General features: G+C 47.3%; 6 protein-coding genes, 1 long non-coding RNA gene and 2 other non-coding genes across 11 annotated transcripts; 3 read left to right on the forward strand and 6 right to left on the reverse strand.

The window, feature by feature from the left end:
- The first annotated feature begins 11656 nt into the window (after nt 1–11656).
- Nucleotides 11657–116252, forward strand: Tex2 (testis expressed 2). Of its 2 annotated transcripts, none has more exons than XM_032911772.1 (12): nt 11657–11779; nt 56337–57987; nt 74610–74810; nt 76404–76743; nt 79050–79297; nt 86419–86565; nt 90778–90877; nt 99940–100072; nt 106140–106265; nt 107762–107971; nt 112427–112547; nt 114862–116252. In XM_032911772.1, the coding sequence occupies exons 2-12, from the start codon at nt 56362–56364 to the stop codon at nt 114982–114984; spliced, it is 3375 nt and encodes a 1124-aa protein (XP_032767663.1). In that variant the 5' UTR covers nt 11657–11779; nt 56337–56361; the 3' UTR covers nt 114985–116252. The 2 variants fall into 2 exon arrangements, with proteins under 2 accessions (XP_032767663.1, XP_032767664.1); XM_032911773.1 differs by having other exon boundaries at nt 106146–106265.
- An 869-nt stretch (nt 116253–117121) lies between these two features.
- LOC116910731 lies at nt 117122–117254 on the reverse strand. Its single transcript, XR_004389249.1, has one exon. It is a non-coding gene; the product is annotated as a small nucleolar RNA SNORA76 (small nucleolar RNA).
- A 36-nt stretch (nt 117255–117290) lies between these two features.
- Nucleotides 117291–117643, reverse strand: LOC116909642. Its single transcript, XR_004389087.1, has 2 exons — nt 117567–117643; nt 117291–117373 (listed from the first exon to the last, which is right to left on the reverse strand). It is a non-coding gene; the product is annotated as an uncharacterized LOC116909642 (long non-coding RNA).
- On the reverse strand, nt 117442–117511 carry LOC116910674. The gene has a single exon (XR_004389206.1). It is a non-coding gene; the product is annotated as a small nucleolar RNA SNORD104 (small nucleolar RNA).
- An 11775-nt stretch (nt 117644–129418) lies between the features above and the next one.
- On the forward strand, nt 129419–220051 carry Ern1 (endoplasmic reticulum to nucleus signaling 1). Its single transcript, XM_032912182.1, has 22 exons — nt 129419–129650; nt 161117–161237; nt 182944–182977; nt 184607–184679; nt 190078–190150; nt 192224–192346; nt 195387–195488; nt 196584–196845; nt 198277–198355; nt 199381–199546; nt 204059–204177; nt 207206–207397; nt 209004–209271; nt 209980–210070; nt 210668–210857; nt 211036–211135; nt 211386–211585; nt 212797–212944; nt 214779–214906; nt 218116–218239; nt 218624–218691; nt 219693–220051. The coding sequence occupies exons 1-22, from the start codon at nt 129591–129593 to the stop codon at nt 219903–219905; spliced, it is 2934 nt and encodes a 977-aa protein (XP_032768073.1). The 5' UTR covers nt 129419–129590; the 3' UTR covers nt 219906–220051.
- Nucleotides 139579–140740, reverse strand: LOC116908792 (NHP2-like protein 1). The gene has a single exon (XM_032912185.1). It carries the CDS (start codon nt 140685–140687, stop codon nt 140301–140303), a length of 387 nt encoding a protein of 128 aa, XP_032768076.1. The 5' UTR covers nt 140688–140740; the 3' UTR covers nt 139579–140300.
- On the reverse strand, nt 147773–148301 carry LOC116908790 (40S ribosomal protein S10-like). 2 transcript variants are annotated; one of them, XM_032912184.1, is made up of 2 exons: nt 147902–148301; nt 147781–147845 (listed from the first exon to the last, which is right to left on the reverse strand). In XM_032912184.1, exons 1-2 carry the CDS (start codon nt 148299–148301, stop codon nt 147781–147783), a joined length of 465 nt encoding a protein of 154 aa, XP_032768075.1. The 2 variants fall into 2 exon arrangements, with proteins under 2 accessions (XP_032768074.1, XP_032768075.1); XM_032912183.1 differs by having other exon boundaries at nt 147773–148301.
- Nucleotides 220052–236724: 16673 nt separating the features above from the next.
- Nucleotides 236725–241394, forward strand: Icam2 (intercellular adhesion molecule 2). Its single transcript, XM_032913727.1, has 5 exons — nt 236725–236815; nt 236892–237426; nt 238569–238838; nt 240100–240417; nt 241077–241394. Exons 2-5 carry the CDS (start codon nt 237366–237368, stop codon nt 241256–241258), a joined length of 831 nt encoding a protein of 276 aa, XP_032769618.1. The 5' UTR covers nt 236725–236815; nt 236892–237365; the 3' UTR covers nt 241259–241394.
- An 88-nt stretch (nt 241395–241482) lies between these two features.
- Nucleotides 241483–244531, reverse strand: Prr29 (proline rich 29). The gene is made up of 6 exons (XM_032913728.1): nt 244087–244531; nt 243748–243823; nt 243486–243592; nt 242536–242756; nt 242345–242415; nt 241483–242142 (listed from the first exon to the last, which is right to left on the reverse strand). The coding sequence occupies exons 1-6, from the start codon at nt 244144–244146 to the stop codon at nt 242114–242116; spliced, it is 564 nt and encodes a 187-aa protein (XP_032769619.1). The 5' UTR covers nt 244147–244531; the 3' UTR covers nt 241483–242113.
- Between the last annotated feature and the right edge of the window lie 15919 nt (nt 244532–260450).

The following is a 260450-nucleotide window of genomic DNA, read 5'->3' on the forward strand; positions in this document are numbered from 1 at the left end:
AGAGAAATAGAAAACCAATAGGAGGGCTGGAGAGCACTGACTGCTCTTCCAGAGGTCCTGAGTTCAATTCCCAGCAACCACATGGTGGCTCAGAACCATCTGTAGTGAGATCTGATGCCCTCTTCTGGTGTGTCTGAAGACAGCGACAGTGTACTCATATATAATAAATAAGTCTTAAAAAAGAAAAGAAAAGAAAAGAAAAGAAAACCAATAGCAGAGAAATGGCTGTGTCTCATGGCTTTGTTACACAGCCAACAAATCCAAGACTCAGGAAAGCCAAGTCCCCTAAGTGGCAAGTGGGGAGCTTCGGTTATGGCCGACGCCACGCCAAGCCCTTCTCTGCCCTGTGCCATCTTGCTGTTCACGGTGCTACAGGGTTACATTCTAAATACAGAGGAGATTTACAGAGTGTCAACAATAGCAATCCTAAGACTATGCTTCAGAGCGCACACAGGGAGATACAGTGATGTTAGCGATTGTGAATAGGTTAGGAAAAAATGGGTGTTTTCCTCCCATCGGGGCTGTTACTAGAAGCTGCTGTCATATTCATAACAGAAAAACTCAGACCATTTCCTGCTGTGGTGGATGTCACTGGCCCAGCAGGATGGGGCTGGGAGTGGGGTTGGAGATGAGGGTGTGGATTTGGTTCCTCCTCTGTGAGGTGGTATTTTTGGAATTTCCAGTATACGGTTTTTCTGAAAGCCCTATGGCTGTTAGCTCACTTGTGCATACAAAGGCAACATGCACACTTGTGCACACACAGAAACACACACACATGCACACACCATACACACCACGCACACATACACGATATATACACATCACACACACACACACACACACCATACACCACACACACACACACACCCTTACTTCAGATGACAGCCTTACCCCGACCCCTCCAAATCCGGGTCAACAAAAGGTCTCTCTTTTTTCAAATGGTCTCAGTGCCAGAGTCCACTCCTAAACCTTCCAGACACTGCTGGAGTGTCCAGATCTGTGCCCAGGTCAGGGATGACTCTGGCAGCTGTAGCTGGCTATGCCTTGCCTCCGGTGTGCATGCGGGAACTCTCAGTCTAGTCCCATGTGCTCTGCTGACACTGGCTTAGCAGATAGAAAGCTACTCTCTGCCAAGACGGTGCAGCCTGCAAGCAGGGTTGAGGCCCCTTGCAAAGCCTGCTCCCTATCAGTGCAGGAGACAGCGAATAAATGCTTTAAATTCCTCGGAAGCGGAGGATGCCCTGAGATGCCTCTCTGGAAGCTCCCCTGAAGTTAAGCAGCCAGGAATACAGCCACACTATGACACATCTCACGTGTCTCTGCCCTTGAGCCTCAGGAGTGCTTCCTGCATGCCCACACCCAATAATGTGTTCACACACATGAGCTTCTGTCTCAATGATTAGCTTTAGGCAGTGCTGGCCAAAACAGATCCAGACATTTTCTTTGTCGAAGTTCTCACCCAAACATGGGTCCCACCTCTGTTTTCTGAATTAAGTAGAGACTAAACGGCCACGTGGAGATGGCAGGGACTGGTGACTCCAACACTTCCATTCCCAGTTCCATCGAATGACCTGGTGGAGAACCGACATTTTTCTGCTTCTAGTTACGCTGTATCAGGGTGCATAAGTCACCATTTTAAAGTTAGAGGCAGGGGCTGGAGGAATAGCTCAGAGGTTAAGAGCACTGACTGCTCTTCCAGAGGTCCTGAGTTCAATTCCCAGCAACCACATGGGGGCTCACAACCATCTGTAATGGGATCCGATGCCCTCTTCTGCTGTGTCTGAAGACAGCTACCGTGTGCTCACATACATAAAATAAATAATTCTTTAAAAAAAAAAAAAAAAGGAATTCTTGAATTCTGAATTCTTTTTTTTTTTTTTTTTTTTTTTTTTTTTTTTTTGACTATCTGACTTCCAGGTGAGGACTCTCCTCAGAAAGCTTTCCCACAAATGCTTTATCTCTTGTGACAGATGGCAGGCCTCCTGATTAGTAACAGGTTTTCCTTTGTGAAGGACGGCTAGCTGAGAGGTAGCTTTCCCCCGCCCAACAAGAACAGTTGCTTCCACAAGGTGAGATAAAAAAGACATCTGGGCTGTTCCAGGCCTCAGGGGAGTGTCCACAGAGGATCCAGAGTTAACCTAGAGGACTCCAGTTCCCTTAGAAGTTAAGTGTTCTGCTTCTGTCATCACTCTTGACCTTGTCACTGATTGGAATTTGCCTGTGCTTGTCTGGTCTCCTCTGTGCCTGCATGAACAGGAAGTCTGGTTCATCCTAGCTCTGGTTCTTTGGGTTCCCTTCTTTTACTGTCTGACACAGAACCGGTGACACATCGTTTCAGGCACGCTGTTCTAAGACCTCCCACATTCAGTGTCTGTTAGTCACTGACCCTGAATTCCTCAGGACACAGCCCCCAGATCTGCTCATGCAAAACCGAAGCCCTGCTGTCTTAAACGGCCTGTGATGGTTAATACTGGTTATCAGTTTGACAAGAGGAAGGGCTGACCGCCTAGGAGACAAACGTCTGGGTATGACGTAAGGGGTTTTTAGACTGAATTCCCCAAGGTAGGAAGACTCATTCTAAACGTGGACAGGTCACAGGTTGAATCGCACACCGCTCTGCTTCCTGACTGGGGACGCGATGTGACCAGCTGCCTCTCATTGCTTGCTGGCATGGCTCCTCCACCAGACTCCGCAGCACCTCAAACTGTGACAGCCTCACCCCGACCCCTGCAAACCAACCTTTAGATGGCTTCTGTCAGGCCTAGAACATCCCTCTCCAGCGGCAGCTCCCCCTTTCAGTCCCCTCAGGGGCCTTCCCAGCATCTGTTTCCTACGTGGCTTCTTGATTATCAGCTCCTTACCCACTCTCAAGAGATTAGCCTCGTTCCTGCTTACAAGCTAAAAGCCAGAAGCCACCACCAAGCCAGAGCTTCCTCTGCTTCCTGCCTCCACCTATGAATGAAACAGCACCAAACCCCTCCTTATTCATATCAAGCTCTGGGGAAGAGGGGACCATTTTCCTGTCTCCTCAGACCTCTTCTCTCAGCCTCCACAATCCACCCCACCCCCATCGCCTCTCCCCACCCTTTCGTTTGTTTTAAAGACAGCATTTCTCTGTGTAGCCCTAGCTGTTCTGGAACTCGTTCTGTAGCCTGGATTGACCTCAAATTCATAGAGATGGATCCCCCTGCCTCTGCCTCCCGAATGCTGGGACTACAGGCGTGTGCCATCACTGCCTGCTTCCCTGTCTCTTTTCTTCATTGCTCTTCTTAGCTCGGCTCCAGAGACTCCATATTCCCAGTCCCACCCACATTGCCTCTGCCACCAACTCAAAAACTCCTTTCCTCCTTGGGCCTAATATGTCAGCACTTTTTCTTTAAACCCTCCAATACTCTTTCTTCCTTTCTTTCTTTCTTTCTTTTTCTTTTTCTTCTTCTTTTTTTTTTTTTTTTTTTTTTTTTGGTTTTTTTTTTTTTTTGGAGCTGGGGACCGAACCCAGGGCCTTGCGCTTCCTAGGCAAGCGCTCTACCACTGAGCTAAATCCCCAACCCTCTTTTCTTTTTTAAAAGATTTATTATCTATAAGTACACGGTAGCTGTTTTTCTTCAGACACACCAGAAGAGGGCATCAGATCTCATTACAGATGGTTGTGAGCCACCCTGTGGTTGCTGGGAATTGAACTCAGGACCTCTGGAAGAGCAGGCAGTGCTCTTAACCTCTGAGCCATCTCTCCAGCCCCCCCAACACTATTTCTTATGTAGCCCAGGTTGGTTTCAGACTCACTGCCAAGCCAAAGGTGACCTTGAATTCCCAATCTTCCTGCTGGATTACAGAGGTAGGCCACTGTGTCTGGTGCCTTTGGGTTTTCACTACTTTTCTGAGTTAGCTTAACAACCTTCATCTGGTTACCCTAAAGCATTATTGGGAAACCCTAGGGTTTGTAAAGGTCTAGTTCTCTCCCTCTGTTCTCCTGGGCTTACTACATCTGAGGGAGTCTGCATTGCCCTACCAACTTTTGGTTATATATTTATTTATTTTATGTATATGAGCACACTGTCTTTGTCTTCAGTCACACCAGAAGAGGGCATCGGATCCCATTACAGATGGTTGTGAGCCACCATGTGGTTGCTGGGAATTGAACTCAGGACCTCTGGAAGAGCAGTCAGTGCTCTTCACCACTGAGCCATCTCTCCAGACCTGCTCTACAGATTTATAGGGCTTTCATCCCTAGATCTGACATCTGCTGTCCACCTGGGCACTGCTGCCCACCACCCAACCTGGTACTTCTGGAATGTTCGATATGTGACACAATGGGTCCCTAACATTTGTTAGACGAACAAGTGGTTCAACCTTTAATCCCCACTCCCCCAACCCCCCCCATTTCTGTCTCTTCCCACTCCCCTCTCCTTTCTTTCTTCTTTCTGGCATCATGTGTCCCAGGCTGCCTCGAACTCACTAAGTAGCTGAGGCTGACCTTAAAGTTCTAATCGTCCAGCTTGCACGGATGTGTCCTCACGCCTAGTTTATGTGGTGCTGGGATCAAACCCGGAGCTTCCTATGTGTGGGGTAGTCATTCTATCAACTGAGCTATATGCCTGGATCTTTGCTTTTCTTTTGTTTGTTTGTTTTTTTGGTTCTTTTTTTTTTTTTCGAGCTGGGGACCGATCCCAGGCCTTGCGCTTCCTAGGTAAGCGCTCTACCACTGAGCTAAATCCCCAGCCCGATCTTTGCTTTTTCTTAACCACTCATCCCTCCAGCGGCAAAAATGGGACTAGCTTTGTTGTTTATGGATTCATGAGAAAAGGATTATCTTGAAATTTGTAATCAAGAATACTTCAAATACTGAAAATTCATGTAGACTTAATGTATAGCAGATGTCTGGGGTATGAGAGAACTGTGTGAGAGAGGCAGAAGCCGGAGATATAACTTAGATTTACAATGTAGAATTATAACTTACATGGGCTTAGATTTCTTTTCTTTTTTTTTATTTCCCCGGAGCTGGGGACCGAACCCAGGGCCTTGCGCTTCCTAGGCAAGCGCTCTACCACTGAGCTAAATCCCCAACCCCGGGCTTAGATTTCTAAGACTTGAGATTCTATTGTATGGCTAGAAAGGTGGCTCTGGAGGCAAAAATGCTTGCCCCGAGGCTGATGATCTGAGTTCGATCCCTGGGACCCACGTGGTACAAGAGATGGACTCCTGTAAGTGTCCTTTGACCTCCACATGTTCTGCCAGGCATTCATGCACCTACATATAAATACGCATGTGTGCACACAAAAGAAACAAAAACGTAATTTAGGAAAAATTATAAGGTAGGGAGACTGTGTTAGCCTATTCTGTTCATGCTGTGGGTTTAGAGTCTATGTTCAGGAATGTTGGATATAAAGCAAGCAACCTTAGTTGATATGTAAACTTAGCATCACAGCCCCTGATCTGCATAAAACCTCTACGTGTAGCAGCAGTAGTAGGATTAATCCACTCTAATCTCCCAGAAGGCAGCAGCACTCATTCCTTGCAATCTTCCCAATGCTCTGGATTCTCGAATGAAAGACACACACACACACACACACACACACACACACACACACACACACACAGAGCCTTCTATTTTAATATGCCTTAAACAGTGCAATGGCTGGGCCACGCTCAAACTTCCACATTGCTAATGCCTCCCCTCCCATACCTCTGAATTATTACTTACTATAATCTACATCCCATCTTTGCTACCCTAGATCCAATGGTGGGTGGGCTTTAGGGCCACTTTTCCCCCGGCTTTTACATGATTGTGTGTATGCTCCCACTTCTGCAGCTCTCAAACCTGATCGTTCTGCTTCCCTGGCACGGTGGTACTCAATCCTTCTTCTTTCCTGGGTTCTTGCCTGGGAAATCTAAAGTCCTGACTTTGTCTCCCTGCCAAGCCATTGGCTACTGGCAACTTTATTTACCAGTTAGAACCAGCTGGGGGCAGAGACTCTCAGCTTTTCACCTGCGGGATTCTCGTGCAATTTGGGAACCCATAATCCAAGCATTCAATGAAATCCACAACACCTACATATTCCTTGCCCTATAAAGAGGTTATACTGTAGGTAAAACAAACGAACAAAACCACAGGAATATTCCTAATTTACTTCAGAGCGTAGCCTCCCAACGTGCTGTGGAGTATCGGCCCGAGCCCCTCCCAGTCACGTGGTCGGGGAGTTGTCGCTCACTGCCAAAGCCCAACATTGAGAAACTACCCTTTCACGTACTGCCAATGTGAGAAAATGTCAAAATTTGAAATACAGTTTTATTCTATCGAATGCGTTTCGCATTTATCCTATCGTAACATTTAAAACTATCAGTGGGGGCCGGAGAGCTGACTCTGAGAAAGGTGCTTGCCACCAAGTCTGATGCCTGATAACCTGAGTTTCATCCATGTTACCCACGTGATGGAGGGAGAGCACTGACTCCCATAAGTTGTCCTCTAATCTCCACATGCTCTACATGCATGCAGTGGTACACATGCAGCCCTCAAAAATGAATTTTAAGGGGTTGGGGATTTAGCTCAGTGGTAGAGCGCTTGCCTAGCAAGCACAAGGCCCTGGGTTCCGTCCCTGGGAGGGGCCCTGGGAGGGGATGGGAGGATGGGGGATGGGGGGTGGGAGAAGAATCGAAAAAAATCACCAATTGAAGGCTCAGCGGTTCTGAGTGTTGACTGCTCTTCCAGAGGTCCCGAGTTCAATTCCCAGCAACCACATGGTGGCTCACAGCCACCTGTAATGGGATCTGATGCCCTCTGCTGGTGTGTCTGAAAGACGTTGACAGTGTACTCATATATAAAATAAATAAATCTTTAACAACAACAACAAAAATCACCAATCGTTGGGCTGGAGAGATGGCTCAGCGGTTAAGAGCACTGACTGCTCTTCCAGAGGTCCTGAGTTCAAATCCCAGCAACCACATGTTGGCTCACAACCATCTGTAATGGGATCTGGTGTGTCTGAAGAAAGCTACAGTATACTCGTATACATAAAATAAATAAATCTTTAAAAAAAAAAATCACCAATCGCACTATCATGATTTGGGGCCATACAATCTTCAGCTAACGGGGTCTTTGCACAAGCCCAGAGGTGGAATTTAGTTTTCTTCAGGGATAAAGGGGTAGGATAGCTCAGTTGGTGTTTACTTAGTGTGTATAAATCTCTGGTTTCAGTTCTTAGCAATTCATATATTGAGCATGGTGGTACTCACCTGTAATCCTAGAACTTCCTGAAGTAGAGGCAGGGGGATGAATTCAAGGCTATCCTTGGCTACATAGTGAATTTGAGGCCACCATGGGTTACAGGAAAATCTATGCAAAATTTTTATTTTTTCCCATTTTTATCGATGAGTTTGAATTATATAACTGCTCAAATCAAGGGCAAGCAGTTGTTAACTGGACTTCAACTCCACAGCTGTGCTCCTGTATTAAATTTCCTTTTGGCAGAGGTCAGTGCTATTTGTTCCTTTTGCCTTTTGAATTTATGCTGTGCCCAGCAGCAAGAGGTGTTCTGGCAGGCCCTGTAGCAGAACTGGCAGGTCCTGTAGCAGAACTGGCAGGTCCCATAGCATAACAGTTAGACGTTAGGTGGGGCCCAGTATTAGGGTCAGGAGTGATGGGTCTTCCTTTAACTAGCTGTCCCTGCATCAGACCCATCACTGTTCCTCCGTGAGCTTCAGTTTCTGCACCCGTACACTCTACACCACATGCAGTCATGATAATGTCTACCACACCAGGTTACTCTGCATACTAATCTCTTAGGAGGAAGCATCAATGGTGTGCTAGCCTTTGTTCAAATTTTCAAAGCATACAAATTCTTTTCTTTCTTTCTCTTTTTTCCTTTTTATTTATTTTTTTTAAATTTGAGACCAGGTTTCTCCGGCTGCCCCGGAATTCTCTCTGTAAGCCAGGCTGGCCCGGAACTCAGAGATCCGCCTCCCAACTGCTAGGTGGGATTAAAGGTATATGCCACCACCGCCACCAGGCTCTTTTTGGTTTTTCAAGACAGGGTCTCTCTGAGTAGCCCTGGCTGTCCTGGAACTCACTCTGTAGACCAGGCTAGCCTTTAACTCAGGGATCCCCCTGCCTCTGCCTCTGCCTCTTGAGTGCTGGGATTGAAGGTGTGCGCCACCACTGCCTAGCTAATTTTTTTCTTTCCTTCATTCGTTTGTTTGTTTGAGATGGGGGTCTTACTATGGAGCTAGGGATGGTTTGGAATTTGCTGTGTAGAGAAGGCTGGCTTCAAACTCATAAAGATCGCCACGCCTCTGCCTCCTGAGAGGTAGGGTTAAAGGATGTGCCACCATTCGCAGCCTCTTCTCTTTTTTTAAAATTACTTTTATTTACTTTATGAGTGTAGGTGTGTGGGTGCCTGTGTTACATACAGGGTATGAGGACAATCTCTGAGGGTCAGGTCTCTTCTCCCGCCAGGTGAGTCCCAGGGATTAAACTAGGTCGTTAGGCTTGGTAGTGGACATCTGTGTTGGTGAGTCATCTCGATGCCTCAAAATCTTCCCCTTTAAAAACGAAGGGCCTCAGGCTGGAGAGAAGGCTCATGGGTTAAAAGCACTCACTGACTCCAAAGATTCAATTCCCAGCAACCCCATGATGGCTCACAACCATCTGTAATGGGATCTGATGCCCTCTTCTGGTGTGTCTGAAGACAGGGAACAGTGTACTCATATAAATAAAATAAATAAAAGAGAGAGAGAGAAGAGGAAGGGGAAGAGGAAGAGAAGGAGAAAAATAGGAAGAGGAAGAGGAGGAAGAGGAGAAGTAGGAGGAGGAGGAGGGGGAAGAGGAGCATTCACACTGGACTTTACTGTCCTTAGTTTGAGATTATGCTGCTGATAAGCTGATCAGTCTAATATTTGTGGAAGGTTAGATCCAGGCAAGGGGACGATGGTCACTATTTCTTGTTTTTCTTCTAAGGTGACGGCTTCGACATGTGGCCAAGAAGAGCTTCAAGCTGCGTCACCACTGAAACCCGTTGCTTGCCATGCAGTTCCAGGTGTCGTGGAGCAAAGACCCCCAAGGAACACTTGAGAAAACCAGAGTCGCAATTTAAGGATTAGGCTCAGTGGTAGAGCGCTTGCCTAGCAAGCGCAAGGCCCTGGATTCGGCTCCAGGGGGTAGGGGGGGAATGTTAAGCCAGCCGGCAACTGCCTGGAGAGGATGGATCTCACAGAGCAGCCCTGACTGCCTTCAGCAGGGAGCTTTTAATGGGGAGAAAAAAAAAGTAAAACAAAAAAGCAAAACACCAAAACCATATCCCTGTTGGCAGTTACAGGAGGAAGCAGAGCAGGCAAACAGTTTAACCGAAGCAAAAGTGTCAGTTAGCCAGGGCATCTGGACCTCAAGTGTTTGTGGTGGAGTTTGGTAATTTTCTAAGAGGCTTTTTCATGAGGGGATGGAAGTGGAGTTTGGGGGGCTGTCAGCTCGGAGTCAGACCTTAGATGGCTGCAGCACAGACCAGATGGTGGGACCTTGGCCTGCCACACAGGTGCTTGTGATTAGAACCCTCACCTCTCAAGACAACAATTTTCTCCCCAACCCCTTTCTTCTCCCTCTCCTCTCTTCTCCCTGCTTTTCTCTTCTGGGTTTGGATATACAGACCAGCTGGCCTCGAACTCGGGGTAAGCTTCTGCCCTCAGCCTCTCCAGTGCTCGGATTCCAAGTTCCAAGAGAGATTTTTATACTCAGCAGTTGATTGGTTTGTTCTAGAACCAACTAGGAGGGCTTCCGTGCACACCTGTGAGGGATGTTCTTGATTAGGTTGTGGGGAGCCTCCTGTAGAGGCTGAGATCTGAGGAGGTCTGAGGGAAGACTTTAAGCCTTTTGCCTGCCTGTCTTTGCCTCTTGATGGTGAATGCTCCTGCTAGGATCTTTCACGGACCCAATGTCTTTGAATTTTCAACATGGACTGAAGACCAGTGTCTCTCTCTGAGAATCCTCCAGCCCTGTGGTGAAAGACAGGGTCCACTGATTCACCCAGCTTCGTGACCTGAGCATCTCTGAAGACAGAGTGTCTTGTGTAAGCCAATCAGATAAATTCCTGTTGTTTCCTGTATCCCCGACACCCGCTCTATTCCCCTAGTGAAACGTGACTAATAACCTTTTATTAGTCTGGCCTTCAAATCTAGGGCAGAGACTTCTGGGTCACACGGTGTCTGGGATACCCGGGCCGGAAGAGGAATTCAGCCAGGAGTGTAGGCAGCAGCACTTGATGATGACATTGGAATGTGGTACCAGAGGGGCAGGGTGTCCTTCTGGGTTATGACTGGTCCTAGTGATGAGATGAGTGTGTGTGTGCGCACACACCATTAAATACTTATGCATTATCTCACTGGTCAGAGAACAAGAATGACTTCCTTAAGTGCTAGGCCACAGCTCTGCCTTTCCACCCGCAGGAGTTCAAGCTGTCATCTGTTGCTTCTAGGGCCCGTCAACATTCAGTTCTTGCTATGTCCTGTGCAGGGAACCAGTTTGAGTTTCTTTGTGGTCTCTAGGTTTACTGACTAGGAAGTCTCTCAAACATACTATGGATTTTGACTGTACAGAGGAGTCTAGCTTTATTTTCGGCTGGTCGAGTTTTAATTTCACAGCCATGAGAGGCTGACAATATGCAAGGTGGGATTTAGGAGGACTCTGCATGCTAAAATCCTCTGGGATGGGCTGATGCTGAAGTTTGGGATCCACTGGTTTAGAAGGCAAAGCTGCTAAGCAAAGAGCACTATCATAATCTGCCAATATTCTGTGAGGGTCCTGCCTACCCTCTATACCTTCGACCCCCCTTCTCTCTACTCTGTAAGGAATTGCTGAATGAAAAAGTAGTTTTCACCGTCCCAAGCTCATTTTAAGTGAAAACTCATCTTTAAAAGTCACCTTCCTTCTTTTGCCCCCCCAGACGCCGTCCCTCTAAGGTAAATTTATGTTATTCAGGTGTATGCCTTATAGTCTTAGCGGTAGAGGTAGAGGCAGGAAGTCAAGAGTTCGAGGCTACTTTTAGCTACATATCAAGTCTGAAAACAGCCTACTCTGCAGGAGACCCTGAATTTAAAAACCCAGGATCATAATAGATGATATATTTACATCACACGAGTTCTAGGCGCTTAATTCTACTAATCGGTTTGGGATTGGTTGTTATGGTCAGGTGTGGAGGAGGAGCTCAGAAATCCAGTTTCTGGAACTAGCAGCGACTGATAATGTCCGACTACCTCCTAAGACATAAGACATTCATAAGAATAGCCTAGCCAGATAGCAGCTATTTTCGTAACCTCAGTTTCCCTCCCGGCTGGAGGCACTTGTTGCTAAATTGCAGGAAGAGGAAATTAAGAAATGCAAAGAACTGGGGAAAGCGCCTCCATTTCAATGGGAGGGAGAAACGCTTGCTCCTCCCACTGGGATTCTGCCAGGTAACCCGCAGTTAGTCGCGGCCACCCCTTCTTTCCAGTCCGTAGCGCTGCGGCCCCTTTAACAGCCCTGACCAATCGCCGGCCGATCCCCGAGGCCTCTCGCGGGCGTGCGACACTGGCTGGATTGGACGTGTCTGGTGCGCGGCTGGCTCCGCCCTCCCGCCCTGTGGTTGGGCGGTGGGGCCGCGGCCGCGGGCGGGTCCGCCGGCGGGCGGGGCGGCCGGTGCCCGGGGTGGGCGGGCAGCAGCACGGCGGCCCCAGCCAGAGCCGGAGCTGGAGCTGGAGCCGCGGCGGCCGCGGAGAACGGGCGCCGGCGCAGTAGGATGAGGCAGCCAGCGGATCCAGGGTGAGCACCCTCGGGTCCAGGTGGGGCGACGCAGGGAGCGTCGGGCGGAGCAGGCCCTGGCTGGGTGGCCCGGCTTCGGGATACCGGCAGCTCCCGCAGCCGTTGGCGCAGCGGGGCTCGGTTCAGCCCCTTCCACACTGCCAGGGCTCCGGATGCCGGCACTGGTGGTCCCGGGAGAGACCTTCCCTTGCTTGGGGGCCGAGCGGGGCGGAGTCGCCCTGGGGCGGGAGGTGCAAGCCGTCAGGTCCCAGCCTGGCGTCCGCCGCTCGCTCGGTGTAGATCCTGGGAAGCAGTATCCACACGCTTGCTGAAGGGAAACACTTGTCACCTCTGTGCGTGGGGCCTCGGCTGCCCGCCGCCCCCTGGGCCACCGTGGGAGAAGCTTGGGAGTGGAGGAGTGCGGTTACTTTTGCGCGAATCTATCAGTGGCTGTCGGCGCCTCGCTTGTTTTTCTGCAACTCCTGGTGGACACCGGGGACCGTGGGGTGGTTTGTGTGCTTTAAAAGGGAGGCGGCGGCGCACTGAAAACCAGGGAGATAGGAAGGTTAACAAGTGACATTGGGCTGAGGCCTAACGTTAGCTGCCCCACTGGGAGCACGGAGATGACGGTGGCGGAGACCCAGGGACCGGAGCTGGGACGGGAACCGCCGGCTCCATTGCACCACATGCCACTCCGGAGCGCCAGCTCTGCGCGCGGGAGTTGGTGCAAGGGAGGGCCCCCCCTCCACTGAAAAACGATTTTTGGAAAACTTAGCCCCTCAGTGGGTTGATGGTTACCTAAACCATAGTTGTTATGGTTACACGGCATCAAATTTAAGGGCAAAGTCTGTTAAACACCCTCGCTCTTTTTTTTCCTAGAGCTAAGGAATACTTTGTCATTAGATTTCATAGATACTGTGTAAAGACATACTTTTTTAGAGTTGAAGGAAAAGTGTGGGATCCCTGAGGACACAGGTTGTGTCTTGTTCCGGTGTGGGGTCCAAGTGTCTTGACACCATTGCTCTGCACTCAATTGAGAGGAATAGTCTTCTCAGAAAGTGACTTGTATGTGTAAAATACCAAGGGAAACAGAGGGATAAGTGATCTTTGGCCCTTGGGGAAGGGAGTTTGACAGGTCTGGGTTTGCGTTTTTTTTTTTTTGGATTGGGGTGACCTGCAGGGAAGTGTATCTTGTATTGGCCGGTGAAAAACGCCATTTCTGTTAGCTTTTCCCAACCCTTAAACGATTTCAATACCTTTTCAGAGTCTTCTAAGACAGACAAATGTCTTGAGGCTAGGAGGATGAAGCCAGAGTTTTGCTGATCTACCTGAGTTCCCTGGGAATGGACATGAAGGCTTGGACAGGGGGTAGAGGGGGGCTCTGGGAGACTGCACATACTTGCATGGTTATCCTCAGGAAAGGAGACAAACAAGGTGATTGGGATCTGAACGTGGAGGTGCTGAAGTTCAACGACAGGTAGTAAAGGACAGGTGAGGAAAGACAGCTCAAGAGTGGTTTGTGCTGAGTGGTGAGAAATGAGAGTTCTCACATATGCTAGACACACTACTGTATGTTAAAGGGATTATGCTCTTAGACTGCTTCCAGGAAAAGCAGCAAAGGTTAGACCATGCGTGTGCATGTATGTATTTCGAGAAAAGGCCTCTCATATCCCAGGCTGGCCTTAGACTTGTTCCTAGCCGAGGTCGACATTGAATGTCTGGTCCTTCTGCTGCCAATTGCTCAGTGCTAGGGTTTCTGGCCTGCATCACCACCACACCAGGTTTGTGTGGTGTAGGAATCAAAGCCCGAGCTTCATGTGTGCGAGTCAAGCCCCATACCAACGGCGCCATCTCCCCAGCTTGACTACACTTTTATGTAGCGTAACTGTAGGATGTTATGAACAGAGGCATTGCCTAGAGTCAAAAATATTCATTTGATAACTTTTTATTTAGGGTCTGTGATGTGCTAGACTCCGCCAGACCCTGCGGATGTGGTAGAGGGGGAGGGAGGAGGGAGTCCCATCAAAGTCAAAAGCTCTCGTTCTCTGAGGCTCTTGAAGTAAGAAGAGAGAAACATATAGAATGTTACTTAGTAAAAACAGAAAGGGAGAAATCTTTCTACCCCAGATTACTTTGATAGCAAACTGAATCTTCAAAGACCAGTTTCTGTGTCAGGTTCAATACAAAATTATACTCATCTTTATGTTTGTTGGCGGTGCCTGGATGTTAGGCATCTTTCCCTTTTTCTTATGTGTTCATTAATTCACAAGTTAGGAAGACCATTACAGAATGCTGCCTTTGTCTTCTCCATGCCTCTAGTTTTTCTTTCTTTACTTCCCTTTCCTTTTTTTCCCTCTTGGAATTCTCTCTCTTGTTTGACCCTTAATATCTCCCAAGGGTCCCACTTAGGGATTGTCGAGGTTACAGGGGTGTTGGGTTCTTTGATGGTATCCCAAACCATAAGCTGACTGGAACTGAAAAGGTGGGGTTTTCTTTTGTTTTCATTTTTGGAGGCAGGGTTTCTCTCTGTGTGTAGCCCTGACTGTCCTAGAACTCTCTCTGTAGACCAGGCTGGCCTTCGACTCAGAAATCCACCTGCCCCAGCCTCCCAAGCGGTGGGATGAAAGGTGTGGGCCACCACCAAATAAACGTGGATTTTCAAGTCATAGCTCTGCCACACCCCGCACCCCATCCTTTGTGCATAGACCGGCCTCCCAGGGAGGATCATAACCTGTTCTTATGGTGGAGGAAAGGGGCTCAGGATTGTTCCGTGACTTAACCAGGATGACAAGCTCACTGGACCCAGAGCTGGACCTCCAGCCTCCTGACTGTTCTATCCTAAGATGTGCTTTTCCCATTGTACCACACGGCTTTTCCTGGAGCCAAGTGCAGTGTGTGAGAGCTGACCTAGAGCAGCGTCTGTATGACAGGTCAGGCTTGACTCCGGCTGATGAACTGTTCTGCTGTGTTGGTGAACAGTCAGCATCTGGGGTCCGGCCTCCGCCTGGTGGAAATGTGGGGGCCCCCTTAGATCCTTAAGAACCCTGGGGGAGAGGTGATCCAGCTTTCTGGGACTACATCCCAGTGTGCCTGCTCATCAGCTCTGTGACCTTGGGGAAATTGCTGTCTTTGTGTACCTCAGTCTCATCACCTGTCGAGACAGCCTTCATGGCGGTGGCAACACCGAGACAGTGAAGCCTATATCATCTTAGTGTTCATAGCAACAGTTGAGGCTTACAGAGCCTTACCCTGGCACGAGATGCTTTTAGGTGTGTAAAATATCCGCGTGTCTTAGAGTCAGTGGTCTTAGCTTAGATGGACAGTGGTAGTGGATTAGTTACAGGTAGTTACGAGGAGGGTTAATGAGGTCATTGAGGGAGGTTAAATGAGGTCACTGAGGCTTGACATACAGTGAACCCCCATACCACTTGATGCTGTCAAACAACAGAGAGAACAGTTACCTTGAGCATCCGGTAAGCCTTGGCACTCAGAGCCCTGGTGATAATCCACGAATCCACGGACTGGGATCCTGGGCTGGAGGAACGGTGTCCAGTTTGCCTGGAGTACTACTGTCTTTTAGCTGACTGCTGTCCCCAAGAGAAGCATTAACTGGAGGAACTAATGAGCCATGGGCAGTCAGCTCTCTTTGTCCTGGCTGTCCACTAAGTTTTTTTTTTTTTTTTCGTCACCTTTAAATTCTCCAGTTAAAAATAAAGATTGATTTAAAGAGACTGGAACCCCGTACTGATACACTCTTACATGTGCATTCTAAGGTGATTCAAGGTAATATTCCAGGTTGCATGTTGTTCCTTTTGAAACTCCTTACAGCGCCTGAAGGTCTAACATGAAATGAGTGTGAGAGGGAGGCTAGAAGGCAGGAGCGTGGAGACGGTCTTGAGTGGCTCATCTCGAGGCCTGGTAGGTCTGATGATGTCACCTGTGATCCCTGGGTTCCTTTGCACCTCGGACCCTCCGTCTCTTACAAATTGAGGACTTTCTTTTTTAAAAATTCGTTTTATTATTTTATGTGTGTAAGTGTCTTGCCTGATGTATGCCTGTGTACCACATGCTAACCCTCCATCCCAAGGACTTATGTGTCCCCTTGCCTCCACCCCCAGTACAGTCTCAAGAGTATCTGAGCCTCCGAACCCAAAGGATCTGAGGTTCTCAGTGGCAGAAAGGAAATTACTTTAGTCAGGCCTTTTTATTGTTCTGGAGACAAGGTTTTGTATTTCGGCCCAATCTGGCCTTGATTTTGCTTTTGTTTCTAGAGTAGCTGGGGTTACAGGCTCGTCCTATCATTTGAGAGTTTCATTCAAGACTTACTTGATGTTTGTGACAATGTTTTGAAAAGTAGAAAACAGCACTTGGGAAACAGAGGCCGGCAGACGTCTTGTGAGTTTGAGGACAGCCTGGTCTACATAGCGAGTTCCAGTATAGCCAAGGTTCCATAGTGAGACCCGGTCTCAGCAAGAAAAATAGAAAACAATTAACCACCCATAATACTAGCCTGGTTATTATTTATGGAATTGCTGTGTGCTGGGCTCTAAACTTATCCAAGTTCAAACTTCAGAAAATTCTGATTTTTTTTTGGTAGGGACCATGAGACAGGGTTTCTTTCTTTCCTTCTTTCTTTTTTAAAAATTTATTATATATACAGTGTTCTGCTTACATGTATGCCTTCAGGTTGGAAGAGGGCACCAGATTTTATTTCAGATGGTTGTGAGCCACCATGTGGTTGCTGGGATTTGAACTCAGGACTATTAGAAGAGCAGCCAGTGCTCTTAACCTAAGCCATCTTAAGCCATCTCTCTATCCTGAGACAGGGTTTCTTTATGTAGTCCTGGCTGTCCTGGAATTTGCTATGTAGATCAGGCTATCTTTTTTTTTTTTTTTTAAGATTTATTTATTTATTATATATAAGTACACTGTAGCTGTCTTCAGACACACCAGAAGAGGGCATCAGATCTCATTACAGATGGTTGTGAGCCATCATGTGGTTGCTGGGATTTGAACCCAGGACCCAGAGGTCAGTCAGTGCTCTTAACCATTGTGCCATCTCTCCAGCCCCCAGAGCAGGCTATCCTTGAACTCAGAGTGCTCCCCCTGCCTCGGTAGTTCTGGGATTAAGGGTGTGACCACCACACCTGGCAGTGAATCTTATTTTAAGATGATAAGGCTGAAGTTCAGAGAGGTTAAAGAATGAAGCCAGGTTCGCAGGACAAGGTCAGAGCAGGGTCAGAGCTCAGCCTTCTGCTGCCCCCAGCATGAATTCTGTGGTATGGTCATGAGTGTTTCACACACTCTGGAACCCTTTCAAGCCACGAGCTCTGGGATCTGACCCAGGTTGAAAGGAGAGAGTCCTCTGCTCTGAGGTCACAGCTGGAAAGACTTTGCCCCTTCAATGGGGTAACTCGGTTAAGCCTAAAGAATAACTCCTACAGGAGTTGCAGGGGAGTTAAGTCCTTGAAAGGGAGGGTTTTCCTTTGGTGAACAAAGCCGTTGACAGGTCACTGTGAGCATAAGTGGGCATGAATGGGACTATTGAAAGATGAACTTGACCTCTCCTAAGCAGTCTCACAGGATGGGAGACCCAGGTGGGCTTTGAAGTAACCTTTGTCTGTTGGATTTGCCTGGAACGTTGGTTCTAAGGGCTTTCTCCTGAGGAGATTATTGAACGGAGACGGTGGGCACCTCCACAGCTTATTTTCACAGTTGGGAATGGCATGGGGGCGAGGAGCGGCTCCAGTCCTAAGCTTACTTAGGATTCGAGATCAAACACTGCTGTCTATCCATGACCAGCCAGTCGGAATCAGAGTATGCGTTTTGTAAGAGCCTGGTTTCTTCCTGTGCTGTGTAAAGTTTGCCTAAGCTCACTCTCTTGTCCATGTCTTAGTCCTCTCTCACACCCAGTGCTGTCTCTTAAGCAGTAGTCCTAAAACTGTTAGTACTTCTTATTTTGGGTTTAAAATAGAGAATTTAAGACATACCTCTTGAAAGGACTGACTGAACAGTGGTTGTCAGCTACCAAGCATTTGAATTTTCCCCGGTCTCAAGCACTGTACTTGGCACTGGCAATCTGATGGGGAGTAAAACAGACGGGGTGCCCCCCTGTCCACCGCACCGTAGGTGGTCTAGACAATAGACAAACCAGATGTGCCCTACGTACGTACTGTTCATACAAAACGGTAGTGAGTGTGAAATCGCTTGGAAGGGAACTGGGAAAGAGAAGAGTCTCGCAGGAGAGACAGTGAGAGGTGGGCAGGGGTAGAGACATAAACAGACAGTGCAGCCTGCCTATGACCCTGGCTTGGCCCTCAGGAGCCAGACAGTGCTTGGGAGGCCTTGGGAAGTTTCTTAACCTTGTGGGCCTCCCTCCTGTGCTCTTAGGATTGAGTAAACCCTGAGGGCTGTTCCTGGCTTGAACTGGAAGAGAATAAGGGTTTGCTGACTCAGCAGCGGGAAACCTGACCCAGACAGGCCTCAGGTACAAAGTGGCTGGCTGCTGTGCAGGTCTTCAGAGGCTTTCTCAGGCTGCTCTCGTGGCCTTCTGCAATGCCCCTGCTCCTGGAGAGAGCCAGCCCTGCCTGCAGGAGGCCCAGTGCTCAGTGTGTGGCGAGCTGGACTGGAAGTTTTGCTATTGTCTGATTAAAAAAAAATTAAGTTACATTTATTAATTTGCATGCGTGTGCAACATGCTCTGTGTGTTCCCCAAAGCTCACCTGTGGCGGTCAGAAGACAACTGTTGGGAGTTGCTTCTCCTTTCCCAGCAAGTGGTCCTGGAACCAGGGTCACCAAACTGAGCAGCAAGCCCTGTTGTCCCTGAGCCTTCAGGCCTAGTGTCTGCTTTAGAATTTGGACATGGGAAGTTGTTTGTTTGTTTGTTTTTCCTCTGAGGCATCAAAGCCAGCGGCCTTATTATCAGGTGATCAGATACTGCTGTGTGTGTAGCGTTTTACTGATCCCCGTCTCTAACAGGTTTTGGTGTTCTTGTTTTTGTTTTTTTTTTCTTTTTTCCCCAGATAAAGTTTCTCTGCGTAGCCCTGGCTGTCTTGAAATATCACTATTTAGACCAGGCTGGCCTCCAACTGGGAGATCAGCCTGCCTCTCTGCCTCCTAGGTGCTGGCGTGAAAGGCATGGCCACCATCGCCCAGCCTGCTAGAGTATTTTGGCATCCACAGGGACAGCTGTACTCTGGGATCATGAAGGCCCACTGCTTCCGTTCTTTACTTGGTATGGGTCAGTAATGAAATGGTGCAAACCCGACCATATGATAGTTTATGGTTTCCTAGAAAGTGTTAACTATGGCCAATTCGTATATCAGTGAATTTGTTTTTAAAGTCTTTTAGCTTAGAAAGAATTAAATACACTGAGTAAAAGATGATATGATGGAACCCGTGTATTCATCATGCAGTTTCACAAATTAGCAACTTTTTCCACCTTTTGAAACAGGGTCTTGAGCATCACAGGCTGCCCTTGAATTCTTTTTATATCTGGACAAGGTATGAACTCCTGATCCTCCTGCCTTGCCTCCCAGGTGCTGGGACTGGAGGCGTGCGCTGCCTATCAGTCACACTTGCTGAATTTTGCTCAACTCCTTCTCACATGGTTCTTGCGAGAACGTATTGGTGGATTTTCCAAAGATCCACTGCATGCTTATCCCTGAACTAAAAACCCATGTGCTAGGTGTGATCAAAGAGAAGAAACGTCTACATGCTTGGTGTTGAAAGTCCTAATCCAAAATGGGAACTTCTTGGAAATCTTTACAGTCTTGGCTGTGATGAGATGGAAAGGGCTGGAGGGATGGCTCAGTGGTTAAGGGCAGCAGCTGTTGGTTCCTGGGACCTGGGTTCGGTTCCCGGCACCCCCATGATGGCTTACAACTGCTTGTAACTTCACTTCCAGAGAACTCAAAATCCTCTTCTGGCATCTGGCAATACCGGGCATACACATGTGCACATATATGCACATACATGCAAAAAACACACACATAAATAAATAAAATAAAATAAATGAAACTTAAATGAAAAATAGAGAGAGAGAGTAGATGGGTGTGTGCAAGGAGGCAGAGAGAGAGGGATCTCTATGAGCTTGAGGACACCCTGGCCCACATATTGAGTTCTATGTGATAAACTTTAGTTTTTGTTTTTGCTTTTGCTTTTAAAGGGACAATTCAAATTGGTTATGCAAATAGCTCTATAGCGGTGCCCCTGTGGGCCACTGTCCAACAGGTCTTCCTGTAAGGTAAGGAGTGTTCTAGACCTGGGCTGTCCAATGGTTGTCACCCACCATTCGGAAGGTGTGAACTGAAGCTCCAGTTTATAAAACTTTAAACTGTTAGTTGAGATAGTTCCACATGGTCATATTAGACAGGGCAAGACCCAGGCTCAGCAGGAAATATGGCTCAGAGGTAGGTGCTTGTGTAGGGACGAGAGTTCAATCCTCAATACCATAGAGAAACCTAAGCCCGAGCCACCAGTTAGCACCCAGCTCAACTAATTGTTATTTTTGCTTGGGAGCCCAGCCTTTAACGACTGAGCCATTGCTCCAGCTTCCAGCACAACCAAGTGACAAGTGCAAACATACACATTATGTGTGTCTCCCGAGCTCAGTCCTTTGATAGAAGGGACAACAGCCATGTGGGGTTAGGGTCTAGTGCTGGCTCGAACACTCAGAACAGTTGTACTTGAACCTAGGTTCCCCGAACCCCCGAGCTGCTTGTTTGCTGTGCACTGGGAGGTAGGGAGGCTGGGGAAAGCTTTGGGGGCTTTGGAAGGCCTCGGAAGGCAGGGTGGCCCCAGCCCTGGGAGCTTTGTACACTACTCTAAGGACTTAGAGAGGAGGCTGTTCCAAGGCAACACCCAGGGGCTGGGAGGTGACCCGGAGGACACAGGACATCTGGAGTTTTTTATCCCCAGGGCATAGTAAGATGGTTGGTTGGTAAACATTTAACAGAATGGTGGTTTCAGTGACTGGGAGACTGGCATTATGTAAAATTCTGAAAAGCAGGTGCTAAGGGGGTGCACTAATGAGCCGCAGGGTTGGCACAGCGGCCATTGACATTTCTCCTCATGGTGACACAAGCTGGGCTCTTTCCTGTCTGCCCTTTCTTTGCCACTCCCTTGCTGTGTGCTGTTGATGGCATCTCTTGGGCTCTGCACTGACTGCCTCCCTCCCTCCCCTGCTCACTCCTTTCCAGGCTGCTTACTAATACAGCAGAATAGTCTCTTAAAACCACTTATGCCATGGGATAGCTCAGCAGGTCACCAAGTCTGGTGACCTGACCCTGGGCCTCAGACATGGTGGAAGGAAAGGAGCCAGTTCCCCCAAGTTGTCCTCTGACCACCTCCACACAATAAATAGATACAAATGTAATAAGTCCTATTATTTATTATTTATTAGATAAAAAATGTAAAAAACACCCTCTGGTTGGTGGCACACGCTTTTAATCCCAGCCCTCAGGAGACAGAAGCAGTCACATCTCTGAGTCTGAGGCCAGCCTGGTCTACAGAGCAAGTTGCAGAACAGTCAGGGCCACACAGAGAGACCCTGTCTTGGAAAAAAAAACCCAAAAAACCCCCAAAAAAGTAGCTATCCTGACAGGATTCTGTGATGTCTGTGCAGCCCGTGAAAGACTAGGTAAGATTACATTCTGGCCTGTGATTTGCCCTCTGCCCTCTTCAGCCGGGCTCCTGGCTCCTGGTGTATTAGGTGCTGCTATTTTTCCAGCCCTGGACGTTCAGGAACTGAGTGGCCTCGGGAACCTAACACCTCGCTCACTTCCCTCTCTCTGTTCTTACCTTTTTCATAGTGATTGTCACAGGTTGTTATTCCAGATTCTTTAATAAGCAGCCGCTTTCCCCTCCTTGCCGGGAGGGCAGAGACCTCGTTGATTGCTCTCCTCTTGTGTGCCTAGGACCCAGCACAGTCTCTGCTGTTGTCCGGGCTCCTAACATCTGATGAGTGACTGGCACACCAGGAAGTACGGGGAAGCTGAGCGTGAGGAACGCTCTGTAACACTGGGGCTCATCGAGAGCTTGAGCAATATTAGGGCAGAGAGCAGGAGATGGGAGAGGCAGGGGAGTCTGAAGTAATCCATTTGGGGAGCTACAGGGTAGGTTTGGAGGAAGCTCTGTTTCCTCGTTCCAGACTTAAGAGACATTGCTCTGCTCCGTTACAAGGATTGGATTGGAGGGTGGACCCTTGTCGGAACAGGCTGCCTGTTCTTAGCCTCTGGCGGCATCTGTCCCTGTTCATTGTGCCTGCAGTCGGCCTCCAGGTGTGTGACTTGCTTGTGTGGCCTGTGGTGGGGATGCAGGATCTCCTCCACAGAGACTTGGCTGCTCACGTTTGTCTCTCCTCTCTCTCTCGCTTGCTTTGTCAGTTGAGGAAAACCTGTTTAGGGCATATCTGCTTGTAGCCACTGGAACTGCTAAAACATTGTGCCAGGAGGGCACTAAAGAGGGCTCCAGGACACCACAGGAAGGCTGCACGCTGGGGGCAAGAGACTTTCTGCCCTGGGTGCCCCTGGTGAAGAGAAGGTGTAGCTGAGTGGAGACCTGCCAGTGCATCTTGGCAGACTTTCCTTCTTCCTCAGACCACTTCCACGTGAACTGGGGAGTGCCCAGCAGTGCCCACAGCCCCACTGCCACACACCAGGGAAACAGAATAAACTTTGACCTTTCCCACACTTTGAAGTTTTGAGTAGGAGACTGAAGTACATGGGGTCAAATGGTGGGTCAATTCCATCTAGGGCTTTGTGATTTAAGAGAGGAAGTTGGTGTGAGTTACCACTGATGTTTCCCTAGATATCTGTGTGGAAGAAAGGGACTCTCTCTAGATCAGGGCCTCAGGTACCAGAGAAGAGGTGGTCTCCTTGTGTGGGGTTGGGAGGGTAACTGAGTGGTTTAGTCAGCTTTGTCAACTTGACACTAGCTAGAAATGTCTAAGAGAATCTGAGTGTGAGAACTGTCTAGATTGGGATGTTCTGTGGCACGCGTGTGGGGAGCTGTAGCTGTCTCGGTTGTTAATTGGCTAGGATGGGCCCAGCACACAGGCAGTGGTCTTGAGCTGTTGAGGAGAGCTCAAGTTGAGTGTATGTCTGCCTGCCGGTCAGCGAGCCGCATCCTGCATGATTCCTGCTCCACTGTGGCTGGGAATTGAGTTCCATAGTCGGAGGTAATGCTGTGTGGAACAGGAAGCAGACCTGACATCAATTGACTATACTCAGTGGGGTGGCGATGTGAAATTGCAAGCCAAGTTCTCTTCCCAAGTTGCTTTTAGTCAGGGTATTTTGTCACAGCAACAGAAATGAAACCAGAACAAGGGGCTTGACCCAGGGCTCTGTGGATGCTAAGCAGTGGTACCTCTGAGCTCTATCCCTTGGCCCAAGAGAGGCAGCATCATGAAGATCACAACCTGTGTTTTCTGCGAGACTTGCAAGTCTGGTTAAGATGGCCTCCAGCTGAGGATTTGAAGGACACAGAAGAGTATAGAGGAAAAGTGTAGACACAGATAAAAACGGGGCCTGGGAGACTTGTGTATCTTGGTGTGACGGTGGTGACCAGGAAAGAACCTTTAAGTGGAAGATGACACCGAGAGAAGGGCTCAAGTGTCTACAAACTTATGTCTGAGGTCGAGCAGCTCACAGAGCAAGAGTTGAGCAAGGCTACTTTGCACTGGAAACCCTGCAGTGCAAAGAACGGGGATTGGGAGTTAGCAGGGGAGGCGGAGCCAAGGAGGGGTCGTATGGCCCCCACAGAACCCCTCTGTAGGATTCAGGCTGTAGGGGCTGATGATAGAAACAGCAAAGAGCACTTGAGTTCGCTGGAAAGCAAAGGGTCGGAGAGCAGTTGATACCCGAGTGAGGCTGGTCCGTCAGACCTAGGCAGCAACAGGCAGCCTTTAAAGCAGGCCCTCTGGCAGGTGTAATTAAGCACACAGATGTTTGTGTAAGGTAGAGCATATGGGGATTCCTCATGGAGATTAGGGAGGGAGGAGAGAGGGAGGGAGAGAGAGAGACTCTGTGCTTAATGGTGCCAGAACGGCCAGAAGTGCACGTGAGCCTGTGTTCATATTGCACTTAATGGCACTACATTGGAAAAAGCCAGTTGACAATGGCCGAGATAAAAGCTGTCCTGAGGGCCAGCTGAGGTGTCAGCAGGAGTGAACGTTCATGCAGTTCATGCAGGCCGGCTCTACCCCTAAAGTCGCCCGCTGAGTCTTTCCTTGTCCTTAGAGTTACTGTTTCCTTAGAGTTAAAATGGTGGGAACGCTTCCCTTCTGGAGCCAAGAACCTCCCTGGTGTCCCCAGTGTCCAGAGGCTTGTTCGGGATGACTTCTTGGATATCATTCCACAATAGTGAGCCACGTCGGGGGAGTGTACCAGGGATTGAATGCAGGACCGAGTACACGTGAGCATGCACTGCATTGTACCGTTGCGCCTGATCCAGGTGACCCTCAGACCCAGCTGCCCGTCCCCCCACATCCATTGGCTCGCCCCAGGCAGACAGGAGAGTTGATCAGTTCTCACCCATCACTGACTATTTTGAAGGGTCCTCTGGGCTTCCATCTACCTCGTGCTGTCCAGAGTTCAGAAACTCCAGCAGCTGCTGTGTGAGCTGGGAGGCGCTGTCCTCAGGGGGAGTCTAGCACTGCCCCAGTGCAGGTCAGAGGTGACCTGTGAGAGGCGTGAGCGAGTGCACTGTGGAGGTGGAAAACAAGTCAGGGCAGTGGAGAGCCCAGGGCAAAGGAGCTGCTTTTGTTTTAATTTCCCAGGGTAGACGGAAGCCTACAGGGAAAGGGTGAGTGGTGTTCGATCCTGATGGGAAGGTTAATAGTAAAGCAGGAACATTAATTTTTTTTTTAAAGCTAAAAGTCCCAGCAGAAATGACTATTGATCATGCTCTGAGCCAGAGACCAAACTCATTTGTTCAACTTGGCTTTTGTCTCAAGGCTTGACTGTGATGGAGAGCGTGTTCCTAGGAGGCTTAATAGCCTGAAGTGAATTTTATTTCGGGAGATCTGATTTGTGGTCCCAAAAATCCCAGAGAAGAAAAAAGACACATCACACAGCTTCTGCACTAGGCAGCAGAGGTGTTTTGGCCGCAAGCGTTGTAAGTCCAGGGCTGAGAATTTCCTGAGGTGATGGTCAAGAGGCCCCTCCAAAGGATTGCCCGAGTGAGTTTATGATCCTAGAGTGTTTCTCTTGAAAACACATTTCTGAACTTTTTCTGTTTTGATCTATAGCTTTGGTGGAATACTAGAGAGTTTGCAGTTTTAACTATTTCTGAACCTAGCTGCCGTGGCCTGTAAGCATATGGTATCTGCAGTTGACATTGGCTGCAGCTTCTTCTGGGTCTGCAGCCTCTCACCGTGGGCTTCCTCCCTCGGTGCTATCGTGGGGTGCTCCAGCCTGCACTCCACTGGTGAGTGAACACAGCAGGCACCTTATGGATCGGTAAGGCTGGGTGAGATGGGTGTTGTTGTGGCAAACTAAGGAGACATGGTTATCTTTAGTGTCTCGTTCCTGTTTTAGGAGCTCATTTATACAAAGAAGGAACCAGAAGCTTCCATTTCTTAGTCTTAAAGTAGTCTGCAGCCAGCTAACAGGTACCTGAGGCCAGGCCTTGAGTCTTTACTCTTGCCTCTCAGGGCAGTGTCAGCCTCTTCCAAGAGGGACAGAAGCATTCTGACAGATGTGCAAGGAACCAGAAACTGGTTCTAGCCTTAATGGGTTATGACTGTAATCTCAGCATTACAGAGACTAGAAAGACTGAAGCAGGATTACGGTGAGTTTGAGGCCGGTTACCAGACTAGGCTACATAGTAAATCCCTATATTCTCCTCCTCCTCCAACCCCTAAAAAGAAAGAAAGAAAAGTGAAATCATCTAATATGTAGTTACTGGTGTGACTTCAGACCGGTTCTTTGAGACTTGTTAAAGGGCTTAGAACAGATTATCCGGCCCTGAGTTAAGCGGGCTGTTTATCCAGCAGTCACACGAGGACTGACAGATGACAGCTCACACAGATAGTGGCTATGCTGAGGAACTGACTGGGCACCCTGAGGGCGTGGCCACAGCAGCAGCTCTAGTCTTCTGGGGACTTCTGCAGTCGTGTGTCCTGGAAAGGCCTTGAACTTGAGGTCCTCCTGCCTCTGCCTTTGAAGAATCTTAGAGCAAGTTTTTCAATACCTGGGATAGCTCTAAGCCTGATAAGGTCTTAATTATAAAATGGTTAATTAGATTATTTTCTCCCAAACTAATAGCTTGTAAATCAGTACAGCGGTTTTCCTCCGTTTTCTCTTTCCCTCTCTTTTTAAATTTAGGAAAATACTTATGCATGTTTCAGATTATCAATTTGCTTTTCAATATTTTCGTTATATCTTTTATATCTGATAGGTAATCAGCTGCTTTTCCATCTGGGCTTGGTGAAACAGTGGATGTCTTCTTCCTGGATGGGGAAGCACGCTCACCCAGTGGAGGCACTGGGTGCCTTGGCCAAACTTCTAGTGCTACAGAACCTAAAAGGATACCATCAAAGCTCCACTTACCTATTTTAGCCAAAATGTGTGATGACTTAGGAGGCAGAATTGGGCTGAAGGCCAGCCTGGTCTACATGAGTTCCAGGCCAACCAGGGCCACACAGTGAGCTCTGTCTCAAACAAACAACTGCAAAAAAAAAAAAAAAAAAAAAAGTAATAAATTCATCAAGTGGTTTTTTCGAGGGTGGGATGGATGGACACTATATAGCCCTGGCTGTCCTGGAATTCACTATGTAGACAAGGCTGGCCTTGAATTAACAGATTCACCTGCCTCTGTCTCCCACGTGCCAAGAGTAAAGGTGTGCACTAGCTAGGCACATGGGTGTTTTAACCTCAGAGGAGAAGGGGAGTCTGTCGATGATTCCGGAGTCGATGACTGTGTGTGCACACGCACATTGGGGGATGTCTTTAATGTTTATCAAGTTTTCATACAGCTCTCACTTGAGCAACACCAGCTCTGAGATCTCATGTTCTCAGCTCGAAAGTGAGACTGGAGTGACCAGCTCCCAGCAGGGGCGGACTGGGTGCACCTGTCCCCGAGCTTCATCCCAGGTTGGCCTCACACATCAAAATGTCTCTCTCCTGGCTGCTGGCCCCCTGTAGCTCAGATTCTTAAAGGCTTTGTGGAGAAAGTGTCATGTGAAACCTCCCCCACCCCCACCCCCAGCTCCTCTGGCTTGCAGTGTATTTTCTCACTCTGGTTTCCTTAGTTTCTTTTCTTTTGACAGGAGCCTGGTTGTCCCTCGCACAGGGCTTCTCTTCATGTTTCTCAGGGGCCTCTCTCATTCTTTCTCCTCTCTGTTCTTCTGTTCATCTTCTTTCTAACTCACGGTGTGCACTGCTTTTCTGTTAGGGGTAGTAATTCTTGCCTCAGTCCAGGAGGGCCAGGAAGCCTGATCCTCCATGGTGTGGCTCTGGCCAGTGGCTCCTGCTCCTCCCTGAGATACCCTGGGGCTTCAGTTTGCCCTTCCTGCCCCTAGTCCTCACCCCTGTGGCAGCCCCTGGCCTAGGTCTCATCCTTTGCAGCTGTGCTGATGGCGAGCTCTGCCCGAGAGCCTTTGCTTGAGCCCTACTCTCCCTCCGCCTTCCCCGTGTTGCCAGAGGCTGTACAGAAACTCTTCCTGTCGGAAAGACCATTGTTCTAGGGCATCATACGAGCTAAAGCTATAGTAGGTGGCAATGTCGCAGCAAACCCTGCCATCCAAACTAGCCTCCTTCATCCCCAGGTCATCTGCTTTTGCCATTTACAACCCCCGCCCCCCAAAGGGCTCTGGGGAGTCGAAACCTGGCTTTTAAAAGGAGAAAAATGTTTTCTTACTACTTCCGAGGAGCCTTAGCCTGGTGGAGGTACACGCCTGCACCCAAAGGTGGGCATAATACCTGGGAGGCATCGGTTAAGAAACCGGATCTCGTCAGTGACAGAGCCACCTCATGAGCTGGCAATGCAAGCTGTTGGTAATTACAGAAAACCTACCATGAGAGTCATCTAAAATTAATGAAGAGTCAGCCTGTGGATTTTAACTACAGAGGGAGTCAGAGCTTGGGCCGTAATTGTCCAGGTGTGGATGACTTCCTGCTGCGTTCTAAGTCTTCAGCCGGCCTTCCTTGGTTTGATGCCTTCCTTCCCTCTCATCCAGTCAGCTTACATTCCTACAGCACAAACTTACTGTAATGAGAGGCTACCAGAATATGCAGGTCAAATGGTTAGGCTGTGTCCTGTGACCACAGAATAGTGAACTACCTAGTGCTCTCTGTCTGTGTTTGTTTTATTTTTCTCTCTTTCCCTCTCCTTTAAAAGGTTTATTATGTGTATGAATGTTTTACCTGAATGTACACATATGTATTGCATCCCTGTCTGGCCCACAAAGACCAGAATTGGGTGCCGGTTCCCCTAGAAGGGAAGTTATGGGCAGTTGTAAACTGCCATGTGGGTGCTGGGCATTGAACCTGGGTCCTCTGCAAGAACAGCGATCACTTCTAGCTGCTGAGCCATCTCTCCAGCCCGCCCCCGCCCTTCCACTCTCAGCAGTTTCTTCCAGTGTAGAACTTCTGGAACCAAGACACTGTCCCATTTCAGCCTTGTGAGCCGCAGTGACTATAGGCACATGTCACCCTGCCCTGGGATTTGTAAGAAAGCAGTGATAGGTGGAAAACAAAAACATGGCAGAGAAAACCAACTAGAGCAGTAGCTCTGTTCTCTGTGACTGACCACCAGCAGGCGGGTCGGGTCGCCATCACTTCTCTGTCTGTATCAGCGTGTGTCGGTCTCCATTTTACAGAACCTGTAGTAGATACTGAAGGTGTCCTGAGGCTGACCTCTACTTGGTGACTAAGACTTCACAGGCACACTGCTCTGTGCTTTACTAGGACGGGTGTCTGCACCCTGTGCCTTTGTGTGACGCGAAGGGGAGCTAACTCTTCACCTAAATAGATTCCAGTTAGGACAGTGAGTTTGAGATAGCTCAGAATCATTCATTTTGTAGACTTTTAAGGGAATTGTCAAATTATAGCAAATAGAGTTAGAAACTATTTTGCAATTTTCTCAGCAGATTGTAATTTCTCCTTTTGTACATCCAGTCATCTTGGAAATAATAGTATAAAAGTATCTTTTTCTAAAATGGACTATTTTCCCAATAGAATGGTACCTTTTGGGCTAGGAAAAGTGACAGAAGGTTGTCTGCCAGGAGAATGTCGCCGGCACTCTTGTTTTCAGCGCCCACTTCTTTTACCTTTAGCCACTTTGGGAAGAAGTCAGTCCCCGAACTGCTGCCTGTGTGAGGGGAAGATGGGTAGACTTGTACTGAAAGTGAGGTCTTAGAGCCACCTGGCGTTTTCTTCTGAGGTTTGTAGAAAATGGGGGTGATAACAGTAGCCCAGCTAGGGCTGGGGGAAGCAGAGCAGTCATGTGATTCGTACGATGGCTACCTTTTTCTTCTTTTGAGACAGGAGCTTGCTTGAAGCTGGCCTTGAACTTGCAGTGATTTTCTGCCTCTGCCTCCTAAGTTGTTGGATACTTAAATTGTCATCTTTGAAAAAGCAGAGAGTAAAAACTCATCAAGACAAAAATAAAAAGTAGAATTAAATCTTGGAAGAGAGGGGCTGAGAGATGGCTCAGCGGTTAAGAGCACTGACTGCTCTTCCAGAGGTCCCGAGTTCAATTCCCAGCAACCCATGGTGGCTCACAACCATCTGAAATGGGATCTGATGCCCTCTTCTGGTGTGTTTGAAGACAGCTACAGTGTACTCATATATAATAAATAAATAAATCTTAAAAAAAAAAAATCCGGAAGGGAAGATACACCTGCTTTTCAAAGGATGTTAACTCTGTTAAACTCTAAGACAGTGGTTCTCAACATGCGGCTCTCAAACCCTTCCGAGTCGTGTTGAGTGACCACTTCCCAGGGGTTGCACATTAGATGTCCTGAGTAGTAGATATTTACACTATGGTTCATAACAACAGCAGAATTACAGTTATGAAGTAGCAGTGAGACTGATTTTATGTCGGGGTCAGCACAGCATGAGCAGAGAAAGGGTCACAGCATTAGAAAGGGTGAGAAGCACTGAGCCTCCAGACCTGGTGTGCTGCGGGTCCTGAGAACACTGAGGAAGGGGTTACCTCTCCACATAGAGCTGCTAACTGGCAGGAGAGCCTCCCTGGGAGGGAGCTTCCGTGGAGATGGGCCTTGCATCTTGAGTGGTGGCTGAAGGGTGGAAGATTCAACATTAATTCCACCTTTCATGGGAAGCTGGATAAAACAGTATAGCCCAGGGGCAGGGGAAAAGCTCTTCATGAACTACCACAGCCTGCAGGAAGGGAGTGTCGCCTGTTTATGAGTGCAAAGCAAACCCAAGATCAGAATCCCCAGTGAAGACCTTGCCTGCATGCCTGCTGTCTTGGCCTCAGGGGCTGAAGCTGGAAGGTCCTTGTGTTGGACACCCCAAAAACATGAGAGCTCTGTACCCACAAAAAGATGGTGTATGAGCTGCTGGCCTGGCTTCTTAGTGGTTTTCCTGAGAAAAGTTTTGGATTCCAGACAAACTTGCTAGGAACCTTATTCACTGGGGGCAGCTCTGAGAACACTGGGTTTCCTGAAATAACTCAGCTTAGAGTTTTCATGCTATGTTAGTCACTGTGACAAAATACCCAGGGGAGAAAGCTCAAGGTGAGAATGGTTATTTTTGCCCACAGTTTCAGAGTTTCATTCCAAGGTGGCTCCCTTGCTTTGTGCAGAAGGCAGAGCCAAGAGCTGCTCACTTGACAGAGGCTGGGATGCAGGGGATGGTGGTGATGGGGGCTGACAGGGTCGGGGAGGTGCTGGGTGTGTGATGTAGGATGTGTGTGGGGGGTTAGGGTGTGGTTTGGGAGAGAGTATATGCGCTCTTGTCCAGGTCAAAGCACTCCTTCAGTGATCTATTTCCTCTGGGTAGTCTCTACTTTTTGCCTTTTGTTTTCATTTAAAATTTATTTTGTATGTTTATGGGTGTTCTGTCTGCATGCATGTCTGTGTGTCACATGTGTGTCTGGTGCCTACAGAGTCCTTTGAAGAAGGCATCAGGTCCCATTAGAAGTGGAGTTGCAGACAGTTGTGAGCTAACATGTTGGCACTGGGAATGAAGCCCAGGTCCTCTGGAACAGCCAGTGCTTTTAGCCACTGAGCCATCCCATCAGCCTTTTTAACCAACCAGGTCTCAATTTGTATCCTAGGCTGTCTTGGAACTCACTGTGTAGCCCAAGCTAACCACAAAAATCAGTGTTTCTGTCTTAGCCTCCCCACTGCCGGGATTATAGATGTCCGTCTTTACTTCTGGCATGGTGGTTTAATTACTTAGTTAACGTTGAGCCCTCATGACCCAGTTACCTCTCAAGGCCACGCCTCTAAACTGCTGCATTTGGAACCAAGCCTTCAACACACGAGCCCTTTGGGGTACTGGTTCATATGCAAACCATAGCAGGTACACTTAAAGAATATGAACAAGGCGGCTTAGCAGGTAAAGGCACCTGTCGCATGGCTCAGACTACCCAAATTCAGTTCTGGAACCCAGGTCAAAAGATGCATGTGGTGGTTCACATCTGTAGTCTCAGTCCCAACATCCCTGTGGCATCAAAGGAGGCAGTGACAGGAGAATTAGCCTGGAGCTTACATCACACATGTGTGCCTTGACACACACAAAGTATTTTTTTTTTTAAATAGCTTCTTTGGGGATACTGACCCCTTTGGAACATGTGTGCCCCATGTATGCATAGGCCAAGTTTGGCATGTATGTAGATGTTTATAACAACTGATTTAAAGTAAGACAGGAAAGCGGGAGAGAATGTTGGAAAGGCAGTCGTCTGTTGGCAGATCACAGTTTCCAGGGGAGGACAGAACATTGATTAGGCATTGTACTCACGGGTCATTAGTCAGGTCTCATTTGGGGAGCTGTGTAGTCTACAGAAGGGTTCTGGAAAGTGGGCCTCTCCTCCCTCCCAGGAGCCTAGGCTCACTGTTCTTGTCGAGGGTCATCATGAAGGTATTTGTCAGAGGGTGGTTTTAAGTGTGTGCGTCTGAAGCAGTGATACCCACTCTACCCCAACTTCTTGGGTTTCTCCTATGCTTATTTCTCTTAAAGTTAAAAAGACGCTGCAGCCTTTGGCTTGTGAATACTAGACCCAAAATGAGTAAGATGTGTTGTAGCTGGGGATGGGGGCACATGACCTACCTAGTACTGTGCCAGACTGAGCTACCTGGCCAGGCCTTGACTCAAAAATCGGGACCGGCAGGCAGGAGAGGCAGGGCTGGGCTTGGGATGTAGCTCTGTAGAGTGTTTGCCTGCCAAGTGAGAAGCCCTGGGTTCAGTTCCCAGCACAGTGTGATCTGGGTGTAGTTGCACAGACCTATAATCTGAGCATCGGTAGATAGGTAGAGGTAGAGGGATCAGGAGTTCAAGGGCATCTTCAGCTAAATAGCTGGTTTGAGGCTAACCTGGGCTATAGAAGACCCTGTCTCAAAAAGTATCTTATAGAAACTGCCAAGTGTTAGCTTTGCGTCCTGCTTTCTAGCCATCTGCTCCACTTTGCCACAGGCCTCCCCTGCTCGGAGCAGGCCACTCCTCGGAGCCTCAGGTCCAAGGCCCAGGTTCTGTGTGGACCCTGGTAGCTAGCTGTCTGGAGAGGAGGTTTTGTTTATGGATAGAGCTCTGGAATGTTGCCCCCACTGGGGTGCCCTCCCTTTCCTGGGAGGGCCTTTCCTTTGCTGTGTCCTGAGAGGAGCACATTTCCACAGGAACAGTGCTGCATGGTCTTTCTCTGCCTCACCTGGTTCTCTAGAGTTGGCCCGGGCTTAAGTTCCTATTCACTCTTAATCATAGCAGCCATGATGTGCTGAACAGTACTCATAGCCCATGCTCTAAGATCCCCTCCTCCCTCCTCCCTCCCCTCCCTCCCTCCCCCTCCCTGTTCTATTCTAGAACAGAGTAGGCTCCTTACATGCTATGTAGTTGAGACTTCTCTTGCCTGTATTCCCTGTGTGCTGGGGTTGTTTAGGCGTGTGTCCCCAAGCTGGGTCTATTCAGAATTTTCTAAGGATGGCATAAGTAGCTTTTTTTTTTTTTTTTTTTCCCCCAGACAGGATTTGGATTTCTCTGTGTAGCCCTGGCTGTCCTGGAACTTAGACCAGGCTGTCTCTGCCTCCCAAGTGCTGGGATTAAAGGTGTGAGCCACTAATTAATGCCTGGCTATAAATAAATAGCTTATTTAGGTTCTATGTGCAGTGTTCATCTAGTCATTTATCCAATAAATAAAGTGCCTACTGTGTGCCATCATTGGGATACAGCAGTGGATAAATAGGTTCTGCTCACAAAGCATATATCTTTAAAAAATTTAAATTACATTTTTGTCTATTTATATAGTATGTGTGTGGTGGGTGTGCTACTGCATGTGTATGGAGGTCACTAGCAGAGTTGGTTCTCAATGCTACCACCACGTAGGCCGGTCCTAGGGGTTGAACTCCTTTCTTAGGGATATATTCTTGTAGGTCGACAGGTAGCACCAGGTGATGGGCATATGACATGATGTCAGCTAGTACAGCTTTTCCAGACACTAGAGTAGGGGTGGAGAGGCTGCTCTTTTGGAGTGTGCGGTCTGGAAAGTTTGTGAGGGGACACCAGCTGTTCACCACAGCCAACTTGAGCCTAACCTTTTTTCTCTGGTATTTAAGACTTCTATGGGCTGCTTCGGAGCTTGTGACAGAGTCATTTGGAAGACCTTTTTTCCTTTTGAAGGGATGGTCCAGTCACATCTCTTATTTTCTTATTGTCAGTTTCCTTTGGCAAGAACAGAGGAGAGGTGAAGTTGCTGGCTACCTTGATGGCCGCCTGGCTGTGGTTCAAGGCAGTTCTTTGGTTGAGCTAGGCTACTAAGTAAGCCTCTCTGTCTGATATTCTATGAGCCCAGTTGACATTAGCATACCAGCCGCTCAGTAGTAACCCCACAAGGTCTGGTCCCCTGAATGCTTTCCCTGAAGTGGGGGCAGCATCCAAAGGCCAGGTGACTTGAGCTACAGGGAGAGGGCACAGGCTGAGGGACTCTTTTCTAATGTATTTCATTTTAAAGCATTGAATCACAGAAATGACATCCTGCCTTTTATGAAGCAGTTTCAGTCTGCCAACAGTACTGACAGACTGAAGCATTTCCCATGTATGTGACCTTTCGGTCACCCCCACAGGTCTCGGGCACATTAATGGATTTGTTTAGACCTGGAATCAGCAGGTCGGTGGGCGTCAGTCTCCGTGATCCCCACTGCACCCTCTCATTACTGTCTCTGCACGCTCTGCTCCCATACCAGCTCTCCTTCACAGACCAGGAAACTGAGACCAGGTATGAGAGGGACTAGCCCGGCCGGGAGAAGCCCACACCAGGGGCTTTCCTAGAACCCTTCTGTGCCCTCAGGTGTCCTGCTCTGCAGATGCACGGCTGATGGGGGCAATGGAGGGCATTCCTTCCACTGTCCAGCGCTCATCTGAGCACCCTGAAGCCATATGATCCTGGCCTTTGGGGTTCCAGGTCCATCCTCTTGTACTCCAGCACCACTCTGTCACCGTCGCCAAGTCTGAGCTAGAAAAGGTGCCAAGTCGTGCGTGGGCAAGTGCCCCTCATTATCTCAGGCTTTGATATCCCATTAACCTAGAAAGTTAATGGGAGGCTTTGAAACGTGTGTTGGCAAAGAGCTGCATGTGCATGTGCAACACATGTACATGTGCCCGTATAAAAGGATGGACTGAGTATGATGGTGCTTGCCTTAATCTTAGCACTCAAGAGGCTGGGACATGAGGACTGCCACCAGTTTAAAGCCTGCCTAGGCTACAATATTGAGTATGAAGCTTACCAGGATTGTCTCGAACAAAACAAAAAAACAATACAACACAACCATGGGGGACCTCTACTGTTTAAACACTGTCTTCCGTGTACTGAAGAATTCCTGTTAGTCCTGTCTTTGTTGTGACCTCAGCCCCCCACCCCCACTCCCCCCACGTTTTGGGCAGCACAGAAATGGGCCATCTGTAAGGACTGCATAGAGTTTCCTGTGAGCTCACATGAACCCGTAGTTGACAGTTTGACTGCTAACCTTCTCTGGCCTAGCAAGGACTTCACCTTGCAGCATTATTTCTTGATGAGAAGCATTGTGAGTCTGGCTTAAAGATAAACCACGCTTGGAAATTTGTTTTGTAATTAAGGAGCCAGTTTACTCTTGTTTCAGCGGGTATGAGTTGGAAACATGCCGTAGGCGTTTGATAGAAAACAAACACTTGGTTTTCTTTCTGAGCTTGAGTTTACATTTTGATCTGAATTCTCTTAGTAATTGTAAGTGAAACTTGAAGCTTTGGGGTAATCACCAGATGCTGCACAATCTCTTTAGAGGCTTAGGAGTTAAGAGCAGCTTCTGCTCTTACAAAGTGCCCGGGTTCAGTTCCCAGCACTGGACTTGAGTGTCACACATTGGCCTGGAACTCCCGCTGCAGGGAACCTGATGCTTCCTGGCCTCAGGATGCTGCACTCATGTGTATATGCATCATTTAAAATTAAAAAAGAGTTCAAAGAAACCATAGCAGAAAGGATTGAATTAATAAAAAAATGTTCTTTAAAAGCCATGCTTACCTGTGAGGAGTGGCACACACCTAAGGTTACCTGTGAGGAGTGACACACACCTAAGGTTACCTGTGAGGAGTGGCACACACCTATGGTTACCTGTGTGGAGTGGCACACACCTAGAATCTCAGACCTTGGGGAAGCTGAGGCAAGAGCAGCATTGCAGTGAGTTTGAGGCTAGCCTATAGACTTGAGACTCCATATCCAAGGGAGGAGGAAGCTGCAAGCCACCCCCCCCCAAAGTTATCTTGAGGCTAAGACAGTAACTAGTAAAATGCAAGCAGTAAAAGACTTCCTAGTAAGTGGTCAGCAGACAGTGTCCCTGTCAGGGAAGGGGAACACGGGTGCTTACCTTTCCTGATCTTCAGTGCTGCGGAGAGGGGCGCCAGACCTGTTTGGTTTCCATATCCACTTATACTAGCTGTGAGGCCTCCGGCAGGACTTGCCATTTCTGCCTGCCTTGGTTTCCTTATTTAGGAAACACGAGGCTTAGTTTCTGCCTCATTGAGCCCTGAAGAGGAATGAGTACCCCAGAGTGTTGGGGACATAAATCTTCAGAGAAAGTCCCCTTATCCTGCTCATTTCAGGGAACAATTCTTTTTTCCCCTCCTTTTCTAAGTTTTGGGCTTGCTGATGAGATCCAATTAAGGTGCCAGAATTTAAAGAATTTTATTATCCATAGCAGACAGAATTAACTTTCTCTAGAGAGATATTTTGTGAAGTCAGACTCTTAATAGGTAGACATCTCCAGAGTGGCGCGCCTGCCCCCCTCTTCTTCACCTTCTCCCTTTCTTCTTCCCTCTCTTCCTTCACCCCCTCTCACACACACAAAATCACACACACACACACACACACACACACTCACACACACACACACTCACACCCTGTCACACACACACACACACACACACACACACTCACACACACACACACACACACACACACACACACACACACACACCCACACACACACACACCCACACAAACACACCACACACACACCAAAACACAAAACCCACCCACATACCCACACACACACCACCACAACACCCACACACACCCAAACCCGCACACACACCACCCCACACACACCACACACACACACACACCCACCACACACCACACCACACACACACACACTCACACCCCTGTCATACACACACACACACCACACACACACACACTCACACCCACACACTCACACACACACACACACACACACACACACCCCCTCACACACACACACTCACACCCTGTCATACACACACATTCACTCACATACACCCTCTCTCTCTTTCTCCTTTTCCCCTTCCTCTTCCTTCCCCCCTCCCTCCCTCCCTCTTCCTTCCTCTCTCTCCCTCTCTCTCCCCCCCCCCCCATACACACTGAATCACTCACACACATACACTCTCTCAAACACACATGCTGCTTGCACAGTGCCGTTCGGACTCAACATTATTTGAGAAACATGTCATCATTCAATATAAGGGTTGGGTTCTTCTGTTAGTTTTGGGCTCCAGGTGCCATTTTTTCTGGCAATATTAGTTACTGAGTCAGAACCTTGGGCATCTGATAGCCACGAGGTAAGGTCGCCAACAGTCTCAGCCTCCAAGATGTCTCAGACTGAACCTGCTACATTCTTCACAAACCTCACTGACTTCCCTCTCATTATGGCCCTATCCTTCCAGCTTTTGATCCCAGGGCCCAGACTCTATCCATAAGAATAGCTTCTTTCACATCCAGCCCTCCAGAGTGGCAACCCCATGTCTCCTGACTCAGTCTTTTGTCCCCTTGGCTACTCGTAGCCCAGCCTGTCAGGACTTCTCACTGAAGTTTGCAAGGGCTGACTGAGCTCCTGAGTCTCTTTCCTCTCAGTCCTGAGGGAGTTGTATGGTGTTCACATCTGGTCAGCTCCACATGTGCGTGCACGGTGCTGCAGCTGTTCCTCGTTCCCTTCCAGTGACCAGGTCCCTGTGGCACCAGTCTTGCCCTCTCTCTGCTTATGCTGTGTCATAGCACTTGGCCCCGGGGGCTACTTTGGATTCTCCATGGCTGTGGTGCACTTGGGTCCTTGTTCATTTCCTTCTGTCCCTGGCCACCACGTGAGCTGTTCCTCTCATCTAGGGTGCCAGCCCAGTTCTCTGTCACTTAGGAGACCCTTTGCGATTAATCTGCAAACCCGTTTGACTCCCTTCTGGCTGTGTTCCCTGTTGGCGTCCATGCTGATTATTGGATCCTCCCCTTCTAGCCCCTGAGGCCGGGCTGGGTGCAGTTCTGCTTTGTGAACTCTGAGGAGGCAAATGGACGGGAGTTTACTGTCTCACCTCTGCTCTTGGGGCTGGAAAGATATGACTGACTTTAGAATGTTCTCCCAACAGACTTGTAGAAGTGAGCAAATTGTGAAATGAAGAAAGGTCCACAGTTCATTTCAAGTACTTGCTTTGTAGAATAATTTGAGAGGAAGAAGTATTTGGTTTTAGCTAGGCGCTACTTTTAAATCAATTCGTGTTTGGTCGAGCCTTGAGCCATTTAGAGGGATTCATGGAATAGTTAGCATAGGGGCAAATCTTACACTCAAGATCTCTTGGAACCAATGTCCCCCCCCCCACCTTGGAACAGGTAGATAGGGTAGCAAAAGGGCTTAAGTGTGACAGTGCTGGCCGGAGCGCTCTTCACACATCACAACTGTGACTTGTCCCACCCTTCGGCATCCTCTTTGTGTTTGACTGAGGGCCTTACTACAGTACCCAGACTAGACTTGAATTTATTTTGTAGCCCAGATTTATCTCAGACTCGTAGTGATCCTCCTTTCTCACCCCCAAAGGATTGGGGATACATGTGTGTGCCCACTGCCCTCTTGGGTTGATAAGGTCACATGTCACAGTATGGCCTGTTGGTCTTTACTGGAGAGATTGAAGTTGCTCTCATAATTTTTAAAAGATATATCTTTAATTATATGTCTCCATATGTATATGTATATGTGTGTATGTGTGTATGTGCATGTGTGTGTATCTGAAGAAACCAGAAGCATTGGATTTCCCCTGGAGGTGGAGTTAGGTGAGATTGTAAATTGTCCAGCTTGAGTGCTGGGAACCAAACTCAGGTCTTCTGAGCCACCTCTCCAGCCCCAAGGGGCTTAGGGTTTTGTTTGTTTAGTTGTGTGTTTGTATATGTGTCGATATGTGGTTAGAGGTGTATACATAGAGGTGTGTATGTGTGTGCATGTGTATATATGTATGTTTGAGAGAGGTGTATGTGTGTGTATGTATGTCTGTGTGTCTGTGTCTGCATGTCTGTTTGTGTGTGTCTGTGTGTCTGTGTATGTATGTCTATGTGTCTGTCTGTGTGTGTGTCTGTGTATCTGTGTGTCTGTGTGTCTGTGTGTATGTGTGTCTGTGTGTGTGTACTTGCAGAAGCCAGAAGAGGGCATTGGATCTCCCTGGAGCTAGAGTTACAGGAGGTCATGAGCTGCCGGATGTGAGTGCAGAGGACTGAACTCTGGTCCTCTGTAAGAGTAGCAAGTGGACTTTATGGCTCGACATTTCCTTAGGTCTCTCATAAAGTTTCTGGAGAAAAATAAAACTATAGTGTATTTTTTCTCAGGGAAAGCAAATTTAAATTTTCTTGAGTTATAACAATTGCCCAAATGATAGGGTCTTTGAGGATAAGTGCTATTCTTCTCTCGTCATTAAGATCCGGGGGAATCTAGATGAGGTGCTGTGAATACCTTTAAATCCCAGCTCTCAGGAGGCAGAAACAGGTGGAGTTCTGTAGGTTTAGGCCAGTCTAGTCTCCATAGTGAGTTCCAGATTAGCCAGGACTATACAGTAAGATCCTGTCTCAAATAGTAAGCAAGCAAGCAATCAAGCACATAAATAAATGTCAATGTAGTCAGCTGTGACACTCTTGCTCTTGTTTACGGAGCTGTGTCCCCCTCTTCCCACAGTTTGGGGGGCATGGGAATCAGTGGCCAAGCAGGAGTGTGGAGTCAGCTGGGCTACTGCTGACACAGGCCTTCTGGTCAGCTGTGCCATGGAGGGCAGTTTGGGGTTACCTGAGTGGTGTTTTTTTTTTTCCGGAGCTGGGGACCGAACCCAGGGCCTTGCGCTTCCTAGGCAAGCGCTCTACCACTGAGCTAAATCCCCAACCCCGCCTGAGTGGTGTTTAATGGTCCTCATTGACGTGGAATGCAGGAAGCTGTGCATCTGTCTAGCGCTGTGCTTGGGCAGACACTACTCTACAAAGACGCACAGATGCTAGACATCACCCAGCAACGCACTCAGCACAGTCACGTGGGGAGGCGGATACTACAGCTGGTGGGCGGACCTGTGAGCGGAAGAAAGACACCAAGGTCACAGTTTCCCAGAGCCTGTTTCTTTGAAACCTCAGCGGAGCCTAGTGCAGCCATCAGGCTTAGAGCATTTCCAGAATTAGATCAGACTGTCTGCTTCCATGCTGTGTGTGCACTCATGTGTCTGGTTGTGAAGTGCACCTTGCGATTACTTTCCTCGGATCTGCCTAGCAGCAGCTTCCTCTTCTGCCTTCTGCATCCAAGTCTCTTTCTCAGCCCATCTGCTTCTCTTCGCTGTCCCTCGTCTGCCTTGTGTCTGGCCTTTGAGACAGCACTGGACCAGACCTTCAGGGACAGGTGTGGTGGAGCCATGTTGGGGCCAACTGGCATCTAGGGTTTGTGGGGCTGGATCAGGCCACAACCTAAAGGGCAAACAGCACAAGCCCAGTGCAGCAAAGACCAGGAGCAGGACACTGACTCATTGTGCTGTGTGGCCATGGCCGCAACAGCTCACTTCTGACTCCTCATTTGAAGTGTCTGAAGGAGTTGATTGACTGGCCTTTAGGAGGCATGGCTCTGAAACAAGGGCCTGGCATAGAGTAATGACTTTTGAAGTGGTAGCCGTGGACTGGATTAACCAGTTGATTACCACAAGATGCCCAAGAGCAGCTTGAGTTTTATGTGCCTCTGCCTGAGTTCCTGATCCAACTTTGCCTGTTTCTTGCTGTTTGTCTCTCTCCGCCCCTTCCCTGCCCCATCATGTCTCTATATCGAGTGTAATGTGTTCCCAGTGTTACATACTATTTTGAACTAGTGAGCCTCAGTTCCCAGAGTAACCATAGTGGAGCATGGGCCTGCATGTGTGCGTACATACGTGTGTGTGTGTGTGTGTGTGTGTGTGTGTGTGTGTGTCTGTCTGTATGTGTTTCTACACACATAGTTTGTGGCTCCTGGAACCGTTTCCACGTGATGTATTTCCTCTCCACTTGTCAGTCATAATGAGCCTTGACATGGGAACGGATGGCTGGGGCATCCGTGTGTTAAAGACATTTCCTAAGATTTATTGGTAAATCATTTGCCCAGTTGTCCTTTGAAAACTATGACTAATAATGTAATGGTCGGGGCTGGAAATCTGGCTCAGAGGCAAGAGTGCTGACCCAGGTCCCAGCATCCACGTGGAGGCTCACATCCACCTGTGACTTCAGTTCCAAGAGATCCAATGCTCTCTTATGGCCTCTATAGGAACCACCCATCATATACAGACTTACATGCAGCAAAATACCCACCTTACACATAAAATATAACTTAATAGTAAATACAGTGGTCAGAGGGTTGTCAAGGTAGCTTATCAAGCAAAGGGACTTGTTGCTGTCCTCTTGGTCCCCAAGACGCACTTGATGGAAGGAGAACTGACTCCTGCAAGTTGTCCTCTGAGGCCACATAATATATGTGCATGGCAGTTGTGCCTCCCCGACTTTGAATATATAATATAAATGTAATAAGAAAAAAATCCAGGGATTGTGCCTCTGACCTCATGTCTACAAAGGAACCAGGAGCCCGGAATTCATTTTCAGACTTTGAGAGGCTGGAGAGGGGCTGAGGACATCATTGATCTTGCAGAGGACCAGGGTTTGGTTCCCAGCACCTACATGGTGGCTCATTACTGTCTGATGCCCTCTTTTGATCTCCTTGGCGTTAGGCACATACATGGTGGATATACATACATGTAGGTAAAATGCCCATACACATAAAATAAATTAAAAAGGGCATAAAATTTAGTAAGGGCTTACTAAAAACTATACACCTATTAATTCAGAATAAAAACACAAAAACTGCCCAAATCATCAAGATCCTTGCCTTTTGATTTCTTCTTCTTCTTTTCTTTTTCTTTTTCTTTCTTTTTTTGTATGGTCTCAGGCAGGCCTTGAATTTCGGATCCTTCTGCCTCTATCTTTCAAAGAATCCTAGCAAGTAGCAGGCATGCATCACCATGCCCGGTCTATGAAGTGCTGGAGATCGAGTCCGGGGCTTGCTAGGGAAGCATCGGTCAAGCGAGCCACATCCTCAGCCGTTCTTGCATTTGTTTGGAAGTGCAGCTACGTGTGGTGTGGTCACCTGGCTCCAAGTTCTCGTTGGCTGTGTGTGATGTAATAGGACCTTTGCTGCAGGCGTGGGCTACTCTAACGAGCCTCGATTACCAGAAATGGCAACAGGTTGCACTGCCTCAGAATGAGGCTACCCTTCAATGTCTGTTTCCTTGACTCTCAAAGTCAAGCAACTGACTGATTTCCTCAAACTTAGCGGTACTTAATCATCACAGTTGTGACAGTGATTTGATTTCATAACACTGAACCTTTTATAAATTATATTGTTGATTAAAGTTCAGATCTGTGTTGAAATTGTAATGACTGAATTAATCAATTAGTTACTGTTAAACATTGTTAGAACCTTGCAAAATTTTAGGTCAACAGAGGAAGACAGAGAAGAAGGTCAGCTTAGTACAGTGGTTGAAAGATAGATTGAAAGAGCAGAGTTTGGGGAAATGCGTGCACTCTGAACACAACTAGAAAGAAACCAGACACTTGCTGGGTGGCAGCGGCAGGCAGAGCTCTGAGCTTGAGGGCAGCCTGCCTGGTCTACAGAGTGAGTTCAGGACAGCCCGAGCTACACAGAGAGACGCTGTCTCAAAAGAGCCAGCTCACCCGGGTGAAAGAACAACAACAACAACAACAACAAAACAAAGCAAGCAGAGAAAACAGACGGCCGCTGTGCGTGTTGGTGCCGAGCCCTGATCCTCTTGAGGTAGAGACAAATGAGTCTTTGTGATTTGGGGCCAGCCAGGTCTGTATAAGCGAGTTCCAGGCCAGCGTTTGGGAGGCTGAGGCCTCCCCCAAGATCAAGGTCAGTTTGGGTTCCATAGTGAGTGCTAGGCTAGCCTGGTCTACAGAGTGAGATCTTAAAGCACTAACCTGTAACGAAAGAGGTTAGTATGACTGGAGGCTTGGCTCAGCAGGGCGGAGCATATCCTGTTCTTGCAGATCACAACTGCTTGTAACTTCTACTCTGGGGAAATCCAACACCCTCTTCTGCATGCCAAGGGCAAATGCACTTGTACACATACCCCACCATCTATATACACATGACTTAAAATAATAAAGCATAAAATTTTAAAAAATAATTTAAAAAAGAAATTAGCCTTTTAAAGCAGCCTCACACCTTTAAAAAGCGCATAAGTTAGTTCTTAACCTCCTGGGAGCCTGTTTTTTTTTTTTTTTTTTTTTTCTTTTCTTTTTTCTTTTTTCAGAGCTGGGGACCCGAACCCAGGGCCTTGTGCTTGCTAGGCAAGCGCTCTACCACTGAGCTAAATCCCCAACCCCTGTTGACTTATTTTTATTTTCTATTTTGAAAGATAAGGTCTCACTAAGTATCCCTTGCTAGCCTGGAACTTACTCATATAGACCAGGCTGGCCTCAGAGATCTGCCTGCCTCTGCCTCCAGAGTGCTAGGATTAAAGGTGTGTACCACCACGCCTGGCAACTGATTTTTACTGGTTGTGTTTAGTGTAGAAACATCTTCCCAGATTCTGCTTTTTCAGTCTGTGGGACCTTCCTTCCATGTTTCTACATTGTCCTTGTTTTGTTAAAGGTCTAAGCTGCTTGCACCATCTAGTTGTGATGATGGGGGAAGGCTGTTGGTTTGATCCTTGACAGCTCCTGACCCATGTGGCAGCCATCCTGCATAGGAAGGATGTGCTCAGGCCTGCTACTGAGGCCAGTAGCAATGCTGGCTCACATCAGCTAACAGCTCCCAGGAGGTAAGCACTTCTGTCCGTACTTTGTATAGGAGCAAAAATGCTTCAGTCTGGAACTTTGTCACAATGATAGGGATGGGGTCTGAAGCTGGGCCTGTTTTTCTTCCTTTGGTTTTTGCTATTTTTCACTTGTTTTTTTTTTTTTTTTTGGAGCTGGGGACTGAACCCAGGGCCTTGCGCTTGCTAGGCAAGTGCTCTACCACTGAGTTAAATCCCCAACCCCTCTTTTTTTTTTTTTTTTTTTTAAGATTTATTTATTTATATATATGAATACACTGTAGCTGTCTTCAGACACACCAGAAGAGGGCATCAGATCCCATTACAGATGGTTGTGAGCCACCATGTGGTTGCTGGGATTTGAACTCAGGACCTCTGGAAGAGCAGTCGGTGCTCTTAACCGCTGAGCCATCTCTCCAGCCCGTTTTGTTTTCTTGAGGCAGTATCTCACTATGTTGCCCTGGCTGTCTGGAAACTCAGGATGTAAGCCAGACTCACCTTGAACTCAAAGAGATCCACCTCCCAAATGCTGGGAGGAAAGGCATTTGCTACCATGCCTGGTGTCTGTTGTTGTTGTCGTTGCTGAGATTTATTACGGGAGTTCTTGAGTGTACACAGGCATGTGCATGAGTGCAGGTGCCACAGAGCCCAGAAGGTGGCATCCTAGTCCCCCAGAGCTGCAGGTCTAGGCTGCCCAGTGTGGGTACTGGTACCAGAACTCATGTCCTCTAGAAGAGCAGCAAGCGTTTAACCTCTTAGCCACCTCTCCAGCCCCAGAGTTTGACTTCTTACTCAGTTATTTTTGTAGAGTAGGTTTGCCCATTCAACTCTTACCTCATTTCAGAAATCTTAAGTTTACACCGCACAACAATCATACCTGTCTTAAAGTTACAAAAGATTAATACTATTTGGGGCTGGAGAGTTGGTTCATCAGTGAAGAGGACTGGCAGCTCTTCCAGAGGACCTGGGTGCAATTCCCAGCAACCACACAGCAGCTCTGTAATCCAGCCACAAGTGATTTGACACCCTCACACAGACATACATGTATATATAAATATTTTTTCAGGCAAAATACCAATGCACATTGAATACATACATGCACACATGCATTCATACTAAAGCAAGGTATGGTTCAGGCTGCTCTGCGAGTAACTCTTGAAAATTATCCCAGCTCTTCTGTCACTAAACTTTAAAAAATGGTGAGAGAGGGGCTGGGGATTTAACTCAGCGGTGGGCGCTTACCTAGGAAGCGCAAAGGCCCTGGGTTCGATCCCCAGCTCAAAAAAAAAGAACCAAAAAAAAAAAAAAAAAATGGTGAGAGAAGAGAGAGAGAGAGAGAAAAACTCAGGTTGCTAGCTTGGTGACGAGCATCTCTACCTACTGAGAGATATCTCGTTTGTTTTGTTTTTCTCTTCTACAAGGGCTAGAGAAAGGAGGAGGTTCATTTCTCACTGAGTTTTGTCTCCAGAAAGATAGAGGGCCTCATGAAAGGACATTGGACATGGGGAAGGGTAGTTCTTATCCACAGGAAAATGAAGCTGGAGTTTTCGTTGGAGAGATGTTTGTCTAGAATTGATGACTGAAACTTGAGGCTGAGAGCCCAGTGGGGCTCTGATTGAGGCCAGCTATGGCACCCATCTGTGTCCAGTTGGGCCTCAGAAGAGCAAGGCTGCAGGGTGCCTGGTGAGGCCTGATACCTGGCCCCCACTGCCTCCACTCTTGAACCTTTGACTGTCTGTTCAGGCCTAGCAACTCTGCTTGTGAGCAGATGTAAGGGGTGTTTCCACAGCTGGGCCAAGCAAGACAAGGCTGGAAGGTTTCCCAATATTCGCTGGTGTGAGCTGAACCTGCTTGAACTGTTAGAACAGTTTGGAAACTGTTTTGACTTGATTGTCTTCAGAGCATTGGTCATCTGAACTGCACCCTGGATTCCTTTGCCTGACATTGAATATTTGCCAAGAATGTCTCTGGTACACAGTGGAAAAGTAGAACTCCTAAGTGTGTTCTATTCTGGTAGAATTTAGAGCCTTCTAGAAAGTTCCTTGAAGACAATGGACAAGAGTCCCCATATCTCACAGCTCAGGAAGGTGAAGTGAGTGAAGGACCTGCACTGCCCACTCAGGGTCTCCGCCTCCTGGAAGCGCCTGCCTCATGGCTGCATTTGGTATGTCTTTAAGTGACTGATGCTAGCCGACCAGTTGTTAGGATCCTACTCTTGTGGAGCTCTTGGGCACATCAGTTCATATCTAGGCTGCCTCAATGTAGGGGCACCTCCAATGCAAGAGGGAGGGCCTTGCCTCAGGGTTTATAGACAAGTGATCCTCGGAGGACACCACAGGGCAGCCATGTGGCTGGGTTGGCTCTGTCAGGAACATGGTAGCTTTGACTCTACAGATCTTGACCATGGTCTTGGGTTTCCTGCTGTCCTCCCTTGCTTCATGATTCAAATCCTTGCTTGTGCCAGTTAGCTGTTAAGGCCATATAGACCCCCCTCTCCACAGACACATACGCACGCACGCACGCATGCACGAACAGGAGACTGCCTGGAAGCCTTCTGCCACCCTGTCCCTTAGCAGCTCCATCGCTTCCCTCTTCTCCCTTATACACACGTGCTCTGGTTCCTTATGCACACGTGCTGGGGTTCCTTATACACACGTGCTGGGGTCCCTCATACACACGTGCTGGGGTTCCTTATGCACACATGCTGGGGTCCCTCATACACACGTGCTAGGGTTCCTTATGCACACGTGCTGGGGTTCTTTATACACACATGCTGGGGTTCCTTATACACACGTGCTGGGGTTCCTTATACACATGTGCTGGGGTTCCTTATGCACACGTGCTGGGGTCCCTCATACACACGTGCTGGGGTTCCTTATACACATGTGCTGGGGTTCCTTTTGTACACGTGCTCGGGTTCCTTGCACACAGGTGCTGGGGCTCAGTCCTGGTGTTTTACTTGCTGGCTTTGAACTGGAAGTAAGCATGGGCCACCATGTCCTATTCACCTGGCTTTAAAAAAAAATCTTGGGCCCCAGATTGGAATCCCACTATAAATAGACTCCTGATGTAAGATTATACTTAGCAGTTTTACTGCACCATATCAATGTTAAGTCTGATATAAGGGAGTCTCACTGAAAAACAGAGCTTAATAATTTTGAACCTTTGTTCTTGAAGAAGGAAAATGACCAGTAGATACTAATGGAATTCAGAAGTAATAGGCTTCTTACTTAACTAATATGATTTGTGTGGGGAAAAAAATCCAAATATATTACTATTTACTGTAGCTAGAACATACAGAGCTGTGGCTGTCTCAAGCAATTTATATAAATTTTTTTTAAAATTCAAAGAATAAAAAAAATAGATGTGTGTTGCACGTTTATCTGTATGAGTGAATGTCACATGGGAGGGGCCCAAGGAGGCCAGAAGAGGGGTCCCATCCCCTGGAATTGGACGCATAGGAAGCGGGAGCTCTCAGTGTGGGCACTGGGAGTTGAATCTGGGACCCTCTGCAAGTGCTCCTAACTGGTGAGCTGTCACCGCAGTCCACAAACGCAAGACTTTGATCTTTGCACAGAAGTCTGAAAGCAAAACCCTTATCACTGTCAGCATTCTCTGTGCTCTTTAAGACTGATGCTTTATGAAGATGGAAGGAGGAAAGTTCCTCAGGAAGCTATAAAACCCAGAAGCTGGAGAGCGGAGGTGAAGTGCCCTGGGTACCTTAAAATAGAAATCTCAGAATGGCCGTTTCACAGAAAAAGATAGCTGGGCGGTGGCAGTGCGGGGGCGGGGCACTGAAGTATAACTATGGAAGAATTGAGGTTTTCTTTTAGCTACTGGGCTGGACAAAATAAAAGAGCACGCTTACTCTTGACAAGGGTGCAGAGAGGATATTCTATACAGTGACAATGTTAGCAGCGACATGAATCGGTAAATAATGAGTAGACAGTCTCAGCATTTCCAAAGCTTCCTGGTGGCACTTGCCTGCGATGTCAGTGCTTGTGAAGTGGGCTTGGGAGGATTAGGAGTTAAGGCCAGTCTTGCTATACAGCAAATTTGAGGCCAGTTCAGGCTACATGAGACCCTGTCTCAAAAACCAGCCGCAGCAGAACATTTACATACGAGTCCATTTGACATTCCGTCTCTGTTCTTACAAATGTACACTTCCAACACACCGGCTCTTATACACAGACCTGTATAGGTGGCTTCTCTTAAAGGCCAAGCAAACCTTTTGGTAGTGTCCTTAGCATCACACAGAAGAACAAAATGAAGGAAGAGTTTTCATGGGTCTGGTACAAAGCAAGCCCTCTGTACCTCTGTACCTCTGTACCTCTGTTACCTGCTCTTGGGATGAAGGAGTGGCCCAGAGGGTACGAGCACTTGCTTTGTATGAACGAGGGCCTGAGTTCAAGTCCCCAGTACCCATGTAAGAGGACAGCCCAGTATGACTGTGCATGTCTGTAGCCCTGGCATCCGGTGGATCCTGGCTGAAAGGGAGGACTTCCCCTTCAGTGAGAGACCCTGTCTTACCGCAGCCAAGGCAAAAAATGAGACTAGAACACAGCCCACTTCCCTCCCTACACCACACCATACTCTCCTGTATACTTAGGAACACACATCCCATCTACCTGCCTACCTCGCTTGGTGAGCATTTCCTCAAGATGGAGGGACTCTCCCACGTGCTCCTCACGGGCTGGGGAATATTGAGTATATTCTCCTAAACTTGACCCTGAAGACATTAAGACGGTCTTTAGAAAGAGAAGGAAGCTTCATTGCTTTGCCGACAGGCATTTTTTCCTAAGAGGTGAAGTAATGGTTTGTGTCTAAAATGGGATTTTCTTTTAACTTCTTGGAATTTTTTTGTTGTTGTTACAATTCATTTTTAAGTGAGTGTATGAGTAATGTGGGTTTGTGGACCTCAGTGAAAGTGTCCCCAGTGTTCAGCAGAGGGTGTTGGATCCCCTGGAGCTGGAATTATACGTAGTTGTGAGTCACCTAACATGGGAACTGTGGACTGAATCCAGGTTCTCTGCGAGAGCAGCAAGTGCTCTTAACCACTGAGCCATCTCTCTAGGCCCCACCACTTGGAGTTCGAAGTGACATTTTTTTACCTTTAAAGTCTGAAAGATGACGGTAGCTTCCAGGAGGAGCAATAGGATGTGGCTAGGCTTTCTGAGGGTGTGATTTTTGCAAGGAAAAGCGTGTAAGTTCAAGGAACAGTAAGGCCTTGGCTTTCTCTCCTTGGTACTGTGACTGCTTGGTAATCGTGTCTGGTAGGGCCACTGGGAGCCAGAGGAGCTTGGACAGGCTCAGTGCGGAGCTCTGACCAGCCGCCATTCTGAGCACTGTACTTGTGTCTTTATCTCTTGCTCTTACTTTTCCCAGCACGTCGTCACTCAGGCTAGCCTGGGACTTGTGGTTAGGACAGACTGGTGGTCTGCTCCCTCCTCTCCACTGCTGGTCCAGCGTACTCACCGTGTACTCACCATACCATACCCCATCCTCTCTCAGTGTAGATCCTCTGCGAGGATTACCAGTTGTTCTTGAGTTCCCTCTGAGAATGGTTTGGCTGGACTGACTGTTTTGTTTGTTTATTGTAGGTTCTGGGGATTGAGTTTAGGCCCTGACTTTTGTGTGGCTGTTTACTGTAGGTAGAGCCGTCCACTAGCCCAGGGCATGACTTTGTAAACCTCTACAGGTCTTGTTTGGTAGGTAGAGCTGGAGGTAGTGCCTGGCATCGAATAGATTGCTGCGATTTGATCCATTGGATTTGATTTCCTTGTTGGAACCATTTAGTGACTTGTAAGGAGAATGGCTTATCTTAATCACATTGATGCTGGCTTTGAACACCCCTTCCTCTGGGGTGTGGCACTTTAGCCCAGCAGTGGTGGGAGGTGTGGGCCTGCTGGTTTACTCATGCTGTGAGCTCTCAGGGTGGAGTGGGGCAGAGTATGGAAGTGGTGGCAGTGGCTGTGCAGGTATAGTGTAAGGAGGTGATGGCTTCGAGTCTAGGAACCTGATAACCCATGGAAAGAGTCCTGGCTTCTAACAGTCAGGGTTTGCATGTCTTGGCAGATGGCTAGCATGCAGGGGCTAGCCCTGTCTTGAGATGGAACATAGGCTAGGCTAGCTTTTTACCTACCGTGTCAGTTTTGATTTTTGTTGGCAAGGAAGAATATTACCAAATTAGGAGGGCTGCTGACAATTAGCTTGGCTGATACAGATGCATGTAGGGATGGATGCCCTTGAGTTTTTGAGACTAAATCAGGTTTTTCTATATGGTTGATGTGGACCAGATCCACTTTTTGAACACTCTTTCCCCCTTTTGGCCCTTTCTTATAAAAGCAACTCACATTTAGAGAAGCATAAGTAAAATGTAAGATGTCCTCTTCAAGGTGGGCATGGTGATGCACACCTTTAATCCCAACTTTTTGAGGCAAAGGGAGGCAGAGACCAATAGAGGCTACATAGTGAGATACTATCTAAGAAAAAAAGAAAACGTCCTCAGCAGTAGGACACAGCTTGCTTTTTTTCCTCTTCCAAAAGTTTTTTAATTAAAACATAGAGCTAAGCTACCAGGCAGCATGTGTGTAATCTAACGGTGACCACTGACAAATTAGGATTACCCTCGAGAAAGGAAACCGTTCCAAACCTGACTGTGCTGGGTCCAGAGGCTGATTCACTTTCATGCAAGCGTCCCTCCTGCAGTAACTGAGCATTGAGTAGAAGGAAGGAAGGAAGGAAGGAAGGGAGGGAGGGAGGGAGGGAGGGAGGGAGGGAGGAAGGAAGGAACAGTAGCCACCACCTTCTGTCTGTCCTAGTAAGAGAGGACCAGGCCATGCTACTGGTAACACAGTGTCCAGAAGTTTTGTTGGCTTTGGTTGTTGGAAGCCGGGATTGATAAAAAATACAGCTGGAGATAGAAAGGGAAGTTATTATCAGATTAGAAAATTGCAAAAACAAAAGCCAATTTCAGAGCAGTTATCAGCTGTTAATGCTGCCCCGTCTAGAAATAGCTCTTCCTTTCTCCTTGTCCAGTCTGATTTCCTGTCAGTTGGTTTTTCGTGGCTTAATTAATGAGGCTAGCCCTTTTGGGTGTCTGGAAACAAGATAAGTCTCAGTGACGTTTGGTATTCCCACTCTCAGCCCCCTGGATGGCTTTCGGAGCTTGCAGAGCTTGTGAAAAGGAAGGCGGCTGGCTCCTGTTGGAGCCTTCTGTAATTTGTTGTTCAAGTTCTTTTTTTTTTTTTTTTTTTTTTTTTTTTCCCGGAGCTGGGGACCGAACCCAGGGCCTTGCGCTTCCTAGGCAAGCGCTCTACCACTGAGCTAAATCCCCAACCCCTGTTGTTCAAGTTCAAATGAAACCATTGACTTGTTTTCTGTAGGTAACATAGAGTAAAGAGTGCCACATCAATTCTGGAGCACATACCCTTATTAGACGTTTCTCCCATTTTTAAATCTACCCTATTTTTTATTTTTATTTTTTTGGAGACAAGGGGCCATTATGTAGCCCTGGCTGTCGTGGAACTCACTCTGTAGACCAGGCTGGCCTCCAACTCACAGAGAGCTGGTTGCTTCCGCCTCTTGAGTTCTGGAGTTAAAAGCATGCGCCACCACACCCAGTTCAGCTTTCTCTCTCACTGAGGGATGAACTTCCCTCTCAGGGACAGTGGCTAATGGAGAAGTAGAACCAGGACCTGGGAGAGGCCATCAGCAGAGCAGGCAGCACCCTGCTTTCCAGGAATGTGGCTGTCAAGCCCAGGCCCACAGAGCATTGGGCTGCAACAAGCTTTTGTTCTCCCTTAGATGTTTGGGGGCATAAAGACATCTGCATCCCTTACCTCAGCCAGCCTCACTGGAGGAACTGCTAAAGAACAAGTGAAGTTTTATGCGTGCTTGCTTACTGAGACTTATCTCATTAGGCTGCTGCAGCTGTCCTGGCACTTTGACTCTCCTGCCTCAGCCTCCAGAGTGCTGGGGTCACACACAGCCACCTCATCTGGCTCTGTGAGGTTTCTCAGCACGAATGCAGCACTGCACATGTGGAGGCCAGAGGACACTTCTGGGGATTGGTTCTCCCTTTCCACTGTGTGGGCTCCTGGAATCGAACTCAGGTCCTCCGGCTTGCTAGCAAGTGCCCTTGCTCCCCAAGCTCTCTGCTTTCCCTTGCGAGGAAACTCTGATTCTGAAAAGTGTCCGGGACGTTTTCTCTGCTCATTTCTCTATTTTCCCTGGACTCTTCCTCCCTACCTGTACCTTCCGCGTGTTTCTTCTTGTTGAGTAGATCTTGTAACGAAGCCAAAGGGAATGCTAGCGAGCCTGAGTAATGGAGAACGCGGAACAGTAGCATTTAGAGTCGCCCCGCAGTGAGTCCCCTCTTTAATAATGCATTTTCATTTCTTAATGAAGGACGGCGAACACCTAATGGTGGCAGCCTTGGATACCTCCCTGCAGCAGGCTCGAAAGTGTCACATGGCACTGATCTTATTTTACAGATGCTGAGCCTGAGAGATGACTGGAGTTCCCTCTCCAGGACAACTATGGCAGGAAGAGAAAGGACAAGTTACCCTCTGACTTCCACGGGTACTTCCACGGGCACGATGCACACACGCACACACGCACACACAAAATGTAAAAAAAAAAAAAAAAGAAGAGATTGCCAGTTTCCCAGGATCAGCCCATACCCTGGAGGTCTTCCTTACTCTTTTCCCATTTGTTGACTCGGTCAGTTGCAGAACTGTCAGCTTCTTACAGGACCTAAATGTCCGTGTATATTGTGTTCATGCCAATAGGAGAGTGGGTTTGAGAATGGAGCAGCCTTCACGTCAGACACCAGGCGCTGCCCACCCCTCCACCTTGCCTCTGAGCCCCATCCAGGGCTGCACACAGTCTGCAGCACACTGTGATCACATCAGAGTTGCTTAAGCTTATCACTGGCAGGATATTGTCCCCAAGGGACCCTGGTGACAGGGTTAGTTTTCAAATCTAAAGACGCACGTCACACTAGATTGAGAGGTCAGTGCGAGACTCCAGCCCCTGAGGTCTGCTGGTGGCTCTGTCAGGAGATGAGTGGGGAAGGCAATCCACATTGCCATTTCAGCTCCCGAGGCTGAAGGCTGCCTGCTTTTTGGGCCTGAGTGTAATTGAATTTCAGCAGCAGAGGGCACGAGGCGTGGCATTTTTCATGGTGCTAGATTGTGGGATGGATAAGGAGGCCTTTCATTTCTCAGTGTGGCTGATCACATGCTGCTGTTTCAGAGCTGAGCTCTCAGCTCCCAAGGAAACATCGTGATGGAGCACAGAGGATGGCTACTGTGGCCAGAACAAAGGAAGACAGAGCGCTGTGTGCTGCTGAGGGAAGAAGGGTGTGCAGCCCAGAATGCTGGGGAGGCCGTGCCTGCCCAATCCTCTCCTGGTCGATCGGTGCTGGGGCAGACTGCACCATGTGCCCAGGGTCAGCTGGCTGCACGTCTTTCCTGCTGGCTTGTGGAAAGTCAGCTCTTGACCCTGGAGCTACCGTAAGGAATATAAGAAGAGGTGGCTTAGCAGAGGCCTGAGTAGAAGTCTGGAACCCAAACCCTGGGTTGGTTTTGACACACTCAACTTACCAACGATTCAGGGCTGCAGAAGCCCTGTGAGAGGAAATGGAACCCCTAGACATGAGCTCCAGCAAGCAAAGGTTGATCCTGACAGACTGGCACTTTGATCCTACTAAGCCCTGAGCAGAACAAAGAGGCCCACAGGTGTCCTTGTGTTGAGAGAACGACTGTGAAGCCCCAGCCTCTGCTAGCTTGCTTTGTGAGACCAAGAAGTAGAGCCAGGCTTGGTCAGTGTTTGCAATGGGCCTCTGAAGCTCTGAGGCTTGGCTAGGTACACTGCCTGTCCCGTCTGGTGGCCTGGCACCTGCTTCTCCTGGGGGCCTGTCTTGGGCCTTCTTGACTGATAGGAACTTGGGGACAGGTTGACCAGAAACCATCAGAAGTTCCTTCCTTTCAGTTGGCAGGTCATTGGCCCCTGGTGGCCTCTGTACAAAACAGCAGTTTTCTGAGCAGGTGCCTGCTTTGTCCCTAAGGTCTGACTTGGTTGCTTCAAGCAGAGACTCCAGTGATATTTCACCTGTGGCCTGGGGCTTCGCCTAACCTGACCTTCCGCCTCAGCAGGACCTCTTCACTTCTGCCTTGCGTCCTAGGAGACCAGCTTAACTACTCAGCCTCAAAACTGTCTGCTTTGTCCCCAACTCAGCCTCAAAACTGTGTGCTTTGGCCCCAACATGTGCCCAAAGTCTCCTTCACCCTTCACGTGGCAGCCACTGTGTCCTGCGAAGCAGCCTCAGAGTGACTGCTCGGTGTTGTCACAGCAACTGAGAATTAGCCAGCACCAAACTTTCTTTTAAAACCACCCATACAATTTCCCTTTAAATTTACCCCTGTGAGGGCCAGGAGAGACAGCTCAGCAGCTAAGAGCACATACAGAACCTGGGTTCAGTTCTCTGCACCTACATTGTAAGGTGGCTTACAAATGTCTGTATCTCCAGCCACAGGGGATTGGATGCTTCTGGCCTTCTTGGGCACTCACATGAATATACACGTACCATGTGTGCACATCACCAGATACACATATATAATTAAAGAAATCTAGGAAGATTGCTAGATTAATACGTACTTGAGTACGTATAAAGCTGGGTGGCTCTTGAATGGGCTGGGCTGTTTATCATTGTTTCTGTCTCTGCTACTTTGTCTTGTTTTTTCTCTAACCTCTCTAACGTGTTGACATAGAGATAGCGGGGAAGAACTGGGCCTGCCTTTAATCCCAGTGCTCAGGAGGCAGACAGAGCTGTATCTCCATAGTTAAGTTCAGTGTGTCTATTATGAGTTCCAGGCTAGCCTGGGCTACAGTAGTGAGACCCGTTCTACAGACTAAACAAACCAGGGAAGCTTTGTCCCCATCCGCAGTGTCCTGGACTGCAGGCAGACTTTCCTAACTGGTGCTCTTTGCTGGCTGTAGGTTGCTGTGTCCGATTATTGGAGCTCATTCTCTCATTCCGAATTCAGCCCCAATCAGAGAGCCTGCAGGTCACAGAAGAACATGGGCAAAACTCTGATGAGAAGTCTTTATGGAAGTAATTTCTCTGAGATTTGATGGTAAAGATGTTGCGTTCATGAAGTGTCTGGCCCCAACTCTGGTGCTCTTTCCGTGGTTGGCAAATTCCCTCACTCTGATCTAAGAGTTGGGTTTCCCACGCCTGCCACCCCAGGCTCCACCTGTGCTCTTGTTGGTCGTGTCAGCTGCCAGCACGTTGAACAGGAGTGTTTGGCAGAGGACATAAATGCCGATGTGATATTGATGGTGTATGGTAGGCTGCTTGTATGGGGCTGGGCTGTGTATTGTGACCTGTAGGGTTTGACACTTGGGAAATGCCCCAGGTCCCCATTTTGCAGATAATACTGACACTGAAAGGCTGAGGTTGTAGCTTGTTTGAGTTGTAACTTATGTGAACTTGATAGTCAGCTGGGAAAGGAGTAAGCTCTTCTCCTGTCCAAGCCAGAGGCCCTTTCACTCACTCATAAAGCCTCTAGGACCTGGGGTCACCTCCCTCCACAGACTCTGTGTGTCCTGTAGCAGAGAACTGATCTTGGGAGCCAGCCATAGCACATGCACATTGGTCTTCATGCCCCTGTCTTAATCTGCCCACACCCATCCTGCCTCGACTACCCACCAGGTCAGAGAACAGAGAAGGTGTCGGGTGTTTTACCCTGCCTGGCCTTGTGGCCAGCACTCCTGATGCCCCACGTCCTAGCCTCTGTGTTGGCATCTCTGTCCATCTATAGAGGCATGGCATACATAATACCCTGTGCCCTACAAGTTGACTGTAATTAGCCAGGTGTGGGGTTCACCTTGTCTCTAGCATGTAAGAGTTAAGAGGCCGAGGCAGGAGGATCATGCACTTCAGGCCGGCTTGAGCCACACAGCTGCACAGTGATGTGAGATGTCCTGGCCTGCATGTCACAGGTGCACTTGGCATGGCCTGTTTGGCTGACAGCTTTTCAGGTGTCTGCCTTCCTTCCACCTGGCTCTTAGGCTCCAGGAGAGCAGAGAGCCTGCCCCTGTGTCTTCCCGAAGTACTCAGTGGCATTCGTGTTTGCTGGTAGGCTACCACACTGGCACTCAGCTTTCTCCCGTGTGAGTAATGGAGTCAGAGCCAAGGCTTATTTTATGTGAGGCCTCAGTGCCCTGGCCGGATGGCACTTGCTGTGTAAGAACAATGACAGGTCATAGCAATTAGTTTCTAGATTTCCCTATGTGGCTGTTTTGCCACTTACTACAAGGTGGCAGAACAGGAGCGTGGCCGTGGCAGGAGACTCTAGGCTTATTGTTAGAGCTGCTGTGAAACGGCAGTGGAAGCAGGAACCATCTTGGGTTAGCTTTCCACAGCTAGAACCCTACTGGTGAAATTTTTATCTCAAGAGCCTTAAACTCCCCAGGGTGCTTCGTTTTGGCTTTGTAGTAGAGAGGGCTGCTGATAGAAATGAGCCGGTTAAAGGGGAAGGAGGGGTCATTCAGCGTTGTGAGCAAGACAGATTGTTGGCATTTATAATGCTGGTGTGTGGTTTGCTCATAAAAGAGAATGCCTAGCTGGAATTTATCCTGTGGAAATTAAATCATTAAACCTTCCAAAGTGTGACCTGGCCATCTGCCATGGAAAAGCATAATCACCATCTAAGTTGAGCTTCATCTGGGCTTGGAGCTACACGTGGCCCAGTCACCTGTGGAGAAGCCACTCTCTGACTCTCTTTTCTTGCTCTTTTTCTCAGAGCCTGAGCCCTTGCGAAGCCGGCAATGACAAGTCTGAATGGTCGCCATGCCGAGAAAACCATTGACATGCCAAAACCATCAGCCCCCAAAGTGCACGTGCAAAGGTCTGTGTCCCGAGATACCATCGCCATCCACTTCTCGGCATCCGGGGAGGAGGAGGAGGAAGAGGAGGAGGAGCTCAGGGGCTACTTGGAGGAGGGGCTAGATGACCAAAGCATTGTAACAGGGCTTGAAGCCAAGGAGGACCTGTATCTTGAACCCCAGGGTGGCCATGACCCTGCAGGCCCTGCTGTGGCGACGGCCCCTGCAGATGGCCTGTGTGTGTCTGAGACGCCCGCCATTTTGCCTGTCTCTGAGAACACTGTAAAGCTGCTGGAGCCCCCTGCTCCAGCAGTGCAGGTATTAAGTCCAGTGCCACTGGCTCTGTCTCCAGGGTCATCTTCATCTGGACCGTTAGCTAGTTCTCCCAGTGTGTCCTCCCTTTCTGAGCAGAAAACCAGTTCTTCGTCCCCACTGTCTTCTCCTTCCAAGTCTCCTGTCCTGTCATCCAGTGCCTCGTCCTCCGCCCTCTCCAGCGCAAAGCCCTTCATGAGCCTGGTGAAGTCCCTGTCAACCGAGGTGGAGCCAAGAGAATCCCCCCACCCCCCACGGCACAGGCACTTGATGAAGACTCTGGTCAAGTCTCTGTCCACAGACACCTCCCGGCAGGAGTCGGACTCCGTGTCCTATAAACCCCCCGACTCCAAGCTCAACCTGCACCTGTTCAAACAGTTCACACAGCCACGGAACACGGGCGGAGACTCCAAGACTGCGCCTTCTTCCCCCCTGACTTCTCCCTCTGACACTCGCTCCTTTTTTAAAGTGCCCGAAATGGAGGCAAAAATCGAAGACACTAAGCGACGCCTGTCAGAAGTCATCTATGAGCCCTTCCAGCTCCTCAGCAAGATCATGGGGGAGGAAAGCGGCAGCCACAGGCCCAAAGCCTTATCTTCAAGTGCTTCAGAACTCTCCAACCTGTCCAGCTTGAACGGGCACTTGGAAAGCAATAACTACAGCATCAAGGAGGAGGAGGGGGACTCTGAGGGGGACGACTATGGCAGCGACTCCAACACCCCCAGGACCGACCACCTGAAGCCCAGCGAGGACGTCTCCAAGGAAGGGGAGCCCAAGGGTTCCCAGGCAAGCAGTCTGAAGACAAGCTCTCTGGTTCTTGAGAAATGTTCTCTGTCTGCCTTAGTGAGCAAGGAAGATGAAGAGTTCTGTGAACTGTATACTGAGGACTTCGAGCTGGAGGCTGAGGGCGAGGGGAGACTTGATAAGCCCCCCGATATCCCCCTCAAGCCAGAGGTGCCTGCCAGTGAGGGTGTGGCTCTGGACAGCGAGGATGAAGAGGACTCAGGCAGCGAGCACCCCGAGTTACCTGTGAAGACACTCAGCTTCTTTATCCTGTGTGTCTACTCGTACCTCATCCTCCCCCTCCCCTACTACATGAGCGGGCTCTTCCTGGGCGTCGGCCTCGGGTTCATGACTGCAGTTTGCATGATTTGGTTCTTTACACCGCCAAGTGCTCATAAATACCACAGATCCCACAAAGCTCTGCGGCACCGGAGCGCGAGATCCCTGGACATCAGGGAGCCCGAAATACTGAAGGTAAGCCTCCCCCGCTCCTGGCAGCGGTGAGCTTACGCCTCGAGCTGGTGGCTGAACGAGCTCCCCGGGTGTTTTAAAGACCGTGGGTCCTTCTGTTGTCCAGGAGCCCAAACAGCTCCTCTTGGAATCCTTGTGTGGAGAGCTTGCTCACCTGCTTACCAGGCAGCTCCCAAGCTCTCCCCGGCCCCAGAGAGCAGCCCGTCTGGCTATAGCTCCTCTTAGGTCTGCCCTTCAATTTGCCAGGTACTTGTTCTATCTTGAGGATTTGTCATAGCTGAATGTTGGGATTCTGTATTCTTATTTCTCAGATAGTCTCACTATGTCACCCTGGCTGTCCTGGAATTTACTGTGTAGACCAGGCTATCCCTGCACTCATAGAGATCCGCTTGCCTCTGCGTACCAACTGCTGGAATAAAGGCACGAGCCACCATGCCTAGAAGGATTACCTATTTTGAAATTCTGGCATCAGATTCAATGCTAATGGAATTTCAGGAGAGGGCCAAGAGGAAAGAGACCAATTAATATCACTTGATGGCGCTTGCTGATAGCTTCTTTCTATGCACAGTAAGATATGAGCCGAGAAAAAAATGTTACCTTCCTGTCAGTGCCATGTGTCAGGCTTTGGGCCTCCTGGGGTGGGGCTCATGAGATGATCTTTTAGAACGAATGTATTAGGGTTTCTATTTATTTCTCCATATTTACATTTTTTTCTGGCCCATGTGTATACTTCATAAGATTTGTAGCATAAAACTATGGTTGTCACCTGGCATGTTGATGGCACATGTCTGTAATCTCAGCCTTTGGAAGGCAGAGGCAGCAGGATCTCTGAGTTTGAGGCCAGCCTGATCTGGAGAGTGAGTTCCAGGACACAACTGTATAAAGAGACCATCCCTAAACAAAGCAAACAACAGCGGACGGTTGGCTGGGGAGGTACTGTTGAAAGCAGGTACCGCACCTGCAGAACTCTTGAGTCCCACCACCCGTGTCAGGCCAGTTCACAGCGCCTTTAACTTCAGCTCCCGGGGATCCCAGGTGTATGACCTCCAAAGACTCCTGCACACACGTGTATGTGCTTGCACCCGTCCACATATATACACATAATTTTTTAAATTTAAAATGTAAAAGTATAATTGTCATTGATACACTTTCTAAGTTATTTGTTTCCATAGTTACGTGGGCTGTAGAATCAGGAACATTTAAACATCACTGCCATAATAGTTGTCAAGGTCAACCACAGGACGCCCTGTTGGCATCAGATACTTGCAGTTTTATACATGAGGAAGCTGGGACTCTGTTCACCACCCCCTCCCCTGCCGGCCCCTCACCCTACCCCCACTCTCCCTGTGGCACATTTCTGCAGAAAAAGCCCATGCCGAGACTTTCTCTGAGAGCCCCTTGCTGCTCTTAACAGGTGTTCAAGACGAATTCTGTTTTCTTGGAGTCGTTTTGAACATTGTTGATCATAACCTTTAGTTCTCTTCAAGTTACAAGCTTATTTGGTCTCTGTTAAAAATCCTCAATTCTTCCCCCTTCCTTCTATCTAAACAGTACTCTGAAAATGACAACATGATCTCTCTTTATTGAAAGAGAAAAAGGAGAGAGAGAGCTCTAGGTGGAGCGGGATGGAGGGGCTCCCTCCATGATTCTGTCTGTTTTCTAGTCTCTTAACCTTCTACCCCTATCCCAGAGAAAGACAACGGAAACTCAGAGAAAAAAAAAAAAATCCTTCTCAAACCCATGCTGGCTGTGTCATCTGGCCCTTCTGGAGTGTGTCTGTGTCACACGTGCAGACTCACCCACTCTCCGGCATCTGTGTGTCATGAGTGTTGCAGCCTGACCTCTTCACTTGTCCCCATACAGTTTGCTGTGAGACGGGTTTTTTTTGGAAGGGAAGCTGGCGTCAGCTCCTCAGGATGTGACACCCTAGCGAACCATGAGTATGCGGAACAGAAGTGACTCATGCTTGGTGGCTCCACTCTTGAGGAGGTGGTGCTATGACCACCTGACTTACACTCTGTGTGCCCTGTGCTAACTTTAGTCCAAAAAAACAAAAAAGGTGCTTATGTTGGTCCCAGGGCTGACGAGGACGTTTGTCCCGGGAAGATTTTAATTTTAATACAGACAACCAGTCAACTGTGGGTTGACAGTTTACCAACTACCCAGAGAGTGTGACATTACAGTGCTATTTAAACGTTAACTGCAGTTGGCTTGCTCTAATCCAGTGAGTGAAACAGTAAAGCCAGGGTGTGAGGTGTGGGAATATTGTCTCATTTGAACCACATCACAACCCTGTTCTGCTGGGCTTTGTGCTCGTGAAGAAAGGGAGGCCCAGAGGCTGTTACTTGTCCATGGCCATGCGGTCTAGTGCTGGGTCTTAGCCTGTGTTCTAAGCTGTGTGATGTGATACCCAGGCTGGGTCCTTTAGAAAAGGACCAGATTTAGCAGCACCCACTTGTAATTGCAGCATCTGGGAGGCAGAGGCAGAGGCAGAGGCTTGTAAGTTTGAGGACAGCCTGGGCTGCATTCTGAGATGCTGTCTCAGCAAAACAGAAAAGGTGTTGTTTTGACTCATAGTTCAATCCCAAAGTTGGGGTTTGTCTGACAGACTGCTGAGGCCCATGGGGTATCATGGCTGGTAACAGGGACACTGTGAGCGTACGTTCTCTGCCTCCCTGTCTTCTTTCTTGGGCTTCCACCCTGGTGGCAATGATGTTTAGAAAGGGTGACACCGAGAGCTAGAGAGGTGGCTCAGTAATGGGTGCCCTTGCAGAGGACCCAGGTTCTGTTCCCAGACCCATGTGGCAACTCACAGCCATTTGTAACTCCAGTCCCAGGGGGTCTCTTGCTCTCTTCTATCCTCTGAGGGCACTAGGGATGCATGCAGGAAAAACTATACACATAGTAAATACAATAAATAAATCTTTTAAAAATTAGGTGTAGAGGTTGGAAAATTAAGTGCTGTAGGTTAGAAAGGCTTGGTGTTTATTGCAAGATATGGATTTCAAATGCAAGTGATTCAGGAGCTTGGTTTGTCTGAGTGAGACGCCGCCACCCCCGTCGGGGATCTTTTTTCAGATATGGCGCTTGAAGACACTTATCAACAGTGACAAGATTTAGGACACGTATGTGATAAGGAAAGGGAAGTGTCAGGAGAGTCAGCCTTGGCCCTCCGCCTTGTGTTCTCAGTGGACTTGGGGGCTCTACTCTCCAATGAGTCAGGCTCACGCCGGCTCGCCTTGAACATGGGAGCTTGTACCTGAGCGCATCCTGGCCAATACGGGTGTGGTAGGCGGGTGGGCGCCTCACCCCCACCCGTTCTTGTCGATCCAGGGGCTCTCAGCTTTTGCTGTCCTGTTCCTCCTCCTAGGGCTCAGCCCTCTTCTTCTTAAAGGATAGAAAATGTCTTAGTCCTATGGGCAGCAGAGGGACAGCGGCGGACAGCAGAGCAGTGGGGGTGGTGTGCCCAGTTCACCAACCCCAGTCCTGTAAACGTGTTTTGGCAGAGAAGAAAAGCATGCCTGCTTAGAGGTCTAGACCCCCAAGTGACACCTTGCATCCATCCACGCTCTGCTGGGTGAGCTATTTACACAGGCCTCTAAAATGAAAGGCCTTGGCCCAGCACCTTCCGCTCACCTGCTCGTACTTCCATGCTGATTGTCGACTTCATGCAGGCGTGGGTTGGGTTGTCAGCTCATCCTTGTATCCTCATACCCGCTGTGTGTTAGGCTGTGATAAATAATGGTTGGACGAATGCTTGGGTTCCTGGATGAGTAAGAGTTTAGCCAGGGGGTCAGTATTTGTTCCTTTTTCTGGTCCTGGGACTGAATGTGAGACAGAAGCAACAGAAGGAGGAAGGATGTGTTTGGGTTCACAGTTGGGGGAGGGGGCGCTGTCCATCAGAGGAAGTGAGGGTCCATGGTGGTGGGAGCGAGTGATCAGCAGTGCATAGGAAACAGGACTTGTGCTAGAAGTGAGTGGGGCCAGGGTGTAAGCGGCAAGGCTGGCCCCAAAGACCTACACCAGCCAGCTGAGCCCAAGTCTTCTGCTTCTGGGTCTGTGCCTGTGCTGTGATACAGGAGCCAGACACTGCTTTCTCTATAAAGCAGGCCCTGTTGCCACGGTTTGGTTGTGGTCTTCTTCCGCCCTGAGTCTGCTGAAATGCAGGTTGAAATGGAGTTTTCAGTGTGGCTGCGTTGACATGATTAGAAGCTAGACATGGTGGCACATGCCTGTGGCCCCACCACTTGAAGCCCTAGGGAGGTGTATGCAAGCAGATCTCTGAGTTCTAGGCCAACCTGGTCTATAGAGCAAGTTCCCAGACAGTCAGGGCTAAAAGATCATTCTAAATACATAAAGGCCAGTTTAGAATACAGGGGGCCCTGTAGTTGATACCTGAAACCTGAGAGGCAGAGAGGTAGGACCATCACAAGTTCAAGGCCAATCTGGGCTACATAGAGATGAGGCCAACCTTGACAAATAGCAGGACCTTATCTCAGAGAGGGGACAAGGTAATTGGATCATGAGAGCAGGTCTCTCTAAAGCTAGTATATGTTGCCCCTTTAGTCTCTCGAGCAGGTGTCTTTCTTCACCAGCCTGTCCTCCCTTGCCCCTTACTCCTGGGTGGGACAGCACACCCTTCTCAGCCCCGGAAGCTGAAGTCTGACATGATCTTGAACTTTTATCTCTGCAACTAAATAAATCCGTTCTTTAAAAAGTGCCCTGGTGCAGCCATGCTGTGATCCCAGCTGCCTAGGAGCTAAGGTTAAAGGATCAATGCCAAGGCCTGGCTGGGCTACAAAGTGAAACTGAGGTCAATCTTGATAACTCAGTGAGAAAAAGATCTGTGTGCCAGAGGATCCTGGGTTCTACCTCCAATACACCAGTCACAAACACTAGAATGAATGAATAAATTACGCAGATTGAACATTTCGTTGATAGCAACTGAAACAGACTAAGACATCTGTGACTCTTGTGTCTGATGAGTAGAAATATCTACTTTTGAATAGTTGGATTTGAGCTGTGAGTTATCTGGTTTGCACTCCTTTCCGTGTATGTGATACTAATTAGCTTCTGTACAGAATGAAGTGCCGCAGATCTTGAGCACAAGTATGAAAACTTAAAACACCCCCAAACGTCCCAGTAGGTCATAATACCTGCCATTAATATCTCTCACCCAGATGTCAGCCCCTTGACAGCCAGGGATGGCCAACCTCCTGACATTGCAAAAGGACATTGTTGTCTCCAAAGTGTTTGAGTCACACTCACAGGTATCCTGGGGCACACTGACACTCAGGGCTGTAAGTTGGACACATCTGTGCCACCTCCATTTGTGAACCATGAACCAGCTGAACTGGTGCGAAGCTGCTTAAGACTATTTATTTAAGCATATGAGAGCCTGAGGCTTGAGGACACAAGTTCAAGGCCAGCCTGGGCTACCTTGGGAGACAGTCTCAACCAAAAATAACCAGACCTTTAAGCTTCTGGGTCATGGAGGTTGTTGCTGACAGTAGGAAGTGAGTTAAGACAGAGTAGAGCCTTTGTGGGACACAGTGTATGTAGCTCTGTTATTGGCCCTGTGGACAATTTGAGGAACACAACAGTATCCCCTCTCTGTGATTTCACTTTGTGAGAAGGGAGAGAAAAGGAAAGATGTTCTGTGCTTTCTCTGGGGAAATTTTGAGTCACATATACGTTACTGACATTTGTATTCAAGCGAGGTGCTGAAGGGCCAGTGATCTGGGTTAGCATGTAAGATCAGGTGCTGCCAAGCCTGACAGCTTGGAGTCCACCTGGCAGAGGAGGGGAACCGGCCCTTGCAAGTTTTCTTCTGATTTCCATATGTGCACCTGGCTCTCCACATACATGTATATACACGCACACAATAAATAAACATGTTTAGACACTCACGGAACATGGTGCTGTAACAGTATGGAGTCACTAATCCAAAAGGCCAATCTGCAGCCAAGCAGTAGCTATTATCAAAGGCTACGGTGGCTGTCTAGGACCACAGTATGCCACCATTGATTCTAGCCCAACTGATCATCAGTCATACTGACTGGAGCACAAGCATTCCCGTGCCTCTGTGGGACCCATGAATTGTCAGTAAGGCTACAGAACTCCTGGGACCAGGGCACGCTTATTTTAAAGTGTGGGGATCAGGCAAATGAGAAGCAGCCACTAGGAGTGGGGCTGCCTTGGGCACCCAGCCCAGTGACGCATAAGCACGAAGGCAAGAGCCGTTACCAGACATGAAGCCTGGTGGGCTGGGTAAGGTAACTCAAGGCAGCTTCCTGTGTGCCACAGGCTCCAAGAACGTCCCGGTGCAGATCCCCTCTTTTGCATATGCTTCTGGCGTGGACAGCTAGATGTCCTGGGCTGGAAGCCCAAGTGATGAGAGTGTCAGGACCTGGAAGCCTGCGGCCTGTCAGTTAGCCCTTAGGATGGCTGCTGAGCATTCCTAACCAGAAGGGATGGCTCTCTTCCTCTGAGCACGTCCTGTCACTTGGCCAGGAGCACATTTCATTCAGCTCCACTCTTGTGTGCCAACTTTCCCACTTGTTTATAATGAAGAACTTCCTCAAGATTCGGTAAGGTTCTTGGATTTATGCTCGAGTGTGACTCAGATACTGTTCTGAGTTACATGTGTGAGCGAGCTCTTACTGACATCATTACCACCGTGCAGAGCACTGATGTCGCTTCCAGAGTGAAAATGTGTCCAGAAGCCTGGCTAAAATTACATTCATGCCTTTGCAGAGATTAACGAAGATGCCTTTTGGAAAACCTTTCTTTGGGAGAGCTAGATATAATAAAAGGGACAGATCATTTTAATAATTAGGTTCCCTAAAATATAGGCTTGGGTTTTGTTGTATAAAAGAATAATTTTGAGGCATGTTCAATGGTTCAGGCCTGTAATCCCAACACTCATGAGGCAGGAAAATCAGGAGTTCAGGGCCAGCTTTAGCTACGTCACAGGTTCAAGGCCAGCCTGGGCTAATTAGACCTGGTCTCAAAAACAAAAGTCAAACCATAACAACAAACACCAAGAGTAATTTTGGGGCCAGGCATGGTGATACCAACACTTGGAAGACTGAGGGAAGACGATCTTGAGCTAGAAACCAAGATGGTCTCAAAAACTCAAAAGCGGAGGAGAGAGAGATTGGCTCAGGGGTTAAGAGCGCTGCCTGCTCTTCTGGCTCTTCTAGAGGTCCTGAGTTCAGTTCCCAGCACCCACATCGGACCTCCAAGAGTCACCTATAACTCCCAAGAGATCTGACACACTTTTCTGGCCTCTGTGAGCACCTGCTCTCCCACTACACATACTCGGCACCCATGTAGCGCATGCACACACATGCACATGGTTTTAAAGGAGTTCAGGTGATGTGCTTCAGTGCAGGGGCCTCACATGCAAGCATGCTTTCTGTGTTTTAAAGTTGGTTAAAGGGAACTCTGTTCCTCAGTTCCTCAGAATCAGTGTGGTTAATGATGGCAGGTAATCCCAGTAAAAACAAGCATATCCAGAAGTAAAGAGCATCCTCTGCTTTTGTCCTTCATATCATCTGTGGGGTAAAGAAAGAGGCTGTGGGGAGTTGGGGATTTAGCTCAGTGGTAGAGCGCTTGCCTAGCAAACGCAAGGCCCTGGGTTTGGTCCCCAGCTCCGAAAAAAAGGAAAAAAAGAAGAAGAAACTACTAGCTTTTAGTTTTTAACTGTTTTTTTTTTTTCTCTCTTTCTAAGTTAAAAAAGTCACTAAGCTTTGTGACAGTTGACATATAGATGATCATATGTTGACCTTTGGCCATAAACATCAGAATTTATCTATTTGACCTTAAAATGCAGATTTTTATCCATTGTTATTACTAACAGTAAGGCGTCACTCTGAGAACATATAGGGTGACCTAGGTTGTCAGCTAATGACAGTCTGAGGAGGGGCAGGGGAAATACCTCATCTGATAAAGCCTGATGGCCTCAGATCTGCAGAACCCAGGTAATGGTGTGAGGAGAGAACATGCACACACACACACACACACACACACACACACACACACACACAAATTACATGATCTGATGTTTATTGTATATCAACATAAGATAAGCAAAATTGAAAAGCCTAAAAGATAGCATGGCAGTATAGTAAAAATTGACACAAAGGCTAGTTTTGTCCTTTCTTGCCCTGTTTCTCTTCTGTAACGTGCGACTTGTAGGTGAAGGTAAACAAGGTTGTAGGTATTCAAACCTTGCTTGATAGGGGGTATAGCTCAGTGGTAGAGCATTTGACTGCAAACCTTGCTTGACTGAGAGGACAGTCAATCTGGAAAGCTTGGGGCTACTTTTTCCCTTGTTTGCTGATCTGTTATTAACAAGGCAGTGTTGAAGTTGTACGATCTGATGTATGGATATAAATAGGGCCTTGGTTATCTCGGTGGCTCATCTGAGATCATCTAATTTGTTTGCCTAATTTTGGAGTTTCTTATCGTCTACACTGTTACACTCTGCCAATGCACTATAATTTAAACTGGTTTACAATGAGACACTCACCTGGGCTTGGGAGATGTTCCTGCAAGGAGAAAGGCCCAGACGAAGGTCATGTCTCACAGTTTGTGGCTCAGCCTTGACTTCAGTGACCCCAGCGGTGGGCTGTGAAGGTGACCTTGAAGCAGTCAGGGAGGATGTGGACAGTACTGATGCTGTCCCCTCCCTCCACTAATGGAGCCCTCCTCAGTCTCTGGAGTATCCGTGGGTGGCATGTATTTTAAATATTGGCGTCTGCTTGAGGCTATCATTCAGGATAGAATTCTGTGTCTGCAGGTTTGCTTTGTCTTTTCTTGGGTAAAGTTAAATTCCTGTCAAAGGTCTTCCTTGTTCTCCACCCCTAGGATCTTTGATGCTCTCTCGTTAGGTGACTCTGGTTCCCAAGTGTCAATATATCGAAAGGGGCTAAACTCAGTAAGTACAAAGTCCTGTTTGCGTGACATTTGTGGGCAAATGAAATTCAGCCACCTGTGCATACATTTCAGGGGCGAGTGTCAGCAGCAGTGGCCTCAGGCCCTGGCTTCAGCCACTTTTCTCTGGGGCTTCTTCTTTTTCGGTAGATGAATGACAGGCAAGTCCTCTGTCAGTGCCACCATGGAGTAACAGCACACTGATGCAGTGTTACTGCTGCCAGCCCGGGCGCCACACCGCAGACTCTCACTGCTTCCTGGGGCCAGAGGATCAGCTCTTTCCTCTGAGCACAGAGCACTGGCCTTGAACTCCTCCCTGGCACTGTGAGTGAGAGTGAGCACGGCAGCAGCTCCTCCAGACTTTATTATTTTGCAAAAGGTTAATTGTAGCTTTTAATCTTTCCCAGGATTAAACGGGCCTCTTTATAGATCGTGGTTTGTACTTCCAGCCAAACGTGGCTTCAGAGTCCAGCAGAAAATTGAAGAGAAACCCCTGACCTCTTCTAAACGCTGTCCTAGGACCAGACTGTAGGCCAGACAGCTGTCGCTGTGACTGGTCATTGTTCCAGTGGCACGTGCGGTCTCCTTTTAAACAGTTCCAGGTTCAGAAAGAAGCAGGGCTTCTCAGTGTGACGTCTCAGTGGTACGAGTGAAGTGACAGCAGGAGGCCCTTGGAGAAGTGTGACACCAACACCGCCTGTGTGTGGGCCCTTCATGCCCACTCCCATGCCTCTAACAAATGAAGTTGCAGAAATACCTCACTCTCTAAGTTCAGGGTTAAGAATGTTAGAACAGGGACAGTGGGGAAGGAGGCAGCATGGGGCACTGTGCTGCTCTGCGCACTGTGTATCTGACTGCTCAAGTCTAGAGATGTCACATGCAGCCTAACCCAGGATGCCAGTCAAGTACTGGGAAATTTGGGTCAGCTCATGGTAGGAAAAGGTGATTAGGTTTGTGTGTGGAAATTGTGGTTTTGCAAGGAAGCCCTGGTTTGAAGTACTGAGGGGTCTCAGAGGCAGACTCAGGAGTCAGAGTGAGTCGGTTCTGGCCGGCATCTTGGTCTGAGCCCAGATTTGTGTGCCCCAGGCTCCTGTGTAATATGGCTCCAGTAGCGGTTCCGTCACTCCAGGATTCTTATCTTCTTACTCTGCACTTTTATGCACTTTGACCTTGATTCCTCGCCTTGAACACAGTGGGGGAGCCTCCCCCTTGCCCATAATTGTTCAGCTTGTTCCTTTGTGGGTCTCTAGGAGTGCATCGGAATTTATGGGCTGGGGTGGAGGTTGGGGCAGGCTGTTTGGCTCATGAGTTCTAAGGATTTCGTTTAACCTTCATAGCTGTTTTCTGAATCAGGCTTCATTCATACGCTCGGTCAAGAGACCTTGCTAGCACTGAGATGTGTAAAAGCAAACAGGTCCAGAACAGAGAAGGCGTCAGCTTTGCTTTGACCTGAAGGGTGGCAAGGCACTGCCCAGACTATCGGCCCATGTCGTGGGGCCAGGACTGGAGGCCACACCTCAGTCAAATAGATCTGAGGCCAAGTCCCAGCGGTACCAGTCTCCATCCAGAGGCAGGCCGTTCACCCGGTTTTGAGCTTTGTTTTGAATGTGGTTGTAGGAAATTGGTGGAGGGAAGCCACATGCGCTCATGAAGTTCCTGGACACGATGAGAGTAGATACCAGGTGCTGTTGTGAGCATCCATTGCTGCTCGTTCTTACTGTCTGAGTTGTGCTCCCCGAGTTCCGTCAGCCTGGAGACTGTTGTGGTTTATACAGAGTATGAGTTGGAGGGAGGAAAGCAGGAAGCCAGGCTGAGCCCTTTTACAGGATGGACAAGTGGGGGCCTGAGGACTGAGCAGCACACACGGTGTAGCTGACAGGTGTTGGAGACTGCGTTAGAACCTGATCTGCCAGATACTTGGGAAGTCTTGTTGACACTGTGGGCGACCAGTGCATTTTTATTTATTTATTTATTTATTTTTATCGTGTGACCAGTGCATTTTATGAGCAGACACACAGGGTCTCCTGAAGTTAACAAGTGACTGTCCATAGTGTGCCATCCGAGTCTTGATCCTAGGTGGCCTGTGCTTGTTGTTAGGAAGCCATGGACCTTAGCCTCAACTAGATCTGTTGAGCAGAATTAAAGGACCGTGGCATTTCAGGAAGGAAAACGGAAAAGACATCTGACATCTGGGCATCTGGGGAGGTGAGGGTGGGAGGGACGCTGGCCTGGGTCAGACTGGACAGATGTTGGAGCTGGCTGGGTTTCTTACCTCTGCCACTGGAGTGGTGAGGTTTTATAGTTGATCTGTGTAGTTAGACCTCACACTCCTTTCCTACGCATTCCTCTGAACCAGGTATTTGTGGAGGACACAGAGTGTGACTGTATCTGCCAGAGCTGTCAACAGAGGCTAACTGCTTACTCATCTCTGAACTTCGGTCCTGCTGAGTGGAGCGTGAGCTGGGGAGGGGCCTGCCCCTCAGGCTCCTGGGCTGAACTCCTGCTCTGTAGCAAGCCAGCTCAGGGAAGAAGCTGTATGGGGAAGGTTGGCTTTGCTCACCAGTTACAAGAATTGACCCAGGAAGAGAACTGATTGTAGCTCAGGATAACGGCAGCATTCCTGACCTGTGCACAGACACTGCTGCGCCCAGCTCTCACACCTTTGGTGTTTTGTCTTATTTTTCAATCTGAAAAGAAAAAAAAAGCTAAAACTTGATAGACGTTACTTCACAGGTGAGTGTGTATTTAAAAGGAGGAATACCTTTAGAGAAGCCTCTACGCAGTGACCGCCGTGGGGTCGCTTTTGAAGCTACAGAGAACTGTTGTCACTGAGCACAGCAGGGCGCGTAACTAACCTCAGAGCTGGACAGTGCAGATCTGTAACTGCTGGAGAGGTAGAGGTGGGGCCATCTGGAGGCCAGAGTGGTAGACTTAACAACTCTCACAACACTAAGCGAAAGAAGAAACCTGTCACCCAAGTAGACATATCCTGGCATGTGAAACCTAACAGGAGTTTACATGCCTTTAATCCCAGCACTCGGGAGGCAGAAACAGGAGTGCTATGAGTTCAAGGCCAGCCAGGGCTACACAGAGAAACTTTGTTTCAACCCTTACTCTCAGAAAAAAAAGAAAAGAGAAAAATTACTTTCCCCCTGCTGAGTTGGGAGGAGGTGGAGACTCTCGTGTCCCAGACTAAGACTCACCTGTAACCCACTGTCATTGCTAGGGAAGGCATTGCATTCTCTGCTTTAGAAGAGGCCTTGCATGAAGAGGCCTTTAGAAGAGGGCGTCTCATGCATGACGCCCTAGCACATGGAATTCATGAGGCTGCTGTGCATGCATGGCCTTAAGCCCCAAGCCCCTCGTTGTGTCTGCATCCAGTCGTGACGAGCCTGCTTATCTCAGGGCGGTGGAGGCCCTTGTGCTAGGCACCAAGTCAGCCTAATTCTGGTCAGTGCCAACAAGCAACTAGGGGAGTGGAGAGGGGAAACCCCAGCTCTACAATGGCTAAGGACTGTGGCAAGAAATCTCAGGCCAAAGGTGTCATCAGAAGTGTTTCAGGGTAAGAAATGAACAAAATTCTGGCTCGTTAACAAAAGAGAAACGGTACAGAGACTGTTCTCTGGCCATAATGTAATTAAGCCAGAAGTCAGTAACAGAAAGATATCTTAAAAATTCTCAAAATTTTTGAAAATAAAACATACTTCTAAATAGCTTGTGGAAGGGAAATTAGAAAATGTTTCCAATCGAAGGAGATAAGAGAAATCCAGCATGTGACAAATTTCATCAAACGTAGGATTTAGAAGGAAGTTTATGTTCAAACAGAGACGCTTTTGAGAAATGTTCAAATTACTGCCAGGGCTGAAAGAAAGATGTCACCACAGCCTGCAGACACTGAAGAGGGCACGGACTCCTGTAGTGCAGGCGAGGCCCAGACTGACGCTCTCCAGCCCAGAGAACAGCAAGGTGTGGCTGCCAGCCTGGCCCCCGGGACGGGGAAAGACCCTGTGTAAGAGGAAGGGCTGGGAGTGAGAGAGCACGACCTTATAATCTGACCTGGCCTCACCTCTGGACACACGTGCACAGACCCGAAGATCACAGTGGAAGCCACATTATGGCTGGAGTTGAGAACTTAGTTGCAGTAAATTCTTCAAAACACCCTCTGGTTGAATAGTTCTTAAGAACAAATAAATTCTTAAGTAAGCAGTGGTGGTGCGCATCTTTGATCCCAGCACCTGGAGCAGGGGCAGGGGGATCTCTGTGAATTCGAGGCCGGCCTTGTCAACAGAATGAGTTCCCAGTGAAACTCTGTCTAGAAAAATAAAAAAGGGGGCAGGGGGAGAGAACAGATAAGGCAGGTCTGGTTGAGTGTACCTGTAATCCCTGAACTAAGGAGCTGAGGCAAACCAGAAAACTGATGCTCTTGGAAGTTGAGAACAACAAAAATCCTCTGGGCCAACAAATCCGTGGTAGAGCATGTGAAGCCTGGACATTGGGCCTGGCCTCAGCGAGCAGCACCCAGCCTCCATCTTATGCTCCTAATACTGATGTTCGTGGAAGACTGTTCTTTGCAAGGGTTTACGGTAAAACATTTTAGCCAGAGAGATCAGATAGGAGGGAAAGGCTTCTGGTTGTCCGTCAGAGGCTACATCGACTGAACTGTGCTCTCAGCATAGCACCCAATGTCAGTTAAGAATGCTTGACGCTTGGGTTGGGGATTTAGCTCAGTGGTAGAGCACTTGCCTAGCAAGTGCAAGGCCCTGGGTTCGGGCCCCCGCCCCAAAAAAAAAAAAAAAAAAAAAGAACCAAAAAGAAAAAAAAGAATGCTTGATGCCTAGCACAACTCTCTCCACCCCAGCCGATGCTCTGACAGCTGATGATCTGCCTGTCCTTCCGAGTCGGAAATTGCCTGGCCTCTCGGATGAGTCGTTGCCCGTCCATGAGCTAGACCGTTGCCCGTCCAGATGCTAGACCGTTGCCCTGTCCATGAGCGCCGACCGTCCAGTCACTGGGCGGGTGCTCGCTGCTGTGGTCATAGCACAGAGGAGGATGGAGCCCTCCCAGTTCATTCAGAACGAGGCTCCTGAGTTGTGTGGCTCTGCAAATGGTCCCCAAGTCTCACCCCACACACAGAGGGACAGGTGTGTTTGGCGCCTTGTACTGGAGCTGCCTTTCCTGTGATGATGTCTCTCACTCGTATTCGAGTGGCTGATGGGATAAAGACCCCATTCTCCACTCTTCCCTGGGGACTTTTTCGTCAAGAATTTTACCCTTTTCCCTTTTTTAGTTCATAACTTTTTCTTAGGAGCTGGGGGAGAGCCAGGGCCTCCTGCATAGTAGACAAGTGCTCCACTGCTGAGCTGACTCCAGCTCCTAGACTCTTAAAATCTTCGTGTCAGCTCCTGGGGCTGCAGAGACGGCTCAGTGCCTAAGAGCACTTATTTCTGCAAAGGAACTGGTTTGGTTCCCAGTACTCACATAGGAATTCACAACCATTTTCCATGCCTCCTTTTGACCTCCCTGGGCACCAGACATGCAAGTGATTACACTCATGCACATTAAAAAAAAAACCTTAAACTTGGAAAAAAAAGAAAGAAAGAAACCTTCGTAATCGGTCCTAGCCAATCCTAGCATTTTCCTTTGCATGTAGATGTGGTGCACACTGTGATGATGGATGGACATGGATGGGCAATGAAGGAGGTGCTGAGGAGTCCTCATTCTCAGAGTCAGACCTTCACTGGGGAGAGACTCCAATATTTACCATAGAAACGGCATTCCCTATTCTAAGTGTTTCAGGGACTTGCCCGCCTGTTACAAAGTGAGCCATTTAACATTCCCTGTGGAGCTCTCAAGGGGCCTCAGTGACTCACCAAAGCTGAGAAAATGCTTCATGGCAGGCGAAGTGTTAAGGGATGATACTGACTGCACTAGTACACTGTTATATTAGTACAGTCTGTTTGCTGTTGTGTTGTTTTGTTAGCATTTATTAGCATATGTTAGCATATATTAGCATACAAAATGATGGGCTTCATTGTTTTCCTCTGTATGTATGATGGACTTTGATTATATTTGACACCTTTTGTGTTCTGTTTGTGTGTATCAGTATGTGTAAATGTTATTTTTGAGGCCCATGTGTTAAGATTGGGCCTGGTGACAGGCCTGTAATTGCCACTACTCAAGAGGCCAAGGCTAGAAGCGTCAAGAGTTCAAGGTTAGCTCTCTGCAGCATAGTAAGACCCTGTCTCCAAAAGAGGGGGCCTTGGGGCCTAGGGAAGGGGCTTAGTGGTGAAGAGCAGTTGCCGTTCTCCAGAGGACCAGAGTTCAGTTCCCAGCACCAATACCGGCATCTCACAACTTCCTGTAACCCCAGATTAGGGATCTGATGCCCTTTTCTGCTCTCGTCAAGTACACACACTTACACCGACACACTCACTACATAAACGTGAAAGGCTGGAGAAATGGCTTAGCAGTTAAGAACATTTATTGTTTTTAAGAGGACCCAGGTTTGGTTCCCAGCACCTACGTGGTGGTGCACGCCATCCTTAACTCCAACTCTAGGAGATTTGACTCTCTTCCCTGACCACCTTGGGCATCAAACATGCACAGACATATATACATAAATGAATGAATAGATGATTTGTAGGTAGACTGATAATAGATGACAGATACATACATATATACGCACGTGCATATATGAATGGATATATAGATGATAGACAGATGATGGATGGATGGATGGATGGATGGATGGATGGATGGATGCAGACAAAACACTCATACTCATAAAATAAGTCTTTAAAACTTCAAAACAAGCCACCGTATGAATATATTTGTCCGAGGATGAGTCAGTCCTTGGCTCACAGCTGTACCCATTTTAATTACTGTGATAACCGAGACATGGTGCCTGTTTGCTGCCTAATTGTTACTCATCTGCTCTTCACTGTATGGTTTCCATGAAGTACATTGAAATAGACAGTAAGTGTTCTGCGTCTTGGATAGATGGTAACAGGAATTAGTGTTAGCTGTGAGATGTCAAAGATTGTTTGCAAAGTAGGCTGAAATCAGCAGACGCCTGGCTAATTTAGAAAGCTAGACTGGTGTTGGCCTTGGAGGGTGCTTGCTGCTAAGCTGCTCAACTCGAGTCCCACATGGTAGGAGCCCCGCCTCCCCCTGCAGGCTGTCTCCTGGCCTCCACAGGCACGCTGCAGCCTGCATGTAACGAACATTCAGCACATGTGTAATAAACAAACAAATACATCAACGGAACAGCACCAGGCCGGGAGCCAGGCATGGTGATACACACCAGTAACCACAGCACTTAGGCTGTGGCGGTAGGAAGAGCTCAAGTTCTAGGCTAGCCTAGGCTCCATAAGAAACCTTCTAACGACCAACCAGAAAAGGGCAGACTGGCTCAATGCTCATTCCCATGGGAGATCTGGTGGAGAGCCTTGCTCTGTTGAATGCATAAGACTTTTGAATTCTCCTTTTGCTTGTCAGCTTTAAGCAAAGAATCATATATTTAGGATAGTGGACATTACCATTCTGCTCCCCAAATTTAGGTTATCAAAACCATACCAAATTCCCCAGCACTCAGCACAGGTAGGCTGGCACTTTACATTGTGACCTTCAGTCCTGAGATCCAGGATTCTCATCATTCTCTCGCTAACAGAAGTTTTCTCCACCAGGGATGGATGAATGAGATTTACAGCTATGATCCAGAAACCTACCATGCGACTTTGACACACTCAGTCTTTGTCCGGCTTGAGGGTGGAACCTTAAGACTTTCAAAGCCCAACAAAAACATATCCAGGAGGGCGAGCTACAATGAGACAAAGCCAGAGGTCACCTACATCAGCCAGAAAATCTATGACCTCTCAGACAGCAAGGTGAGTCTGGGTGATTTTGGAAGCAGAGCCCGAATAGATGAGAAGCATTTGGAGTCTCTGTTGCTATGCTGCGTCCACCCCACGATGTTGTCTAAGGAGCAGTATACATTAGGACGGCATCTCAAGGAAACGGGATCACTGGGCATCTTCTGAAGTACAGGTGGTGGTGCAGCAACTTGGAGTGGGGCCTGAGAGCCTGGATTTCCCTGTGTAATCCTGACTGTTCTGGAACTCACTCTGAAGACCAGGCTGGCCTCAACTTCACAGAGGTCTGCCTGCCTTTGCCTCCTAGTTCATGAGACCAAAGGTGTGAGCCTCCACCGCCTGGCCAAGCCTGGACTGCTTGGAGTTTCCACGGTGGAGCTCATGCTGCAGCTCCAAGGACCACACTCTGGGAGCAAGGGTTTTCTGCACTCAGAATTGACTTTAGAAGCTGGTTATGAAGCTAGGGATACAGCTCAGTTGAGAGAATGCTTGTACATTCACAAAGCCAGTAGTTCCACCCCCAGCACCAATGCCGGGTGTGGTGGCATCTGTGGTCTCAGAAGGCCAAAGCAGGAGGAGCACCTGGCTTCAAGGCCAGCCTGGGCTACATAGCTTGAAGCCATACACTCCATACATTCCCCCTCCCCACCCCAAGAAGGAAGGAAGGAAAGAAAGAAAGAAAACTGGATTTTTAGTCTAAATGCTATGTGTGTGTTGCCAGGTATTGATAAAGCTCTGTAAAGTATAAAAAGTGTCCACATTTTGATAAAGCATCATTTGTATTTTCACATAAATATAAGTTGTTATTTCACACAGACATGGTGTCTTAGGGTTTACTACTGTGAGCAGGCACCATGACCACAGCAACTCTTATAAGGACAACATTTAATTGGGGCTGGCTTACAGGTCAGAGGTCCAGTCCACTATCACCAAGGTGGGAGCATGGCAGCATCCAGGCAGGCATGGTGCAGGAGGAGCTGAGAGTTCTACGTCTCCATCTGAAGGCTGCTAGCAGAATCCTGGCTTCCAGGTGGCTAGGATGGGGGTCTTAAAGCCCACGCCCACAGTGACGCACCTACTCCAACGAGGCCACACCTCCAAATACTCCCTGGGCTGAGCATATCTCTGTTCTTATAGCTCTCATGAGTGGTCTTTAAATCCCTTTGCAGTGATGGGAAGAGGGAAAATGGTTGCTATATAGATTCATGCCTGAGTTGATTTCCCACGCTGACCTGCACTTTCTGTCTAGACTAAGATGCTTTTTCTCCAGCTTAAGCTTCACCTAGCGTCACTAACTCAGTCGTTATCCAAGCCTGTTTGATGATAACCACGTAAACGTTACTACTCTGTTACTGCTGCCTGAGAAGGAAAGATATTCAAGGCACTCGCATAGTTCTCAAATATGCACACAGGAATTTTGAGGAATAACAAGTCATTTCTAAAATGTATTCCCTGTTCTCTAGTTAGATTATAGACAGATGGTTAGAGTTATTTAACTTCCATCATTTTAGTCAAAGACCCCAAAAGGCTGACCTTTCTGGTATGTGGTATCGATGCATAAGGAAGACTCTCTTTAGTATGTAAATCACCGTTTGCCTCTCTCCGTAGATTTATCTTGTACCTAAAAGCTTGGCTCGAAAGCGAATCTGGAATAAAAAGTACCCCATTTGTATCGAGCTCGGTCGGCAAGATGACTTTATGTCTAAGGCGCAGACCGATAAGGAAGCCGGTGAGGAGAAGCTGCCTCCTGAGAAAGAGCTGGCAAGCGAGGACCTTAAGAAGCCACCCCAGCCTCAAGAGGGGACAAAGTCTAGCCAGCGAGACCCGATCCTGTATCTGTTTGGGAGAACTGGCCGAGAAAAAGAGGAGTGGTTCAGGAGGTTTACCCTGGCATCTAAGCTGAAGTCAGACCTCAAGAAGTCGTCTGGGGTTTCTGGAAGTAAATCAGGTAATAGCATTTGTGCTAAGTGTGTACCTGTTTAAAGGGCTTGTGGGAAGATTTAGAGAGAGTGGCAGGCAGGCAGGCAGGCAGACAGGAAGCCTGCCTTTAGGTCATTACTCTCTGCAACCTCAAATGTGTATGCCTTTTACAGCAACCACCTCTGTTCTCAGTCACTTTCCAGTGATGGTCCATTTGCAGGTCTGTGGTGAGCCTGCGGTGATGGCCTGGGACTGTCTTTACCTGGCGCTCTCATAAAAGCAGCTCCAGGAGACCATAGTCTGAAGATCGTGGGTAGAGCAGAGGGGGTAGCACATACCTGTAAACTCAGGACAGTGGCAGTGGCAGTGGCAGTGGCAGGCGGTTTCTGTGAAGTCAGCCTGGTGTGCATAGTGAGTTCTGGCCCGGGCAGGGCTGCACAGTAAGGCTCCACTGCCTGAGTGCTGGCTCTAAAGGCATTCGCTACCATGCCCAGCACTTACGGCACAACAGAGTCAATGGTAGGAGCCGGGACTGTGGGAGGCCTTGGTACCTTCTTCACACTGAAATCAAGCAAGCCTCCGCCCTCACACGCCTAGCAATACCTCGGTTAGCCAGCCGGAGCTAACCTTAAAACACTGTGAGTGGAGATGGAACTTAGACACCGGGAAGACTGCTCTATTTCAAAGTGTCCTGAACAGCAAGTGCCCAGCTGGCTTGTCTTCAGCCGTGAAGGGGACACTGGTGATGAGTCTCCAGGACCAGGCACCTCTGCAAACACCACATGAGGGAAGTCTTGTTGGTTGACTCAGGCCTGTCCTCTCTCTCTCTCAGGGATGCTGTCGCTTAGAGACATAACACAGGTTTCTCTGGCTACTTGCCGTGCAGGTTCTGGCTCAGGAGGCCCAAGTAAGGGTGGAGCTTCCAAATCTCTAGATCTCCAGCGCTCAGCTTCTGTCCATAGTCAGAAGTGGCTGCAGGATGAGCAGAACCTGGTGAGAGCGGGGAAGCCATGAGTGCCCTGGCACAGTTCCAGCCTGATGTTACCAAGGGCTGGCCGTGAGTCCTCCAGAGTGGTGACAGTTCCTGAGCTCTGTCCCACCCCAAGCAAAGAAGCTGCCCCACGGGCAGGGAACAGCCACCAGGCCACAGTCATGCTCTTACCACTGACCTTGAATGGGGGAGGGGTGCTCTTAGCTGTAGCTTTCTAAATTGTTCATTTATTAACTAAACTCAGGAGTTTATTTGGATTGCACTACATTTTCTACTAAAGGTCTTTTATTAAAAAATGGGAGGGGCGGTTATACATTGTCCTGACATTTAAAAATAATGTTAAACCTTGAAGTGGTTTGAGAATGATGAAGGATTATAAGAAATTTGAATTCTAGGTAAAACCTCAGGCAGTCGGGCCTGGAACAACCCAGCTAACCCAATAAGTTAAAGCAGCTTTTCCAGGTGTTTGTGCGACCAGGACAGAGCTGCAGCCCAGACGCTGGGGCCAGGCAACGCCAGTGGTCTGGGTGGACTTCGACCTCTGTTCTTACCTTGTTTGACAGTAAACCTGAGTGTCCGTTAACTTCCATTCTTAAAACTCTGTTGCAACGGGACAAACTGAATCTGTGTCACACTTCAGTCACTTGACGGTCAGGCTCCCCACTTTCCCTCCACCCACGCTTCCTGTCCCTCTGTGTGTCTTCCTCTTGCTTCTTGATATTCTTCTCTCTCTCTCTGGATTGTTCTTCTGCCAGGGCAAAGAAAATGGCAACTCTTTCCCCAACAGATAGCACAGGGATGGGATGTCAGTGCCAGGTTAACAGCTCTTGGCAGTGCTTGATACAGGTGACTGGGACCTCCGTCCCCTGTGTCTTACTTCAAGGGCAAGGGTTCAGCTTGTTCCCTGGTCGGCATGGAACAGGTCCATAGAAGGTACTTGAGGACTGCTCCGATGAATGAAAGATGACGTCTTTGCAGTGCTCTGAGCTGTGGATGAACAATTCATTATCTTCCCGCCCACCCTTCCTTTACCTTGTGAGCGTTCACGGCTCCTCCCTGACTGGAGGGTACATTGGTGCTGTGTTTTGTGATTTACGTTTTCCTAAAAGATCACTGGGAACAAGGAAAAAGTAGTCACCTGACATACGGCACTACCCCATTCCAGAATAATCTCAGAGAAGACTAAAAACTATTTTACGTTAGAGCAGAAGGTGTTTTTCAGAGTAGTGTTTTCAATCACTTGTTAGCATTTTAGCTGCTTTTCCGTTTAACCCACGGGCATTTTCCTTTATTCCTGCTTCTTTTTTATCATTTGTATTAATAGATCTCATTTCTTACCCCAGGGCTTTTGCCCGCCCACAGCAGACACAGCAGTCCCTCGGGGCACCTGAGCCACAGCCGCAGCAGCAGCAAAGGCAGCATGGAGGAGATGATGCCCCAGCCAAAGCAGAAGGAGCTGCTGGGCGGCGTGCGGCAGAAGATGCTTCTGGACTACAGCGTGTACATGGGCAGGTGTGTGCCCCAGGACGGCCAGAGCCCCCACAGGAGCCCTGTGCAGAGTGCAGAGAGCAGCCCCACGGCTGGGAAGAAGGTAAGGTGCTGGGCCCGGGCCTTCCTGCTCTCCTTAACCTCCCCTTGTGTGAGGGGAGTGCCAGGCCCTCCCGCTTCAGGACTCGAAGACATGGTGGTGAGCTAGGCACAGAAAGGCATGTGTTCTCTCGGAACTCACGCTCAGGGGGACCGCACAAAGCTCACATTGGGTGACAGGAAAAATTGAAGCTGGGTTAAAGCAATTGAGGAAAGTTCCTACTGTGTGTTACCCGGCTTTCTTTAAGGAGGTAATCGGTGAGCTGCAGTGATACGGGTAGGAGAACATTCCAGAAGGGCGGGCCCCACTGTCTACTAAGGTTCCACAGCAGGAATGCAGTTGGGATACTCAAAGGTGGGCACAAGCAAGGGCGAGAGAGGGAGGCAGCAGATGTGGTGGCTCAGGGAGGCCCCTTCAGACGTGTTCTGAGGGAGGTGGGAGGTCCTACAAGGGTTTGGACAAGGAGAGCCATTGTTAGAAGGCTAAAGCGTGAGTGAGTCTGCAGAAAGGCTGCAGGAAGGAAGGAGTAGGCGGGAAGCCGTGGCTGGCGGGCTGAGATTCCTGTGATAGTGGGTAGCCAGGAGAGGAACTGACTTTGCTGATGGACAGATGTGGGTGTGAGAGAGGGAAGCAGGACGTTGCCTTGTTGCTTGCACCTGAGCAGCGGGCTGTAGGTAGGAAGGTCCCAGTCACTGGCCCAACACCTCAGCAGTCCTTGACTTTGGCAATGCTCTTGAAGATTTGTCATGAGTTCCAGTCCAGGGTCAGACGGCCCCTAGTGCAGGCCTCCACTGTGCCCCATTGTGTTGAGGCATAGCCTCTGCCTGCAGAGCACCCAGCCTCTTCTCATGGAGAGTCAGTGTGACCTCTGGCTGGAGCCGGAGCTCTGCCTCTAAGGAGGAACATGTGTTATCTTCCTCTCGTGCCTTTGGCTGCCCTGTGCTTTACTTGCTCTGTTGATTGTCCTCTGTGTGGAGGTAACCACCGATGTGACCCATGTGACCTTGTTAGCTTGACAACCGACCTTGTGCCTCTGGTGGAGGCAGACTTCCCTCTAGGGTAGGCCAGGTGATGGCAGCTCTGTAGCAACTGCCCAGTTTGCCTGTATCTTCTCCTTCCTCCCCACATGCCCTGTATCCCAAGACAGCAGTCGTCTGCTTCTCATCAGACCCAAGAAGGTCAGGGGGAGAGCGTGTACTACACAGAGAGCTTGGTAAAAATCTTTCTGAATGGCTTCCTCACATTCAAAAAGCAAATGAAAGCTGAGCGTGGTGGCACACTGTTGTAATCCTAACACTCAAGAGGCTGAGGCAGGAGGATTGCCATCCTGGGCTATACAGGGAGATCCTGTCTTTAAAAGAACAAAAAACAGCCTGGGGGTGGTAGTGCAAGCTTTCAATCCCAGGATTCAGGAGGCAGAGGCAGGAAGATCTCTGAGTTCATGGTCATCCTGGTCTACAGAGCTAGTTCCAGGACAGCCAAACAAACACCAAAACTGTGGTGCCTGGAGGTTAATTTAATAACTGCCATGCTCCAGGGAAGCAGAGAGCTGGACTCGCATAGGAGGCCTGTGTACATTGACTTTGACTGGCATTTGAACAAAGTGCATGAGTTCAGGACTCCTCAAATCTGCTTGGCCTGCCTGAAGCATGTAGGGCCATTTTCTGGCTATCCAGTGGTTTGGTAGTGGGGTGTTAGTCATCCATCACTGTGAAACAGACAGCCCCTGAGGTGGTTGCTTCAAACAATAGTTACTTTGTTTTCCTCACAAATTTGTAATTTCATCAGGGGTAGCCGGTGAGGACTTCTGGTTGCTCTGTACAGGGTCCCTTGGGGAGGCTGCACTGGAGGCTGGAGGATGATCCGCTGGTGTGGTGGTTTGAATAGGCGTGGCCCTCACAGATTTATGTGTTTGAGTGCTTGGCCCGTGGGGAGTGGCACTGTTGGAGGAGTGGCCTTGTTGGAGGAAGTGTGTCACTGTGGAGGCGGGCTTTGATGTCTCATCCTCAGACGATGCCCACTGTGCTCACAGTCTCCTGCTGCCGGGGGATCAAGATGTACAGCTCTGAGCTGCTGCCCTCACCCACCTCCAGACCGGCAAGTGCCCTGAGCCTCTGATCCACGGTCTGTGAGCCTCATTGCCTCTTGTGCTTTTCTCAGAGTTTAGCGTGCTGTGCCTGTTCTTTGAGCATTGCTGGTCCATTCACAAACACTTTATGGGAATCACTCCATGTTCATTCATAGAATTCACTCCCATCTCTTTAAACAGATGCAAAGATGTCGATATGTGGATGTCCTATAGTTTAAGGTTTTCCAATATTTTCAGTTTCTGGAGGTGCCAGGATGAATCACGTGTGAGCGTGTTTTCGTGTTCTTGTGGTGTCTTCCCTACTGAAGTCTTGGAAGCAGGGTCACTAGGTCAGAAGGTGAACGCACATGTGCTTGGATTAGAGAGACCATCAAGCTTCGCTGTGTCCCCTGTGTCATCAGGAGACAACCTGCAGGCTGGCTGCACATGTTCTCCAGATTTGAGGCCAGGAACTTATGGGTTCTGTGCTCACTGGAGTTGGCTGCTGAGAGAGGAGAAGCCTGACAGGACAGCAGTGTGCCCGTCCTGCAGGCGTGAGGCTGCGGCACTGTGGCACTCTGTGTGGGTACTTCACTTCCTTTTCATGGGAGGAGTGGGGGAATGTGAGATGCTGCAGGCTGCTCCGGGGTGGAGCCCTGTTGTCACTGTCACTTGGGGTTGTGGATTCTATTTTTGACCTAGTATCTGTGAGCTGGATTACAGGACATTGCCACCTGTGTTTCAGGACGTAAGAATTATATGAAAAAACAATTAGAAAGTCTGGCAGAGGTTCCCAAGGCTGCCTTTCTCCTCTTCCAACTGGAAACTGGAAATGAAAAAAAAATGCTTATTACAAGTAAAAAAATTATGAAGCAATATGTTCAATTTAAAAATAAAAATTTAAAGGACACAGGAATGCCAAGAAATACCAGTAAGGAAAAGAGCACTCTTCATTTAAAAACTTTTTTACATATATTTGGCATGTGTATCCATGAGTATGCACACATGTGTGCTTGCCCCTGTGCCATGCCGTGGAAGCAGGGAGGTGACTTCCAGGAGGCAGTTCTCTTTTTGCACTGTGTGGGTCCTGGGGATTAAACTCAGGTCACAGTGGGGCATGGTAACACAGCTTTAATCCCAGCACTTGGGAGGCAGAGGCATGTGACTCTCTGTTGGTTCGAGGCCAGTCTGGTCTACATAGTGTGCTCCAAGACAGCCAGGGCCGAAAACAAGCAAACATTCATCAGGCTTGGCAGCACAGCAAACCCCTTTACCCACTGAGTCATCTCACTGGCCTGAGAATAGTCTTTTTAATAAATGATGTGGGAACAACGAGCTGTCCGTGCAGAAGAAGGATGTTGAACCCGAGCCTCACGCTCCATGCAGAATGAGATCGTGTGATCACAGACCTCAAGGTAAACGCTAAGCTCTTAAGCATGGAACAGAAGTAAATCTTAGACTGAGTTAGAGGAAACCTGAGCAGGGCACGGCGTGTACATCAGGAACTCTAACACACAGGAAACTGATAGAATATGAGTTCAAGGCTGTCTAAAAGAACATGAGGAAGCAAAAAGAGAAAAATAAAAGTTCCTACAAAGACAACATAAGCAAACACCCAAAGACAAGTAAACTGGGTCCACCTAAATTCAAGGCTTTGGTGCCATAGGTGGGTAGAGGTGCCTGCTACCAATCTGATGACCCGAGTTCAGACCCAGAACCCACCTGGTGGAGAAAACCCACTCCCACACACGAAATAAAAACAAATAAAATGTAATAAAAGCAAATTTTCAAGTTAAAAAAATTAGGCTGGGGCTGGAGAGATGGCTCAGCGGTTAAGAGCACCCGACTACTCTTCCAGAGGTCCTGAGTTCAATTCCCAGCAACCACATGGTGGCTTACAACCATCTGTAAGGAGATCCAATGCCCTCTTCTGGTGTATCTGAAGACAGCTACAGTGTACTTATATATAATAAATGAATAAAATCTTTAAAAAAAAATTAGGCTGAAGAGATGGTTCAGTGGTTAGGAGCATACACTGCTCTTCCAGAGGACCTGGGTTTGATTCTCAGCACCCACATCGTGCCTCACAACTGCTTGTAACTCTAGCTCCAGGAGGATCTGACACCATCTTCTGGCCTCCCTAGGCACCCTCACATGTGTGGTCCACACTTATACAGACACACATAGATGCACAAAAATGAAAACAATAAAAATAAATCTTTTTAAAAATAGTTCACAGAGTAGGAGAAAAATTTGCAAATTGTCCCTCTCATATTGGTCTAATACCAAAATATTGAGTTTTATGACTCAATATTAAGGACATAAATAATTGAATTAAGAAACAGGTAAATGTGGGCTGGAGAGATGGTTCAGTGGTTAAGAGCACTGACTCATTTTCTAAAGGTCCTGAGTTCAGTTCCCAGCAACCACATGGTGGCTCACAACTATCTGAAGTGGGATCCAATGTCCTCTTTTGGTGTGTCTGAAGACAGCGACAGTGTACTCATACATAAAATAAAATCAATCTTTAAAAAAAAAAGAACAAATGATTAAAGAAAGAAAGAAAAGGAAAGAAAGAAAAAGAGAAAGAAAGAAAAGTAGGTAAATGCATGGGGAGATGGTCCGCTCAGTGCCTGCTTTACGAGGATCTGAGTTTGGAGTCCTCAGCACCAGATGACGTTCATCTGAAACCCCTGAGCTAGGCAGGCAGAGACAGGGAGATCCCTGGAGCTCAGTGGCCAGACAGCTTAGTTTAGTTAATAAAGTCAGGTTCTGTAAGACCCTGTCAACAAGACGGTCTGAGACTAGAGAGACTCACAAGTGTGCACTGCTTTTGCAGGGGACCAATTGGGATTCCAGCCCCTGGATCAGGCGGATCACAGCAGTCTAAATCCCAGCTCCTGGGATCTTGTGCACTTCTCTGGCTTCAGTCAGTAACCACACACGTGTACCCACCCCACCCCCACACCATAAGAAATAAAGCTTTATAAACTGATAAGGTGGAGAAGAGATCAAGATTCCCATTTTTTACCTCTGGGCTCCGTATATACACATATGTGCATACATCTGCACATATATGTGCAAGCATATATACACCACATGTACACACCCAAAGGGAGAAGGCTCGTATAAAGGAGTGGAGTGAAAGCTTCGTAGGTAAGGGCTTGTTCACATGATGACCTGCATTTAACCCCCAGATTAAAAAGCCAGCTGTGGTGGTGTATGCCCGTGATGCCAGCACTGAGGAGAGAGAAGGTGGCCTCTAACAGATCAGGCTGGCCTCTAAAGGACCTCCTGCCTCTGCCTTCCAGATGCAGAGATTAAAGGCACGTGCTACTTTTTTTTTTTTTTTTTTTTTTTAATTATTGGTACACTGGAAAGAGACTGGAACTGGGCTTGGCGATGCATGTCTGTAATCCTGGTTCTCAGGAGGCTGAAGTCGGATCGCCAGTTTGGAGCCATCTGTGGCTGTACAGTGAGACCATGTCTTTAAAAGGGTGGGTCAGGCTTAAAATATAAAGAAAATGTTTCTGTTCTCTCTGGGGAGAGAGATCATTCGTGTGTTCTGTAATGAATATGGATTGTCTTAAAATCGGGAACAAGCACACAAGCGTGAAGAAAGTGTCCTGCTGTGTCTGCTCCTGGACCAGGCCACCACAGCTGCCACCTTGACACAGCAGCCATGCATGACCAAACTCAGGAGCAGTTGCTTCCGCCTCTCTTGTAGCAGAAAGGCCTGCCTGGCCTCTAGATGGCCTTGCCTCAGCTTCGGAACATTGGCTTCCCCAAACATTGTCTTTGGAGGCGTGCTTGGTTACCCTTCCCTACCGTGTGGAGGGAGGAGGCGGCGTGATGAATATTCTCCTCACATTTCTCCCTGCATTCACAGAGCGATGTTAGGACGTGTATGCACATTTATTCTTTGGCTCTAAGTTTTTATGACAGTCGTTGGAAAGGCATTATAGCAGTCTGTGGAGGCCAGGTTTTGTTCGTGAAGCCCTTTTGATGCATTGTCTGTGTTCTGCAGCTCTGATGTTTGTCTTTGTTCCCCGTGCCCCTGTGCAGAGCCTGCCTTAGATACAGGAACTGGTAAAAAGGAAAAGCAACCTGCTCGTCGGTTCCTTGAGACGTTTTACCACATCATGTGCTTAGACATCATTGTGAAATAGTCTTTGTTTCTTGCTTGTGTGATTGTGTGTGTGTGTGTGTGTGTGTGTGTGTGTGTGTTATGATTTGTTTCCTGTAAAAATGAGCATTTTAAAGAAAGACGGATAAAGGGAACACGCACTCTCCTGAGACAGGAGGAGGCAGCCTCCTCTTCTGTGTAGCCTACAAGAGTAAAAAGTGATGAGAGTCTGACGTGGGCAGTGGTTTGGCACTGCCTGAGTAGCCTGGGGGTCATTTTCTTCAGACATGGGGGTGGGCTGGGGTTGGGGCAAACATCTGTCCTGAGAGCCGTGTTCTCCTCCAGCCCTGTGGTTCTGACCCTCCTCTTCGTCACATGCTGAGAGGGGAGAGCTTCGGAAACTCCTGACTCTGCTAAGTGGGGTATCTCAGAGGCACAACAATGCAAGTGTCAGTATTTGTAAGCACCTCAAGGATATCTTGCCCTTGCAGGGATAAGGCTGAACTTGAGTCCTGGCCTTTGGGAAACTCATTTCCTCCTGGATGAGGATGGGCTTGGCAGCCACAGGCCCAAGCCTTAACTGGGAGAAAGATAAGCAGGCTGTGAGAGAGAGCTCTCAGACATGGAGTTAGCTGGGAACGGGGAGCATGGGCAGGGCAGGTTATCTGAGCTGGGGCTAGCAGTGTTCGCAGCATCATAGGAGGGTGGGCAGAAGCAGAAAGAAGACAGAGAAGGTGCAGCTGTGAGAGCGGATTTGTTTCTCCTCCTCTTGCTCACCAGCACCATGTGGGACTTGTAATTTACAGGGAAGATGGACAAGTCACGCGTTCTGTTTCTACAGGAGGGGCCTTCAGAGGCTTTATGGAAATAAGCACCTGTCTGAGTCTCCAGTTTTCTGACAGCCAATTTTGGTCTCTTTTCTTTTGCCAGTTGCCAGAGGCCCCACCCTCTGAGGAGGAAGAACAGGAAGCCTGGGTGAATGCCTTGCTTGGAAGAATATTTTGGGACTTCTTGGGCGAGAAATACTGGTCTGATGTGGTGTCGAAGAAAATCCAGATGAAACTCAGCAAAATTAAGGTATCACTTTTCACCCGAGAGGCCTCTGGTCCCCCACCTCCTCACTTCTGGAAGTTCTGGCCCATTAGGTCTAAGTGTACCACGTATGCATATCTGGCCTGGATCACAGACTGACCTTGGTTTGTGACTAAGTATCTAGAGACTGAGTCAGCAGTGGTGCTATGTCATTACCCTCCCTCGGAGGTCCTTCGGAGCTACCCTCCCTCGGAGGTCCTTCGGAGCTACCCTCCCTCGGAGGTCCTTCGGAGCGTGTTTAGGAGAAAGGAGCTTCCATAGCTCGTCTGTGCCTCAGTTAGAGACAGCTTACACTCAGTCTAGCGTTGAGGTGGGCCGAGCCACATGGACACTTTGAACTACATAGCACCCTTTTCAGGCTGCTCTCCTTCCCTCAGCTGGGACAGTTAAATGTGACTGTCACTGGCCTTTGCTTTGGGCCAGATGTCTCTTTGTGTTGGGCTCTTTCTTTGCTGAAGGAACACTGCTGATGCTAGCCTAGTCCCACATGGAAGTGTGTTTAAAATGCCTAAAGATCCCCATAACTGTCCTTAAAGGACATGCTTGTCACCCAGAGACCTGTAGAGGTTCCTGACAAGCAAGTCTTTGGCGTGCTCCGGGTCCAGCCAGGGAGAACGTTGGTCACTGAGGCCTCACTGAGAGTCCCGTGATCAGCTTATGTCAGAGGCTCTTTTGGGCATCGATTTCCTTTGAGAAGCAGAAACCTGTGGCTGCTTTTCCTAGAAGAACGTTCACTGATGTAAACCTTCACACATGCTCTCAGGGTGTCCAAGGCCTCCCAGTCAGGAAAACGTCAGACTAAGGTTAACTTGGGTTTGAAGAAAGATAAGGACACAAAGCAGCTTCACCTTGATTTTGGTCCTTCCTCTGGACAAGACAGTAGTTTTTGGCTTAGTTGATCTATGACAAGCTCTGTGTGCCTTCTCCAGGGCAGTCTTTGCCCTTCCTCCACTCTCTGGCAGAGAAGAGAGGCTAGGCTGCCTTCCGACCTGGAGCATGGCTTTGGGAGGCCCTTTGACAAGTGTCAACCAGTTAATGACCTCAAGGTAGGTTGAGTGTGGACCTGGCTCCTGCTCTCCATTGTGAAGTGTCCCTCCTTCTTGGGGAATGAGACAGCAGCAGCCACTTGACCTCTTTGTCACCTCGAGAAGTCTCCAGGCAAGGCAAACAGAGGGGCTGTCCCTGCTCCATTCTCAGACACTGGAGGGCTATCTTCCTTGGAGCAAGAAGAGAACAGGGCATGCCTGCCTTCCAGACGGATGCTCACCAGTTCCAGAAGCATGAACTTTTGAACTAAGAGTGGAAGGTCCTGGTTTCTCGTCTCCCAGGGAGTGATGAAGGTTCCCTCAGTCTGGAGGAAGTCTGGGGAAGTCTTCTGCTTCTATTGCTAATGAAAGTCCTTGCAGTTCACCAGCTTCAGCTCCTTCTGCCTTTTCTGGTCAGAAGGACCGAAGGTTGAGGTTGGTGGCTTTGTCTGCCTCTCACTGCTCCTCCTCTCATCCCTGCCCACTTGTGATCTGCTGCACTGCAGTGTGCCCTAGAGACAGAGGTGACTGCAGGAACAAAGGGCAGAAGAATAACACCACGTTCCTCCACAGACGCATAGGATGCTTCATGTCAGCCAGAGGTGCATCTGGTATCCAGACGTGGATTTAAAGCAAGCAGCGTTTCTGCCCCAACAGCAAGTAAAGTCTTTGTCTTGGCCCCTACTGGGACTCTCATGCCCTTCAGCAGATGCTGTCATTGCTCACAGCCCGATGCTCACCAGCAAACGAGACCAACAAACCAGATGAGCTTACTTAGCAGTGTAAGGAACGTGATCCTTAGGTTTCTGTCTCATGTGGGACCCTGTAGGTTTCTGGTTGACTGGCACAGAGTAGGGACTCTCTTTATTTCATTAGCATTTGAAAGAGGCTGACCTAGGGGGAAATGCATGAGGAGAGGTTAGTTGCAATGTGCTAGCTTCTTGGGGTTAAGTCACCCACATTCACATTGCTGCTTTTTTGGGGGAGGGTATCTAAGACAGGGAGCACCAATCCAGACAAGGATGACTGAAGGCTGGATGTAGCAGCTCACGTGATATCGTGTTGCCTACCATGCTGGAAGCCCTGGCTTCATTCATGGTGGCACCCACTGGCGCCCCAGCATTTGCAAGGTAGTGGCAGGAAACTGAGATGCTCAGGGCCATCCTCAGCTACCCAGTGAGTTTGAGCCCAGCCTAGGCTACATGAGAACCTGTCTCAAACAACACTGGTTGGGTGCCATGTTCATGAGTGCCTGTAAAAAAGCAGAGGTGGTGTTGTCCACCTGGTGAATCCTGACAGATCCCACTTCCTGCTGAGAGCCTGCTGCAGAGATCCACTGTGTAGACAGCAGAGTCACCCTGACCAGGTGCAACCCCACTGTGTGTTAAAAACCCCACTGTGTGTTAGCCTAATGCTCAGCTAGATAAATATAACTTAGACAATCCTGGAAGAAAAGAAAAGAAGGACTTATAAACTATAAAGCTGTGTCAAAGCCAGGCATGGTGGTGCATGGCTGTCGTCTCCGCACCCAGGAGGCTGAAGCAGGGGGAGCATCATAAACTCAAAGCCAGCCTGGGCTACTTGGCGAGACCCTCTGGGGGATGGGGGATAGGAAAGACAGAGACACAGACAGTCAGACAGACAATTATAAAGCTACGGCAATGGGGCGGGGGCGAGTTTGATGCTGGCAGTGCGGAGGGAGCTAGTATTCAGAGGAGACAGTCCAGCTCAGGGAGCACATCGGTTAGTTGCTGGATGAATAGGTGGGGTAACCAGCCATTTGGGAAAAAAACAAAACACTAAACCCCTACTTCAGATCTTAGGCTAAGCTGCCTGAGGTGGCACGTGCCTTTAGATCCAGCACTGGGTGGCACGGGCAGACAGGTCTTTCTGAGTTCAGTCCAACCACAGTTACATTAAGATCCTGGGGGTGGGGGTTGGGGATTTAGCTCAGTGGTAGAGCGCTTGCCTAGCAAACACAAGGCCCTGGGTTCGGTCCCCAGCTCCGGAAAAAAAGAAAAAAAAAAAAAAAAAAAAGATCCTGGGGGTGGAGGTGGGGGTGGGGAGCCCTTACACTGAAAAAACAAATGATCTGAAGATTAACAAAATGCACATCCAGCCTGGCGGTGGTGGCGGGCCCAGCACTCTAGGGGTGGAGGCAGACAGATGTCTTGAGTTTGAGGCCAGCCTGGTCTGCAGAGCAAATTCTAGGACAGCTAAGGCTACACACAGAGAAATGAGAAACACTATGGAGAGAGGGGAGGAAGAGGAGGAGGAGGGGTGGGGAGAATACAAATCCAGCCAGAGGAAGTATAGATAAGGTGACAGTATGATCTTGTAGTAACCTGGGGACTTTGAGAAGGATAGCACTCAACCCCTGCTGATTGAGTTGGGGGTGTTAGTCAGGCCCAGCAGGGACCAGATAGCACACTCAGGTGATTAGCCAGAGGAGGTGCAGAAACCCAAGGGGAGATAGCAGTCTGCCTGGGCCAAAGAGATGGCTGTGGCCCTCCCTGAAAGGGCAAAGGTCATCTGGCAGGAGAGCTGTGAGGGTAGAGCTGCCTGTCTAGGAGCTCTAACCCTTGCTGGAGCACGAGGACAGATGTTAACATTTCTCCCTGCACTTTCCCTCCCCTGGCCCCTGGTGTACACTGATGGCCTTATTCAGCCTGACACTAGAGAGACCTTGGACACAGACTTCCTGGGCAAAGGCTTCCTAGACCTGCCTTTGTGGAGCAGGCAGAGCATGGGAGGAAGACAGAAATAGCCAACCCTGCGACGGGGATGCGGGGTTGAGTGTCAGGCTTTAGTTTTGGTTTTCCCAGTTATTTCTAATCCTGTGGTACATTTGCCTGTCTGAAATGTAGCAGCTTCTTACCCTCTGTTCTCATTCTTACCACGCATGCCCTCCACCGAGCAGGTGTCAGGCCAGATGCCTCTTCACCTCCTCACCAAGACAGCCATCGCTGACCAGGTCCATCCTGAGCCCCAGTTCCTGCTTATGAGATTATAGCATTTGTCTGTTTATTTGTCTCTGCCTCTCTGGTCTGTACATAGAGATGTGACCCAACACTGTAACTCCTCTCTCCTCAAACAGTGCCCGGAGCTCTGTTGACGTTAGTGTGTTACCAGCTTCCTGGGGTCTCATTCACTGTTTGTTTCTTTTCTGCAGCTCCCCTACTTTATGAATGAACTAACACTGACAGAGCTTGACATGGGTGTGGCTGTGCCAAAAATCCTTCAGGCCTTCAAGCCTTATGTTGATCACCAAGGTAACTCCTAGTTGGCTGTCGAGGACTTGACCCAGGGGTGGAACAGTGCTTCTCTGGCTGTAGTTTTCACACCAAGGCTTGTGCTTAGAAATAAGCCAAGTCTAACCTCCCTGTTCATGTAGACAGTGGGTTTTGTTCTTAGTCTTTGTTTAGTTTTTAAACTTGTGGGGGTGAGGGAGGGGTTGGGGAGAGGGAGAGAGATTGGGGAGCTGGTGAGGGATGTGTGTGCTGAGGTCAGAGGTCAACTCTATGGAGTCAGTTCTCCTCCTTACTTTTAAATGAGTTTCAGGGCTTGAACCCAGACCGTTCACCTTGTAGGGCAAGAACATTTACCCGCTGAGCCATCTCACCAGCCATCTTTGGATTGCGTTGATCTTGTTGTTTCGTTGCTGAGATCATGTCTTGCTGTGTGCTGCTCACGCTGCTCTTAGACCTTGCTCTGTAGCCCAGGCTGTCTCTGGGCTCATGCTCTTCCTGCCTCAACCTCCCTAGCACAGACGTGTGCCACCACATCCTACAAGTGGCCTCTTTACAACAGTCATGGTGGGAACTGAACAGCAATGTCTGGGCTCCTCCTCCTGGCTCTCTTCTCTTAGTCTGTTACAGGGGCTTTTCCAGCTCCAAGACACCCTCCAGCCAGTTGTTGGGGCCCAAGCTTTTGTGTGAGTTGTAGCCCTTGTCAGGGTATGAGGCAGTGGGCTAGGGTTCAGCTGCACTCTCCCCTCATGGGCGCCATGTGGCCATCTGCCCCAGCCCTGATTCCCTGAGAGGCGCTGCTCTGCTCACTTAGCCCCGGCCTCACCCGCCTCATCTTGTATATTGTAAAATCTTTGACCTTCATGTCTTGCGTCTTTATAGCCCCTTACACTCCTGTGGGTCTAGAGGATTTGAAAGATGAAGACATTTGAAGGCAGTATTTCGGGAGCCAATTATCTGCTGGAGCATAGCTCCTGGACTTGCGGTTTTAGGCTTGCCATGGTCACAATATTTATGCCTAATCTTGTGGATGGAGAGAGAAAAGAATTGATCAGAATGTGGAAGAAATATGAGGAATGGCACAGCTTTCTGTGTCTTTTATAACATGTGGCTTCGAAGGGCATCAACAGGGAAGAGTTAGTATGCAGGAATTTAGTAAAAGCTGAGTGGGCCAGGTGGACAGAAAAGGCTGTTGGCACACAGGAAAACCCCACCAGTTCCCTCCCTCCTTCCCTCCCTCCCTCTCTCCCTCCCTCCTTACTCACTCTCTCCTTCCTTCCCTTCCTCCCTCCCTCTCTTTCTCCCTCCTTCCTTCCTTCCCCCTCACCCCTCCCTTCTTCCTTCTTTTTTGAGACAGGGTCTTGCTAGGTAATCCAGCCAAGCAAACTGCCCGCTCAGCTCAGTTTTTTTTTTTTTTTTCTTTTTTTTTTTTGGAGCTGGGGACCCACCCCAGGGCCTTGCGGTTGCTAGGCAAGCGCTCTACCACTGAGCTAAATCCCCAATCCTCAGCTCAGTTTTAGCATCCCCTGTCAAGGAAGCTCTTCCCCTTGAATCATGCTTAACATTATTCCCAAGGAGGCCTAGGAGCAGAGTAGAGGGGAGTAACACAGCTTTTCTGGAGAACATTATGTGTTTTGACGTTGATATTTTGTGCAGTTTGCAAGGTCTAGGACAACTCTATGGCCGTCGAATCACATTTAGTGAACTCACTTTTCTGCTGTTACACAATATGAAGAGAGTGAGTGTTCTGTGACTACACTTAGCAGCTCTGCGTCTCCCTCCAGCAGGGTTTGAGCTGACAGGGCACACACATACACTGATCTTTGAGAAAGTCACACGTCCACCCGGTCCCTGCATGCTGAGCTCACCTGTAACCCTGAGATCTGTGCGCACCTTGATCAATCTGAATACTGCCGTGGTTGGTGAGGACCGCAGAATGAAGCTAGATGAGGTTTGGACTCTACATGTAGTGTACTCGTTCTAACCTGGTACAAGGTTGCTTGTTCTACACCCCTGCCCCATACAGCATGGTACACAGTATTAAAAGGTGTGCCACTGCTAAGGTAGCTATGTATCTAGGATCTGCGCCCCATCAGAGTACAAGGGCAGGGTCTTCCTCTGACCCATGGCCGCTCTGCTGCCCTTTGCAGTAAATAATCAACTTACACAAACCTTCTGATCCCTGGGCTTTTAAAACCAAATACTGAAGGTGCCTGTTGCTTGCAACCTCTCCAGTCTTAGCACTGCCTTTTCCTGGTTTAATAGAAATGTCTAAGGAAAGTGGCACTGGGCAGGGCACAGTAGGCTCTGCCACATGCAAGTGTCTCTGCGGCTCTGAACTGCATGAAGATGTGGGACTGCATTGGGCAGGCTTTGAGGATAATTGGAGATCTAAGTCTCCAGGTTCTTTCCTGGCTTTTTGGAGCTGGTGTGAGACATTTCAACTCTGCAGATCAAAGCCTTGCTGCTTTTAATCCACTTGAAGCTTAACCCCTTTCAGGGCAGATCTGCTGGTTTGCATAACAGAGAAAATATTACCAAAGAAAGACATTAAGCCTGGGGTTTAATTGAATTTGGTCAAATTAGGCTTTTCAAAGCTTTTGCAGGAAGCCTGTATGACCCAAAACAGAAGTGAGCATGAGGAATGCACTGAGGGGTTTTTCAGTAACAGTCACATGTTCCTTCAACTGTGTAACTGTGTCCACGGTGTGTAAACAATAAAGTATGCTTAACCTAGGCTTAGGTGGCAGTGATGTTACTAAGTGACAGAATCTCACAGGACTGCTGTCCTACATGTGGTCCACTAGTGACCACAAGTCATCATGCAGTGTGTGACTGTGTGAGTTTGGGGTTTAGGATCCCACTGCTCTTGGGGAGAGCCTTCCTTTTTAGGGAACTTGAAAGCTGGGGTGACTTGGTACTAGTGGTTCTCCTGTGAGACTCCAATGCCCCTCTGGAAAATCCTTCCCAGGGCTGGAAAGATGGCTCTGCTGTTCTTCCAAAGGACCCAGTCTCTAATTCTAGTTCCGGGGAGTCCAGTGCCCTCTTCTGATGTCGTGAATCCTACACACACATGGGTACACAGGCATAAAGGAGGCAGAATACCCATACACATAAAATAATAATTTTTAATAGAAAACATTTTTAAAAAGAAAGAAAAACTCTTCCAGTTCCCATGGGCTGTTGGGGCTTCCTATCCTACCTTAGGCTGCACTTTTAAAATTCTAAGGTAGGGTCTTTATGTGGCCCTGGCTGGTCTAGAACTTGTCATGCAGACCAAACTACTCTCAAACATGCGACAATCCTCTTTTCTCTGCCCCCACATTCTGGGATGTTGACACACTGCAGCATTGCAGATGTGGCTCCATAGCGGGCGTTGGCTAAACTCAAACCCACCGTTGCAGGAAAGCCCAGGCGAGAGCTTCTCCCCTCTTCAGTTGAGACTCTGAGAGCAATTACCTGCCTGTCACGAGGAGCACATGACTTAACACACCTAAGGTAGTTTGGATGGTGGTGTTACTTTTACTATTACTATTTTACCCTTGATATTGCCTCTGGAAAGCTTGGGGTACGATCCGGGTGGCTGAGTTGTGGGAAGCAGAAGCACCCACTTTGCAGCAGGGTGCAGTAGCACAGGAAATTGCAGAGTTTCTCTTGTCTCTGAGAGCATATGGCACCAGTCTGCTTGACGAGAACAAAACTGGGGTGATCTTCTGTAGCCCCAGCACGTGACCTTGAAAACCTATGGTAGACACTCCCTGACCTTGGTAACCTATGGTAGACGCTCCCTGACCTTGGTAACCTATGATAGATGCTCCTTTCAAGCTTTGCTCTCTGGATGCTGGACATTCGCTTTCAGAGGGGAAGCCAGCCTACCATGGCTAAAAGGAGGGGGAAAGTCAGCAGGGTAGGGGAGGCTTGAGGTCAGCTCCATCAGTAAGGGTCTTGGAAGTCTTAATACCTTCTGGTTGTAACTATCAACTTGACACAATCTAGAGTCAACTAGGAAGAGTCTTAGTGAGGAATTATGTAGATCAGGTTTGCTGGTGGGCATGTCTGTCAGGGAATGTCTTGATGGTTAATTTAAGGTAGGAAGACCCACCCTGGAGGTGGGTGGTACTGTCTTCATGGGCTGGTCCCTGGACTGTGGACATGCATGTGCTCTCTCTCTGCCCATGACTGCATGGGATGCTTTATGCTTTGAGGACCCACCTTGTCTTCCTTGCAATGGTGAGCTGTAGCCTGGCACTATTGTCCAGATAAACCCTGTCTTCCCCATGTTGCTTTTTTGCCAGGGTATTCGTCATAACCACAGAGGTGAAGCTAGAACGCCAACATTAACAACATTAACGGTGCCCTGTTAACCCAGACTCAGAGTCCAGACCAGGTGCCCTGTTAACCCAGACTCAGAGTCTAGACCAGGTGCCCTGTTAACCCAGACTCAGAGTCTAGACCAGGTGCCCTGTTAACCCAGACTCAGAGTCCAGACCACACAGAGTCCAGACCAGTGCGCTAACAGTACAAGATGGGGCTGCTGTGTGGGACCACACGCTTTCTGTGGCTGTGTGGAAGAGTTATGAAGTCATGGGGTTTATTAAGGAGAAATGCTCACACACACACACACACAGACAGACACACACACACACATACACGGAGGGACAGAGACAGACAGACACAGACGCACACGCACACACACGCTCCTCCATTCTGTTTGTGGCCTTCCTTGCTTCTGGGGACATGGCTGTTTAGTAGCACTTTACATTATGGACTGGGCTGAGCTGATTGAGGCCATCTTTATTCTTTTTTTCCCCACTGATTTTTTTTAATTAACTAATTAATTAATTTATTTATTATGTATGCAGTGATCTCCCTGCATATATACTTGCACACCACCAGAACAGGACACCAGACCTCATTACAGATGGTTGTGAGCCACTCTGTAGTTGCTGGGAATTGACCTCAGCACCTCTAGAGAGCAGCCAGTGCTCCTTACGTCTGAGCCATCTCCACCCCCTTTTTCCTGATTTGTTCTGAGACAGAGTCTCATGTCGTCCATGCTGCCCTAAACTCACTGTTACGAAGGCTGCTTCTCTGCTTCTGCCTCCCTCATGCTGGGATAACAGATGTGTCACCACCCAGCGGCCATCTTTATTCTGTACCTGTGTGCTTACATGGCTGTGGAATCCAGAGGCTGACGTCGTGTATCTTCCTCTCCATCTCACTTTTAAAGACCAGTCTCTCATTGGTTCTGGAGCTTACCAGTTTGACACAACCCTGGCCAGCAAGTCCAGGGAAGTCTCCACTTCTCAGCACTGGGATTAGAGGCACATTATCCAGCATTTTACCTGAGTGCTTGACAGTCAACCAGGTCCTTCTTCATGCTGGCACAGCAGTGCTTTGCTGAGTTAACAGGATCATGTCCCCAGCCTCATCTTTATTCTTAGCCATGTACTTCCTGAAGACGGGCTCCTTACGCCACCTGTCAATTGATTTGGTGCCCACTGAGAGCTCAGCACTCTCAGGGACGAGCTGTCTAGTCTTTGTGTACCCTTCTCAAACCCTCTAAGGTTTGTCATGCTAATTGTCATTTGGTTGGTGATTTGTCCCTGATTATGGTTAGAATGACAGCGTGTAGCTAGCTGTCTGTGTTCAGGGTACGGTGCCACTTCTGGGGTCTGACCCCATCTTGACATTGTCACCATATCTATACATTTTGCCAAGGCAGAGACAGGCTTCCTAGTGGCTGTTGACTTCGTCTCGTGGCCTTGTAAGCCAGGGACTGGGGCCTAGAAGTGGGACTGGGCCTCTGCTCTGAAGGGTGCAGGTTTGCTCTTGGGTTTTCACTGTGCTTCTTGCCGGCTAGTCATTGCCATGGAAGCATTGTTCAATGCAGTGGTGAGTGGTCTCCTTTTCTGCACTTACAAGAACATCATAATAATTTGAGATATTAGTTTATGATTTATATTAGTTTTAATTTCTCTGCCCCTTCTCGAGTCCATCTTAGGTTTGTGGGTGAGCCTCGTGATACATAATGAGTCTGAAACCAGGTACTGGAACAGAGATACAGTTCAGGAGGCCAAATGTTTACCTAGGATGAACAAAGCCCTGGGATTGATTCCCAGCACTCCCTGAGAGAGGAGGTGTGTGCTTATAATTCCAGCCCCTGGGAAGTGGAGACAGGGGAATCAGAATCAGGTTCATCCTTAAGTACACAGCAAGTAAGGGCATCCTGGAACACCTGATGTCCTGTCTCAAACAACATTAACAACAGCAGAACAAAGAGCACAGCAAACCTGCCATAAGTATCTGCTCCTGTGTGGGCCTCTACTGAGATCCGTTTCTGGTTATCTGTGCAGCTTTACCCTGCAGCAGCTGCAGCCAGAAAGGATAGCCAGGGCATAGACCTGCTGGCTGCGTACAATCCTCCTTAAAAAAAGTTGGTGTGGTGTCCCCTGTGTGTAGGTGAGCCCTCTGTCCAGAAACGTACAGTGAAACTCAAGCCCTGGTTCCTGTAATGGTGCTCTAAGCCTTCCTGTGCCCATAATACTTGGGTTTTTTATTTGTTTTGGTTTTTTCTTTTTAGTCAATACGAACAACCAGGGACTAGAGAACTGAGTCACTAGTAAAGAGCACTTCAGGTCACGGTGCTTACATCGGGTGGCACACAGTGGCTGTCACTCCAGTTCCAGGAGATCCGATACCCTTAAGTACTTACTGGTCTCTTACAGAGGACTTGTTTGAACCCTGGCACCCATGTTGGGTGGTTCACAGCTCGGGGGGTAGGGAGGTCCAGATGCCCTTGCCTGCACACTAGCACCCTTATAATTCATATTTTTTTCCTATTCTTTTTTTCGGAGCTGGGGACCGAACCCAGGATAATTCATAATTTTTAAAAAGGATAAATTTTTTGGAGAGAAAGACAACAGAACCTTCCATTTTGGAAGGAATAAAGTTTTGGTGCTCTTGATATGACAGCTTTCAAAGACAATTCATGCCATTAATATTATTTAGAAACCTGGCCTGGGTTTCCAGAAGAAACCAGCATCCTTTTTATAATGACTTAAATTCCTACGTAGCCCTTTGGACTGATCCCTTTCCCCTGGGTGGTTAAGGACTAAGTGTCTCTCCTGAAGCAGATGTGCCTCTTCTCTTCACAGTAACAGCACTGTGAAGAGTAAGCTAAGTAATGATTTTTCTCTAACTGCTTACCGTAAGCTAGGAATGAAGCAGTTTTTCCCGCAAAGAAGATAATCACCCTTGACCTGTGCCACTTAATTAAACCGAGTCATTCATGGAGAATAATCGCATTCAGTAACAGGAATAACTTGTTGAAAACCAAATAGTGAAGAATTGCACCATTAGTACTTCGTAGGATTGGACAGTGCTTTTATCCAGGGGAGGGGCTGTTTACTGCAGTGGACTGAAAAGGGAGCTATGTGTGAAGAATGGGGTGAGATCAATTTCCTGCTTCCTCTTACATATTGTCACTCGTCTTATGAGGGTCTATAAAAGACTATTAGCATTTAAATAGCCACATGAAGGATTGCATTTTGATTGAATATCCATGAGGTCTGTGGAGCTCTAAGAGTGAGAAGCATCTCGTGTAGCTCTGCCTGCCAGGCCACCCCCTCGTGTGCTGACAGAGTTATGAGATGTCTGAACACTGCAGATGCTGGGCCGGTGGCAGCCACCCTGGTGAAATGAGATATGAGCTACTGGCAGCAACATCCTTCTGATGACTAAATTCTTAAAACTCTGGCACTAAGTGGTTCTCCTGATTTACCTAGATACTCCTGGAAATCCTTTTGTTTTTATTATTAGGTAATTTCCAGAAACAAATGGATACTAAAAATATAAAAATGTGGGCACTAGAGGCATGACTCAGAGGTTAAGAGCACTTGTTGGTCTTGCATAGGACCAGCACCCCCACTTACAACCATCCACAATGCCAGGTCCAGGGTCTCCAATGTTCTCTTCTGACATCCTTCTGCACCAGGCATACACACTGTACACATGCCGTGTGTGTGCAGAACACTTATACAAATAAAACAAATCCTCTTGTCTTTCTTTTCCTCTTTAAGATTTATTTACTTGTTTTATGTATCTGAATAAGCTGTCACTGACACCCCAGAAGAGGGCATCGGATCCCATCACAGATGGTTGTGAGCCACCATGTGGTTGCTGGGAATTGAACTCATGACCTCTGGAAGAGCAGTCAGTAAATCTTAAAAAACAAAACAAAAAAAAAAAAAATTAAAAGTTTGATGTGTGTGTGTGGCGGCGGGGCAAGAGATCACAATGAATTTATTGGGCTGTCTTTTTCTGTTTTTAAACAATTCAATTCTCTTTTTAAAACCATTATTATCTGCAGGGAGGAGGTAGGATAGGGTGGGCTTGTACACACAGAGGTGGGAGGACAACTTGTAGAAGTCAGTTCTCTTCCTTTCCCATGTGGGTTCAGGGAATCCAACTCAGGTCATTAGGCTTGGTGGAAGGGGACCTTTACCTGCTGAGCCATGTCACCTTCCTGGGTATAGGCCAGAACACTTAGCAGAGTGACCCCCAACAGCTGCATCACTACGAAGCCCCGCCCACTTATGACTGCCGTCTGTGGCTGTCTTGCGAGTCACTCAGCGCGTACACAGTGAAGTCTCCTCACTTGGCCAAACAGCATCACCTTGGCTACCCTTCTTGGCAGTGCTGGGGGTCAGCCTTCTGGGCATTTGTTTCTTTCCTGTGAGGAGGAGAAGCCCGAGAGAGAGTGGGGAAGGGGAGAGAGGGGGAGGGAGAGGATGTGTGTCTGGGTATTTTGCCTGCATGTGCCTGTGTGCACCACATGCATGCCTGATGTCCTCAGAGGCCAAAAGAGGATGTCCAACCCCTTGAAACTGGAATTAGAAAATGACTGCGATCCATCATTTGGGGGCTAGGAGCTGAACCCTTCTGCAGAGCAGCAAGAACTCCTCACCACTAAACTATTGTTCTAGTCCCCAAAATACCAGTTTTGATAATGTAGTTTAGACTCATATTAGGGGGAGGGAAAAAAATCAAAACAAAAACTCTTTTTTTTTTAACTGTCTCTCTAGGACTCTGGATCGATTTGGAAATGTCTTACAATGGGTCCTTTCTGATGACTCTCGAGACCAAAATGAACTTGACCAAACTAGGTAAAGAGCCTCTTGTTGAAGCCCTGAAGGTTGGAGAAATTGGCAAAGAAGGGTAAGGGGCTCTCTATGAATTTACTAACCAACCCTGGGGCCCAGCCTCTCCCTGCAGCCTGTGAGAAGCAGGACGGCACGTGGGAGCCCCAGAATGGCCAGCAGGCTCGGTGTCAGTGCTTCTGACCGCAGAGCGAGCTCTACCCCCAGGGACCGCGGTGGCAGCATACAGTGGCTGTTTGTTGGTGTCAGCAGTGGCAGGGGTGACACTGTCTGAATTACCCAGAAAGCATCGCTGGCACAGACAAGCAGGACAGACTCCTCTGAGCATACACTGTTCTGCGAATCAAATCCTTACTCTGAAGCCTACTTCAGCTCCGAGCCACAGACAGCAATATGTGGAGCAGATTAAGGTCCCCTGGGGTCTAGCACTTTAATCACCAGGTCAGAATTATTTATAATGAGATGGTTGAATCTGCCGCTAAGAGGATGCTCTGCAAGTGTTCTGAGAAGCACTTTCCCAAAATAATACAATATTGATTTGCTTAGTAAGTTCTTCTCTTTATAGACAGTAACCCAGAGTTAATCTGACTTAGAAATATTCCAGAATCATGAGGTAATGAATGGAGCCTAAACCCACCTATTCCTACTCCCCCATCTTGTGCCCTACCTCCCACCCCCACTTTGACGCCCAGATTCTCCAACACCTTAAAAGTCTCTGTTCTGGCTACACATCTAAATGATAGATTGAGCCAAGTTAAAGGACATGGCCTCTCCCACCCCTAGTCCCTCTATAGGAGCCAAACTACAGTGGCCGGGCTTGTAAGACACTGGCTCTCGGGCTCTTCGCTTAGTTGTAAGCTGATTGACCCTCTTTACGTTTTCAGTGCTGATAGAGCAAGGCGTTTGAGTTGAGTCGAGGACATTCTTTTGCTTAGCTGATCTGGACTTACCCGGGTTCTGTGTTGAAATGTCCCTGCTTTGATAACTGGAGAGTTGCGCCTGCTCTATGACTAACCCGTATCTGCTGTTTTCCTTTCATTTCTCTGCTGTTTGTTAAAATGTGTTTGGAACCGGCAATCTGTGGATTTGTATTTTCTGGTGAGTGGTATCCATCAACTCCCTGTGTAGCATTCCACACCCTGTGCGTGCTGAGCCTGATCTGGTCCCATTTGAAGCCACCAAACAATGTCATTTCATCACGTCCCCAGACACAAAGGCACAGCTCAAAGGCTCAGAAGGCTGAGAGCAGGGGTGAGGCTCTGCTGACAGAGGGTCTCCTAGACTTCAGTGCTGGGGTTCTGATCTCGCCTCTAGTCAGACCTAACTTCTTTATCTGCTATTACACCCCCAACTCTGATCCCTGTAGCTGAGCAGTGATAGTCTGGCCTTCTGGCAACAGAGTTGCAAAAACACCGTAGGCAGAAGCAGTCTGAGAAATGAGGGCCCCGGCTAAAGCCGTAGCTCAGTGGGAGAGCAGTTGCCCACCTAACATGTGCCAGGCCCTGGGTTTGATCTCCAGCACTTTTTTTTAAATGTATCTACTAAATGGTAGTGGGACGAGCATTTGAGTAAGGCCCTTTAGGAAGTAGCTTTACCCCAGCACAGGGCTTCAGGCTCTGTTGGGAAGGCGAGGTGTACCCATCAGGTGGGCAGCAGACCGCTAGTTCTGAGTCTCGTCTTTCATGCACTCCACAGTGACTGTTGTTCTGGTTGTCTTGGCTTTCCATCCCCTTTACATCCACAAACTGGCTGCTCAGAGGATGCCATGTTTCCTTAGAGGATGCCATGTTTCCTTAGACTGACTGAAAAGACTCCCTTTCTCTGGGAGTGTAGCTTTCATAGTAGAATGTATTTCTAAAACCATCATTTCATAGAAGAATCCTGAATGCGATGTCTATCTTCTTCCTGTGAGGATGTTAAAATATACATTAATATGCAATTTTCAAAAAGAAATACAACCTCAGAGCCCTTCCTTTGTGAGGAAAAAAGGCCTGAGAAACAGACCCTTGGGGAAGTTGAGGACTCCAGACCCCATCTATATCTTGGAAAAACCATTTTCATGGCCATTGTTTGACTTAGAGTTCTGAAGCATTGAAACCCCCTGAAAGCTGGTGCATGATTCTAGTTCCAGAAGCACTTCTAAAATCTGCTTCCTCTGTTCCTCAGCCATGAACATGTGTAGACACCTTGAGACTGGGGAGACGGGGCACAGAAGGCAGTCCAAGTGGTGGCTGTTATTAAACATCGATGTCTTTGTTAATATTGCGCCCTAGTTGGGCTGGAGAGATGGCTCAGTGGTTAAGAGCATTGACTGCTCTTCCAGAGGTCCTGAGTTCAAATCTCAGCAACCACATGGTGGCTCACAACCATCTGTAATGGGATCTGATGCCCTCTTCTGGTGTCTCTGAAGATGGCTACAGTGTACTTACATAGAATAAATAAATCTTTAAAAAAACAAAACAAAAAACATTGCACCCCAGTGCGGACTCTGTAGAGGCCCACAACAGCCTCCACCTCTCCAGGCCTCAGCTTTGACAACCGTGGCGTCCTCACCGTTTTGCTTATAGTGGTACCCAGAGAACAAGACAGAATTGAAATCTAGGTTTCCTCAGTCTGAAGGCGGCTCCCTCTGACAGTCATGTACAGGCATTTGTCTTTTAAGCTTGTTGTACTTCCACAAACAGCATGCCTTTTTGTCACACACTGTAGTTAAACCACTTTGGGCAGAAAGGCAGTCAAAATGGGTTTCAAGGACCAGGAATGTGGCTCATCGGGAGAGCTCTTGCTAAGCATGTGTGAGACCCTAGGCTCAATCCCCAGCACTATGGGAGTGGAGGGGAAGGAGGCAGTCTGAACAGTCTAAACTTTAGGAAAAACCCATAAAGGGCCTTTAAATAAGACAGAGGGAATTCATCCTACATGACAGATCCTTTAAATGGATAGTGGAGTGATTTTGCAATGTACTAGGTACAGCTTGGGCCAGTGTGTAGTCTCCCCAGCCTTACGTAGGCCTTTGATCTTCCTAGGAGCCAAATATACCATGCCTAGGTCTCATCCTGGGTGTGTGTCTGTATGCACACAGCTAATACACGAGCCTGCTTTCTTATGAGAAAGTTAGTGCATTCTGAGGAACGAGGTCCCAGCCAGGCTGCTGAATATGTGTATTTACTCTTCACTGAAAGCTTTTTGCAATTGCCCCTGGCATCTGTGTGTTCTATTCCAAACTGATAGCAAGCATCCTGCTTTGCAGGTAGTTTGAGAAACTGCTGGGATGGGGCTGGAAAGATAGTTCAGCCATTAAGGGCACTGGTTGTTCTTCTAAAGGACACTGGCTGTTCTTCTAAAGGACTAGAGTCCAAATCCCAGCTCCCACATAGAGGCTCACAGCCACATATAACTCCAGTTCCAAGGCCATCTATTGTCTTCTGGCTTCTGTAGGCACTGCTCGTGTGTATAACACAGACATATGTCCAGGAAAAAAGAGACAGACAGACAGACAGACAGGCAGGCAGGCTGGCTGGCTGGCTGGCTGGCTGCTGGAAGTTGCTAGAAGTGATAATGATTATTCAAACAAGAAAGAAAACATTTGAGCCAGGCGTGGTGGTTTATGCTGGCAATCCCAACATTTGAGAACCTGAGGCATGAGAGACTTAGCCTGAGTCTGAAGCTAACTTAGGCTACACAGTGAGTTCCAGTCCAGCCTGGAACTGACTACAAAGTGAGACACCCCGCCCCAATCTAAAGGGAGGGAGGGAGGGAGGAAGGAAGGAAGACAAAGTGAGACCCCCCTATCTAAAGGGAGGGAGGGAGGGAGGGAGGGAGGGAGGGAGGAAGGAAGGAAGACAAAGTGAGACCCCCCTATCTAAAGGGAGGGAGGGGGGAGGGAGGGAGGAAAGAAAGAAAGAAAGAAAGAAAGAAAGAAAGAAAGAAAGAAAGAAAGAAAGCAAGCCCAAGATAGACCACCATAAAATAATTTACTTTCTCTCGTGTCTGACTTTAGGCTCACTTCTCAAGTGGTTTTTTAACCAGAGGCAGCGTAACTGGAATGAGCCTGTTCAGTGGTTCTGAGAGGATAGAACACTCTTCTGGAATTTTGAGTTGTGTTTAAAGCCAGTAGTTTCTCACATCCTACACATCTCTTCTGAGGATGTGTTCTGTGTCTAAAATTCTTGTCGCCATCGTAAGGCCGAGAGCATAAACTGCACATTTAGTTGTAAAAACTGTGTCTGAGCCAAACGTTAGTAACAGAGCGGTCCTGGGTTCCACATAAAATAGTCCCATTTTGGGCGATAGAATTGCTGTTTAGTCAAAACTGGACTCCACAGAACCCGATACACTGGACCCAGGCAGCATTATCTGAATTGTTCACTTGAAGCAGCAGAATGCAACTAGCCCTCTGTCCTGTCCTGCAGAGGATTAGTTCACGCTGGAACCACAGAGCTCAATGCAGGGCTCACCCGTTGGCATCTTTCCCCCAGGGATGGAGGTGCCAGACGGCGCACATTGGTGGGGACACGAGGGTCCATGGCTCAGCAGATCTCACTATGATCCCAGGTGCCCTGTGCTGTTAGGCCAGCTTCCTACCTGTCAGCATGAGGGTTGCAAGCTGGCAACACAGCTGTTTGACTGGTGGGGATATGGGACAGTTGTGTAATCTCTGACAATTTGCATTTCTGTCTCTCCTTATCTAAAAACCCAGTTCAGAGGGTTTTTTGAGAATCGAATTTTCTGTATCGATTTGAAACCCAAGAGCTCTGTGAGGGCGGCCTTCCCACAGGACCTCCAAGGCAGCTCTGAGCAGCAAGGGCACAGAAGCTTTCTGAACTAGCCTGGCTTGTTGGGGGAACGAGAAGCAGGTATTCCAGATGGGGAGAGGCTTCTCCAAGGGACATTCCCCTTCAACACTGAAGTCCAGCATGGGGGTGCAGCTCTGGCACTATTTCAGAGTCAGCGTGAGCAGGATCCCTGTGTCCTGCCTGCGAGAACATCCGTGGGATCTTCTTACAGCCAGCTCTGGTTTCAGGGTGAGAGGCTCAGCCTGGCCCTCTCCTGTGTGCAGCTGAATGCTCTGCTCTTGACCCCCATTAATCAGCCGACAGTTACCCCAGTGGATTTCTAGTGGCTCGAGGAGGTGTGGAGAACCTGAGAACAGTGGTAACGGGGAGGTTGGGCCTGAGCTGCCCGTCTTCCTGGCCTGAGTACTTTGCCCTGGTCAGCAGTGCAAGGCTGTGTCTAGTGATCATTTTGTTGCTCAACAGTGTCCAGAGGGCTCTGTCCTTTGTTCCTGTCACACCTAGCTAAGTCCCTGAGCTATAGAGAAGGGGCCCAGCTAGTAATCTCATAAGCAGGCAGACGCCTTTGCTAGGTCAGGAAGCCTCTGGCGCACCTCAGAAGGAAACCTTGACCCCACAGCTCTGCTGGTGATTGGGGAAGCCCCACCCTTCTGGAACCCTAAAGATTTAGTGAAGGGCGGTGATCTCTACGGGGGCTGGAAAACCTGCCTGGCCTTTGAATTTGAGCTGTTCTAGAAAAGTCCCTAGGTTCTTATGTCAGGTGCTTCCTTTTGAGTCCCTTTGGCTTTGGGCTTTCTCTGTGACCCCACCCCAGGAGATGGAGAAGGCATGGTGTAATATATCTAATCTCACCAGTTCAGTCAAATCTAATTTGAGGGGCAATTAAGCCACAGACAAGGGACTTGCCTGTATCTCATCCCTAGTAAGGTAGTCACGTCACCAGCATTAAGCTGCCATCATAACCCTGCCTACTGTCCATTCTTTCCATTCATCTCCCCGCCACCCCCAAACACACTTGGCTCCTGCATTTTCTGTGACTCCATCCCACTCCACCCCTGTCTTTCTGGTGCATGCTCAAAAGCAAACTGTTCTGGGCTCAAGTCCTCTGCAGTCCTGTTGGGGACTTGGTGCTAGAATTTACTGAGTAAACAGCCAATCCAAGAACTCTTGGGTTCTCCCTTAGTGACATTGTCAATGTATAACAGAGGTTTCTTCTTGACCCTCTGTGAGTGCGTGCGTGTGTGTGTGTGTGTGTGTGTGTGTGTGTGTGCGCGCGCGTGCGTGCGTGCTTTTGCACATCCATGCACTGCCAGTGACTTCCTCTCTGTTCAGTTGCAGGCCCAGGGCGTACTGTTTGGCTGACAGTGATGAAGAATCCTCCAGTGCAGGTTCCTCTGAGGAAGATGATCCACCAGAACCCAGCGCTGGAGACAAACAGCCACTCCCTGGGGCTGAAGGGTAAGTGGATGGGGCTTCTGGAGGCTCTGGTGGTCAAGAGAGAGGCCAGGATTCAGCCTGTCTTTCCCTTCCCCTCTGAGCTTCTTCCTGCACGCTGAGTGAAACCTCTTAAGAGGAAAGAATTTGACTTTGCCTTGCCGTGTGAGTAAATATCAAGAGACTTTGAATGAAAGGCTTGTCACCGGTAGTGTCCCCTGGTCTTCCGAGGGTGCAGACTGCACACCACCTCCCCCTGGTGGTCTCCGAGAGAAGGAATCCATGCGCACCACAGCCCGTCTACCTGCTGTTGCCCTCTACAGAGCCCAGATGCTTGGGTTATTTCTTTTGTGAATTTTGAGGCTGTGGATGACCTAGCTACTCTTCTGGACCGTGAACTTCATCTGGGGCCCCCTGTGTCTGTGTCTTTGGCAGTGTCACGATCAGAGTATGTCACATGCCTTTCTGTAAGGGCCTTTACATTATCCAAAAGGAAATAAATGCAAGATTACGGCAGCAGGTGATTCAGAAACTCGTAAGTAAATAGCAGCAGCCTGTTCTCTTTGAAATGGTACAGAAGGTGAGAAGAGAGCACAGATGTTTGCCCAGCAGTCGGTGCCTCTTAGAACTGTTGTTAGGGTTAGAGGTGTTACTTGGTGTAGCACGCTCATCGGGATATGCAAGGCCCTGGATTCAGCCCCACCCACAACACACACACACACACACACACACACACACACACACACACACACACACGTACGTGTTTCTGTACATACGCACGGTGTTGGAAACCGCAGAGGATGTGAAGAAGCCAGGCGCCACTCTTCCTGAGTCTGTGATAGTGAGCAAGGCCAGAGGCAAGTGCTACTTCTCTTGGCTTGCTAGCTTTTTCCTTTGTTCTAAACCTATGAGGAAAGAGGTACAAGCTCCAGGCCCCTTAAAAAGCCCCAGGCTTTGGTGCGATAGTCCACTAAGTTGCTGCTTTGCTGTCTGTCAGTGCCGCGTGGATGGATCTCTGTGTGCTACCTAGAAACAGAGGTTCCCTGATAGGACAAGGACTCATGCGGAGTCTCAGAGTGGTACAAAGGAGCTGCCTCCTGGATGGGATGACTCTGTCCAGATGTCTGATGTCCGTTCAGAATGTTCTGTCTGACCTGAGCACGTTCTTTAAAGTAGCTCTCAACCAAAGGGGACTCCTCCCCCAGAGGGGACAGGTACACATTTGATTATATCAACAGGGAGAGCATTCTTGCCATGTAATCCTTGGAAGCCGAGAATACTGCTAACTGTCTTATGTGCACCGGACAGTGCTCCTCAGACAGAGCGGCCTGACCACAGGGTGTGTCCAAAGCTATTGGAGAGGAGTGTAGTCACAAGGCTCGTTGTAGTGGAAGGTGTCTAGGGCCAGCGAGGTGGCTTGACAGACACTTGCTGCCAAGCCTGACAGCCTGAATCTGATCCCCAGGAACCCCACTCCGCTGACACACACGCTAACACGCCTCTGCATTCTGTATTTGAAGGTATGTTGGAGGTCATCGAACAAGTAAGATTATGAGGTTTGTTGATAAGATCACCAAATCGAAATATTTCCAAAAGGCGACAGAGACAGAATTCATTAAAAAGAAGATGGAGGAAGTCTCTAATACGCCACTGCTGCTAACTGTGGAAGTGCAGGAGTGTCGAGGGACCTTGGCGGTCAACATCCCTCCGCCCCCAACTGACCGGATATGGTGCGTATATGCCCTAGTGATCCCCTTACCACATGACCATAAAGTCCTGGCCTACCTAACCCTGGACAGGCGCATTCCCACACGGTTTTTATTAGATTCTCGTCAATCATTAGTCATTGTGTTTTCTCCCATGACCGTCTCTTGTACATTCTTAAGGATGGTCTTCATGTGTCTGGGAGGGGCTGTCTCTGTCCTTGGTCCTCTTTTCTCTAAAGCCGGCTCGTCAATAATAACAGTCATCCTTTGCAGTCGGCCCTCATCTCTGCCCAGCCTGGGTCGGAACCACAGCACTGGCTGAGGCCTCTCAAGGCTTCTTCCTCGACAGATGACAATCACACACGCAGCAGAGACAGGCAGTGAGGCGATGCTTCCTCAGTGAGGTCTTGGTGTTGGGAGGCTGCCTGAGGAGGAGGAGGAGGGTGGAAGTACCTCTGGGGATGCTGAAGATACAGACATGACTGGCATAGTCCCCAGGGTTTCAGCACTGGAGGTGTAGGGGAGGGGTGTTACAGTGCTCAAGCCATAATTTCGAATTGACGAATGAATTATTCACAGGCCCAGCATCTCTGTCTGTGAATCTCGGTTTAGATTGGTACTCTAAGTCCTATAAAATAGTCATGACTGTATGTGGTAAGGAATAGATTGCTGAGCTCTCGCTATATTGAAATTGGTGCTCACAATGAAAGCACAGCTCTACAGTCCATCTCAGCATGGCCACTGTGCCTCACATCCCCTTGGTGTCTAGCAGGCTTTGTAGGAAGGTTTGAAAGAGGGTCGCTGATCATTCAGTGGCCATGCCAGTGTTGCCTAATAAAACTCAAATGTAGGTTTTATAAATCGTTTAAATATTACTTTTTAAAAAAATGTATTTGTTTTGTTTTATGTGTATGTGTAAGTACCCAAATGTATGTATATTGCCCAAGGAGGCCAGAAGAAGGTGTTGGATCCCTTGGAACTGGAGTTACAGACAGTTCTGAGTCACCATGTGGTTGCTGGGAATTGAACACAGGTCCTCTGGAAGAACAGCCAGTGCTCTTAAGTTCCTATACTGGCCTTGTTGTTGTTTTGTTTGTTTTGTTTTTAAGTGAATGATTAGTAAAACAAGTGTGAAGAGAAGACAAAGCAGTCAGAGGAGGGCCAGCAGGATGATGACTTGAGCTCAATTCTGGGACCCACATGGTGGAAGGACAGAACTGACTCCTGCAGGGTGTTCTCTGACCTCTGCATACATGTGTCCCAGCATTCACATAGTTTTGTGTACACACATACACACACAATGTTACATTTCTTTTAAATAAGGAAAAAAATGGGCTGGAGAGATGGCTTGGGGTTAAGAGTACTGACTGCTCTTCTAGAGGTCTTGAGTTCAAATCCCAGCAACCACATGATGGCTCATAACCATCTGTAATGAGATCTGATGCCCTCTTGTCTTATCTGAAGACAGCTACAGTGTACCCATATACATAAAATAAATAATTTTTTTAAAAAGCCCACATTTATATACTCCAGAAATAGACACTGCTAAATACCTTGCTGAACTGGGTTTAAAGGTTATTGTGAACTAGTGAGCTGGCACAACACTTTTACCTGCCTAGTTTTGGGTAGAGCAGATAATTCACTGGTAAGAATCTTGCTTAGCATGTTCAAGGCCCTTGGTTCTGTCCTTCACACCACAAAACACAATAACAACACAACACAATGGAAACACAGCAATTTGACATTTTTACTTTGTTTCCATAACATTGTCAACAACAGATTAAAGTAGTTTGATAACACTCAGTGCCTTATCTAGGCTTTTTAAAAACTTTAGATTCTGAGTTTCACGTGCATATTTCTATCTTCCCCACACTCCCCATGTCTGCCCACCACTGTGTCTGTGTCCTTCCATGACATTGCATTCATACTTACGGCCAAGTAAGGGATAGAGTTCCATCCTTGGAACTGAACAGTAACACACTCTTGGCAGTGGGACATGGACAGCACTTGCAGAGCACAGTAGGAAAAGCTTTTGCTTTGCATTAAAAAATGACGGGCATCTGGGTTTCAGTTGCTACGGAAGTGAAGATGGGATAATCTAAACTGTTTAAACCATTTTCTTTTTTTTTTTAATGAGGTTTTTGTTTTATTTATTTTATGTATGTGAGTACACTGTCACTCTCTTCAGACACACCAGAAGAGGGCAACCATTCCAGATGGTTGTGAGTCACTGTGTGGTTGCTGGGACTTGAACTCAGGACCTCTGGAGGAGCAGGCAGTGCTCTTAACCACTGAGCCATCTCTCCAGGCCCCTTAAGCCATTTTCTTACACAGGCATTCTCTACTGCCAGAAGTCACCAGTGCCCTCCTGGTGGTCATTGGAAGCTAGTCACATGATTTATGAACTTGGTTCCACTTTTTTTTTTTTTTTATTTATTTTTTTTTTTTTTTTTTTCGGAGCTGGGGACCGAACCCAGGGCCTTGTGCTCGCTAGGCAAGTGCTCTTCCGCTGAGCTAAATCCCCAACCCCTCACTTTTTTTTTTTTAAAGGAAATCCCTCCCCTTTCCATACTTGCTTGCATTTTCGTCTTAATGTCTTCTACAGAACTAGGTCCCTTTGATGCTTTGGGAATTTTTTTCCTGGTTTTTGAAGGATTCTTTCAAATTTTAACCTTTTGATCTTGGTGTCGATAGATTTGAGTTTTCCATTCTGGTTTGGTTTTCGTGAGTGTTTGACTGGAGTGTTGCAGATTTCTCCTCTGGAGCTTTTCCTTCAGTTTCCTTATCATCGTCATCATCCGCATCCCCATCACGGTCACCATCTGCATTACAGTTTACCTTTTTTCTGTGGAACCTGGTTTCCGCTTCCAAGGGCAGATCACCTTATAGGCACACGTGAGAGCTTTACATCCTGCTCATCTTCTGACTCCACATCTTCCTCCACAGCTACTAGGTGCTGGTCCACTAATCTGCACAGGTCCTGAGCCACACTTCCACCTTAGGACCACCGCTGGTGTGGTTTCAAAGCCCTTAAGGGACAGTGTTCCACGCTGGGCACAGCTTGAGCATAGGAGACCTCAAAGCCTGCACCTACAGTAACACACTTCCTCCAACAAGACTACTCCTCCTAATAGTGCATTCACACACGAGTCGGGGGGCCATTCTTGTTCACACATGAGTCTGTGGGGCCATTCTTGTTCACATGCACAGGTCTGGGGGCCATTCCTGGTCACACGCACAGGTCTGGGGGCCATTCCTGGTCACACACACAGGTCTGGGGGCCATTCCTGGTCACACGCACAGGTCTGGGGGCCATTCCTGGTCACCCGCACAGGTCTGGGGGCCATTCCTGGTCACACGCACAGGTCTGGGGGCCATTCCTGGTCACACACACAGGTCTGGGGGCCATTCCTGGTCACACGCACAGGTCTGGGGGCCATTCCTGGTCACACGCACAGGTCTGGGGGCCATTCCTGGTCACACACCACACTGATGCTCACTTTCATCGTTATCCACCTTAAGTGACTGACAATCTCTTTTGGCTATTAGTTCACAACTGGTGATAGTTGTGTTCTCTCAAAGGGGTCCCATGCTATGTCTGTCGTGCACTCATGGGGTGGCGACATGCACTCTGGTGTGAGGGAAGCCTGACAGCAATGTCTATCTCTGTTCCTCAGAACAGACTTCTCTGTTCTTATTCATTTTTAGGCAGTGTCTTTGATCTTCCAACTAGGATCTTCCTGCCTCACCTCCTGAATGCTGGGATTACAAGTGTGTACCACCACACTGCCGCTCTGGACACTTGGCCGACAGCTCTGAGTGCCAGTCTGCTGTAGAAATCTTAAAAGGCAGTGGGGGGTGGGTGGCAGGGAGGAGGCAGGGGTGTGGCAGAGGCGAGGTAGGGGTGTGACAGGCGAGGCAGGGTAAGGCAGCACATTCCTGTCACCTGTGCACTTAAGAGGCAGAGACAAGATTGGGAGAGTTCTAAGCCAGCCTGGCCTTCATAGCAAGACTTGGAGAAAAACGTGACTTGGCACATGGTGAAAAGAGCAGTGCATAGACGACCGTCCTCTGCCTGAACCTGCTCAGGGGAGTACCCTCCCATGGGATGGCATTCAGGAGGCTGTGTCTCTGAAAGCTCTGGCTTATATATTTTGGTTTTTATAATGAGCACATCTTATTGCTATTAAAAACACAAAGAAAAAGGTTATTGGCACTTTAAGGAAATAAAAACCGTAAAGCAGTGCCGCGTTCCTAGCCTTCTGCAATGTATCCATCATCTTTTCTCCATGGTCAGCTCCGGTCTGAACCCGCCAGAGCCCTGACACTGCTCTCGAGTGCTGTGCTGAGTGAGGAATGTGGCAGCTCAGAACTGGAGATCATTTAGTGATAAACCCATGCCAGTGAGGAGTCTAAGGTACCAATGCTTGCCCACTTCCTTTCTCTCCTTAAATGTGGTTACTTTTCTTCTTCACAAAGGTATGGTTTCCGGAAGCCACCATATGTGGAGCTGAAAGCTCGGCCAAAACTTGGAGAGAGAGAAGTAACTTTAGTTCACGTGACAGAGTGGATAGAGAAGAAACTGGAGCAGGAGCTTCAGGTAAAACTGTCCTGTGTTTCATTTCCCACGGAGTCTGAGCCCACTGAGGGGAGGGGGGACCTGAACGTCAGCCCAGGAGAAAGCACCCGTGCTCCAGCTTGGGCTTACTATCTTAGGAATGGGACAGGATGATGGTGCCCTGTAGCAGTAAGCTGCAGAGACTCTCCAGGCCTTGTCTTTGTCCTGTATGAAGTCAGGAACTGGGCAGCCGGCAGCAACTGGCTGGTGGGCAGGAAAGATGCTCCCCGACTCTCTGGTGCCTTACTTAGTTTGTTCAGTTTACATTCACGGAAACTCTATACCAGCAACAACTGTCTCAGGAATGTAAAGTCATTGGGCCTCCCTTAAATAATGTGTAAGACAGAGCTCACCTTCCAAACCTGCTTACTGCATTCTGCCACCAACAGTAGTAGCAGTGTCCCAGGCCTGGTATGAACCATGTCTTTCAGATTTTGATCAGATTTTTGTTTTGTTTTACTTTGCTATGGTGATGGATATCAAACTCAGGGCCTTACATATGCTAAGCAAGAACTCTATCAGTGAACCACTCTACCACTGAACCATCCTACCCCATCCCACCCCTGCCACTTGATCAAGTATTTGAAGCCTGGCTGTCTTAAAGTTTTATGAAAGCTCGGCATGGGCATGAATACCTTTAATCCCAACACAAGACAAAGGCAGGCCAGCATGCTCTACATATTGAGTTCCAGGACAGCCTGGAGCGATCCTGTCTCGAAAATTTTAAGAAAAACAAAGTAGCTCAAAACTTATGGATTAATAAATGGTTTATTTACTTAGTCATGAATTTACCTCTTTGAAGAATATTTGCATTCCTTTTCATTGGTATATTCTAAGTTTGGGGTCCGTGCATGCATGCATGGGTGCGTCATTCCTCAGGCACTGTCCATCTTGTACTGGACGAGTGAGTCTAGACTATGGCTGTGGGGCTCCAGGGATCTGACTGTCTCTGTTTCCCCAGCACCAGGATTGCCCAACTTCTGGGGCTTCAGTAATCAAATTCACGCTTGCAGGGAAAACACTCCAGTGAATGAGTTGTCCCACAGGTCCCACTTTATAAGGGTTTTTTTTTGGGGGGGGGTGTCAGAGGACAGCCTGCAGTTAGTTCTCGTCCACCATGAGGGTGTCGGTGGTGAAGCTCAGGTCTCAGGCTCAGGATCCAGCATCTGCACCTGCTTACCCTTCCTCCTGGCCCTCAGCTTTTCGTCTTTTTAAAATCGATTACTATTTAGAAGCTAGAGATTAAATATAACCAGTTTCCGATAAAAGCCTACTACTATCACCAGACGGAAAAGTACTTTAAACCTAGTTAGGGGGACACCTGCCTTCTGGCTTTTCATTGTCTCACACCCCTGGGTCCTGTTTATTTGGGTGGGTAACCCTTTTGGGGTGTCTTGGACTACAGGGCGCAAAGGGAGGGGAGAGAGGACAGAGATTGGTCAGTGCCTGGTCCTGGAGTCAGCTGGAAAGCTGCAGGCTAACCATGCTCTGCCATGGGGCCCTGCGTGCCTACTGTTTCTCTGAGAGTATTGCTGAGGCTCAACTGCGTTGTCAGAATCCACACTCAGTTACAGCAGTGTGCAAAAACAGTCACTGTGCGGCCCAGTAGCCTTGGTACTGTCACCATGTTAGGATTTCTTTGATATGAAACTCGGCTTACATTTGTGCCAAGATTTAAAAGGATGAGTTCACTTGGACTCTATCACGGACATGATTCTGAAGCATTGCAGTTGCTAAGCCAGTTCTCCTGCATTACGGTTGTTGAACGTTTCTTACATAGTTAATACAGATATACATTGTATGTGAAATTGAGGGTCCTTGCCTCAAAGCTGACTCGCCAGGTTCTTCCTGGATTTGGGTGGTTCCTTGGCTCTTTATTTTTTGTTTAGTTTTTCTGTGTAACAGCCATGGCTGCTCTGGAACTCACCCTGTAGATCAGGCTGGCCTTGAATGCATAGAGATCTGCTGGGAGTAAAAGCATATGCCACCTTGCCAGCTCTTGGCTCTTTCTAAGTTCAGAACAGAGGAGCTGGCCATTTAGTAAAGTGCATGCTGCACAGGCCTGAGGATCTGAGTTCAAATCTCAAACCCAGCTCACCAGCCAGCCAATCTAGTCACATTGATTAGCTCTAAATTCAGTGAAAGACTTTTGTCTCAATAAATAAGGTAGGAAGCAATTAAAGTTGACACACACAGAGACAACATGATAGAGCATGTTTGGAGTGTATAGGGAAATACTTCCTATATGAAAGGAGGACGACTGCCTGACATGCTGTCCTTTAATGTCTCCCTGCAGAAAGTCTTTGTCATGCCAAACATGGATGATGTTTATATCCCCATAATGCACTCGGCCATGGACCCTCGCTCCACTTCCTGCCTCTTGAAAGAGCCACCTGTGGAGGCCTCCGACCAGCTGTGATTAGTGAAGACGGGACATTCTCAGTATTATGAGACCCAGCTCAAGGTGTGGGATTTGTGGCTGCCATCTGTGCTGTGGGGGTGGCCTTTACTGGTGCCACAGCCACTGTCTCTAAAAGGACTGCTTCTGCCCTCTGCCTGCTGGCCCATTCCACTGAGGTGTCATTCCCTGCATCTGGTGACTAGTGCCTGGTTTCTCTGTTGCAAAGCTTTGACTGGCAAAGGAGACCTGAACTGTCATGGTAGAGCTGGAGTTAGAGCTGCCCCACACCATGGTCTACCCGGTCCTATGGCAGCAGACGAGCACATTCAGAGCAAAGCTCACAACTTACGGCTTCCCGTGGCTCCTCCAAAGCTCTCCCTCAGGCAGCCGGTGCACAACGGAACATTTTTCCACTCTACACTTTGTACGAATGACTGCAGCCCTCCACACTTGCAGAATGTCACTACAGTGACCTGTGTGGAGTGTGGTTTTGTGAGCCATTTCATTGGTGGTAAAATAGGCATAGCAACTTTTTTCATATTAATCGTGCATTTTGGAAGCAAGTAGCCATAGAACACACACCCACACTTTCACCAGGGGTGGGGACAGTGGGCTTCATGTGAACATCAGGCAAAGCCATGAGATCAAACTATCCCAAAGGTACAATCACCTTGCTTTCCAACCAATCCTGACTTTTCTAGAGACATGAGCGTATGTGACAATGTCAAAACACTGCACACAATGACTGATTGTCCCTCTCCGGTAATGATGGGGCAGGGCCAGAAAGCTGGAGCCTGTTGTTCTTTTCTGGTTTTCCTGTGTGCTGTAGGATGATGGGAGGGTCTTGTTAACCCTAACTGGTTTGGGAGGTTTCTAGGCAGTCCCCTTCTCTGATGGCCAAATGGACGTCACTTTCTCTACTCAGTGGCAAGCACTACATCTACACATGCACTTGTGACCTTTCTTTAATGTTGCCAACTTAAGTTTGCATTTGTGTCAGAATGTTTAGTTTACAAATTTGGGGGCTCTAATTGTATAATTTGCTTTGAGAAGACCTAGGTGGTTCTTTTTGTTTTTTTTTTTTTTGTTTTTGTTTAAAGCTGCATCCAATGTCAAAATTACCTTGGGTAGCTTCTGAGATTTAATATCTGTGGACAAAGCTAAGTTTTTTTCTTAAACAGCACCTTGCTTGAAGATGACTTTAAAGAAATTAATATATTGAAAACTTATTTGAGCCTTTATTTTAATCATCCCATTAAAACATGACAAATTATTTGACCATTCCAGTCAGTGTACTGCTTTACTTTCTCCCAATTGCCTGTCAGGAATCCACATCTTGTTCACTGGTCTTTCTCTGCAGTAACTAAAGGCAAGACTAGATAGATCCACAATTGAAGATTCCAAGACTGCACCCCGCCGAGCTTATCTCACAAAATAAATTCTCAAACACCAGACAAGCATGTCATTTTTTAGAGAAGGCCAAAAGACTGTGAATGCACTCAGCAGGCTAGTTTTAGCCACCCCTGCTAGCCTTCAGCAATGTTGAGGTGGGAATGCAACTAAAGGAATCCATTGTTGCCTCTCGTAATAGAAAAATTAAGGTGCTAAACACCGAGGGATTAATCCTGTTTTTTTTAGGAAACAAGCTTTATCTTGACTTTTGTTCAATCCAAATGGAAGGTTTCATCTTTGTTAACTACTCCAAGCCTATTTTCTTGGTGTTAGGAACGTTAAGAAGTCTCTAAGTCAAAATTTCTAGGTCAGTTGGTCTCGGTTATTCAGACAAGATTTGCTTAATGGACGTGTGAGTGCGTGCTAGTTGGCTCTACCCAGTATTGTAGGCCCAACCTCTGGTAAATCTATCCAAGCACTCTGATGCCTAGAGTCCTTCGACTCCTCTTAGGAGGCCTGATTACATTACCAGCCTCCCCCGCCGCCACTAAGGCTTCAGTCCAACCTCCTGTGTGCCACAGATGGCATTGATACACGTCCAGGATTCCCCCATTCCAATTTACCGTAGACGGACACACCTCAACTATCGCCCACACCTGGGATTAGGACAAAGGACAGACCTACTTGAGCAAGAATCACTCTCAAGACCTGGGCATACCATCTGCTTAAGACTCCCAAAGCACCGTGTAGTAAGCTGGTTTTAGCCTGTAGCTAGCGGTTAAAAGGGCCGCCCGCGATTGGCAGGCGGCCCCAGTTATGCGCCAGCAAAATGCTATAGCGCTGCAGCTTAACCCCCGGCACCACGAGAAGGTGCGCCGGGGGCTCAAAGGCAGCGCGTCGGCGACAGTGACACACACAAGACACCAGCAATGTTGTTGAAGCACTTTATTCAGAGGCTTGGGGGAAAGGTTGTATGTAGAAGCTCACGCTGTCTGCTGTCCTGCGCAGGGCAGACCTGAAAGAGAAGCAAAGGGTGAGGGTGCGGAATTTGGCTGGGCCCGCCACCTCCCGCTGCCGCAGTCGGCTCAGACTCCGATTCGCATCACCCGGATCAGCAGTCTAACGCGTGCTTTGTATGGAGTGTCATCATCGCCGGCCGCTCACCCATAAACCATGCAGCCCCTCTGCCCAAGCAAAGAGCACATTACCTTAGAGCTATCCCCGTGGCTAAGAGACCGGAACCGCCGTGTGGCTTTAACTTAAAGAAAGCGTCCGGAAGTTGCTGGGCGGGCCTCTGTAATATTGACCAATAGGAAGCCAGTTTTCTTGTCACGGGTTCAAGAGCGACAGGCTCATTGAGTCGTACTTTCTGAGTCCTCCAACGTGTAGATAGGTCCTCCAACCTTGGAGCTGGAAAGAAACCAGCTGTTTGTGAGTTGCGTGCTCCTTGCGTTTTCCGGAAAATTTTTTTTTTATTTTAATTTTTTATTAATTTTTATTTATATGAGTACAGTGTAGCTGTCTTTAGACACACCAGAAGAGGGAATCAGATCTCATTACAGATGGTTGTGAGCCACCATGTGGTTGCTGGGAATTGAACTCAGGACCTCTGGAAGAGCAGTCAGTGCTCTTAACCACTGAGCCATCTCTCCAGCCCCCGGAAATTTTTTTTTTTTTTCTTTTTTTCGGAGCTGGGGATCAAACCCAGGGCCTTGCGCTTGCTAGGCAAGTGCTCTATCGCTGAGCTAAATCCCCAACCCCCAGGAAAAATTTTTAAAAATTAAAAAGAAAATAAAAATTTCCCCTACCCCTCAGTTGGGGGGCTGTAATTAGCGTGTCCCTTAGCAGTAAGCAGAACCAGACAAATAAGAGCGTGACGTGTATGAAATATTCTGTCCCGCAGCCAGGCTGAGGGTGGGAAAATGAGCCGAAGTGCTTCTTCGGTTCAAAGGATCCGGAGCGGTGGGAGCATAGACTGTATCTGTGAACGAATCCTGGTTTGGTGATGAGGACCTTTCTGGTCCTCCATTTGAGATTTTCCTCCCTCGGCCTGGCTTCATGACTCATCTGTAATTCCAGCACTTGAAAAGCTTAAACGCCCAGTTTAAGATCTGTATTCTATATGTTGTATGCTTGGTTGGAAGGGTGTGTGTTGTGGTAAACTGGTGAGGATGAAGAGCTTTGCTCCCAATTATGTCTGGGAATAGAATGAGCTAACCATTTTTGGAAAGGGGGTTGAACAACTAACTTCATGTAAACAACCGCTTGCCAGGTGACCTATTAATACCTGGGAATTTACTCAAGAAAAATTTAAACCTGTGCACAGGTAAAATCTCACGCGCAATTGTAAATAGCCCATTATTTCAAAAGCAGTACCCCACAACTGAGAACATACAAAGGCTCTTTAATGGGCAAAAATTATGTTGTCTATACAACCAGATGCTATTTGACAAAATACAGTAGTAATCTTTTGATAGGTTTAATGCTTGGAAGTTTCTAGAGGCCCACTGAGTCATCTCACCTGCTCCTTTTTTTATTCAGAGAATGTTTTGCTTGAATAGACTAAACTGGTCTGGAATTTATAATCTTGCCTCAGCCTCCCAAGTGCTGGGAATCAGGAGTGCGCTCTACCCCATCAAAGAGATTTGTCATTTTTGGCTTTATTGGTATTCTCTGTTTTTAATTGTCTTTATTTTTTTTTAACTTATCTGAAGAGTTACAATTAGAGGTATGTAGCACTACTCCTGGCTCCTCTAGCTTTTTTTTTTTTTTTTTTTTCCAAGACAGGATTTCTCTGTGTAGCCCTGGCTGTCCTGGAACTCACTATGTAGCCAAGGCTAGCCTTGACCTCAAAAGATCCACCTGCCTCTGTACCCAAGTGCTGGGATTAAAGGCATGCACCATCATACTTGCCTTAGTTCCTTCCTTCCTTCCTTCCTTCCTTCCTTCCTTCCTTCCTTCCTTTCTTCCTTCTTCCCTCCCTCTCTCTCTGTCTCTTTCTTTTTTTTTTTTTTAAAAGATTTATTTATTTTAGTTATATGAGTACACTGTCTCTGTCTTCAGACACACCAGAAGAGGGCATCAGATCTCATTACTGATGGTTGTAAACCACCATGTGGTTGCTGGGATTTGAACTCAGGACCTTTGGAAGAGCAGCCGATGCTCTTAACCACTGAGCCATCTCTCCAGCCCTCTCTGTCTCTTTCTTTCCTCCATTCTTTCTTCCTTTCTTTTAAGATTTATTTATTTAATGTATGTGAATATACTGTTGCTCTCTCCCGACACAGCAGAAGAGGGCATTGAATTCCATTTATAGATGACCGTGAGCCACCATGTGGTTGCTGGGAATTGAACTCAGGACCTCTGGAGCCATCTCTCCAGCCCCCTGCCTTAGTTTCTTAAAATAGATTCTTCCAGTGTTAATGGAGACCTTTGTTCTTTTCTAACCAGGAATTAAAAACTGTCCTTTTCACATTAAGGGTTGCTTTAGAGGCGTCCCACAGATTATATATTGCTTTCATTTATTGAGGACAGTGAGCTTAGCTGGGTGTGGTGGTTCTCATCCACAAAACCAACACTGGGAGATGGAGGTGGGAGAATCAGAAACTGAAGATCAGCCTCAGGTACTTACAGAGGTCATGGACAGACTGGGCTAAATGAGACCCTGCCTCGTGGATATTAGGAACTGGAGAGATGGCTCAGTGGTTACACGTGAGTTGAGCTGAGTTCAGTGCAGTTCCCAGCACCTGTGTAAGGCAGCTGGCAACTGCCTGTTAACTCCACTTCCAGGGGATCTGATACCCTCTTCTGGCCTCCACACTGGTGGTGGTTGTGGTAGTAGGGGGGCACACCAGTGGTTTACAACAGACATTTATGTATTTCCTGGAAGCATATGCACATCATAAACCCAGAGGGCCTTGACCCGGTACTTCTGGCTCTGGACCACTGGTGAAATTTCCATTGATGTCTACCCTGGCCTACAGGCTCCACCGGATTGGATTTTCCACTTACTCCCAGCCTCATTCTGCTGCAGGCAGAGAGCCTCAGTTCCTAACCGCACGGGTCTCTCTAGCCCTGTTTATCACACACAAAGCTGGCCTACTCTCCTTTGAGAGTTGAGAGATGGACAGAAGGAAGGAGGAAGGAAAGCAGCAAAATGTCCTGTCTTGGAAGGGGCATGCCATCACTTCCCACAATTTACCGATCCCGTAGACCAGCGCTGGGACAGTGGGGGAGGGCCCCACACAAGGAGGTGAGGCCAAGAGCACGGGTATTTGGGGATGCCATCTCAGAGGTTTGCTCTCATACTACAGACTTCTTTTGTTGTCCAGCATATGGTCTCTCTTTGTGTATTTGTTGCTGTTGAGGGCAATGCTCCACAAGGAGCGCGGAGACCAAAGCACTGCGGGTGCTACTCACATCTCCAGCAAGAAAGAGCCTCCACCCACTGACGCCCTTGCTGTTGCCGTAAAGCATTTGGCTTTGAGCACGTGATTATAGCATCCCTAGGAACGGAGTACAAGTGAGAGCAGAGGGGCCACTGGACACCCGGCGACGCACAGGACAGCCTCTGCAGCCCGGGGTTATCTGACCAATTTAAAAAAGAAAATTAAAATAAACCTGGCCCCAGAATGATGATTGTATGGAGACTGAAAAATCCTGTCCAGGTTAATTGAGACTGATGTCCTCCTACCGGGTCGTCCTTCTCCTTAGCTTCCTCCAGCTTTTTCCTAATTCAACTACAGGGGTCGTCAGCAGCTTCTGTTCCTTGGTTGGGTGCCAAGAGCTGACTCTTTCAGCTGCTTTGGGTCTTTCTGAGGGCAGTCATGATAGGTCCCTTTCTATGAGTCCTCCATAGCCTCAGTAACAGTGTCAGGCCTTGGGGCCTCCCCTCGAGCTGGATTCTGCCTCTATCCACTTGAGTTCTTTATGTGACTGGGGTGGTTCTCGGGCTGGAGAGATGGCTCAGCGGTTAAGAGCACTGACTGCTCTTCCAGAGGTCATGAGTTCAATTCCCAGCAACCACATGGTGACTCCCAACCATCTGTAATGGGATCCGATGCCCTCTTCTGGTGTGTCTGAAGACAGTGACAGTGTCTCATACAAATAAAATAAATAAACCTTTAGCAACAACAACAACAAAAGACCTTGTTCTATTCTTCATCCATTTTGATGGCCAAATAGTATTAAGTAGATATACCACTTCTTTGTTTTTATTTATGTGGGTGAGGAAGGTATAGGGAAGGAGGGAAGGCATATGTACACAAGGCCTGTAGCACACAAGAGAACAATTTCAGATGCCATTCCTCATCTTCCATCTTCTTTGAGACAAGGTCTCTTCCCACCCTGTGTGTGTGTGTGTGTGTGTGTGTGTGTGTGTGTGTGGTTGGTTGGTTGGTTGGTTTAGGGTTTTTTTTTTGTTGTTGTTGTTGTTGTTTTTTTCTGAGACAGGGTTTTTGCGTGTAGCTCTGGCTGTCCTCCAACTTGGTCTACAGACCAGGCTGGCCTCGAACTTACAAAGATCTGCTTGCCTCTGGTTCCCAAGTGCTGGGATTAAAGGTGTGCACTGCCACTGCCCAGCAAGACAAGGTCTGTTGTTTGCTGCTTTGTGTGATGGGCTAGCTAGCCCACGGCTTCTGAGGATCCTCTGCCTCAGTCTCCCATCTTGACAGAAGTATTGGATTGCAGATGTCTGACATCACAGCCAGCTTCACATAGGTCTGGGGATCTGAACTCAGGTCCTTAGATTTGCACAGCAAGTGCTTTATCCACTGGGTCATCTCCTTAGTCCTAGGCCAGGTTTTTGTTTATCTAAGCCTGGCTAACATTTGGGCTGAAATTATAAATGACATGAAGTCCTGGGTTCCATTCCCAACAGTTTAAACCTGCTGAGGTAATGCAAACCTGTAATCCCAGCGCTTGGGATGTGGAAGCAGAAAATCAGAAAGACCATCCTTTGCTACATATGGAGTCTGAGGCTAGCCCATGCTAGAGACTCTATCTAAATAATAAGTCAGCTTAGGTTTAATTATTTTTTAAAAAGATTTATTTTTAATTATGTGATATCTCTCTCTGTCTCTGTCTCTGTCTCTGTCTCTCTCTCTGTGTGTGTGTGTGTGTGTGTGTGTGTGTGTGTGTGTGTGTGTGTGTGCGGTGTTGGGGAGGTACCATACGTGTGTGGGTGCCTATAGTCTCATAGGAAGGAAAAGAGCAAGGAGAAATCTGGGAAATGGCCACGTCCAAGGAGGATGTGTTCAAGAACTTTTGACCAGCCCGGAATGAAACAATAGCCCAGGGGAAAACAGGATGAAACCAGACCTCCTTGGAGATTGTCCTAGAGGCAGGATGCTCATGAGCTGTCCAAGAGAAATTTCCAGAGAGTTCTATGGAATTAGGCCACATAGGGGATCTGGGGATTGGGCAGTGAGGACATGGAGGTGTCTTGTGAGGACGGTCATACCCAGCAAGATATCAGGAAACCATGCATAGACACGTGCAACTGTGACGCCATTGTATTAATATATAAGGGATTTGATTTTGGTATCTGTAGATGTAGTGGGTTCTAAAACCAATCCTCTCAAATATAGGGGGAACGTGGTTGGTATTCCAGGAACTGCCAGCCCGACCACTGTCTTCAAGCTACACTTACAGCAGGTGTCACAGGACATTGTCATAATACTATGGGCACAGGGCAAGAATAACAACCGGGGCCCAGTGAGATGGCTCAGCAGGTGCTTGCTGCCAAGTCTGATGACCTGAGTTCAATCCCCAGGACCCACAAGGTGGAAGGAGGGAACTGACGCTTGTCAGTTGTCCTCTGACCTCCACAAGAGGCATGCACGCACGTCCTCGTGCATAAATACAAGTGATAGTGTTAGGGGTGGCCGTGCAGGCCTTTGATTCCAGCACTTGGGAGGTAAAAAGGCTGGTGGATCTCTTGAGTTCAAGGCCAGTCTGGTCTACAAAGTGAGTTCCAGGACAGCCATGGCTACACAGAGAAACCCTGTCTCGAGGAAAAACAAAAGAACAAAAACAAACCAAAAGAAACCCAAAAAACCCCCCAAACCACCCAGGTAAGGGTGGAACTAGGCTTAGCTTCTGCCATAACTAAAGGGAGCTCTGAAATGAAGTAGATCGCTGAGTTCTTGTCTGATAGTTTTTAAGTTTTGTTTGTTTAATCCTTATTTTCTTTTTCTGATTTTTTTTCCCCCAGGCAGGTCTCATGATGTAGCTCTGACTGTCCTGGAACTCAGTTTGCAGACCACATTGGCTTTGAACTCACAGAGATCCTCTTGCCTCTCTGTCTCTTCAGTGCTGGTGTTAAGGCCTTGGGCCACTATTCCCAGCTTGTTTGGTTGTTTTTGAAGTAGAGCTTCACAGCCCAAACTGGCCTCTAACTTGCAGTGTAGTCGAGGGTAGCTTGGAATCCTGTCCTTCTCATCCCATCCCGGACCTCTAACTGGGTTTTTGCCTCTCCCTAGTTGTGATACTGGGCTTTTCGCCTTTCTAGATTTTAGTGTGTCTTCTAGTTTTGCTCTGTGGCCTAGACTGACCTCGAGTTTTATCTGTGTTGTCAAGGTTGGCCCCAGGCTCCCAGCAGTCCACCTGCCTTGGCCACTCCAATGATGGGAATACAAGCAGGCACCACTATGCCCCGGCTTAATGTGTCCTCCGTAAAATGTGCCTAATTAATACCTAACCGATAGAACTATTGCACAAGATGACCCTCAAGGCAGGTGTTTGCACATTTCCAAATAACAGCAAACAATTTGTAGTAGCAGCACCCAGGAGACATAAGAAAGAACCTTTGTGCCCGAGATAGCTCTGTGGGAGAGCATTTGCCTGGCATACTTAGAGACTGATCCCCAACAGGGAAGAAAGGAGTGGGGAGGGAAAGGGGGAAGGAGTGAGCAGGAGAGAGGCCAAGTGTCTGTCATTTAAGAATCCACATACAGTAGTGACAGAATGGATGCTGGCTGTCATCTTGTGGCAACAGAAGTCCTTAGAGCAAGAGTCACAACCTTTTTCATTCCCCTTCTCTCACAGGAAGAGTCGACAGATGAAACTACACCAAGTTTTTGAGTTTTCCTCAACCCTTACATTAGGAAGGACTTTTATCATTTTATTTAATACCTACCTACCCCACAAGTATTGTAAATTCAAGTCTGTCCAGACAATAGCTTGGAGGTCATAAAACAAAAAAATGAGTTTACTCTGATTTAAAAGATGTGCCGTGTGCTTTCATAAATCGCCTCCCCCTCCCTTTTTAAGACTGATTAGGGGGCTGGTGAGATGGCTCAGAGGATAAGAGCACTGGCTGCTCTGCCAGAGGTTCTGAGTTCAATTCCCAGCACCCACATGGTGACTCATAGCCGGCTGTAATGGGATCTGATGCCCTCTTCTGGTATGCAAGTGTACCTGCAAGCAGAACTCTGTATACATAATAAATAAATCTTAAAAAAAAATTGATTAATTTATTCTATATAAGTACCCTGTAGCTGTCTTCAGACACACCAGAAGAGGGCATCAGACCCCATTACAGATGGCCGTGAGATGGCTTTTTCAAAAGAGCTGACAAGATGGTTCAGCTGGTGAAGGCGGTTGCAGGATTGCCTCAGGACTTGGGTTAGATCTCTGAGACCCACACAGTGGGCAGAGAGAGGCAGCTTCTGAAAATTGTCCTCTGACTTCCACACACAAGTGCCTCCCCACACTAAAGAAACAGACGTCGTTTAAAAAAAAATGTAAGTAGCTGTGCAAGTCAACTTATCAACCATGAATTCAAAATTTTACATTGTAAACGGGATTAAAAACTTCCAAGTCGGGCTGGAGAGATGGCTCAGCGGTTAAGAGCACTGACTGACCTTCCAGAGATCCTGAGTTCAATTCCTGGCAACCACATGGTGGCTCACGACCATCTGTAATGGGATCTGATGCCCTCTTCTGGAGTGTCTGAGGACAACTACAGTGTGCTCACATACATAAAATAAATATATCTGGGTTGGGGATTTAGCTCAGTGGTAGAGCGCTTGCCTAGGAAGCGCAAGGCCCTGGGTTCGATCCCCAGCTCCGAAAAAAAAAAAAAAATATATCTTTAAAAAAAAGAAAAACAAAGCTTCCAAGTTGCTGGGTGATGGTGGGGCAAGTCTTTGAGTTTGAAGCCAGTCTGGTCTACAAATTCCAGGACAGTCAGGGCTACACAGAGAATCCCTGTCTTGGGAAAAAAAAACAAACCTAAAAAAATGGTGCTGGAGAGATGGCTCAGAGTTTAAGAGCACTGACTGCTCTGTCTGAACCCAGGTTCAATTTTCAGCACCCACATGGCAGCTCACAATTGTCTGTAACTCCACTTCCAGGGGATCTAACACACTCACACAAACATACATTCACATAAAAATGCCAGTTCAGGCAAATGCCAATGCACATGAAATAAAAATAAGGAAGAAAGGGGTTGGGGATTTAGCTCAGTGGTAGAGCGCTTGCCTAGCAAGCGCAAGGCCCTGGGTTCGGTCCCCAGCTCCGGGAAAAAAAAAAAAAAAAAAAAAATAATAAGGAAAAAGAAAAAAAAAAAAAACAAAAACAAAAAAAAAAAACCTAAACAAAAAAGCCTCCAAGTCTAGGTCATAACTTCCGATAGATGGCAGCATTTTCTAAAACAAACACTAAGGGCTCACTGCTAGTGCATTTGAACACTGGCTCTTTTCTGCTGGCCTGATACCAGCTGCCTCCAGGCACCTGTGGGAAATGTAAAACACTGATTTCTAGACTCTGCTCTCCATAGCCTGAATTAGTAAGGAAGGAAGCTCGAAAGGTATTGGAAATGAGTTTTTTTTTTTTTTTTTAGAAACTTCAAGAAAAATAAAAATAAGATTTGGTTAATTCACTTCCTCTCACCTCTGCAGACATACCTAATTCTGTCAGTCTTTGTTGAGTGTAATGTGTGCATATATGAATGCGTGTGTCTGTATGTGATGTATTTTATGTGGTAGCCTATTTTTGCATTAAAACTGTAACCTTGACTTTTCCTTTTTTAGTTATGCGTACTTACGTGTGCGTGCATGTACTTGTGTGGGCATGCGTGCCACGGTGTGCATATGGAGCTCAGAGAACAAGTTTGGGAGTCAGGTTTTTCTTCCCACCACGTGGATTCTGGGGACTGAACTCAAGGTGGTCAGGCTCGACAGCAGGTAGACACCGTCATCCACTGAGCCATCTCATCTTGACCTTTTAAAAAGGGAATTATTTAACGAGACTCCAGGAAGATGAATTACTATTTCACGGAAGCCCTAAAATAGTTTGGTTTTTATAGTCATCCGTGATGCCAGCTTTTGCTTCAACATAAGTAAGGAGTTGTTTTATTTTTTTTTTCTGCGTATGACTCTGGAGCAAGATTATGGTAACTCGACCATAAATAAAACACCAGCACTTGTCAGTCTGAATCGTCCATCAAGGGGAGAAGTACACAGGCATGTAGGCTGGTTAATCCTAAGAACAACTCGATGGTACAGAAGAAATTCTAAGAACATAGCAGGATTAAAGCCAAGGGTTTCCATCAGGTCCCTGCAAGATAAATACCCCTGCCTGCCTCGTGTTCCTCGGCTTCTGTTTGTTTCAGAATAATTTGTTTAAAACTGATTTATGAGTCAGATTGAGGTCACCCTTCCTTTTTGTGCTCCATCTGCTACCTTTACAGGGTCACTGTGACATTTGAAATTGTCAAAGAGTTCCAGCCCAGCAATTCCACTCTTAGACCTTTTCCTCCCTTTGCATTTTGAGGTCGTGTTTCATGTAGCCCAGGCTGGCCTTAACTGACTATGTAGCTGAAGTTGGTCTTGAACTACTAACCCTGGAGCCTCTCCCTCCCTAAAAGCTGGTATGACAGTCCTCTTCTGTCATTCCCAGGCCCACCTCTAGATTTATTATGTTGGAGAAAATACGCAAGAAAAAATATATTTGTTTTTTAATTTATGCATGTCTGTGTGTACATCTATGAGTGCAGATGCCCCGCCCCCCCCCAGAGACCAGGGGTGTTAGATGGGACTTGAACATGGATCCTCTGGGAAAGCAGTACGCATGCTTAAGGGCAAAGCAGTTTGTCTAATCAAACTTAAAAAAAAAAAAAGTAAAAAGTTTATTACTGTGTGACTGTGACGTGTGAATGCATGTGCTACAATGTGCCTGAGAGGTCAGAGGTCAACTTCCAGGAGGTCCATCTCTCCTTTCACTAATATGGGGGTTGAACTCAGGCTTGCACATCACACGTTGTTATCTGCTGAGTGTGAGTCACGTCACTGGCTCCAGGCTCCTTTATTTGAAAACCCAAAGCATATGGTCTTACAGGTCCTGTCGGCAGCTTGCATCACTGGCCTGCTCCGTGGCTACTCCAGCCTCCGTGCTCAGGAGTGTTGGAGCTTCTAGTCCTCCCCATTCTCTCTGCAAATCCCAAACTCCTTTGCATGGAGACTTGTGGGTAACACTTCAGATTGTGTCTGCTGCTTTCAAAGTTGCCAAAACCCCCTTCACAAGCTAGTGCTGGCTTCTACAGTGTGATGGGAGTTGCTCCGGGTTGTGGGGGAAGAGGTGGGAATAGGAACTCTTTCTCGATACAGGACTGGTCTTCCTAGGGACAGTTCTGTCTGTTACAGTTGGATAAAGTTGACCCAAAGCACACACAGACTGGGCCCTTAGCCCAGCCCACCCCTAACCCCTTACCACCCATACATTACTTCTTTGCTCTGTCCCCCTCCCCCCAGGATAACCTTTTCTCTTCAAAAACCTGAAAATTCCCACAGGCTGTCAAAGGAGCCCCTGCTCTCCTTGTCCCATGGCCCCATAACCTGGGTTAGCTTCAAACTCACTAGGTAGCCAAGGATTACTTAGAACTTCTGATCCTGTCTCCAACTCCAGGGTGCTGGGGTTTCAGGTGTGGGTCAACACATCCAGTTTAGGGAGGCCTGGAGATGCAGCCCAGCACTTCCCGAAAGCTATGCAAGTGCTCTACCAACAGGGCATCGACTCCCTTTTTCTGCTAGAATAATAATAAGCTACTTTTTCCTTGAGCACTGAATGTTTTGTCTTTCCTATTATAAACAAGTTCTCCCCTCCCTCTTCCAGCTCAGTGGAGGGCAGCTTGGGACCCGGTGACCAAACAACTTGTTGGGCTCATTAATTCTGATTAATAACCCACAACCCTGGGGTTGGGGATTTAGCTCAGTGGTAGAGCGCTTGCCTAGGAAGTGCAAGGCCCTGGGTTCGGTCCCCAGCTCCGAAAAAAAGAACCAAAAAAAAAAAAAAAAAAAAAAAAATAACCCACAACCCTTAAATAGACCTTGGAGTCCTCAGCCCACCCACTCCCTCGAAAGAGTTGTGACACATGTCCTCCCAAGCTTCACCCGGCCACATCTACGAAGGTCACGTAAACACGTGTGACACAAGAAGCCTGCATGATTTCCTTATAATTTTTGGTGAATGAGTTGGCTGTGGTTCATTCCGAGAGGAACGGAAGGCTGCTGGACATGACTTGGGGGGGAATTCCTGAGGGCAAGGCTAGGGAAGAAAGGGGCCTTCGGGCTGGATGAGGCACAGCTGGAGGACCCTCCTCAGTGAACTCTAGGGCCGAATTTCCGCCAGCTGCTGAAACCCTTGCTTTAGAGGTCGCCTAGGCAACCTTAGTGAGTGGTGGCTGGCAGCGGAGAGATGGAGGACTGTAGGCATTCCCTTCTTCCAGACCAAACCTGGCGCCGTGAGTCCTTCCTCCGGCGAGTGGGGCTTCCTGTGGGGTGGCAGATGTCATTTCCCCTTGGCTTTTGGACAAGCTTCTCCATTCAGAAGCACAGCGCCCACATATACCCAAAGCCAAGAGTTGGTTTTCAGCTTCTAGCGCCCAAAGATCGGAGGCAGCCAGAAGCCAGCACCCTGTCAGCCTCTAACCCCACCCTCCCGCGCTTACCACGCCCACAAAACAACGCAGGCTCCTCCCCATCCAGGCAGTGACTCTGCCTTCCCCAGCCCCGCCCCCGGGACCGCCCTTTAGCCCGCCCCGACCGGAAGAAGCCGGGACACAAGGCACTTATAGGGCTGGAAATGGGGGTGTCGCCGCCGCCCAGTCAGCTCCGTGTCCACCGATCCTCCGCCGGTGCCGCGCTGTCGTCGCGGCGCCCCAGTCCAGCCCTCTGTCCGCGCGGTCCCCAACACCGACCGGCGGGGCCCAGAGTCAGGGCCACGTCCCCACCATGCCGGCCCGGTGGCTGTTGCTCCTGCTGGCGCTGCTGCTATTGCCACCCGGTCCCGGGGTGAGTAACCAGGGGAGTGCGGTGCGGGGACGGGCCGGCTCGCGGCCAGAGGAGAGTGGCGCGGTGGCGGGGGCGGGCGTCCGAGCCGGGCCTCAGCGGCGGGAGGCCCGGCGCCTCGGCTGGGGCAGCTGCGGGAGGCTTGGCGGTGGGAGCTGCAGCGGCCGGCCACACACAGCCGTCCGCCTCCCCAGGCGCCTCCGGGGCCAGCGCGGCCGAGGCAGACAGCGGCTCCAGGGCCCAGGACGCGCGCGACTCCGAGCTGTCTCCCGAAGGCCGGGCCCTGGGCGCGCTGCCCACCTGCCCGGCCGTCTCCACAGGTGGGCGCCCGCACTGCTGCGGTGGCCGCGGAAGGACACCCGAAGCCGTGAGAAGCGGGTGGTGACTGGAGTTTAGAATTTTTGCTTGAAAGTTTGCTTTTCTTTTTCTTTTTTCTTTTTTTCTTTTTTTGTTTTAAATGAGACTTTGGGAATCGATTCCAGCCGGGAATGAGTATGGCGTTTTTACCTAGTCGCTGAGTTCTGCTTACCTGACCTGAAGGTTTCTTTGTATTCGGAGGCAGGGGGCTTCCCACCAGTATTTTTGCTAGACAGCGAAGGCGTCATTAAACAAGTTAAGCTGTGGGCATTAGACCCTTTAAAAGACTCGGTGTGTGGGCCAGAGTTGTACTGCAAAACTTAAAGCTGTCTCACGTGTGGGGCCGTCAGAAACGCCTTCACATTTTTTTTTTTTTGAGACTATCGGTTTATATTTATTTAACTCTTTATACACTCAGGATTTGAACACTTTGGTTAAAGAGGACATTTTGTGGGCGGACATGGTTATTTTCATCTTTTGGTTGGAAGAACTGAGGGCTTTAAAAAATTTTTTTTAATGCCCTGTTCAGGATGTGGGCATGGCACATTTGTACTGGCTGTATTTAATGACCTCTTTGAAGGTACCGTGTTCCCTTTAAAATGGCATATCATGTACCAGGTGTCCTGCTGGAAGACTTGACATGTGTGGAGACCCGCGGGCCAGCCGCGTTGTTAACTCTGGGCGAACTCTTTGAACTCTTATGCCTTGTAGGTAAATAATTGTCGGCGCTCTCAGAGTAACAAGTTAGAATTTAGAAACTACTGAAGTGTATGAAAGGTGGTCTACTTTTTCAAATTCAAGTTTGTTTTTTTTTTCCAAATGGAAATTTATATGCATTTTCTTTTAATGGCAGACCCTTAGGTGTTTATTTTTTCTCCTAATTAAAAAGAAAAGATGTACTTTTCACAACTAGGACCGGGTTTTGAACTTGGACACCTCACCTTGGGTTGATTGATTGCTGCTCGCAGATAAGGATATAAACAGCATGACTGAATGTTTAATGTGGAAATCGATCGTTTCATAGTTTCACAGCTGAGGTAGACGTGGTTTCCTTCACAGCTTTGCATTTATTCTTCTTTTGCTAGAATCTAGGGTTTTTTGTCACCCAGCAGCACAGGGTAAAGAGTCAACAACGATTTAGTTTTAGTTCATGTATTTTCAAGTTGTGCTTAGAAACCCAAACTTGTCAAGAGTTCATGTAAAAGATTCCAGACCCTTACCAAAGGTTGTTTTGCTGTGGCTTTTTTAGGCGAAAGGTTGGGCTTCACTTTTCAGAATTTTTCTTCTAAATAAGATCTTAACTCCAAACATAGTAAGATAGTATTTTAAGATTCGAAGTGGAAGTTGGAGCAGAATGAACAGTAGGCAGCCTTGACGCTGGGCAGAACACAGCAGCTGTTAAATCAGGCAGACCTGAGTTCTAACTGATAACTTGCTAGCTGTATCCTCAGGCAAGGTTTTTTTGTTGTTGTTGTTGTTTTTGTTTTTTTTTTTTTTAAACTTTCAGGACTCTGTTTCCTGATCTGTGAAATGGGGTCAGCTAGTGCTTGGGAGGAAGGTACCTTGCACATAGTAGGTAGTGTGTGTCTTCTTCATCTCCCTACCAAAGTGCCTTTTACTCCTTCATCATTGTAAGTGCTGTGCTGTGCCTTGCCAGGGAGTGTTGGTTTGTTTTTAAGGTTATTTTGTTTTGATTGGTGAAGTAGCTGGTCCATTGGAGGCAATGCTCCGATTTTCTTTAAGAGTGTGTTTTTTAATTGAGTCAGACACTGACTCATTATTAGTTGAGATTCGGGGGCTACAAGATCCTTGTTAGTAAGTACTGGAAGCTGCTTTTGCCAACCCAGAATGTGCTTTAATAAGTTAGCTACATTCTAGAGATTTCCCTTTCTTCTCAGACCCTTATCTTCTATCTGTCGGTTAATTTTACATGGGCAACCACTTCAAGATTGGTGGCATGTGAGACCAAATGCATTTGTAAAAAAAAAAAAAAAAAAAAAAAAAATTAGCCCAGCGAAGATATATCAAGTTTATTTAGTTAGTATTTGGTTTGATGGGGGTTAAGAAAAAGTCCCCGAGACCCAAGGACTATATATGTAAGAAACACGCTGTGCCTTGGCAGGAGAAAGCTCAACCAGAAATGCCCTTGTTTATCATTTTTCTTGATAGCTATCACCTGAATGAATTATCCTAGCAGGAGACATGGAGTTATTTGTTCTGAGGCAGTGATTAAGATGCTTTGTTGCTGATGCTATCGGGATGGTTGCTGGTAAAATTAAACTGTACTTGTGCACTTACGTTTCATCGGTTCGGCTGCCCACTCAGCTTTCTTCGGCAAGACAGTGTTTCAGAACTGTACGTGAGGCTCGCTCTTCTTCAGAAAGAGCATTTGCTGCCCTTACAGAGGACCTGGGCACCCACGTGGAGGCTAGCTACAGTCTGTAATTCCAGTTTCCCAAGATCCAACGCCCTCTTCAACCTCTGCAGGCACCAGGCATGCATGTGGTACATACATGCTGGCATTTATATATATAATAAAAAGTAAATTTTTTTTCAAAGTTCAGTGGTAGAGCATGACTGTATAGCCATCTGTGAGCCAACACTGCTGGGTAGCATAGTCCCACCTTCCTAGGTCGAGGGCAGGGAGTTACTTGCTTGCTTTAGGTTTCTCCACACCATTTTCACATTAAAGAATCACTGGCTGACTCTTTAATTTTTTATTGAATTTCTCCCTTGCCTTTGGGATCTAAAGTCTTTTTAAATATTTTGTGTTTTATAATGATCAAATATTTCTTCCATGGAAAAGATACGGAGGAGAAGCCCCTGATGAATTCGGTTCATATTATTTTCAGATAACTTGGGGGCTATCACCTGGCAAGGTGATTAGAGTGTGATGCTGACTTAGAAAGCAGGGCTGGTGAATCACACCCCATGAATAATAAGGATGTTGGGTGACTGTGCCTCCCGGATGCTGCGGCTGGCCCCGAGGCTTTAGCTTTACCATATTCCATGTCTGGTTTGAGACTTGCTTGCCTCAAAGTGACATATTGCTGAGCTATGCACTATAGAGGGTGGGTGAGTGCACCCTACCCTGTTGGGGAAAGTAGAAGTTAAAAACAAATTATCATAAGGCTATTACTTGCGATTTGTTTTAAAAGTTTAACCTTCGGGTTGGGGATTTAGCTCAGTGGTAGAGCGCTTGCCTAGGAGCGCAAGGCCCTGGGTTCGGTCCCCAGCTCCGAAAAAAAAAAAAAAAAAAAAGGAAAAGTTTAACCTTCATCCAGTTAAAAAGCATTTGAGCTTTTCACAGGTTGGGGAATGGAGTCCTGATTGGGTTGCCATGGTTTGCCTAGCAGTTGCCTATCTCTCTCTCTGTTTCTCTCTCTCTCTGTTTCTCTCTATCTCTATCTCTATCTCTGTCTCTCTCTCTCTCTGTCTCTCTCTCTCTCTCTCTCTCTCTCTCTCTCTCTGCACATGTTCTTTTCTGCATGATAACATGGCAATTTTTGTAAAAAATCCAAAGTTGGGCAGTGGTGCCACTTTTAATCCCAGCACTTGGGAGATGCTTATGAATTCAAGGCCAGCCTGGTCTACAGAGCAAGTTCCAGGGCAGCTAGGGCTACACAGAGAAACCTTGTCTCAAAACAAAACACAACACCCCCCCCTCAAAAAAAAATCAAAATAATCATTTTTATTGAAGAAAACTTACAAAGGATAGATAAGCCTGAAGTAGACAGAGGTGAAACTAAAACCCCTGAGTAATCACTACAAATCAAACATCACCTCCATTAACATTTTCAGTAGCACTGTGGGACTCCAGTTGACTCATTAAAAAGGTTAATCCCATAGTTTTTAGTGTATTGAGAGAATCGTACAACCGTCTCCACAAGTAAGTTGCCAACATTTTCATTGTCACTGAAAGAAACCCTATGCTCATTAGCTGCTGCTCCTTTCCCCACCTCCACCTCCTGTCCTTTTGCAATATGAGCCCACTTTCTATCTCAGTGGATTAGCCTGCTTTGCACATTTCATATTGATATCACCGACTTCTTTGATACATCATTCTGGTTTTTTTTTTCAACGCTCACATAGAACATAACATTAGTTGCAGAATAATATTTCTATCTGTGGACACACAACATCCTCGCAGCTGATGGTCCTGTAGATTATTTTTAGGTTGGGGCTACTGCAGATGTTGCTAAGAACACTAGTTTCTGAATGGATACATGCTTTCAGTTTTCTTGGTGTAGACTTGCTGGATCATGTGATAACTATGTATTTAACCTTTTGATGAATGGCCAGACTCTTCCCTGAAGTCAGCCTCACTAGTTTACATTGTCACCTGCAGTGTAACAAAAGAACAGGAGCCCCCAAAAGAACGATTAATATGTGTACTTACTGTGTATTCTAGTTTTCTAGTGGACATGAGTGCTCATTCATTGTGGTTTTGAGATGCTTTTCCCTGATGGTTAATCTACTAATATCTACTAATATTTTTTAAGACTTTTTTTCTGTGCACATATTTACATAGATGTTTTCCTTACCTAGACTGAAGCAGAGAGATCATTTTTCTGTCAGTAAATTTAATTCTGTAACATCTGTTTGCACACTACTTCTGAATGGAGGCTCCATAATTTGACCATTTAGATAATACATAGTTTTTAAAATTTTGATTACTGTAAGTACTGTGATGAACCACCTTGTTGCTAACCTCTTGAATATATATTAGCTGCTTAATTTGCTGGGAATAGGTTTCTGGACCTGAAATTTGTAACCATATGTGTAGATTTACAGTTCTAGTCTAAACCCTCAGGCACCATTGGTTGTTTGCTTTGTTAATTTTATTATTTCATTTTATGTGTACAGGCATTTTATCTTCATGTATGTGTGTGTACCACCTACATGCCTGGTACCTGCAGAAGCCTTATCAGACCCACTTGAGTTACAGACAGTTGTGAGTCACCACGTGGGTGCTGGGAATCAAACCCAGGTCTTCTGGAAGAGTAGCCAGTGCTCTTAATCACTGAGCCATCTCTCCAACTGCTGGATTTTTTTAAAAAGCATAAAACCAACTTTAAATTGGTTTTATGACAGGGCTGGAGAGATGGCTCAGTGGTTAAGAGCACTGACTGCTCTTCCTGAGGTCCTGAGTTCAATTCCCAGCAGCCACATGGTGGCTCACAACCATCTGTAATGGAATCCAACGCCCTCTTCTGGTGTGTCTGGAGACAGCGACAGTGTGCTCATATACATAAAATGAATAAATCTTTAAAAAAATTGGTTTTATGACAACCATCTTGGAGTAAGCTGTTTTCTTTTAGAAGTATGGATTTATAAGATGGGTGAAGATGTTTTAGTTTGTTTTCATGATGAAAATAATCTTGGTCGCGTCTCTGACCCCTATATAACTAAGTGTTGGTGAGAAGATGCTTTATTCTGGCTTTTTAAATGGCTCCTTCACAGCTCCCTTTGCTCTGTAGTGGTTTCAGATCAGCTTTGTAGCAGATGCAGCCCCACGAGCACTCTAAAATACCTCAATCCTGTGACTTTAGTTCTGATTGTAGCCTGCCTCCTGCAGATAAGATTCTTTGTCGGGTTATGAGACCATTTAAAGTTTAGCCTGAAGAGTGTTCATAAATCAAGAGCTGCTATATTAATTGTCCTTTTAGAGGTTCCTGTTCTTTTCATGGTTTGCCCTTGCAACTGTTTTTCTTAGGAAGATTAAAGTACCAGTTGACAGTAAACTTATTACTTTGGTAGGTTTTTTGTTTTTGTTTTTTTTTTTTGAACAACAAAAGAACCTGTTTATCCAAAGAAGAAAAGTGTGTCACTTTCAAAATAATTACTTCTTCAGGGTCAATTTATATGTTATACAAATCTGCCCCTCCCTTTACCATTTTGGTTATAGCAATTATAACTTTATAATCATGTAGTTTAATTACTCATCTACTATTAAGTAACTTTAAAACAAAATAACTTTTTTTTTTTTTTTTTGAGACAGGGTCTCTTTGTATAGCCTTGGCTGTCCTGGAAGTCATTAAGTAGACCAGGCTGGCCTTGAACCAGAAATTTCCCTGCCTCTTACTCCTGGGAGCTGGGATTAAATGTGTGTGCTGCTATGCCCACCACCAGAATAACTTAAAAATTTTTGTTTTGGGGTTGGGGATTTAGCTCAGTGGTAGAGCACTTGCCTAGCAAGCACAAGGCCCTGGGTTCAGTCCCCAGCTCCGAAAAAAAGAAAAGAAAAAAAAATTTTGTTTTGTTTTGTTTTGGAGACATGATTTCCTTATGTAGCACTGGCTGGTCTGGGACTCAAAGCATAGACTAGGCTGGACTAATACTAATCAAACTTGTGTGATCTGTTGTCTCTGCCTCCCTAGCTGGGATAACAGATGTCCTGCCAAAACAGCTTTAATAATCCTAACCAAAAAGGAATCTTTTTTTTTTGTTTTTTTTTTTTTTTTTTTTTTTCGGAGCTGGGGACTGAACCCAGGCCTTGCGCTTCCCTAGGCAAGCGCTCTGCCACTGAGCTAAATCCCCAACCCCGAGAATCTTTTTAAAAAATACATATATTTACTCTTTTTTTTTTTTTTTTCGGAGCTTAGGACCGAACCCAGGGCCTTGAGCTTGGTAGGCAAGTGCTCTACCATTGAGCTAAATCCTCAACCCCCATATATTTACTCTTAAGCCAATTATCCTTATATAACTTAAAATAGTTCCCAGTTCTTTCTGGCTGTCACTAAATACAACTTCTGCATGAGTCATGCTGCAGTTGGACCACAACTGTTACTACTTAGTCTGATCACAGTTTATTGCAAACACTTGGATTAGATTTTTTACTTGTTTATTAAAATGTTGAAATCTGACTCACCCTCAGATTATCAGCACTTCCTACCACTTAAAGGATTCAAAAGCATAGTCTTTGAAGGGAGTTTCCAAAATATTTTAGAAGTATTTCGAGCTGCCAGTAACATATATGAGTAAATGTGTAGGTTTCTGGGGGAACTGGGATCGGTGTATAAGAGACAGGCCCATTCCGTCTCAGCCATCTGATCTAGTTCAGGAGTGCAGTGCTGGTCCCTCAGTGACAGTAGGAACTCTTGCCCTCTGGAAAGACAGGTTAGAAAGCCAGGGTCAGGGAGGTCTGGTCACCTGTCCTGGGTAATATGTGAATGGCAGGAGGACCTTTGGACCTGATCCTCCTGCTTTTCTATGGAGAGCTGTCCCCAACCCTGGCCCTTTGCAGTCCTCCGGTCTTGGGGCTTATGTTAGAAATGTCTCCTAGTTGTACTGAGTGTGAACTAAGGAGGTCACCATGAGGCTCTGGGTTTGAAGGGCCATCTGGGAGGCTTTCTGGAAAGTGCTTGCTTACTAAGTGGTGTGTATCCCTCCCACGTGAGCTGTGACCTCCCTGTGTTGTAGCAGGGAGCTTCATGAGCTGCAGAAGCTGCTTGGCTCCATCAGGGAAGCTCTATCAGGAGGCAGGCCATCTCTGACCCAGCCTCAGAAGGCGAAGCTCAAGAATTCACTAGGCCAGATTTTCAGTTTGAGCTCATTTCTTTGAGGTCTAATAATATCCAAGCAGGTGCGTGTTTTTCGGTAACTTTTTGCCTAGAAATATGTCTGAAATACCAAAACTGAAAACTTATGTCTTAGAAGTCCTTACAAAGTTCTTAATAGCAACCCTGCCAAAGCCTTCACCAAGAAACCCTGAAGAGATGGGGTGTCTCTGCAGAGTCCCCCACCTCCCAAGCAGTTCTGTGGTGGCAGGAAGGACCTGACCCTGGGACCACAGAGGAAGGACTCTGATTAGCCTAGGTGAACAGAGGAGAGTATAGTGGGGGTGGGGAGACAAGAAGGTGCCCTAGGCTTGTGTGTGTGTGTGTGTGTGTGTGTGTGTGTGTGTGTGAATGTGTGAGTGTGAGACTTCTTGCTGATTTATGCTAGAGCCAGAGAAACAATCCTGTCTTGCTTTTTTGTTTATTTTTTGCCGCCTCTGTGGAGTTTAGCATGCTGTGTTTAGCCATTCCCACTGTAGTGTAGACACTAAGCAGATATTTATTGAATTTCCCTTTGAAGTAAGGACCATAAAACAAGGGGCTCTTTTATTTATTTGTTTGTTTGCTTGTTTTGTTTTTGTGTTTTTGAGACAGTTTCTCCGTGTAGCTCTGACTGTCCTGGAACTCCCTCTGTAGAACAGGCTGGCACAGACTTCAGAGATCTGCCTGGGTCTGCATCCCCAGTCCTGCCACCACTGCCTGGGTCTGCATCCCCTGTGCTGCCACCCCTGCCTGGGTCTGCATCCCCAGTCCTGCCACCACTGCCTGGGTCTGCATCCCCTGTGCTGCCACCACTGCCTGGGTCTGCATCCCCAGTGCTGCCACCCCTGCCTGGGTCTGCATTGCCTGGGTCTGCATCCCCTGTGCTGCCACCCCTGCCTGGGTCTGCATCCCCTGTGCTGCCACCACTGCCTGGGTCTGCATCCCCTGTGCTGCCACCCCTGCCTGGTGCAGGGGGCTGCTATTTTAACATAAAGCAAATGGCTTGTGGGTTTTAGGGTTGAGATGAGGGAAAGATGTCGCTTTGGTTGTCTCTGTTCTGTAATCTTTAAAAGGATTCCAGTGATAATGTGCACTTTTATTCAATTAGAGGGCCTTTCAGAACATTTACTTGGGTAGACAACCTAAGTGGGTAGCATCTTCATGAGCTCCTCCTGTTGCAGTGAGACTCATTTTTTCCCATTGCCAAATCCCATTGGGTTAATGGTGGTGATGAGTCCAGGTCCATTTCATTCCTCACTCAGCGTGAGGTTTCACTACTAAAACGTGATCCTTGATGCAGGATCGTCTTCATGTATTAAACATGATTTCCTTAGACTGTGGACTAATTTATAATTATAATTCAAAACCATCTTGTTCTCTGGTGGATTATCTCCCCTCCCCCATCTCAGATGAGGGGACAGTTGTTTGTCTAGGTCTCAGGAGTGTTTGTTATAGAAACTGAGTTTCTTCCTGTGCTTCTGAGCACAAGGTGCTGTTGCTGTCAGATCCCCAGGTCCTGATGTTGTCATTGACCTCTGGCCAAGCCAGAGGAGCTCATTGACTATGGTAAATCATATCTCTTAAAACTAATAGCCCTTTACTCCTGAGGGGCCTTGCAGGTGGGAGAGAAACATCTGCATAGACTGCCACAGCTGCACCAAGTATGTGTCACTTGCAGCAAAGCTTCCTAGCTTGAACTTGAATCAGCAGGGACGCTTTTAAAGCCATGCTCAGCTACCGTCCCAAATGAAGGGAGTCAGAATCTCTGGACACAGCCTGGCATCTTTAAAACAGTCGTCCTCAGCCCCAGCTCACTGATATTTAGCCAGGCTTGTAGACCATCCCTGTGCCTTCCTTGTTTTGATCCTTGCAGAGAAGTACAGTTGCATGCCCAGGGGTGTCACAGTGTGCCCCAGACCACAGAAGCTGCAACTCAGTGTTTGGAGAGGTTTCCGATCAATAGATCCTGCTAGTGAGTGGCAGAACTAAAAATAGAGAACCGAGTACGGCTTTTTCCCTACTGTTTCTTTTTCTTTTTTTTTTTTTTTAAAACGAAATATCAACATATTTATTAGGCTGCTCGACAGTGAACATGTAATCACTTTCTTCATGGAGGGAGAATACACCTGACCATGTTGCGGGAGGAGGAGGATGAGGGCTCCACAAGAAATCCCCCTTTACCAAGGAGAGGATGTTTCCTGCTAGCACTGTCTCTGCTGTACGCTCCAGCCAAACAGCCACTATTTCCCCAGAATCCCTTTGAGCTGTTATTGCCTCAGATATGGGAGAATATAAGGTTACACACGTCAAAAACACATAGGATATTAATAAATGGCACCTGGACAATAGGCCTAACATTATCAAATTTTTTTCAAATGATAAGGGGTAGGAGGGACTGCTACCCAAAGAAAGTTCCTCAGTCACAGTAGCATTTATAGAGATCTTACATCAAAAGCACAAGGGACCAGTAAATATCTACTATCCCTGGCGTAAGTTTCTCCTGGTTCTTCTTGTTGCTAAATGGTGACATTCTGCCTTTCACCTGTCTTAGCTATCATTTCAATTAAAAAGGGAAACTAAAAAATGGTAGAAGAGGACGAGGAGATGGTGAAAAACAACCCTGTTCAGACAAAGATAAAAATACAAAATCAGATGTAGCACAATATAATAGAAACTGGCTGAAAACAGTACACGCTAACAGACATGATACACAAACTCAGGGTGGGAGGAGATAGGAGAGGGCAGAGGCCACGGCCTACACCAGGAGCCGCTCAATGGACTGCTGAATAGACTGGATCTGCTGCTTTAGTTGAGAGCCTTCTTTGATGGTTACAGAACAGGCGATGACCGGCCTGGAGACTCCACAGGCCCGTCCTAAAGCCTGCTTGGAGCGTACAAATACATAGGGGACATTCTTGTCTTCACACAGCAGAGGGAGGTGCAGGATGATCTCCAAGGGCTCAGCGTCTGCTGCCATCACAATGAACTCAGAGATGCCTCTGTTGAGGGTTTTGGTGGCTTCATTGGCTCCTTTCCGAAGCTGCTTGTAGTTACACGACTGCTGAACAAGGTCCAGCAGCTTCTTGGTGAGGTGGGCATCTGCGAGGGGATAGGCCTTCGGGTTCACATCAGCCTCCGTCATGGCTGCGGTGCGCAGGCCTCACCGAGACTTCACAACAGCCCACCTCAGACACAAACGTCCTTCCCTACTGTTTCATTGTTCAACTTTGTGTGTGTTTGTGTGTATGTGTGGCATGTTCAAATGTGTGATAAATGGGAAGAGGGGCCAAAGATCATCTAGCCTTTGGTAAAGCAGGGTGCTTTTGGGATTTTGTTAATTTGATTTTTAAAAAATACTCATTAATTTTATTTGTATATATATGCGCCTGAATGTAGGTATGTGCACTACATGTGTGTAGGAGCTCACAGAGGTCAGAAGAGGTGTATGATCTGTCTCTTGGAACTAGAGTTACAGATGGCTGTGAGCTACCATGTGGTGCTGGGAAGCAAACTGGAGTATTCTGCAAGAGGACTAAGGGATCTTACTCACAGAGCTACTCTCTCTTTCATTTGGACTGGGACTTATTAATTAGGCTAGGCTGGCTGGCCAGTGAGCCCCAGGGGATCTACCTGGTCTGTCTCTCCAGAATTGTGACTTTTAAGTGCATACCACAATACATAATGCTAGGGTCAAACTCAGGTCCTCATCTTCGCAAGATAAGTACATTAGTGACAGTTCCCCAGCCCTTCCTATTCAACATTTTCTTTTGTTATTTTAAAAAAGCAGGTTAATGAAAGACCTATCGACATTTATTCTTTGAGCACTAACTACTGAAATTGCTATTATCAGCATTACCTGATAGCTGGCCTTATATTCAAATACTCTTAAATAACTGAAATGTGAGAAGTTTAGGGAGATGCTTATTAGAAGGTCCTGAGCAGTTAGTTGTATTTGCTTTCTCTGTTTATGAAGAGACTCAGGAATCAAAACAGCACAGCTTTCAAGGTTCCCTTGACAAACCCCAACACGTAAAACATCCTTGTGATTTCAAAGGATGAAAACAGGAATGAAGTACCCAAGGGAAGTGGATGAAAGGCATTTATGGAGGAAGTAAGTTGGACCTTTAAAGTACAAGAGTGAAGCATGCACTTTCCTAGAAGTCAAGGACATAGTTGTGTCCTGTGTTTAGTGTGCCACTACTCATAGTAGCCATAGTAGGAGATCAGCCGAGGTGTTCATCTGTGGGTGAGCAGATAGAGAAAAGATGGTAAGTACATACAATAGGATGTTACCTAGTCATGAGGAAGAATGAAATCCTCTCACTGTGATCACATGAGTGGAACGGGAGGACATAGTGTTAAGTAAAGTAAGGCAGACAGAGACAGACAGATACCATGTGCTCCTACTCACGTGTAGAAGCTAAAGAAATTGATCTCATAGAAATAGACAATAGAATAGTGGCTACCAAACCAGTCATGGTGACACACTGTCTGTAATTCCAGAACATGGGAGGCTCAAGAAAATCTGGGCTACATAGCTTCAGACCTTATCTCGGGGTCAGGGGAAGTGGATGTGCCAGGCAAGGGAAAGGGTGAGGAAGGTACAGAGGGCAGGTAATTAAAAAATATGGCTCAACTTGTGAGATGGCTCACCTAGGTAAAGCACTGGCTACCAAGCCTAATGACCTGAATTCCATTCCCAGAAACCACGTGGTAGAAGGACAGAATTGATTCCTCCACATTATCCTCTGACCTCCACACACATGTGCCCTAGCACACGCCCCCACCTCCCAGATAGGAGTTCGGTGGCATAATACAATATAGTTAGTGGCAATTCATTATATATTTCCAAATGGTTAGAAAGGATTTAAATGTTTCTTTTTGTTTGTTTGTTTTTTGAGACAGGATTTCTCTATGTAGCTTTGGCAGTCCTGGAATTAGCTCTGTAGAACAGGCTGTCCTCAAACAGAGATCTACCAGTCTCTGTCTCCCAAGTGTGGGGTCAAAGGTGTCACCACCACCGCCTGGCTAAATGTTTCTTTTTAAAAATTTATATCTTTATCTATCTTTGTTGTATTAATGTTTGCTTGTATGAATTTCTGTTTGCCGTGCATGTACCTGGACCCTGAAGAGGTCAGTAAGCCATCAGGTCCCTGGAATAGGAGTTACAGGCAGCTGTGAGCCACTGTGTGAATCCAAGCAGGATTCTCTGCAAGAGCAGTCAGTGCTCTGTCTAACCTCTGAGCCATCTCTCCAACTCTGGATTTTGAATGCTTCTAACACAAATGAGACATGAGACGATGGAAATGCTAATTACTCTGACTTGATTGTTGCCTATTATATAGGTCTGAAAACATATGGCTATGCATAAATACATACAACTATTCTATTTGTTTAAAGCATTGTTAGGTGTGAGCAAGATGTCTTAGTGAATAAAGCATCTTTTTTAAAAAAAGATTTATTTATTATATATAAATACACACGGTAGCTGTCTTCAGACACACCAGAAGAGGGCATTGGCTCCCATTACAGATGGGAGCCACCTAGTGGTTACTGGGATTTGAACTCAGGACCTCTAGAAGAACAATCAACACTCTTAACCGCTAAGCCATCTCCCCAGCCCCATGAATAAAGTACTTTGCGGCCAATCCTGTCTACCTGAGTTGGCTCCCTGGAACCAACATGGTAGAAGAAGAAAGTAGACTCCCAAAAGCTGATCTTTCCTCAAAAACTAACGTCTATGTACGCATGCACAGATGCACACTTATACATTAGATAGACGTTAAATAAGAGAAGCATGTAGAGCAGGCGAGTAGGGACCTGGGAAGTTGGTGAGCGTGTTTCCATCAAGTAAGGCTCAGAGGTTCTGGAATCATGCACCTTTCCTGAGCACTGCTCCTAGCACAGCACTTGGATAAGTATCACATCACTTACTGTAGGGGTCAGCATGCAAGTCTGTACCCCAGTTTGTTTCTCTTCCTCTGGAAGAGTGAATAGTGGCAAGAAGCTTCAGAAATGTTTGAAAACCCTGAGCAAATAAATCCAAGTGCTGCTCATGTTGATTTTTAATGGTAACGAGAAAAGGTTTAAAATTAGGGGGATTCCCCAGTAGTTAATTTGATTTTTGTGATGACTCTGTTTCCAAATGTGTGTGTATGTGTTTCACATTTACCAAAATTAAAATTCTTCCCATTATAGAAGCATCTGTGCCATCACCAAAGAAGTTAAAATAGTATAAGAAAGTTTGTAAAACCAGATTTGAAGAGTCTCTCACCTGCGAGGTACTTTGTGTTTGCTCTGCTCAGTTCAGCACTCTTGCCCCATAATTCTATGAGGGCTCATTTCCTAGTTGTCATGGTCTAGTTTTGTAAAGAAGAAAACAGTTTCCTTACACAGTGTGATTAAGACGTTTATCTATAGTTTTGCTGCTTAACTAACAAATAGTCAAACCACAGTTTCTCTAAGACCAGCCCTATTCCTGCTCTGAGGGCTGAGTGCTTGGAAATCTTTATAAAGTTCTTAGTGCTGGTAAAGTTCAGTCTCTTATCTGATCTGTGGTTGGATAGAAGGAGGTTCTCTCCCTTAGATGCTGGATGCTTTAAGAGTCTACATAGCTTGTGTGTATAGCTAGAAAGCAGTCTTTTGGTCCCTACAGCATTTTCTTTTAATTTTATTTGTTTTAGCTTTTAATTTCTTTCCCCACCCTACCTTAAAGTGAATCAGGTAATTACTAATATTCAGTGTTGCAATATTCTGAGATAAAAGGAGATACCAGGGTGTGGCATGGATTGGTAATGACCATGTTTAAAGGCATCAAGACTTCTACAGCATCTATGTGGATTTTGGATGTGGTTTAATCTGGGGCAAGAAGAACACAGCAAAGCTTGAGGGAGGTAAAGTCCTGATATATTATGGGTACTCACACAGTAGAGCTAAAAGGCTCCATCCAGCCCACTCTTCTTTCCCCAGTAGAAGTGGAATGCCCTGCTCAAAGGCCAGGCTGGGACACACCAGTGCATCCCACAGCACCTCCATTCAGCCCTCTCCCCCACAAATAAACAAACAAAACAAAGCATATGCCAGGTTCATGGGGCTATCTCCAAACCTTGGTGTTTGGTTTGGTTTGGTTTGATTTGGTTTATAAGCAGGTCCCAGCACATGCCCTTGTCTGGCCTACAGAGACCCAGCTGTCCTCAAACTCAGAGACGTGCCTGTCTCTGCCTCGTGAAAGCTGGGACTAATGATGGACACCACCATGCCCAGCAGCCTCGAGTTCTTTGCACTTTGGTTTTGGGAGGATTAGTCACAAGTTTTGGTTGGAGTCAAATGAGCACATTTGAGCTCAGCACAGGATGTCAGGACTTGGCCCAGGAAGGGAGAGCGGCTCTGAAGATCGGAGGCCTGTTGTGGAGCGCACTTTTCATTGTCTTACCTGACTCCCCTGTTAGGAGGTCAGCTCCTTGAAGACAGGAGCTTTGTAAGCTTTGGGGGTTCTCTTTCTGTCCATGTGTAAGGTAAAACTAAGAGAGCGGAGTTGAAATAAGTGAACTAGCAAGCAAGAGAAACTGAAGAGTTCAGCCAACAGGAAACTGAGTGAGGCAGGGAGTGCCTGGAAGAGATTGGTAAATCCTACAAGTCCTTGCCAACCTCCTTAAGTAATGGAGGCTGTGATTCAGTGGCTTATCTTAGTCCGTGGGGTTCTGTATTTCTTTCTATTGTATTAAAAGCCATTCTAGAATGGGTGCAGGCACCATAGAGACAGAGGGTGATTCAGAAGAAAGGAGCAGGTTTAACAATCATTCTGATCACATATGCAGGGGCTGACCAGACATGAGGTCTTAGAAAGCAGACCTTGAGGTGGGGTCTACCAGAGGTTTTACTGTGTTGTCCTTAGTCTACAACCAGCTAAGCAACATTAATATAGTAGTAGTATAAATTAAAACATGAGGGAGGACTCCCACTATGTGCTTGATCATCATGTTTGGTGTGTGGAGTGCTTCGTTCTTCAAGAGTGAGGTTTTCCTTCTAGGTCTGTTTCCCAGTGTCACAGCAGCGTATGGTCCTGCCGCTTCTGTGGGGGCATACATGGAGAAATAACCAACTAGACGTGTCGGATAGATTCTGGCCTTTGTGGACCACTCTATAAGTGCAAACTTTTCCCCTAGCCCTACCTGTTCACACTTCCTGTCTGCTTTTTTTCCTCTCCAGCCACACTGATCCTAGAGGTCCTTAAATACAGCAGATATTTTCAGTCTCATGGCCTCTGCACAGGCTGTGTCCACTGCCTAGGTAGTTCTTCATTTCCTCTCTGTAGATATTAACTCAAGAAAACCTTTGACATGAAATCTTTACCCTCAAAGCCCAACTCACCCCATCAAAAGACTGAATCCATCTTCTATTATACTTCTGTGACTCCTCTCTCTTTCATAGTGTTTAATAAAGCAGGTTGTCTTTTTCTGTTTGTGAAATTAACTGTTCTGATGTTCATTTGTTCATTCATTCATTCATTCATTCATTCATTCATTCATTCAATGTGCATTGCTGTTTGCCTGCATGTATGTAAGAGTGTCAGATCTTGGAGTTACAGACAATTGTGAGCTGCCATGTGGGTGCTGGGAATTGAACCCAGGTCCTCTGGAAGAGAAGTCGATGTTCTCGACCACTGAGGCATCTTTCCAGCCCCAACTGCTCTGACTTTTTAATGGATAATAAACTCCTTGAGGACAGGAGCAGATCTCTTTTGTAGTGGTTATTATTGTGTTTTGTTATTATTCGTTTTTAAATTTAAATTGTCATATATATCTCACATTGATTAAAAATTTCCCTAAGTACTTCAAAGTTTTATTATTTATTATTTCTCACCCATTTTATAGGTGACAAAGCCAGGGCAGGGGTTGCTCATTGGTAGTCTGGCTTCAGAATCTGGCCCTCTAACAACCACAGCATAATGGTCAGGCTCTACACTGTACTAATAGTTATCTTTTGAATTGTTCAGCATTATCAGAGAATGGTATGATCAGGCGTGGCGGTGTTGTAGAAATTTCTAATCCCAATCTAGGGTTTATTTCCTGGGTAAAAGACACATACACAGCCTTTATTTTTACAATAAGCTTTACTCAGCACAAGAGCTGGGCAGATCCTCTGTACTATTAGAATCTACTTTCCTACCAATAATCCCGAGTTAATATTTACTGTGTTTCATCTGGGCTGCTCTTAACTCCAGTTGACCAGCCCTCAGGGCCACATTTTCTTGACTCATCCATCATCTTTCTCCTCTTTTCACCTTCTTTTCTCTCTTCTGATCTCCTCAGACCTCTCCTCCCCTTGCCTGGAATGCCAAGCACCGCCTATCTATTCAATGTAGGCATCTTTATTTACCAATCAGATCTACCTGGATCTCAGAGGCCTGCACTTAGCACTACAGTACTTAGCAACACCAAACCTCAGCCGTGGTGGTGCCTGCTTTTAATCCCAGCACTCGGGAGGCAGAAGCAGATAGACCTGAGTTCAAGGCCAGCCTCATCTACAAAGCAAGCAAATTCCAGGAAAGCCAGTGGCTACACAGAGAAACTTTGAAACTCTGTCATGGGGGTGGGGGAGGGGAGAGGAAGGAGGAGGGAGGAGGAAGAGGGAAAAAATAGTATGGTTTGTTGTAGAAAGCGTTTCTAGATGGTTGAAATGCAATCCCAGGATGTAAAATGGAGTGGTGTTTGGTAAGAGTCTTTTCACTCTTGAACTTTTCCTTAAACACCACAAAGCAAACACGGTTTTCTTTCCTTCCTCTTCCCAGCTTCTCTCTGGCAGTACTATCTATTGTACTGTCGATGTCTGTCCGTGAGAGATGGGAGTAACCACTGTTCGAGACAGAGTGGATAATCAGGTTTTTGAGTTTTATTTGCTTTCTGAAGATATCCTTGGCTGCCACCAATATCCTTGTTAAGTGTTCTCTGTTACATTTATATAACTCTCGCTTTCAAAATGTTTATTTTTTGCTATTTAATTAAGTTAATTTTTGAGATAGAAATCTCAGGTGCATCTCAGGCTGTTCTCAAACTCCACATGTGGTTGAGGATGACCCTGAACCCCTGAACCTTCTGCCTCCCCTTCTCAAGCGCTAGGCCTATGAGAGTGGTTTGGATCCAGACATGGCTCATGCGTTCTAGAGAGGCACCGGACCAACCAAGCCACATCCTCAGCTACCTTGGAATTTTTTTTTTTTTTTTTTTAAAGTTTTTTCAATACATTATAATCTCCGACTTCACTGAGGTGGCCGACCACGTCCATGACCGAAGCCCCCTCTAAACTGGAATTCCGTTGCTGAGCCAGCCCCAGCCTCAGCTTTCTTGTCAGCTCCAGGGGGCACAGCGCTCCTTCTGTAGGTGTCTCTGTCTGCCTCTCTTCTTGTGAATCTTGCAGGCCGCCCACCCTCTGGACCTTTGGGCCGAGGCCTGCTAGTCTCGGGACGGCTGTGGCTCAGGGTGGCGGGCACGATCTCCGGAGGTAGGTGCAGGTAATCCCGGAGATACTGGATGCCCTCATTCGTGAGGTACCAGTAGAAATGTCTCCAAGCAAACTGCTCCTTCACGTAGCCTCGAGACTTGAGAGACTGCATGGCCTTCATGACGTGAAGGTTGGGCACGTTCTTGTCTGCCAGCTCGGGGTGTTTGGCCATGTGGACATCTTTTTTGGCAACCATAACCCCTTCCTTAAAAAGGAGTTCATAGATGGCGATCCGGTTCTTCTTAGGCATCAACATCACGACGGCTGGAAGGGAAGGGGCGTGCATCCACCTTGGACTTCTTAATATTGGTTTTCCTTGTCAACATTTACATATTGCTATTTCTCAGTTTTCAAGAGAGGGAAATAACAACAAGACTTAGAAGGGGGACCCCTGGGAGAATGCGCACTGTGAAGAGAGTGTTCCCTCCTCCGTCCATGCCCTGGACAGCCATTTTCCGGATACTGCTCCTGAAGTGTCTGGAAAGACACTTTTCGAACCTATAGCTTCTTTTTGAGCCTATAGGCTTGCTGTCTCCCTGTGGCTACTCCATTCTGCTTCTGTTTCCTGTGCACCCCTTGATAAGTTAGAGAAGGCTCCATGCCAGCTGGTTCCTCTGGCTTTTCTTTCATTTCTCCATTTCAAAGCCACAGGTCTGTGGATTTGGTTGTTCTAACGCAGTCTTTGAAGCAGTTTTTATACTTACCTGTTTCTGTCTGAGTATCTGAGAAACCCATGTTGATATTAGGGGATCTGATGGCATAATTTGTACGTGGGGTGCCGGGGAGGTATATGTGTCTGTGCTCATCTGTGTGCACACATTTGCCTGTGCATGCATTTGTGGAAGCCAGATGTCAGCATTGAATGTCTTCCTTTATTTTTCTCCAGCTATCTTTTGAAATAGGGTCTTTCACCGAACCTGGAACTCACTGTTTTGGGGAGATTAACTGGACGGTGAGCCCTCAGGATCCCTGTGTCTCTGCCCCATAGTACTGGGGTTTTACGAGTGGATGCTACATCTGGCTTTTACAGAGGTGCTAAGAATCTGAACTCAGATCTTCATGCGTGTGCAGCAAGCACTCTGCCCATCGAACCCTCTCCACAGTGCCCTCTCCACAGTGCCCTACCACCCAGAGACAAGTCTCATGTAGCCTAGGCTTGCCTTTTGCCAAAGCTGGATTTGAATTCCTAGTCCTCCCTCCTTTAGCTTCCTAGTGTTGAGATTACAGCCAGCTAGCAGTAAAACTTTTTTCCACAAGTAATGTCAGTGTTTGATATCTTCCTTTTGTGTAAGCGTCTTACTCCTAGTGAAACAAAGGCATAATCTATTTTGGGAAGCTCATCAGTCTATGGTCGGCTGACATGATGCTTGCCGTTGAGGTAAGTTGTCCATAGGCAGCAGTGTGCATTTGCTCATGTGCAGGGACATTAAGTGACATTGAAAGAGTAACCAGTGAGCAATGGCTGTGTCCTCCTCTCACCAGAGGCCTTTGTAAACAATTAGAACAAGTTGTCCAAGGGGGTTACTGTACAACATGGTGGCTTTACAACAGTTAGTAACAGTAGTGCCTGTTCTTTTTTTTTTTTTTTTTTTTTTTTTTTTTCCCAGAGCTGGGGACCGAACCCAGGGCCTTGCGGTTGCTAGGCAAGCACTCTACCACTGAGCTAAATCCCCAACCCCATTAGTAGTGCCTGTTCTTGAAGAGCATTTTTAATTAAGTGTGCATGTGCGTGCATCTGTGTCTGTGAACATGCCTATGCATGCATTCGGAACTCAGGACTGGATTCTCTCCCTGTATCCCGTGGGTGGGTTCATGGCATTGATCTCAGACAAGTGCCTTTACCTGCTACTGAGTTGTACACTTTTAAGTACATAAATTTTGATGTCATCTAAAACATAATTTTTTTTAAATTAGGAAAAGGTCTGGATTGGATTGGTGTGTGCTATAGGAAATTTTTATGAAGATTAAGGCTATGACTTTTTGTGGTATTACTCCCACACACTTACATGGATAGTAGGATCTCACGAATTTTCATCTAGAACTTTTTTTTTTTAAAGCCCCACCCTAGCTGCTGGAGGGATGGCTTAGTGGGCAAGAGTACTTGGCTGCTCTTCTAGAAGACCCAGGTTCAATCCTCAGTACCTACATGATGGCAATAATCATCTATTGCTACAGTTTCAGGGGCTTCAATGCCATCTTCTGGCCTCCTCAGGCACAAGGCATAGATATGCATGCAGTCAAAACCCCACACACACTTAAAAAAAGCAAAAGATAAAGACTTTACCTTGTCTAACTTGCTGTGCTGTGTGATATATACGTATCTTTAGAGAATCTATAAATTATATCACCGTCTTCTTCAAGACTAACCCTTATATCAAAGCAGAATGCTGATCCTCCTCCATCCCACTAGGGTTCTGAGGAGGGGAGTTTCAGACCTGAAATGATGTAGGCTTATGGCTCAGACAACTAATACTTAAAGTAGTAAAATTATAGCTCAGGAACAGTGGGCAAAAGACCAGATTGGGAGGTAGAGCCTTGAGCCTGCCCTGTGTCTGTGGTTAACTGTCTATGGTGACTCGGGTAAGTCACTTCACCCCTGAGGGCCTTGATTTCTTCCCTGGGCAATGAGAGGGTTGAGAAGGTGATCCTTTGGTCTTTTCATCTCAAAAATTATATATCTCAGGAGCGTAAGCAGCTCTGCTGTTTGGTCTGTGTGGTGTGGATGAATAAATGGATTCAGCTCACTATGCTGCTGTGGACTGAGTTGGGAGAGATGGTAACAAGTCAGTGTATTTCAGACCTGGGAATTCTGCCGGGGTCTGGCCAGGTGTCTGAGCCAGAGTGTTTCATGCTGTTTAACTCTTATCATAGTGCTTGGCAACATCTGGCAAGTGTAGGTGGCAATTATGTCATAATACAGTTGTTTGTAGATAATTTAAATTTAACTGGAACACTTATCCACTTTCTCTTTGACCTCTTCCCTTCCCACTCCCTCTGCCCCAAGGAATCTCTAGGGAAGTGTAAAGATCAAAATTGACAGCTTCAGATTACTATTAGGACTCAGAATGTGCTATGTAATTGAGACTTATTCTCCCTTTGGGGTTTCCACATGAACACTCTAATAATAGGTTAATCGTACATGAGTATCCATATTTAAGAGGAGTTCAGCTTTAAAGAAGTCAGGTTGGTGCATCTCACAAATTTGTAGTCTAATCAGCTCTTTATTAGTCTAGATTGAGATGGTTCTCCATCAAGATAAGTAAACCTGGCCAGTTTCTTAATTGTTACAAAGTCTAAATTGCAGTCATTTCTCTTCAGTGAAAACAGTGGGAAAACAATGGCCACGCCTATACAGTAAGGCTCAGCTGATAAAATCATATCACCTTCGTGTTTTTGTATCTATAAAATGAGTGGTTTGCCCTAGATCTTTAATACTCCTCAGGCACCTTGGGGATTTGATAACATCCTGTCAAAGAACAAGGTAATGTTTTCTGGTCCATGATATATGTGGTAAAGGGTTTCCTGAAGCACTTTTTTTTAACAGAGTATATTTTCTTCTCCAGCATGGCAGAAGGACCACGACGACAAGCAGAACAGCAAATGACTGAACTTAGACTGAGCCTTGGGCCCTACACCTAGTTAATAGGACACAGCCACCTGTTGTGAAAGCAACCACCTTTGTGCTCAGGAATAAAGTGGACTTAGGCAGTGCCTTCTATCAGATCTATCTGGTAAAGCAGAGGGATAGCCTGAACTGAACTGAAGAGTTGTAACTGTCTTGGGTGGTGGTTAATTACACCACACCCTAAAATTGCCACAAATGCTAGTTTAACTCTGTGAGCTGCTTCATTGGAAACCACACAGTATGTTCAGTTAGGCCATGCCCTTTATTACCTCCCCAGTTGAGATACCTGACTCCTATCCAAAGCAGATGCCATTGTTACCTTTACTAAAACTGTCAGGAAATGGAACAGGCAGTGGGCTGGCCGAGGAACTGAATTGAATGGTTGATGGGTTATTGCCAACAGTACAGGCAAACTTGGCGTGACAGAATTTGGAACGATTTAGGATTGTTCCGAAACCCTTAAAACTGGACATACTGAATGAAGCTCATTAAAAGTAGACGTGAGGAAGCTCTTACCGCCACCAGTGTTCTAATTCTGCACTGTTTTTTTGTTGTTGGATCAGATATTTGAATGAGATGGGATTGGAGACAGCATTGGATTAAAATAAATGTTTTAGTATCTGTGTCAACGGCCTTTACCTCAAGGCAGACCTCCTTCTTGAGAATTCAGCCCTTTTTCTTGGACTGTACAAGAGGCTTGGTCCTCTGTGAATCAGATGGGCTTTCTTTGGCATAGAGAGGGCTTTGTGTAATAGATTTGTATTCTTATCAGACACTGATTTCTGTCTCATGCTGTTGTTGTGAATGTGTCATCTTGCCTAGTGGGAATTTTGAAAAGTATTTTATTCATCATAATTATGTGTATATGAGTGATATTTGGGCCTGTGTGTGGAAGTCAGAGGACAGCTTGCAGGGATTGCTTTGCCTGTGTTATGCGGGTGCTGAAGAGCAAGCTCAGGTGTCAGGCTCAGTGTCAGGAGCCTTGTTGAGCCATCTCCCTAGCCCTACTGTTGTGACTTCTTGATGCCCTGTGGTCACTATTGGGCACAGCCTTTTCCATGTGATTCAATGGCACACTGAACCCTGCTGAATACTTTGTAAAGCAGCCAGAATCTCCAGTGTCCGGCTCCGCTTACATTTTTAGCAGGTAACACTGTGCGAGCAGAATTGTAGATGCAAATATTCTTTAAAATATCTTTTAATGCCTATCAGGACACTATGCTGAGGGCTTCTTGCTTGGTTGACATGCTCTATAGGTGTTTTATTTATTGAGTTAATTTATTTGTTTACTTATTAAAGCACTACAGGACTGGAGTCTGTGGTGATATTCTTGAAAATCAGTGAATCTGGGCTGGCAAACACCTTTAATCCCAGCACTTGGAGGCAGAGGCAGGCGGATCTCTGAGTTTGAGGTCCACAGAGTGAGTTTCAGGACAGCCCAGGGCTACACAGAGAAACCCTGTCTGAAGAGGAAAAAATCAGTGTGTCCAGGTTGTAATTCTCTTTTTTTTAATGGAGAAGATTTATTTTGGTATGTGTGTATAAATGCTCACACATATGCATGTGCACCACATGTATGCCTGGCACCTGAAGAGGCCAGAAGAGGGGTTAGGATTCTCTAGAACTGGAGGTTAGAGGGCTTTGTGAGCCACCATTCGGATACTGGACACTTAACCTGAGTCCTCCACAAGAACACAGAAGGGGAAGGGGTATATGTGTGTGTGTGTGTGTGTGTGTGTGTGTGTGTGTGTGTGTGTGTGTGTGTGTGTGTGTGTGTGTGTGTGTGTGTGTGTGTGTGTGTGTGTGTGTGTGTTGGGGAACTTTATAAATGGAACAGCAATTACATTCCTTTTTATGCTTCAGTCTTGTAAGTCAGTTGAGACCCCTGACTCCTATCCAAAGCAGATGCCATTGTTACTTTTACTAAAACTGTCAGGAAATGGAACAGGCAGTGGGCTGGCCGAGGAACTGAATTGAATGGTTGCTGGGTTATTGCCGACAGTACAGGAGTTACAGACAGTGGTGAGCTGCCATGTGGTGCTGAAAATTAAACCTGGGTTCTCTGGAAGAGCAGGCAGTGCTCAACTGCTGAGCCATCTCTCCAGCCCCTATTTTTTTTTTTAAAGACCAGTTGTGCTAATACAGCACGAGTCATCTAAGGAGGAGAGAGTGATCCGGCCTGTTTGTTACTGACCTCTGCTTCCCACCGCAGGCTGACATCTGTGCTGCACAAACATACAAGGTCTTGTCGGCCTGCCCCTGGGAAAATGCCCTGCTTGCTTCTGAGTATTCCTGTTAGAGCTAATAATTATAAACTCTCATTCTTTAGCACATTTTAATTCACTTAAAATTGATTAGTTTTCATTTAGAGACATGCAGATCTAATCGCTGTCAAGAGTCTGTCTGTCCAAACTGGGTAGTAGAACAAAGCACTTTGGGACTTGGTGTGTCTCACTGACCTGCTTCTTCCCTGTCTTACCAGTGACCCTGTACTGTGCACACATTAGTGAACCAAAACGGACTCTGTTTTTTCTAGTTTGTGTAGAGTCTCATGTTCCTTGGTTGGCCGTGAACTTCCTCAGTGACCAAGGTTAACTTCGGCCTCTACTTCCCAGGTGGTGGTTATATAATGGCCATTCACCACTGCCTGGTTTGTATAGTACTATGGATCCAACACAGGGCTTCATGCATGGTAGGCAAGCACCCCACCAGCTAGGCTACATCCTTAGCCAACCAAAAGAAACTATTTTATTTTAAAAAAATTATTTTATTTTATGTATAAGGTTGTTTTGCCTGTATGTATATCTGTGTACCAGTTGTGTGCCTGGTACCCTGAGAAGTCAGAAGAGGAACGCAGATCCTTTGGAACTGAAGGTACAGATGTTTGTGAGCCACCACATGGGTGCTGGGAATTTGGACCTATGTTCTCTGGAAGAGCAGCTAGTGTTCTTAACCACTGAGCATCTCTTCAGCCCCCCAGATGAACTCCTTCAAGCCCTTTGCTTTCTCTTTACCTCTGGAACAAGCTGACTAGTAGAGTTAAGCCCTGATAAGGAGATAAAGAGTCCTTCTACTGCTGAAGGCAGCTTGATTGTTCATGGCCAGTTGTAGGTTCCAGGAAGGGGGGGATGGAGGGAGAGAGAGAATATGAATGTGTGTGTGTGTGTGTGTGTGTGTGTGTGTGTGTGTGTGTGTGTGTGTTGGGGAGATTTATAAATGGAACAGCAATTACATTCCTCTTTATGCTGCAGTCTTGTAAGTGGGACAGTACAATTTGCAGCAAGCATAATTACTTCAAAGGCTGGGAAATTCCAAATGATTTGTGGTCACCTTTTATGAGAGGGGCTGTTTGGACAGAGCCTGATGTCTTTGGGAAACAGTAGGTGTGCGGTTTTATGGTAGGCTGAAATACTTGTCCCTGTTATCTAACCCACCACAGGTTTTCTTATTGGTCACTTTCTAGAGCCATCTCCAAGCTAGGAGTATATGTGTATTTGTTTTAAACATCAATTTCCAGAGAACATAAAGCAGATGTAAGTGTGACCTTTTTCTGTTTTCAGGCCCTCTGGAAACTAGCGTGTTTAGCTATAGAGTCTGTTCCTGTTTTTCCTCTGTTGTAGGGGAAAAGAGTACTAAAGTCTGAAATGGCTAGGCAGAGGCAATGGGCAAGTTCATTATCATGAAGCAGTGTTTTTCAGTGTTCAGGTACAAATAGTTCTTGGCTGTGATCAGTATCACAAAAGGCATCTAGGAGTATATTTAATTCACGTTAATTATAGCAACTATATTTAGAGACAGGTATTTTCCTGTTTAAGAAAATTGCTGAAGGTCTGAGAGAGTAGCTCAGTTGATAGTGTTTCCTTAGTATATATGAAACCCTAGGTTTGATCCTAGTACCACATAAACCAGAGGTGTAGAAGCAGGATTATTATTGGCTATATACAGAGTCCAAAGCCAGCCTGAGCTATGTAAAACTCTATCTCAAAGGGAGGGATAAATTATGCTTGAGGTTTTGAAACACCGCAATACATACTTATGAGTATGATGGGCTACATAGAAAGACCCTGTCTCAGGAATGGGGGGTGGGGAAGGAAGGAGGAGAGAGAGAGGAGGTGGGGTGGGGGTGGGGGGGGAGAACATGAAAGAACTAGAATTAATTATAACAGCTCCCCAGGGGCACCCAAATTGAATCAGTTAAGGGCAAACTTGCCAAGCTTGGCAAGAGTTGTGAGGTTCCTGTGGACATGTAACTGGCCTAGAGCTCAGTAACTAATCCAGCTTCTCTTCAAACCTTGTGTTTTTTGAGATTTTTTTTTAGAAGATTATACTACTTGTGTGATGAGGGGTTTATTTCGGTTCACCAGTCAACCACAGACAATTGCTTTTCCTGTGTTTCCAAGATATTCAAACAAGGTGGGTGGCTTTTGTCTCCACATCAGTAGTAAAAGAGCATTGATGCTCGAGTGCTTTTGTTTTTAAGATTTATTTATTTACATATGAGTGCTCTGTTTTCATGCATGTCAGGAGAGGGCAACAGATTCTGTTACAGATTGTTAAGCCACCATGCGGTTGCGGGGAATTGAACTCAGAACCTCTGGAAGAGATGCCTTGATCTGCTGAGCCTCCTCTGCAGCCCTTGGAGTGTTTTAAATTCTGTTCCTGCGATGAGATACCCGGGGCGTTTTCTGCACTGTGATGTGCTTCAGGGATTACTACAGACTCTCACTCTGACGCTCATGATCTGCTTGGGAGACTTTGCCTCTTTAAGCCTTGTTGCTTTTGGTGACTGCTAATAGTCGAAAGCGGTGGAGTTGCCTGATCTCCTGAAATTCAAAGTGTGCTCCCTGAACTCAGGTGCTTGCATTAGTGTTGCAACTGTAAGCTTCTCTCTCACCTGTAAACTTGTTTCTTTCTTTCTAGTTTATCAAAGCCTCGTTGCAAATTACATGGTCATACTATTAAAAATTTAGAAAATAAAGGAGAAAATAATAGTGCTATAATATTGTAATATTTTCTCTCAGGTTTTTTTGGTTTGTTTTTGTTTTTTGTCTTTTGTTTTATCAAGACAGGGTTTCTCTGTTTTAGCTCTGGCTGTCGTGGAAATCACTGTAGATAAGGCTACTTTCCTCTACTCCCTCCACCTCACCCCTAACCCCCAGTGCTAGGATTAAAGGTGTTTACCACTACTGCCCAGTTTGTATTTGTGTGTGTGTGTGTGTGTGTGTGTGTGTGTGTGTGTGTGTGTATGTGTTTAAATTAAGTTTTGTTTTTTGTTTTTTTCCTATGTACCATATGTGGAAGTCAGAGGACAGCTCACAGGAGCAGCTCTCTCCTTCCACTCTGTGGATACTGTGAATTGAACTCAGGTCATCAGGCTTGGTGGCAAAACCCCTTACCTCCTGTGCCATCTCCTCAGCATTCTGATCTTATTTATTTTTGTTTATGTGTATGAGAGTTTTGCCTGAAGGTATGTGTATATACTGCATGGGTACTTGGTGCCCACAGAGGCCAGAAGAGAACACTATATCCCTTGGGAATGGAGTTACAGAACGTTGTAAGCTGTCACATGGGTTCTGGAAACTGAACCTTGGTCCTCTTCGAGAACAGCATGGGCTCTTACCTGCCAGCCATCTCTTAAGACCCACAGCTCGATGATTTTAAATAGAAGTAGGCAGGGGAGGGTATACACTGGGACAAGTAATAGAAACCTAATTGCAGCAAATGTACACAAATTGGACTTTGTTTTAAGGGCAGAAGTGCCTTGAGCTTAAGGAGAGCCCTTCTTGATGAGGTCCAGGGAACGATGGAAGGCAAGCATTCTCTCTCCGTCTTTGAACAGAGTTTCTCTGCAGACTTCTTTTGTCTTTCTCTCTTTTCCATATGGTTAAAAGCTACAAAACTCTACCAAGTTTCTTATTTTCTACTTTAGCCAGCTGGATTGGGTTCCTGCATGGGTTCCAAGACTGGCTTTACAGAGCGGTCATTCCTGTGATAGCTATTTACTCTGGGCCATGCGGTTTTCTCATGTCAGGGGAAGGCAGATCCACTTGTAACTTGTTACTCTCTGGACCTTGTGAACTAAAATGATTTCAATCATTTCCAAACAGTGACCTTTGGATCCTGAGGTAGGACAGGTACCACCCTTGAGGCTTCTGTGGTTTCTCTTAGTCTTATTTCCGGGTTCCTCAGGTAGAATTAAAAACTGGCTCTTCATCCTCAAACTTGAGGCCATCTGCAGGTAACAGATCACCTGGCAGTAAAGTTGGCTCTTTATCCATATCAAAGCAAGGGCCACACCTCCTGTCCTCCAGGCCAGCACGCCAGGGGATGAGCCAAGTTCTGGCAGCTGCTCCCAACATCACCTCCATTGGGTGCCACCCCTGGATCTCCCCATGAAAAAGGAGTACAGGGCCTGGAGTGCTTGCCCTGCCATCTTAGGCTGCCCTAAAGAGAACTGTCAGGGCCTGTCCTTTATCATTTTTAAGAGAGTGACCATTCTGGAGCCATTCACAAGGAACTGCCCAATCCTTTTGTTTTTAACAGGAAAAGACAGTTATATTCCAAAAAGAGTGCTTATACCAAAATCCAGATGTTGCAGTTTAAGCAAGCATTGTTGACCTGCTTAAATTCAAGACTCTCTTACCTCAAACACACACACACACACACACACACACACACACACACACACACACACACACGAACTAGATAACTTGTAGGATACCCTAGTGAAAAGGAAAAGAAACGTCGATTACAAAAGTGTGGCACAGGCACAGTTGACTGGGGCCCATCTCAACAGGGCTCTCTAGGAGACTATCAACTGTCATATGAGTTGTGACAGCTCCTATGGAAACACTGTGGTAAGGGTGCAGAATCCTAGCAAAGGCAGAGGACGCGCAGCCTCCAGCCAGTATAATCAGAACCACAGTGCACACCAGCGTTTGTGTTCTGTACTTTTTCACTGGCTAATGTATATGAGCAATTTTCTGTATCATAGGGTTCTCTTAAGGTCTGTGTTAATGACATATGTAACATTTGTTGAGCTATGCTTCAGTTTGTTTCAGCTTTTTAAATATTAGGAAATTGAGTCCATTAAAAAATACACATAGCATTACCGTGCCCAGAGATTATTCTGTATCAGGAACTTTTTCTTTAGGGTATAAAAATTGAAACATGTATCTAAAGTATGAGGGACTTATGCTTTCCTACAGGGCCATTTGAGGGAGGAAAAGAGCAAGTGTGTGTGTGTGTGTGTGTGTGTGTGTGTGTGTGTGTGTGTGTGTGTGTGTGTGTGTACATGCACGTGTGTGTGTTAGAGCAAGGGAAAGTGATGTGAGTCAATATGTGCAGGTGCAATGACATACAAGTATGAAAATATTACTTTAAATTTTTAAAAATATTTATTTATGTATATCTGCATTGGCGTTTTGCCTACATGTATGTTTGTGTGAGTGTCAGATCTTGGAGTACAGACAGTTGTGAACTGCCCTGTGGGTGCTGGGAATGGAACCTCAGTCTTGAACAGTCAGTGCTCCTAACCGGGGAGGCATCTCTCTAGCCCCTAAATTAACTCTTTTTAAGAAATCTTATACTCGGGCTGGAGAGATCGCTCAGTGGTTAGGAGCACTGACTGCTCTTCCAAAGGTTCTGAGTTCAAATCCCAGCAACCACATGGTGGCTCATAACCATCGGTAATGGGATCCGATGCCCTCTTCTGGTGTGTCTGAAGACACCTACAGTGTACTTATATATAGTAAGTAAATAAATCTTTAAAAAAAAAAAAAGAAAAAAGAAATCTTATACTCACGCTTCTCTCTGTTACTAGCAATGGATGATAAAGGTAATTTTCACAGTCTTTAGTTGTGAAATTATGTGTATGGGTATGTGCATGTGAACACAGGTACCAATGGAGTGCAAAGATCATAGATTCTTCGGGAGCTGGGGTTGCTAACGGGGGGCTGCCCAGTGTGGGTGCTGGGACCTGAACTTGACTGCTGAGCTGCTCTTTAGACTTTTTATCTCACTTTTACTTCTGGGAACTGAACTTGACTTTACACAACCGCTGTGCCACTGAGCCATGTTCCCAGCCCTAAAATAGTCTGCCTTAGCGTTTTTATCTTGGCTAGAGAAACGGCCCAGTGGTTAAGAGTACTGTCTGCTTTTGCAGAAGACCCTAGTTGGGATCTCAGCACCCAAATTCACATCCGTCTGTTAACTCCAGTTCCATGATTTGATATCTTCTGCTGGTCTCTGCAGATGCCAAACCCCCATGTGGTACACTTACATATATTTAGGCAAAACACTCCTACACATAAAAAGAACTTTTAAAATATATAAATAAAATAAATTTTAAAATCAATCTGTGCGCCCCCCCCCACAAATCCTGGCTATGTAACCCAAGCCATAATAACCCTCTTGCATTCCCCTCTAAAGTGCTGGGACCATAGATAGGCACAAGCCACCACACTTGGCCCTCTAGTCTCATAATTTGTTGCATAGTGTTTCATAATTTATTAAAAGAGCTAGGCTTTAAATTGTATTTTGATTGTGAAGAAAAGTTTGGAGCTAGTCTATTTCCTCAGTCACAGTGACTTCAATTCACATGATTATAAATGACTTTGGAATCTTGACGTTTTTGAAGTGTATTGGCCTTCCAATTTTTTTTTCTTTTTTCTTTTTTTCGGAGCTGGGGATCGAACCCAGGGCCTTGCGCTTGCTAGGCAAGCGCTCTACCGCTGAGCTAAATCCCCAACCCCTGTCCTTCCAATTTTTAAAAAAAGTCTTTGCATAGATGTATGTATACATATACTCACAGTATGGGAGCCCATGGGTTCCAGAAGAGGACATCAGAGCCCCTGGGACTGGGTTAGAAGCTGTTATGAGTGCCTAGCATAGCTGCTGGGAGTTGAGCTGGGGTCCTCTGGAAGAGGAGAATGCTCTTAACTGCTGAGCCATCTCCCTAGCCCAAGAACCTTGATATTTTAGCATATACACTGTTTTATATAATAAAGGCTAATTTCCTATTTTACTTTAAATGTGTTCCTCTAATTATTTGCTTTGGAAAATCTCCTGGCACATGAGAAGTAGTTATTATTTTTTTATTATGGGTTCTTCTGTCATGCCAAGGTTTTATAGAGTAAAAGTGACCCAAGAGAAGGAAGCCAGAGAGCTGACCATCCTGACCCTTCCATCTCAGGGACATCTTGCCCGTGGGCTGTTTCATTTTTTTGTCACGTCGGTTTGTGGGAAGGACCAACACTTATAATAAAGTTGGCTCAGCTCTTGTCTGGAGACGTGCTCTACAATGAGAACATAGGTCCTCCAACCTCGGTTTCTCCATCTGAAAGATGGATGGTCATGTGAAGGATGATTTTGAGGGCAGGAGTTTGTGCTAATACATGCCCAGGGTGAAGGAGGGGATTGACACGAAGGTATCTATCTCATTGCAGAGTTTTGGAAGAGCCAGCACAGTAACACTGCCTGAAACCTTGTTGTTTGTTTCCACCCTGGATGGAAGTTTGCATGCTGTCAGCAAGAGGACAGGCTCCATCAAGTGGACTTTAAAAGAAGGTAATTCGGATTGTCCTTGAGTGACACAGAAACTTAGCTGCTACCAAGTAAACACATTCCAATGGAAAATGGTTATCTGTTGTTTAATAAAATAAGAATGGAGAATGAGGTAAAAAGAGGAAAAGGACTTCTAATCAAAAGAGGGAGAGTCGGGGTTGGGGATTTAGCTCAGTGGTAGAGCGCTTGCCTAGCAAGTACAAGGTCCTGGGTTCGGTCCCCAGCTCTGAAAAAAAAAAAAAAAAAAAAAAAAAAAAAAAAAGAGGGAGAGTCTAAAGCCTGAACTGTTACGACTGCATTGAGTGCAGCAGATGAAGAAACTCTTATCTCTTATGCTTCACTGCTTCTGTCCTGAGTTTCAATAGCTCTAGGCTTTTCTATTAATAGCTCTGGCTGCTTGGGCTTTCTGAAGACCTGCTGCATAAGATTTGTTAAGTTCTAATGATTAGAGTCTTGTAATCATAATTACAAGACGATATCTTCTCAACCATTCAGATTACTCAACTTGCTTTTTACAGAGCCTGAAATAACCAGGGCCTGGAAGATTTGACATCCACCCAACCTAACCACATTAACTGAGTTATTGAAATGAGGCTTGTTTCTCACTTAACTCTTACGCATCCATCTTGCCATCATTCCCTTCTGGTGGTGGGGAGCTCTGCAGCTGGGGGATTCATTGTACCTAATTTCCAAAGTGATCGTCCCATACAAAGCTATGCACTTCCCACATTCAGGGATTTCAGTGTCTCCTGTTATTCTGTCCATTAGTAATTCTTACTTGGTCTTAATTCAGACCTGACTGGTGTGTTCTCTTTCATCATGTCCCCATGGCTTATTATTTTCATCAGCACAGCATTAATTTTCCTTTGTTAAACAGTCTTCCAAGTGGAAAAATATTGTCATATGTCAGGTCACACATCATTCTGTCAGTACTGCAGTAAATCTGCTTCTTATCCATAGCAAAGGCCAGCTCAGGTTCTTGGGGCATCCTGCCCCACCTCTTTGGAACCTGCATGGAGCAGCAAGACCTTTATGGCACCCAAAGAGCCAGCACTGAGGAGTGAGTGACCCAAAGAGCATTCTCAGTGTCCTCTTTGTGTTGTAGGCTCTGAGGACACATATATGGTCTCCCCTTCATGGTTAAGTGTTTAACCTTTAAGTGTTTTATAATGAAAGTAGAAATTTTTTAAATTTCAAAACTGAGAACCAACAAGTCACAAAGGACTGGGAGGAATATTTTAGTCATTGAATTTTAACGTTTCAAGGCAAGACAAGACATCTTTGCCACTCAAGCCTGGCCTTTCCCTGCTCCCTGCACACGGGTCTTTATTTCACAAGTAGCCTTGGTTGTGTCCAGCACAACCGGGGCTTGGCTTGTCTGTTACTTACTCAAATACATAATCAATCTGTCCTTCCCTGTGGACTAGAGATGAAATAGGTTTGTTTTTTTTTTTATTCAATTTAATGTGTATTAATAGAAGAACCTTAGCTTGGGAAAGATACTATATGGGACATTGAAGAAAAAGACCTTGTCCTCAAGGTACCTATAGTTTGATAGGGATCAAAGACAGAGCTTCAATGTAGAACATGGTTCCGTAATAGCTCAAGAAAGGTTCTGGTAATGTGTTGTGAGCCTGTACTCATCTGAGCACAGAATACTGGTGAGTGATGATTTCAGAGGTGAGCTGTGGCTGGGGTGGAGGTGGGTTTTGGGAAAAAAAGGGTTGCACAGTTGGGCTGGTCCATGCGACACTGGACGTAGAGAGTGGGAGAGCCACAGGGTATGTTGAGCCTGATTGATTAAACAGGAAATTGGGAGCTATTAGCATGTTTGAACAGGTGAGTGACTCATCAAGTGTTCCCCCTGTGGATTAATCCAGCAGTAAGTAGCTGTGTGGGAAGACAGCTGAGAACAGAGTAGGAGAGGCCGGGTTGGGGATTTAGCTCAGTGGTAGAGCGCTTGCCTAACAAGCACAAGGCCCTGGGTTCGGTCCCCAGCTCCGAAAAAAAAGAAAAAGAAAAACAGAGTAGGAGAGGCCACAGGTAGATCCCATCCATAGGGCCTAGCACTAAGTAAGGAGCTCAGACAGCAATTTGGCTTTTTATTATTATTTTTGTCTGTTTGGCTGGTTTTGGTTTTTGGTTTTTCAGGACAGGGTTTCTCTGTGGCCTTGGTGTCCTAGAACTCCCATCTGTAGACCAGGCTGATCTCAAACTCAGACATCCACCTGCCCCTGCCTCTGGAGTGCTAGGATTAAAGGAGTCTGCCACCACTGCTTAGCAGACAGGAGCTGTTATGTTTAAGAATGGGTTAATGGTACTTACTTAACAATCTAACCACTTAAAGTGTCACCCATCATGTCATAGATCCCATTGCTAAGAATGAACTGTGGAGGGGTTGTTTTGGTTTTGTTATTGTTTGAGACAGGGCTTCCTGTGGCCTAGACTGGCCTCAAACTCCATGTGGAGCTAGAACTCTTGATTCTCTCACTCTACTTTCCAAGTGACAGGATTATAGATGTTTATCACCAAACCCAGCAGAGCTACATTTTAAAATTAAATCGAGTCCTAGATAGCAGTAGCTTCAGTTTATATTTCTGTGAACGATAGTGACACACTGATACTGAGGGTTGGAAATATAACTAAATGCTTCAAGATTGCCATATCTAAACTATTAGTATACTACTATATTATGAAGTTACAGATGTCATGTAATAGTTCCTAAGAACTATTATAGAACCTGAAGATACATCCAGGAGAAAAAAAAACAAAAACAAAAAAAACAGAAAAAACCTCCCTTGCCTGAGCTCAGGGTTTTGACTCTAATAGGGACACAGACAGAGAAGAAATCTGTGCTGAAGAGAGCTGTGGAGAAACCAGAGCAGGAAAGAGGGTCAGCACTGGGCAGGGGCAAGGTTGAGGGACTGCACTTCTCAACAGGCCCCACAGAGAACTCATCCTTTGAGCAAGACCTCAGGGAGAGAAGAGCCTCTAGTGATGAGAGTATGGTGGAGTGTTATTGTTGGAGTCTGAGATTATCTCCCACAGGCTCCTGTCCACAGCTGGTGGTGCTCTTTTGGGAGGTTGTAGAACCTTAAAAGAGTAAGCCCCTGGGGAGAGCCCTGAGGGTTATAGCTGGAACCTACTTTCTCATTGCTCAGCATGATGTCGCCAGCAGCCTCCATTTCCACTCACGGGGACCAAGCTTCTCCCGTCATGCCTTAGCTTGGGGCTGGAGAGATGACTCAGTGGTTCAGAGCTCTGCCAGCTCCTCCAGGGGACTTGGATTTGATTCCTAGTGCTTGTATGGTAGCTCATAATGGTCTGTAATTCTAGTTTCAAGGAATCCAGCAATTCTTTTGTGGATTCCACAACACCAGGCATGCCCGAGGCACATAAAGTAAAACAAAACACAACCAACCCCGTGAGCCAAATAAACTTCTTCCCCCTTCAGTTACTTCTGTTTGGTATTTTGCCACAGCAATGAGAAAAGTAACTAGGGTGAGGGTTGGTGTTTCCTCAACTGAAGAGCATTGGAATGGATGGGTGTGGCAGGAGTAGAGCAGGTGGAGGTAAACTGAGCTTGGAGAGAGATGGGGACCAAACAGAATATAAGAGACCCTGTTCTGCCTTTATATGATTTATTAGGAAGGTATCCTTTTGCTTTCCTGAAACAAAAGTGACTCACATAGTTTTACAGTTGGTAATCTAAAACTGAATAATTGGAAAATAATTTTTAAAAATTGAGATAATATCTTGCTGTATAGCTATATAGGCTGTCCTCAAATTTGTGATTCTTGTCACGTAGACTCCTTAGTACTGACATTTTAGACACATACTATATCCCAGTACTTGGGAGGCAGAGTCAGGCAGATCTCTGAGTTCAAGGCCAGCCTAGTCTACAATAGTGAGTTGTAGGACAACTAGGGCTATTTAGAGAGCTCTTGTCTCAAACAACAACAGCAACAACAACAACAAACCAAACAAAACCAAACAAATGAAATTACCTGACATCTCTGGCCCCAGTCCCTGTGGCCATCAGGAAATGCGTTCAAAGATTTCTGAGCACTCCCCGTCTAGTGAAAGGTATCCCTCCCCCTATAAAGAGTGCTAATGTAGGGCCTGGTGGACATGGAAGGACATTGAAAGAAATGGAAGAATCCAAGCATAGGAGTGACATGCCTAGGTATTACAGACAGATGTGTTCTTGCCAACTCCACAGGCTGGCTCCTTAAGCTTCAAGATAATGGTGTGTGACTCTGGGGACTTCACAAATACCGTAAGGATGAGACTCCACACTTGCGTTAGTGTCCTTGTGAGAACAGGACAGACCTGTCTGTGTATCTTTCTCTCTGTCATGTGAGGGCACAATGAGATGTCTCTAGCCATGAAGAGATTCCTGGATAAGAGCCAAGCCATGCTGGCATCCCGATCTCAGAATTCCAGCATCCAGAACTATGAAAAATAATTGTCAGTTACTTAAGTCCCTCAGTTTGGGATGTTTTGATGTTTGAGCAGACTAGGGTACCTGCTAACTATAAACGAGTTATCTTTAATATAACAGTGAATTAATCCAACAGCTGTATTTCTTTATTCTAGTTCCCAAGAACTACATAGAGAAACTAAGATTTATTTAAAACTGCACTTCAATAGCTGACTAGCTAAATGATCTATCTTAACCTTCTATGCTAATTTGTCTACCTTCCAGCCCCATCCCATGACACTTGCATGTTATTATTGCTCTGGCTATTTGGGCTTCAGGCATGTTTCCATGATCTCTTCCCAACAACCCCTTCCTCATGGCTCCAAATCCTCCATCCTCCTCACTGATCTGAATCTCTCTCTCCTCCTCTGGTTGGTGGACATCTTGGTCTATTCTCTGTTCTGCCCAGCCCTTGGGTAATAAGCATTTATTGACAAGGCAGAGTATAAATGGTAAGGATTGTTTACACAAACTTGAGACAGTATACTCTTGGTATAAGCATTCCAATGCCTTGCATGGATTGAAATAAGATCTGAGGGCATAGAAGTCAGCATTTGAATAACACAAGGTAAACTTTACAGAGTCTACAAAAACATTATGCCTACATTTATCCTTTAACTGGAGAATAAGCAGGTGCTGTGTAGAATGAGGCTGAACGGATGGGGCTTGCAGTGGTGTGGGTGAGAGAAACCTGTGAATGCAAGCACAAGCTTTACCCATCAAACTGGTGTTCTTCAGAGTACATATCTGGGATTATCTGGAATTCCATTTCATGGCTTCCTAACGGTCTACTTTTTCTAGGAGCCAAAAAACCTACAAGTACTTTCCCCTATATCCACACTGCTTTTTGGCAGGTACAGTTACTCTCAACCAAATGCACGTTACTGTCCCCGTAATAAAGGTGTCTTTTGCCAAAGTAGAGAATTATATATACCTAGTAGAAAAAACAAGACTATGTGTTCTTGGCACTAAGGTGCCCTGTGACATTTGCTTCAGGTGTAGCCTTCTGCAGCATGCTTCTATGCTGCAGCAATCTTCATCTGCCCTGCAGTCTCCCACTGACCAGGCTTGTGCATGCTCCATTTCTGCGGTTGCAGACCTACTGTGTGTAGGTCTGCTCTCTAGTAGCTTCACAAAGTCGGCGTTAGGCCGCTGTGGCTGGCGGTGCACTCCTCTAATCCCACCGCTCTGACAGAGGCAGGTGGAGTTCAAGGCCAGCCTGGTCTACTGAGCAAATTCTAGAGGCCACACAGAGAAAGTGTCTCAAACAAACAACAACAAAAACAAAACAAAACAGACCCCAAAGCTCGGGTTGGCCTGTTACAACTGAATGAACTCTATAGTATTCCCAGGACTGGCTTAGGGCTTCTTGTTCTCTCCATAAAACACTCTTTTGACACGCAGATCTTCATCAGGTTTCCAGTTCCTCTTTAGTAGCTGTCTTAGGGTTTTACTGCTGTGAACAGACACCATGACCAAGGCAAGTCTTATAAAGACATTTCACTGGGGCTGGCTTACAAATTCAGAAGTTCAGTCCATTATCATCAAGGCGGGAACATGCAACATCCAGGCAGGGACGGTGCAGGAGTTGCTGAGAGTTCTACATCTTCATCTGAAGGCTGCAAGCAGAACACTGGCTTCCAGGCAGCTAGGATGAGGGTCTTAAAGTCCATGCCCACAGTGACACACATACTCCAACATGGCCACACCTTCTAATAGTGTCACTCCCTGGGCCAAGCATATGCAAACCATCACAGTAGCCCAACCATATTTCCCTCCATTTCTTTTTCAATAATAGTAGATACAAAGGACTGGGTCCAATTTAGAAAAAATCCTACTAATCATAAAAAAGATGTCAAGCATGCACATGGCTACTCTCCCAGCCAGACTCCCTTTGTGTCCAGCAAGTGGTTAATTTTGGAGATTCTCAGGAGGGGTTCAAACAAAATTACTTAATTGAAATTTGAAGGCAGACTTTTATACAACCAAATGAATTTCCTATGCTAAATGGGCGCTTCTTTCCATATCTTTTCCTATGCTGACAGCCATGCAGTAAAGCTCTCTGCTATCCTCTTACTGTGCAGATGGCCATCAGGTCCTGTTGTGCAGCTCCTGGAAGTACCTTCCAAATCTGATTGTCACTCCTCTCAGTTCCCAGTTCCAGGTCATAGCCAGGCCTGTGGCATCTACCTCCTAGATTCACGTGGCCGTCTGCTGACCACCGTCCTGATTCCCCACTGTCTCTTGCTTGTAATAGCCTCCTGTTTGCCTATCATACTGCCATTAGATTCACACACACACACACACACACACACACACACACACCCTTCCTTCAGGGACAGTTAGTTGTATAGTCTCCAGTGCTTGCCACCTAGATCCATGTGGAGAGTGTGTCACCTGTGCACAAAGAGGAACGAGCGTGCACACCCTTGCTGGGATTGTGTCAATTCTGGACTCTGTACCACAGCTAGTCTGAGAGTTCTGGCCCTGTGGTCAGGTCTGAGCTCAGAGTAAGACCCTTCAGTCTGCGTCACTCACATCTCAAGCCTCCCCCTTTGACTCACAGAGCTCCTTACAAGGTCTCAGCAACTTTAGTCCGATGGGCTAAAGAGATGTCATGGAAGTGGTATAGACATGCACGCAGGCAAAACCACCTAGACACCAAACAAAGTCTCGACACACAGTGTTGGACAAAGACTCCATGGCCAGGTCACCTCCTTAGTCTTCAGGCTAAGTGAGCCCCTTCCTCATGTGAACTCTGAGACTCTTCATTGCAATGAACGATGGTCTTCCAGCTTGTGCTGGGGTTTTGTCTTCCTGCCAGATTTCTTTTCTTGACCACTGAAGGGCTCCGTTAATACCTGAAGCATTTAATGCCAACTTGGTTCCCAGGACCCTTCTGCCCAAGTGCTTTCAGGAATCTTGGGAGCGTGTGGGATTTACTTTACCTCCTTGGATTCATCTGTCCCTGTCACTTGTACCACTGTGGTAGCAGGTAGTTCTGGTTTCTTGAATTTCACACAGCTGTTCGTGCCCTTTGTCGTATGTGGTAGGTTAAGTGTGTGTTCTGAGCAGCAGTCAGAGATCTGCAAAAGAGTGACAGAGCACTAGACAGGGGAATTAGGAAATGTGCTGATGACATTTTCTTAGTGGTTCAGGTTCTGGGTGATACATGTCCTCTTCCTTTCCACCTCACGGCTCAAGTACAGGAAAGGTGTTTATTTCTTCTCAATGTCTGTGGAGGATTAAAATTAAGTCTGACGAGAGGGGATTATGACAAAGCTTTTGTTTGATTGGCTTTGTTTATTTTTTGAGACAGGGTTTTTCTGTGTCGTTCTGCCCATCCCAGAACTCACTCTGTAGACTAGAATGGCCTAGAACTCACAGAGCCCCACCGGCTTCTGCCTCCTAAGTGCTGGGATTAAAGGTGTGCACCACAGACCACTGGGCACTACAGAACTTTTTATTTCAGAGATGCACTGGGGTCTCTAGCTTTTCTGTGGTTCTAAGGATTGATACGGCTCCTCATGTGTCCTTGGCGACTGTTCTACCGATCGATAAGCTGTATCTCCAGCTCCCTTTTTACTTTTTATTTTGAGATAGTCCAGGCTGGTCTTAATCTCATTTCGTAGACCCTGCAGGCCTTGAACTTTCGATTTTGCTACCTCAGCCTCTTGAGTAGTTAGAATTACAGGTATGTGCCATCAAGCCCAACTCTCTGTCTCTCTCTGTCTCTCTGTCTCTGTCTCTCTCTCTCTGCAGTTATGTGTGCACCTATGTGCTCTTGCCCATGTGTGTACATGTGTAGAGGTCAGAGGTTGACTTCAAGATGTCTTCCACAGTAATTTCTCCACCTTCTGAACCTGGATCTTATTGTTAAGCAGGACTGGCCAGCTGGCCCACAAGCCTCTGGAACCCATCTGTTTCTGCCCTCTTCCCTCCGAGTGCTGACGTTATAGGTGCTTAATGCTAAGCTCAGCTTTTCCATGGGCCTTGTATTTTCATTTTTTTTTTAGTATGTGTGTGTGTGTGTGTGTGTGTGTGTGTGTGTGTGTGTGTGTGTGTGTGTGTGTGTGTGTGTGTGTGTGTGTGTATGTGTGGCCACAGATTGATACTGGATTTTTTCTCAATGCATCTTATTTACTGAGTCTGGCTCTCTTATAAACCGGGTACTGGCAAGTTTAGGTAATGTAGCTACCCAGCTTGCCCTGTGAGTGCCCTGCGCCAGCCTCCAGCACCGGGCTTACAGGCCCACTTTTATTATGGGTTCTGGTAATCCGAGCACTTGTCCCCACACTTCTCACTCATCATCTCCCTAGCCCTGGATTTTACTTTTTAATATGAAAGATTTTGGGAGAAGGGAGACATACTGGGGACAAAATCCCAGACTTTGGGCTTGTTAGGCAAGTATCCTCCCACTGTGCTAAATCCCTAAGTCCATGTGAAATGTTTTTAAACATTTTCCGATATAAACATTCTCTGTAGGATGCCATGTATTCGCCCCTTAGCGTCACTAAGTACCAACTTGTGTACAGCCAACCTTGTTCACTTTGTTCCCAACTCACTTCCCTTCCTAATGGGACACACTGCAATGTAGTGCCTCACGTTGGACATTTCTCTTGCTAGCAAATCCTTACCAGTAAGAGCAGACATCTGGGCTCTAATGTATATTCCTAGCCATCTGTTTTGGTAACATAGTTATGATTTTGGAAGCATATGATTAAAATCCTTCTTTCTGGCTGTAACTGTAACCCGTAACTGTAACCTGTTCATTCTTGCTTTTGGGGACCTGTGGTTTGATGTCTCCTCCCTCCCACTCCTATTGCATCTGTTAAATTGTGGCATCCCAGAATGCACTTGGGTGTGCAGTCTTTTCGGTTCCTTCATGATTGGTGGTAATTCCTGGCCTGAATTACTGTTGCTGAGGTGAGCTGAGTAAGAATATAGAGTCTAGCCGCTGCAGATTTGGGCCATTTTCCTGATTGCTTGGGTATTTCCACGTGATTGTCCTTGTCCAAAATGACACTGTGACATGCACGAGTCCTCCAGGAAGACAACTTGTTCCGTCCTTCCCAGCTGTGGTGAGATTTAGAACATGAAGAGCTTTTGGATAGACATTTGTTTTAAAATTCCCCACGAAAGCCAGACTTTGAGGGGTGTTTAAGCCTTTTCCTTTACAATATAAGCCTCACAACTTTAGGAGCCTAAGACTTAGGTTAAACAGGCACCTTTCCTCTGGGGAGAAATCATTCCCTAATTAGGTTGCTTGAATGCATGAAATTTAGTTTTGAGTTGAAGAAATATAAATGACTGTTTCTTCCAGTATTTTATATCAGAAAACAGTATTAGGACATTTAAGTTCATTTCTGAGAAAATAGCAATTGTTTATTGCATTCAGGCCACACCCTTCTTGTTTCTTCTCTGCTAGAACTAAAATCTCACATCGGCTTTTACTGTTTTACTGTATTTGGTCAGGACTCTGCTGGACTCTCCACAGCTCAGGCCTGTTTTCATTGAGCTGTCGCTTCCCTTGTTGCACCCTCCCGTACCTTGTGATTCCTTCTCCTCCTCCCTCCTTCCCTCTGATGCCACCTGCTATTCATCCCACTCTCATAGGCCTGCATCACACTTCTCTTCACCTCAGAAGCTTCTCGTTTGGTCTTGGTGCTTACACTCCCCATTCTGAGGTTTTCTGTACTTTCTTGTCTGCTAGCAGTTCAGCTTTTGTTCTGTCATCAGGAACACACCACACTGACCAGGCTTGGGACAAGAAAGTGGCTTTTAAGTCATTTTTCCCTGTCACCCTCTCATGCTCTGGTCTTGCTTATTCTATGAAGGTGTGTGTGTTGAATATGTTAACTCACACCTAGGGGATGCTATGTCCTATGGATATACTCAGAAGATTCATATGTACTATGTCATAGATGCATACTTCAAACAACAGTGCCCTCCCTTTACCCCGTAAAGCACTTAGCAGAACTAAGGTGATGGTAGAGGCCCAGTGTTTGTTTTTGAGATGCATATGCTAGATGCTAACAGATGATCACTAGTTGGGTTTCTCTCTTTCTGTTAGAGAAAGAAAAAGGACAAAGGAGTAAGGGTGAGAAAAAGAGTGTGTGTGTGTGTGTGTGTGTGTGTGTGTGTGGTGGGGAGGGGGTTTCAAAGCATTTGAGACTTCATCTCTGGTCTTTATAGTCCTTAAATGCCTTTTTTAAGGATGGTCCAGAACATTTCACATCACTTGGAGACACTTAAAAGGGTGTCTAACCAAATGCCATAGCATGTAGGTTGCCCTGGAGAAGTCTCATCTGAGAGGAAGCTGGGTTCAGTGGTTCTATGTGGAGCCTGATAGAGGTTGGAAGGTGAGCATGTGGGAGGGCAGTACAGCCTGTGCTTTACCGTGTGTACCTGCATACCTGGGAGAAGTGGCATGTTCCAGAATATTGGTGTTTTTCTGGAGCAGGGAAGAGAATGATCTTTCAAGGCTCTTTGAGCAGCAGTTAAGTGAGCAGTGTGTTCTCAAAGGGTCTATAATCAAAGGTTCTTACTTGTTACATGGAAGACATCTGCCTAGAGCCACCTCTAGACAAAGCTGTTCATCGTCAACTCTAGTTTGAAACAGTTAATTTAATTTTGATTGACGTCTTTAAAGCTCCTTTTCTCTTTAGCCAAGTTGTGTTGTCTCTGCTCTCCCCACCCCCCAGTCCTCTTCTACAGCACACCAGCCTGAGCAGCTCCTGCTAGGGAAGTCTGGGCTGGGGCAGGGTGTCTCTGGCATGCAGCTGCCCTGGGGAACTGGAGGATCAGACCTCCAGAGGTGTAGTGCAGGTGAAGGTGGGGGTAAGAATGCCTTTGCTTCCGGCTTGTAGGAAAGGATTTCCTGAAATCATTTATTTTTTAACCTTTTTTGTTGGTTTTTAGAAAAGTTAGTGTGTGTATATGTGTGTGTGTTGTGTGTTGTGTGTGGTGTGCGTGTGCAGAATTAAAGGGAACAACATCAAGAGAGCCTCACATAGCCAATACCCAGCTGCAGTGATGGTCAGTCAACACACGACAATCTGTCCCCTTTCCTCCTTTTATTTTGAAGCAAATGCCACATCATCTTATCCATAAATGTAAGACATTTTTAACATGGATGAATAAACAGCACTGCACCTAGGCAGCTGCTTTTAACTTGTGTTACGTAGGTGTTCACATGGGATTATCCTTTTCATTAGGAAAATCTGGCTGCATTCTACCTGCAGTAATCTACATTACTGATTGCCTTTCATTCTGCAGACTGCATTGTTCCCCGTGTATTAGGGCAAAGGCTTGGGCAGCAGCCACCCAGAGGCGCACTCTCTGGTTAGTCACTGAATATATGTGAGCTTTCTCTGTTTGCTGTGTGTATTTCCCAGCAAACAGAATAGGTAGACCCTGTCCCACAGTATTTGGGATTCAGTACAATCCTTAAGTAGCTGACATCATGGAAGCACGAGAATGAAACAAATCACTTGTTCCTTGAGAAACACAGGCGGTCCGTCGTGCAATTGGCCAAGTACACACAGCAGGTAGTGCGTTTCTTATTTCCTGGAGAGAGGGCTATTTGAGTGGACGCTGAGGGTGAGCTGACTTAGGTGGAGGTGAGCACAAGGTCAGCATCAAAACCCACGAGGAGTTGGTGGAAGAGTCACTCGTACAAGAAATCATGGAGAAGTGGGCCCACAGTTGACAGACGTCAAACATCATGCTTGAAGAACTTGGTAGTTTTTAATCTCAGATCATGCTACATTCACTCCAATGCAATGGTATTATATCTTTGTGAAGCTGGGTTTTTGGCAGTTGCCATGACAAAATTCAAGTACCATGTGAAAAATCTATGTTAAACGGTAATGAGGGTGGCCACATCCAGTCTATTCTAAGGTTCGAAAATTGTATAGTGCTTGACAGGTACACACATTCCATAGTTAGTAATTATGATTAAGAATGAAAATTTTGGGGTTGGGGATTTAGCTCAGTGGTAGAGCGCTTGCCTAGGAAGCGCAAGGCCCTGGGTTCGGTCCCCAGCTCCGAAAAAAAAAGAACCAAAAAAAAAAAAAAAAAAAAAAAGAATGAAAAATTTTCACTCTGTGTGTGTGTGTGTATTAACCCCATGACTTCTCAGTTATTGGACCTAAATACTAAGTTTCTCAGACCTATCTACTCAGGAAATGGGTCTGTTTGAAATTTTATTGGGACATTGCTGAGACATGAAGGAGCTATGAACATGAAGGATGGGGAAGCCACAGCGGTAGAAGGCATTCGGTACTGGAGAGGAGTCACCGAGGATTTGGAGGAGACATGTGCATTACTTTTGTCAAGCCCGGCCCTCTTAGGTAGCAGTGAATGTGGGTCTGAGAACCACAAAGACTGAGATGGGGAGCTGGCGTGTAGACCAGTGGGAGATGATGTCTGTCTGTCTGTCCTCCCCCCACCCCAACCCTTTTTTTTTCTTTCCTTTTCTGAGACGGGGTTTCTCTGCAGCGCTGGCTGTCTTGGAACTCACTCTATAGACCAGGCTGTCCTCAAACTCAGAGCCTGCTTCTGCCTCTCCTGAGTGCTAGGATTAAAGGTGTGCACACCACTATCTGGCAGCTTTCTCATTTTTTTTTTTTTTTCCGGAGCTGGGGATCGAACCCAGGGCCTTGTGCTTGCTAGGCAAGCGCTCTACCACTGAGCTAAATCCCCAACCTAGCTTTCTCATTTTAAAGTGATAAGATGAAAAGGAAGAGTTAAGTTCCAAAAAATTATTTAGTAAATCAAAATTTACAAAACACAGGATCTAATTGAATGGGAATAGTAAGAGAAAGTAATCCTTAAGACAGGAATGTTTCAGGTTATGTGACTGGAGAGTACTAAGACGTCAGTCAGCCCTGTAACTGGGTGGTACTGAGACACCAGCCCCTCTGGGGTTAGTGAGAACAGTTTCGAGACCCGAGCAGCTGCATATGGTAACATTGTCAGTGCCAGGTAGAGACCTGACAAGGATTTAAGAGTATCTCTGAGGTTTACTCAGGAAAGGTTACTGTGGCGGTGTGATCCTGACAGAGGAGAAGGGACTGAGAAAGCATAGGTGAGAAGGTGGACAGGGAACTTGGAACAGTGCTTTCCTGTAGGGCCTGCACATTGCATAGGGAGCTAGAGAATTCCTGCCTCTCGAGACAGTCATTTTCTAGGGGATGAGCTTAGATATCAGCATTTCAAAAGCCGTGTGGATTGCTGTTGGATGCTGTAGGTAGGTGTCGAATGTAAGTGGTAAGGACCAACCAGTCCACTCTTAGATTTTCCCACGGGAAAGACAAAATGGTTCAAAAGAGACCCAGACCCAAATGTTAGTAGTTTTATTTCACAATAACCCAAACATCCCTCAACACATTAACAGGTAACTAATAGTGGCACATTCTCAAGGCAGAATGCCGCTCTTTAATCTTGGTCAGGGATACTGCAGGGATGCATTCCAAAAACAGTGTACAGTGAAAAAGAATTCCTACACAAAAGTCTTCACACAAATAAAGGAATCTTAGCAGTGGTTGTTTGGGGGTGGGGAAGATTTGGGAATATTGATTCCATAGGGGTGTAAAAAAGTGTTTGGGGTAATGGAAATGTTCTATGACTGTGAAGGGAGTGACATGGGTTATATAGCTTTCAAAGATAATTTAAACTAGGTACTTAAATTTGATGCATTTAAGAAAGAAAGATTATATAGAGAATGTATGTGGTCATATATGTACATACTATTACCCCAAATGATTGCAGTGTTTTCTTTTTTCTTCTTGTTTTTTTGAGACAGGGTTCTCTGTGTAGCCCCCGCTGTTCTAGCACTCACACTGTAGACCAGCCTCAAACTCACAGAGAATTGCTCACCTCTGCCCATGAATGCTGGGTGCACCACAACTGCCCAGCTGATTGCAGTGTTTTCAACAGTGTTCAGAGGCCTGTGTTGAGGAAAGGGAACCACTAGAAAGATCTGGGGTTCACAGTTGGAGCAGATATGTTGGGTAATTAGAAGTGATCACTGGATATGTGAACTGAATAGGAAGTAGGAAGTAAATTAATGCCTTTCAATGACTTCAACGTATGCACTGAACATTTGCTACATGTCGGAGATTATTTTAGGTCATGAGAATGTGGCAGACAACAGAAGGTAGTATCTAGAGTCAGACACTAAACAAACCAATAACAGAATATGCAGAATTTAAGAGGGGACAAATGCCACAGGGAAGATTTCAGCAGAGGATGTGGGAAATCCTGAGGGAGAGAGATAGTCATGGAAGACGTTTGAGGTATGACATCCAGTCAAAGACCTAAGCTGAGGGAAAAGGAATGCAGGGGCTCTGGGCAGATGTGCTTGGCAGGGTAGGTGTACTAGGAAGCAGCATGCTGGGCTAGGGTGAGGGGAGCTAGTGGGCAGGGAAAGGGGGGAGTCCATCTGAGCAGTGGCCGGAGTGAGCTAGGAAGCCACCAGAGGGTTTCCAGTCTTGAAGTGTGATCTGAGGATGTCTTTGGGAGGATTGTCCTCTATTTCTATATGAAATGAAGTCTTTCCAGGCAGAGGGCAATCAGGAGGCAGAGGCTGCAAGCAGATCTCTGAGTTTGAGGTCAGCCTGGTCTACAGAGGGAGCTCCAGGATATCCAGGGCTACACAGAGAAACCTGTTCTCCAAAAAGAAAATACAAAACAAAACAAACAAAAATAAAGTCTTACAATTATTTAATTTGTGTTTAATCCATGAGGGGCTAGAGAGATAGCTCAGCAGTTAAGAGTACTGGTTGTTCTTCAGAGGACCTGGTTCAATACCCAGCACACACATAACAGGTCTGCCTCTCTGTAACTCCACTTCCAGGGCTTCTGACACCCTCACACATATATACATGCAGACAAAATACTAATGAACACAAAGTAAAAATAAATTTATTTTTTAAAAAGATTTATTTATTTATTTATTTATTTATTTATTTATTTATTTATTTATTATAAGTACACTGTAGCTGTCTTCAGACACAGCAGAAGAGGGCATCGGATCTCATTACAGATGGTTGTGAGCCACCATGTGGTTGCTGGGATTTGAACTCAGGACCTCTGGAAGAGCAGTCAGTGCTCTTAACCACAGAAACAACCTCTCCAGCCCATAAAAATAAATTAAAAAAGATGCTCTATGAAATTGGTGTAATTGATAAATAAATAGTAACGAATTTTTTCATTTGTTTAAAGCATAATCAAATTTGCATACCAATGAGGGCAAATTTTGTTTTTTTATATAAAAGAATTAAGTCTTGTATATGTATGAGTGTGATACATATTGATGTGTGTGTGTGTTTCCATCACACACACACGCACGCACGCACGCACGCACGCACGACAAAGTAGGGTAGGCCCTGGATATTCTCTCCGTCCTTCTGTCTTACTCCTCTGAGGCAGCGTCTCTCCTCCAATGTGGAGCTTATACTTTTTAGTTAGCCAGGCAGCCAGCAAGCCCCAGAATGCAGGGTCTCGGATGTGCTGGGCCTTACATCCGCCTGTTGCCTGGGGGCTGGGATCCATACTCAGATGCTCATGGGTGCACAGCAAGTACTCTTAACCACTGAGTCATTTCTCTGGCTCCAAGAATTAAGTGTTTGAAGAAGATAGAGTATGTGTGTTGGGTGTTTGGGCGTGCTCTCAATGGGTATACATACTAAGAACATGAAAATATCCTTATGTTGTACAGTATCATGTACAATGAAGATACACTATGAAAATACAAAAAAAAATAAAAACTAAAGATACCTTTCTAGAGGAGGAAAAATAAAGTCTTGGCTGAACATTTGACACTGCAGGATGTGGGGCATCTTCAACATTTTTCAGTTGATCAATATCTTGATTTTATAACTGTTGTTGAGAACCCACTTCACACAAATCTGTAGTACAAAATGACAGAAGTATATTTAGTGTCATTTCCGAAATGGTTGGGAATCTTTGCCTAACAGGGCAAAGTAATGATTTTTTTTTAAATGAAACTAATGTCAGTGACTCAAACACCAGTTTTTTAATATTTGTTTATTTACATTGAGATACGGTTTTTTGAGCCATTGCTGGCCTGGAACTTGCTATGTAAACAGTGTTGGCCTCAAACTCAAGGGATTCATGCCTGTGTCTGTTGCCCGATTTCTGGGATTAAAGATGTGTACCACTGAACCCGGCTCAAACATCAATTTTTAAGTCAAACAATAATTTAACTCAATACAATCTAAAGATAATAGTATTATGATACAGTCACAGCATGTAAGAAAGTAGGAAAATATTACTGCTTCTGTAATTAATTAAATTATGTAATCTATAATTAAAGCATGTCTCTCTTGTTATTGGTAGTGGGGCTTGTTGTTGTTAATTTGTTTGTTTGTTTGTTTGAGATACTCTCAAATAACCCAGGCTGCCTTAAAATTTACTTACCGTGCAGATGGAGATGACCTTTGAACTCCTCTCTCCACTGTACCACCTCCCAAATTTGGGTATTGTAGATATGCACTACCGTAGTTGACTTTAAACCCTTACTTTTCTATGAGAGCAGAAAACTTTGAACGTACAATGAGAATGTACAGTGTTATGTCGTTCGTAACATACAGGCTCTGATTTGAGCCACGGCATTTCAGGGAGTACTAACTGGTGCTGTGTGGCCTGATGGCAAGGTGCGAAGAATATTTGTATACTTAGGTCCAAGGCTGCAGTGAGGTTGTTCATGGGTGAAGGCTGCCAGAGACACCTCGGTGTTCAGAAAACTCTCACTGTTGAACGTTGACCCCCACGTTCAGTTATGCAGTCCCCTGTGTGTTTAAGAAGGTGGTGATGTCGTTTGTGTGTTTGTCTTTCTGTGTGTATATGCTTCTTGGGCTTTTTGTTTGCTTTGTTCTGTTCTGTTTGTTTTTTCTTCCTTCCTTTCTTCCTCTTTCTTTCCTTCTTTTGCATCCCTACCAGTTTCCCCTCCCTCCTCTCTTCCAGTCTTCTTCCTCCCAGTAGTCACTCCTTGTTTTCTCTTCAGGAGAGGACGGGCCTCCCATGGCACATCAAGTTGTAGCAAGACTATAGGCACCGCTGCTCCTATTAAGGCTAGGCAACCTAGGAGGAGGAAAGGGCCCCCAAAGTGGGCAGCTGAGTCAGAGACAGCCAGCCCCTGCTCCCACTGCTACAAGTCCCTCAAGAAGACCAGGCTGCACAGCTATAACCTATGTGCAGAGAGCCCAGGTCAGTCCCTGTGAGCCCCTGTGAGCACGGCTTAGTTGATTCTGTGGGGTTTCCTGTGGTGTCCTTTACCTGTCTGGCTCCTGTAATCCTTCCTCCCCAATTTGTCTTCTGAAAGGGGGTGGGGCTGAAGTTGGATGGGTGGGAAAATGGGGAGGACCTGGGAGGAGATGAAGGAGGAGAAAATCATGACAAGAATATATTATATGAAAAACTATTTTCAAAATAAGCAAAAAACAAATATAGTGTATTCAAGAAGGCAGTCTTGGGTGAAAGATGGAGGGAGTGATTTGGAGGGTGGAGGTGAGGTGCTGGGAGCACCTAGTGGAAGTGTCCAGTTGATTCTGAGAAAATAGCTCCTGTCCCCCGCCTTGTGCTTAGGGCCGGTTGTAGATGCCTCTCCAGATCTGCTGGGGAGAGGAACATTTTATACTTGTGCCCAATAAGCTCAGACTAGAAAGTATGGGCCTCTGCCTTCCCAGTGTTGTCTCCTGTTGACAAGGATTGGATTAGCACGTATGGTAGCAGTAAGTGTCACCTGAGCTGGCCCAGGATGCTAGACACTGGCAGGTGGAGTTTAATACAGCGTGGCTCCCTCCAGGGCCACAGCTAGCAGGTTGGTTTCTTCCCAAGGTAATCTTGGTTGGGAGAGACCCAGCATTGTGTTCAGTGGTATTTTCCCATAGCGTTACCCATAACCTCCCCTTTTCCTTGAGTTACACCAGTTATTATTATGATTTCTGTAAGTAAAACAGCTCAGTGAGGTTGGCATTTACTTACCCTTCTCTGGCTCCATATGGATGGACTGACCTACTTTAGAGGAGTGTTTGCTCACAGCCGTATTGTTGCCCAAGGTTTCTTCCTGTCTGAAGCTTGTAAGCGAGAATCTTGCCTGATGTAGTTCTCATTAGTAAATCAAAAAACACTTTCCCTGTTGATCTTTCGTCACATTTTCAAGTGATGTTTGTTTTTGTTTTTGTTGGGGGTCACAAAAATGTTTATCTTTAACCTTTATTAATGTACAAAATTCCAAGCATATATGCAGAAAATAGTGAAAAGACTCCTTGTCCCTGATTCTATTTCTAACATGTTACCAGCAGTGTGCCACTTCATACCAATCTGCCCCATACACAACTCTTTTCTGTATTATTTTCAAGCAAATCTTGGATTCCATCTCTTACCAGACAAGATCTCACTAGCCCAGGCTGGCCTTGAACTTTGAATTCCCCTGCCTCATGCTTACAAGTGCTAGAATTACACTCATGTATTACCATACCTGGCTACCAACTATTCTTTAAGAAGAAAAGTATCTGTAGAACAGGCCATCGCTATAGCTCAGAAGCTGAGTAGCACACTCGGCCTGCCTCTGTCAGAGGTGTCTTAGTAAATGAGTTTTCAACCTGGTCCACACCTTAGCGGAAACTTGTCTAGGTACCCTGTCATACTGCATATATAACAAGTGTAAAGGAAACCCCGTGACCACATCCCTAGAGTTTACCTTTACCTAAGACGAATGCAAGAATGTTCCTTCAGCACCGATGTTGTTGGCAGAGGGAACCTTCTGTTTTCTACTGATATTCTGTGTCTTAGGATGCAGGGTACATCTGAAGACCTAAGGCCTCAAAAAATCAAAGTGCCAGTAGATAGGCCATGAAAAGCTAGGGAAATCTGCCTCTGAAGTCCATGGAACTGAGCAGACATTGTACAGCAAAGATCGGGTTATGAGCAGGAATTCACACACTTTAACATCCATGTCTTATTTTTGTAATTGCTAGATTTGTAGCAGTACCTTCTCCCTCTGTTTTACCTGTGGCATCATTAAGTGACAAAGCAAGCCAAAAAGATGGCTTTTTACAGTGCCGTGCTTTCTTTGGAGTCTGACATTCTTGCTTTTGCTGGCTTGTGCGGCCTGCATGGCTTTGGGGCCGAGTTGGAGATTCTGGGCCCTAATTGCACCTTGCCTGCTCTATTTCAGTTGAGTGAGTGCCGTGTGCCTTTATTTCCTGTCTCTTGCATCAGTCTGTTTGTGAGAGTGGACTGAGAGGTGATTCATGGGAAAGATAAACATGTGCTGACTGACTGAAAGTTCACCCTGTTTCCTGCGTGTTCTTGGTTTAGTGAATTTGTTTGTTTGCTGCCTGCAAACCACATCTGGTGTGTGTCTCCATTGTAAGCAGTCAGCATGTGACGAGGCTTGAAAGACTACTTCACAGGAGAGTCCCAGGTGACAGGAAAATCAGACAGCTGTCTGTCACCATGAGCCTCCTGAGCCTCAAACTCTGCATACAAAATCTTGTTAACCTTCCCTCTCTTCTCTGGAGTGTGGGGCTTGGCTCTGGGCTGTGGGCATCAGTTGGCAGTGCTGCCTCACTACACGGTCTCTTCCTTGAGGTCTTCAGACGTGGCCGCCTGCTACTGCTACTCAGGTCCTCTCGCCACACTGTCCATCCCAGCCAATCAGCAGCCTCATCTTTGGTTATGCCCAGGAGAACCTCCGAAGAGTAATTCAGCCAGATTTTACTGCTATAAACATGGAATTACTGCTGTAAACAGAGAAGAAGGAAAAAAAAACATTTTTTTTTCTAATTGAAAAAGTAAAATCCAATCTTGTAGAAAATATGAGAAAAATAGAAAAAAGTGAAATTTGGTCATACTTTAAAAAGATCATTAATATGTAGTGTTTTTCTGTTGTACTGAAGGCTTTCTGTATTGTCACATTATAACCTATGTAAATGTGCCTTTTACCTGACTATATGACTACAGAAACAGAAAACTTAGGCTTATTAGCACTGGGCCTGGTGATGTACAACTTTAATCCCAGCACTCAGGAGGTAAAGGCAGCCATTTCTGAGAGTTTAAGGCCAACCAGAGCTAGTCAGACCTTGTCTCAAAACAGAATAAAAAAAACAACAAAAACAAAATTTTATTAGACTTTTTAGAGGCCTTAATTTTCTGCCAAACATAATTTACCCATATCAGAGAATACTTACTTCATTTATAATGCTATTGTGTGCGTCTTTGTACAAATCTCTTTGTACAATGTATTTTATACTATTTTAAGCTAGATTTTACAGAAATCCAATTAGTGATCACAGAGGATCAGTCCTTGAAGCCAGTAGGATAGCCATAAGCGGCTGCAAGGGCATTTACTATCCGGTTAGCATCAGTTATGAAGTGGGGCATTCCCAGTGGGCATATCTGCTCCATGCTAGGTGTCCCAACAACAAACGAATGATCCCTGTGGTGTGCACCGGAGAGAGGGCTCAGGGGTTAAGAATCCTGTTTGCTCTTCTGGAAGACCTGGCTTTAATACCCAACCTGCATACAGCAATTCACAAGCATCTGTAACCCCGTGCCAGGCTTCCAATGCCTTCTTCTGGTCTCTGCAGACTTTTTACGAACACGGCAGAGACATGCATGTGGGCAAAACACTCATGTATAATAAAAGTAAATATTTAAAACTTTTTGTTAAATTTATTTTATGTGTGAATGTTTTACCTGTGTATGAATATGCACCATATATGCTTGATGTCCTCAGAGAGCAGAAGGAGGGCATCAGATCCCCCGGAATTGGAGTTATGGATGGCTGTGAGCTGCCATGTGGGTGCTGGGAATCCAACCTGGGTCCTGTGCAGGAGCAACAACTGCTTTGAACCACCCAGCCTTCTCTCCAGCCCACTCTGTGTCCCTTAGAGTGTACTATGCACTTAGTAAGAACAGTAAGCACGTACCTACCTCTGTGCCTCTGTGTGCCCTCATGTATCTTACACAGTGCACATACCTCTGTGCCTCTGTGTGCCTCTGTGTGCCCTCATGTATCTTACACAGTGCACATACCTCTGTGCCTCTGTGTGCTTCTGAGTGCCCTCACGTATCTTACACAGTGCAGGTCAGCCTTAGTTGTTGGTAGAACTTGTAAGTCGGTCCTGGGAAACCTCCAGGGCCCTGACATTTAAGAGCCCTTCTGATGATACTTCTTGTTCTTTTGCACAGATCCAGTCCTGCAGGTCCCAACACACGTGGAAGAGTAAGTTTCCTTTTCTCCTTAGTATTTCCTTCTGACTTACCATCTTATCTAGTTGCTGGGCACAAATATATGCACAAGTTTAAAGTGTAACAAGAATTTTTGAGACATAAGAGATTTCCAGGTGGTATGATAGAAGCCTCTGCTCCTTGGGTGAGGAAGGAGACAGTTGTATTAAAAAGGTTTGATTGAAATGGAGCTTCTTGTTGTTTTTGTCTTCTGTTTTTCTTGAGACAAGATCTCACCATATAGCCCAGGCTGGCCTCAAAATCACAGCAATCTATCTGCCTTCCCAGTACTGTGGTTAACGGTGTGTGCCACTATGCCCAGCAACTTGAGACAGAACTAAGATTGCGTTTTGAACTAAACTTCTAAAGCCTGGATCTCTCTTTTTAAAATGTATTTACTTATTTAAATGTATTTTTTTGTTTGCTTGTTTTATGTGATGGTTGTTTTGCCTCTGTGCATATTTATGTATCGCATGTGTTGATCTCCTGGGATTGGAGTTAACAGACAGTTGTGAGTCACCATGTGGGTTCTGGGAATCGAACATGGATCTTCTAGAAGAGTAGACAGGTCTCAGCCTCTGAACCCCTCTCTCCATCCTCTGGATCTCTGTTGATTGTGTCACAGCACAGAAAGCAATGATGAAGGTAACCTGTTCTTAGGGTGTATGCATATTCAAGGGGATGTCACCGTAAGAGCCTGAAATGATGGACCAACACAAGTCGAGGAGAGATTAGGAAAAGGACTCCTCATTGGCACTAATTAGAGCTCCATCTTTATCACAGTCACCTGATACAAGATCAACCTCTCACTTTCTTGTGGGATCCTAGTGACGGAGGCCTTGATCTGTATTCCTAACATGTTCTCTGACGTCAGGCTCGAGTGTCTGCATTTATTGTTTTATTCAAGAAATGAATGTTTGTTGCAAATGACAAGTAGATACTGGGAACACTAATTAGACTCAGTGGATTGTTTTTTAAAAATTAGAAAGAGGGAGCTGAGATAGCTCGGCAGTTAGGAGCTCTTACTGCTTGCTCCTGCAGAGACTCGGATTCAGTTCCCAGCATGCACGTAGTAGCTCGCCGCCATCTGCATCCCCAGTTCCTGGAGATCCAGCAGGCCTGTGTGCAGTGCACATACATGGCAGGGCTGTGTGCAGTGCACATACATGGCAGGGGAGGTGTGGGGGCAGTTGGAAGGGAATGTGGCAAATGGATATGATCGAAACATATCACATATTTATGAAATTCTCCAAGAATAAATAAAACTTTGGATTTGGTCTGAGATGCATTCGACTGTTGCTGTTAAATATTATTTGTCGATGTCCAGGTACAGTGGACATGGAAGTTAAAAATAGATTTGCTAAGCCCTTTTCATTTATTTCATCATCCTTCACAGTATGTGACTTTTCTTTCTCAGGTTGCTTTCCTCCACTTAAGTGGAATGTGTGCCTCCATGGGGTATTTTAACTTTATGTGGCTGATGTGGAAAAAGCAGTGGGTCAAGTGGTCTTCCACATACTCACTCATTTGTCCCCCATGCCATGGCTCTGCATAATTTTGATCATTTTAGTCCTCTGTGTCCTGGGCTGTAGTTTATCATTGACATTTTTCATTTAATTTCTAGGCCTGCTTTCCTCCCAGACCCCAATGATGGCAGTCTGTACACACTTGGAGGCAAGAACAATGAAGGCCTGACGGTGAGGATATTTAACTCCTTATGAGTCCTGACCTGCTTCTCTGAGACCACCTAGGAGCTTTCTACAGATTGCTGGGAGCTCTGATTCAGATAGACTGGTAGAGGTCACTGCCTTTTTAGAGCTTCCTAAATTAGCTTTTTTTAAAAAATTTGTGTGTGTGTGTGTGTGTGTGTGTGTGTGTGTAGTATGTGTTTGCATATTCATGTTTATGAATGCATATGTGTATGTCACAGTACATATATAGAGTCAGAAGACAGCCTTAGATTTTAGCTCTTGTCTTCTACCTTAGTTGAGACAGACAGTTACTGTTTTTCCACTCTGTGTGCCAGGAGAGCTGAGCTACAGACTTCCAGTGATTCTCCCCCATCTGCCTCCCATCTCTCGTAGGACTGGTGGGGTTATAGACACTCAACCTATGTGTCTGGCATGTATGTGCACTTTGAGTGTTCGAACTCAGGGCCTCAATGCTTGCAGGGCAAGCACTCTTACCTGCCGGGGGGCTGTCTCTCCAGCCCCTAAATGAGCTTTTGATTGTATAGCCATAGTGCAGAATCCCAGACACATGCCAGCAGATGCTGCTGTCCCAGACAGTACCTGCTATGGAAAGTATAGGGGGCTCACACAGTGCCATGCTTACTCTAACTAGAGACCTTCAACTTGAGAGTAAGAAATGTATGAAATACTGTTTACTGGTTAACTGTTTACTGACTCTACTTAAAGACACTTCCTGCCAATTCTGCTAATTCAGGTTGGATCCCCAGGACCCAGGTGGCAGAAGGAGAGAACTGACTCCTCTAAGTTGTTCTCTGGCTTCCATACGTGTGCTGTGGCATGCATTCAGTCCCCCTCACAGCACACACAGATAAATAAATGTCATAAAAAATTTTTTTAAAAAAAGTCTCCACCCCTCTCACATTAGAGAGATATGCCTCTCTTTCAGGGAAAGCATGTGGTAGTCCACCACCATCTCCACTTGGGATTTTAGACCAGTGAGTCTCGAGTTTTGCCACATATTATAATAGCCTGAGGTATGCTTAAAAAAGAAATTACCAAGCCTATGGGGCTCAAGAGATGGCTCAGAGCACTGGTTATTCTTCCGCTTTCAGGGGACCTAGGTTCAGTTCCCATCACCAACACAGCAGCGCAACCATTTACAAATGGAACCCCAGTTCCAGGGCATCTGTTGCCTTTTTCTGCTTACCCCAGGGTCTGCATGCGTGTGATATACAAACATAAGTTGGCAGTTACTTGTACATATAAAAATAAATAAAACATTTTTTTAAAAGGCATGCTGAGCCTAGCCAGATTTCGGTGTGCATGTCTTCAGTGCCAGCACTTAGGAGGCAAAGGCAGTCTCCATGGTTTGAGGCTAGCCTGGTCTACCTGGAAAGTTCCTGGTCAGCTCAGACTATACAGTAAGACTAGGGCTATATAGTGAAAGCCCGTCTATACCTACAAGACGGCTGAACCCAGGCCTCATTCCTCTATTGATCTAAGTTATCAGCCTTTTTCATTTAAGTTCTCCAGAAAAGAAGATTTGTAAATGAACCCACATAGATGACCGCCTGGGTTGTGACAAAGACAACATTTTGGCAGGGGTACCTTTTTAATAATTAGTGTATCTCTTGGGAGGGGAATATGGCTCAGTAGAAAATGTTTGCCTTGTATGTACAGAGCTCTGGCTTTGCTCCCCAGCACAAGGGGGTGAACATACAAAGAGATCAGTGGGGTATCCAAGTAGAAATAAGATACCTTAAGTGTACATCCATGGGAATAAAAATCAGTTTCAAACAAATTGTGTATTTATTTATTAAGAAATGTGAGATGCAAGATAATAAGGTTTAGGAGTAAGTACTAGAACACTTCATGGTCTTAAATGTCGTTATGTTTTTTTATATTTTTATTATGTTTATTTGTATATGTGTATGCACATTCATACCTTTACAGTTTGTAAAGGTCAGAGGAGATGCACCATTATACCAGCCCATAATGATTTCTTAAATAGGATACTTTTGAATATACCAATCATAAATTTAAGTACAGAATCAAGAGCTTTTCTTCCTGTAGAGAGGAGGCCACAAAGTATTTGAGTCCACACATCCAACATTTGAAAAACAGAAACAAAATCCAAACATCTACATTCAAGAAACAAAAACAAATCCTACAGGGGCCAAGTCGAATCCCAACAACTACAGACACTCAGTGGGGGACTCATGTCTCTGATCCCAGCACCAAGGGGTGGAGACCTGAGGCTCAGAAGTTGGAAGGCCATCCTCGGCTACATAGGGAGTTTGAGAACGAATTGCATTACATGAGGTTTGTCTCAACCAACCAACCAAAAGAGCCCCTGTGCCATTAGGAAAAGACAGATGGTTGGGCATGGTGATGCACACATTTCTTCCCAAGTAGAGGCAGAGGCAGGCAGATCTCTGTGAGTTTGAAGCCAACCTAGTGGGTCTATATAGTGGGGTTGAAGACCAGCCAGGGCTAGAAAGTGAGACCCTGTCTTAAAGCCTCCCAAACCCTCCAAAAACAAAAAACAAAACAGCCAATAGAAAGGTAGCAAAGTGTATTCTAATGCTGAATAAATGCACGAAGAGGTGTCATTAGGGAAATACAAACTGAAGTCGTGAGGCCACTTCTACCCCGTGTAGGTGTGAAGACTGGAATATCTACCAGAACAAAGGGGAACCTCATGTTTGTGGAGATGCCAATAGCCAGGACTCTGTCCATGGGGAGATGCAGGCAGTAAACTGGCTCAACAGCAGCACGTGTGACAGAACCTACCGTACGCATGCTTATTTTGCATCCTACTTTTAATAAGTGTTCAATCTCCCAGCAGAGGTAGTGGAAGAGAAAAGTTATTAGGATGTGGGGGAAGTGGACCTGTTCAGCAATAGTTCTTTGGGGACGAGCTTGATCTTCGGCAGCAGTTCAGTCCCATAGCAAACACTGAATACAACTGAGCAGCTGAAGACCAGTCCTAGGCAGGCAGACACCACACATGAACCAGCAGCTGTGGTTCAGTCCTGAAGAAATCTTCAATGGCAGCTTCACCACAGGTAGAGTTCAACAACTCTATGTAAGGCAAACTAATACGTGAATGTCGTTAGTGAAGAACAGTGAGGCAGAGCAAACCAAACCAAGGCTCAGTGCTCCTCCCCCACTGTCTGTGGCATTACATTTATACTCCTTCCTCACAGGTCCTTTTATGTGCTTGATATATCACAACATCCTTTCACCTGTGTCTGCTTCAGGAAAACAGTCTTTCCCACCTCTGCTCCAAGAAAACATCCTGTGTGCCCCAGCAAACCATCACTTGACATAACTGACTTTCCAAAGAAACTACAAGGTTCCACTTCAACCTACAACCAAGTAACACCCCCCCCGGCATGTGCCCAAGGAAAACATGACAGCCGGGCTATGGTGGTACATGCCTTTAATCCCAGTAGAGGCAATCTAAGTTTGAGGCCAGCCTGGTCTACCAGAGAAACCCTGTCTCAAAAAACAAACAAACAAACAAAAAAACCCATGACAGACAGAATAGGTTACATACTAAAGGCTTCATTTTATAAATCTCAAAAGCTGAAAAAACTACATTTTGTTGGTTTTAGAGTAAAGCCAGATAATAGTTTCCCCTGAGAGTTGATAGCAACAAGAGGGCGCAGAGGGAGTTTCCAAAGAGCCTGAAGTGCTGTCTGTCTGAGGATGTTAGTGACAGATATGTTTATTTGGTGCAAATTACTGAGCTCTGCTTACGAGTCCCATTCTGCTTGTATGTTATGCTTCACCCGGAAGTTTGAAAAGCCTCCATGTGGTTCTGAGGTGCAGCCAAGGATGGAAACCTTGGGTCTAGACTCTGCAGTGTATTGTGGGCTCCCAGATGGGTATTTTAAAATTAGGTTTCGAACACCTGGGGCTGATGCAGGCAAGGGCAAGCCTGGGGGTGGAGCTGCATTTTACCCTTTTCATGTCTTTGCGTTGGTTTCTCTCCACAACACATGGAACACATCTGTGTTTTAAGCATTCTGCTTGCTAAAAGTAGTGTGGACTGATTGGTATACGTCATTTCTTTTGACCTTTTTCTTAGTTCATGGGTGTTGCCCCCACTTTAGAGGTAGAGAAAAGACAAGTCAAGGATGGACCAAGACCAAATTCCAGGATTGGTGTTTGGACTTAAAGAGGTGTGATTTCCCACAGGTGCTCTCAGAGCCGTGGCAGTGCCTGTCTTGGAGCATAAGACTTCAGAGTGCTGGGCTGACAAGGACTTTCTGATTCCAGAAACATCTGCAAGCTCTAGGCATTGCTGCTACCTTTTGCTGGCATTTTCCTTTTTCTAAGGTTTAGTTTGAATGTTGGAATGATAGGGAAATGCAGATAGTTAATGAACGGAACTGTAGGTAGTAATTAACACTACCAAGAAATCTTCTCTTGCTTGGAGAAAAGGTGACCGTGCAGTAGAAGCTACCAGCAGGTATCTGCATGGTTTCAGGGCCCATTCCAAAAATAAAGTTCACCAAAACAAGCAGTGGCCAGAAGGGGCATCAAAAGGTCAGCAGTTTATGATGAAATGTGTTGAAACGTTAGGCGTTCTTAAGAGTTTCTTTTCCTGGCGCCTACCATAACTTCCTTTTTATAACCCATGGGCTGTGTTTTCAATAGAGAATTACTTACTGAAAAAAAACACTAAAATTCAGACCCTTTTTTTGCCCACACAACCATGGCTTCTCCTTCCCTTGAAACTTGGACTTATTTCTAAGTTGCTTCTTTTCAGCATTAATGCCGGGGTAAAGGCATCGTCATTCTACCTAACCTGGCTATCTTTGGGTCAGTTTTTGAAGAAAGGAGATTTCTTTTTCCCTTAAAATATCCAAGACTGCCCCCAGGCATGATGGTGCACGCCTTAAATCCCAGCACTTGGAAGGCAGAGGCAGATGGAGATGGATCTCTGTGAGTTTGAGGCCAGCCTGGTCTACAGAGCAAGTTCCAGGATAGCCATGGTTATTACACAGAGAAACGCTGTCTCAATTTAAAAAGAAAAGAAGCCAAGACTCTCCATATTTGTGTGGTCTTCTCAGGAAAGGTTTATGGCACCCTCAGGGAACACCTGGACAGGAGACCTGAGGAGCCTGTGCATCCTGTGTCAAATAAAGGAGTTGGTGTTCAGAGTTCAGGGTGGAGGGACCCAGAGGCCGTTGGAAGTCGATGTGGAAGCCCAGGACCTCCTTCTTAGGTTCCAAGTAGAAACTCCCATCTGCGATGTGCTTCTCTGTTTTTAGAAGAACTGGGTAATAGGAACAGCGTGTGGTAAAATTACAGTCATTTCAGAAGACTTAGTTAAATTACTTTTTCTGTTTCTCTCTCTCTCTCTCTCTCTCTCTTTTTTTTTTTTTTAAAGAAACTTCCCTTTACCATCCCGGAATTGGTTCAGGCATCCCCATGCCGAAGTTCAGATGGAATTCTCTACATGGGTAAGAGTTCCTGTTTTCAGCACCAAAAATGTGGTTCTTTTTGAAAGCGAATCCTGCATTCTGGGAGAGTTTTGGGTGAGAGTAGGCTGTTGTCGCCTTCTTTAAAATCTTTCTGAGTAAAGTCTTTTTCGCCTCAGTTGTGCTTTGGTTGCTCACATCAACATCCTATGGCCAATTAAGAAAGATCTCGCCCCCTCTAAGGAAAAATTGACACTATTAATATGGTTACTCAGTTAACAAGCTGTTAGCCGCTGGGTTGGCCTACTGCTGTTATTTCATGATTGCAACATACCTAGCTGCAAATGGGTAAGATTTAAAGTGAGTACAAGTCCGAGCCAAGGAAGGGAAGCCAGGCCCTGCCTATTAATTATAGGGCTTTCTGAGTATTTCCTGCTATCAGAATATTTGGTAGCAGCAGCACTTAGCAGCCTGCATTTATAAAGCTGCCTTCATACCTGTGGGGTCACAGCTTCCAAAGCACCAGCTCACCTGCTTTTCTTCAGCAGTTAGGATCCTCAACAAGCTGCCAAAATGTCAATAAAAATGCATTCGGAGCACAAAGAGCTGTATTTATCTTGAAATCCTAGTAGCAGTAATAGCTGTGTTTGTATAGCAGCTTTCTTCTTGAGGAACTGAAAGTGCACATCGCCTATTCCTGCTTCAGGGTCTCTTGCACGTTCCCAAGTCTCAACTGCAGGCTGGTTTTTAAGTTTTTTTCCAGGGACACCAGTGCTCCTGCTTCTTGCATGGCCTTTAAGAATGAGGAACTCCCAGCCCAGGGAGTTAAAGGAAATGACTAGCAAACCTCCCCTCCTCTGGACCATGCCCTGGGCCTATGTGACTCTCTTTTGACTGGCTCCAGGCTAGTCTTCCAGCTTTTGCCAGCAATCCATCATCGGTGGTCAGAGGATGTTGTTTCCGCCATCTTTGTGCCACGTCTTAGGTGATTTCACTGAGTATATTTATGAGCGTTTAGTTATTCAGTCCATCCACTGGGGCTGAGGGTAGATTATACAAACTGCATTGGTCCTTGAAGTAACCAGATGTATGGTCATAGTTCTTGGGTATAATTTACTCTCTATTTTCAGACCTATGAAGACTTTATTTTTGAGCTGCTGAGAACAGTTAGAATCCGCAAACAAGTTGTGCATGTGTGGACTCTGGTGTGTTATGTCTGTTACAGCTAAGTATAGCTTTAACAAATTCTGGTGCCCTGTGACCTTCTCGGGCTTCTCTCTATTCTGCTTCCTTGGAATTTGAATGTAGGAAATAATATTAAAGTAGGAAGGTATAAATGACCAGAGGTGTGGCTTAAGGAACGGAAGTGCACACGTTACAGTGGCTGTTGGCCTTCAAACCAAGATGCCCATGTCTGTGCCACAGATACGCATGCTGTATGTTTTCCTGACAGTGTTTGTGTGGCTATGCTGTCTGCCTGTTCATATTTAATCAGCTGACCAAGGCAATTGGTACAACCTGTGACCTGAGAATAGTTTACTGGCTAGAGACAAAGGTTGAGATAACTTTAGCCTCATTAGCATCAGGTTACAGCAACTCTGCTGACCAGTCACAGGTACTAGCTAATTATAGTTTCGTGCAGCTTCACATGTGGGCTAATTGGTAGGGATGATGAAGAATATGAATCATAGTTACCAGGAGGTGAGCCCCTAGGTGTGTGTGCTAGTGTTTATAAAGATCCTCATTCGTGGGAAAAGGACAGGCAAGAGTTTTCATATTTACAGTAGTTACTCAAAGCAATGAAATCCAACTTGAAAGTTAAGAGTATAGTATGAACATTTTTCTTACTATAAGGTTTAGAGAAATTTTTATGTCAGCTTTAGGTTATTAAATTAGTGTAATAAGAGTCAGTGGCCCAAGGAGTTATTATGTTGATATTACCATTTACTTTGTCACTTCCAGAGCACCAGAGAAGCGTCTCCCACATCCTAGGGATTTCAGGTCTGCCTCCCAGCACGGAGAGGCTCTTGACTGGCTGGAAGTGCCGCCTTGGCAGTGCCATTTATTTCCGTTTGTGGTGGATGTTAACAGTGAATCTGTCCACTACCATTCCAGGTAAGAAGCAGGACATTTGGTATGTCATCGACCTCCTGACTGGCGAGAAGCAGCAGACTTTGTCATCAGCCTTCGCAGACAGTCTGTGCCCGTCAACTTCCCTTCTGTATCTTGGACGGACAGGTAAGAAATAAACCTTTGTCGTGCAGCCTTCCTGTTCCAGAGTGAGTGTCCAAAGCTCCTGCACTGGCCTGGCCTAGATTTGTTCTTCACAAAGTGGCCAGAGTTGCACTCCCCAAGCAGCCAGAGTTCTCAGACCCTTACACCCCAGGGAATGTGTCCAGATGACCCTGTTGTGACCCAGCTGCTGCATTGCCCTTCTCAAAATGTTTTCAAGTGGGTGCACTGCCTACAGCTCTCTAAACAGCAGTGCTATTTTTAAAGACTCACAGTGGAGTGGCTCTCTCCACCAGGTATGCCTGGGTTTGCCTCTCTGGCAAGTAAATGTCCTTTCTCCTTTCACAGCTCTGCTCAAAAGTTCTCTCCCCTTGAAGCTGTTTGTCTGGCTGCAAGCTCCCACCTTGTCTAGGAACACTCCATTTTAACTCTCCTGTGCTGGGGACACATGGATTTATATATATATATATATATATATATATATATATATATATATATATATTCAATCTGAAAGTTGACAGGCCTGTTATAGCAGCCATCCTCTCCTATAAAAACCCAGGATCCCGGTCCCCAGCTCCGAAAAAAAGAACCAAAAAAAAAAAAAAAAAAACCCAGGATCCTCATTTCCAACTGTTAGAACTACTTAAGATGTCTTCCTTTTTCCATCAAGTAAAGCTGTAGAGTGATTCCTATCTTCTTCACACAGGGATAAAAACTGCATGGGTCTCTGGTAGAATTGGGGTATTGGAGGGAATCTGGACATGCTCTGGCTTTGGTGGGAATGTGGGTACTTAGTCCATTAAAGCCATTGTTCCATTATCTAGTGTCGTAATAAGCTGCCTAACCTAGTTGCTTAAAGTAACGGCCATTTTGTTGTCCTGATGCTTAGACTAAGGAATTCAGGGGGACTCTTCTCTACTTTTCATGCTGAGATGAATCATCTGGGATCCCGGTTCAGCTCCATGTAAACTTGTGGATAGCCTGTACTTTCTGACATGGCTACTTCTTGGGCAAAAGTGGCTACTAGACTGCCTCACATAGCTTTCTCTGCTTCAGTCATTTGATCAAAGCAGGCCCAGAGCCAAGGGTGAAGACAAAGGCACAACCCCTTGATAGAAGAAGTGACAATGGCCCTGCTCAGTTATTCCTCCCTAGTCTGTCCTCTGGCTACAGTAGTGCGGCTTTCCCAATGCAGAACCCGTTCACTTCCTCCCAAGATCCCTAAAACCCAGTCAGAACCCAGTGTCTTGGCATCTGTGTCAGGCGTGATGGTAGATGAGGATCCTCCCATTGGAGACTGAATTAAAGAGACAAGTTGTCACTGAATGTGGTGGTGTACACCTGCAGTCCCAACACATGGGACCAGGAATGCAGTGTAGCCTCGGCTGCATGTGAGTCGAGGCCAGCCTGGGCTGTAGGAAACCGGATCCTACTGAACAGACGAGAGGGATGGGGAGGAGGGTTTTCCTCATGTGCCTTTTTCCCTTCTTCAGCTTGGTCTACAGTGAGACAAGGTGGCTGTAATAAACGTTCTTGTTCAAAGGGGAAGGACAAAGGGTAAAGGGTTATATATATAATTTTAAGAGAAAGACGGGCTGGAGAGATGACTTAATGATTAAGAGCACTGGTTGCTCTATTAGAGGACCTGGGCTCAATCCTCAGCATCAAAATGGCAGCTTACAACTGTCTCTAACTCCAGTTCCAGGGATCTGACACCAATGCATGTGAAATAAAATTAAATGAACTATAAAACAAGAAAGAAAAGAGAAAAGGAAAAGCAGCTAGTTTTGTAGCTTTCTCAATCTGTTCCTTGTTAAGAGTAGGAAACTGGACCCCACCCCTGTTTACTATCTGATTGTTGTACTAATATTGCTCCTTTAAAACTTGGTGAGCTTCTCATGTGCCAAATTATAGTCAGTCTATTAGATAAAGGCCATACCACAAATGTCCACTGGAGAGTGCCATGAGCCAGCGTTCTCATGACTCTGGCTAGAGGGCCTCCAAAGTATTGTCCTAAGTCTTCCTGCAGTCTCTAAGAAGGATAGTATTGACTCTCCTGAGTTTGATTTAACCTTAACCTTGACCCGGAACTTTTCCCCCTGCTGGTAACTCTGGACTTCCTTAGCTAGAGAGTCCATTCTGAGTTCTATTTCCTCTGTATCCTGCTTGAAACTAGCACAGCTTCTTCCTGAACTCATCGTCTTGTAGCACGTCCCACACAGCTCAGAAAACCTTTAGCACTTTCTGCCTATGCCTCGTCTCACCAGCTAGATTACCGAGTCCAGCAGGCACCTTTCCTGTCTTTTCCAAGTGACTGCCTAACTAATGTGACTACTCTATAAACTCCTAACTGGACTGCCCCTTTCAGCCTCCCACAGGGCCTTCCTCGCTGGTCCTTTCAAGTCTCCAAGTCTCCTGTCACCTTCCCATCTTCTGCCACCTGCTCCCAAAGTCAAGCCACCCGTTTTAGGTTTTTGTTACAGTACCATTCCACTTCTAGGTTTCTAGGTATCCATTTCTTTTCTTTTCCTTTCCTTTTCTTCTTTCTGTTTTTTTGTTTGTTTGTTTGTTTGTTTGTTTGTTTGTTTTTTGAGGGGTGGAGGTGAGGGTCAGGGTTTCTCTGTGTAGCCCTGGCTGGAATTCACTCTACAGACCAGGCTGGCCTTGAATTGACCAAGATCCACCTGCCTCTCCCTCCTGAGTTCTGGGATTAAAGGCATGTGCCACCACTGCCCAACTTAGGAACCCATTTATAATAATATTACCTATGTCTTACTGTGTAATAAAGAACCCTGAAACTTAGTGGCTAAAAACAGCAATTGCATGGCTAATGATTCTATGAACTGTGCATTTCAGAGCAGAGCGAGGGTGGCTTGTCTCTTGTCAGGTTCGCTCTTCTGTCTGAACTTCAGTCCTCTACCTGGTCTTGGCCTTTCTGCGTGACAGCTTTGACATACTTTAGTGAAAATGTTCTTGTTGTAACTATACAGCACCTCAGGAGGTTTCACAGCCCCGCTGTGGTAACCGACTAATCTGTATTCTCCAGAATACACCATCACCATGTATGACACCAAGACCCGGGAGCTCCGCTGGAATGCCACCTATTTTGACTATGCAGCCTCACTTCCCGAGGATGACGTGGACTACAGTAAGTGTGCCTGGTGAAAGCACGCACCTTCCACATAGAGAAATGGTCGCTCCAGAAAGCAGGATTGTTTTTAAAGTAACCTCATTTATCACCGAGCTCTGGATTGTTCATGGGCTCATGATGATGGCTTTAGCCAGAGAGAAGAAAGGCACACATTGTGACCTTATGTATCACAGAAGGAGTGTACTGCCAGCACATGAGCAATATAGTTAGACACTGGCATGTGGCACCAGTACCTCCAGTAAGAAGGCCACTCTAGGGAGCTGAAGAGATGGCTCAGAGCACTCGTTGCTTTTGCAGAGGACCCAGGTTCAGTTCCTAGCTTATGATGGATCACTACTGCCTAGAACTCATCCCAGGAGATCAAAGTCCTTCTAGCCTCTGTGGACACCAGACTTGCAAGTGGTGCACATAAATACATGGTACAAATAAATATGTGGTGCACACAAATACACACATGCAGGTACTTACTTGTATTCATAAAATAAATGAGTCTAAAACTCCTTTTAGGTCTACATAGTGAGTTCCAGGGCAGCCAGAGCTACATAGAAACTGTCTCAAACAACGACAACGATCTTGCTTGCCTAGCAGCTTAAGTCCTTGGGTCCGATCCCTAGCCCACAGTAAGAAAGGCAGTCCACACTTAATGTTCATACTCTGATAACTCCTAGCTGTCACATTCTGCAGCTCAGATGATACCTGTGCAACCTGCTATCTTGACACTAGCTTCTGACGTCTGACTGTTCTTTCTGGCTCAGGACCTCACACACTGTCCGAACGCCCAGGTTTTCATTGATAGCTATAAAATGTCAGCGTCATCAGCACGTGCATTGGCTCCTTTCCCCTCAACATTTACTATCATTTATTGATAGAGTGGTTTTTAAAAAAGCCAGGGTGGTGGGAAAAGAAGCCTATTTTACATTTATAAGCCAGGCATTTCTCACTTGACACTGAAGAGTTCATTGGAAATCAGAGAACTCCTTGTGACCTGGGAATATTTTAGAAGTCTCCACTTTGATGAAATGACTGCAGCTTACCAAGAGAACAGACGTCATGGTTGCAGGATGTGGTTGACATGCTTTGTTTGTTCTTTAGAGATGTCCCACTTTGTGTCCAATGGCGATGGACTGGTGGTAACTGTGGACAGTGAATCTGGGGATGTCTTGTGGATCCAAAACTATGCCTCTCCTGTGGTGGCCTTCTACATCTGGCAGCGGGAGGGCCTGAGAAAGGTGGTGCACATCAACGTTGCTGTGGAGACCCTACGCTATTTGACCTTCATGTCTGGGGAAGTGGGGCGCATCACCAAGTGGAAGTATCCATTCCCCAAGGAGACAGAGGCCAAGAGCAAACTGACGTGAGTTGGAGAAGTTGGGACAGATGAGGACAGGGCAGGCAGCAAAGGTCAACCTGGCATTTTGGGACTGCTGCAGTGCAGCGTACCCTATGTGGGGAAGTCAGGAGGCCATGTAGAACTAAAGAGCCGATGACTGGTTCTGAGCCGGAGGGGTGGTGGTAGCGCACATCTTTAATCCCAGTAGAAGTAGACAGAGGCAGGTAACCTCAATGTAGGCCATGTGGTACCCCTTTGTACTTCAGACTATCTCTATGACTATCTCTCTCCCTCTCTCCTTCTGTATTATGTTTATGGGGATGAAGAGAAAGCCCCACCATGTAACCCAGGCTGGCCTCTGCTTCCTAAGTGATGGGATCAGGTGTCTACCTCCTGGACTTGCTGACATTGACTATAAAATATGAGGGGAGACTATAGTACACGGCTGTATATTTTAAATCTTTATTACACGCCATGCTCATTTTAAAAATCAGAAAAAAAAAGTATCACAGTGTATGTGACCAAAACTCAGCAGGTTGTACTCCTCACCTCTTCCTATTATTAAAAGCCCATCAGTCACTCAACAGGCTAGACCTCTCTTCCTACGCCATAGGTTTGTGAAGTTGAAATATAATCATATATGTGAAAGTGTTGTCTACAGTGAAACGCCATTTAAGTGGAAGGTATTTGTAGAGAGCAGTTTGGATAATTCCATGGCTGACTGATCCAAGACTCCTGCAGTAGTAATTAGACAGGCCTGTAGGCACAGCTCCCACTGTTTTCATGCTGTACCAGATCGCTCTCCGATATCTGGGGTAGGAGCAGATCACCAGGAAATATCACGCAGTTGCACTGGAATTTCTTCCCCCCCACACCTTTTTTCTTTTTGTTTTGTTTGTTTTCTTTATTTGAGCAGGGTCTTGTGAGCCTAGGCTTGCCCCAAATATGCTGTGTGTCCTGGGATTACAGGTGTGCACTACCCTCCTGGTTTATGTATCTTGTACATTCCTTTTGCTCTCAGCATCTGGAATGGAGCAGTTCCCTGTTCTTCTGCGGAACCCTTGAAGTCCTCAAAAGCCCACGGCAGCATGGTGATGCCAAGTGTGGTGGCTCGGTCACCTGAGGACTGGTGCAGGTGCTGAGTACTCGGTCCCCTGCTAGTCATCAATCCAGCCCTTTCCTCAGGCTGCACTGGACTCAGTCTAGTCCAGTCCTGGCATTTGGAGGCAAGGAAAAGAGGCTCTCTGTTCTGTAGGTGACAGGTAGAGCTGGGGCCTGAAGTCCTACTGCCCTGTCACTCTACAGTACCCCTGCCACCTTGATGGTTTCCTTGTAGGAATTGCTTGGTTCATATGTGACCAGTGATACTTGAGTCTATGGTTCTGATATCATAAAAGCCACAGTTTATGGTTTGACCATAAAATGACTTAAGAATGTGTTTCTGTTTTCCCTCAGGCCCACTCTGTATGTGGGGAAGTACTCCACCAGCCTCTATGCCTCGCCCTCGATGGTGCATGAGGGGGTCGCTGTTGTGGTGAGTCAACTGCGGGACCCAAAGATGCAGTCTCTTGACTGCTTTTGTTCCTTTTTTAGCAAAAAGTGACATTGAGTCTTATGTAAACATCTGGTTAAGAAGGGAAACGCAGAGCTGAATGAATCATGGGCAGCTTCTACCAATCCACATCCTACGTTAAAGCAGATGCTGACAGAAGTAGCATCCTGAAGCCAGGAAGCACTCGCTCCCCATGGCTCTGTGTTCAGATCTAACCTTCAGGCTTTCTTCGAGCTAGTCCCACCATGCCTAGCTACCACTCTGCTAGTTTTGAGGGGTTGCATGGTTCAGACAAGCATCGTGTTTTCCACGATCACCCAGACTTCCCTATTTTTTTTCTGGTTGCTGGTCTCTCACTTCCTTTCCCCTGCTCAAACCCTTTTTGAGTGCCCCACGCCTCCTCAGGCTTCTCCAGCCTGCTTCGAGCATCCTCACCGAGAGACTTGGACATTGTACTCCTGACGTGCTACTCCCTGGGCAGGTTGTCCTGTCTGCCTGGTGAGTGGGTCGGCTGCATAGCCGTGAGGCCACTCGTGACTCTGTTAACTCACCGGTGTCTGTGGTTTATTCCACACCGTCAATTGCATTGTCTGTGACCGTACAGATTCTTACATCGTTTCGTAGATTTCTAATAGTAGCTTCTTGGAGTTTTATAATGCATGATCTTCCTGGTTCTCAATACCAAACAGAAAAAATCTGACATGGCAGGACCAGACATGATAGTTGATGCCTGTAATCCCAGCATTTGTGAGATGGAAACAGGAGAATCTGGAGTTCAAGAACAGCCTGGGCTGCTCGAGTTCTGTCTTTAACAAAAGATCTGAAAAGATGTCAGTAGAGCTTCCTTGCCTGGTCCCAGGGTCTTTGTGTCATGCTTTAATGGTTGATGATTGTTGAACTGCGTAAGCCACAACTGTCCCTTTAGGGAACAGTGGTTGAGAGGATGTGCTGCAGGACCTAGGGAAACTCCTGCCAGCCCTCCAGCTCACCGTATCCCTTCCCCACAGCCTCGAGGCAGCACTCTTCCTTTGCTCGAAGGACCCCAGACAGATGGTGTCACCATTGGAGACAAAGGAGAATGTGTGATCACTCCCAGCACAGACCTCAAGTTTGACCCTGGACTCAAAGGCAAGAGCAAGCTGAACTACCTGAGGAATTACTGGCTTCTCATAGGTAAGAGCGGCTTCTTGCTGGGTGGTAACATGCTGCCCCCTGGTGGGCAAAAGGCAGCCCTGTTGGTTTACTGATGCTCTTCATTCTGAATGCACTGTGTGCTCCGTCCATTTCAAGATGTTTAGGCCTGGGAATATTATTATTTCCAAGGAGTTCCAGAGTTCCAGGCTACTTAATCAGGTCTCAAAAAAACCAGTTTCTCTCCAAGATTGAAGCACTTGATGTAGATTTCAGGCAAAGTCTGCTCCCTGTCTCTCACAGTGACCATGTGAGGTGGGTGCCCTTGTCATTTCCACTGTATAACTAAGAATACTGTCATTTGAATAGGAATGAGTGGGGATAAGAGGCTGGACAGGACAAGTTTAAGACTCATGATGATTGACAGTTGTGAAAGAAAGGCAAAATACTTATGCCATCTGAGGAGAAACTAGACCCAACAGCCGTGAAGAGTCTGAGCTGTTCTTGGGCCATCACAGAATGGCTCTGGGGAGTTTCTTTTTCTCAGTGTAAATTTTTGGTTTGTTTCATATTGTTGCGAGGTTACTCAGGCTACCCTCAACTATGCAGGCTGTGCTTCCCCAGTGCTTGGCTAATAGGTGTGCACTACCATGCTTAACTCCTTTGCTCCCTCCCGTAATATTGTCCCTTTGCTGAGGCGGGACCAGGGCCTTAGGCATGCTGAGCAGGCTTGACTCTGGGCTGCACCCTGGCCCTTACCTTTTCTCTTCTTCCCATCACTGCTGCCATCACTGTCCATGACCCTGGGGTTGACCTAAAGGCCTGGCTACAAAGCTAAGAGGTTGAGATGACACCCCCAAGGCGCTGAGCATTGCAAACAAAGGCAGAAGTGGGGGTGATGGTGTCCCTGGCAAGTGTCCTAAGTAACTAGAGCAGGATGGGATTTTCTTAAACCAGATCTTCCCTTCCCGTGCCCCCACCTCCTTCCAACAACACACACCAACTCTGATGATCTAGCCTAAACATGAGAGAGGGAGTAAGTAGCAGCAGGCTAGAGTAGATGTGGGTGACTAAGAGTGTGGGCCCAGGAAGCAGCAGGAACTGCCAAGCAGTGGGTCTGGACCAGAATATGAGTACCTAGGAGCTGCAGGGGAAACTGGTTGTGCTTGAGCTCTGGTCATCCATTTGCAGGTCATCTAAAAGACCCTGTTCTTTGTGCCTTTTAATTCTTTATAGCTGTGTGCGTATCAAATATAAGCAAAGAAAATAATACAAGAACTCTTTTCTTCTCAGAAATAAGTAGTTTGAGAAAGTACCTGTGACTGGATCCATGCTGGTGGGAAGGGAGAGCTAATTGAGCAGAGCTCATTAAAATTACAAGGCTACTCGGTTTATGTACCTATTAAGGGCCCATAAACTGCCTGGCAGTGGTTAGGAAGTAGCACAAAGGAAGTGTGTATGAAAGAACTAAAAATGAACAAGGGGAGTCTCCATGGCAGAATATAAGATCCCTTTAAAATCTCTATAAATCGTCAGAGTAAGACAACTAGGAAGTCTAACAAACTTCTAAGAGAGAGCTGAGTAAGGCCCTCACAGTTCTCAGGTCCCCTGTGAGGGACTCTGTAGCTGGTCAGCTTAAAATAGGTCAGTGGGAGTACACAACAGCCTCTCATAGACAGCGCCACGGGTTATACCTGCTAATGTCAAGTATGGCCGTTGGGTCCTGTGGAAGACTGCAAATAGTCTATCCCACATTCACCTTGAACATAAAATGGATCTAATTTCATCTAAAGGTGTGGTCTGTTGTTCTGTGTCTCACCCCCAGCAGTGACCCTGACCTGGTGTTCATCATCCCCTAGCACTTTGTCAAATAGGCCTGAACTGCCATTGGCAACCCAATACAGAAAGCTGGTCCTGTACCTTTTGCTTCAGAGTCTGGACCCGTTTGCCTAAGGACAGATAATTCACAAAGATTGGGCACGGTTTATATAAAAATGTGTAAGAACCTCGGGATGGGCCTGCAGAGATAGGTTCGAGTGCACAGTGGGCTATTACTGAACGGCCTTCTTCAGCGGGAGCCTGTTTATAAGGAGTCTCAGTGGCTTCTCCAGCAGTCTATCAGTAGGAGGCCACAGCCGTGTAGGACTCTCAACAGTAGGACATCAGGGGATGAGGTAGACAGGGTAGCCTCTGGAAGGACAGCTTCATTTCTCGTGGCCGTTGATAGTTTTTGTTGGCTGGCCTTGGTAATCCATGGTTACCCACATTCAGGTACCACGTCTGACGCAGAATTCTGACATAGGCAGCCACATGTGAGAAAACCCTTTTGTAGAACAAAGCATGCCTTAGCAGGCCATGGTATGCATGAGAAAATCTGTGATGATTCAAAACAAAAGTAGGTTTCCCTGAAGGAACCATGTCATACTGTAGGTGACAAAAACCTGAAAAGATTGAGGTTAGATGAGGGCAGATGAGAGATCAAAGAGGGACTTTCCAGATCAAGAAGTGCAAGCTCTGGCTCGTTCCTGCAGGCTTTGCCTTGGTACACATGGCACACAGTCTCCAGTAGTACTGGAGAGGTCACGGAGTGAGCACTGAGGAAATGGTGATGTACTTACTGTGACAGGATATGTATGAACCATGTAAAAAGCCAGGCATGATGCACACCTTTAATCCCAGCACTCGGGAAGCAGGGGCAGGTAGATCTCTGAGTTGAGGCCAGTCTGGTCTACAAGAGAGTTCCAAGAACTGAGTTCCAGCTACTCAGAGAAACCCGTCATCAAAAACAAAATGAAGGGCTGGAGAGATGGCTCAGCGGTTAAGAGCACCCGACTGCTCTTCCAGAGGTCCTGAGTTCAATTCCCAGCAACCACATGGTGGCTCACAACCATCTGTAAAGAGATCTGGTGCCCTCTTCTGGTGTGTCTGAAGACAGCTACAGTGTACTTATATATAATAAATGAATAAATCTAAAAAAAAAAAGATTTATATAAAAAAAAAAAAAAAAAAAAAAAAAAAAAAATTGAAAAGCCAAGTGTAGACAGGCAGAAACGGGAGGATTCTGGGGCTCACCGGCCAGCCAATCCAGTTGAAACATTCAGATCCAGTTTCAGTGAGAGACTTTGTTTCTTTAACATAAGGTAGAGAAGCAACTGAGGAAGATACCTCAGGCCGAACTGGGATCTACACACATAGCCACGAAGAAGGAAAAAACATATAGAGTAAAGGGCCTGAATCAAGCCAAGAGCTCATCCAGTGAGAACAGAAAGGAGAGAAGCTGATCTAGCTTTTCTAGCCTGTGCACAGAGTCATTCGATTTTAAAGCTGAACAGATTTTCAAGCCCGGGTATGACACTCGGGTCCTTATCTCAGTCACTTTGTTTCTTGTATTGCACACACTAGATAATGGGTGCAGGTCATAAAATAGATGCACAGAACAGCAGTGAGAGAGCACCACTCGCCACCTCCCCGTCCTGCCAGCACCCACCTCTCTCATCCTCTCAGGTACTCCCCTCTCCTTAGGTGGAAGCTCAAGTGTAGCTTGGAGAAGGACTAGACTCTGCCTGAGCACCAGAAATGTGTGGAAGGGAACTCGGCAGCCTTCCTAGACTGATGCTACCAGAAAAAGCAATGGAAGAACTTGTTGAACTTGGAAGCATCACACTGTTTCCTGAGTTGAATACATGCACCCACACAAAAGAAGCAGAATATTGGGCTGGAGAGGTGGCTCAGTGGTTAAAGCACAGATTGCTCTTGCATAGGACCCAAGTTTGGTTCCCAGCACCCAGCACCCAGCACACAGCCACCTGTAATTGTAGCTCCAGGGGAATCTGCCCCCTGTCCTTGGGCACCGCACATACTTACACACATGCATGTAGTTAATAATAAAAGTAAATCTCTAAAGAAAGCAGAAGACTGCCTTCTGCCAATTAATAAATTCTGTCAATTAATAACTCTTGTTTGATTTTTAAAATTTGTATTTCACATGTATGTGCGGATGTACATGTGCATTTGTATGGAGACTAGAGGACAACTTCAGTTATTCCGCGGTTGCTTTTTGAGACAGGGTGTTTCGTGGCCCGGAATTCACTGATAGGTTAGGCTAGCTATGGGACAAGCTTCGTGATCAACCTGTTTCCATCTCTCCACTGGATTACACACACTTCACCAACGATTCTAGCATTGACCTTGGGTCCTGCTTTCACAAGCACTTTACTCACCGAACTCTCCCCAGCCCTAAAATTTCTGTTGGGGACAGGGGCTGTATTTGAGGTATTTGTTTGGAGACAGGGTTGCACTGCAGCTCTGGCTGTCCTGGACCAGGCTGGCCTTGAATGCACAGGGCTGTTACACAGAGAAACCGTGTCTAGAAATAAAAAGATTCTGCTTTCATATTCATTCTCTAGTAGCTGCCTTTACCTGTTTCTCGTTGAGTAGATATGAGATTGCACTGTAGGAAAGACTCCCTCGTGGGGTAGAGAGGTACTGAAATTTTGTGTTGAGAGCTACCACTCTGTGGAAACTGTTCACATAAAAGGTTTTTTCCTCTTGTAGGACACCATGAAACTCCTCTGTCTGCATCCACCAAGATGCTGGAGAGATTTCCTAACAATCTTCCCAAACATCGAGAAAACGTGATTCCTGCTGATTCGGAGAAAAGGAGCTTTGAGGAGGTGAGTGGGAAGTGAACCAGTGGCTCTGGCCTCTCCTACAGGTGTCAGGGAACGAGGACAGGGCTTCCACGGGCCCAGCCCAGATCTTCTCATAGCGTGCCTTGTCCTGAAGCCAGAGAGGACAGAGTAGAAAGGGCCTCTGAGCAGAAGCTGGGAGCTTCAGGCAAGCGTCCCCAAAGCGTGCAGACTGGCTGTTTTGCTTCCGTCTCTGGTGTGTCCTATTGCTTTCTTGGTCAGATATCAGAGTGTTGGAGACTTTTTTTTCTGGCCTACATGGCCAGCAAAAGGGGACTTGGAGGTTTCTGAAGGCCTTGGTAAGCAGCTATTCAGGCTTGAACTCCTGCAGCCCCACTTTGTAGGGAGGGGTGATGGAGAGGTGGACTGGACTGGGGAGGTTTTAAAGAACGAGAGCTACTATTATGGGTCGTCTGGGGTCTAAAGAATCACTTTAGAGATGTCGTCTTTATTTATTTATTTAATAGTTTGTTTTTCAAGACAAGGTCTCATGTAGTACTCCTGGAAATCACTATATAGACCAGACTGGCCTCAAGCTCACAAATCTTCCTAAGTTCTGGGATTAAAGGCATGTACACTACAGTTGGCCTTAGGCTTTATCTAAAAGCAGAGGAACATTGCAGTCTTTTAAGTCCAAGGCACAGTGCCTCTGTTCATCACCAGTGGTATTAGCTGAGTTGGAGGAATAGGCTGATTTCTGAAACAGAGATCCTGAGCTTATCGTCTAAGATCTTATTAAAGTCCTGCATATTTATTACTGCATACTTACAAAAACTATAATGAAGAAAGTAAGAGAATACAATTAGTCTTATATCCAGAGGTAGCCATGTTTAAATTTATTGTCTCTCTCTCTTTTTTTTTTTAAGATTTATTTATTATTTATTTATTTATTAAATATAAGTACACTGCCGCTGTCTTCAGACACACCAGAAGAGGGCATCGGATCTCAATACAGATGGTTGTGAGCCACCATGTGGTTGCTGGGAATTGAACTCAGGGCCTCTGGAAGAGCAGTCGGTGCTCTTAACCATTGAGCCATCTCTCCAGCCCTTAAATTTATTCTTAACCATCTGAGCTTGAGTAAAGGGGTCTTTGAAATTTTTTTTTATATTGTGGTGTGTGTGTGTGTGTGTGTGTGTGTGTGTGTGTGTGTGTGTACATCATAGTGCAGGTGTGAAAGTCAGGACAACTTGCAGAAATTGTCTTTTTCCTTTCACCCAGAGATGAAACTCAGACTGCCAGACTCACTGGCAAGTGTCTTCAGCCACTGCGCCATCTTGCTGGTATAAATGAAGGGCCGAAGAGGCTAGAAGCCGGAGTCACAGGTGGTTGTGAACAGCCTGATGTGGGTCCTGGGAACCAAACTCAGCAACACCGCAGTACCTTAATTTAACCACTGAGCCATCTCTCCGGCCCCACAGCTGTCCTTTAAACACTCCTGAACAGTTAGTATCTAGATAACTGTTCTCCCTGTCACATGCTCAGCAGACTCTCAGCCACATGCTGCATACCAAACAAACCATACTCCCCGTGCATTGCAGGATACACTGTAAAGGAGGCACGGACACAAGAGGCATATACCTGGGTGGACGAAAATAGCAACTCGAAGGGGAGAGGGGCATCAAAAGCTGTTGTCCTGCAGGGGAGACTGTAGTGGTGTAAGCATGTGGAAAACGCATGTGTGGGGCTGGAGAAGATGGGGTTCTGAGTTCAATTCCTAGCACCCACCTGGTGGCTCACAACCATCTGTCATGGGATCCGATGCCTTCTTCTGGTGTGTGTGAAGACAGCTACAAAGTACTCACATACATAAAATAAATAACTTCATCTTTAAAAAAAATAAAAGAAGGCAAACCCAGTGTGCAAGGCCAGTAGGCTGTGTGTTAGCTTTGTTGGGCAAACGGGGAACACTCGCTGTTTGTGTACAGATCAGGGCGTTGTTCTAAACTGTTCAGGAACCCTCTGAGATTCTGAGGAACTTGGAAGGAAGCTAAATGCTTATTTGATTTAATTCGGAGCTTCTATAAGCATTTTTTATTTTTCATAAGCATTTAATAAAGGCATCTGATACTTTCTCTAACTTTGGAAAAACAACCTGAGGCAGGGTCTTTATTGCTTTGTTAGGTACGCTAGGTGCATGACTGCATGTGTATACAAAAGAACAACCATTTGGTTGTTTGTCGGTGTGTGTGGGTGTGGGTGTTAAAATATGAGATGTGCATAAGTATAAGGAGGCTAGAAGATGCTGGGTGTTCTGCTCTCACTCACCACCATATTCCCTTGAGGCAGAGTCTCTCCAGTGATCCCTCTGTCTCCACCCTCACCCCACTGATTGGGTTATGGGTGCACATATACTTGTACTTCATCTGGCTTTTTTGTGGGTTCTTGGGATTTGAACTCATCTTCATATTTGTGCAGCCCTGCCCTGCTTTGTCTTTGTGGTTTGATTTGTTTGTAGTGTGGAGATTACCCAGGAACTTCTGCATGCTCCAGCTAAAAGAGGTAGCAAATCGATGGCCGACTTTCACTAGACTTTTTTCTATATATGAGTTACGTGATTTTACAGTTTTCCTTAACTAGCAAATCTACTATCAAAGGAGTTGTAGATTTATCATTTAAATTAATATTGAGATTTATCATTGAAAAAAAATTTTTTCTTTTCCTTTTTTCGGAGCTGGGGACCGAACCCAGGCCTTGCACTTGCTAGGCAAGCGCTCTACCGCTGAGCTAAATCCCCAACCCCATCATTGAAAATTTTTAAAGAATGTCAGGGTCTAAAGGAATTTCCGAATACATTGTTCTGAAATCTCTGAACAATGGCAGCAGCACTGTAGAATTGTATGGTCTCCCACAGCAGTTGCTTAAAAAGAAGCAACAATCATCTGGTCCATCAAAATTTTAGTGAACAGAAAAAAGATCATTTTAGTCCTACATTTTAAATAGGCATGGCTTCTCTCGAGTGCTAACTTCATCTATATCTGGCTAGACATTTAGAAAATCTCTTCCATTCAAGGTTATCAACCTAGTTGGCCAGACTTCAGAAAACACACCAACCACCGTATCTCAGGATGTAGAAGAGAAGCTGCCCCGTGCCCCCGCCAAGCCAGAGGCCCCCGTGGACTCCATGCTCAAGGACATGGCTACTATTATCCTGAGCACCTTCCTGCTGGTCGGATGGGTGGCATTCATCATCACTTACCCCCTGGTAAGGCCTGATCTTTTTCATGATCCTCCAAGTTCTGGTACCTCTCTGTCAGTCACTAGGTGTCAGTGGGAGCCACACAAAAGCAGGCAACATGTTTCATATTAAAAGTCAATATTTGAGCCAGATGTGGTGTTGCACACTTTTAATTCTAACACTTGGAAGTTTAAGGCTAGCCTGGTCTACATAACAAGTCAAAACCAGCCAGGGCTATGTTGTGAGAAAAAAAAAGAAGTATTTGCTTATCTTCAAAAACATCATTAGAAGGGGCTGGGATTTAGCTCAGTGGTAGAGCGCTTGCCTAGGGAAGCGCAAGGCCCTGGGTTGGTCCCCAGCTCAAAAAAGAACCAAAAAAAAAAAAAAAAAAAAACATCATTAGAGATACTAGCTTCTCATAAAATGACAGTTTGGGGGTTTTTTAAAGAAAGATTATGTGAGTCCACTGTTGCTGTCTTCAGACACACCAGAAGAGAGCATTAGATCCCATTACAGATGGCTGTGAGCCACCATATGGGTGCTGGGAATTGAACTCAGGACCTCTGGAAGAGCAGTCAGTGCTCTTAACCCCTGAGCCATCTCTCCAATTCCCAAAAGGACAATTTGTAACTAACTAAATCTTAGTGTTTTTTAAGAAAGGGTATACACGCTGAAGTATAACTCTGCCTGAGATCATTTAGAATAGTTAATTGAATCTTGCTTTTTAAAGGAAGGATAACATGAAAATTTACTCTCTCATACTACCTATGAAGTCTGCTAAAGTATAAAGGGTGGTATAGTGATTGATTCCTTTCACTTCCTAGTTACAGAGAAGTCAAAATAATGATGGTGTATTTGAGTAAGACAGGAGTTCCCTCAGCAAGTTGTTCAAGCCTGTGGAACTGTCTCCTCAGAATGACATTGTCTCAGGATACCAGCACACAGGCAGCTCACATCTCCACCAGATAGGGGAGACAGAGACCTTGTATGCTTTCTTTTCTGTGGGCAAAGTACCATTACCTGATCTTTTTAGCCTCACACAGTCCTTCGAGGTCATTATTATGTATTCTCTGTAATAGAAAAAACTAGACTTGGGGAGGCCATGTGACTTCCTGAGCTACTAGGTGGCACATCCAGAACTTTGACCCGGATTCATAAAGAGCTAGTCCACCTTCCGTGCCCAGGCACGGATGTTTACAGACTGCTGATACTCCTCATGATGGGGACGCAAAGCTTTCAGAGTGTTGAGAAGAGGGTGCTGGGCGGCAGCATGATAGGACTAGGACCTTAGCAGCAAGACCCTAGCAGCATGGTCTAGCCCCACCCTCACTGCCTCACTTTGAACTTCCAGCCTTCCTTCTAGACTTCAGGCCCACCCTGTTCTAACCTCTCTTCAGGCACAGCTCCTCCTGGTGGCCACTCAGTCTCACCAGCCCCCTCCAGGGTTAGACCGTGGGCCCTACAAAAGAGGAAGATTCTGAATCAATTCTGTCTCGTTATGGCTTCTCTCTGGCTTTGTACCTCGGTGTTCAGATAAAGTCTGCCTGCTTCACTGAGCACAGGGAACACCTCTCCCTGTGACCTGCTTCTGCTTGGAACCAGCTGCTAGCCTGGATGTGGGTTCTCTCCACAGAGCATGCATCAGCAGCGCCAGCTCCAGCACCAGCAGTTCCAGAAGGAACTGGAGAAAATTCAGCTCCTTCAGCAACAGCAGCTGCCCTTCCACCCACACGGAGACCTTACCCAGGACCCTGACTTCCTGGATTCATCTGGCCTCTTCTCGGAGAGCTCAGGCACCAGCAGCCCCAGCCCATCCCCCAGAGCCTCCAACCACTCACTCAACTCTAGCAGCTCTGCCTCCAAGGCTGGCACCAGTCCCTCCCTGGAGCCGGAGGACGAGGGTAAGGACAGTTCCCCAGTGCACCTGGGAGGAGTACCTGAAACAGAGCAACCATGTTCTTCCCACACTCCTGAGGGCTCACCACGTTCTCCCCTGGCTTTCTCCCACCTACTGGTCTCTGGGAGGACAGGCTGTGAACTGCTATTGACCAGAGGGAAGTTTCCCATCTGGCTTAAGTGAATTCTTGAGGCAGCCACTGGGCAGGTTCAGAAGTGGAGCAATGGCCCATTTCCCTCTGAGGGAGTGGGCTTAGCCATTGTCAGGCCACATCCTAGGAGGATTGCCACAGAGATTGTGAAGGAGCCTCAGAGCTTCTAATCTAAGCAATCTCTTTGGTTTACTGTCAGGCCACATGGGAATGTTTTAGATGTGGATCTTTGAGGCAGACTTATTGTTGTTGTTGTTGTTGACCATTAACTAAATGTGAGGTTCCACAGAGAATCTGTCTGTTTGGAAATGTTTAAGTCTCCTGAGCTGATGTGAAGACAGTGTAGGCAGAATAGAATGTAGCAAGGGCAAAATGCTGGACAGCAGGCAATAGTCCCGGGCATAAATAAGCAGTAGGCCTAACTCTTGCCTGCCAGGCCTGGGAATATAGAGCCTCTTAAATCCCACATCTTACTCAGAAATCTGAAAGCCCTTTCACTCTCAAAATTCTTTAGGTGATGTCTGTTTAAAATGACCTCTTCTTGTTCCTGTTTTGTCCCAGATGAGGAAACCAGAATGGTGATTGTTGGGAAAATCTCATTCTGCCCCAAGGATGTCCTGGGCCATGGAGCTGAGGGCACAATCGTATACAAGTGAGTCCCCTGCTATGTGAATCTTGTCAGCTTCCTGAGGCATAGCGGGGGCCAAAGTGATGATCAAGGCAGGAGCCTTGCCTCCAGTGAGCCCCACACTGTCTTAAGAGTTCCTGTCACTGTGATAAAACACCATGACCGAAAGCAGCTTGGGGAAGAAGGAGTTTATTTTACTTACACTTCCACATTACAGCCAGGATGGGAACTCAAGGCAGGAACTGAAATAGAAGCCATGGAGAAGTGCTGCTTACTGGCTTGCTCCTCTTGGATTGCTCAGCCTGTCTCTTATATATCCCAAGACCGCTGCCCGGGGTGGCACCCCTCACAGCGTGCTGGGCAATCACCAATTCAGACAGCACACTACAGAACTGCCTACAGGCAAATCTTAGGGAGCTGCTTTCTCGGTTGAGAATCCATCTTCCTGAATGACTCTAGTTTGTGTCAAGTTGACTTAGTGCTTGACAGGACAGGGCCTCTGGGCCTTAAGGCTGAGTGGCTGATACTGGAATAAGGAACTTTGGTGTCTTATAGAGCTGATCTCATGTCTCCAGCCCAATGTGCACTAACCAGACTCAGCTACTGCTTCTTGTCCTACAGAGGTATGTTTGACAACCGTGATGTGGCCGTGAAGAGGATCCTCCCTGAGTGTTTTAGCTTTGCAGACCGAGAGGTCCAGCTGCTTCGCGAATCAGATGAGCATCCGAATGTGATCCGCTACTTTTGCACAGAGAAGGACCGGCAGTTCCAGTACATTGCCATTGAGCTGTGTGCAGCTACCCTGCAGGAGGTGGGTCTGGCTGACCTTCTAGTGCCCAGGGTCAGTGACAGCTTTGCCACAGCCACTGGCCTCTTTTCCCGCTAACTGGCATTTGTTCAGGAAGTATATGTATATCACTTGACCACCACCCATGAATAAAGAGTCCTGAAGGTTATGGGCTGTGACCTTGCCTCTGTGTCTCTTACAGTATGTGGAGCAGAAGGACTTCGCCCACCTTGGCCTAGAGCCCATCACCTTGCTTCATCAGACCACCTCAGGCCTGGCGCACCTGCATTCCCTCAACATTGGTAAGAGAATCCTCTTTGCCAGGCTAAAAGGCCCGGGGTGGGGCAGCTTTCTGACCTTCATAGGAGAAAGGGGTGTTTAAGTGATCTCTTTACGAGTTATATGGAGTTGAGAAAGGCCCTTAGGTGACTGAACACTGAACATTTCGAAGATGACATAGGTACTTAGGAGGCTGACAAAGACCCACAACCATCATAGGAAGCTGGGGTCACTCGTGGTAAGCATTGGATGAATTTTTGAGCTCTCTCCTAGTTCACAGAGACCTGAAGCCCCACAACATTCTCCTCTCCATGCCCAACGCACATGGCAGGATCAAGGCGATGATCTCAGACTTTGGCCTCTGCAAGAAGCTGGCAGTGGGCAGGCATAGTTTCAGCCGCCGTTCAGGGGTGCCTGGCACTGAAGGTTGGATCGCCCCAGAGATGCTGAGTGAAGACTGCAAGGAGAACCCTGTAAGTAAATGGGAATATTTTTTAAAGAAAACCACAGCGCCAGCCCATCATATTTCAAGGTTTGGGTGCCAGGCATAGAACAGAATGACGTCCTTTTTAAACTTCTCACGATTCATGTTCTGAGAAAGACAGATGTGAACAGTGTGCCTTTCCCAACCTTTCCGTCCCTTTTACCTCCTTTTCCCTTGGGAACCTGGAGAGTCAGGCCTTGTCTACCATGAGCAGGCCCCCAATTTTCATTTGTCTGTTTTGTTTCCCCAGACTTTTAAGAGTTGCTAGGCATACAGAAAATTGAAAGAATGTTAAGGCCTGTACAGTTGCACCCCGAATCACTTTGATACATAATGAATAGGTTTGTCTGTCTTTCTGTGTTTACCTGCAGCTGCGCCATGTCCTTATTAGGAGCAGGTCTCTCAGCCCCTCGCCCCAAATGCCTGTCCTTGTTTCCTAAGGACAGACCCACAGACCCTCTCCCACCACCTCCCTGCCACACCTGAGCAGTCAGCATCTTCCGTCCTGTTTCTTAACACTCAGTCCATGTTCACGTCCCCCACAAACTCCCAAGTCTTTCACAACTGGTTTTGTACTCCAGGACTCCATTGAGTGCTGGATTGGACTGCATCTCCCCATTCCCAGCAGCCTCCCTACCTGTTTTGTTCTCTGATGCTTACTTTTGAAGTCCTTGCATGCCTCGTTCTAGGCTGCTTGCTTGTTTTCTCATGGCATTTCTTCAGAGCTCTCTATTTTCTGTAAGCTAGAAGTTAAGTCTAGAGGCTTGTTTAGATTCAAGAGAAGAGGCAGGTGGATCTCTGAGTTCAAGGCCAGCCTGGTCTACACAGTGAGTTCTACTATTCCCAGGGCTGCACATAGAAACCCTGTCTTGAGAAACAAAATAAAACAACTGTGTAGATTCAAGAGAAGTGTTTCAGGCAAGAGTAGATCACAAGTCACTGCCAAGGATGAACATGATAGCGGATTGTCCCCTGGTCAGTGACGCTAACTTGGGGCAGCTGGCAGAGCCAGCATCCCAGGTTGTCAGCCCATAAGCCAATGACTTGACATCAGTCAGAACACTAGGCAATACAACAGGGTGTCCCCTTGCTGTGGACAATTCACATTCATTAGCCACTTATCAATAGGGGCTGAAGTGAAGTCAGGGCTGTGAGTGAAGCGACAGCTGTCTGAGGCCTCCTACTCTGTGTTTCTTTCAGACCTACACAGTGGACATCTTCTCTGCAGGCTGTGTCTTTTACTATGTCATCTCTGAGGGCAACCATCCTTTTGGCAAATCCTTGCAGCGGCAGGCCAACATCCTCCTGGGCGCCTGCAGCCTTGACTGCTTCCACTCAGACAAGCACGGTGAGCAGGTGGACTGGGGGGTAGCACCTTCCAGCACTCTGCCTGTCAGGCCTCAGGAAAGGCTGACCGTACAGAGCTGATGGAGCATCCTTGGAGTACTGAGGCACTGACCTGGGAAGGCCCCTCTGGAGACTCCTGATCAGAGGGCCTTACTGTTTTCCTTACCTGGACTCTGTTGTGTGAGGGCCATGGTTACATCATGTCTGACCAGCAGGGATAGACAGGTTGTCCTTGTTCTGCTGACTTGGACATATGCACACTTCCTCCTGATGGGGAAATTTGCTAGAGTAGATTAGATCAAAGCAACCCAGTATGAGAAGATTAAAATGAAATAATTGTTTTGCTTACGAGTTTTTCCCTTATTCATTGTAGAAAAATGCATTTGCATGAAGACCCATGTTTTTACTATACAGGGATGAATATCTGCTGTCAATTCCTTATGTTATTCTAATTGCCTATCTACATATGTATACTAACTTACTGACTTTTATAAAAATGGGCCTGAGAGTAGCGGCACACACTTTTGACCACAGCACATCAGAGGCATGTGCTATAAATCTATAAATTCAAGGTCAGCCTGATCTACATAGTGAATTCCAGGACAGCCAAGACTGCACAAAATAAAAAGATGTGGTTAAAGGGTTAGCAAGATGGCTCAGTAGCGAAAGGCACCCGAGGACCAGAGTTTAATCCCTAGGACCCACCCACATGATAGAGAGAGAGAACTAACTTCTACAAGTTGTCCTCTGACCTTCACATATGTTCTGTGTCACATAGCCATGTCCTCCCCTACACACAAATACATAAATGTAAAAAAGAGAAGGCTAAGGGGTTGGGGATTTGGCTCAGTGGTAGAGCGCTTGCCTAGGAAGCGCAAGGTCCTGGGTTCGGGTCCCCAGCCCCGGGAAAAAAAAAAAAAAAAAAAAAAAAAAAAAGAGAAGGCTAAGGGTGGTTGGACTTACCTGTAATCCTAGCACTTCGGAGTCTGAATCTCAGATCTGAGACCAGCCTAGGGAACATGGAGTTCTAGCCTGAGCTGCTGGGAGTGGGGATGAGGCTCAATCATACGTTTATAACCATCTCATTTTTCTCAACTTCATCTTTTTGGGGTTTTTTGTTTGTTTAGTTGGTTAATTAGTCAAGGTCTCTTTGTGTAATCCAGGCTAGCCTAAGTCTTCTTCTGTAAGTCATGCTAGTCTCAAAATCATGATTTTCCTGCCTCAGCTTCCTGAGAACTGGTATTACAAGCCCTTACCTTGACCGTCTTTCTAACCATCCAGACTTCCCCCACCACCCTTTTAGTCACCATTTTCACAAACCGCATAGTGAAAATCCGTTACCAACTGCTGTTTGGTGTGAGTTCATTATTTTATTACAGTCAACTCCTACAGCAGAAGGGTGTATCAAAGGCCATACAGGGGCTAGGGGGATGACTCAGTTGGTAAAGTGCTTACCACAAAAACATGAGGACTTGAATCTGGATCCTCAACATCCAGGTTTTTTTTAAAAAATAAAGAAGCCTGAGGTTGTCCTGCATCTGCGACCCCAGGACTCGGGATGCAGACAGGAGGATCCTGTGACTTGCTAGGCAGCCAGGCTGAATTGGAGATCCCAAGTTCGGTGTGAGACTCTAACCTCATGAAACGAGGCAGGAGGCACCTAAGGAAGATATTTGACATAAGCCTCTACCTCTGTATACGTGCATACACACAAGCCTGTACACATACGAACAACGGAAGCACTCCTGCAGGGCCACACAAACTTGTCAGGGCTCTGAGATGTCATTTGGCGATAGGTTGGGAATAAAGCAGTGGTTGTTTATTTTCCTCTTTAGAGGACGTCATTGCTCGTGAGTTGATAGAGAAAATGATTGCAATGGATCCGCAGCAGCGACCCTCGGCAAAGCGCGTGCTAAAACACCCGTTCTTCTGGAGCCTGGAAAAGCAGCTCCAGTTCTTCCAGGTACCTGGGCCTGTTTCTCCATCACAATCCTAAGTCTTCCAGATCCTCAAAAGGTGAAAGGACAGAGAGCAAAACCGCGATCTATCGCCTACAACCAAGGCAGATGGGCCTGACATTTGTGCTAGTCAGTTCAGTGTGTAAGGGACTGGACACACAGTACAGGCTAGGTAGTCTAGCCATGACCGTCACACATTAGACTGAGAGCCAGCGGCTGCTCAGTCCACAGAACTGGACTGTGTCAGCAGTTAGCAGTCTGCACTGAAGACCTGAAGACCAGAGAGCCCCTGGTCTTAGGCCACAGGAGCCGGGTTCTGATGCCAGGGAAAATGACAGCAGCAACAGAATGGGACAGCAAGAAGCAAAGGCCATCAGGCAAGACTGCTTCCCCAGGCCCTCTCTGTAGCAGCCCACCTGCCAGTGGGTGCTGCCCATGCTGAGAGAAGGCCCTTTGCTCTAGGCTGCTCCTTTCTGGAATTGCCCTCACAGACACACCTAGACATATATGTCTTAGGTGACAACTAAAATTAACTGTCACATTTTAAATGTTTTCATATAAATAGTATAATTGGGATCAATGTATATATATATGTGTGTGTGTGTATATATGTATATGTATGTATATATATGTTATATCCTGCTTTTTAAAACTTATACATAAAATTATAACTATGACATTCTATCATATGAATGTACCTAATTTTATTTCTTTAAAAGATTAGATTTTTTTTATATTTATGAATGTTTTGCCTGCATGTATGTTTGTGCACCATACATGTACCTGGTGGCTTCAGAGTTCAGAAAATGTGTCAGATCCCCTGGACGTAGAGCTACAGAAGATTGAGACCCAGTGTGGATACTAGAAACTAAACCCAGGTCCTCTGTGAGAGTAGGAAGTGCTCTTAACTACTGAGCATCTCCAGCCCCTCACTGTGCCCTAATTGTTAAACTGTATATCTGGAGATTCCTAAATCTCAAAAATAGACTGGTGCTCCGGAGAGCACCTCTCTGTCCGTCAGTTTCGGCAAGCGTTCATCTCTGCGCTGTCCCACATAGATGACTTTGTTAAAGTTTCTTCATGTGTCTGAGTGTTCGTGTTGTCTCTGGCTTTGCAGAGACAAGTGTACATATGTACACCATGTATTTGCCCTGGTACCCACAGAGGCCAGCATGGAGTGTCGGCTCCCCTGAAACAAGGTTCAGGTGATTGTAGGCTGCCACATGGGGCTGGGACCAAACCTAGTCCCCTGTGAGAGCATAAAGTGTTCTTAACTGTTGAGCCATCTTTTGAAGCAAATTCAGATACCGTATAATTTCATTCAATGTCATAAATTCAGACATCTCCTTAAGTTTTCTCTATTGTCCTTTACTCAGATCTCATTTGTTTAGTATACACTTTGGGCTAAAATTTAAGATCAGTGGCTCAGACCTCCTTGGCAAGTGACAGCTACAGCTGTGGTTCTGTGACATTGCCAAGTGGCTTTGTGTGGACTGTTGGTGGGTGTTAGGTGGCATGAGATGGGTAAACCATGAAGAGTGTGGGGTGGGGCAGCAGGCTTTCTCCTGGAAAGCACCCTGACTTAGAATGGACACTCACATTGTCTGGAGTTTGGCAGAGCCATGGCTATAGCGATGCCCTTCAACACAGGCCCCTTGAAGGCAGGACTTTGTGGGTAATTTTTTTTTTCTTTTTTTCTCTTTTTTCAGAGCTAGGGACCGAACCCAAGGCCTTGTACTTGCTAGGCAAGTGCTCTATCACTGAGCTAAATCCCCAACCCCTTTGTGGGTAATTTTAATCACTGTTCTGTCCCAAGCACCTACAAAGGACACTGCCTGGCCTTTTGCTGGTGCTTAGTAATCATTTAAATGTCTTTGGGGTGAAGGGTCCAGTATCTTACTCCAAGGCAGCAATGGGTACATGTAGCATCATGATTGGTCACTGTAAGCCACAGGATATAACATGAAAATTCTCAAGTCTAGGTCACTAGACAAAACAGACAACAGAATGAAGTAGAGTCAGTATATCCAAGTTGTATATCTGACTTAGACAGGGTGTCTCTGTTCTGTCAACCAGCTGTATCTAAAGCAATTGCAACTCTGAGAAGTGTTTCCACCAGGCCTGCTAGGACTATCCAGTCTCCACAGAGCTTTTTTTTTTTTTTTTTCATTTATTTGTGTGTGTGTGTGTGTGTGTGTGTGTGTGTGTGTGTGTTTGTGTACATGTGGTGGTCAGAAGAACTCTTGTGGGAATCAGTTCTCTCCCTCTATTATCAGAGCTCAGGGATGAAATTCAGATCATCAGGCTTGGTGGTGAGTACCTTCACCCACTGAGCCATCCTGCCAGCTTTCCTTCAAGGCTTTTCCCTGTACATTCGAATAGGAATCCCCAGTACGTGGGCCGTGCTAGCTTACACCTGTAACCTGGAATCTCAGCACTCTGGAGGTGGAAGCAAAAGGACTATGAGTTCAAAGTCATTTTTCTGCTATGTAGCAAGTTCAAGGCCAGCCTGGACTACATTAGACCCTGTCCGTCAGTTGGGGAAAAGAAAAAGAAAAGATTATCCAGTCTGATTTTGCCTTTATCAAAGAAGTATGTGACCGACTCTCCCAAGGGCTCAGCGTTGATGTATGGGCTCATCGTTCCGTCTCATAGCCAGTCTTACAGGCAGGGGTTCTGAAAGGCTAGTACATAGGGAACCCCTCCTTCCCTCCTACAGGATCCACCACCTACCACTCTTCATAGCCTCTCTAGTGCTCAGGTGAGGAGTTACGTGACCTTCTGGTTAGCCGTTGAGATGTCCTGTTTTAAGGACATCTGAAGCCCAGGCTGAGTTAAGCTCTCCCGCTATGCTTTGGCTCCCTGGAGAGGTGTTTTGTACCTTGTAGCTCTGTGTAAATATGCTTTGTGTGAGTGTGAACGTCCAGAGGTGGATGTGTGCCCTGCATACGGGTACATTTCTATAACATCTCTCTCTTGACATGGAAGGGATCTCTGCAAGTTCGTCCCAGTGAGTGACAGATGTATCTACTCAGAGACAAAGTCAGTGGATCAGGGTAGGTGCCGGCTGCCTAGCTTTGAGGAGCCTGCAGCCTAGGCCTGAGAGGAATGTCAGTTTGCTTACAGCTCACAGACCAGTGCCTGCTCTGTAGCTTAGGGCGGACAACCCCAAATCCCTAGCCCTGACCAGCACCTATCGCCTGTCTTCCCCCAGGATGTGAGTGACCGAATAGAAAAGGAGTCCTTGGATGGCCCGATCGTGCGGCAGTTGGAGAGAGGCGGGAGAGCTGTGGTTAAGATGGATTGGCGGGAGAACATCACTGTCCCCCTGCAGACAGGTGACCATGCTAAGGCGGGAGGAGACATTTTGAAAACTGCAACCATTTCTGAGAACTTGATGTAGACAAGGCAGCTCCAGCTGTTGGAGTTCCAAATCCCTCCTCTTGGATTTGAGACTTACTTGAGCGTGTCCTTGTGGATGTCCTTGTGGGCTTGGTCAAAGGGATGCAGTTTTATGTCTGTCCCTTGGTGACAGGCTGGTGACAGGTTGTGCTCTAAGGTGCTGGGCTCCAGAGGAGCACCACCTTTGTTCAGATCCAAGAGGTAGTAGCATCTTTTGTCCTGACTGAGAGTTCGTTTCACTTTAGTCCAGTTGCAAGAGCCCAGGAATTCTCTGTAAAGATTTACTGGCCTAACCATTACATCCCTTAATGTTTTTCTAGATCTGCGCAAATTCAGAACCTATAAAGGTGGCTCCGTCCGGGATCTCCTCCGAGCCATGAGGAATAAGGTAAAGGGCTGCGAGGATTTCGGTGGTGGGCGCAGCGAGATTGCTGCCCGCTACTCACTTCTGTGTATCTCTTCCTCACACTGGATCCTACCTGGCTGGGCAGGCTCGGCTGGATTTAACAAGCATTGTAGTTACTGTTCTGTTCTGTAAAGGGACACCATGGACAAAGGAAGCATTTTAACTGGAGGTTTGCTTGCAGTGTCAGAGAGGGTCCGTGACCATCACAGCAGGGAGCACGGCAGCGGGCGGGCAGGCAGGCTTGGGGCTGGAGCAGTAGCTGACAGCTCACATTCTGATCCACACTGGGCCTGACATGGTGACACACCCAGTGACACACCTCTTCCAACAAGGCCACACCTCCTAATCCTAAATGGTCCACCAACTGGGAACCACACCTTCAAGTATATGAGCGTATGGGAACTGCTCTCATTCCAACCACGCACCAAGTAAAAAGGCCATGTCTTCCCTCAAGGAAGACTTTAGAATGCAGGGTTAAGCTGCAGGGACTAGTTAGTCTCTTGGGACATGTGTGCTTCATGGTCTCCTTGCTAATTTCTGGTCCTCTGACTGCCTGACAACCACTATATCAGCATTCTACCAGGGACTCCTGGTTACTTTCCTGTATAAGGCCAGGTCTTCAGTGACTTGGGAAAGGGTCCCTCTATGTCCTCTTAGAGTCCTAGGGATGCTCTTGACCTGTGCTGTCACCAAGCAGCCTTCACACAGGGCAGACCTCAGTCACAGAAGCAGCCTCGAGCCTGTTGGGACAAACACTACAATCCCATGACCTTCACAAGAGGCCTGCGCTCCCTTGCAGGCAGTCAGCACCTCGTGAGGCTAAAGCTGCTGTCCCCTCAGCCAGGCCGTAATGCTTGCAGCTTTCCCACTGAAGGAAGCAAGGCTCAGGACAGCCGGGATACACGGTGGCGCATGCACCTCCTGTCCACAGAAACCCTAGCACTGCTATCTACCTGTAAAGCTGTGTGTCTGCTCATTCACAGAGACACCACTACCGGGAGCTCCCTCTGGAGGTTCAGGAGACGCTGGGCTCCATCCCTGATGACTTCGTGCGCTACTTCACATCACGTTTCCCCCACCTCCTCTCTCACACCTACCGAGCCATGGAACTGTGCAGACATGAGAGACTCTTCCAGACCTACTACTGGCACGAGCCCACAGAAGCCCAGCCTCCAGGGATTCCAGATGCCCTCTGAGCGAGGGCAGCCCTCTGGTCTGGTGGCCCCAACAAGGACCATGGGCCTGATCTCTGCGGTCGTAGCTCATTGCCTCTGGGATTAGCAGGAAGATAAGCTTCTCAAACCAAGTGCCTTGAGCTGCTGATCTGCAGCCAGAGAGGAGCTGCTGACCTAGGAGGCAGGAGAGGCCTCACGACTACAGAGACCTGAGGAGCTGTGGCCCTGATGGCTACGGAGGTGGGCCTGGCCCAGGGGCTGCAGAAGGAGCAGCATCAACCTTTCACTGGATGAGCTTGCTTCCCTGTCAATGGATGAACTCACTTCCACTTTTATTTCTTTCTAAAATTCCTGTGAGATGGCATTTTGGGGGCCTTTTAGTAAGAGAGTGGAAGAATCCTGTTTGCCTGCATGCTAGAAGCAGCCCGATTGGGTGGGGTACAGCAAGTGCAGCCAGCCTCTGATAGAGATGGTTTGAGAGCTGTGGGGTCTAAGGAAGAGATGTTCAGAGGTTGCCATGGGGACAGGCACCTCCAAGTTACTGATGAGCCTGTGTTGCCTCGTGCAGCAGTCGTGAGATTGGGGCATGGAGACTACTTAGCAATGCCCATGGACACTGGATATGTGTCTGTGGTTCTGGAAGTTGAAGCAGACATTTGGTTCTGGATGTCCTGCTGGCCCAGCACAAGTGGCCTAAACAGTGGCCCCTGAGAGGTTGAGTCCTGGCCATGCGGGCCAGAGATTGAGTTTCCTGGCCACCAGGAAGGCAGCTAAGACCAGACAGGGACAGAGACAGGTTTTCAGGGCCAGAGAAGAGCAACGAGAGGGAACTTCTTAGTCACTCGGAGAAGCTCAGAACCAGAAAGTGAGTGATAGGGTCCGTCTGCCCCAGAGGCCAGCAGATTAGCGAATAGATTGAGTCAACGCCTGGAGGCAGAGCGCCAAGACCAGGCTATCATGGGCTTTTTAGGCCGGCTTTTAGATTTCCTCCTGGCAGGTTTTATAAGTGTGTTTCGATCACATTGCAGAAAGCTACGCTCGCGTGAGTAAGTCAAATGTAGCTCGATGCTTGTGAAGAAGTACAAGATAGAATATCTTCTGTTTTATGTGGTACCAAAAATCACCATTCCCTCGAGAATGTAGCACATTGTGAAATGCTGAAAGTAAGACATTCTAGCAACACTGTGTAAATGTATTAATGTCAAAGTAATTACATCAGTACCGTTTTTCTCTAAAGTTAATTTTTAATTTACGTTCCAGTCAGAATTTATTGTCCTAGGGAGCCTTAGAGGTTAGCACGCAGTCAGGGTCTGTGGGGAGATCCTGTGTAGACTCCCTGTAGCCAGCAGTGGTTTCCGTTGTGTAGTCCTGGTGAGCTAAGGCTCCATTTTGTTCTGTGCTAAGAGTGGTCTCAGCAGCTTCATGCCCTGCACTGACTGAGTCACTGCCACTGCGTCCCCTAAGAGGGCTTCTGGGTGTGCATGTCAGGGCCACTTACCCAGAGCTTCCTCTGCTGCTGTAGAATTTGATTTTCTTAACTTTCATGGTGGTCAAAGAGGACTTTTTCTTAACCTCCTACATCTTTGGACCTCATGGGTGACCCTGTTTAGACCCTGGAACCTCGACCCCATGTCTGGCTTCCTGCCCACTTGTTAGCATAGCACTTTGTCAGTGGGCCCAGGAGGTAACAGCCAAGACCAGTGTGAGGAGACGGAGTCAGTGTGGAGGGACTGCTGCTTGCCCCGTTCCTCATGGCTAAGTTTCCCGTTGACAAGGGCTGAAGTCTCTTCTAAAGACTCACCTTCGTGTCACCTCCCAGTCTGCCTGGAGTCAGCTTTTCAGTTGTCCTTGCCACTTATCACTTCTCAGCTCAGTCTCTGACCAATCAAGTTTCCAGAAGTCCTCTGTTCACCATGCTCATTTGAAAACTTTGCGGAGAGCTAGGTGGGATGTGAGTCACTTGGGACATAGATGAAGGATACGGGAAAAACTTCTGCCTTTTGAAGCCTCACGAATCAACGGCACACAAGTGTCAGGGCAGAAAGAAAACTCCAGTGGTTAAGAAGGGTGTATTTTGGGGTTTGCCCCACTTGTGCCTTAAAACCGTCCCATCTCAGCTCACCGTCTGTCCTCTAGGTGTACCATAAAAACCCTGGACATCTGGGGTGCTCAGCAGGAGACGCTGTCTTTCCGCCAGGGCAGCCCCGTAGCATCACGCATGATCCCAGGAGACTGCCAGGTGTCTATGAGCACAGCATCTTCAGCTTTGCGATGGAATTGAGCCGTTTCTGTGATGTTCTCTTTGTTTAAACCTTGTCTTGTGTTGAACTTTCAGTTAGGAAGTGTGCCGTTTCATTAGGTACCAAAGCACTCGCACTTTTGGGAACATAGGTGCCACATGGTAAATCACTAGGCCATCTAGAGACTAAAGGTGAACCCCTAATTGTGAGTAGAGGTATCCCCTGCTCTTCCCATGATGCAATACAGAGAAGATGGAGGTCTGAGATCACTGGATATGGCTGAGTGGTTTCCACCAAATTGAAGATAGGCCCGAGACGACTCTCCTCGGAGTCGCTTGACTGTGGCGGTTTCGTGTGCACGAGATTCAGGTGGCTGCAGCAGCGACTTTCCCAAAGTCAAGGCTAATCAGCTGGTGGCTGCTGTGACCGCTGCAGAGCCACCTCTGGCTGCAGGCTCCCCTGTGCTGGCCCTTGCTTGTCATCTGCAGGGCTTTGGTTCCACTCGCTAGCTGTGCCAGGATTCTGTCTGCTTCTGGGCCTGCTCTGTGTTCATCATTTTTGTCGTCACGGTGCAGAGGTGTCGGAAGAGCTAGAGTGCGCGCAATAGCTACCCTGGAAAGAGCCTCTTGAATCTTGAAACCCCCCTGCTCCGTGATTGGTTTCCAGCAGTTCTGTCCTTGCCCATCCCTCATACCTGGAAGCCATGGTGTTGGCCGTCTGGGGCCTATCATCAGCTTCACCTGAAGGTTATCAGACCTCCACCTGAGGTCTGGATTCTTTCAAGCCAAAGTGCCTGCTCCCTCCCCCACCCCCACCCTCGTTCTTACTTTTCATGGATGAACTAGAGAATGTCCGCGTGTAAATCTGGTTGCTTTCCGCACTTAGGTCTCTTCTGTACTCACTAGAAAGCCGCAGAAGCACATCTGTGCTGCGTCTCCCTCTGGAGCAGCCTTATCCATACTGCTTGCCAGAGTCCTGTGGCGGCCTCTCTCCTGTTCCCATGTGTTTGGTGGATATAGTATTCCTTCCCAGTTGTCCCTAAAACTGTGACGGGGGAGTCCCCACTCACTAAGCATTACCAGCCAGCTATGTGGCGTCCCCACACAAAGACCTTGTGTAGTTCCTTTTGCAATGACATATTTATTAAATCTATTTATATTTATTTAATTTTTACTCCGAAGTATATCCGGTTACAATTGCACTTGCTGAAAGCACATCAGATCTATTTTGGACAGTACCCCTGACCATTCTAAAACTGGAAAAGGAAAAGTTACACTGTATCCTGCCACCTTATGGTAGCCTTGTCTTTAAAGGGTGAATAATTTGGTCTGGGTAGAATGTTAATTTTTGGATGATTTTTTAAAAAAATCTTGTGCCATGTGTCTTCTCTGTGGACAGTTAATTGTTTAATGGATATGTGCTGATTGTATGATTCACTCCTCTTTGTGGGAACTAAAATATTCTTTTTAGCTTTATATTTTATAAACTGCCAGATTGTACAATTTTATGTGTATTTTCAAAGCTCATGATATGAGGGTCACTAAGTTAAACGGCCTATTTTTTTACCTCTTGTACAGTTTTATAATTCTGCTCACTGATGAAGGCGACTTATGCTGAGCCAGCCACAAATAAAGGTAGTTTTAGATTTGGGAATTGCCTTGTTTCTTTTTCTTTCTTTCTTTCTTTCTTTCTTTCTTTTTTTTCCCCAGAGCTGAGGACCCAACCCAGGGCCTTTCACTTGCTAGGCAAGCGCTCTACCACTGAGCTAAATCCCCAACCCCGCCTTGTTTCTTAAAGACTAGAGTGCCGCTCAGAGCAAGGAGCCAGGCTCACAACTTCAGGCCCACAGCATCTGCATGGCCTGAACAGCTGGCTAAGCTTGTGAGAAAATGGCTCCCTGGCATCCACAGCTAGAGAATCCTCCTTGACAGCCGATAAAGAAAGGACCACCTTGAAAGATGGCCCATTGGGACCTACCTAGTACAGATGGGAATTAGGCTCCCAAGTGAGTAGGGATCTGGACTAAGGTACCAGGGAAGAGAGACGAGCTTATGATTAACTCCACTCAAACAGCACTAGGGAAGAGGGACGTCTGACCTGGAACATGTTAGCCGCTCACAGACAGCAGTGCCCCCACTGGCTGTGTCCTTGTCGCCTGCAGTCAATTAAGAGTCTCTGCTTCCTCATCCTCCTCCTGTCTAGGGAAGTCATGGAGGCTCCCGGGGCTCTTGGCTCAAGATAAGGGCTGTTTACAAAGCACGTGCGTGCACAAGCACGCACGCGCGTGCGCGCGCGCACAGACACACACACACACACACGATCTCCCTAGCCCCAGAACATCTTGTCAGGCTCTGTGTAGATGCTGACCACGCCTCCCGTGTCCTGGGCTTCAGGAGCCCAGGAGGGTCCTGAGACTTGTGGTCATACTTTTCAAGTATTAAATCTTGAACCCAGCCACATCCTCAGGAGACCAACCTCTTCCATGACCCATAAAAGCCTACTGAGGTTTGGTCCCAGGAAAAGACACTACTGGGAGGTAGTAGAAACTTCAAGAGCTAAGCCTGTGGGTGGTGCGCAAGGAGGGGGACAGTTCTGTAGTTTCAAGTGTGCCCTTGAGAGAATTTGGGCACCTCCCCTTCCTCTGTTTTCTGGTCACAAAATGAGTAAGTAGTTCTTCCTGTTGGCCTCAGGGTGACTAGAAAGGCTGCCGACAAGTAGGATGGGAGGGAGACCAGGTCTATGCCCTAGAACCCTATGATCTCACTACAGTCATCGGGCCCTCCTAGGAACTGCTATCCTGATCTCCACTGAGTCCCAGATTAACAGGCATGAGTAGTCTGGGAGGAGCAAAGGAGGCTGGGAAAGCCAGGGTCCAGTACTGTCTCTCCCTCCACAGTGAGAGATCACAGTCCTCATAAACTCCCAAGGTGGGAGATTCTCCCAACACAGGAAGAGGGGCGTTGCCAGGCCTCACCACACTATTTGCAGCTATTTAACCTGGTGCTCTTCACTGGTTAGAAATCAGGCTAGAGGGCTGGAGAGATGGCTCAGCGGTTAAGAGCACTGACTGCTCTTCCAGAGGTCATGAGTTCAAATCCCAGCAACCACATGGTGGCTCACAACCATCTGTAACAAGATCTGATGTCCTCTTCTGGTGTGTCTGAAGACAGTGACAATGTACTCATCATATATAAAATTAATAAATAAAATCTTTAAAAAAAAAAAAAAAAAGAAAGAAAGAAATCAGGCTAGAGAGATAGCTCAGGGGTTAAGAGCACTGACTGCTCTTCCAGAGGTCCCGAGTTCAAGTCCCAGCAACCACATGGTGGCTCACCTATCTGGAAGATGATCCAATGCCCTCTTCTGATGTGTCTGAAGACACCAAGACAGCAACAGTGTACTCACATATACAAAATAAAAGAAAGAAAAGACCCGTTAACTACAAAAAAAGAAAAAAACAACAACCTGTAAACCCTGTGCTTGTTGGATTTTCCCCTTGCCAAACAGCCAGTCTTGGCCTCTTCCAAAAGAAAGAGTGTGTTCTCCCTTCCGGTCTCCAGTCGAGCACACTGGCTTTTTATCCATGAATTGGCCGGCAGATAAAAGGGGGAGGGGCTGGGTGTGGTCACACCTTTAGTCCCAGCACTGCAGAGGCAGGCAGATCTCTGTGAGTTTAAAGGTCAGCCTGATCTACACAGCCAGTTCCAGGCCAGGCAGGGTTATGTGGTAAGATCTTGTCTCAAGAAAAAAAGGGGATGGGGGGAGGCTGAGGCCAGGAGTTCAAGTCCAGCCTGATTGTCATAAGCACCTCTTTCTGCGGGTCCTCTCCTCAGCACTTCGGCTCCTGGATTTTTATGGATGTATTTTTCACATCTCTATTACCCTCCTTAATAGGAGGGCCCTCGGGGGCCTAGAGAGAGCATACTGGTTTCCAGAGGATCCCAATGCAGTTCCCAGCACCCATATGGGGTATCCCACAGTCACTTGTAACTCCAGTTCCAGAGGATCCAATACCTTCTGGCTCCTGTGAGCACCTGGACTCATGTATACATATTTTCATGCGGACACAACACATATACAATTAACACTAAAATAGTCTATCACACTGCCTTGGTGACTCACATCTGTAACCCCAGCCCTTGGGAGACTGAGGCAGGATTGCCATGAAATTAAACCAACCTAGGCTATCTGGTGAATTTCAGGCCAGCCTGAAATCCTGTCTCAAAACACAGTTTCTCAGGACCTGTCTGTATCCAAATCCACCTTTGAACATAAAGGAATGTTTGGGCAGCCACCCTGCCTGCTTACTTTCTCCACCACTAGATGGCACTCGTGTGCTGTCCATCCCCAGTCCGGCCGTGGCTTCTCAGTATGACCCCTCGAATGACCAGCCTGAATACCAATGTGACTCTACACCCTGCAATGGACTCCCCTGAAATGAGGCTGGGGTCCAGACCAAGAGACCTAGCTTCCCCCTTTTTTTCCATGCAAATTTTATTTAGTTTGTTTTTATGTATATGGGCGTTTTGTCTGTATACCACATACATGCAGTAACCATGGAAGCCAGAGGAGGGTGTCCAATCCCATGGGACTGGGAGTGCTTCTTCTGGAGGAACAGTCAGTGCTTTTTTTTTTTTTTTTTTTTTTTCTTTTTTTTTTCTGGAGCTGGGGACCGAACCCAGGGCCTTGCACTTGCTAGGCAAGCGCTCTACCACTGAGCTAAATCCCCAATCCCCAGTCAGTGCTTTTAAGCATTGAGTCATCTTTCCCCCAGGGACCTGGCTTTCTAAACCCAACTCCTTCACTAGCTGATAAGTTTTCTAAGAAACCCCATAGCCACAAGCTTTTCCCATTACGAGTTAACATTGACCAGAACACATGTTACCCCGTCCCTTGTAGAGTGAGGGTGGTCCTGGAACTGGGCATTCCGTGAACCCCTGCAGTTGTACAGGTGCCCCCGTGCCCTTGGACACAGCCTACAAGAACACAGATGCCAACTGTACCTACCAGACTTCCAAACTACCAAACCACACAATGCCGATTATTTACCAACTCTTGACCGACGTTTTTACAAATTATCTGTGTAACCCACGATTCCAGACTGACCCACGGCCTCCTATTTGGGCTCTCACCAAGTGAATTTCCGGTCTACCATGAAACTCTAGCTTTCTCTGCCCTCGTCCACACCCTGCTCTGCTTTCTGCCTGTGGTTAGTTAGATGTTATTTAATTAGACATCTCTTCTTCCTTCTGCTAAAACCTCTCGTACTGGCTGGTTTTGTGGGTCTGCTTGACACAAGTTAGAGTCATTGGAGGAGGAGGAGGAGGAGGAGGAGGAGGAGGAGGAGGAGGAGGAGGAGGAGGAGGAGGAGGAGGAGGGAGGAGGAGAAGGAGAGAAGAGGAGGAGGAGGAGGAGGAGGAGAAGGAGAAGAAAAGAAGAAGAAGGAGAAGAAGAGGAGGAGGAGGAGGAAGAGGAGGGGGAGGAGGAGGAGAAGAGGAGGAGAAGAGGAGGAGAGGAGGAGGAGGAGGAGGAGGAAGAAGAGGAGGAAGAGGAGGAGGAGGAGGAAGAGGAGGAGGAAGCAGCAGCAGCCTCAGTTGAGGAAATGCCTCCATGAGATGCAGCTGTGAGGCATTTTCTCAATTACTGATCAATGAGGGAGGACCCAGCACATGGTGGTCCTGGGTTCTATAAGAAGACAGGCTGAGCAAGCCAGGGGAAGCAAGCCAGTAAGCAGCACCCTCCGTGGCCTCTGCATCAATTCCTGCCTCCAGGATCCAGCCCTGCTTGAGTTCCTGTCCTGACCTCCTTCAGTGATGGACTATGATCTGGAAGTATTCAGCTGAATAAACCCTTTCCTCCCCAACGTGGTTTTTGGTTATGGTGTTTCATCACAACAATAAAAACCCTAAGTAAGATACTTCTCTACCCACCAAGGGAGAAAGGGGGTCAGCTCAGAATAAACAGACCATTGGCAACACACCCATGCTGAGCCAGTGAAACCATTGTCAATGTCGCCGCCCATGCTAAGCCGGTGAGACCATAGCTGTCCTGATTACTCTTTACAGTGTGGAGTGCAAGTGTGTCTTTACAGTGCAGAATATGTGGAAAATTCCCATCTACGTCCTTTCCCGTCTCTAGAGACACCGTAGGACTTTGCGTAGTGACTTGCTTCAGTGACGCCCTCCTGCATCACACGTGTCCACCATTGCTGTAGACCACCCTTCCTAGAAGCTTAAACGAATGCCACCCACCCCCTCGTCTAGGACTTCAAACCTCTAAAACTGAACTAAATCTTTTTTCTAAGTTTGATCACCGGGGCTGGAGAAAGGGTTAATTGGTTAAGAGCATTAGCTTCTCTTCCGAAGGACCAGGGTTCAATTCCACCTCGGACATGGCGGCTAACAATTATCTGTAACTTCGTTCCCAGGGAATCTGATGCCCTCTTCTAGCCTCGATGGGCACCAGACTTGCATGTTGTGCACAGACCTATACACATAATTTTAAAAAAACATATTATACCTCAAGTGTTTTGTTGTGACAACATGATGCTGACTGTTGCAGATGTGTACCCCAATTTATGACTACAACAGAGGCCTCTTAAACCATATGGCAGGATATTTTAAAATTAACTTGAAGCCAGGCACTGCGGCATACGACTTTAGTCCTAGTGCCCAAGAGGCAGAGGCAGGTAGATCTTTGCGTTCAGCCAAGCCTGATCTACAGAGTAAGCTCCAGGGCAGCCAGGGCTACACAGAGAAACCTGATCTCAGGAGGTACGGGGTGGGGGCAGGGGGGTGGATTTCTTTGAAGAAATCGAGGCACAAAAGCACCAAGAGAGGGGTTGGGGATTTAGCTCAGTGGTAGAGCGCTTGCCTAGCAAGTGCAAGGCCCTGGGTTCGGTCCCTAGCTCCGAAAAAAAAAAAAAAGAAAAGAAAAGAAAAAAAAAAAAAAAAAAGCACCAAGAGAAATTGCTCCAAAGCCAGCAGACCCCAGCATTCTTGGTTGGCATTCATTCACAGTCTGGAGGATTCTGTGGCCTCCTGGTAAGGTCTAATTTGTGACTTTGCTGGGCCAGAACTTTAACTGGTGTAGACTGAGAAACTGCCCGGCGGAAACTAGATCTTTGCTTTTTGAGTGAACCTAGCTGGCGGGCTTCCCAGGACCCGCCCGTAGCACCCGGCTGTCTGTACTTCCTGCTTGCTAAAACGAAACCACCCTGCTAGAGTAAATGACTTGCTAGTTGAGGCTACAAACATGAGGAGATTTTAGGCGATGATTCTTAGTCACCAATAGGTTTTAGTGGAGTGCAGGACACAGCCAGAGAAGAGGGTGCTCTGTGTCGCCACCATGAGCACAGAGGACCGGTGAGTGGCTCGTTCTATCAAAGGCCTCAAGAAGCTACACATGAAGGGGAAGAAACAAGACTGCAACTCTTCTGTAACTTGCAGTGAGTGGCCATGTGACACAGCTTTGGGGAATGTTCCCAAAGAACTGAAACTGAGATGGCTAGACCCTTTTACCATTTTCTTTTTTTTTTTCGTAAAGATTTATTTATTTATTTATTTTATGTATATGTATACACTGTAGCTGTTTTCAGACACAGCAGAAGAGGGCACCAGATCCCATTACGGATGGTTGTGAGCCACCATGTGGTTGCTGGGAATTGAACTCAGGACCTCTGGAAGAGCAGTTCAGTGCTCTTAACCGCTGAGCCATCTCTCCAGCCCCCACTTTAACCATTTTCAAATGCATAGCTCTGTAGTATTGTATAATCAGACCTTTCCGCAGCAGATGGAGCATCCCTGGAGAGGGGACAGCCACATTTCTAGCCAAGAAGCAAAGAGGAAGGAACACAGTCCCACAATGTCTTTCAAAGACGGTCCCCAGGTGACTTAATGATCTCCCAAGAGGCCCTTGATCTCTTTGAAAGGATTTTAGGTCGTTATTTCAGGGTTCTTTCAGTCAACGGTCGCTTGACTCTGTTGTGCCCGGACAATAGAGACATACAGCATTGTGTCAGGGAGCTTGGGGAAGACCTGAGATGCTCGCTTTGTGGTGGCCAGGGAGCCGAGAGAGAAATTGAAAACAGGGATTTGAGCCAGCAAGGTGGCTCGGCGTAAAAGGGTGTTTATCGAACCCGATGACCAGAGTTCAATCCTCAGGCCCCACGTGGAGAGAACTAACTTGTTCTCTGCTCCTCTGGAGGACACACATCTGCATACATGAACGTGTTCCAACTACATACATAAATGCACTGATACGTTTTTTTTAAAAGACAAAGGGAATTTGCATACCGCATTCCTAGCAACATTATTTACAGCTGCCAGGAAGTGGAAGTAACACAGGTGTCCAGCTGTGGGCAGGTGACTGATACACAAGAAATGTGGTGGTCACCATGTCCAGTGAGGTCGTCCTCAGGAGAGGGTGTTCCGCCACGTGGATGAATCCAGAAGCTGCTGAATGACGTAAAGTCACAGAAGCACCTAGAGAAGTCAAACGCAGAGACAGACGGTAAAATGCGAGTTTCTAAGGGTTTGGGGGGAAGGAATGGAGAATTTCTGCCATGGGTCATGGGTTTCAGTTTGGAAAGGGGAAAGGAACCAGAGGTGACTCCCGGTGAATGAACTGAGTGCCGCACAACTGGATGTTTGAAAAGGGTTAAAGACACGGTGGCTCATGACTGTAACCCTAGCTAGCCCTCCAAAGGCTGGGGGTGGGAAACTGAATTTGGGGCTAGCCTGGTCTATGTGGCGGGGACCCTGCCAGAAACAAAATAAAACAACCCACAGACTAACTAATAAATTTTGTTGGGTATATTTTATGTCAGTGTGTGGGAAATGCCGGTAGTCATGATAATTTGATGTAGAAACCACGGTACAGGAAACACGTGACCCCTGAAAAAGTCAAACGTTCAACTGGTAGAAATTACACACACAACCGCTTGCAGCAGGATCCCCAGTAGCCAACATCTGAGCTCCCACGCGGTAAGTCGCAGCGTAAGTCGCAGCGTCTGACTTTCCCCCATTTCCCCTCCCAGGAGCCTCGCGGCATGGGCGTGGAACTTCTGTATTCTTCTTCTCTCTAGGCCTCAGCTCCCCCACCCCACTCTGGTACCCGCAGGGGTCAGGTATCCCCCGGAGGGCGGAGCACCTCTCTGGAAGTTTCTGAAGCACTTGTTTTCCTTGTGCGCAGCTCACCGTCCCTGCACCGCCTTAGCGACCGTTTCCTGTTTTCTGTTTTCTTCCTTCTTTCCCTTCCTGTTCTGGGTGGCATCCATCTAGGTTGCAGATTAGAAACAGCCCTAGCTGACCCGGAACACTCAGCGCTCCACCTGATTCTGTCTCTGTGTTGGGATTAAAGTCATACAGGGCCATCGCTTTCCTACCCCCAGGTCCACACCGGCTATGACCCGGAAAGGGACAGCCCCCTTCTGTCAAGTGAGCACTGTGGTTCTCATCCTGAGACCAATGCTAGTCAGTGACAGGGGACCCAATGAAGCTACAGCACACGTTCCCACCAAGTCTCCTCCTTCCTCGCAGACGCTCCAGAACTTTCCTTTCCTCTTTGTGTTCTTTCTGTAAAATTGAACACATACTGTGTAAGATGTCGGTGTCATATCTGTCACCACAGTGCACAGTAACGTAATGGCTGTGGATGAAATGTCACTAAAACTCTTGCGAACTGTAATGGAGGGCTTTCTACCTGTGCCCAAGTTCCCTGGAACAGTGACTTGGAGACAGAATTAAAGATGAATGAATGCTTAGGCCATAAGCTTGGGCCCGTTCCCTAACTCACTCATATCACAATTACCCCGTTTGTTCTGTCCTACGAGTGGCACATGGCCTGTGACCTCTCTTTAGGGTTCCAGGGCAAATCTCCCTCACCTCCGACTCTATCCCAGAAACCCTCTCTCTATCCTGGACCTTCCATCTCCGTATTTCCTGCCTCAGCTCATAAGCCATTAGCCTTTTATTGACAGGTGAGGCTTCCGCACAGTGCACAAACGATTCCCTCTACAATGGACTTCGCCTCTAAGGGTCCATTCTCTTTCCGCCCACTCGCTAGAATTTTGTGTTAGTTTTTCTTTGATGTACTCGGTCACTCAAATACACTTATTTTTATGTGAAACGGGTACATGGTGCTTAGCATTCTAAGTACCTTAAAACATCAGCTCACTCAAGCCAGATGTGGTAGCATCTGCATGCACCCCTAGTGCTTGCACGATAACGAGAGAAGGAACAGGAGTTTTAAGGCCAGCCTCAGCTCTAGATTTGAGGTCAGCCCGGGGCTACAGAAGGCTGTCTAGAGAGGAAAAATGAACCCTTTCAATTCATACAACGATCTTACCAAGGAAATAGTACCCTTAATCCCATTTTACAGATGAGGGAGCAGACGCATAAAGACATTGAGTGGTTTTCCCAAGGTCGCACAGACAGTAGGAAGTGGACATATATGTTTCCTGAGTCTTAGCACAAAAGTTCCTTTAGGGCCTCTGATAGAGGAACTGTGGCTGGAGAGGGCTGCTTGCTGCTCTCGCAGAGGATAGGAGTCCCGTTCCCAGCACCCAAGTCCCTCGCAACCGCCTTAACTCTAGGACATCCAACACCCTCTTCTGGTCACAGACATAAAAATACAAAATAAAACGTCTGTCGTCATTTGGTTTTACAGGACAATAGTTTATTGTCCCCAGAGGACCAGTAAACTCTCCCATTAGTAGCTGTAAAAGTTATTATTGACCTGCCACTTCTCTAAAAATTGACCTTGTTAGATTTCTTAACCTCTGCCAACTTGGTAGACATGGTTTTCATTTTAAAATGTCCTCTTTCCTTGGATGTTGTTTCGTGGATTTGATACACTCGGTTATCAATGATTTAATTTGTTTGGTTAATTTTCGGTGCTGGGAATGGAACTTAGGACCCGTGCCTACCAGGGAAGCGCTCTACCCATTGAACTACCTGTCCCCTACTGTTTATGATTGACAGTTTTGAAGTCTGGCCTAATACCTTACCTCAACGACATAGGCATAATACTCTATGTTTTCTTGTCAATGTTTATGACGTCTTCCTTCATGTGAATAGAATTTCCTTAATGTGAATGGCATTGAGTTCTCCATTGATGTGATGTGAGGATGCCACTCCCCCTTCCCATCTAGTTAATCAGTTGGCCCAGCCTCACATAACAGATGTGCTTCTAGGTTCTGGAAACTAGGACCCATTAGTTGATCCTATACCCATATTAATATATTTTATATTAAATCTCAATATTCAAAGAGCAAATTGCCCCTCTTCTTCCCGTGTGACTTTTTTTTTTAAAAGATTTTATTTATTTTATATAAGTGAGTACCCTGTCACTCTCTTCAGACACACCAGAAGAGGACATCAGATCCCATTATAGAAGATGTGGGTGCTGGGAATTGAATCTGGAAGAGATTGTGTTGGAGCCATCTCTCCAGATGGTTGCTGAGACACACCAGAAGGGGGCATTGGATCCCATTACAGATGGCTGTGAGCCACCATGTGATTGCTGGGAATTGAACTCAGGACCTCAGGAAGAGCAGTCAGTGCTCTTAACCTCTGAGCCATCCCTCCAGCCCCTTCCTGTCTTGATCTTTTTATTCCTCCACAGACATTTCATGATCAGCTTTCAGTTTCCTTGTTGGAAGTCACTGGGATCTCATTGACTCTGTAGATCAGTTGGGAAAGAAACGATCTCTCCTGTATAGTTCATTACATTTTATTTCGGGGGCACATGCACATCACAGCACACAGAGACGTCAGAGGACAGCTTGTGACAGTCGGTACCCACATGTGGGTCCCAGGGATCAAGCTCAGGTCATCAAGTGTGGTGGCCAAAGCCCTTACCCGTCAGTGAGCTGTCCCAGGAGCCTCCCCGCCTCGTCATACTTTTTATTTCTTCTCAAATTAAGACTGAGAAGCTAATCTTTGTTTACTTCGTTCCAGATTGTATGACATATTTATATTTACTCTTTATTATTGGGTAGAGAGGTTGACTGTAGCCCAAACTAGCTTCAAATTCACCATCCACCCATCTCAGCCATCCAAGTGGTGCTGGGATTATAAAACTGAGCCAGCACACCTGGCTGGCTTGCCATTCATTCATTCATTCATTCATTTTGTTTGTTTGGTTTGGTATGGTTTATTTTATTTTATTCATTCATTCAGTTTGTTTGGTTTGGTATGGTTTGTTTTATTTTATTTTATTTTATTTTTGAGACAGGGTTTCTCTGTGTAGCCCTGGCTAGTCTGAAACTCACTCTGTAGACCAGGCTGGCCTTGAACTCAGAGATCCATCTGCCTCTGTCTCCCAAGTACTGAGACTAAAGACGTGTGCCACCATCACCTGGTTTATTTTTATTTCATTTTGTTTTATTTATTTGTTTATTGGTTGGTTGTTTTTGTTGGTCTGTTCGTTTTACACTTGATCTTAGCCAAAAGGCTGAGAAGCGATGTGTCTGTTCATTTTGACACAGGATTTCTCCCTGTGGCCCTGGCTGTTCTAGAACTTGCTCTGTAGACCAGAGTGGCCTCAAACTCAGAGATCTGCCTGCCTCTGCCTCCCAAGTACTGAGACTAAAGGCGTGTGCCACCATCACCTGGTTTATTTTTAAGTTTTTAATTGTGGTGCTGTACATTTAGAATGTGCGGTGTGCCCATTTGTTTATCTATTTGCAGCCAAGCACATTCTCATTGTTCTGCAAGTAATATCTGGAACCAATCTTACAAAACGAAGGAAGCTACCTCTAGGACACCTCCCACTTCCCTTCCCAGCCCTGGCAACCTCCCTTCTGCTTCTGGGGTGTGGTCAGTCTTTCCTATGGGGACCAAACCCTGCTGTGTTTCCAGGCGGTGTTCTTCCCCAAATGGTTTTTAACCCTTTCATTTTGAGTCCTGGTCTGGAATGGTTATTGGCTTTCTTTTGCTGCCTCATGGTGTCCCTTCATGGTGTCCCTCCCAGGTTGGGAGAATCCGACCCTAGCACTGGCTTCCTTTGCCGCATCTCTGGTAAGCTTTAGCAGCTCCATAGCTGCCTGCCACTCACAGGGACTTCACCTTTCCCTAGGTATGCGACCTTGATGGAACCACTTAGCCTCCCTGTGCCTCAGTTTCTCCTTCTAGGAGATGAGGACAGTAGTAGGACTTGAGCTTGTAGAATTTAGGAGTAATTAGTGCTTTGAGAGTGACCAGCCTAAGGTAGGTGGCCCAGAAGATTACACCGTGTAGCAGGAACAGCAGGGCTTCCTCTGTGTAAGCGCTGGGGGCCGTGCAGCTGCAAAAGCATCTCCTGCAGGAGGACCTAATTGAGGACTGCCTACGATACCAGCACTCCTGCAGGAGATGCTTTTGCAGCTGCACGGCCCCCAGCGCTTACACAGAGGAAGCCCTGCCGTTCCTGCTACAATACTGGAGCCACAAAAATTCCTACCGCATAGAGACATCATAACCGTCACAGCGATGTAACACAACGCATGCTCCCGGATTCCTGGTGGCATCGGGGTACTGCCGTGCCTCAGCTGCGTTCATATACAGCAGGTACCACCATGCACACGAAGTAGGCAGTTTCCTGTACCGTCCAGGTTTGTGTGGACACACCACGATGCTCACACCGCCTGATGGCAAGTTTCTCTTAACTTGAACTACAACGTGAGCTCAAGACCCCTGCGGACCACTTAGTGAGACCCAGTCTCAAAAGGAAAAACACCAAGAGTCTGGGGAGGCAGCTCTTGGCATGTGCTTAGCATGTATGAAGCTGCAGAACCTCAGTCACTAACCCCCTCCCCCCAAATAAAAAACAAACTCTTTCCCTCCCTAAGTAGCATCTGTATGTCTGTCTGTTTGTTTGTCTGTCTGGGTTGCTGTATTATTATCACATTATCATCGTCGTCGTCGTCATCGTCATCATTGTCGTCATCATCATCATTACCCAGAGGAGGCCAATCCTTACCTTACCATCCAAACCCTTGAAGCCCTCCAATCCCCTGTTCTCAGGGATCTATCAGCCTAATGTATGACCAGACACTCCCACCCTCACCCCAACCACCCCCCCACTCCACCTCACCGGCACTCCAACCCCAGCCTGCCCCATTTCTTCTTTCTCTGTCTTCAACTTCTGGCAGGATCTCAAAGCCCAACAGCCTCATGCGGGGACTTCCTTTGATCCAGGCTGATAGCATCTGCACTAGATAGCTGTGTACAACAGCTACTGCTCAGGGACAGGATGTCACAGAGTCCTCTAACCCAGGCACCTGGCCTTTGAGGCTTCCTCTACCTGAAATCTGGAGCTGGCCTTGCACGTGGCTTCCCGAGCTCAGATAAGGAGCCCTCAAAAGCCCTGGGACTTCCTTTAGATAGGCCCTTACTGGGTTTCCACCAAGAAAGCAAGGAGGCCTGCTTTTGCCCTGCCTATCCCCCAGGTTCTAAGACAGATCTGAGGGAGTGAGGTTGGCTATGGTGAACACGGTGTCACCTGGGAAGGCCTTCTCTCCAAAGTTCAGTACCTGGGGTGAAGCCTGCCCAGGAAGGAGCCTATGATTTATATAGCTACAGGTTATAGCTACCGCTGTCTGACGTCCTGACGCACAGGAGGTTACGGTGCAATCTTTGGAGCCTGTGTGAGCCCTGCGATAGCCGAGTTAGAGGTCGGCTTCTGCTGGAAACTAAGTGAGACATTAAGGTATGCAGATCTACTCAGGGCATTAGCAAGAGATTGCTATGTGACTATGTTCTAACTTTGGATATTATCTTCTCAGAGATGACTCCAACAGAGGCGCGGTGGAATTCAGAGTCCCCCTGATCTGAGTCTTGGAGGCCTCATCCTGCCCCATGTACAGTAATAGAAATTCCATGTATATCCCCCCACCCACCCAACACACACACATGTAAGGGCATGCACCCTTGCACACACACTTCCCTACATGCCAGCTCCCATTGCTTTCCTAACCCCGCACAGGGAGCATGCCCCATGCGAGAACCCCTGCTTATCTGCTGCTTCCTGGCTTCCTCTGCCTGAATTCTTGAGGCCCTGAAGGCAGGGGAGCCAGTCTGTGCATACCGTTTCCTGATCTCAGATAATTAGAGGAAATGAGCTCACTGGTACAGAGGAGATTGCGAATTTCAGTCCGGACCTTCAGGCTTCACTCCTCGGCCTGCAGTATACGTCTCTCCCTATCCCTCCAGGAAGCTGTGCCCCTGAAGCCCATAGACCCCCACAGACCCCACCTGAGATGTCTTCTTTTGCTTGCTGGAACCTGTCTCTAACCCTTCTTGTCCTGTTCTGCAGCCCAGGTAAGCCGGGACCCTGGGGTTCCCAGCTCATGGCATCTTAGGGTGGGGAGTTTTGATTTTCCTTGGTTGGGGAAGGGGGTATCCTGGCCACAGGGGCCTCTCCACCATAGACAAGGAAGACTGTCAGCCTGGCTTTGGTTTCTCATGGCCTTGGTCCAGGAACTAGGATCATAGGCACATAGAAAGAATACATCTGGCCCACTGCACAGCAATCGTTGAGTTCAAATCCAGCACTGTCTACATGGAAAGCCCCTCTTGCCACTGAATTGCATGCCATTAGCCGATGGCTGAGTGGGCTACATGGGGAGGTAGAAAGCACAAGCCATGTGTAGGGGACCCTCTTGGCTAGGACCCAGGACCTTCACGGTCCTCACAGAGTGGAGGTGAACACTGAGGGTCCCATCGTCTTACACTAGATACGTCCCAAATGTCTGTCCTTCACAGGGCTGTGTGGTCAGTGTAAAGAGAAACATGCGAAACTCAGGCCCAGTCTGAATGTCGTCTTGACTCCAAAATATCTATGGAGCATTAACATAAACTCTGCATCCTTAGTACAACAGGTCCTTTTCATGGTCTTTCATTTCTTTTCTGCTGCTTTCTGGTCTAACATTGCTCTTCCTAGCTAAGGTCTGGTCGTCTTGGTTCTCCACTGCTTCATGAAAGCATGATCCCAATGTCAGGTCTGTAAGCCAGTGGTTCCCTTTACCTGGAACGTGATCCCACAACTTGCATAAGGTTCACTCCTCCCTGTCTTTGACTCAATATCATTATCTTATATTAACCACGTTGTTAAAATGGAGTCCCTCCACTGCCTCTACTCTCTTTCCCTGGAGCTTTGCCCCTACTCAAAGTGCATCCTTGCCTTTTTCTATGATTATGTAAGCTCAGCGCTCACCTCCATTCTCAGAGACGTCTTCATGACAGAGGGAACATTGTACTGGAGCTTAACTTAAGGAAGCCAAAAGTAGGCTTGAGGGAGATTGACCTAGGGCTGACTGATAAAGGGGCTGGAGGAAAGGGACTTGGGAATGGAGCAAAGGGACCGACTTGTCTCCTCCGGCCTTAATTACAATCACTGGTAATAGAGAGCCCCAAGGGCAGGCATCAGAGACATCTTCTGCCTAGTGCTTTTGGTCTTACAGGGTCTGGTGAGGCCTTTGAAGTCTACATACAGTCTGAGAAGCAGATAGTAAAAGCCACAGAGGCTTGGAGAGTCAACTGCAGCACCAGCTGTGCAGCCCCAGAGATCGGTGGTCTGGAGACCCCTACGAATAAGTTAATGTTGGAAGAGGACCCTCATGGGAAATGGATAGAATTCCTAGTCTCAAACGCCACTGTCGACACGGTCTTACTTTGCCATTTCACTTGTTCGGGAAAGCAGCAGGCAGAGAGTGTCAACATCAGGGTGTACGGTGAGTGTCTATGTGTGGGTCTCTACTCCTGAGCACAGCGCCCGTGTCTACTCCTGCTACTACTACTGCTACACACTGACTGCTCAGAGACTTCTCCTGGGTCTTCTCATCACGGGGTTCCTCTCCCTCGGCTCCTGAGCCACAAGCCGCAGGCCAGGCCTGAGGGCTCAGGATCTGCTCACAGCCCTGGCTGAACTCCACGAATCCTCCTGTACCTCAGAAGCAAACTGGTTTTGACCCTTGCTCCAAGAAGGTCAGACCAGCCAAGGTTTGCACAGACCCTGACGTCACTTTCTACCCAGTTCAGGCACCAGAGCACTTACTCCATCACAAGCAGTGAGTAGATCAGGAGATCTAGCCTTGTCTAGTAGCTTCCTCATTTCATGAGGAAAGTGGAGGTGCTTTGCAGTGTTCTCCTTGTTCCTCCAAGAACCTGTGGCAAATGTTTGAGCCTTGCATACGCACCTGCCCGGGTAGGCCAGGATTCTCTCAGCGCCTTAGCTCTAGGTGTGTCCCTGGGACCCATTACCGACATTGATGGGTCAAAGAATAGAAAGACGACCAAAGTCCTAAGTGGGTGAGTGGAGGAGAGGTGCTCTAATTTAGGAGGGAACCAGGGTACACCATAGTCCTCGTTCTGGAGAAGTGAGGCAAACCTCACTCCTGTCCCAGCATCACAAGGAAACTCAGTCAGCTCCTCACGTGCTCCCTTCCAAATACTCATAACACAAACACACACCCAGAGGTTTAATTTTAAATTTGTGTTTAGAATCTAGAGAGTCTGGAAACGGGTCCAGATTTTTTTTTATTTGCTTGTATGTTTGTTTGTTTGTTTTTGTTTTTTAAGACAGGCTTTCTTTGTGTAGCCCTGGCTGTCCTGGAATTAGCTCTGTAGATCTGACTGGCCTCAAACTCACAGAGAGCTGCCTGTCCCTGTCTCCCAAATGCTGGGACTAAAGGTGTGTGCTACCACTGCCTGGCCCCAGATGCTTTTTAATATCTTTCTAGTTGGCTGTACCATTTCTGTATCTTCTCTTTGTAGACCCCTTTTCTATTTTCCAAACCATGTCTGCAGAGGTAGCACCCTGCATGCCCTCTACCACACACTTCCTCTTCCTCTTCCAATGAGCGGGCCAAGCCCACTTCCTCTCTCTCTCAAGTTTTGTGAGGAATCTGGGATACTAGGAGGTGGACCTTAGCCAGGCTGGACCTGCAGGAACACAGTTCCATCCTGACTGGCCTTCCTGCTTTGTTCCTACAGAGCCTCCAGCTCAGGTAACACTGAAACTGCAGCCCCCTCGAGTGTTTATGGGTGAAGCCTTCAGCATTGAATGCAAGGTGCCCTCTGTGAAGCCCCTTGAGAGCCTCACCCTCTCTCTGCTCTGTGGCAGAGAGACCCTGAAGAACCAGACATTTGGGGGAGGTGAAACTGTCCCAGAAGAGGTCATAGCCATATTCAACAGCACAGCTCTGAAAAAGGATGGTCTTAACTTTTCCTGCCAGGCTGAGCTGGATCTACGACCCCACGGTGGGTCTCTCTACCGCCGCATCTCAGAGTACCAGAGCCTTGAAGTCTATGGTAAGGAGACCCTATTGGCTGAGAGGGTTAGAGGTAGCACTTCTTGGCAACGTGGGGAAAGAAAACCCACGAGGCCCACTCTTAGGCGTTGGTCTGATGTGCGCATATAATCCTGAGGGCTCCCTCTTATACCCTGATTCCCTGGGTCTCTCTCCAAGTTCCAAGCTGAACCCTAACTTTTCCAGAAGCCAGAAGAGCTCAACCAGCTGGCTTGGCCATTATTGAGCTGTGTGGCCCCTCTCTCTAGTTATGGCTTCTTTCTACAATGAGGAGGCTGGCTAGCCTGATCCGCAGGCTCCCCTGAGCACTGCTGTTCTGCGACTCTCGAGAGCCAAAGCCTGTCCATCAGTGAGCTCACCTGAAGCTTACTCAGCTACGCCCAAGAAAGGCATGGTCTAAACCTGACCATGACATCCTCCAGGCCGTGGTACCCCGCCACCATATACTGGTGTCAGGCGCTGCTGGAAGAGAAGGGTGTCTGCTCTGCCCAATGGCCTAGAGCATAGGCCGCCTTCCTCTTAGATGTCACTCTCACCTTAGGTCACTACCCTCTGCTACTGGGCTGACTGTGGAATGTATGAGTGGGCAGGGAGTGGTGGGCAGACTGGGGGCTCCTGGCATCTGACGATCTCTGAGACTGCTGCCTCTTGCTTCCCCAGAAATAAGGCAAGACAACCAGATGGTCATCATCATTGTAGTGGTGTCAATACTTCTGTTCTTATTCGTGACATCCGTCCTGCTTTGCTTTATCCTCGGCCAGCACTGGCACAGGAGGCGGACAGGTACCTACGGGGTGCTAGCTGCCTGGAGGAGGCTCCCCCGAGCCCTCCGGGGACGCTGACAGGCGCCTGGGAGTTCCCAGAACTCAACATGGCGCCTTCAAGGTGTGGTTCAGCGCTGGCTGAAGGACTGTGGCGGCAGCAGAAGATTCGGGGGACATTTCCTTTTTTAGCCTCAATACAAATACCTGGATTTCACCCTGTGCCCACCATGACTGCTCCTGGGATAACAGTCGACAGCCATGACTACTTGTTACCTGTCCACAACCAGTGTCTCCTCTGCTCTTCCCCCCGCTGCTCTCTCCCACGGCTTTTCCAAGCCTCTGCATCCCAGACCCCAGCTATCTACCCACACCATTAGGATCAACTTGTTTCCTCTTGAGGTCCGAGGAGGCGGAGGACATTCTGTTCACAACTGACTCTGGGGACCTCGTGCTGCTCCCGGTTGAATCAGGACACAGCCCTGACTCTCCTTTCTGCCAACAATGAGAGGAAGCTCAAGGGAGTTGAATCATGTGCAGGGGCCTCCTAAGCTGGGCCCCTCTCGGTCCACGTTGCCCTCCGGAAGTCTTAAGGAATTTGGATATTTTAGTTATCCTTTTCTCGCTTCCCCTATGTTAAGCCCCAGGGCTGAGGACACAGCCTTCATCATCCCAGAGAGAGGGGCAGAGAATAACTGGGCTCTGGTATCAGGGCCTTACTTTGGTCTAGATGGGAAACAGGGGATCAACTGGTTTTAAGTAGCTTCTGGGTCATGTTTGGGCTTAAGAGAGCTTTTACTCCAGGACAGCTGGCACAAGGTGGCAGTAGAGAGCCTGGTGAGGGCTTGCCGGGGCAGAGCGGGTAAGAAGGGCCACCATGGCTCCGGAGTTTGGGGCAGCCCTGAGCAGAAAGCGAGAGGTCTGATGAACATGTCTTCACGGCAGGCTGTCGGCATCATAGTAGTCTAGAAAGACAGAACCCTCAGCTTGTTCCTTCCTGCTTTGTTGGACCCCAAGGAGGAACATAGAAAGGGTCAAGGCAGGGGCTGGAGATGTGGTTGGCAGGGAACCCCCAGCCCCAGCCCCCTCATCCACAGGTCACACGGCCCTTCTGACAACCTAGTCGGCCCCAGGTCAGGCCCCACTGCCCACCCACCCAGCCCCTACCTGAAGCCGGAGGTACATCTGCACCTACAGTCCCCGTCGCACTCGGGGGTGGAGGTGGGGGCACATCTCTCCTGAGATGGGAGAGAGAAAGGAGAGACCCTTCAGAGGCTCAGAATGGCTTTTGAGGCTTTACCCCAAGCTCTTCCGACCTTGATCGGGAACGTGGCCACGCCCCCTCCCGTCTCACTTACACCTCCCCTTGCCTGGAGGCAGGGGGCTGGTGCTGGATCCTGGGTGCGCCCTGCCAGGGAGGCTGGTGTGGGGGAACAGAGAGGAAAGAGGATGGCCAGAGTGACATGGGGCTCAAAGAGGTCACTGGGCAAGGCAAGTAGTGATGGTGGAAGACCAAAGGCTCTTGCTCCCCCATCTCCATCTCTTCCTCCACCTGCTCCTCGAGGCTGTCTGTATGGACCTGGGGGTTGTGCTGGGCGAAGAAGAGAGGTGATGACGCAGGCCTGGCCCTCCCTGCCTCCGCTGCTCCACCCTCCTCAGCTATTGGGTGCACAAATAATCACCACCTCAGGGTAAGGCTCTTTGAAGATGCTTTACTAAGCAGAGAGGAGAAACTCTAAGAGGCTAAGCCTCTCATCTAAGAGCATCAGAATTAACTGGTGGGAATGAGGTAATGGGGAACTGACTGGAAATGTCCCAGTGACTCCAGAGAGGGTACCGGGAGGTCTACACCAAATCTCCCTTTGTTCCTGCATCTTTTGGGGCCCCTCAAGGAAGGGAGATACTCATCTCAGGGTCTCGGAGGACCTAGGGGTGAGAGGTAGACACTGCAACTCAGGATCTACACCTACCTCAGGATTTACCTCCTCCTGAACCCCTCTGGGCTTCCTAGAGCCCCCTTTCCTCCCCTCTTCTCTCAGACCTCACTCCCTTTACTGCCCTCCTGGGGCCTGAGGTGCACAGGAAATTATCCAAAAGGAAAACATTGAAGACAAGATCTGGGTGGTAGTGGAGATTTGGGAACTCCCTTCCTATTGGAAGCTGACCAGGTCTCGGCTCATTGGTAAACGCCAAAGAGACTCTGGCAGACAGGGGTGCAGGCTAGCTTCCTGCTACTCTATCCTCAGTTTTTTGTCTCCAGGTGGGGACCCCCATATAGAGTCCCACCCTGGCCCCCACCTTCACATACCTGTGGGCTGGGCCACTCTGGCCCCGGGCTCAGGGCGTCTGCCACTAGTTGACTCAGAAGCAACTGGTGCATCTGTGCGTTCTGTAGCATCATCAGCTCCAGCAGGTCTGGGGAGCGGGGTTCCAACAGGCCCACCGAACCCCCACACAGTCCCTTCCCTCCCAGACCCGACCTTATTTATATAGGATGTAACCAGCAGAAGAAGGAAGGCCCCCAAGTATGTGTGGTAGGGGGAGTCAGGAGAGTGACCCTGAACCGTTACCTTCCTTGACTCGGTTATGCTGAGTCTGAGGAGAGGCGACTGTCCAAGGCAAAGGCTGCAGGATGGTCACCCAGGGCTGGGGACGAGGTTGGGGAGATGCAGCCAAACCAAGTACACGAGGGTGGGGCATGTCAGGAGACCCCCACTTCCCTCTCAGTGTCTCTGCACCTCATGATCCTTGCCCTCCCAGTCCACTCTCTTCCTCTAAGTTGGGGACCTCCCTTCCCACCATCCCATATGCACCCCAGAGTTTGGTTTGCCCCTACCCTGGCTCTACAGTCCTCCCTGCGACCCCCACCGCCCCATTTAAGACAGGGTGCTCCTGGGCCCAGGCCTCACCGTAGGGGCTGTACTCTGTGTTGGGGCACCACTCCGGCTCTCACTACCGAGGGAGGCCATGGCCCAGCGGGTTAGTTACCTAGGCAGCTATGGCGACGCCAGGAAGAGCTCCTCCCAAGAGTACAGCCCAGCCCAGGACCCAGCCAGGACTTCTGGTGCTTAGGAAACAGCCCAAGACTCCGCCCTGGCCTCCTCCTCTTCCGGCGTGGGGGGGGGGTGTCTCTCTTCTGGAGATCCACCTTGGGAGGCCCCTGAATGGGGTTCCCCAGACTTTGGCCCTACTCTTCCTGCACCTGGTGCTGGCGCTAACCCCGGGTGGACCCATGTTTGTTGAGTGAGAAGCCGGGGTGACTTGGTTTCCTGCTCCCACAAGAATAAAATGTATAGGACCTGGCATGAACATTTGAGTCAATAAGGAGAGCAGAGTCAGTCATGCTTAGGAGAGGGCACTCCTAAGGACCCAGTGGTTTCTGGGGAGGACCAGGCAGACCCTGGGCAAATGTACAGAACAGGCTGGGGCTCTGGCCCAGAGTGCCTGGGACTCTTCCCTTCCCCCTGCAGATTTGCTGAATTCTTGGCCGAGGTGAGCCACTCACTACCCTCTCAGAGATGGGCAGTTCAGTACCAGAGTCCACAACACTGTCTTCTGTTTCCAAAGCATGTATCCTTCTGACAGGAAGTTAGTGAAGTGCCTATTGCGTAAAAACAGGTGAGAGGAGAGATCTATTTCCACAGCTGCGACATCCGAAGATAGGCCCCCTGTGCAGCAGTCGAAGACAATCCCAACAGGAAGCTGGGATTAGCACCAGACTCGCCCTTCCCCCATCCTCCACTTCTGTCCCCCTTTCCACAGTCCTGGAGTGGAGAGCCAGAAGGAACATTCCCATCTCCTCTTTGTCCCTGTCAGTGATGCTGTGGCTGGATTTTACTACCGTCAGAGTCTGCCCTCTCAGCCCTACTCAGCCATCTTCAATAAGCCAACTAAAAAGGCAAATTAATAATAAAAATATAGGGAAAGGTGAATCTTCAACGTGGCCACATTGGGAGGGAGGAAAAAGTGATCCAGTGACAGCCCCCTAACCCTGCCCCAGGACACCCTCAGGGTCCTAGCATGAGGGTTATGTGAAAAGAGCAGTCAAACAACCCAAGAGAGAAATCACTGTGCCTGGAAATTACCTAGAAGGGAGGTCACTCCCAACAGAGCAGTGTTCTCAGTCTTCCGAATGCCGCGACCTTTATTACAGCTCCTCGCGCTGTGGTGACCTGCTACAGTAACTTTGCTACTGCTGTGAATTGTGGTGTACTATCTGACATGCAGGACGTCTGCTATGCGACTCCTGTGAAAGGATCATTTGACCCCCAAAGGGGTCACGACCCACAGGTTGGGAACTACCTCGATAAAGGCTGAGATTCCAAGATAGAGAATGAAGGTGTCATCGTGTGAGTAATGGGGCCTACAAGCAGGTGCCGGCAGGAGCGAACGGGTGACACGCACAGCCAAGACTGGAAGAATCATTTTGTTCCTTGTGTCTTACTCCAATCCTCTTGTAAAATTATAAAAAAACAAAAACAAAACAAAACTGTCTTTTACCTCGCACTAGGTTCTGCACTGCACTGCCCCAAGATCTCTGATTGATATCTTAATCTCAGTCAGCAAAGCCTCTCACCCGCTCTGCTCCATCCCATATCACACTGCCAAAGGCCTCTCTCTGAGCCTGGCAACAATCTCTCTACCCATGCAGTTCCCAAAGCAGGCTGCCACCATGGCAGAAATAGACACCCCAATTCCCAATTCTGTGGCGGCCTCGTGTCTTTGGCTGCCACATATTCTCTTAAACTTAAATCGCCACATGAAAGAACACACAACACAATGACCTCTGATCCAATCGATAAGATATAATTGCCCACCTAACCATACAAAGCCCTGTCCACATCTATCCCTTAAGAGTGGAATCTTAACATCCGCCTCCGTGTTCTCTCTGCGCCTTCTCCTCCTTCCCATTCCAGCCTCCTCCTCTTCCTAAAACTTCTCTCCCACCCATCCTTCCTTCTCGTCCGATGACAGGCCTCGCTCTATCTTGTACCTGACTTCACCTGTATGACGTCCTACACAACCCTATGGATACACGCATGCACACACATACACAGATTCACACATATATACACATGCACACACACATGTACACACATATATACACATGCGCACACATATACACATACATACATGTACACAATACACATATACTAATGCATACACACATACACACATACATATACATATACATACACACATAACATACATACACACACCCATTCACTTACACACACATACACAAACACATATACACACATGCACACATACATACGCACACACATTTTTTTGAGATGGGGTCTCAGCCTAGTCTGCCCTCGAGTTCCATATGGAGGACACTCCTGAACTCCTGATCCCCCTGCCTGTATCTCGCAAGCGCTGACTTTCCAGGTTACCCCTTGTGTGTGTGGTGCTGGGCAGAGAGTGCAAGCACTCTGTCAATGGGGTCAACAGCCACGATCCTAAATACCAAGGTTTTGGCGGGTGCAGCCGCTCAGTACAGAGCTGTCCCGCTGCAGCGCGTCTACAGCGATGTGGGACGATGTCAAAGAGAGCTGATTTTAGTGGGATTTTAGTTTTATTTTATGTGCATCAGTGTTTTGCCTGTGCGTGTGTCTGTGTACATGTGTGCCCTTGAAGGACAGAAGAGAGTGTTGGATCCCTGGAACTAGAGTTACAGATGGTTGTGAACCACAAGGTGGGTGCTTGGAACCAAACCCACTGAGTGATCTCTCCAGCCTCTTTGTGGGGTTTTTTGTTTTGTTTTGTTTTTTGTTTTTTGTTTTTGCCGTTTTGAGACGGGGTTTAAACTCTGGTCGGTTCTTTCTAGAGATTAACCTGAATGATAAGATCTTATTTTATTTATTTATTTATTTTTAAAAGAACATGTCCAGGACTAGAAAGTGTGTCCATTGGCTCGGCGAGGGCCCGGGTTCAATCCCTGCTGCCACACAGGTGCGCAAATCCTCAGCACGTGCTTGTAATATGTGTGGATCGTGCGGGCATGAGTGTGTGTGAAGAAGAGAAAGACAGAGGGTGTCAGAGAGACACAGAGAGAGATAGAATCTATGGCAGTCTCTGGATACCCACCACCACCCACCTCCCTCCTCCAGCCCCGCCCCCAGGCCTTCTGTGACTGGTCCACCCACTTAACTGACTCTCCACATTTACCAACCACGGGCAAGACGGGCCAGCAGGATTGGGCATCTCCCAGTAAGGGAGGGGAGTATTCCTTAGGGGTTGGCCAAGGTGAATCTCACATTATGGACAAACCCTTACCCTCCCACGCAGGGAAGTGCAACGTACTGGCTTTTCTCCTATCCGTGTCCTTTCTCCACTTGGTCACAGGGGCTTGCCTCCCCAGGTCGGCTTTGGGAGGATTCCCCACTTAAACACCACCATCATTCCCCACACCACCCCCACCCCAGTTCCACATCTGCTTCCCACAGAGAAGCCCCGAAAACATGCCGCTTCCGCTTCCCTTCTGCTACAGCAAATCTGGTTCTGAGGAACAAAATACTGTCAGGTGTAAACTGGATTCGACACAGGCAAAGTTGGAGACTGAGGCTGGGTGAGGAGGGCACCACCCTCATCCTTCGGGGAGGAGCGTGGGCAGGCTGGAGAGAGAAAGGCGATTGCTCCAAAGCCTCACACAAAGAACTGTGTGCCGATCCTCTGTGTAACCCGTATGTAGAACACAGGGCTGAAGGGGTCGTGGGGGGACTAGTATGCCCTATCCAAGTTCTTTGTCGAAGGAAACCAAACCATATCCGTATAGAGGCTGAAAATCCCCCAAATGGCTGCGCGAGCGTTCTGTCAGCCCAGGGAGAACTGAAGAGGTACGGGCCAGCTACTTCCCGGTCCAGACTTAGGTTCTTTCAGATGTTGGATCCTCACCCCGCCCCCTTTTTATTTTGTCCCTTGGTAGGGACTCTTCCTTATGTCTTTGGGTTTCATGGTTGTGTACATGTGTGTGAAGGGAGGGCTATGTGTGTGTGCGTACGTGTAGAGGCCAGAATTTGATATTAACATGTCTTTCTACAAATACTTTGCTGTAGTTTTAAAAATAACTTGAAATATTTCTTTTACTTTGTGTGTATGAGTGTTTGCTTGCGTGCATACATGGCCATATGTGCACTGTGTGCCTGAGACATCACATCCCCTGAAACTGCAGTTTGTGGATGGTTCTGAGTCACCATGTGGGTGCTCAGAACCGAACCTGGGTCCTTTGCAAGAACAAAACCTTTTTTGTTTGTCTGTTGTTGTTGTTGGTGGTGGTTTTGTTTGTTTGTTTTGAGACGGGGTTTCTCTGTGTAGCCCTGGTTGCCCCGGAACTCAGTCTGTAAAACACAATGGCCTCCAACTTGGAGATTCATCTGCTTCTGTCTCCTAAGTGCTGGGACTAAAGGCGTTTGCCACCTCCACCAGGCTAGACCAAGTGCTCTGGAGCCGTCCCTCCAGCCCCGCCTTATTTCTTTAGCCAGGGTCTCTCACTAAACTAGTCTTTGTTGTTTCATCTGGACTGGTTGGCCATCGAAGTCCCTGGGATCCACCATTGAGCTCTCCTCCCTCCTAGGCTTTCACTGGGTGCTGGAGATCGGAACTCGGGTCCCCATGTTTGCCCAATCCACCCACCGAGTCAGCTCTCCAGTACCCGCAGTGTTCTGTGGAGAGGACTGAAGACTGAACATTACTCCCTGTCCAAAATCAGTAAATGGTTAAGCAAAGGACAGTACTCCACCCAAAGGAACATTATGGTGTCACTAAAACTTATGCAGCTGAAGGACAAACGGCTCCCTCCTGCTGTCGGCTGGAAAACGGACCAGAAAAGACGTTTGGGAGAATTCCAGGACTCTTGTCTACTTTAGCCACAACTGAGCAAAAATAAGGAAGGAAACATCTGAACATCAGACAGCAATGGCCCTTTTGGAGGACTCAACTTCTCTCTCTCTCTCTCTCTTTCTCCACACCCTACTCCCCGCCTTGGTTTTTGTCTTTTGTTTTGTTTTGTTTGTTTGTTTGTTTTAAGATTTATTTATCATGTATACAGTGTTCTGCCTGCATGTATGCCTGCAGGCCAGAAGAGGGCACCAGATCCCACTATAGCTGGTTAATGTGCCACCACCATGTGGTTTTTAGGAATTGAACTCAGGACCCCTGGAAGAGTTATCAGTGCTCTTAACATCTGACCCATCTCTCCAGTTCCTCCCTCCCCCTTTATTTGAGACAAAATTTCTCTGCGTTGTTCTGGAACTCACTCAGTAGACCAGGCTGGCCTCAAACTCAGAAACCCGCCTGCCTCTGCCTCCCAAGTTCTGACATAAAAGGCTTGTGGGACTACTGTCCAGCTTGAGGTCCCAATTTCTAAAGAAGCAAGGAACCAGGATCTGAGGGTTGACAGAAATCAAGTATCGGTCTGCAGAATTCTGTGGCTGACGATGTACAGGCAAGAAGGAGTCTGGGAAACACACCAGCGAAGGAAGTTCGTTTCTGCCTACCTGGTCTCACTGGGCGACTTCTACAATTGCAGGTGTCCTTGAGTGCTGTGGGAATGTGGTTTTGTTCAACATTAGCTGGTGGTACTCTGGGGACTCGTGGGTATGTGAATAGTGCTGGCTGGCTGCTCTGGGGTGGAGACTTATTTCCAGAGTCCTACCCATCGGAACTTCAAAATGGAGCTTCATATCTCTCCTCCCCACCAGGACCCCTGAAACTGAGGCACCGTCTACCATGAATGAGTATCTGATAAAAGTCTCAGGATGTTACCCTGACCAAATGATCCAGGGAGGGAGCCGTGTGCTCAGGCTAGGAGAGTAAGTTAGGATGGTTTGACAGTCCTGTTGGTTCAGGAATCCCTGGTGGCTTAGACTATCCGCTCGATTGGAATACAAAATACTTAGGAGACCATTCCGCCACAGCCCTGGTGTGCTGGTGGGCGGTGTTTCCAGGGAGGATTAGATCATGAGGAATCTGAGCTCACAGATGAATTCACCCCTTGATAGATCCACAAATACAGATGGTATTTGATGGAGGTGGTAAAAATCAGGAGGGTGGACGTGATTGGAGAAGGTAGGTTATTGGGGGTATGCCCTTGGGGTTCTGTCACGGCCTGGCCACTTCCTGTATGCTTCCTTTTCTCTGTATCCTGATCACCGTGAGGTGAGCTCCTCTGTTCCGATGCACCCTCCCCACCCCGACAGACTGAAGTATATGAAGAAGCCTAACCAATGCTGTCCATAGGTGGCCCCTCACATCTGCCTTCCTGTTTCCCTCTTCTACGTCTCTCCTCTACGTAGGGTCCTTTTTCCTCTTTCTACAGACAAGCTTCCTCCTCAGGTATCTTCAGTTTACCCCTGTTACTTCTGACAGACTTAGAGGCTCCTCTGGATACGCATAGTCTCAGAGAAGGGAGCACCAGCACCCAGAATTAGCCAACCAGGGTGATGTCGTCATCCCTGTGGCAGAATGGGGTGGCTGTCATACTGTAGGCAGCCCTACAGAATCATGTATTTGGAGTTGCGGGGGGCGGGGGGTGGGTGAGAGATAAAGGATCGGTTGCCCAAAAAGGAAGGAGAATTCACTAAGAGAAGGAACCGTGGGTTCCATCTTGAGCATCTGTCTCCTACTATGACTAACCCAAATGATACTTGATACAAAATAGAAAACTTAGCTCCCTCCATCTCCTACACATATGCCTTAGAGAGGGTTTCTATTCCTGCACAAACATCAGGACCAAGGAGCAAGCTGGGGAGGAAAGGGTTTATTCAGCTTACACTTCCACATGGCTGTTCATCACCAAAGGAAGTCAGGACTGGAACTCACGCAGGTCAGGAAGCAGGAGCTGATGCAGAGGCCATGGAGGGATGTTACTTACTGACTTGCTTCCCCTGGCTTGCTCAGCTTGCTCTCTTATAGAACCCAAGACTACCAGCCTAGGGATGGCGTCACCCACAATGGGCTCTCCCACCCTTGATCGCTAATTGAGAAAATGCCTTACAGCTGGGTCTCATGGAGGCATTTCCTCAACCGAGGCTCCTTTCTCTGTAATAACTCCAGCTTGGGTCAAGTTGACACACCAAACCAGCCAGTGCACCATATGACTGCCACCTGCAACAACATAGCCACGCTACATCTACCAGCCAATCTACTTCAACTGTGACCGCTGCCCAGAGCTGTACAGTGCACAGCTCATACAACTGAAGATCACAGCCTCGCCCCCTCATATGTGGTTTTTTTTTTTTTTTGAAACCTCAAAACCAACACTTGTTGGAGGAAAGTACATCACTTCCTCCTAATCCTTCTAATCCTTTCAAATAGCGCCACTCCCTGTATTCATTCAGCTGTATGAGCCTGCAGGGGCTGTTCTCGCTCAAACCACCACATCACGAGTCCAGTATCCACAGTCAAGGGGCAGTGCCCTATCAAGGGTACGGTGACCTGAAACTACATCAAGGCTGGGAGTGACGAAAAGGGCCCTGAGTGGCCTTGGGGAAGCCATCTGTGAAGGGTCTGAAAAGAAAGTGTGCTTCCCGCTACATTCTAGAAGCAACCCCTACACGCACATTAGCAACAGAGCTAACTGCTCCTCAGAAAGGACCCCAAGCCAGGCCATGTGTAGAAGGGACCAATGTGAACACCTGGGTTTAGAAAATGCTCAGGGTGTCAGCGGTTCTCCACGTCACAGATACTCAGGTGTCATACACTGCGTTGGTCAGGCAGAGGGAGCTGAGAGGTGGGGAGGGCCTAGGCCTAGCAAATTCTGTAACCACAAGTTGCAGGCCAGGTCCCCCAAGAGAAGCTCACGGAGGTGCTAGAACAGAGTACAGGTTCCTCCAGAAGACAAGGGTGGCTGCCAGCCAGGCCTCCCTGAGCCTACCAAAGCACACTGCACCCAGAAGGAACGCACACAATATGACCAAGGCAGGGTACTTTGGAAGATCTGGAGCAGGAGGAGGAGACAGAAGTCACAATACCTTCAGGCTGAGACGGAGCACTTCATAACTACTCCACTAGGGGGCACTACGGCTGCAGAGTGAACAGGGGCGCTAAGCCAATCTCATTTTTTCCCAACCACAACCCCTCCCTGGGCTGGAAGGGACAGATGTCTTGCCAGCTGGGGGTTGGGGGAGGAGGCAGACAAATGTCTCTTGGGACCTCTGTGTGGTCCTGTTAAACAGTTGGGTGTGAATGTCTGTGTGTCTGTGTGTGGGTGTGTGGGTGTGACTGGGGGTGTATAGACCGGCAAATACTTGATTAAAAAAAAAATCTATTGGTTGAGCTAGCAGGCCCTGTTCGTGTGATCAGAAGTGAGTATGTTGGCAAACAAGTCACATTAGTGAAGATATGAAAATAAAAGAATTCATGGACTTACACACGGACATACCCTTCATAAAAGCCAGTGTCCAAATCATGTGTTATCTGCCATGGGAGTGACTGGGAAGGTAGGGTTTTGGGAGTGTGTAACTTGAAGGATGGCACAAGTCTGTGGTGTCAGCCTGAGAGTGTGTGTGTGTGTGTGTGTGTGTGTGTGTGTGTGTGTGTGTGTGTTGTTTGTATGTGTTGCTGACAGCATGGGCATGCAGCATTTGTGTGTAGTGAGTTCACATGTGAGTGTGCACCACAGTGAGTGTGTGAATGTGAGTGTATAGACCAGCTTGTTCCCTGTGAACACTTGTAGAAATATAAGGGAGATTGGGTACAAAAATGAGCCTGTATCTGTTCGCTAAGATCAGGAGAGGTCCTGGATGGGGGAAGTGTGTGTGTGTGTGTGTGTGTGTGTGTGTGTCCATGTGTGGATGGGTGTGTCTTGGTCTGGACTCCTGGGTCAGTGTGGTCCCAGAACCCAGGCAGTCGCAGGGTAAGCCTGGACCATGCCAAGAGGGAAGTGTGGCTGAGGCACCCACCTGAAGATTGGCCCAGTCCTCAGGTTTCACTCATGACCCTGTGACATCAGCGGCAGCAGCTGTCCTTGCCGGCCCGGCCCCCCAGCCAAGTCCCCCAGAGCTCCAGCCCCAGCCTGAGGTGGGCACGGCACCCGGGGCTCGTCCGCCACCGCTCTTCTCTGCTTCTGGCCAACAGTGAGTACTGTGCCTTTCTGTGCCAGCCCAGCCTGGTACCCCCAGGGGTGGGTCACCCCAAGAGACAAGTGACCCTGGCCTCAACCCCAGCATGAGTCTAAAGAAGTCACCACTTTGCTTCTGCACCGCTGACCTGTTCGCGCCCGGCTCTGCTGTCTGCGCCCGGACCCCACTCTGCCCTGTCAAAACCTCCGTGTACCCTGACCCTCTCTGTCCCCAAGCTTGCTTCTCTGTCCTGTCGTCTTTTCTCTCTGTCCCTGCCTAGCCGTCCTTTCCCTGAGCACGAGTCCTCATTCCGGTTACAAATGTGACTAAAGGTTAGCTCCAGACGGGCGTAGAGTGACCCAAAGGACAGGGTCCAGGCTGTAATTTCTTCAGGAAGGGACATGAGCGGGGGAACCAAAACAGTGACTCGGCTTGGCCTGTTTGCTAAGAAGCGGGGCGGTGGAGAGCGACAAGAGGCTGGGTGGGGGTAGGGTGGCGGTGGCGGCCGCGGCTCCTTTGCTCTACTGAAAGAGGAATCTGTGAGATGCCAGCGAAGGACACATCCCGGCTGCCACTAAGTTCTGCCTACTGTCCCGCCCTCCTGCAGCCCTCCCTGCCAGCCACGGGCCTCTCTTTTCCCAGCGAATCTGGAGGGAGTGGGGGCGGGGGCGGGCAGAGGTGTAGTCCCACTCAGCAGAGAGGGACCCAGGAAAGCATAAACTAAGAGGGATGTGGGTATGCCGAGCCGGAGAGTGCACCTTGAGAGGAGAGATGGGATTGCACCACTGGCGGAACTCTGGAGACCCAAAGAGCCCTGAGTAGACTCCGGAGGATACAGGGGCTCCTAATGTAGGTCAGGGGACCACTGTCCAGCAGACCTCAACCCCTCCAGCCCCTTTACTAATAATAGAGTTCTCAGGACAGAGGGTAGGCAGGCATGGCTGGTAACGAGGTGTACCGGGGTTGGCAGACACTGGGGGGAGGGGCCAGCACTACTTGGGTTGTTTACCAGAAGGGTCAACTTGGTGACCATTATTAAGGCGCATATCATAGTTATTAAGACTATGATAGGGGTTGGGGATTTAGCTCAGTGGTAGAGCACTTGCCTAGAAAGCGCAAGGCCCTGGGTTCGGTCCCCAGCTCCGGAAAAAAAAGAAAGAAAGAAAGAAAAAAATCACATAGCATCAAGACTATGATAGTCTTAGCTGGGCGTAGTGATGTACACGTGTCATCCTAGCACTCAGAAAGCTGAGGCAGGAGGATTGCCACGAATTCAAGGCCAGCCTGGGTCACATATGACTTCATATTGGTAGAGAATGAGATCTTCAGGACTAGGCTAGGCTACATCCAAGGGTTCAGAGGCTCTACTGTCAAGAGGCCGCCCTCCCACCCAGGAGGGGACCCTCCGCCTGCCCCTCCTCACCCTTCCCTCTGGAAGTTTGCACATGAACAAGTCATTCAGCAGAATCTGGGAAAGCCGGAGGGATGGGTAGTCTTTGCCGAGGTCCTGCCTGCCGATGAACGGGAGCTTGAGGAGGGGGAAGGGGTTGAACTCTGGGGAAGGTATGTTATCAGCTGTGGCTGTGACAGGAGGATCCTAACAGTGGCAGAGGCTGAGCGGCCGTTGTGTACGGCTGGGTTGGAAATTGGGGTACCTAGGAGTGTTTCTATTACTGGAGTCACCTCCGAGTCCTCTGCCTATACCTTCGGGGACAGGGACAGGGACAGCGACAGCAGTGGCCACTACACTACCTTTTGCAGCCATGTTAATTATGTAGAACGAGGTAGAAGCTAAATATCCCAGGACCTAGGCACCTGTCATATCAGGCAAGGCATCCAGACAAAGGTAAGCCAGGCTTGTGTCCCCACACAAGTGCCCAGGTAACAGAGGACAGAGACCACAGGCCCTGCGTCTGGGGACCTCAGAAGCCTACCTCCATCCCTCAAGCCAGGCATCCCGCAAATGATTATATGTAGGTATTTAGGGAGTGAGGAGAAGGAGGGTGAGGGACCTTTGTGGGCCCAGCCTTGTCTTGCCTATCATTTCTGGTTTGGAAATATGTGTGGGTGAGGACTTGGAACTGGGGCTCACTTTCCCTGCTCAAGCATGGGCAGAGGGGAGGCCTGATCCAATAACTTCTCTTCAGAGGTTTCTGTATGCCCCAGCCCAGGACCCGACTCAGACGCAGATGCCACTGGGTCTCCTAGGGAGATGTTGAGGATTTCCTGACAAGGGCTCTGCTTTGGGGGAGCGTCAATTCCAGTCATCAGAACAGCGAGGAAACAGGGGTAGACAAGGAAGCAGAGTGGGTAACACATCTGAGGGCAGCGGTGTTCAGAGAAGGCTCAGGGAAGAGGGAGAGTAGAGAAGAGAGGAGACATAGTTCCCAGAAGAGGGAAGTGGCTGCCGGGTGAAGACTGGACATGAGGCCTGGAGAACAGGGAGGAACCACGAGGGGGACCGAGGCAGATGTGTGGGTGATGGCTTCACACGCCATGGGTCCTACGGTCAGCTTCTTCAACACTTTCAAGCAGATCCTCATACTCTGAAGGGTCCCTAGCATGTGCTTGGGGCACACCGTGAGTGAGAGGCCAAGGCCCATGCTCTCTGGGGAGGAATTTGGGTTGGACCGAGTCAGGACAGAGCTTTCCTGGGGACCGTGGAGATTGTGTGATGGCAGCAGGTTCTGGGGCTCTGGGCCGGTCTGATGACTCTTTCAGGGGTCCCCAGTCCCGTAATGGCATTGGAAGGCACTGGGGGATCCCAGGTTTCTTTCACCTTTACCAGCATCCCATTCTGCAGCATCAGCGAGGGCTATTTTTATTCGCCGACGTTCTCAGTCAACACCCTATGTTGAGGGTGGGGAGGGAGGCAGAGGAGTGAGGCCTCCGGGAGTCCTAAGGGCAAGAGTGGGCAAGGTGGGGGACAGCTGAGGCCGTGTCCCTGTCTCAGGATCCTCTGCCTAGAGTCCTGGCATAAGAGGGAAAGGTAAAACTCAGTGATCACCGGACTCCACCCTGGTAGGTGCCAGTGGGTTACAGCCTGTGAGTATCAGTGTAGCCTGGTGGTTAAGACAAGCTGAGAGCCCAGCTTTCAATCCCAGTTACTACATGAGCACTTACTCTTCCTGCACATCCTCTAGCCAGGGGGGTGAGAACAACACAGAGAGGAAGCAGTGAGGAGCTCTTCAGCACCGGCGTGTCCAGAGCAGAGTCTCACATGCAGTAGTGGCTCTGTAGAGGGCTCACTAAATTCACCGTGCCTATGAAAACAGAAGCAACCAACCCCACCACAGCTGTCAGAGAAGGGAAATGCTACGAGCTCTGGAAACCCTTTGAAACCGAGGTTTGGGGCCTGAGGAGATGGCTCAGTCCATAAAGTACCATTTTGTTATGCAAGCGTGGGGACCTGAGTTCGAATCCCCAGCGCCCATATAAAAAACCAGGTGAGCCTGTAATTTCAGCTCTGGGAGGAAGAGACAAGAAGGTACTTGGGGCTTGCTGGTCAGCGAATCCAGATGAATTAGTGTGCTCCAGACCAAAACACAGAAGAGCAAATAGTGACCTTAGTCTTAACCTGCACACACACACACACACACACACACACACACACACACACACACGGCAGGGGAAGTCGAGGTTTTTTGTTTTTTTATTCATTTCTGATACCCTGGAAGTAAGGGCCTCTCTTACATGTGGAACCCTCTAGCTGGGCTGCTGTGAGAGCTTAGAAAAAGAGCAAAGGCTATGAAATCTGCTGTAGTCCTCTGTTCACTTGTGTCTTTGTTGAGGTTGGCAGGCGTCAGTCAGTTCAATTTTGAAACAGAGGCTCCAGGAGAAAAGGGCAGAAGACCTTTCCTGATAACAACTTCTAGGTAAAGTCCCCAAGAGCAGGAGCATGAGGTAGCGCAGGCTTCCTGAGGAAAGGAGGCAGCTGTCAGAGCAGGACACCTGTCAGCCCTCCTTCATCTCAGGTGTTGGATGACTGGTAGCCGCAGTCTCTGCTCCCAGGGCCTCTGCAAGGAGGCTTATTAGCTTGTCCATGTGATGGGGACTGCTGGAAGAAGATATAGAGCTAGGTGGGTCCTGGAATTCTCTGGGTTCTAGGAGGACAGAAGGAGCTGAGTGGAATATATATATATATATATATATATATATATATATATATATATATATATATATAGAGAGAGAGAGAGAGAGAGAGAGAGAGAGAGAGAGAGAGAAGGAGCAGGGTGAAGTATATATAGAGAAGGATCTGGGTGGAGTATATATAGAGAAGGAGCAGGGTGAAGTATATATAGAGAAGGATCTGGGTGGAGTATATATAGAGAAGGAGCAGGGTGAAGTATATATAGAGAAGGATCTGGGTGGAGTATATATAGAGAAAGAGCTGGCTGAAGTATATATAAAAAGAAGAGCAGGGTGAAGTATATATAGAGAAGGAGCTGGCTGAGTGAAGTATATATAAAAAGAAGAGCAGGGTGAAGTATATATAGAGAAGGAGCTGGCTGAGTGAAGTATATATAAAAAGAAGAGCAGGGTGAAGTATATATAGAGAAGGAGCTGGGTGGAGTATATATAGAGAAGGAGCAGGGTGAAGTATATATAGAGAAGGAGCTGGGTGGAGTATATATAGAGAAGGAGCTGGGTGGAGTATATATAGAGAAGGAGCAGGGTGAAGTATATATAGAGAAGGAGCAGGAGTATATATAGAGAAGGAGCAGGGTGAAGTATATATAGAGAAGGAGCAGGGTGAAGTATATATAGAGAAGGAGCAGGGTGGAGTATATATAGAGAAGGAACTGGGTGAAGTATATATAGAAAGAAGGAGCAGGGTGGAGTATATATAGAGAAGGAGCAAGGTGAAGTATATATAGAGAAGGAACAAGGTGAAGTATTTATAGAGAAGGAGTAGGGTGAAGTATATATAAAAAGAAGGAGCAAGGTAAACTATATAGAGAGAGGCTAAAGGAGAGTGACAGAGGCAGGGAACTCCTGAAAAGAATTATCCAGAAGGAGGAGCCATGGCAGGGAGACAGCACCACCCACACAGACATGTTTAGAGAAGGTGAGTGGCTCACACATGACTGTAATGTGTGCAAAGGAGAGGGGCCAGCATTGTGCGCTAGGCACTGTTCCTTAGGGAGATTTAAGCTAACAGAAGGCAGTGTGCCCCAGGCTTGGACAGAACAAATCAGTCTCCACAACCCTTTGAGCAGCTGGGAAATGAGTCAGAGAGAGAGAGAGAGAGAGAGAGAGAGAGAGAGAGAGAGAATGGTTCATACAAATAGGCCATAGTGGAGGTTAGAGACATGTGATGGTTATAAAAATAAACTTTAGTTAGGCATCCTGGTACAATCCTATAGTGAGTTCAAGGTCAGCCCAAGCCACCTATAGGGATCCTGACTTAAACAAACAAACAAGTATCCGGGAAGTTTTTTGCCAGGCTGCTGACTAGTGTGTTCCCAGTCCTTCAGCCCACGAGACAGAGCACCAAGACACAGAGCATAGTCCTTCTAGACATCTTCAGCAGCCGTACCTTTCAAGGGGCTTCAAGCAAGGCCTCTAGCCTTTGAAGCAAAAGCCAGCTCAGTGCAGGGGGCCATCTGTGCTGTGGGCCAACCATGCCCAGGCCAGTGCCATAAGGGGCTAGACGGAGGCCATGTTTGTAGTAGTGGGTACATGGGGTTGGCGTGAAAGAAAGCTGTGCTCAAATCCTTACTTGGGATAATAAAACGGTAGTGAATGAACCAGGGTCTGGTACGTAGTACTGACTTTTCAACAAAGAATCTGGGGGTCTAGGGTGTGCCTTGGTTAGTGTTGTGTACTTGCCTGTCGTGGGTTCTTTCCCTGCAGCACAGAAAGCAGGCATAGTACCCATCAGCAATCCTAGTCCCTCTGAGGTAGAGAGGCAGAAGGATCAGAAGCTCAGGGTCATCCTTGGCTATGTAGCAAGTTCAAGGCCAGCCTAGGATACATAAGACCCTGCATCAACAATAAGGAAAATGAAAGAAATGGGGGAGGTAAAGTGGTGGAGGGGAAAGAGGGTAGGAAGGAGGGGGGAGGAGGAAGGAGGGAGAAGGAAGGACGGAAGGGGATAGAGCTCAGGGCTGGGGGCATAGCTTAGCATGCATAAAGCTGTAAGCTCAATTCCCAGAGTCACTGAACTAGGTACAGAAACACAGGCTTATAATCCCAGCATTGGGAAATGGGGGCAAGAAGATCAGAAGTTAAAAGTCGTCATTCTTAACTAGATAGGGACTTCTAGCCTAGTCTGGGTTGTTGACTTATGCGAGACCTGTGTTTTTGGTTTGTTTGTTTGTTTGTTTGGATCGTTTCTTTGCCTCTTCACCGGCTTCATGAGTCAGATGTACAGGTGAATGCCCCAAGATTTAGGGCCAGAAAAACCCATCCTGTTCTGTGAAGCTGTTTTGGAAGACACCTGGAATTCTGCATCTTGAGATAAATTGTGCGGTTGGGGATTTGGCTCAGTGGTAGAGCGCTTGCCTAGGAGGCACAAGGTCCTGAGTTCGGTCCCCAGCCCCGAAAAAAAAGAAAAAAAGAAAAAGAAAAAAAGAAAAAAAAAAAGAGATAAATTGTTTGTTTGTTTAAAAGGTTTAGGCCTGGAAGGGAAAATCTTCCCTGGGGCTGTGTTCCTAGGGATACATAAGCTGTGAGGAGTTTGGGAAGGTGCTGTCTGAGGCAAAGGCCGGGCCCAGCCTACTCATAGGTTCTCATGTCATTGCTTTGAACCAACAGGGGACACTCAGGGGAGGAACAAGGCTGTAGCTGAGATGAGGCTCGGGACAGGGAAGAAGCATCCAGCAGTCTCTGAGGGTCTTTAGGGCTCTCAGGCTGCAGGACTCGCTGTGGAAGAACAGGCTTTGGATGTGCACAGAGCCACCTTGGTATACAGTCAGTGCAAAATAAACGTGCCCATCACTGTCACCTGTGGCCTTTGGTTAGATGATGACCAGGCTGAGTGAATTGGGACTCTGAATAAAGAAGGTTTATTCTAAACCTCTGTACCCCTTAAGAGCCTCCTGTGTAGCACCATTGGTTTCCTGAATTCTGGAAGCCACTCAATGCCCACTCTAGGCTTCCAGCTCCAGGCCCCATGGGAACAGAGTTTTCTCTACAGACAGTGTTAGGCCGGGAGGGAAGGGCCACCTAGGATGACCTCTTCTACTCTGGGCTGCTAAGGCCAAGGA

The sequence above is a fragment of the Rattus rattus genome, chromosome 9, assembly GCF_011064425.1.
Source record: "Rattus rattus isolate New Zealand chromosome 9, Rrattus_CSIRO_v1, whole genome shotgun sequence".
NCBI classification, from domain to species: domain Eukaryota; kingdom Metazoa; phylum Chordata; class Mammalia; order Rodentia; family Muridae; genus Rattus; species Rattus rattus.

Bases quoted from the DNA above. Each gene is read 5' to 3' on its own strand.
- Tex2 (XM_032911772.1), top strand. From the start codon at position 56,362: ATGACAAGTCTGAATGGTCGCCATGCCGAGAAAACCATTGACATGCCA. The intron at 86,566-90,777 runs GTATCACTTTTC...TCTTTTCTGCAG, and splicing joins TGAAACTCAGCAAAATTAAG to CTCCCCTACTTTATGAATGA. The intron at 112,548-114,861 runs GTAAAACTGTCC...GTCTCCCTGCAG, and splicing joins AACTGGAGCAGGAGCTTCAG to AAAGTCTTTGTCATGCCAAA.
- Ern1 (XM_032912182.1), top strand. From the start codon at position 129,591: ATGCCGGCCCGGTGGCTGTTGCTCCTGCTGGCGCTGCTGCTATTGCCA. The intron at 182,978-184,606 runs GTAAGTTTCCTT...TTTAATTTCTAG, and splicing joins GTCCCAACACACGTGGAAGA to GCCTGCTTTCCTCCCAGACC. The intron at 198,356-199,380 runs GTGAGTCAACTG...CCTTCCCCACAG, and splicing joins ATGAGGGGGTCGCTGTTGTG to CCTCGAGGCAGCACTCTTCC.
- LOC116908792 (XM_032912185.1), bottom strand. From the start codon at position 140,687: ATGACGGAGGCTGATGTGAACCCGAAGGCCTATCCCCTCGCAGATGCC.
- LOC116908790 (XM_032912183.1), bottom strand. From the start codon at position 148,301: ATGTTGATGCCTAAGAAGAACCGGATCGCCATCTATGAACTCCTTTTT.
- Icam2 (XM_032913727.1), top strand. From the start codon at position 237,366: ATGTCTTCTTTTGCTTGCTGGAACCTGTCTCTAACCCTTCTTGTCCTG. The intron at 237,427-238,568 runs GTAAGCCGGGAC...TTGGTCTTACAG, and splicing joins TGTCCTGTTCTGCAGCCCAG to GGTCTGGTGAGGCCTTTGAA. The intron at 238,839-240,099 runs GTGAGTGTCTAT...TTGTTCCTACAG, and splicing joins TGTCAACATCAGGGTGTACG to AGCCTCCAGCTCAGGTAACA.
- Prr29 (XM_032913728.1), bottom strand. From the start codon at position 244,146: ATGGCCTCCCTCGGTAGTGAGAGCCGGAGTGGTGCCCCAACACAGAGT. The intron at 243,824-244,086 runs GTGAGGCCTGGG...CCTCGTCCCCAG, and splicing joins CACAGAGTACAGCCCCTACG to CCCTGGGTGACCATCCTGCA. The intron at 242,416-242,535 runs GTAAGTGAGACG...CTCCCATCTCAG, and splicing joins GCCTCCAGGCAAGGGGAGGT to GAGAGATGTGCCCCCACCTC.